Genomic DNA, 287,342 nt, shown 5'->3' with positions numbered 1-287,342 from the left:
CCTGTAAATATTCGTTTACAGATACGTTATCAAGCGATATCATTATGAAAAGAATAGATTCTTTTCATTAGTTAAGCAAAAAAGAAACTAGTATAGTAGACAATATAAAGTAAAGTATTTTTTCAACTTTTGATACGATATTTTTAACATTAAAATTGTGATTTTTAAAATTTTATATCAATTTATAAAAAAAAATGTTTTTGTTCATAATAAATTTTATTTCAAGAATTATTATTTATATTTTATATAATAACAGGTAATAATTATTTATATAATAATAGATAATAACAAATTATTAAATATTAAAAAAAATGTATTTTATATTTTTATTATTATTTAATCATTATTGTAATAAGGATTATACAATTGATAATTAAAAATTAAAATTTATTATTTAATATTAAAGAAATATTATTTTATTAAATTATTAATATTACAATAATTTATTTTAGATTTAAATATTATTATAATAATATTTATTTGTAACTTCTAAATTCGTCATGTATAACGTGATCAAATATTGATATATATTTTTTACATATTTTGTACATTATAATCATTGTTTTTTTAAATATGTTTCTTAACAAAAATGATAATTTGAGGCATTTAATGTAGAAGAGATTATTGTATAAAATTATAAGTTCTTATGACGCGTCATTAAAACTTTTAATATAATATTGTTTTAATATAATGCAATTTTTTATACTAATGTGATGACGAAAATATTACGAAAATATTTTTTAGATTTTATTTAATTAATTAATTAATATAAATTTATATTTATATAAAATAAAAAATTTGATTTATATACATTAATAATATAAGTTTTTTTAAATTAATACCATATATATATATTATTATATTATATTATTATATATATATATATATATTTTTTTTAAATCTTCTATTTGATAAAGCAAAAGGTACTGAAAATAAAAATTTATATCATTTCAAATATTTTATTATATTTTTTATTATTCGTGTTATAAAAAGAAAAGTCTCATTACAACAATTTTCTATAACACAAATTCATATATATTCATATAATATCTATTAATTGCATTATATGAAAATCTATTACATATATTTTTAATTCAAAGATTCAGTTTATAATATGATCGCAATGAAAACTTTGAATCGAAAAATTTTAAAATATTAGCAACAATAAATATTTTTGATTTTAAATTTTTTATTTATTTCTTATTCATTTAATTTCATACTTTATTTTATTTTAATAGCAAAAGATATCTTATAAATATTATAATTATTCTTTTTTCAATAAAAACAAGTTTTTTTTTTATAACTCTACTTAGATTCATAGACATAAGCTTTAACATAAATTCAGTAGAAGAGTTAATCTATTTATTCAAGAAAACGCAATTTATAACAAAATCTATTTATTATAACTCTAATCAGTTATCAAAATTTTCAAAACTTTTAATTCAAATTATATTATTTTTTGTCACATATATAGAATGTTAAATATTGATAGAATACTTTTGAAAAATAGACACTTAAATTTTAAAAGCTAAAACAAACACAAAAATTGTATAACAAGTTGATTAGTATAATATATAAAAATATAAATTGAAATTTATTTATTAAATTAAAAGCTAATTAATTTAAGTTTGCGTTAAATGGAACCGAAGAATGAAACAAAGACAAAGAGATGGTGATATGACTGAAATAATCTCATTCTGTAATCATTGCTTACATTAAAAATTAAAATTTATTTGGATTATCATATATTTTTTTATTATCTAATATAATAATTTAATTTATTATTATTTATTTTATTACTTGAAGTCGATTTAAAATTTAAATTATATTTTATATAATATTATTTCATTTATTTACTTATATTATAAAATAATTGTACAAAATTTATTTAAACAGATATAAAACAAATTTATAAAAATGAAAAATCAACATAAATAAAATACAAAATACATAATTACAAATAAAGTTTTTATTGAAATATATTTATTTAAGTAAATAAAGTAAAAATAAATAAATAAAAGAAGCTAAATCACAATTATTCGTATTTTTTATCTATTTATTTAGAGATATTAAATATGTTACGTATTATAAACCAAAAGTTTATTTCAAATGACCTTTAGAAAGTTCATTTCTATTATTTATATAGTTCATTTATTATATATATTCTATTATACATATAATTCATTTACTATTATTTACTATATATTACATAAAAGCATATCAAAAAATTATCTTTCATATTTATATTGCATTTATTGAAATAATTCGAAATAATCTTCGTAGAAAAATCTTTAATGAAAACAGTTTTGAAATCAAAATTAATTTAATAATTAGTTTTTTTTAATATTCTAATCAGTTCGTTTTTATATCATATATTTTTGTCAGAAATTTTGAATTTCAATTTTAATACATCTATCAAAAATCTATTATTGAATACATCTGATACTGAATATTTATCAATAGAGCTTATTAATTAGTCTTTTACTGATGTTATTGCGATAATTATTGCGTTAAAAATTCATTTAGTTTTCTATTTACCCCAGATCTATGTGTTACCATAGCCAACAAATGATACTTCATAACAGAAAGTAATTCATATATAACATATATTATATAACATAATATGTAGAAAAAAATATAAGACAAAATTACATATAAATATGATAGATATAAAGAAATGTTAAAAAAATTAAATATATCTGGTTTCGTCGCGGTGTTGACGTTAGTCGTATTTGGCCTACTCCACCGGACGATGGCTTTTTTGGAACTTATGTCCCAACTCAATTTGTCTGTGACCATGTCCGAAGATCGGAGTACGGTTTACAATATGTTACGACTGCCCGAAGACGTAATCGGTAGTATAAACTGCCCGAAGGCCTAATCGGTAGTGAGTGCTAGCCAGGAAGAAAGTCGCTCAGGTGGATTCTCTTCCTGGCTGATTGGGAGTGTCCCAATTATGAGTGGGGAAAATATCGGTGCCGCAATTGGGGCACCGATATCATCCGATGCGCGATGTAGGTCCAGGGCGGGCGGGCAGATGTTTGGATCCAGAACATTCGACAGTCGAGGCGAATGTTTTGGGTAACCCAAGCAAAAACCTCAGCTGTTTTTGCTCGGATTACCGACACTTCACCGCGCGGTCGTCGGGGAACCCGTGACCGAAACCTTCTGGACTGTTCTGTTTATAGGTACAATTCCGCCCGCCTTGAACCGCTCGCGTTCAATTCTTCGTGTGGTTGGTCTGGTTCGGTTGTTCATCGTGGCTGGGAGGCGCTGGATCATCCACAGGTAATAGGCAGACCTTGGCCACTGGTCTGGTGAGGGTGCCAGTGCTAGTACGCAGTCCCCCGTCTGATCCTGGATGCAACTGGACTATTCGGCCTAGCCTTCATCGTTGTGGCGGAAGTTTTCGTCCTTGAGCACGACCAGCCTGCCCACTCTGATGGTCTGAGGTCCTGGATCTCGCCATTTGGATCGTTGCTGGAGCTGGTGCAGGTAATCGCGTTCCCATCACCTCCAGAAGTGTTGGTGTATCGCCTGCAGCAGCTGAAATCTGGACAGGCGACTAACCTTGACGTCCGTGACGTCAGGATGGGTTATATCAGTAATAGGACCTCTCATGAGAAAGTGTCCTGGAGTCAGGGGATCGAGATCTCATGGATCCGATGACAGAGGATGCAGCGGTCTGGAGTTCATGCATGCCTCGACACGGGCCAGCACGGTGCTAAACTCCTCGTAAGTGAGGCGTGTTTCTCCAATTGCAGAAGGTGTCTCTTGGCAGATCTAACTGCAGTTTCCTACAGCCCCCCGAAGTGTGGTGCATGTGGGGGCATAAATCGCCATTCGACACCCTTCGCGATCGCATGGTGACCGATCGACTTCCCATTCCGGAAGGAAGGAATGGAAGAACTCGCGGTTCCGCCGTAGTTCATTATACGCCCACGAAATTGGTACCGTTGTCCGAGCAGATCTCTCGGTATCGACCCCGGCGCGAAAGGAACCTGCTCAGACAGTTCAGGAACGCTTCTGTCGTTAGTGCCGTAGTCGCCTCCAAGTGAACCGCCTTGGTGGCCAGGCACATGAAGACGCACAAATAGGCCTTAGATGCACTCTTATTTCGGGACCGTTCCTTAATGAGGAACGGTCCGGCGTAATCTATCTCCGTACTAAAAAAGGGTACTTATACTCGTACTCTTGCCGCTGATAATTGGCCCATTTGGTAGTCTTCGGTCCTGGGTTGCGCCCGACTACACCACATGCACCCTCGAATCACCTCTCGCAGCGTGCTTCTAGCTGAGAGAAGCCAATAACGCCGACGAATCGAGGACAAGACTGCCTCGCATCCGGCATGCAGCAGTCGCTCGTGCTCGCCGCGCAGAAGAAGCTTGGTGAGAAATTCACCTTTCGGCAGGATTACCGGATGCCGATGATCGTATGTTAATGCAGCCCGCTCCAACCGTCCCCACCTGAGGAGTCCCTTATCGTCGAGGAAGGGACTTAGACATCTCAGGGAACTGGATCGTGCCACCCGACTTCAAGTCCGCGATTTCCCTGGCAAAGGTGTGGGCCTGCAACCACCTCAAGATGGCTCCCTCCGCGAGGTCGATCTCTGTAGTGGTAAGAAGGGGAACCGAGTGGTCGTGTGACTCTGTAGAGGTTGTCGCGTCTCGCCCCAAAAGCCGCGCGCGGATCGCTCGGAAGATATCAAATTGTGGTTGTGCTGTTGTGGTCATGCAAACTAAAGCGCGCTCTTCGGGCTCGGTGCTGGGCGTGCACGAGGCCAGTCGTCCTGCCTCTGCCACAGCCAGGAGGAACCACCAAAGACATGAGTCTTGTAGGGTGGACGGTCTCACCCCCCGCGATAACAGGTCAGCAGAGTTGTCACCCGTGGGCATGCGATGCCATTCGCCTCGCGAATTCGCCTGAATCTGCGCAATTCAGTTCGCGACGAACGTCTTCCAGCGACTGGGATGATCCCCTATCCACGCAAGGGTGATGGTGGAGTCGGTCCAGTACGTCTCGCTCTTGGAACAGATGCGAGACGATCTTCGCACCAACTCTGACAGCAGCAAGGCTCCGCATAATTCAAGACGCGGCAAACTGATCGTTTTCAAGGGAGCGACGCGTGACTACGCACAAAGTAACCGAACCGTGGTTTCCGTGTCGTTGACGACGCGTAGGTAAACGCACGCACCATATGCCTTTTCGGACGCGTCGCAGAAGGCTTGTAGTTTCACGGCGGAGCCGTCACTGACAGCACACCGTGGAATGGCAACGCGTCTCAGGGATCTGAGGTCCCCCAAGTAGTCTTTAAATTGCGTATGAATGTCTTGGGGCACCGACTCGTCCCAAGACACCTTCCATAGCTCCTGAAGCAGCTTTGCGGGGAGCACTGCGGGATCCACCAGCCCGAGAAAGTCAAAGATTCTCGCGGCCTCTGACAGAATAGCTCGCTTGGTTACTCGGGTGGTGAGTGGGTCGGACAGCAGGATTCAACTCAACAAACAATTGGTCTGGCACCGGTTCCCACCGCAGACCGAGTGTACGAGGATCCTTCTCGGGATCCTTCTAGGGACCCACGACTATGGACTCACCCGTGGCACTCTTCACAACCGAGGACTCATTGGACGCCCATTTCCGTAAGTTGAATCCTGCTGTCCGTAAGAGAGTCTATAGATCTCTTTTGAGCACGATTGCCTCTTCCACGATGTCTGCGCCCGTCAGGAGGTCATCCACGTAAAAGTCACGGAGGATAGACGTGCTAGCCGCTGAATGACTCGCGGTGTTGTCCAACCCCACCTGCCGCAACACCCGTGTGGCCAAATACAGAGTTGAGGCCGTGCCGTAAGTGACCGTGTTCAATTCGTATGTCTCAATCGGATCTTGGGGGACTTCCTTCCATAATATGCGTTGCAGAGACCGCTGATAAGGAGCGACCAGGACCTGTCTGTACATTTTTTCGATATCTGCGCTCAGGACCACCCGATATATTCGAAATCGAATCAGGATCGACAAGAAGTCCTCCTGGATCCGACCTGCTGCAGATCGTTGAGGGAGACCCCCGTCGAGAATTTTGTCGAGCCATCGAATATCACCCGAAGTTTAGTGGTACTGCTTGTTTTGAGCACCAGGTGGTGCGGCAGGTAGAAGATAGGTCCGGTGGATGTCCGAATAGTTCCGTTGACCTTGGCCATATGACCCAAGTATGTATTCTCTCATAAATTGCACGTACCGGTCGCGCAACTCAGGCGAGTCTCCGCTCCAGTGCTCAAAATCTTTTTTCCGCCATCGCGCGCGACTCTCCCAATTCACGAACGGAATGGTAACTACGTATTGACCAGTCGGCTCCCTCCCCACCGTTTCCAGGAACCGGCTCTCGCAAGGGTGAGATGCCACCTCCTCAGTCGACACATCCTCCAACTCCCAGAATTGTGACAACTGACGACTCAGCTGTTCGTTTGTCACGACATTGCATACTGCAGATTCCGTGCGTGATACGTTGGACAAACGTCCGCCGAATACCCACCCTAGCTGCGTTTTTAAGAGGCTTGGAAGCTCCTTCCCCAGCCTGATCCGTCCCACGGACATGATATCGCACAACCGGCCATTGCCAATTATGAGATCCACCTCGCGTGGAACACCAAACTGGGGATCCACCAGAGGGATCTGCGACGAAACGTGAATCGCGGATTTTGGGATCCGGATGGCGGGTATGTCGCCGGTGGTTGCATCCATGATCAGGCACGACAAAGTGGTTTGGAACGCGCTGCACCTTGACGATATCTGTACCCGCACCGAACCGAATACCGGTCGACGACCCCCGATACTATGAAGAGTTGTCCGATACGCCTCGCAGGGCAGATTAAGACGTCGCAAGAACGACACCTTGATTATATCTACCTCTGAGCCTTGATCGAGTAGGACGCGACATTCATGTCTCTCATCGTCATTGTCTGTGACATAGACAATGGCGATGGATAACATGACTTGATAGGGCATGGGATCTCCACCAGATCGGGACACGCAGTAAGTTTGAGGAGTGGTAGTCACGGGAGTCTCCGCCACGGCATGATCGGTCGTTGGTGTCGTTGTGGGCTTCTTCCCCACATGGAGTAACGTGTGATGTTTCTCCTTGCACTGCTTGCAAGGGTCCCTGCTGCATTCCGTGGCTCCATGTCCCGGACGGAGGTAGTTGAAGCAAACCTTCAAATGCTTAGCCTGAGCGATGCGGGCGTCAATCGCGAGCGTTTTGAAGTGTTTGCACCCCGCAAGTAGGTGCCTCGAAGGGCAGTGCGGGCAAACCGGAGCCTCCGTGGTCACCAAAGCGACCGTTCTAGCACGCGATACCTCCGACGACGACGATTTTGGTTTTGGAATGCCCGAGCGAGTCTCCACGGCGGCCAAAGAAGCGCACTGTAGCTTGAGGAACGCCCGCATGTCCGAAAGCGTCGCCAGCCGGTCCAGACTGGCCGTGGCACCCAGCTCTCCGTTATTTGTGGGTGAAATCTAATCTCAAGTAGGTATAGGATCATGAGGTCCCAGGTTTTGACCGGCGCCCCCAGTGATTCCAATGCTTAAGTTGGGCAGTACATTCGTTGAAGAGCCGTTGCAGTTCCGCTGCCGACCGTGATCGCATCTCGGGAAGCTTGTGCAACCGTCGCAAATGGTGCTTTACAAGAATGTTAGTTTAATCGCAGTTGCTACGCACGAGTTCCCAGACTTCCCTATAATTGTCTTCCGACAACGGTACCGATTTGTGAACCCGCCGTGCTTCACCCTTCAGGGCTGTCTTGAGCTATTGGAACTTCTCCATGTTGGTGAGTGAATCATCGCGATTAACCATGGATTCAAAGCTATCGCGAAACTAGATCCACTCACCCAAGTCGCCGCTGAAGAATGGTATAGAAACCGGTGGTAACCGTTATGGCTTGTGGGACCGAGGCGATCGAGGGACCGGTGTGGATGTTCGCTCGAGATCGCTCGCGAGTATCGAAGACGGGTACTCGAATGCGACCGAGGTGTCTTGTGACCGCGCCCTTTAGTTCGAAATATTGCGTCTCGAATTCCTCGAAGAACGGCAGATGGGCTTCTTTGTCCGCGGTATTAGAAACGAGGGTTTGTATTCGGTCCTGTATAGGTTCAATTCTATCCATCAGCCCCGTGACCCGGTCTAGCCAGTACTGGAGAGCTTCAGCTTCCTCCAATTCACGGTGCCATAGAAATCCTTGAACCTCATCAGGGTCGCCTTTATCCGGCCGCGGTCCTCCACGAGCTTGGGAAGCTCCTCGGTAACAGGTGCCATGCCGACCCGAATAAAGGAATGAATAAACCTCAAACTCACCGGATCGATGGAGTCAAGATAGGTGTCGCTTGTTCAGTCCCCGCTGCTGAGGCTGAAGTCTGCTGTCCTTGATCGTGTCCAGTGAGAAGTCTTTCCGTTGCTGCTCCGCCAAAGATGCCGGAAGTCCGTTCTTGCTTGGAAATCCAGCTCGAAGGACCAATAGTTTCGTCGCGGTGTTGACGTTGGTCGTATTCGGCCTACTCCACCGGACGATGACTTTTTTGGAAATTGTGTCCCAACTCAATTTGTCTGTGACGATCGGAGTACGGTTTACAATGTGTTACGACCCGAAGACGTAATCGGTAGTGAGTACTAGCCAGGAAGAAAGTCGCTCAGGTGGATTCTCTTCCTGGCTGATTGGGAAGTCCCAATTATGAGTGGGGAAAATATCGGTGCCGCAATTGGGGCACCGATATCACCCGATGCACGATGTAGGTGCAGGGCGAGCGGGCAGGTGTTTGGATCCAGAACATTCGACGGTCGAAGCGAATATTTTGGGTAACCCGCAAAAACCTCAGCTGTTTTTGCTCGGATTACCGACACCTCACCACGCGATCGCCGGGGAACCCGTGACCGAAACCTTCTGGACTGTTTTGTTTATAGGTCACGACGATGCTCGCGACCAATATCATTTTTTACATTTAAACAATAAAATTAAGATAGAAATGAATGATATAAATAAGTATTTTTTTTTTCAAGTATTTTTGTATATGGACTAAGATAGAATATTTGTATAAAAGACAAAGTGAAACAAAATTTATATGCTCAAAATAGTTTATATACATGTATATATATCAACATATAGTTTTAATTTCTCAAATATAATTTTTTTATTTATTAAATTCATAACAGAAAAATAATAAATTATTTCAAATACTTTATTATTTTTATTTTATAAATTATAAATAATGATAAGTAACTTTATTTTGTATTTAATTCAAGTAAATTATTTTTTATTTCAAATACTTATCTTAAATAAAATAACAAATAATTTGACATTAATTAAACTAAATGTTTTATTAAACTAAAGATTTTAATTAATTAAGAAAATGAAAATATTTATAATTTTACCACATTTGTTCTTAAAAAAGATTCAGTTCATTCATTTTTGTATATTTATTCATTAATAATATGTATCTTCAATTTAATGTATGATTTCTATGGAAATCAATATTTCAAACATATTTAATTTGTTAATTCTAACATATTTAACTTGCAACATAAAGAATATAGAATATAGAATTAGAAAATATTTAAAATTTATTTGAAAAAGTTTTATTTGATCAAGTAAAAAATGAAATAAAAAATTATTTCAAACAAATTCCAACAAATAACGAAATAATCTAAGAAAAATTATTTGTATATTTAATTAACACATAATTATTTTATTACATAACATATAGCTAGATAATATGTTATTTTAATGATAATTAAATATTTTAGAAATTTTTCAGATAAGATATAAAATACTTCTTAAACTGTGAACATACAGAAAAGCAATAAATATATAATAATATTGTATTGGTTTTGGTGAATATAAGCTAATAATTGGATGCTTATCAAATGTTCTTCGATAGATTCGCAACTAATAGTATAACTTCTTAAAAATGAGTGGACTGTATAAGTGGTTATTCGAGCGGAGCGCGTATCTATTAAAGAGTAGAATCTCTCAATAAGATAATCAGCAACAGATAATCGTCCGATAATCAGAGCACGGTGTGTTTATGAACTATCTAATTGTCATATCCGGCGATCAAACTACGACGTGATCATTGTAAGTTCATTCTATTTGCAAGTGAAATTCGTGATCTCAGAAAAATCCCTTCTTGGTTCAATTGAGAGAGTTACACTTTCCGGTAGGGCACGGCAATAACCAATAATATCGTGGTGCCCGGTTCGCGATACCCATTAAATTCGAGAAAATTCCTTGCTTAGATGATGATCTATATACAAAGATCTCACGATAAACAGGAACAGATCAGCGCATCTCTCTTATAGATTTCTTAAATTAGAACAATGTTATTGTAACTGTTTTTGAATCAGCTGCATCTGGAATTTAGTCGCGTTGGCTAAATTCTCAAAGACAAAATCTTTTCAGATAACACCGTTCTTTGTTAGACTTAAGATTTAATAGACTTTTAGATTTAATAGATCGACCCGTGCGCGGTAAGAATAAAAAGAAATTTTTATATAAAAAATTTCTACAAATAAACTATTTATAAAGTATTTATATTTATGCCGCAAGCAATAAATGCTTGTGAACAAAATATAACAAATATTATTATTGATAAAAATATCGAATTAATTAAAATAATTTTTAAAATATCATAAATAATAAATAAATTATGATATTCAACTTTTTTCGACATGTTTTTCGACATGTTGTTTATATTCATCAATACATAATCAAGGTTATGGAGTATATAGTCGATTGGCCAGTTTTTTGTTAATAATTCGTTAATAAGATCATAACAAAAGTTTTTGCAAAAGAAAAATATTGTCTGAAATTGTCTCTATTATAGGATCTTTTCATATTTTTGGAATACTTTGTATATTAAAGATTATTAATTAATTACATATTTGTAGAAATGTTTTAAAAAATAATAAATTATGATTTATTAAAATATTAATATTATTTATAAAAAATTTAATCAAATTTATTAAAAATTATTATCAATTAAAATTTATTTTGGAATATCAAAAATTATTATTTTTTTGTACTTTCTAATATTTTTTGATGAATAGAATGTTAATATTAAAAAATATTAATTTTAACATTCAAAAATTATTCAAAAATTATTCATATGTAAATTTATATAAACTTAATTGAGAAGTTATTATATAAGAAAACTATTGGTTTGCATTTACAATTCATCCAATAAGCGGAGTCTGCAAAGGTTATATGTATAATAACAATTATTTAAATGGTAAGTCAAATTGAATTAAATGTTCATAGTATATATGTGCGTATATTTTTAAATATTTTATTATATCCTATTTAATTTTATTTTCCTTAATTTTTAATAATTAAATTTATTTTATATTATTTATATTACATTAATTTTATTTTTAAAAAATAATTAAATAATAGATATATTTAAATTATTAAAAAAAAATTAAAATACAAAAAATTCACCGCTCGATTGTAATATTTTTAAATAATTTTTCGCCTATATGAACCAATAAGATTATGAATACAATTAATATGGCTTCCATAACTTCATTTGTAGACCAATTAGATAATCCTAGTAATTTAGTAATTATATTTGTGATAATAATTTAAGAAGCATTTAAAATATTAATTAAAATAGCATTAACACTATCAAATCAACATTAAACTATACATTTATGATTTTAAATTAACATTTTTTTTTAAATTTTATTCATTAAAAACTATTAAAAGATATAAAAAAAATTCAACAATTTTTAATGTAAAACGATAATTTATATTTAAATTTTCAGTATCATAATTTTTATTAGAAGTAAAATATCATATTACACATGTGGTTACATAAGTTCTTTTTCACAAAAAAATTAATCTTTCTCAAATTCACTAACAGTCTGATTTTTAAAAATAAAGATCAAAAAACTTACAAAGTTCAATTATACAAATTTTATTTAGTGGAAATATAGTATGTGTTTTATATTTGAATTTCAAAAATAAAATATATTGTGATAAAAAATCAGAAAAAAAAATATAAAAGATTGGAAGAATGAAAAACCAAGTAAGCTATATTTGTGATAATATTATTAAGTTTATTAATTGCTTTGCATGAATTTGATTAACTAAGTAAAAAAAGTCTACAAGAAAGCAATTTATAATATTTTATATCTTCAAAATTGAGTTATCATTAATATAGAAGAAAATAACAGACAAACAAAAACAAGAAAAGAAAAAAGCAAATAGAATGATTACATATACATAAGTATGATATATCAACATTAAAATAAATAACACAAATGAAAAATATTTAGATAATTAATCAATATATATCTACAGACAACAATTATTCTTGGAAATAAATCACACAGTGATAATATACTAAAAATGATTAGTGATAAATTCATAATTAAATATATATTGATAAATATAATGAAAGTAGCTAATAATCAATTATTGAAACTAATATAAGCAGTATTACTATTCAAATATATAATAATACATAATTAACCAATATATAATACTATAAATATCAAAATTAAAAAGAAACTTTTCAATAGGATTGTAGATTATATGTGCAGAAAGTGGAAGTGGTCAGTTATGTGGAATTTTTTAAAATGTTTTTCAGAAATTATAATTTTATTCATTATAATATATTTTTAAAAAATTCATTATAACAGTGATATGATAAACTAGGTCATCTTAATGTTAATATCTTAATAATATCCAAAATAATATACAGAAAAATCTGGTATCAATGAATTAAAAATTAAAGAGAAGAATGAAAAATCTAAAAAGCTATAATGATAGTTATATTAAAATAATATTTAATAAAATTAATAAAATAAATATTATGTAATTAAGACTATAATTATTGCAATGTAAATTAAAAATTTATATGAAGATAAGATATCTGAAAAAATGTTTTATTTTTTATTTTCTATATACTTATAAATATAAATTACTAAAAATCTTTAAAAAGAAAAGAGCTTTACAAAAGCTATTTTTATTATAAAATATTTTATTTAGAACTAAATTTAAAAGATTCTATTAAATAATTATAATTAAATAATATTATAAATAGCTAATTGAAAGTGAATCAATTTGAATTGCTTTTGTATATATTCTACTTTATTATTATCTTTTCTAATTTGAACTTCATATAAATATATGCAAATGGAATAGATAATATTTATATTTTTCACTTTTGTTATTTTTTATGAAATTATAACAATTACAATTGTAATATAACAATTATAAAAATTCCATATAGTATAACTCACTCTTATATAGAAATTAAAATATATAAGAAAAACAATCATTCATATATAGATGAGAATTTTTTTATGTAATTATAAATCAAAGAATAACGAGGGAATAATAAAAGATAGGAGAATTAATACAAAATTTTTCAATATTTTGAGGCTTATTATTATATTCTACTGCATTCTAATTTTCTTGTGAAATGTGTACTATAGATATATAATTATTTAATCTCAATTATCAAAAAAAAAAAAATTATAAGAACTAATTCGTTTAAAAATGGATCAATCATCATTAAATTTCCAGATAAGTCAAAAACTTATTCTAAACTTTATCTTATCTTTATTTTGTCAAAGACTATTATAATGAATTCCATATATGTATTTATTAAGAAGCAAATTAGAAAGTATTTAAAAGTTTCATCAGTATGAAATATTAATTATAAGATAAACTAATAATGATATCAAATATATTTATGTATAGATAATCGATAAAAAGTATTTGTTAGATAAATTTCATGAATTTCTCAAAAAAAAAGAGAATTATTCATGATTTATTTATACTATATATATAAAATGTTTAAAAATTATTTTTTATGTTTTTGTAAGGTAATTATACACTTTCAGATTGGTAAAATTAAAAAAAATGAATTAATGAGAGAAGAAAAAAGATAAAACAAAAAGAAAAGAATGGAAGCAATTTCTTTATTTATATATATTTTATAAAATATATAAAAATTATTTGTTATATTTTTGGAAGGTGATTATACATTGACTTTGTTCATGTATAAGAAAAAAGAATAGTCAGAAAAGTCTTTAAATAAAACTAGCCTTATTAGTTAAAAACTATATACAAAAATCTTTAAAATTATTCAATCCATTGCTAATTTAATAAAAAAAGAGTCTATGATAGTGTCATATGGTCTATATTTTAATCTATTAATTGCTCATTGTATTATTATCAATGTTAATTGATAATATGTAAATTATCAAGAAAAAATTATGTTTTAACCTAAAAAATATGTTACTCGCATACAAATTAAAGATTAATTTATCATTTAAATTTTTGTTAAAAAATTACTGATATTAAAATTAATTTAATTAGATTAATATAATTATCTAAAAAAAAATCATATAACAGTTTAATTAAATTCATTTTTTAAAACGATAACCTTTTCATATACTTGAACTTAATTTTTTTCAATCTTCGTTAAATTTACGTTGATAAAGACGATGACAGACATAAAACTACTTTTTATCTCTTTTTATCTCTTTGTTATTTTCATTTTTGTATTTATTTTGGTGAATCAATCTTTCAAAGATGCCCCATGAATATATTATTAATATTTTGTATATATTTTATGTCTAAGATGCCTACTGCACTTTTTTAATTTTTAAATGAAATATTCGGAATAAGATGGATAGAAGATGCAGATTTTAGTTTTTTTTGGTTGTCAGATTTGATATTTCTAAATTTTTATTTCTTATTTCTTGAAAACAATAAAAAAATCATTCCTTCAATTTAGTTGCTGAAATCAGATTTGTTCTATAATGAAAAAATCGGAAAAATTTTCAAATAGATCGTCAAAAGTACAATAGAGAATATGTTAAAACAATAATACAGGTATGATTATAAATTAACAATAAAGCAACATAAATTAACTGATAAAAGATATCAATAATTATAAAATCTCAAATAAATTGTCTATATATGCATGTATAATGTTTTAGATTGATGGTAATAGAGCTTCAAAGAGATTTGAATACATGATTGTTTGTTTTTAAGAAATTAATTAAAACTATTAATTATTGGGAAATATAAACATAAATAGAATTTTAAAAAAGCGTAATTTATTTTTATAATTAATAACTAAATACTTGGATTCTTATTCCATTTACGCATCAATCGTAAATTAAATATAAATTTTTTTTTATATCTTATTTTATAAATTTTTTTATAATTATTAATTATTAATAATAATTATATATTTTTAATATTAAATTTATATAATTTATTTTGATATTTTGATATTTAATTATTTTTATTTATTATAGTACTTTTACTTATATATATATTATTTTTATTTATACACAATACACAATATACAGCAAATACGCTATTATTATTTTATGATTCTTCATATTCATTTTTTAAATTTTTATTTTTTCGAGCAATATATATATAGATAGTTTTAATTATCATTTGAAATCCATCATTTATTAATCTCTATGATATCATTTATATATCATATTTATATATTTATTATATATTTTCATTTTTAATATTCATCAAACTCTAAAATATATATTTTATATTATTTTTTTCAAAAAGATCCATAAATTACTTTAAAAAAAAAGGCATTATTATTGATACAATGGAAAGTATTTCAATTAAAATTCATACTGTCACTATTGATAAGTTATGTTTAATTTTGAGAATATTTCATGACCGAATATATTTATATTTAAGTAACTATAAATAAATTATAATAGATAGGTTTTTTTGATTTATACAAGAAGATGAATGTAAACATAAAAAAAATGTAAAAAAAAAGAAAAGAATGTAAATAATTATGTTTTTAACCTACCATTTGTTTTCCCTCATTTGTTTTCAAAGCTAAACTGATAATACTTTCTAACATAAATTTAATAAATTTTCATAGTTTAATAAAAATTAAAAAAAAAATATTAAAACAATATTTTGTCATTGAATTAATATTACAAAAAATCTCAGATATCTTTTATCAAGAAAAAAATAAATGATTACGTTCATATTATGAGATTCAAAAGATAAATTAGATCCGAAAGAGAAATAAATTGCCAGAAAACAGATTTTGATTTTGATTATATTAAATATATATCTTACCCGAAAAAATTTTTTCGTATAGAAGAATATTATCTTGTTAAATGCTGTAAATTTTTTAATAAGAAAATTTTATTATCTCTTCTCCAAAATTGTGTATAGAAATACATAAAAATAAATAAATATATAATAAAATATTGAATCAAAAAAATTATTTCCAATTATTTATGATATCAAGTCTTTCAAGTATTAATTATTCTAATAAATACATAGTATAGTATAATCGCTACAACTATAAGCGATAACCAAATATAAATAGAACCAAAACAGAACCAAAATAATTAATTCTGAAATCGATATTAACATCATTTCAATTTTTTATTTATATAACTGAACAAGTATGAACAATTCTTTTAGTACCGGAACAAATTGTTCAATTGCTTTTTAATTTTTAAAATTTAATATTTCTTTAATATATCATATAAGATATAATCAATTTAATTTATAACATCTTAATTTATTAATCCCAAAAATTAATAATTAATATTATCTCAATTTAATTTTGAATATATACAAATTATATTAGAAACTAATATCGTAATAATGTTTCACAAACATTTTTTCTTCGAATGATTAATTTTTATTTCAAATTTTTTTTCGAAATACAGAATATATTAAAAATCGTAGAGATTAAATTTTAAATCATTCTGCATATTTTGAAATATATATAATATCTTAAGTTATTTTATAATTTATAAAATTTTATATACAAAAAAATTAAAATTTTATAAATTTTATATAAAAAAATTAATTGCATAATTAAATTAACGGTTTGACTTTTATGTTAATTATTAATTATATATTTTAGCTTTAAGATTAAGATTAATAATATTGTTTTCTTAAAATTTTTTTCTTAATATTTTTTTAGTGTTTCAAGCATTTTGAAATTTCTTATACTATGAGAATGTCTTTTTCATAAAATATTAAAATGAAAACATTAATAATAAAGTTAAATAATTATTATGAAATTTTAATCAATCGGAAAGTAAGTTGATACAAAACAATTTTTATTTTATAGATAGAGATTTATAATTATTATTGCATTTTTATATCCTTTTAGTTTATACTGTTTTAATTTACAATATATAAACATTCATTTGTAATATTTATGTAGATTATTTACAGTATACTTATAATCAAAAATTGCATAAATCACATCAATTATAAGTATATGAAAAAAATAGAAGGGATAGAATTTGTGCATTTTTATAAATTATATTAGAATTTCTAATATAAGAAAGATGTGAGAATATGTACAAAAATCCAGAACAAATTCGAAAATATGAATGGGTTAAAAGAAAAACTTTGAATTATATTAAAAAGAAAAATTATAAAATCTAATTAAAAAAAATAAAAGTATAACTTTTGTTTATTTACTATATACACTAATATTTTGTTTATTTACTAATATACTAATATTTACAACAAATGAAATCTCAAATAAATAAAAATAATTTTTATAGGAGAAACCATGCATTTTAAAAATTAATGCTTAAAAACTTTAAAATTTCGAAAAAATTATTGTAATAAATCCATATTATTTTGAAAATCAATCATTTGGAATGATAATAATGATTTTTGAAAATTTGATCAAAGAAAAAAAAGAATAAAAAATATAAAAGAAAAAAATATGCGTGGAGAAAAAAAAAATTTAAATAAAAATGAATGATACTATCAAACACACTCCATTATGATATGAAATTATTTCAGAAATCTACATAAAAAAATTTAGTAATTATTGATGGAAAATTAATTGTAAAATTTAATTTGAAATAAAAATAAAAAGATAGAAATAAATAGATAATGATAAAATAATAGATAATAAAAATATGTATCGAAAAATGAATTAACATTATATTGTTATACACTTAAGTCTGTTTACTTATTATACTACATATTATTTATCCTTATATAGAATATTTAGTAAATTGAATGTCCACATTCTTATGAAAATAAATCACATTTAATAAAAATATCAGCTATAATAAAAAATATTGAATTAATCGTAGTTATACACGATAATCTCAAAAAATAAAAATAAAAGAAATTTAATTAAATGTTGAAAAAACAAGTCAAATTTATTACTTAATTTTTTCGGCCGTAATATTACTTTGTTTAAAAATTTCATTTCAAGAAGATTTTTTATCATCATCTCAACAACACTGGCGATTTGATCGATAAATGCAGTTTATAGTCTTATCTATAAACAAATTAAATTTTGCGAATTTAAATAGTTTATGAATGTCTCTAATGTCATATGCCCTTATTTCTTTCGGCCGTCACATTTTTTGGAAATTGTATTTTTAAAAAATAATTCATAAATGCAAAATTCCTTGTGCTTGAAAAAAACTCGAAAAAACAAGAAAAAAATATTGATATAGTAAAAAAATAGGATTTTATAAAATCATAAAATATGAAATGACGAGAATTCTGAACAATGTTTCACAAGAAGATTTTTAACATTGTTTTGAATAATGGAAATGCACTGAAGTAAGTATAAATGTTCGAAATTATTTTGAAGAAACTATACATATATCGATTCGAAAAAAAATTGAAATAACGAATTTTACTGATATAATTCTATTAATTTTTTGAACAATTTTTTGATAAATTGAATCATTATGTAATAATTTAAAAATGTATCTAAAATTATAGAAAAAATTTTTTAAGAAGTATTACATATTACTATGAAAAATTTAAGAAGTCATGAAAGCAAATGATGTACAACATTTGTATAACAAGATTATCAAGATTGATAAAAATTGTTCACAAATGTTGATAAGATCTATCAATTTCATCAAAGATTTAGAAAACTTTAAGAATGAACGTTTCAGCAAAAACAATAAGAAGAAAATTATATGAAGTTAAATCAATGTTCTACAAAATTAGATTAGATATCATTTATTTATAAAATTATTTATAAATAATTAAAATTAAAATTAATTATGAAGAAATTGGCTTTTATGAAAAATTTGGCTTTTATGAAAAAAATATATAAAAATACCACTATTTTGGAAAAATATAATATGGATTAATAAAAATAAATTTGAATTACAATTGAAAAAGCATGAAATTTGAAGAAGAAGAAAAAAAGAAATGAAGCATTTAAAAAAAAAATTTATTTTTAATGCTACAATTAAATTTGATGCCAAATTTTAATGATATAATACTTATAATTAATTATTATTATTAATTAATGATAAAATTTTTTTTGGGAACAGAATTGATGCTCTGATGTAAATTGATATTTATAAATACGAATAAATATATCGATATTATAAATAAAAATTTAAAAATAGTAATAGTAAAGATACGTCTTGTTAGATTTATATTATATTATATAACATAACTAAAACTAAAGTATCAGGAAATTAATTAATTAATATATTATATTAATATCTTACCGCATGATCCAGAGAATGTATTGGAATTGTTTCTTAATAATGATTTATTTGAATTATTTGTAATAGAAATTAATATATATTGTTTTCAGTTTTTTAAGTACAAACAATAGAAGTCAGTGAAACAAATTGATATGACTATAAAAGAAATGAAAATATTTCTGGATTTAATTATCCTAATAAATAAATATGATTATTGATCAACCTTTTCTTATATAGAAATTTCAATTTTTTCGAAAATAATGAGTAAGCGATTTATACAAATATAGCAAATGTAAAATGTTTTTGCAATAATGACTTAATGCACGATAATTTCTAATTCAAAATTAGAAATGTTTTAAATTATATACAAAACAAATTCCAAACTGTATATACGTCAAAACAAGAATTATCATAAAGATAATATAATGAATAAAGACAAGGTAGATTATTTTTTCGCACATATAATTCAGCAAAATTGGCAAAATATGAATGTTATACATACAACATTACATACAATTTTTATATATTCTTTGTCTTTTAAATAGTAATTAATTAATTTACTAACTAATTTAATAACTAACTATAGTAATTATAGTAACTAGTAATCTATTAACGGTGCATGTTTAATATATAATAAATATATTATATATTATATATATTATATATATTATATAATATATGTTTGTATGTTATAATATGTTTGTAATATATGTACATATACTACTGCAAAAATTGGTGAATCATTTTCAAATTTTGTTAACATAATCTTAAGATTTTCCTCTTACTATACGTCTCATTGTCTTAAACAAGTTCCATTAACATATATATTTCGTTCATCAAAGATTGTAAATATAAGCATTCGAATACTTTCGTTATCTACTATTACCATTCATGTTGTCCACTCATTAATCATGGATTATATTATACGATGCGAGACAAAGATTTTAAATGTATGTGATACTGAATTGAATCAATATAAAATGATTCAGACCAAAACAGAATTTTATCGAATGTCACGTTGCGTGCAAAGAATGAATATTTCGTCGACGTGATTAGATGTGTGACGATGTTCTTTATCAATTGATTGTTTCATCACAAAAAGCATGAAGTTGAATGAACACGAAATTTTGTTGAAAAATTGTTGAATGATTTTGAGATCATACAATAATCACAATTATCAATCCAGTTAATGTGTATATAAGTAGATATTGATTCATTTTAGCTGCAGTTTCCATATATTTGCATCAATAATTTTATATGAATGATGATCAGTCGGAGTATGTTAAGAAGATTAGATAGTGTTGCCATTTTAGAGAGAATATTACGACTTTATAATTTTGATTCATCGAAATGATTATCTAATGAAATATACTTGAATTGTCTAACATTTCAATATATATCAAGAATTTTTAATCGTTTATAATCACAAGTGCGTAATGATTATTTTATTGTGCAATAAAGTGATTAATGATTCAATTGTTTATCGTCCATCGTTGAAGTTGAAATTCTTCTCTTGATTTCGTCTATTAAGTATTTCATATGTGTTAGCTCCCGTTAATATATAGTGTAAATATTTTTGTACAATTTCTTAATCTTCCGGAGAAATTATTTGCTTTTTGTTAATTGATTATGCAAAAGTACATAATTGTAAAATGTTTCCAATGATTAATTAGGGTGTTCGCGCTATAGAATCTTTAATTAACTGAATTTTATAGATGAATATCTATAAAATAATAATATCTATATCTATAAAATTTAATATCTATATATATATCAATACATTTTTACAATTAGAAGCGAACCAAAAGTGAATAGAGTTCTTCTTACATGTTGAGGTCTATAAAGAGCATATCGTTTAGCAAAGTGTTGTTTAAGAACTGTGATCAAATTAGAATTTTACTATTGCATGAATTAGCCTTGATACCTTGATGTCTATTGAATGTTTCGTGTTTGTTCGTGTAGAATTTATTCATAAAATTGATATATTTTGTTTTTAATTGCAGATTTTTTCATTATGCGTGAGACTATAATTATTGCTTCGTAACAATTGCTTGAAATATAAAAATTCAAATTTTATTTTTCATCCAAAAATCGATATTTATCTTATATGTGAAAACAAATTGATAAAAATATTTTATCAGTTATATTATTAATTAACATTTATAAAAAAGAATAAAATTAAAACATCAGTTTAACAATATACGATTCTTATATGTGAACTGATTCTTTACATCTTAAATGTCGATAGATTTTTCTTAATGCAAAAATATTTATTTAAGATAAGGTAATTCAATCTTTATGCTTAGATTCTTTTTTTTTTCTTCAATCTTAGTTGGAACAAAAAAGTAATTTTCATCTGTATAATTTTAATTCCATTTGTCATATAATAGTAGTATTAAATTCAATCCACATTTATTTTCAATCAAGTTTAACAATGTCTTAATTATCTTAATTATCTAATAGATTAATTAATATTAATTTAACATTAATTCATCACAATATTTATTAATAAAAGCAATATACAATAATACACATAACAAAAAACTTATTAATTGAAAAAAAAGAAGGTGCGATTGTAGCATACAAAAAAGAAAATATTAATATGAGAGAAATTTCGATAGATAATTACCAAATTTTTTCTTTGCGAGATTTTCCATTATTCCATTATTCTTGTATTCTGATATTTTTCACAAACTAATCTGCAATTTTCTGTAATTAATAACTTTATTAATAAAATTTCGATAATTCCAATCAAATATTCTTTTACTTTGTTATATTTTTAAATAAACATATTGAAAAAAAAATTGAATTTAAGAATTTAAAAACTTCAAGGATTCCTTTTAAAACTTATTTTTTTTTGTAACAACAGTTAAATTCGATCCATGAATTGGCTTTTTTGGGACTTTTTATGCTTGTGATGATAAATATAATAGTGTACAATAAAAAAAAATTTGATTTTGAATTTTAATTTTCAATTTTCAGTACAGCTAGATATTTTAAATGTATAATTAGGTATATTATAATAAATTAATAAAATCATGTTTTTTTTTATATATAATAGAACATCAACACATTTTTACGACAATATAAAAAAAATTTTGAATTAATAAAAGATGAATCGATCGCAGAATTCAATAAAATACCCACATAGATCTCCAGATTTCTGTATCTGAAATCATTTAAAAAATTTAGTATGAGATGAAAATTAGCAAGATGAAAAATAGTAATCTTAAAAAATCTTAAATCTTACCGTTTGTCGAGGGCATTCCGATTATACATTATCGTGTTACCAGTAATTCAGTTTCAACTTAATAATGCTGAATCTCGTTGAGATGATTGTTGCTCGTTGATGAAAAATAAATGCCGTTGAAGTGAGTTTGCGGGTGATAATGTTCCTTGATTTTGCTTTCGCAGTGAATTTGTTTTTTTTTTTTTACTCGTTTCGTTCGCTTGTCTTGCTGATCCCTGATTAATGATTTTGATTTTTTGAAAAAACCAATCAAAAAATATAAATATATCAGGGATATATCTGTCCCTTCCACAATATCGAAGACTTCTAAAGGAAAAGATGTTATGCCTGGAACGAAACACAATCGAAATTATCTTAATTACTAAATATACAATTATATTTATTACAATTTTAGAAGTAGTGATTAATTCTAACCTTGTGCTTATGAAGCTATGATTGTTGTTCCATCGATAAGAGTATAATAATTTTTTAGAGATCGTTTGTATTCACTTCACGTTGTTTTCATCGCCACTATACGTCCGTCTGTTTCAAGGTATACTGCGACGATGCGTCAACGAGTCACTATATGGGTAACATATTGTTTTCTCACAACTGATTTCAATTGAGAACAATTTCGTTATCCTGAAATGCTATTTCTTACGGATGGTTAGTTCCTGGAGATACTCAGCGCGCCAACACTTCCAAAAATATTGTTTTAACTTTTATATGTGTTGCCATGATATTAATCGTCCATCCGAAATTTACAAGAAATTTAAATGATCTGGAATATTCGTTAAGGTCTCGCCTAATTAAGAATTGTGCAAGCTTTAATACGATTAGATCATTAAAATGTGAGGGAGAGAATGTGAATTGAAAATAACCTCAATTTATTTTCTAATAGTGAATAAACTTTTGAAGGATAACGCGAACGAAAAAGGCATCCGTAGTTAATGTCTTCGAATATGTATGGACTTCGATATGTACGGCTCAACAGATGAACATGGTTAAAAAACCTTTATCCTTTGTCGATTACTATGGACTTTTTCCTTTATGACCGCAAAAATCGACACTCGATTGTAAAAATGATTGGAAATGGATGACGCGATTTATGGGGAGATCGTTCATTCGATAATTAACGATGGTGAATTTGGCACAACGACACATAATTTATGTATTATCAATTTTTTATTGTGAATGATCCAAAAATAGCAACGTGGATTGTGCTTTATCTACATGAAGGTTTACAAACGAATTTGATCAGATGATGTGTTCTGTACAATAACATGGCGTGTCTCTTGTTATATGAAAACACAATAGATATTCTTTGCTATTTCTGTCTAGGGCAAGGAAAAAAAACTATGTGAGTTGTTACTTCGAATTCTCGTATTTCGTGATACATTTCTTGTTGAGCGACTTAAGAGCAAGTAAGTATAATTCGCTTCTCAACTTTGTGCAATTCAAGAGATGATTAAGAGTCTACAGGACTCAGTTCCTTCTTTAAGCTGTTTCGCACGAACTGAAGGATATATATTGTTAAAGCGCTTAAAGCAATGGAAGGAAGAGAATTTATCGAAAAAGTCGAGTATAATAGATCGCGTAGATAATGTATTGATGTATTGATCGCAATTCAGCTATCGATTGCAGCTGAAAAATCAGACATCATTTTTCCTGATATCGTCTAATCATCCCACACGATATCAAGTCGGCAGGATTATCGCTTGAATCGATGTGTCATTCATGTTGTCCGGTTACGGATTGTATGTCGGTCACGTGATGCGAAACAAACGTTTTGATCGAATTGAACCAGTATAATGTGAATTTTGTCTGTCCAAAAAAGAATTTTGTCGGATTTCACATTCAACGAATGTCTCGTTAACGAGATATATATAATTTGAAGAAGTAAATGCGTAGCAAATAATTCCAGCCACGGTAGCCTTATTGGTTTTAGCATAGCAACTCGCGATTTAGATGAGATTAAATGAGTGACAATATTACTTGTTGATTGACTATTCGCATGTAAACAAGCACTGTATATCCTTTCGCTCGCAAAATCCGTGAAATTAAATCGACATGCAATCTCGTTAAAAGATATATCGAATAATTTTGAATTCGAATAATAATTATAAGTCTCGCCAGTAGTCAATCCAATGAATGTCGGCAGATTCGTCTCAATCTATTTGTAGTTTCCACGTTTATATTAATAATTTAGTGTTGATAATAATTGGTTCGAGTATGCCAAGTAAGTCAAACAATGTTGCGATTTTGAAAAACATATTGTAAGTTGATTTGTGGAAATTGATTGTTTGATGGCATATGCGAAAGTTCTTTCTGGTATTCCAATATATACTTAATGTCTTAATTGTATTATCCAGTCGCATAGCATCCATTTACGATGTGTCATGTAACGATGAAATAAATAACTCATCATTTGTCATTCATTATCAAAGTTGAAATCCTCCCTTTCATAGACTCCCGATTTCGTTTAATGTCGGAGTTGCTTCGTATATATTCGTTTCGATTAACATGTCGTCGACATGAAATTTTGTGCTGCTCATGCAATGGTCTTTGCAACTCGCTAACTAGGAATGACATATATCATGGTATTCAACACGAATGTGTTATAACGATTGATCAGGATGCTTGTGTCAAAGGATCTTTTGATACATACGATCATGCTAATAAATCAGCATATTTTAGCGATGTTGAGAGTCAGAACATATATATGTATATGATTGCAAACCAATCAGAAAGGAGTAGAACTCTTTTTGTATGGTAGAACTTACTAGGAGCACGTCATTTAATAAAGTGTCGTTTGAGGATTTCGCGGATGCGTGAAAAATTGTCCGCAGCTCTTTGGTCTGCTTGTCTTTCTGTTAAGCTTGTTCTCTTCACTATTGCATGATACGAATTATTTAAAATTGGAGATTCTATATTGAATAGAAATCGAGTGTGATCACATGTGGTGTGTTTGCACAAATGGATGCTCGTTCTTGCGATAGAAATATTGATCTTAATAAGTACCCTTATGGATACTTCCAATCTTTTCGCGAAACGTTCTGTTATGAAATGCGATTGTGAGTCCGAAGTCCAAAGTTGGTAAATAGATATCCCTTGCTATCGTGGATTTGAATGATTGCGGTAGACAGGAATGTTTCCTCTTCACTGTTTAATGAGATATGTGTAACAACATATGGTTTTCTGTTACATCGTTTACAAGTTTCAGCAATGCAATCCTAGTGGTTATGTCGGAAACACTTCGCGCATTTTTTCAGAAGAAATCAATCGATTGCTGACAGTATTGCGTAAAGTGATAGTGAGACTTATTAACGGGGATCTTCTTTGCGGATTGGCATGATGATTCGGCTCGATGTTGTTTATTACTCCGGAGCAAAGAAAGGCATCTTCACTGAGGAATACCTTTCCACTCTTCCATTCCATTGCCTCTTTCCACAACATTAGTTCTTCGCAGAAGGAGGCCACTGCACTCCGTTTCTCCTTCTTCCTGTAGCATGACAGAAACAATGGCTAGGGGATTGATCGACAATCCTGGTCAGATTTGTAGTCGATGTAAATGTATAAATTTCCTGATATTTATAATGTTGTTAAAAGTCCCTACTGATTCGTTAGATTCGTTCTTTGCACTTTTTTGATCCTCGATGTCGATCCTGTATTTATTAACAGGTTAACGGCATGCATTTGAAGGAATTTAATTTTTCTTAGCCACTGAATTGTATTCATATTGCTGTTGCAATGCCATTGTTGTTCGATATCGATAAATGGATTATTGAGATTATGGAAATCCGGTTGAGATGATTGCACTTCGTTGATGAGAAATAAATGCCATCGAAGTGAATCTATTTGGTTCTGGTTAAATTGCTTTTGTAGTGGTTGAATTTGTTCTCCGCGTTGTTTGTTTCGTTGCTACATTTCTGATTGACGATCTTGGTTTTTTTGTAAAATCAATTAAGAGACACATTGGCAGTTATATTCATCCCTTTCACGCTTCTAAAAAGAATAAGAAATGGATTTAGAACTCGTATCACAATTAAAAGAATAATGGCAAATTGGCTCAAAATTAAATTTTAGAATGCCTGATTTATAACGCGTCTTTTGAATATAGAAAAGAAAAAAATCTTGAGATATCTGGTTTATTGTTAAAAATCTTTTAAAAATTTTCATTCAAAAATAATCTTATATACTCGTATTATAAATCAATTCTCTTGTATTTCGTTCATGAAGTTTCAAGATCGAATAACTTGTTATTGTTGTGATGCACATTGTTTTTTATCTATAATACAAATGCGATATTCATTAGATTAATGATTAATTTCTCATGTATTATATAAAATGGACCAAGTAACAAAAAAGTTATTATGTAATTAATATTTAAATTAGTTTAATTTTATTCACTTTGCATTTTCTCCTATTCGTATGTGAAATTTTTTTTCTATAAAAATTCTATAGATAAAATAATTTTACTTTTCATTAAAAAAAAAAAGAATGAAAAATCAATTCGAATATTATTTTTTAACATTTCATAATCTTATCTTATCTTTTAAATCTTATCTTTTTAAATCTTATCTTTTTAATCTTATATAAATATTTGAAATATTGAAATACCCTTCTTCTTCTATAAACAATAACATTCTTGTTATAAAATTCTTCTTATTTTTTTTATTAATCTTCCGTTTTAATATTTCAATTTTCATTTGGAGAAGTTTTTATTGATTTTTATCTTATATATCAAAATAATTTATAGATAGTTCTATATACAAAAATCTCCATATATAGATGTGATTTATCTCTAGAGATTTAGATAATATCATTCTCCGCGATCCATTTGTTATTAAATTTTTTATTCAAAATTTTTTTTTATGTTACTACAAAAATGAGCTAATACTCCGTTATGCATAAACCATAACTCTAACTTCTTTAAATTAAATTTAAATTAATTTCTATAAGAAAAGAAACTAATTCTTTTAAAGATGTTAAATAATAATTATTAATAATAATAATGCATATGTTTTTCAGATATACGGACAAGAAATGTAGTTCTATTAATTCATCATCAAATATATTCAGCCAATTTTATGTTCACTGAAAATTGTTTTTTAAAATTTCTTTCTAGTGTATAATATGAATTTTCATCTACCCATATATTATATCGTATCACATGAAATTGCTCTTTTTACTAATCAGAAGAAAAGCAATATATTTTCGAATTTTTATTTTTATTTTATTTAAAATATGAGTCATTGTTTTAATGATCTTTTTTGAGATTCCAACTAATATATTTCATTTTTATAAAAATTCATGATTTTAATGATTTTAATGTAAATTCTTCGAATGTTGCGATTACAATTTCTCGAGTATCAAATATTTTATTTTTTAAAAACAATTGTAAATAGTGAAACAAGTGATAATTGATGAAATTTCTGATGAGTATTATAGATGGGTTAAAATTTCATATTTCAATTCAGCTAATTTTTGTAGAATGGTTTGCGATGTGTATAGTTGCGACTAATGCGGCTTGTTTCATAATTTCTGATGCATAATATCAATTTTTTGGCAATAGGATGCTACTGTTATAATATTTCTTTTTTTTTTTTTTAATTTTAGATTTCCGATTAATTTTATGTCGTATCACTTTCTAAAAGTTATTAAAAGTAAGCGACATCGTAAAATAAATAGGAAATGATTATATTCGATTCGATTTATCAGTTTAATATCTTTAATAAAGTTAATTAAGTCTTGCATTTTCTTTGTCTTTTGTTGTTTTTGAATATAGTTTCTAGCTTTTACTTATACTATTACAGAAAAAATTATATTTGATATAATTAAATGTTTAATGGACATTATAGAATCACACTCCTCACATTGAGAAGCTGGCTTTTTTGTTAATCTATAGGAGTGTGTGACCCTGGAATGTCCAATTTTTATTCTGGAGATGGCCACTTGTTCTCTTTTTCTCAACACAAAGGTCATCTTCTGATCCTCGAAGAACTTGTCGGAAATATCTTTGATGTGGTTAGAAGCCTTTTTGTTTCCATTTATCTTCCCATTGGGAGTTTAGTTTGTTTTTTAGTTTCTTTATTAGATCATCCAAATGTAATTTGTATTCGTTTATTATGATGTAAGAATTAGCCATTTTCTTAGTTGCTTGATTTGCTTTATCATTGCCGATTGTATTATCTGTCCCAATGATTTTTTCGTAAATATCGTAAAGATTTGAATTATAATTTCATTATTTGAATCTGAATTTTTGATAATTGTTACATTTTTGGAATCAGTTTGAATATTATGGTTTTTTGATAATCTTTGTCCTGGAATTTTAAAAATAAATGGCAGTTTAACAATATAAACTGATGTATTGTCTAAAAATTTTGCTTTGATATAAAATTCTATGAAATAGACTACATACATAATTAACTTGTCTATTTTATTTTTGATCTATGTAGATCTGTGTTATTTTTGATCTATGTAGATTTGTTTGTATTCTTAATATTTATCAAGAATTTCCACTGTTACTGCTCGGAATCTCGCATGCTTTTTAGATAAGTCTGTTTCAATATGATGTAACTTCCAAGAAAGATTGTAATTCTTCTTGATATTTGTAGATTTTGTAATAAAAATTGTTCACGAGCGTTTATTACATTCACGTTATCGTGAAATGTAAACAGACACTTGTTCGGGAAAGTTCCCTGTCAAAATTCTTTCTAATAAATAATAAATCTAAACAAAGAGTGACTCTTTTGTTTCGTTTTCGTATTTTAATACGACCCTAAGTCGCGCCTGGCATCGATAACTTTGCGTACTAACATCGCTCTTTGTTTGGAGGACACTTTATTAGGAAGGACACTTGTTTGTACAGTGCAATGTTTGTATGTACAAATCACCGTCCATCGTCTTTGGACCATATTGCCCGCGATTAAATTATTGGTCATTGGCATGCTCCACTAAGAACTAGGATCATTCCAATTAGTTTTGTCTATAGCAGTAATGATCGTAAGGAATCAGCACAGACTCAAACACGAGTGCAGGACATTGGATTCGCTCTCAATCATATTTTGTAATTAATAATAGTAAAAAAATAATAGTAAAAAAACTTGATTTACTTTGCACCGATTACACACGTTATGAGAATTGAGAGTCGCGCATGCAGAGTAGAGATAGCGTCAAAATATAGTGGTTTTCGTCATACCATTTCGTATCTTATCTAAAATCATTGGAAATGAACCAAGAACGTCATTTCAATTAATGATTTAATGAAAAATTAATATCGTCTGGACTAAGATTGGCAAATAGATCCGCACTTCAATAAGTCCGAAATAGACATAATAATTGGCGCAAGATTATCTTTGGATCTTCGGTATATTGATAAGAAATATTCGTTCGATTCTAATAATCTTATAAAAAACCCAACTGTGTTTGTCACAGGCAAACTTATTCTATATTCTATCATAATACACAAACAGAAGTACATTCATATTGCAACATATTGATGACAAATGGATAACTTCACAAACAAACAAAAATAATTTTGGAATAGCAACTCAAATAATCAAAATTTTGAATTTAATGAACTGGATTTAATTAAGAAACATTTTATAAGATTCAGTATTTGTAACAAGGAAGAACGTTTTATCTAATAAAATTTTGCTTATAATAAATAATAAATAAATAACTCAAAGGACTTAGACAAAAGAATATTATCACCATGGAAAAGTAACATTAGACAGAATAGACAAAAACGAACAAAAAATAATAGGAGGAATCATACTTCTTCCAATCGAAATCTAAATGATATGATTCCTCGAAAATCTCGAAATTTATTAAAATTAGATCAATGGTGACATTGTGATGGAATGAATTAACACAGTTATTGTAGGACTCTATGCAATAGTTACAAACAAAAAAATTTTCTGCAAAAAGACAATATAATAACAGCTTTCAATTTTGATATAAGTGACTATTCTACGTGTATTAATTAACTTTAATCAATGTAGTTGTAAACTACTATTTAATTCTAAAATTATATGTTTATTGTATCAAGATGGCATGTTCAAATATTGAACAGATGATACAAAGTGATGCTGCGAAGATGATGCCGTTTTTAAGAGGACGTTTCGAATTGTATATTTGTTAGAAATAATTTGGCATAGTTCAAGTGTCAACATAATCTTGGAACTTGAGACGACATTTTCCAGCCATGCCAGTTTTAATGGCAATTATAATTTTTAAGAAGAATTATTGTAAACGTTCCTTCCAACACTAGTTTTTTAGGATTCTATGGATGGTATTCCTTTTCTAGGAATTTTTCTTAGATTTGGAGTGTCGTTCAATCAGAGGATTGATCTATTATCTCGAGTACTTCACCGACAACTCGCGATTTAGCGAGATGAGCATAAAGGCTTTAGAAAGTATGAGCGTTTTGGGAAAATTTTTTGAATCTCAGAACCTTCTCAACATCAGAACTTTTTCAACTTCAGAACTGTTTGAACTTCTCAAAATCAGAATTTTAAAAATTTTATTTATTTCAAAAATTTGGATTTAGTGATAACGTAAATTTTCATTGGCATATAAACTTTGCTTTTGATCGAATAGTATTTTGTTGACAGCAAACTTTGTAATAAATTAATTTTATTATTATATATCATAGCTCCAGGAACGGATTGGAACTAACAATAACAAACAATTGTTAAAAAATAAATAAATATAATTGTGAATAATTCATAAATATTGTAATTGTAAATAATTATTATGTAAATAATAAAATATGATCATTTTTTTACGAAAAGAAATGAATGTCTTCTTAGTATGTTTATTTAAAATATTATATTTAAATCATTAATAATAGAAAAATTGTGAATGACTTAGTACAAAAATACAGAATAAATGTGACGTTTAATATACATTACTGAACAAAACTAGTGACATAGTATGCAATTCCAATACAAATACTTATAATTATTAAAATAATAAATTTTTATCAATTTATTTTGTATATATAAAAATGTATGTAAAAGTCATTTTACGTCTAAACAAAAGTATTCATATATATTCGAAAATTTATGTTTTCAAGTACTTTATTGTAGAAATTGTATAGTTTTCCTCTTAAAAAAAATAAAGATCATTCTTACAATCATTATTTTCTATCAGTGTGAAAAATAGTTGAAGTGATCAATTTAAAAACGTTAAAAATGAAGAAAAATATTGGATATTCTGCTCGCAAAAAGTCTTATATCAGCAAAAAAAAAAATTCAAAAAGAATATACGATAAAATTTCGTGATAAAGGAAATGATTTTTGAGACAAAATTTTCAAATGAAAGTTATTTTAATATATTTAAGTTAAACAGTTAAATATTAATGTGACAAAAATATAATACAAAACTCGAGATAAAAAAATTTTTAAGTTATAAAACATAGCAAAAATTGATATTTCTTGGAATAATAAATGCTGATGTTTATTTTAGTAGATATTGTAAAAAATATTTATATATAGTAGTATATAATATAGTATATAGTAGTAGTAGTATAATATATATTGTAATAAATATTGTAAAAGATAACTTAAAAAAAAGTGTAGAAAAATTGAATATATCAGATTTTTTCAATAAATATTTTTACTTACGTAAATATAAATTCAGCAATGAATATATAAGACAGCACATATTTTAGACATATTTTTTTAAAGTTCTGATCTTAATTCAATAGAAAATTTATGGTAAGAATTAAAAAAAAATGTTAAAACATAATATTTCTAATAAATTATAATGATTGAAATAAGCAATGAGAAGAATGGAATAAAATTATTAATAAATTCATAAAATGACTTAATATCCAATAAATTATAAGAAGTAAAACGGAAAAGACATGTGACAACATATTAATTCAACATTTATTATATATGTGCGAATACTTTTGTTGTAAGATAATTATTACAGATATTTTTACATATTTCAAGCTCTATATTTTATCTATATATCTCTGTTTCAATTTAATTATAAATAAGTTTTGAAAATAAAGATACAAGCAAAATAAATTGATGTAATTATTTTAATATTTATAAATGTTTAATTTGCATACTGTGCCAATACTTTTGTTCAGCACTGTATTAATAAAATATATTTCATATTTGATATTTTTTAAATCCACAGAAATTCCAAATAATAAAATTTTACTTAATAATTCAAAAATTTTATTTTCTTCTGAAACTAATATTATTATAAAATATTTTAATATATTATATAAATATTAAATATATTATATAAATGGTAGTATTATATATTATATATTATATATATATATATATATATATATATATATATTATATATTATATATTATATATTATATATTTATATATTATATATTAAAATATTTTAATAGATATTATATAAATGATAGTTATTATAGGTATTATATATTATAACTTTAAACAGACATAATGTAACATTAATGATTCGATCTTCACTAGAAAATTGATCGATCTCTGATAATAATTCACACAATTTTCTACACAAAACTTTGTAGAAACTTACCATTGACATTGGCAGTGTATTTGATTATAATACACTGATCATAATATTAATAATTGTTCGTTGTTTAAAATTATAGTTAAAATTCAGACTATGATAGAAAATTTTCTTAAAGAATTATTAGATGAATCACGAAAAAAGAGAAAAAAAAATCATGAAACAAGAACAAAATATTCAACGCAAATAAAATCGCCAGATATACACGGAAATTTATAAACAAATTAACACATAATATATTCTTACAATACAAATTATATTACACTTATATATATACAACATGTATATAATATAATAATCAAGTTATGATATAATAACTTTTAGAACTTTTAGAATTTTAACATTTATAAATAAATAAACATTTTCAGCGAACTCGATATCGGTGAAATCGTGATGATGAAAACATTGATTAATTTAAAGTTATCTCTTATTTAAGATATTCACACGAAAAAAAATTGCAATTAATGCGAATATTTTATATCGCTTATAGATCAATCTATCAAAAAAATAGAATCAATCAATTGCGATTTTTTTCAATTTTTTTTAATTCAATTATTAAAATGATTTAAAAATGAGGAAAATTAAGATACAATAATAGTCAGCTGATTTAGTGATCAAAATTCATTGACCTATATTTATTAATTTGTATGTAAATGATTCAAATTACTTTGAAGGATTACTTTTTATCGACAAAATTTAATTCAAGATATAAAAAATTTATTTTTTTAATTTCAATATATATACATACAGTTTTTATGGATATTTATAAATATTTATGCGATGTGTATTTTTTTAATATGGAATTATTTGAATAACCAAATTATGTGAAAAAAAAAACATTCAATCTTTCTAATTTAAAATCTTATAGAGGTGAATTTTGATTTGCCCCTGTGAATTTTAAATTAAATGTAATACAACGATTTAATTATTGCTTTAAATCAAATATGTAAAATATGTCAAATACAATAGATTTTATAATTTGTTTCAAACTTTTTTAAAAACAAATTATATAGATTTCAATTTATATAATTAAAAATGATAAAATTCTTTAAGAATTTGTAAAAGACATACATATGTTAAATAATTACATTCTTATATTTTACATTGCATATTATGTATAAAATCAATCAAACTCGAAAATCTTTCGATCGATAAGACATTAACAAAATCATTTTTTATATTCTTTCTATTATATTGATTCAAAAAAAGAAATATTAGAATTATTCCTATAGAATTATGGATTCATTATAGCAACGAAAAGATGAAACTTTAAGTTTTAGATTAACATTTCTAGAAAAAAACAAATTTGTGTCAAAGATATCGGACTCCAATTTCAACACTAATAATTATTCTGTATAATTTATAAATGGAAATTCATATGGAAATAAAAAAAGAAATGCTAAAAATAACAAAATCCATTCAATAGCAAATAGAATTATTCCCAATTACGATTTCTTTTGGTGATTGAAAAATTATTAATCATTCATTATTAAAGATAATGATAAATTCAAAAATTTGTAATATTTTTATAGATAATATTTTTTCATAAAAATAGCAAATATGTGAAATATAATTTGTATAAATGAATGAAGAAATGTTAGGAAATATTATCCTTTTGTAATTAAATTATTTAATTTCACACTTTTTTTTATATGCATATGTTTTTTTTTTAAATATCTGTATATGTTTCATATTGATTAGAAATTAAGAAATGGAAATTATGGAAAAAAAGTAAGAAATAGAAATTCCAAATAAAAAAAAATTGGAAGTTATTTTAGAAATTTATAATCAAATAGAATTTCTTCAGATATTGTTAAACAGGAATTCAAAATCACAAATGATAGCAATACTACTAAATATTTTTTTGCATATCCATGGAATTTGCTGAAGTTATTGGTATAAGTATCTTAATAATTTAATAGCATAAATATCTCCTGTTTTATGATTATATTAAAAGCTATTTTGAAGAACTTTTCAACTTTCTGTAAATATATTTTTGACATCAAACTATTTTGGATTTATATCTATTATTACATGGATATTATTACATGTCGATTATTATGCACAATATACTCATATATAGTATCAACGTAATGAAAAACATCATAACCAAGAAATTTTTCAAGATACAGAAAATTTTTCAAGTTCAAAGACAATTATTATGGACATATTACACGATAAGCAATTAATTAAGATTTATTAAACAAACTTTTATTTTTTCCTTTTGTTTTTAATAAAAATTACTTTTAACTATTCAATTAATAATTTAATAAATACCTTAAAAATAATTTCTTTCTAACCTTTAAAATAAATGTAGTGATTATCATTAAAAATCATTACTTAAATCACAAGGTTATAAGAGATATTTTCATCTAAAAAATAAATAAAAAATTGTTTATACATTGTTGTAAATAAAAATAGAGTGAAAAGTATAAATATTATGATGTGCATATAATATAATAAATATTTTATTTGTATTATGTAAAATAAAATTTCATAAATTTAATACTTTTTTTATCAATTTGTTATTCACTATTTCATTCATATTTATATATTTTAATAATTAGAAGTCATTATCATCAACAAAGTAATAATTATAAATTATAAAAAAGTGAAATTATAATTTTATATTATAAAAGTGGAAAAAATTATTGAAAAATGTTTAACAGAAGTATAAATATTATATAATATATCATTAAAACATACAAAAAAATTATATATTATAAATTAAAAATAAAATTTAATAAAATATTAAATGAATAAGACGAATATTGGATTATTAAATTGAATTTTAAATTTAACAACAATAATTAAGAAAATATTAAAATCTATTGTTATATCCGAAATTAATGATATATCTGTAGATGCTGTAGGACAAAATGAATTTTTCTTACAGTATTTAATTGTTATCTATCCTTTATGTCAATTTAATATACTTTTTATATAATAATAATATATTATTATTCTATATATAATTTTTATATTAATAAAAAAATTGATCTGAATCTTTGTAATTTTTATTTTTTTAACATGAAATATACAAAGTGTTTCAATTAACTTGATCATCTGAAATACGTATTAAATTGTAAATTTTATAAAAATTGTAAGAATTAGAATTTATATGCAATTTAAACGATTTACATGAAGTCATATTTTTATGAATGAAGGCAAAAATTTCAAAATTTATTTTCATTTTTCTAATAAAATGACTTATTTTCGCAAATTAATAATGTATTAAATAAAAATATATTGATATATATATTTTAAGTTTAATAATTAAAATAAAGAGATATTAACAAAGTAATTTTTAATTCAAATTTATATAAAATTAAAGAAAATTAAATAAATGATATAATTATGATGATATGATTATAATGATATCTCTTAATTTCAATACAGAATTTTTATCTTATAATATATAAAAGAAGTAATTTTACTCCTCTTATGTTATAATATTACTCCTCTAGAAGGAAATAGAAATTATTACGATATTTAGTATTGTTGTATGAAAGCACTTGTTATATAAAATCTGTTATAAGAATATTATATGACAAATATTAATCAATCAATAAGCCTGAGATGATTCTAAATTAAACTACAAATATGAATAATATGAATCATGTAAGCTAATATGCTTTCATACATTGTTTTTTGCAAAAATTTGTAAAATGATGAAGTAAATTATTCTTCTAAAAAAGACTTAGAAATATGTATTATTAATTTATACACACTGTATCGAGCATCAAAAGAAAAAAAAAACAATGAAAAAGAATTTATTTAAAAATAATTAAATTCGATCAAGCTTCTGATCGATCATTTAAGAGGTGATTTTCATGCGTTTTTCCATGTCTATTTTGAACAGTTTGGACAGTAAATTATTAAATTATTAACATAAGAAGAAAAATTTGTTCTATTATTCTATTATTCATTTTTTTATGAAAATTGTTTAACGTAACGAAAACAAAATATATTAATTTATCAATACATTAACAAAAATTAATAAAAAAATTTACGAGGGGGCAAAAATTTCAAAAAGAATGAAAAAGCTTAGGAAGACTTATGAGAGATTATTAATTTTATATTGAATTTTATGCATAATCTTTAAATGAACGAATGAAAATTGTTACTTCCAAAAATTTATTTTAACAACGAAATGCTGTTATTAATATTTTAAGAAGGACTGTACAGCTTCGTTTAAATATAAGTGAACAGAATGAAATTGCTAGTTTAAAATTTTAAGAACTTTACTAAGTATGTCAATAGAATTATAGAATAATAATCAGTGAAGTTCTTTGATCTGATGAATGAAAATTTAATATATCAAACACGAATGAAATTCGATTTGTCATAGATTTAATAAAAAAAATTTGATTCTAAATATATTTATTAAGCATTAAAATGGAAATGTATATTACATGAAATTTTTTTTTTAATAATTCTTTATATAGAATTGAAAGTAAATTAAATTAAATTTAATGTCAATAAATTATGGAGAAAATATTATCTCATATATATCTCGTATATTGCCACCAAGATGGTTATTTATACAGGATAACAAACTTAAAAATAAAACAAAGAAAGTTATCGTTTGAAAATAGAATATTTAAATATGTGAAATCGAAATAAAATTAGAAGATAAAAAATTTTTTATCACTAATATTATTTCAAAATTTAATTAAATCTACTTCTTATATCTTACTATCTTATATGTCAAGCAATAATTGATGTTTGATTCTATGGGTTTAGCATAAAATATTAATTTTCTGTAGATATAATATTAATAATATAATATTAATAACTGTATATAACTATATTATTTATGTATAGAGTTTATTTACACAATATTGCATACAAAAATAAATAATAAACTTTACAAAATAAAAATTATTATAATAAGAATCTTACTTTTATTCTATTAAATTTCTTATTCTCAGTAGTATCCGAATTTGTATTATTTGTTTATAATGTTCGTATGAAAAAAAAGAAATAACATTAAAAAAAATTAAAAATTTAATATTGATGTTAAAAGATTGATATTAATATCAAAGAAATAATACAGTCAAATTGTTATACTTTTATTCAGTATTTTTAATATTTTTTTTATTTTTATATTTTTATTTCACATAAAAATTTCTTTTTTTAAGAAAAAGTTTATATAAAATAACAAAAAATAAAAAAAATTTTTTAAATTTAAAATAACAAAAATAAAAAAAATTAATTTACAGAATCAATTTCTAAATTCTAAATTGAACTATTGATTTTAAAAATATATTTTCTTATCTAACCATATAGTATCTCTAATAGTTTCTATTTTAGAGTTATATATTAATTGCAAATTATTTTCATATTTTTCTGCTTAAAACTATAATTGTGTTTCTGATTTATGAAAATTGTTAATATATCGATTGTATGTTGTCAATAACATTCTGATTTTGTTTTAGATTAATAACTCAGAATCTCATTGAGATATTTATTGTGACTTGCTAATGCGAAGATTGAACTGTTTACTTTGGATGTCGCTTCGATTTGATTTTTTCTCAGATTTCATTCATTTTATTTTGGTTCAAAGTGTCATTGATTGATGAAATTTCATTAATTGACATAACTAATTATTATACATATTAACTACTATTGTTATTCTTTCTATGTTGTTGAATATGTCTCTGATTAGTGAGATTGAAACTTGCAAAATCTCAGTTTTTTTCTAGCCAAAGGCTTCGATTGAAGAAATCACCACAAATTACTGTTTTTATATATATTAACCTTACAAGTTAGTTTATTATACATTGTATACTCTATTGTATACTGTTTACAATACATCTCTGATTATTGTATAGAAAAATAAATTTTAAAACATAAACATTCATTATTAAATTTTCGTATAAAATTATGAGAAACTCATGAATTTTTAAAATACCATGATGACCTATTGTGGCGCATATTTTCTTAATTAATATGTATATATATAAATTATTAATATAATTTTTCCTTAATTACAAACATTATTTATCTTGCAATCATTCCATTAATATACGTGTATATTTCTTAAATATTTTTAAAATGCTTATAAATTTTATAAATTTTTTCAATTTTATTTAAAAAAAAAATTAGTAGGAACAGATAATCGAAAAGAAATGTTTGAATCATCTTGCAAAACGCAAGAAGGATAAAATTAAAATAGGAAAAAAAACATATTTTAAATTTTTTATTTTAGGAACTCATTGAGAAATCAATATGTTTTGTTGATATAAATATCAACACAGAATTTTCTACTCACTTGTTTTAATATCTTTTTTTTAGATAAAATATGACTAATTTATAGTATAATCATCCGAATCAATTCATTATAGTTGAAACTGAAATGCAAAAACAAACATTAAAACAGAAAAAAATAGAAAAACATTCCACCGAACCAAATTGAAATTATTTAAAATTAAAATTCATTTCAATTATTTTTAAAAGCATGCTGAATTCATTGCTAAAAATAGTAAGCCATTAAATAATATATTAAATTCAAAAAAAAAAAATTAAATTAATATCTTCATATGATCATTCTCTCAGCGATAATATATCCAAAATGAAGAAATATTTATCCATACATCAGATGTAAGAGAAATGTTCGTATCATATAACATCAAAAAAAACTTTATTATTGATATACTAAATAAAATATGATATAGCCAATATAAACATAAACATAAAATAATAATATATATTATAATAATAACCATAGATAATAAAGTGAATATACTTAAAATGAATATGTTTCAAAAAAGAAGAACAAACTTCGATCAATATTATAAATAATGAAAATAATGACTTCGAATTTTTATACAATTATAGAAATTGTGAATTTTATTTAATAAATGAAAGCGTTTATGCAATATGAAAATAAGATTTTTTTAAATTTTATCTACAGATAACACCTTCTAATGCAATATTTTCAGTTACAGATAGCACAATTGTGTCAATTCATGCATAACATATTTTATCTGATAATGTAATTAATAGGTTAACAAAATGATAAAATAAATCTAAGATTATAAATAAAATATTTATGAATCTAAATTTTAATGTGGCTTCAAAAAACTCAACGGATATCGTACATGTTATCCCAGATTACTTGAGAATGATTGAGAAATAAAGATATCATTTTATCTTATTTACATTTTCAATTATTAATTTCTATATATATATATCTCTCAAATTGAATTTTAACTAATTTAATCTGCATATTATTCTTAGCAACATATTCATCTCCTAATCTGTGCAACTTTTTATAGAAACTTTTAAGAAAAAATCAATCGTCATTTGGCAATCGTCCAATATAAAATAAAATAAAATACATGTAGCTAATCTCCATACTCACTTGGCCAAATTTTGATATTTACATCTTAACTAAATCATAAATCAATGATAAAAAATGCAACTCACGATGTAGCAAAAAATTCGTGAAAACATTGTGAAAAAGTTCTCTTTTTTAATAATACTTTTATAAAAAATACAAAACTAAAAAAGGTCCATTTTAAATTGTCTAAAATGAATGATTCAATTTAACATTTAATATGTTACAAAGATTATTATTACAATTAAAAGTATAATAACTTGAATAATTTTTTAATCGAGATGAAGTTGAATAGATAAATATTGAAAATATATATAAAATATATTAGATAATTGAATCTGTAAAAACTACAATACCATGATTACAATAATGTACAAGAGTTATTTACTGGTGATTCTTTTGGTTTGGTTCTAATGCACGACGTAAATATTCGATGTGAAGTAAAAACAAACGTTCTTTCTATAACTTTAAATATTTCAAATAAAAAAATAAAGAGATGGTATTTTTGGCAAGTATTTATTATAGTATTTAATATAGAAACTGAAAATGTATAAATACATAGAAATAGGAATATTCTGAAAAGCAAATAATTGACATGCATCAGAATTTCATTAAAAAATGAACTTATGATTTTTAAATAAAAAAAATTAATGTTATAATAATAGAATTATATACTTACTATATTTATATTATTATGTATATTATACATTTGAAATTAAAAAATGTCATACATGTTCTATTGAAGATCATAATCTTATTTATTTTTTCTTCATATCTCTGAGTGGAATTCTATAATAGATAATATATATACTTCTAATATCAGTATTAAAAATTCTAAAAATAAAATAATTTTATATCATTATAAAATAAAAAATGAAAAATCATTTCATAGTTTATAATATTATTATTAATATCTTTTACTTACTTTTAAAATTTTTTAATGATTTCATTCAAAATATATCTTATCTTCGCTTATATAATGATATTCTTTCCACAAAATTTATTTTATATTGAAATTTTTTTGATTACATATTACATGATTATTTTCTTTTTTTCTCTTTATTTTCTACATTATTTTTCTTCATGTTTTTTTTTTATTATTATTTACAATCAATTAGAAACATCAATTTATTATTTGAGCATTACAAAAAAATTATTAAAAGAAGAAAGATACATTTTTAATTTGAAAACAAGAATACTCAAATATATCGTAAATTTGAGAATCATTCTAAGTTTTATTCTTCAAATAATAAATAATAAAAAAATAAATAAAAATTACGTAAAAAAGAGATGGTACAAAATAAGCATTGTAAATTTCTTGAAAATAGGAAATCTGCCTAGGATGATCATCTTTTTTATTTTTTAGCAACATTTGTGCATATTTTTATCCAGTTTTAAATTTTTGTTGTATCAAGTGTATAGTAATAATATGCGATTGAATTTTTTCAATATCAAAAATAAAATTTCTCATAGTTTATTTTGCATAGTATTTATCATAGTATATAACATAATAATAGTTATTAGTAACTAATTTCTTTCTTGTTATATCTAAAAAGATATTTATTCAAGAACAATAATATGAATTATTTTTCGTTTAATAGTAATTTCGTTTAATACTAATTATTGGTTAAGTTCTCCATTTATTTGCCAAATTTATTAAAAATTTATAACATTATATTCACATTTATTCTTTCCAAAATTATTCCAATTGTATTATATATATTATTGTATATTAAAAAACTTATAGATATATAAATTTTATACTTATTATATATTAAAAAACTTTTCTTTTGAATATTTTTTATTTTTTTCAATTTAAATATCATTACAAAATCATGTTAGTTAAAATACAAGAAGCAATATGAAACTATACAGAAAAAAAGAAATGAAATCAATTATAAATTCTTTTAACACATCTAAACTTGTTAATATTAACTTATAAATAAGCAAAGTAATTTAGATTTGTTTATTTATGAATTAAATATATTGATAATAGAAGAATAAAAATTCTTTATCATAGATGAAGAATTTTGTCTTTTAAATTATTTAAAAATTTTAGCAAAAATATGCTATGGATTAACCACTATCTAGGGACTGGCATATTAATATGCTATATATCTAAAAAAAAAAAAATGATAATAAAAAAATATTTAAAAAATCAATCTGGACTCGTTGAAAAAATTATTAAAAAATATTATGTTGATAATAACATAATATTTATTTTGACGATGAAATAAATCAATAATGTTATAATTTTGATATCTGAAAAAATAATAATTAATGAAATAATATTAATATTATTCTTTTTTATTACACTGTCGTTGTATTATTCAATACAATTAGTTTATGAACAAACAAGAAATAAAAAATATATTTCTTTAAAAAACAAAAAAATAAATATAAAAGAAAATTAATATTATATATATTATATAATATTATAAGTGTATATATATTATATACACTTATAGTTAAGATAGTTGAGATAGTTAATTTTTCAATGTTATCAATTAAAAATAGAATATTTTTTTTTATATCTTGTTTGAAATAAAAATATCTTTTTCGGTTCTATTAAAGAAAATTAATAAATTTATTTATAAAATAAAAGTAAAATATAAAATACATTGTTACATAAAAAATATTAAAAAAATCAATCAAAATCAAAAATTGTGTTTTTAACAATTTAAAATATATAAAATATATTATAGAATCAAAGAAATATCAAAACTAATATTTAATTTTTATAAAATATTTTAGTTATTTTACCATAAATTTTTTAATATTCTTGTGATCACAAAAATTACTTGTAATTTTTCTTTTATTATTTAAATAATTATATGTACGATAAGTATATATCTATAAATAAATAATTTTTATATTTTTTATTAATTAAAAGGTATATAACGTACATTTTTTTTATTTATATTTATTTATTTATATTTATATTATAGTTATATATATTTAGATGTGCAAATAAATTCTTTCCTCTTTTTTTTCCAAATTTAAGATTTTATTAGATAAATCAAGTACAAGATTATTCTCAAAGTGTTCATCCTCATTCTCTACAATCTTTTCCCATCTGGTAAATTATAAATTCCATCTCTGAAGAATGACGGTTGCTTGCTAGTTATGAAGTCATTAATACATTTTCGGATATCTTCTTCCGAATTAAATGCTTCCCCGACAATTGATGTTGCAGACTCCGAAAAAGATGATAATCTGACACAGCTAGATCTGGAGAGTATGCCCATATGGTAGGATTTCTCATCTCAATGTATAAATTGTATCTCGCGTTCCTTTTGCAACGTGTGGCCGAGTATTGTCGTGTTGCAAAATCACATGTCTTGTTTCTTGTTCAGTAAACGACCGTTTTTGCTCTAGCTGGTCATGTAAATTCATTAATTGATTTTAATAGCATTCCAAGTGGAAACAGTTCATGATAATGCCGAAATCTCACCACAAAACTTTTTTGCAATGCAAGTTCGGTTTTGTCATTGAAGTTCCTTGGGATTAACCTATTATTTCCATCGTTTGGGATTGTCATATAAGATTTTTCATCGCTAGTAACAATTTTGTATAGAAAACTCTTCCTTTTATGTCGTGAAAACAAGACAAATCTCGAGTCTCTTTTTTTATTCATTTTGCTTAATTCATGTAAGATCCATCACCTTAACTTCTGAATCTTATCCAATTGTTTCGGATAGATATTGCTTGTCTGGTGACACCTAATCTTTCTGCCAATTTTCTTTTTGCATTTGAGTCGGATTTTCGTTGTGCAATTCCTCACCGTCATCTTTCTCGATGCACTTGAACATATATCGTCATCTTCTAAATTAAAATTTCCAGCTTTAAATCTTTGGTACCATTTCTTGCATGTTCTGTAAGATACAGTATCACACAAATTTCAATAGCTGATTTCTTAAGCTAGAATACAAAAAGTAAGCAGTGACACAAATGATATTTTTCCCATATTGAAATTGTTGCATAGAACTGGAAATTCTAGCACTCATCACAACTCTTTTTAAAACTAATAGAACGCTCTTTCACACAAAGGGTAATTAGAAAGTAATTCGAATTCAGTCAGAAGTTATGATCGTAAAAAAAAGGAAACATTGAACTTATTTGAACACCTAATATATATAATAAATAATTTTTATGAGAAAAGACCAATTTCGCTTGTAAAAATATTACATAATTTTTTTCTTTCAAATACACCAGCAATAATTGCGATCACATTAATTATATTTTTTTAGTCTCTTATTCGCTCGAAAATATCTTAAAAACTTTCTTCTCATTATGCAATCTGCACTTTCTTCGTGTGAATATTAAATATTTCATTTTCGTGTAGATATAATTTCATCCATAAATAATATGTGCTTTGTGTTGAATTTTAATGATATTTACTTTGTAACTTTCTCTGAATAACTTTCTGTTAAAGTTAATTCTTGAACTTATTAGTAAGAAAATTCGTTTTCTTTTAATATTTGTTATGCAAAAGAATGTTCAATCTCTTGTCTTTTTTCTTTTTGTATTAGTATTTAAATTATTTTATACTTTCCGTATTGCTTTCTTGGTAATTTCGGATGTTTTCAATTTCTTATGATGATTTATATTAGTCATATGTATGTCAATTGTTCAATTAAACATTAAAATATTTTTTCATTGATATTTAATAAGATAGAAAATCTACATATAAATTCTTCTTACTTTATATCAGTTCGCTTTCCTATAAACTTAAACGAATATATTCCCATACGAATAAATAAATATTTTATAATAAAAAAAGACAAAATTAATAATAATATTAACATAATAAGAATAAGTAATAATTAATAACAATAGTTAAACGAATAACAATAACTAAGAAGTTAAAAAACATAAATAACAATAATAATAATTAAAAACAATAAACTATAATCTATCAATACCTTTTTTTTATTTTCATAATAATATTCTTTAGATTTTGTTTATAAAATTGATTTTTGATTTGAATTGTTATGAATTGGTTTTTGATTTTTTTGATTTTGTTTTTGTGATCAATATATGAAAATATTTTAAATTTTTATCAAAATTACTTCAGGATTAATTTGTTCTATTTTACTAATTTTATTTCTCAATATTTATTTTTCATATTCATTATATGAAGTAAAATTGTTAGCAAAAACGTGTGAGACATATTAGTGCATATGTATGCAAATCCAAAGATGTATTTATATATTCTTGTGTAAAAAGATAAAATAAAAACAAAAAAAAATCTACAAGAAATTTTAAAATAATACATTAGTTAAAAAAATATTTTTATAAAAATAATACGAAAATATGATAATCTAACAAATATTTCGAGAAATACAAAATAATTTAGGTAATAACATAAGAATTTTGTCATGTTTTTGCATGACAAATATGCATTGCACTATTTTGTGACGTACGGAAAAAAAATTAAATACATATATATAATTAAAAAGAATTTGAAATCTCTTGAAATTTTAAATAAAAATTAATATTGTAATAATATAATTATATATTTATATTTGAAATTAAAAAACTTCATACATATTTCATTTAAGAGCTATTTTACTTTTATTTAGTTTGTATTCCTTTCATATATTTTGCTATAAAAAATAAATGTGGAATTCCATTATAAAAAAAAAAATATTCTCAATTCTCATCAGCATATCAAACATTTCAAAAATATTCTGAAAATAATGTAAATAATAATATAATATATTCTAAAAATAAAAATAAAATAATTTTATATTACTATAAAACAAAAAAATGAAAAATCATTTTGTCTTAATATTTTTTTTTATCTCATATTTATTTTTTAAATTTTATAGTGAATGTTTAAAATATAACCTATCTTTATATATTCTTTTTTTTAAATTTTTTCTATTTTGACTAGATTGTTTAATTAAATTGTTCCTCTTCATAGCAACATATTTTTCGATTATTAAAATTCGATCAATTAAAATTTTTTTATAGTAAATAGTAAATATTAAGAAAAAAAATAAAAAGAAAAATTTTTAATTTAAACAAGAATACATCGCAAATTTGAGTATCATTTTAAAATAATGAGTTTTGTACAATTGTATTTTAACTAACGAATGAAAAAAAAAATACATTAAAGAAAAGTGATAAAACGTTCAAAATAGTTTTTATTTTTGCTAATTAGAAAGTGTAATATAATACACTTTTTTTTATTTTCTCAATATACAAAATATTTTCTCAATAAATATAATACAAAAAATTATATTATTTTTGTAATTAATTGTAATGAGTAATTGTATCAATTCTTCTTGTAAAAATATTACAGAATCATCTCTTTTTTATGTATCATCAAAAATTGTGATTCTATTATTGTATTACCATTTTTTACTCATCATTTTTATTCAAAAATATTTTTAAAAATTTCTTTTTATTATGCAGTATAGATTTTTTTATTATATGAATAATGTATTAAATATTCCACTTTCGCGTGAATATGGTTTCATCCATAAATAATATTAGTATTTTATATTAATATTTTATAAATAATATTAGTATTTTAAATAAATAATATTATTATTTTTATCTTAATCATATTTGTTTTATATTTCTCTCTGTGAATTTCTTAGAGCTAATTCTTGAACTCGATACCAACGAAAATAGTGAAATCTTTTCTCTTTTTTTTTTCTTTTCTTTAATACTTACTAGAATTTTGATAAATTATTTCTTTCGTAATAGTATTTGGATAATTTTTTATTTCCCAATGCTCTTTTTAGTTTTTTAATAATTATTAATAATTTTATTACTTTTTTTATTTGTCAAAATTGATAGTCTCAGTTTTCTTTTTTTTTCTTATATTAATCGTATGTTTGATAATGATATATCAATTGTTCAAGGGAATATTTTGTTCCATTGGAATATTTTTTCATTTGATATTTGATAAAATGGAAAATCTATGTATAAATTCTTCTTATTTCATTTATTTTTTCCCATAAACCATAAATAGATTATTTCCGCAGAAAATAAATAAATATTGTATGATGAAAAAAATTAAAAAACAAAACAATAACAATAAATAATAAATAATGATAACTAATAACAGTAATTTCCTAAACCAATAACAATAATTGACTAAAATATAATAATCAATAACTGATTGAATAATAACAATAAAGTAAAAAACCTTAAATAACATTAATTAAAAATAATAAATCATGTTCTCATCTGTTTTCTTTTTATTTTCATAATTCATATTATTTAGATTTTGTTTATAAAATTAATTATGATTATTGATTATGAATTAATTTTTTTTATTTTTTTTTATAAAATATATAATAAAATGTATAAAAATGTATAAAAAAAATTTGCTGACAAAATATTTTAGTAACGATGATATAAGTTTCGTGCATCCTGATATTTTTTTCATTTTAAATATTTATCAAATTTATTTCATTAATCCATTCTACGAACTTGATTCAATATCTGTTCATCACACAAAGTAAACAAAACTGAAATACGATTAAATGCATATGAGATGGTATGCGTATGTATAAGGGCGCGAAGCATGAGTGTATTTTTGCGAAAAGAGATAAACGAAAAACAATACGAAATAAGATAAAAAATTATTAAACAGCAAATTAATTAAAAAAATACATTTATAATGATAACATGAATCTTGAATTAATAATTTGAATGAATTGTTATATCTTTTAATTTTTATTTTATCCAAATCATTCGAACATTTCATATTATAACAGCTTATTCATTAATTTGTCTTTTGAAATAACATTGCTATTAAAAGTGATGTATATTTACATATATTTATAAACATAAAATAATGAGAAGTAAGATTATTTTAAAATTTTACAAAATTTGTTCGAAGGAATCAATATTATTGTGATTAACATTATACATTTTTCATTTCAATACATATTTTATTTATGACATGTGATAGTAAAATCAATGAAATTATTGATATAATTTGAATTCTAAGAATATCATTAAAATTATAGCACAATACGAATATATTGAAAAAGATTTTCTGTTTGCTATCATTTGATTCATATATGATTTTTATTAGATAAGAAAATTTGCAATACAAACATCATAGATATTTACGAGAAATATTACTCTTTAAATCTTCATATCAAGTAAATAGAAATAGTATATCAGATAACTAATTAACTAACTAATATTATGATCAAATCATTTTTCATGCACATCTGTATCACAATTTTTTGCATCAATAATAATATAAATTTGTTAATACATGTATTCAAAATTTTTATTTTGTTGGGTTTTTTTGAATTATACAAAAAAATTTTTTTTAAATTTTTAAGAAAACTAAAATAGCTAATTTGTATTCATTAAGTTATGGTAAAAGGAAAAAATTGCTAATGTTACTTATATTTTTTACTATAGAATCCTATAAGTGAATTTTCAATTTAACATTTTCTTATGTATTTTTATCTTGAGTTTAAAGTTTTTTTAAAGTCGTAATTTTTGCTCAATATTAAATAAATCTGACTCGTTTTCTTTTCAAAAACATTTTTGAATTATAAGGCAAATATAAAAATAAAGAAATAAAATATTTCTTCTCAAGAATGTAAAAAATTCAATTAAGTAACATTGAAAAATTTTATATGACTAAATTACAATATGTTTGAAAATTTAAGTTTACAATAATTTATATAATTTTCAAGTTATTTATTTTTTAATATAGCTAAAAATAATTTTTTTAAATTCTTCTTATATTCTAATTCTTATATTTAAAATTCAATAATTTAGTAAAAAAAATCGTATAGTAAGTTTTATTGTAAGGAATTAAAAGGAATTTCAACTTTCTAATCTATTCTTTAAGATGAACCAATTAAATTATTAATAGCGTAAAATAATAATTACTAATAATTATAAGAAAATCCTATAAAATTAATATTAAGCATAATATTAATGTTATTTAATACTAATACTGCACGATTATTTTGTCTCTCTAAAATGTTACCATTATATGAATTTTAAAATTGTTTTTATTATAGATTGTTAAATATTATATTTACATTTCATTTTTGTATATATTTAGTTTGTGTTTATATATAACACATGTGGTGTTTGCAAATGATAGTAAACAAAATATAAGTGACTTGACAAAACGAAAATTTAAGATTTTTTAACAATTTTTATAGTTCTATAGTCAGAAAACAAAGAATCAATTTATAAAAGAAATTACATCCAATCCATCAAAATAAGCAAATATAATTATCAATAATCGAAAAAATCATGATAGAAAAATTTAATCGAAATCATAATATTCAAGTTATTTGTAATAGTTTAACAATAAGAATTTTTTCAACAAAAGTATATCGCCATCAAATTAAAAATTTATAGATATAAAAAAAATTTCAAAAAATATAATTTTTTTGAATAAATGTCTGAACAAATCAAAATATAAAATTTAGCTAATTATTAATTTTCCGCAATATTAATAAAATTTTCAATTCAATATGTATTGAATATAATATTCTATATGCAGATTAAATATATTAAATATTGTCTATCTAGATATTATTAATATAATTATATATAACCGTCGTTGATAATCGATAAGTGACCGTAATAATGATATTGACTTCACTATTTACAAAATGTCCTATATATATAAAATTTCGATGACAAGTACTATAAACAAATAGAATTCTAAATATGTGTGTGTCTATATATGTGTATACGGAATGTAATATATACGTGAAATACTTTGGAAAACTAGATTTTAGACATGTTCTGAACAATGTGTTGGAATACCGTTCTTGAATTCCTTTTTTAACCATATTGGTAATGGAGATAACAAAAATAAAATCGGCTACACATATTCTGGTAAGTTTATCACTTACAAGTATATAGATATACGTAATAAAATCATATAATTATTTTGGTCTTTGTAGGTAATCGAAGCAAAATCAATATATCTGAATCAAAATATACAAACAAAAAATTTGTTTGTAAAATTAAAAAAAAATTAAAAAAAAAACATGCAAAAATAATTAAATATATGAAATTATGTTCTATGCTCATCAAGAACTTATAAAAATTTGCAAAATTGAACTTAAAGTTCAACGATTATAAAAATTAATCTTATAAGATTAATATTATAAAATAAGAAACAGTATAATGTATAAAATTGATAACCAAATTAAAAAAGTTTGAAATTTCTGTGAATGAAAATGTAATGTACCAACATACAATGTACAATATGTTACTCGAAACGAGTTAAAAAGGGAAAAAATCTGTCAAGACACCACTGCCCGGATTGCAATATAGAATTATATATTCAATATTTTAAAATTTATCATATGCGACGAAATTATTGAATAGAAATTTTGAATATTTACAAAACATATTTTTTGTTATATTTTTAACATATATAGATATATATAGATGTTTTAAACAATAAAAAAATTATAAATTTTTTTAAATTGGAAATCCAAATTTTAATCAATAATAGATAGATGGCCGAGAAATTTTTTGTATAAATTCGTTCGGACTGAGGATATTTCAATTAAAAACATTTGCATTCCTAGATTTTTATTTGTTATTTAAATTTTTATAAAAATATTAAATAAATATAATAAATTTAATAAAGAACTTTCAAAGATTCCAGTTTTATTTTATTAATTTTCCAATCAATATCCAAAACGAAATATTTCCCATGAATAAAAGTATAAAATCAATTTATTAAGATTTAATTGTATATATATTAAAATAATTATTTTATATTATTTTTACATTACTATCTTTTTTTAATTACATATATGTAGTTTAATTTTTTCTAAAATTTTATATAACAATAATAATGTTAAAAAAATAATATAATAATACAATAATGTTGAGAAAATCTTTTTCGAGAAAAAGTTTCGTTTCTTTTTCGTATTAAAGAATCTTATTTGAAAAAAATTAAATATTTTTATTTTTGTATACGAGTATTAATTTTTAAACACTTTTTAGAGATTTCTTTAACATATAATACAATGAAAGTAATCTAAAAAATAGAATAATTGTTGTTTTTACGTTGTATTTATTTATGCATTTATTTAATGCAATGAAAAAAACTAATGTATATTTTTATATTTATAAATATAATGAATATAAAATAAATATAATATAATTTTGTAAAAAATTTTGCTGTAATTTGAATAAAATAAATAAATACCTGATTAATGCAATAGTTTATAACAAGCATCATGATCATTGAAAAACATTGATATTTATTATTTGAAAATAGTAATATTATTCTTTAAGTTTCAAATGTTTGTATTCCTATTGGATATAAAAAAATCAATGATTAAAACAATCTATATAAAGACTTGATCTAAATAATGCACGCAACATTTATAATAGCACAAACAAGATTATAAAAATTTAGCTATTATTTTAAATAAAACAATAAAAAGTTTTGGAAAAGCGAAAATAAAGAAATTACTTTCTTCAAGTAAAAAAAAAATTTTTTTCTTTCTCTTATCGAAACTATTTTTGTATGACAGTAATTTAAGTAAAAGATAATATATAAATATTAGATTAATTGCAATAAATACCGATGGAGCTGCATGGTTATCAATCTGCCATATCGATCGATAAGCATTAGAATTATTGACGTAAGCAAGCGCTAATATCATGCGAGATCTTAGCTGCACACTTGGCAATACTAGTTTCCGCCTGAACATCAGTTTTATTTAAAACATGTGCAGCATGCTCGTATTATTAGTTCTTTATTTCGCACGTATAGTTCGTGCAATTTTCTATTTATCTTGCACAAAATGTAAATATATCAGTAAACCATACAATGTTTCTCTCTTGTGTTATTTTTCTTCATTTCTGTTCTGTTTTCGTAATAATTTTAGATGTGTAAGTAAGAGCAGTTTCATGCAATTTTCTATTTATCGATTTTGTACAAAATATAAATATATTAATAAACAGCTCATGGTGTTTCTCTTTTGTGCTATCTTTTCTTTTCTTTTTCTTCTTTATAATAATTTTGGATTATATGTAGATAACTGTTACGTGTAAGCATGTTATCATCAATTTTTCTCTTCTCTTAATTTAAACAATAGCAGACAACTAGGATAGATAGATAGATTGATCAAAAAGCTATATTGATTATAATATATTATACTTAAAATGTTATACTTAAAATATTTCAAATCCAACCTCAAGCTTGGGCACTTCATGAAATCCTTTCATCGAAATCAGTGAAGAACTTTTTAAATTATCGAAAATTTATGTTACGGATATTAGATACTTTTATTTTTTGAATACATTATTATATTTTATAGAAAAAAAATAGAAAAGAAAAGTGCTAAATTAAAATTAAAAAAAAAAAAAACAAAGAAAAATTTCTTTGCTAAAAAAATTAAAAAATAATTTAGCAATCACTTAAATACAAATATTCATCTCATGATTCTCGCTATTTTGATTTATGGAAAACAAATTCTTGAAAAATGTATTTTATTTCATGGTTATTTAGGGAAAATATAATTTTGCAGACATAGCAGTTGAGAAAAATAGCAGAGAAAATAATACAAAATGTATTATATAACAGATATAGTTTCATTAATTATTAGTATTGATAAATTGATAAATAATATTGATAAATTTAATTAATTAAATTAAGTTCTCTTTTTTTCTATATTTCTCTGATATATTTATATAAAACTTTTGATATATTTTTGATATAAAACTTTGATAAATATGAAAATTAAAAAACAAAAATATCATCTTAAAAAATTTGAGTTGTTTTCTAAAATATATATTATTTATTATTATATTTTCTATTTATACTAAAATTTACATCTAGCAGAATGGAAGAAATGCACAATAAAGAGAATTAATTTCATTTACACTTAGATAATTATTTAAACAATATTGAAATGAAACCAAACTAAATTTTACCAAATTTTAATATTTTTACGTTACTTATATATGTATATATATATATATATATATATATATATATATATATATATATATATATATGTATAAATAATCAAAATAAAATTGATATTATGAATTTTAATTAAAACTAATTCCATTTTAGACTATTCCAAAATATACGGATTAAATATTACTTAAAATTTTTAAGTTATATTATGCTATAATTAGAATATTAGAAATTAAAGATAACATATGTATATTATCATTTTGTTCTAAAGAAAAATTACATAGAATTATAATTTTTTTATATCTTTGTAACTGATGTATTTTTGTTATGGTATTTTTGTGTGCAGGAAAAACTCATGGCGAATATCTCTCGGAATAAACATTCATAGTACTTGTTGAATCCATTAAAGAATAAATTTGCTATATTTTTAAAAAACAATTTTTGAAAACAATTGTTTTAAGAGTATTGAGTAATATTATATAACTCGAATATGAATAGAAAATATATATACTTATTTTCCATTATTTCTTTATAAAATATAAGTTATAAGAATTACATTTTATAAAATAAAATAAAAATTACATTTGTTTATAAAATTACATTTTATATTATTAAAATAATTGAAACACTTTTATAAGTACACATATTATTATAAGTATTGCTTTATTTTTGATAATTTATATTTTATTTTTTTATATGCAGTTATTTCAATTATTGCAAAATAGCTATAATGACGTACAAAAATTTTCAATCAAATAGTTTTTTCATTTTTTCTTTCAAGAATAAAATGTAACGAAATTCTTATCAATATTCAATAAAAGACACATCGTATAATAATACAAAGATATATGAATGCTATTTAATGATATGTATTTCTTTGAAAAATTATTGAACTGACATGTATAAAATTTTCTGATCGATTCATTTTATAATAAAAGTAATATTAATTTCATTATAATGATTTTCATTTTACAATTTTTTAAATATTAATATTGTATTTAATATTGAATAATCTTTGCTATAATAATTGTAATACAATAATAAAACATAGATTTAATTAATTATGTGATCATGAGGAATTTTATATCATTTTTCTTTCAATATACTTGAAATAAAATTGTTGTATTTAAATTTATGCTTCCCAACTTATCATTATATCTCTCCAGAACTGCTAGTAGATTCAAATGATAAAAGACTATCAATAATTCTTATTTTGTTTCATAATATAAAAAAATTTTTACTTAGCTTTGATAATATATTCGAAGTTGTTGTTATAATAAAATATATCTTCATGATATATCATTAATTTTTTTAATAATTAATTGCTGGATTGTTTATCGAGTGATTCTTCCATTACTTCTATTTTATCTATTTTTTCATGTTTTTGCAACAAATTTGCGTATTATTCATTTTCTTAATAATTTTAAGTTGATCTTCAGATTCATCTACAAAATTTGTAGCATGTAAAAAGAAAATCTCAAATTATTCTTTATATGTAAATAAATTTTTAAAATGTCTTTGCGTAATAGTGTTTATTATTCTTTCAATTTTTTTATAAATAGATCATTTCAATTAGAGAAAAGTTCTCCAGACCATAATGTTGTTATTATCAACTGAACATTGAACATAATGTCTTAAATGTCCTAATGTCGTTTTAAAATTAATTTAGGATTAAAAAAATGTTTTCTAACTCCAGCAAACCAATGCAGTATTTTTTTTCTTAATGATTAAAAATTCTTTTATTTTTATTTAATTATCATACAGTATTATTATTAATATTAGCAATATTTTTTTGTAATTTATTGATAATATCCAAAGTTTTTTTCCTTGGATTTGTTATTAATGTATGCCTTATGATTTGATCAATCTGTTTTTTCTTTTAAATAATTCACTCCATAAGCTGTGATTTTGTAATATATCCTTACAATATATTTTCACATTATCTTCATTTTGCAGTAGAAATGGAATATATTTGTTTTGGATCTTATGTATTGCTATTGTGAATTTTTTAATTTGATAATTGTATCTCTTTTTGAATTTTTCTTTTAAGATATTTCATAAGTTATTAATTCTCTTCGACCGTAAATAAATCAGAGTATTGTAAATCAAGAATGAAGTAAATCTGTTATCTGTTATCTATATTACTTGTTAATAATTACATTTTGTTTTGTATACATCACATGATTTTTTAATAATTAATTGCTGGATTATTTATCGAGTGATTCTTCCATTACTTCTATTTCATCTATTTTTTCATGCTTTTGCAACAAATTTGCGTATTATTCATCTTCTTAATAATTTTAAGTTGATCTTCAGATTCTATCTACAAAATTTGTAGTATGTAAAAATCTCATTTTCGACAAAATGAAGATAAAAATCAAATATTGACTTGATGTACTTTATCCTTTATTTATTGCGGGATTAGCAACTGAGAAATATCATCATGTCGAGACATAGACGAGATTATCAATCATTTGCAATTTGAATGAAGAAGAAGAAGAAGAAGAAGAAGCCATATCATATCATATTGATCATTTACTCAAAGAAAATAATGATGCACAACATGCAGTAACATCGATGACATCTTGAAATAAATTTATCTTCTTAGAATCTTCTTGAATGCAAGCCTTATTGGAATTAAACATGAAAATGGTTTAAATCCTTAGATATTTTTAAACCAAAAGAAAATATTTTTTTCTATGTTATGAAGCATTAAGAATTACAACAGTCCAAAATTAGTGAGAATTTCACATCTAAATCTCGCATAGAGAGCTTATCTTCAAGATTTTGAAATTAGATTAAGTTTTCTGACACATTTAAAATATCTAATAAAATTAAATAATTAAATATTATTCTCTTTCCACTAGTGTATTTCAAATAAATATACTTATGTTTTCATTGTGTCTTCTATGAAATTTTTTAGAAATATTGTGCCGATTGAAACTTGATTTTATAATGATATCAATAGCTTTGAGTTTAATTAAAAACTTATAACATTTATAGATATGATATAATTTTGATATTCAATAATCTTCATTAGATGATTTGATTACTGAGATGTATGCATAACTTCATTTAATTATTTTCATCTTCGTTTTATGTAAAACATTTCATCATTTTTGCAGAAATCTACTGATAAAAAACCATTATCACCTAATTAATTATTTTTAATCAATGATTTTAGTTTACATATAAAACATTACGAATATGTTAAAAATTTATTATCATCTTTCGACATAAATATTAGATCTATGATTAAATCAAAAAACTTTTTTTCACCAGTTCCAATTCAGTAAAAATTCTTTAAATAAACATGGTAAATACATAGCATAAATTATTTTTTTTTCTACATTCATATTTCATATGATTTTGTATAAAATATTAAGAATTCGTTAAAATTTTATTTTTTGAAAAGAAAATGAAAACATCAATTGATTGCAAACTTCTGTATAAAATTCTATTTATTCCTAATATTATTTTTTAATATTATGATTAAACTAAAATTAATTATTCAATAACTTTTTTAAAATCATATATAACAATTTTTTAAAAAATTATCCAGAAAAATAATAGCTATATTTTCTATATTTCTTATATTTCTCTATTTCTTTTTTTAATATTTTAAATATTAGTAAGATCGAGAATTTATCTCCTCCTCCCTCCATTCTCGATAATTCTAAAATAAAATCAAAAAATTTTCTTCTTATTAATACTCGATTAGTAATCGATCATCAATTAGAATCATATTTCATCAAGTATAATAACATATCACATTAATCACTTGACAAAAAGAATTTTTAGTAAAAACAAAGTTTTTATATTTGGTCTGACAATTATTGCAAAAATACTGTAATAATAAAAATAATTATAAGAACAATAAAAACAATTAATTCATTATGAAATTTACATAACTATATTTTTTTTATATACGATGAATCAAATTTTGCTAATTTGCTCAAAAAACTAATTATTTTTTATGATAAGTTTTATAAAAATTTTTATATAACTATTAAATTGTAATTATATAATTGTTACAACTTTTTATCGGAATAAATTTAAAACACATTTAATGTCTCAAAATTAATTGTTCTCGCATTAAGTAATATTATTTTTAAAAGAAATATAATTAGCATTCTTACTATATCAAGAATATGTGAATCAATTCTTAGATGATATATTTTAGTCATTATTTATCAAATTAAACTGATCTATTTATTATTGATTTATTATTATTAATTTTTTGTTTTTTTTTATAGCTCAAAAATTAATCAGAATCTGAGAATTCTCTTACATCCGATCAAGTAAAGGTTTTTGCATCAAATTTACACGCTATAATTTTTTCCATAAGTTGTATAACAAGCATATCATCTACCTCTCTAATAGAAATATAATACAGTTCTCTTTCCAGAAAATAACACATTAATATATAGCGAAAAAATCATGAATTTATTTAAAACCGTTCAGATAATAAAGAAAAATCTCATTTCCTGGCAAATATCGTGTTTCATTTTGCATGAATCGCGACTGAATCGGTAAAATTGTCAACAAAATTATGACATCATATTAGATAGAAATATAGAAATATACAATATGTTTTGTAGATTAAATTAAAAAAGATTTTTATATACTAAAATAAAGATTTATATTAAAAAATAAAATTTTATTCTCTTCGATCAATCAGATGACTAAACATTTAACATTTCATAAACAATCATAAATAAATTGTGGCAATGTTTTATATATATATATATATATATGCATGCATATTATTCACGCGTATCAATGTTACCAACTCTTAATAAAGCTGAAAGGTTGGCAATCTAACGAGATCTGTTATTTGCAACTTAGCCTATTTCCGTCCTAGAGAATGTATTTATTTTCCGCATATATGTTTCGCGATTGAATCGGTAAAATCATTAATAAAATAATGATATCGATAGAAATATGCTTTGTAAAAAATTTCTTGCAATTATTTGTTAGTAATGATTTTTCATCGCATTTTAGAAATACATAGATTTATATGAAGCAATTTACATAAGATATAACTTTTCATGTCAAGCTTATGTCTATTTGAATGCAGATTCGGTGCAAAAAATAATTTTAGTTTGCATAAATAGGTGATAGTGACAACATCTACAATTCAAAAAAAAAATTATTCTTATTATAAAAAAGAAATTATTTATTTTTACAGAAATACAAGAGGACAATAAATCAATGAGAAATATTGATAAGATTAATTAGAATTTAACATACTATATTTTTTTTATTTTACTTTGATTATTATTTTTTTATTTTAGTTTATTTCATTTTATTTTTTATTTTAAAATAAAACTATATTAATATTTAAAGCTATAGAATAAACAATAAAAGAGAGAAAGAAACATTTATATGATTTTTTTTCATATTTAAAGAAAATTGCTTTTTTTTTTTGGTAAGCATAATTTTTATATATATAATAATTTGTTTTATAATTAATTTTTTTAAAGAAATAGTAATAAAAAAAAGAGAAAAGAAGAAAAAAGAAGAAAACATTATTGATTTTGCAATGTCACCAGTAACAAATGTAAAAATTTTATTATTATATTTTCTACATATTATCTTTGCTATTTCCACGCTCATTGAGAAACATTCGTTTCATTAATTATCTAATTTTTTAATTTTTTATTTCATTTAGTTATTATATTCATTAGGAATTTTGTTCTTTTCAGTCTTTTGTATTGAATTATTTCAGATTTGGACAATAATTTCCCCGAATTCTCCCGCTACCAATGTATTGATTTTCTTACTATAATTGATTTCATGTTCTTCTATTGTTTGCTTAATTGCGAATATATGTACAGTAATATAAACTCCTAATTCTCATTCTTTGAGAGTCAGAGCTCAGGAGTGGAAAGAGTTTCTCGCGAGCCTGATATATACAATATAGTATAAATTATGTATAGTATAGATTTTTACAGCTTCAACATTTTAAGAGTGTAATGAGGAAACTTAGAAGTAAAAAGAAGAATCCTATGCGGTTTAGATCTATTTTACTTTTTGAATGAGAATCTATTTTCTTTTTATATATCATGAAGAAGTATTTCCGTTTTGATTGATAGAACGTTGAAAACTTTTTGCATATCGTTGTTTCAAAGTATATTTTTTATTATCTTTAATATTTTTAATTGTGTGGTTTCTATTTTCTTTATGTATGTGATAGCTATTATTGTTTTACTATCTCAATTTAAATTTATGTTTATTGTACTGGATAAATAAGAATATACAATAAAACAGAATATTAAGTTATGATAAATTTTATTATTACAGAAATTGTTGAAAATATTTCGTTCTATGAAATAAACAATTATATTTTACAAACTAAATTTTTGTGAATGTTTTTTGCTGTTTTAAATTGTCATTCAAAAAGATTAGATTGATTATATTCTTAATTAATAGCTTGACTATTAAGTTCTTCTGATTTCACATTATTCATTTTTACTTACACATCAAATCAATTGTTTTTTTTTTTTCGAAGAAATTACAAGTTTTGATCAATTCAAAGAAAGAATCAGTTTTGCGTTCAATCAATTAAAACGGTAAAAAATGTTCAAAGAAATTTAATTCATAGAAACAATTGTGTATTCGATAGAACATGTAACATTTTTAACAATTTTTGTACAAAAATGATTTTTTTTAAAAAAACAAATGATAAATGGTATTGTAATAAAAAATCTCTCAATTTTAATATCAAATATATAATAAATAAGCAAAGAATATTTCAAAATTTAAATTTAAACCACATAATTCTTGCAACAAGTAAAATGATTAATAATGAAAATAAATGAATCTAGTAAATAATTAAATTATAAAGTTATAAAATTATAAAACAGTAGTAAAAAGTTTTTTAATGGCATACTGTTGAATGTTATGATGAATTCATAATGAATAATGAATATGCACTTTTTTCACTACTTCATTTTAAAAATCTATTTATTAGATCTATCAAATATCAAAATTAAAGAGGATACAGTTTTATGAAATTCTACAATAGTGTGAAAATTCAACGAAAAATTTGATTTTTTGACATTAAATTTTGAAGAATATTTAACGCAAGAAAGGAATAATTTGATAATCAAATCAAAAAATTTGAGACATTACTTTAAGAGCAGATGAAAGTTAATGATGAAACATTGTGATTTATTCCTAAAACAAAATCAAAGTTAATTTACAAGAGCTACAAATTTAGCAAAAGAATAATCGAAAAAAATTTTTTAATCCATTACATGAACGCGAAAAATGAAAAAGAAGAGAAAAAATGAAGAACATTGAAAAATTAAGATTTTGAAATCGGAATTATACGAATCAAACTGCTTCTAAATGGATGTATAAAATAGTAATAACTCCAACAAAAAAAAATTAAAAAATGCACATTAAGAAATGTATATAAAGAAAGTTTAAAAAGTAAAAGAGAAAAGCTATTATTATTGAAAACTCTAGCGATTTATGTAAATGTTGACTTGTCATAAATACAATGTGAAATAATTCAAAACAAGTAATAAAAAACATTTCCTTTATATAAAAATTCAAATAGCAAAAAGAAATTGTTCTTCAATTAAAGAAGTATTTAATATAATAATCTGACGAAGTGAAATTACAATATTTACTAAACCATACTATAAATTATTAACATGTTTATGGACAAAATAATCGAAAATTTTCATGAAAATCAGTATATTTCATTAAAATGAGTGAATACTAAAATGAGAAGTTTTTAAATCTCTATCTTTTTTACAATATATAATATATAAAATTTTGTAATTTATAAAAATGTTAAAAGAAAAGTTTGTAACTTTTAAATTATTAATATATATTGTAAATTATTAAAGGACAGAAGAAATCTGATAATGAAGAAATATAATAAATGCAAAAGTTTCTGCAACATAAATGCTATTACCAATATTATATTATATAAATATAACAATGAATATTATGTATTATATTATACAATAAAATTTAATCTATCTATTTTAAACACTAGAATAAAATTCTTTGAAAATTTATTATATTTAGCATAGAAATTGCTTCTTAAAAAATAGTAAGTAAAAATAGAAAAAGACAAAAATATAACAAATTCAAAGAAAAAAAAATCCAGAACATGTTTAAAAAAAATAGATTTAATAATTGATGTATCAAAGCAGAAATATGGTAATATTTCTTTATAATAATATTTCTTTTTAATAATATTTTTATCAGAAGTGCATTAAAAATAAAAGAAACTAAAATAATAAAAAGTTATTTAAAAAATATTATAGAAAAAAAATTGAAAAAAATTAAAAATGCAAAGTAATTTAGTATTTCTGAACATTAAAGAATTAAAAACTTTCAATTAATAAATATTTAAAAGCAATCAAATATAAATTGGTTTATTTTCACATCTTATTTCTACTCCGTCAGAATAAATTTTATCAAAAACAATGACCCAACTATCGTGATTTTTCCTTGTTAGATTTAAAAAATCAAATATTTATTAAAAAAAATTCTAGAATTAATAAAAGAAAAATAATTTTAAAAAATTAATATTAAATTTTTTTCACAAATATCTGTCAATATACGATACCAATAATTTTAATCCAACAATGAACAAGAAATCATGCAAAAGTTGAATTTTATTTCAAAATCAATAAGCTAAATAAATAAATAAAAAATAATTTTTATTTATTTAATTTTTATAGTCTCAGATGTCTAAGATACAAATTATTAATGGAATGTATAGAATAAATTTTTTTGAAAAAAAAAAGTTATTTTCGTCAGTAAAGAAGAAGTAAAAAATAGATTTTATTCACTTATAACATTACTTTGTTTAAAGAAGATAAAATTATAATAAAAAATATTATAAGTAAATTTTATATTGAAAACAAAATTATCTGATCTATCACCTGTAAAAAAAATTACTTTTCCGCGGAAATTGTATACATTTAATAAGTTAATTATAATATAGTATATAAATAAAAAAATGATTAACAATAAAAAATAAAAATTTAAAATATGGCCAGATAATATTCTGTTTTTTTCGAAATATTGGCAGAGAGGTAACATGTTTATATTAAAAAAATATAACTTTTTTCCATCCATAATAATTTCCTACACTCGTAATGAGAAGAATGGATTCGTAACAAATACTGCATTAATTTTTAAAACAAAAAGCATCAATGATGATTATCATTGGCAAATGAATATTTTCAATTTTGAAAAATAGATCGTAGAAAAATTACTCTCAAATTTATATCAATACTGTAATAATGAATAATATCTACTATATCATTCTCTATAAATAAATAAACTATCAAAAAAATGATAGAATAACTTATTCAATACGAATATCGTTTCAACATAATAAATAAAAGTGAAATAAAAATTTTTCAACTAATAAAATAAATCTATTGAAAAAAAATTTATGGAATAGACAAAATTATAAAATTGTATAAATATAAAAAAATTATATAATGTTATAAGATTACCTCCTTACATGTATAATTTAAATCTCATTGAGTTAGTATGAGCAAATGAAATATAAAATATAGATATAAAATAAAAAGAAAAATATAAGAAATAAAATAATTCTCCTTTTGTTTAATGAAATTTTATTCTTAAGAGAATTTTAAGAAGCAATAAAAAATAACAGCAAAATTTTTATAAACACGTAGAGAAAAATTATTGGGAAAAAAATAATAGAATTACCATAGATAATTTAGATCTCGAAATACACGATATTATTTTAGAATTAAGAATAATATATATTATTTATAAATTTAGAATGAACTTAAAAATAATCTATCAGAAGATTTTCAGAATAAAAATATAATATATTCTGCTAATAATTAAAATTCTGAATCTATATCTATGTCAATACATTCGAATTGCGCTTTCTATCGCGTCATTAATTTATAAATGATAGACTTAGACAATAATGAAAATACGAAATAATTATCTAGCTTGTCGGCAATTTACAATTTCCATATAATATATGAAAATGAATATAACAATCACTTATTTTCTCACAAATAATTATTCACTCATAAATAAGTCAAAAATTTTTATTGAAATTTCATAATAAATTTTAAATAAATTTAAAATTGCAAAGAATGAGCCATTTTTTAAAAACCATCTTTTTTTTTTAATTTTAATTTGATGCATTTATTTTTTTTTTTTTTTAATTGAATTCCTGTTCTAATCTAATTTTATTCTCAGGACTATAATATATATATGTCGAATACTATTTTCGAGGCTTGAGATATTTGAGAAATCTGATTGAGAAAACTAATTGATAAATGTTATAATAAGTTAGATAAAAATGCATTTTATTGCGATAAACAAATATTATTTTTTTATATTATTAAAATTCTATATTATTAAATCTATATTATTATATTATTAAAAATAATGTTGAATTTAGATATTTATATATATTTATGATAGAATTTTCAAAAATTTTTTAATTATAATATCTAACATATATGACAAGTTTTGTTATATATCTAACATATATAACAATATAACATATATGACATATATAACATATTATTTACAATTGCATAACGAATTTATATTGAATAGAATATTTGCAATTTTTTTATTATTTAATTGAAAAAAATATATAATATAGATGATTTGAATATGTTGCATAAATATATTGCTCATCATAAATTTTGTAGTTTTATGCACAAAAGATAAAAAGTAAGAGACAGTATGCTTAATAAAAAATGAAAAATTAGAACATCGAATCTTGTAAAACATTATCATGCAACATTTTTAAATAATTTATTCTAACTTCAAAATCGCTAAAATTAATACTCGACATAATAAACAAGAGATAGATAAAATTATTACAATCATTTAATGATGGCTTAAAAAGTAAAAGGATTTTACATCAACATCGATGAATCCTCATCTTAAAAAAAAATTAAATAATGCTAAAATTGCCAGATGAGTACGCTATCCTCTTTATCTCTAAAAATGATTCAATTCTCTTGCAGAGAATTTCCGCAGGAAGAGAATATATGATGTAATTATTCCCACTACCATTCCTAAACTAGACAAAAACATATCAAATTAGATTTCCGCCAAAGTCAAGCATCGCATTATAGAAAATTAAAAATTTTTTAGTAGATAGAATTAACTCACTTTGTATAGTTTTTATTATTTGAAGAAATAAATTTTTTTAAAGAACTTTTTACTTTTTATATACCATAATTATACTGAATTATAATATGTTTAAAAATAAACAATTATAATATTTAAATAGATCATTTTTCTAAATTTATAATTTCTAAGATAGCTTAAATAATAAAAATGTTTTCGAATCCCAAGTTCGAAAAATATTTTCATTTCGAATGAAAACGATTAAGAAGAAAAAAAGCAAATATTCAAATATTTTTTTTGAAAGTTTAAAAAAAAATTGTACTAGTTTAAAATACACTAATGGATAAAAGAAAGTTTAAAATTGATTTTCTATATATTAATTTTAATATTAAATTATTTTCTTAAAATTAATAATATTCGTTTATTTTTGAGTATTTCATTCTTCTAATATTTTATATTATTTTGTTTGTTTATTCATTTGTTTTCATGTAATAATCCATTTATATATTAGCACTCTATTTTCTGCAATATTAGCAGCGAATAAAAATAAATTAAATTTTTTATGTTATAACAATTTTGTAATAATAATAATAATTTTATAAATTACAAAAATATTCGTGGATTTTTTTTTATATACATTCTTATATATATTCTTATATATATTTATATACTTTATATATTTATTTTGTTGATGATTTTTGCAGATGAATAAAAATAATAGAAAATCTGTTGTTATTTTTTAGTTGTTAAAAATAGAAAAAATAAATTCATATTTAAAATAATTTCAGAACAATATGAAATTCCGATAATGGAATCCAAAAAAATTTATGATAAATAAATAAAAAAATGATAAAAATTTTAAGCAAATCTGATATATCCAGAAAAATATTCATAAAAGATGATAAAATGAAAATTTAGTAAATGAAAAAGATTTTTTTTTTTATCAACTTGAAATATGAAAAAAAATTTTAATTTTAATTTTAATTAACATGATTTTCAAAATCAGATAGATTAAAAAATTATATAATAAACAAGAAGCGTTCATTAATATAAAAAGTAAAAAAAAAGATACTTGTTATTTGCTAAATAGCATTTTATAATTTTGGGAAAGGATTGGATAATCCGATAAATTTGCAATAATAAATACGAAAAAATGAAAAAAAAATATAATATAAATCATTAAATTGTTTCAAGAAACAAACATACAAATTAACACCATTATAATTCAATGTTTTAAGATTGGTTTTTAAAACGATGCTATTTGAAAATTGGAAAAAATTAATAAAATAGTAATATGTATTAATTATAGTGATATGTATCAATTATCAATTATATTAATATTTTACATAATAATGTAGAAAGAAAGCAAATAACTTGAATATATTAAACTTATATATATATATATATATATATATATATATATATATATATATTAAGAACTTTAAACATATATATATAAAAAAATCGATAAATATTCTTGAATTCCTAAGTCCGTAAGAGACAAATGAATATGTATGCGTATTTGTCAATGATGTTTGTTTGCGAAGAAACAAGTTGTTAGCATCATAAGATATTATACGACCGTTAAATGACGATTGAAACAAACATTGGAAATTCAAAAAAAATCTAAAACGTTTGACCCAAAAGAAACATTATAGCGTCTGTAAAATGTTATGCGACCATTAGATGATAGTTAGAATGAACGTTGAAAAAAATCTAGAACTCAAATCAATGAAAGTAGATATTCAAGGAAGAGATATATGGAATATATACGACCATACAAATATAGATTATAATATGTATAAAAATCTGAAATTAAATTTTTATCCATTTAATTTCTTCAATTATTTTATTATTTTGAATAAACTATTAATTTTATTTTTATGTAATTTTCTTATTTAAAACTAAGATTTATTCATATTCACATATTCATAAAATAATCATTAATATTTTCAAATAAATTTTTGTTTTTTATAAATCATGATGTTTTATGTATATTTTATTTAAATTTTAAGTTTTCTTTTGTCTGTCATTGTATTTCCTTACAAAAAAGAATAATTGTTTAATTTAAAAACTTATACTAATTTTATATTAATGTAAAAATTTATATTAATTTATTAGACTAATGTCCTTAATTTTGATATATATATCTCAAGAATACGATTCTGAATAACTTTTTCTTATAATTCAATCGGTATTTAAACAGTTTTATAATTTTTGAAATAATTGCAAAAAATGATTGCTATTTTTACTTTGAATATTGCATATATATATATATATATATATTATATATATATATATATATATATGTATACATCATAATGTAATTGCTATTTATTTATAATTTTTACAAATATATTATAGCACCATTATTCAAAATATATAAGTGAACTGATTTTAAAAAATTATAAATAAATACTAAGTATAATAATATTAGCTCATTTATTATATTTTGATTACTGCTATCCTAAACAGTCGATAAATAGTGATTGTATGCTGATACTGCACATATTGTTACAAATTTATATGTATATATGAAATCTATATATTAATTTCACATATAATAGCACTTTTTATAAATATCTCAAAGATTGTAATCGATTAGAAAAAGTTACTCAAGATTTTTACAATACATATCAAGATCAAGATTATCAGCATGATATTTCTTAAAATAATTACTCAGAAATCGAATTCAATTATTTAATTTTATAATCTATATGGAAATAGTAGATAAATTTGTTATTTAATCATTTATTTAGTTTTATTATTAATCTGTATAGATTTGAACATTAATATATGTATAAAATTACGAAAAATAAATAATTTTTAATAATTTATGATATTATTGTAAAAAAATTATTTTTATTGAAGATTTAAAAAAGTTAGTTAACAAATATAATAAAAAAACACAATCAATTTTTATTAATTTTGAGAATATTTTAACTTATAAAAATATCAATAAATATTTTACAAAATTTATAAAATAAAAATTGTAATCATTATGTAATCATGTAGTTTCAAATATTACAAATAATTTTCCACTTTTTATCAGAAATATCAGATATATTTGATAGATATAAGAGACATTTATGTAATATTTTTAGTAATGTTTATTCTTCATTCTACAAAATAATATAAAAAATGTTAACATCAAAATATTATATTAGTTATTATGAAAGATTATTATATCCAGTAATAATTTATGATAAATATTCTAATATAATTTTCTTAATAAAATTTTCGTTTACTACTTTAATTTATTATAAAAAAAAAATAATAAGTCTCTTTGAAAGTTTCTTCTCTTCCATTGAAAGCTTTATTTGTAATTATTATAACAATATTATAATATATATTATAATAATGTAAATTTTTGAATAAAAAAATATACCTGATATCCTAAATCTCATGTTATTCAAAAATTTTCTATATTTAAAAGACTCTATAGAGAAATCTTAAATAATTACCATATTAAATTCAATTTAATAATTTCTTTAGAAAATTTGTGTGGAATTTTTAATTTATTAACTATAATAATTATAATTTACTTTGATATTATTTATATTTAAAGATATTTTTAATTAATATAAATGTATAATTAATATAATATATATATACATGTATAATTATATAATTAATATAATTATAAATATGTATGTAAAAAAAAAATTACATTATATTATAATAATATAAAATATTTAAATAATTTGCACAACAATTCATATAAAATAAATGTATTTCTTTAATCTATTTATATAATAATAGATAATAATGATACTAAATTAAGATATTAATAAAAAAATATCTAAGAATTATGAAATTATCTAAAAACACAAATGTATATTTACAACCAAAAAATTTAAATCTTATTGAAGTAAAATATATAAGATTTATCTTTTATATTTTAATATAAAACTTTTTCTTTCAAATTAATGAAAAAATATATATAAAAAAATATAAATACTAAAAAAAAATTATTACAACGAATAAGAATATTAAAGAATTGGAGAGATAAATAAAAATAAAAAAATCAAATTAGAATTAGAAGATATTTTATAAAATAATAATTATGATTAAAATAATAATAAGATTATTAATTTTTATGAAATATAATATTGATTTCGTGATTTGAATTCAATTAATTCAAAAAATATTAGAATTAATTGTATATTTATATAAATAATTTTATCATTTAATTTTGATTATTTTATCATTTAAGTTTCATTAATTCAAAATATATATCATTGTTTGTTTTTTAAAATAAATAATAAACAGATTTAAATATTTTTTTTTATCTTTTATATTAATTTTGTAACTATAAACAATAATTTTATAATATTATATATAAATAAATGTATAAATAACTGCTTTCATAACAATTATAAATATTTTATAAAATATTTGTTTCTTAAATTATTAATTTTTTATTATGTATTTTATTATGTATTATTATGTATTTTTTTATTATGTATTATGTATTTTATTTGATAAATGTAGTATAATATATTTATATTATATATTTCACTTTAGCATATTAATTGTAATTAATTAAAATTATTTAAACATAAAAATATTTTAATATTTATAAATGACAATTTTACAAATATTTGTCATTATTTTAATTACCATCAAATATATAAAAAAAATTAATAATTATATTTTTATAAAAATATTTTCATTATTTTTTGTGAAAATATTTTAATCAAATTATTAATTACTATTATATAATTATTATATTCTGAATATTGCTATTTATCTTTTATTATAAAACATTTAAATTATTAATATGAAAAATATAATATTCAAATAATTGATATTATAAAAAATAATTCATATTAATAATCTTTTTAAGTACCAAAATGATATTATTTATTAAAGATATAAAATTTTTTTTATATAATAATAAACTTATTATAAAAATAAATTAATATATTTTTGTAAATCTATGAAATTTTTCAAAATTTTAAGTTAATATTTTTTAAGTTATTTTAAATTATTTATTTTTTAATATTTACAAGTCATCAAAGAAATCACATAATCACTTAAAAGTTAATTAATTTCAATATTTAACCTTTATTAAAAGAAGTAATTTATATTTAAATATAAATATAATTAATAAAAATTAATAAAAATTTCATTAATAAAAATGAAATATTAAAAGTAACTAAAAGATAATAACTAAATTAGTTATAATTTCTATAATAAAGAGCTTATTCATGAAAAATTATAAAAAATTTTTGCTATTTTTGAAATATAAAATATAAAAATATAAGAAAAATTACTTTATGTGAAAAAATGGAATTCTTTATAAGTTTAACATTACACTAACAAAATATGGTACTAATTTTCTATTGAAATGTTTAAAAGAATATTGTTTAATAAATATTTAATTTAATAAATCTTTATTTTCTTCAATATATATGTATACACATACATATATATGTTTATTATATATGTAGATATTATATATATATATCTTTTAATAATATTCTACAATAATTCTACAATAAATTCTTTTATAATTCTTTAATATTTTTTTAATAATTTTTTTCTAATAATTTTTTTTTAATATTTCTTTCAATAATCGTTTAATAGTATAATGTTATATTAAAATAATATGATACAGAATTGTTTTACCTTATATCTTATGTAATTTATAATTGTATAATTTAATTGTATATCTTTATTAATTTCTTGTAAACACTCCGATATTTATATATGTATACGTTTATTGCAATTATATTAATTTAAATTTTTCTATCTTTTTTAACACAAAAATATTAGAATCTAATCACAACATTCAACTACAACGTACAAAGCTAATAATGGCACTCAGAAAAGCCACATGAGTTAAATACTTTCTTCTATTGTTTATTGACATGCGATAGTATAAAATTTTGTGTGAGATATGATATTTCCAAACAATGTGCATGTTTATTATTATGAATATATTAAATTTAAAATTATAAGCAAATTTATATTGTTTCAATCAAATATATCTTTTAAATTTTTTGAAATTATAAACTATAAGGTTTTCATAAAAAATTATAAAAATATATTAATACAAAAAATATCCTATATTTTTTACTTAGAAAAATATATCATTAATTACAATACACATATATATATATATATATATATATATATATATATATATATGTTATATATATATGTTATATATGTTATATATATATATATATATATATATATATATATTCATTTATGACAGTTTGTTATAAATACGTTATGTGAAAAGTACGATAATATATATACGATATACGGTATATATGATAATATATATGATAATCAATGTAAATTAATATAGTTTTTATGTATTTAAAAATATTTATATATTATTATATTTTATATATAGTATAATATTTAACATAAGTATCAGCATATTATAAAAATAATAATTAGCATATTATAAAATAATAATAATTAATAGAAAGAATAGAAATAAGAAATAAGATTTAATATATTTATATTAGTAATTTAAAATGACTTATTTTCAAATGACTTAACTTATTATCGTTAATGTAGCTAATCCAATGAATAACATATATATAATTAATCTTAATTAGAAATACTAAAAATTATCTCTTTTAAAGAGAACATATCCTTTTTTTGTTCCGATCTTTTTTTTTATACTCTTTTTTTATTTTTATTTTTCTTTTTATCTTTTCTTTATTCAACATTCTCTTTTATTAGTTAAAAATATTTATATTTTTATCAATTATTACTTGATTCAATTTTCAAAAAATTGATCTTTAAATTAAGCTCTGCTTTCAAAATGATAAATTTAAAATTTTAGACTTTTACTTACTTATATTAATAATATTACATACTTTTAATAGAAATCGACCTTTATAGATAAAAAAAATTTTGTACTTTTTATGCGGTTGCTAAGATTAACTTCTAACATGGTATTTACATTTTATTAATTCAGAAAATATGAGACTAAAGAATATAATTTTTATTATAATTTTTTTATATTTTTATATTTTTCATTATATAATTATTATTAATTTATACTATAAATTTAAAATTATAATTTTTATTTACATACGTTTTCTGATATTAGGTTATGTTATTATCATTTATAGTGAGGTTTTTTCATTATATTTATTTTTTTTATAAAAAAAATATAAAAAATTTAAGAATGTTTTTAAATCATATATATATGTAATTTTTACATTTATTTTAATTATTTCAATTAAAATAATTATTTAATTATTTCAATTTTGAAATCAGTAAATAAAAAAATAAATTTAAATTATCATTAGCTATAATATATATTTTTATATATTACAATTGTGTATTATATGTAAGTTAATGAAATTATTTACATTTTGAATATTTGTATTATGTTTTCTAGATATAATATATGTCATAAATTGATATTTCTTGGTTAAAGAGTTTTAGAAATTATATTTCTCAGACATCTCTCTATTAACATTATTAAACTTCTGTGAAATTGTACAATAAAATTTTTGTTACATTCTTAAATATTTATATATTTATATAAAGTTATAGATATACGTAATCTATATTGAACTCTTTATTGTATTTAATAGCTAATAAATTTATTAAGTTTAATAATAACTTGAATATTATTTATCTTTGTCAAATTAGAATTTTTTTATTTATATTGTAGGAAAGAATCTCTTTTTGTTGTTATAAAAGGTTAGAATATAATGTTTTGTATATAAATAATTAATATAAGATTTCAAATAAAAATTTCAAATAAATCCAATAATAATTTATATCATATAATAATAAGTAATAAAGACGTTTATTATTAAAAATTGAATAATTGCATTTAATATTACTTCTAATATTTTTCTTAATGATTATATCTAACATTAAAATTTAAGTTTAACAAAACACATTTGTTTTATTCCTAAAATATATTTTTAAATTTAAATAGATGAAATCATAGTTTTGATAATTTTGTTTAGTTTTAATAATTGTTTTCTAACTTTCTATAGACTTTTATTTATTTATAAATTATAGCTCTTTGCAGTTCTAAAAGAATTTTTGCAGTATATTAGATTTTTTTTTGAGAAAAATGTTATTAAAATTTAGAAATTTGTTATTTTATTATCTATAAATCTATAATTGCTTCATTTTTTGAACCAATTATAAAACATTTGATACATAGAAAAGAATATAATTTTACCAATAATTTTCAATTTCATATACATAATTTTTTATTAAAATCAAATTAAAATCAAGATATATATAACAGAAATATTGTATTATAATATATACTATTCTAAATAATTTTTTTAAAATTGTTAAACATTTTTTTTGTTTTTTTACAATAAGAATAATTTTATATAATATTTTTAGCAATAATAGATTTTATTTTCTTTGTGGTGTCCTTTTTTAAACTCTTGTTATCTAAACTCAATAAATAACATATTTTGGCTGATATTTTATATTTATTTTATGTTTTTTTGTTCTTATTAATTATTTCTTAAATTTCTTAAATTTTATTCCTGCTAATTTTCCTTTTTTTTCTTTCGTTTTTGATTTGATTTTTTTTAGTTTGATTTTAATCAAAACTTTTAATTTATTATTTAATATTAATTTATGATTTATTATTATAATTAAATATATTTATATTTTAATTAATAGATTAAAAATATTAATATATAGTTATAATATATCAAAATATCAAAATATATAAATTGTATATAAAATATTGTATATATCTGAAATATATTTAAAAAATAAATCAAACATAAACATAATATAAAATTTTATATTTGAAACCTGTCTCTTTTTCATTCTCATTTCATCTCTAAAAATTTTTTTATTATATATGTTGAAATATTTTTGGATATTTTTTTTTCATATTTGTAAATGACTTATATATTAAATTTTTTAAATAAATAAGAAAATATATTTTTTAAAATTTCTAATCTAATTTCCAATTAAAACAATATATATATTATATTATATTACATTATAACAGGTTTTATTAATAAAATGAATATTTATATTTTCTTCTTCTTTATTTTTACATATGAAATAGTTATATAAGTGACAAACGATAAAAAATAGTAAATACAATGATTTATAATTGATATAATAATGATATTCTTATTCTATGTTCTTATATATTCCTATAATTCCTAATTTTATTTCTTATAGAAGTGTTTGAAACAAAAGTACTCATCTATTATGCATATTACATAAAATTTAATGTTTTATTACTATAATCTAGTAAAAAAAATTATGTGATTTTTATGATAATTTATATGTATTAAAAGATATAAAAAACCGAATATCATATCATGTATATATAATTATTTTACGTAATAAATTTTTCATAAAATTTACATTAAAAAATTTTAATTTAAATTTATATTTAAATAAATTAACATTTTTTTATTTAAAAATAGATCAATGCATACTTATAGAAAATAGTATACTATATCGGTTGATATAATAAGAATTATATAATTTCAAAGAAAAAAAATTAAATCTCATATGAAAAAAAAATGTATCCCACAATTTAGAATATCGATTTAATATTTTATCTGAAACATATTTAATTAATATTAAAATTAAACAAGATTTAACGATGTAGATCAAAATGTTAAGTGATCTATGAATAATAACAGATTTTTATTAGCATAGTACATGTGATAGATGATAATTTGCATATAAACAGTACAGAATATATATATATATATATGCTATGTTTTAATATAAATATCTTTTAAGATTAAAGAAAAACTTACGAATCGTCAATTTTAACAATATTTGATCCAAACAGCAAAAAAGCAGATAACAGACCACCAATGTTGTAAAAATAGCGGTTTATTATCTATTATTTTAAAATCTACTTATAAAATTTAATGTTTAAAGCTGTAACTGATTATAATGCATTAAAGACTATGTTTACTAAAAAAGATTTATTGCTTTAAATTGGAAGATGTTTGAAAGAAACTTATCTGAAAATTACCTTTGAAATCAAACAGATTAAAATTAAAAATATAATGAAGACATATACATATTAAGTCTCTTGCGGGTAATATTAAAGCTCATATTGATATTACAGAAGTCAATTGAATCATTATTGCATTATTACGGCACTCATTATACGACATAACTGTAAAATGAACAATTATTAGAAATAAATTAGATAAAAGTTTATTTAACGTTTCATTATTAAAACATTGCCCGATATGATTTATTTGTTCAAAACTTGCCATGAGAATTATTAGCAATTGGGGAAATTAGAATTTTTGTCAAAAATATTCTACACATTTTGTATAACATAAAATAATGCGGTATATGTATGTGTGTATATATATATTAAGAGTTCATAGAATATGTAGCGGAAGTAACTATAATTTTCTTAAGTTGTAATAGTGACATAAATGGATGAGGTATCAGTTTACCTGAAATCATAACGATCGATTAAAAAGTGACCGTTTGAGATGTCAACTTGAGTATTTTATCCAAGACTAAGATATCTTGATTTAGCAAGCAGCTATCTCTTATCTCTTTTGAAGAAAAGAAGAGCCTCTGCAAACAATCTTGTCGGGTTGCCAGCTCACTCGAACGGAATTTTATTGATCCATTATCTAAAGAAATAAAAATACTTTTAAATCTAATAGATTTACTGATTCAAGCTTTATTGATTCAAAAAATAATCCTAAAATTTAATTAATTTAAAAAATCCTAAAAATCTTATAAAATGGATATAACAGTTGAAGCTATTCAGAATATATTTAAAGGATATACCAATCAAAATTTTCTCATCTCTAAAAATAAAAAGATAAAAAGATAAAAAGAGAGCAGGAATTACAAAAAACGATGATATACAGATTAATAATATTTTTAACAAGAAAGCATTATTGAAGAATATACAAAAATGTATAGTTGAATGATCAGTTTAGAAAGAATTGAAGAATTAAGAAAACATTCCTGTCTATGATAATTAATAGAAACCAAATCTCAGATGGAATCAGAAAAATCTATTATTAAAATATTGGTATAGGCAAAATATTGATCAATCTATCTATATATAAAATAGAGAATGAGACAATTCTGACAAATTCATATAATAATGACGATTGGATCCAGATCGAAATGGAAATAATAGATCTTCGATCAATTATCGAAAATCTATGGAAACCGATAGATATAGAAATTGATAAAATTTACCTGAAATTTATGTTTTGGCCAAATCCTGATGACATGAATACTATTAATTAAAAACAATCCCTGCACATTGCACATTCCAAGAATACTCAACTGTTTATGTAAGAAATTATATATCTTAAAAGCAAAAATAGTTGTAAAAAAGATGGAATAAAAAGAATTGAGGATTATAAACCAATAACAATAACGGTGAAGACTTTCCATAAAATATGTATAATTGGCTACATGCTTATTGAACATGATTTAGATAATATTTCTATCTAAAGATGAAAAGACAAGAAATATACTTAAATTAACAAATATAATATTTTAAATTTTTATATCCATGAAATATATAATTTATATTTAATATATATATATAATATATAATAATATTTAATATATATATTAAAGCATTAAAGCGTTTGATTCGAGCTTGCACAATATCAAAGAGACATTTAAAATCATAAAATTGCCCATACTAAGAATTGAATACAATAAATACGTACGAATGTGGTTTGATAATTCTATGTGGATCAAATACAATACAATTCAAATTGTGGAAAGTCTCAGGCAAGGAGATCAATTGTTATCCATAATTTTTAACATAATTTTCAATCTTAAGATTTTTGTCTTCTGATACTGGAATTAATAAATAACAAATTGTCAAATTTAAATTTGATTTATGAAAATATATTTAAATTAAAGTCATTTTCATGATTATCTGTTATATGTAAATATAGATGTGCACACAAAAAAATTATGAGTAGACAGAAAAAATTGGAGAAAATTTATTTGAAATTCGAAACAGCCATCATTGAGCAGAAAAAACGAATGTAAATATTTTAGTGTTCTATGTACACTAGAAGATCAAATAATGATTTATTTGAAAATCTAGAGATGGATAAACTTATGAAAGTATCATGAAGCTATAATAGTTTAGCTATAATATAATAATTCGCCTTGAAATTAATGATTTTATCGAGAATGCACTACGTAGAAAATATAATGTAATATAATAGAAAATATAATTAAGTAGACTGATAAAGATTAATAGATAGTGGAAAAATAGTTTAGTCTTTTATACGTATCTAATGCTTATTTCCATGTGAACTTTAATACTGGAGATCTTTAATATTCTTTATGAAATGTCCTCAAAGAATAGGTTTGAAAAATTTAAGAAAATTCAAAGATATTTACTTAAGATATTTACTTATCCGAATAAAATAATAATAAATTTTATTTAAATTTAAATTTGTAATTTATATATTAAACAATGAAATTAAAATTTTTTGAAATCATATTCTCATTGAATGCCTAATGAGTAACTGTTTTCTTTGACAAAATTTATGATAGCACATTATTCCATATGTTTTTGAAAATAAAGGAAATACCCGTAAAAAGCACATTCATTTGTTTCATATCATATCATTATTTCTTAATAGAAAAATATTTATTCTAAGCAACAGTTTCTTTCAAGTAATCATTCTGTATATTGTTAAAAATTTTATATCATATTATTAGCAATAAAGTTTGTTCCATTAGTTATAAATCAATAATATAAATTATATTATAAAATTAATTTTATTTTTTTTATTAGTATAATATTAGTTTTAATTTTATTGTTTATTATTATTATAGTATAGCTTGAAAATATAATAATTTTTTTATATTAAATTTTGTATATATATATAATGATATATAAAAAAAGAAAAACAGTCTATAATAAAACTATTATGATATGAAAAAATACAAACGCTGAAAAATGCAATGAAAAAGCATTGAAAGATTACTTCATCTATACAAATCAAATATATTGCTTCAACAAAAATAATTAGAATTATGAACGGAAAACAAACTTTGGAAAAGATATTCTCTCATCACCAGGAAAGAAATATAGAAAAAGATTTTTATTATTCAAATAAACGAAACATCAGTAAATATATCCGAGTATAATAAAGTCACATAAAGTCATATATAATAAAGTCAATTGTCGTATTGGAAGGTGGTTTCGAAGGATGGGCCTTCGCGGGATTGCATTGCAGCGCGTGGGGGTGAAGACCTTTGAGATCGCTTCCAGATGATTCATCACAAATGTGCAAATATGACTTGCAAAGTGGCCGTTGCTGAGGCATTTTGTTTAAATTAAAATCTGGAAAGCATTACGAAAACCATGCCTGCTCAGAAATTATTGTTATGATTATTGGCAGATATTCGAACTGTTAACAACAAAGGCCAGACCCAATCACTTCACAAGCCCAGGTCTTAACATGCCACACGCCTTGAAATCGCTAACAAGTTCAACACTATAATGCATACTAATAACGCTTTAACTCTGCTATGTTTAATGTCCTTATAATGCCAACTTACTATTTAGATGAGATGAAGTATCTTAATCCACTTCTCCTTGATTGCTTGGATCCGATGATGATCCACTGTCATCATGTATAGACAGGATGCAGCTTTGCCGTTTGTCGCTTGATAGTTTTTGCTGCTGGTAGTTTTTATAACCACGTGCGGGATACCGTCTGTTCCAAGGTGAAGCTGCATCATTTTACCCATGCGTCATTGTAGAAGTGGGAAGTTTTCTTTTTGTGTTATTACTAAGTCGTTTTCTTTTAGGGTGCCCATCGATTTGTGCCATTTATTTCTTTGCTGCAACTGTTGTAAATATTCTTTGCTCCAGCGCTGCCAAAAATGTTGGAACATTTACTGAATTAGTTGATATCGGTCGAGGCGGTTGATTTTGATCTCTCGCAAATTGTTATCGGTATCGCGATCAACGCGATCAGGAAATGACCTGATCAGTCAAAGAATTCAGGTCGTCTGGATCGGATGATAAAGAAGTGATAGGTCAGGAGTTTAAGCAAGACTCTATTTGTACTAGCAGAGTGTATAGCTTTTCGAATGTCATTTTCTATTCGACAATGATACGTCGCAGATGTTTGATGACTTTCTCATTCAATTTCACATTCTCCCATAACCCACCAAAATATGGCGCGTGCAGAGGATTCAGACGTCATTTTATATTATATCTTAATGTATCCGATACCTTTGTATTGTACTCTTTACTCTTCAAAAACACGTTTAATTCGTGACGCCCATTTCGTGCGCCTATAAAATTTGTTCCGTTATCTGAAAATTTCCTGTATAATCTAAAATAATATAGCTCTGCGAGCTATAAACCTATGCAAAGAATTTAAAAAGTCCTCAATGAAGAGATCCGTGACTAGCTCTAGATGTATAGCTTTCGTAACGAAGCATACGAAAATGCATAAATATGATTTTACTATAATCTTACTACAGATTCTCTTACGCAAATGGATTTGCGTAGTCAAAATCGCAGATAGAAAACGGCTTAGTCGGCGTTACTCGAGCCATAGGCAGCTGATCTATTACGCATTCTAAAGTTCTTTCCTTAAAACACTTTATGCATTTTTATATGATGTTTCTTATCGAGGATTTTTGCAGACTATAAGCCAATAATGTTCTCGCAATGACGCTATTGTTTGTTGACATCTCACATGTAACAATCTAATGTGCTCATTCCTTATTATAATTTCTATAAATGGGTGTTTAGGGGAAAGTACAGAATGTCTTTTCTGGAAGTGCACGGATGCATTTCGCAATCTATTATCCACTCTTATAATTCCATCTTCATCTAAAAATATACATAAAGAAAGCAATTTGCTGGATTTTGATAATGGCTTGTCTGTTTTTAGACACAATAACTTCGCTGAAAAGACTTTCTTCTGAGATGTTCTTTAGTATTTTATGTACTTATATCAATTCGGTAGTAGTTAAATTTCCAAGTTCTCTCATTTTCGAATATCTATTGTGCGTCTTTATTTGCAAATTTCTAATGAATTTTATGTAGTAAACCGTAGTTCGAAGCAGACATGTGTAATCAGAGTACCTCTGCAGTAAACTATTTTCGTGCCTACAGCCTCAAGGCAATTTTTACCACTCTTTCCTCTGATACATCGGTTATCGGTTTATTCGCTGAAACTGGCCACTCATTAGCATTTGCTACTAACCAAGGGTCCTGACTATCACAGGAGATTGTTTTGTAAGGATTTGGGACTCGCACCGCGGGATATAAAATTGGCCGGATTATTACGTGATATTACGTGACATAATATCCGATAATGCGCTTTATATTTCTAGCAACCTATTAGCTATAAATGTTTTCCATTTGCTAGATGAATCATTTATCCACGCGAGCACGATGGTAGAATCTGTCCAATAATATTCGCGAATAGTATCTAAAGTGAATGTAGCTTTAATTTTTGATATCAATTGTTAAATTAATTGAAAATAATAATGCACCAAAGTTCTAATCGCGAAAAAAAAAACTGATTTAAGAGGAGCATTCTGGATTTCGCGCAAAGTAACCGTGTCTCTCATTTACCTGCTCCTATCAGCGAGCGCAGGTAAACGCATGCTACATAAGCTTTTTCATCGAAGAAATCTGTACCTTCTATTCTGTGTCCTTTGCTAAAGCACGGTGTAATATTTTGAGGACCTCCAATTGCTCTAAATCCGATCGAAACAGCATCCAATCGGAGTAGATTTGTTGAAGAATTGATTCGTCCCAACCTAATTGGAGTTAGACATTGCATCAAAATCTTTGCCTGAGTAATTATGGGTTTTACTTATCCTAACGGATCGTAAATTTGCGCTATTTGGGATAATATCGTTCTTTTGGTCACTCACGAATGTGTGGCTAAGATGACAAAATCGAAGCGCATCATCGATAGTCGACTATAATAAATCCAGTGTCTTAGGATCCTTTTCGGCCACTATTTCTACCTGAGAAATAATGCTGTGAAAGTTAGCTATAACTGTTGGAAGCTTATTTTCGCAGAGGAAATTTCTGCTAAAATCTCCGAAATCTCTCATCGTCGAAGCTTTTAAATAGTGTCGGCTTCCGTTAGTAGATTATCGACATGGAAATCTTTTTATAATTTGGTTGCTCTTTGGAAAGAATTTAATGCATCGGATTTTTATCTCTCATAGTACTCGTGTAACTAAAAATGCAGACACGGTGCCATATGTAACTATATTTAATTCATACTGGCGCATTGTGGTTCGATCTCCACAAAATATATTGGAATTTGCGATTCTCGACTCTAACCAATATTTGACGACATTTTTTCTATATTTGCTGACATTGCATATTTATGTTGGCGAAATCGAAGTAAGATAGAGAATAAATCGTTCTGAACAATCGGTCCTATTTGAGTATCATTCAGCGATAAGTCCGACGAGGTTTTTACTGATCCATCGAACATGACACGAACCTTCGTGCTACTAATCTTGGAGATGACGTGATGGAGCAGGTAATGTGAAACCTTCTTCATTAAGGGACTGTTAATCGAGTCATGTGCCTTAATCTTTCATATTTTGTCCTGATATTGCTCTTACAATTTCGCTTGCCGGAATAATTTTCTCTCAAGTGAATATAGTCGTTTTTCTGCCTGTTTGCGCGACTCACCTAATTGAAATGTATTATTTCGAAATGATATACTAACTATATAACGTCTATCTGTTGTCCGTCTGTTACGTGTTTTCCGAAAAGTGAGTTTTACAATAATCCTTTTCTTGTATGGATATCTCCTCCATTTCCCAAAATTTGGCAAACTCTTTATCTAAATCATTGTTTCTAGTGACATCTGATGTGTTTCAGAATCTCGGTTATGCCACGTGAAAATACCGCTGAACACTCAATCGAGTTTAGTCTTTTGCCACAATATTCGAGGACTTGCCTGGTGTAATAATTATATAACCTATATATAACAATTCCCAGAATGTTCCTGCCCCGATAAGCATATTTATTTTTCTACACTCATTGAATTGAGGATCGGTTAATGATCAGCTAATATGATGGTATTTCTGAATTCCTTCGCTATTGAGAAATTTGCATCCATAGTAATTTTATCTATGGCAAAAGATGCTGGCGTTAAAATCATTATATCCGGAAGAGATATTAACTGTTTCTTTTGATATCGAATTAATTAAGCCTCCGATGCTCGAAATATTCAATATCATTTATATTATATAGCTTCTTAGATATCTCCTACGTAATAAAATTGCATTGAGAGCCTGAATCTAGTAGAATTGTGTTTTACCTCGACTGTCCTTTACGAAAACGACCGTTGTTGACAATACATATTTCTTGGATGAGGAATGGCTCGCAACATTTGTGACGCAAGATAAGATTAATGGAATATCATCTCTTGTTAAATTATTCTTTTGTGATTCAATCATTTTCCGTCGAAGAAGTTCTAAGTTTTTTTTATCTTAATATTGATTCGAAGTAATGCTTGCGTTCGCATATCTTACAAACCCATCGCGTACACATCTTCACGCGATGTCCAGATTGTAAATTATTGAAACAAATTCTCGCCTGGTGTATATTTTTTCGTTTATGCTCAACTCATTAAAGTTGCTAAACTCTTATTGTAATAAAAAGTGATTGTCCGGACAAGCTGGATACGCGGAAGAACCATTAATTACGTGCGCTGATTAGCGCATTGGAGGATTTGACGTTGCTGTTGATTAATCATTAGATGTTGATTATCCGCTAGAAAACTCTTTAAATATGTAGCTCGTGTTTCTAAGAATTGATAGAAATCTTTGAACGCAGGATTGCGCTCGTTTAAAGTTAAGGCTCGCTCTTGCTATTCGTCTAACATTATTGAATCTAATTTTCTCGTCAGAATTATTAAAATCATGGTATCCCATAAGAATACTTTATCCAATTTCTCCAGCACGCGAAGATGATTTTTTACATCATCAATGAACTCTTTTAGAGCAATAGAAAATCTATTTTTAATGGCTGGCAGGTAGAAGTGCATCCGCATAGTAAACTGAAAGGTTCACGATTTTCTTATATCGGTTTTGTAAATTCTTCCAAGCCACCCTGTAATTTGCTTGGGATATTGCTAAAGATTGGATTGTCCTTTAACGACCACGTCTGCAAATAATGGAATTTTTACAAGTCCGATAAAGATTCATTATTTTGAATTAATGACACAAATGTGTCTCTTAACTTATGCAATCCTTGGCAGATTCGTCAAAAATTGATAGATTTATTTGGGATAAAATTGCCTCAGATTGCTGCTGGGTACGGGAGAGCGGCGTGACTGATCCTAATGAAGAGACACTCTTTTCTGTTTTTTGCACGTGTGTCTTCTATAAAATCTTCTGTAGACATTATATTGAAATACTTGTTCTCAAATTCGACAAGATGAGCTGTGTGTGATGATTCTGACTCGGTTTCTTCAAAAATTTCTTTTATGCTTCTTTGAACATGTATGTACGTAAATATATACTTATTTGCAATTATTTAATAAAAAAAAAACAATTTTATGAAAAAGTTGCATATATATCATCAAATGTTACTAACAAATTCAAAAAAAGAAAATATGATAAATTACAGAAAACAATGTACGATAAATATAGTTTACATAAAAAAATATGAATTCGCAGAATTAATAGTTCAAAATAATTGACAAAAAATATATAATAAATCAATATAATAGATCAATTATTAAAATTTTATGGATATATTATATAAATATGAATATGTATATGAATTAAACTCTATTGAATTAATTGAAAGCATTAAAAAAAAATATGAAATAAAAAAAATATTGATATTAACATTGATTGAATAGCAATCCTTTATGCAAGAAATAACATAAAAAACATAGATAACATTCATATATTTTGAAAAAAAAAATTTTATTGAAATGTTTCATTATATGCTTTCATTATAATCATAAAACCTATTTAATGTTTAATTGTTTCGAAAAATTTTAAGGAAAAAAAAAAAATATTCAAGATATATATTTTAATACGAGAAAAGAAAAATTTTATAGTAAAAATATATTTTAAAAATAGTAGGAAAAAAAAGTAGAAAAACAAAATAATATATGTTACTGAATGTTACAATTATATTACAATCATATAAAAAAAAGGCAGATATGATAAAGTTTACAGAAAACAATGTTCCACGTCCGTGGAATATGAGAAGATATAATTACAGAACTAATAGCTCAAAATAAATTGATTGATAAATTAATTATTAAAAAATTATTATGAAAAAATTAATTATTAAAAAATTATTGAACAAATGGCACAGGATGATGCTGTAAGGACAACACCATTTTTGAGAGAAAAATTTGATAACCATTTGCTTTGATAATCATTTAGAAACAATTCGGCGTAGCTGGAGTGTCATTATGGTCCTGGGCTCTGAGACATTTCCAGCTATACTAGTCTCAATCAGCATTATCCTAAATAAAATAATTACTACAAATACATACGGAATAACTTCCTGGGAAAACAATGTGACACATTCCCTCTTAGATTTATTCTAAGGAATCTTTTTTGGATTGATATCAATCAAAGGAGGCCGGTTCGCAGCATTCTTGGAGATTTGTATATCCCACCGAAGATCCATAAGCTCACGAAATGAACATGGAAGAGGCTTTAGAGGGGATATCAGTCTTTGGGAGAATCTCTAAAAATCAGAATTATTAAAACAACGAGAATTACCAAAATAACAAGAACTACCAGAACTTTCAGAACTCTTCAAACTTAGAATCTTTTCTGAATTTTTAACTTCGAACTTTAATAATAGCGTGAGACTGTCATTGGCATATAGACTTTATCTTTGATTGTCTTGCTAATCGAACTTGTCAACAACAAACTTTGTAATAATTATTTTTATATACCATAACTCCAGGAAAGGGTTGGAGTTAACAATACAAATTATTTAGATATTATGAAGAAAGTGGACAAATTAATAGTAGAAGATAAAAATTAATTCGGCAAAAGAAAATACGAAAAAGATGAAATAATCGATTTGTGAATTTCAGAAATGATATAATTTATCAAATGAATTTTGCCTTATAAAATTGAGAAAATAACGAAAGAAATAAAGAAATATCTCTTAACAATATTAAAATGTACATTGCTCTAAGCATAATAAGATAATAACATAATAAGATTTTTAGAAAATAACATGGAAAAAAAGATTTTTATTTTATAGTAAATAGAAAATAATTGAAAATTATTCAGAATGCAATTACAATGTCATGGAATCCAAAAAGAAAAGCTAAATTCACGCATGTGAATATCCTTGAAGAGTAATAAAAAAAAAAAATAATAAATAAAGATTATTGCTTAAATAAAGATCATCGAGCTACAATTTCAAATTTAAATAAATTTATTAATTAAATTTTCAATCGAGATACTTTATTGTTTTTCAAAATTCATATAGGATAATTGTATTTGGTATTTAAAAATATTGATATTTCATAATTTTCAATATATTAAATTTCTGACATATTAAATATTTTTCTTAGAATTATAAAATATATCTTCACTGTTATTCTTTTAAATTCCAATATCAATATTTATAAATTTATAATTCATATCTACCAAAGCTAATAAAATAATAAAAAATGATTTCTTATAATTAATCAAACTGAATCAATTACAAGAAATTACAAAAATAAAAAATTTGATTTAAATAAATCAAACTTTTCGATAAAATATTAATAATCATATTTCTTCTCTGTGTCATTCCAAAGCATTTAAAAATTTTTAATTTTCCAAAATTCATCAACTATTGCAAACCATTTTTCTAATATGCACATATATAATTACATTGCAAATCTCAATAAATAGAAAAATAATGTGATTTAATTAGTAAGAACCATCAATTGCTAAGAGTCTAAAAAATAGCATACATATTAGTTAAATTAGTAAAGTATTTATAATAAAAATTAATGCCATTTAATCTTTTCAGTTAAAAATTGCAAGAAGCAATGTATCGTTTTATAAGATTCTTTTCACTAAAAAAAAAAGAGAAAACACGAGAAATGGTCAAGCAGCACATAAAATTAAGAAATGGAAATAAAATTTTTTATTTCGTTTTTCAAAAAAAGAAAAGACTATTTCTATGCAAAAAGAGAACTAATTCTATGTAATGAAGAATTTCAGTAATTAATAATTTAATTAATTGGATGTCAATATAGAAGACAGTGTGAATTAATAAGAATGCAAAAATCTATCCTAAAATGAATAACATTTTAGAAACATTCCAGAGAAAGATTAAAAAAAGAATAAAAAGTGTGTCAGTAATTGTCTTAAGAAAGAACAACAGGATGATGTAGAATTTTTTTTTGCAATATACATAATATGCTTTCTTCTCATTGTATAAGAAATTTTGATTAATCTCTAGAAAATATTTAAAAAAAAAATGTATAATAAATATACATAGAAAGATAAACATAGTAAACACTATTACTACAATGTTACTACAATAACTGTGCAGTAAATACATATATAATACCATCATAAAAAAATGTGTAAAGAAAAAAAAATAAAATGAAAACATTTGATACGAACATAGATTAGTAGATCAATTGACTAACAATTGATTTCCATGCTAATAACAATAATCTAACCTGAAAGATTTTCTATATTTTGAATACAGAAGAAAGACTCAAAATGATAAATTATATTTCATAAGAATGATGGAGAAAGATAGAAAGTTTGCGCATGTTCTAATCGAAAAGCGAAAAATAATAGACAAGAATTTGGATACTACTAGACTACGTGCACGCATAAATATAATCTTCACATTAGTTTCAAAAAATATCATATGAAATAAGATAAAATAATTTTTCTTTGAAGAATTAAATCATACTATTTTTGGTTCTTTATATATATAAATGAAGAAATGCTGCAAAAATAATCAAAATCATTGTAAAATATAAAATTATATTTTCAAAAATAAAAAAATATTATTGAATTACTTAGTAATGTCTTATTTAGATGATGATTTCTCTCATATAATTTAATTTGAATCTAAAAATAGAAATTATGATATTTATAATGTTAAAATATTATATGATGTAAAAAGTAATTTTATATATTTTGAATCGTTTGTATTAAATATTAAATTTAAATTTAAAATAAATATTAAATTTAAATTTTTCATTTGAAAATTATAGATAAATGAAAAAAAAAATGAAATTGTATTTTTATATTTTTATTTTTATTTCTTTCCATTAACTTATTTCTTTATGAAAGAAATGAAAAAGTTTTTTTTACATAAGAATTGTTACTTAATACCAATTTCTCAATTCAAAGTTATCTCAAGATATGTCAAATCATTGAATTTATCTTGAAATTGCTTACAAAGTTATATGATCAAAAATACATAATGTCATTTAAAGAAAACCGAAAATTTTTTATTGAAGTGAATTTTTTCGCATCAAATTCCTAATGATGCAATTTATAGATCATTGAAAACTGATTAATTTTTATACGAAACATTTTTTTGTCAGACTATTAAAAGTGTTTCAAAAATTGTAAGAATTAAATTTTAGACCTATCCTAAATATAATTTAATGTAAATGAATGCTAAAAATAGAAATTGTAATATTCATCTATTTTATAATTATTTTCTTGACAAAAAATTATTCATTAATTTTATAAAATTGACTGAAATTTCTGCAGATATTAATATTCAAATATTTATCGTATAATTTAACATTTATTTAATTATTTAATTAAAAATTCTATAATAAATGGCGAAATTTTATTTGTATTTCTAACTTTTATTTTTAAATGGCAATTTTGATTATTCACAATATAAGCAATATAGGCAAGCATTTATGAAAAATAATAATCATGATTCTTTCGCCCACCCTGAGAAATCCCTTTCATCGAGGAAGGGATTCAGACATCTCAGATTTTCGCTAGATCGCGCCAATCCCTTCCCTGAATTCAGGTCCACGATTTCTCTCGTGAACGTATGTGCTTGAAACGCTAGAATGGCGCTCTCCGCGATATCTCGGCTCTAGTGAGAGGGTGACTCGAGAAATTGCGCAATTTTCGCCCACGAAGTCGTGCACGAATTGCACGACAGAATCTCAAACAATAAACAATAATTCTTATCAAACGCGCGTAATTCGAATATCTGTGGAAAGCCTCGAATTCTAAGTTTCGTTTCGTTGTTACGGTTACACAAATTGAGACCCGTCCTTTGAGTAGTTCCTACTGGCTGTGTACGGAGAATTCACCATGATCTTATCACAGCCAATAGGAATCATCCCATCAAAGATGCGTATCTTGTAAAGTGGATGGCCGTATCCCTCGCGCAGGATTTTCTTCGGAGAGAACATGGCGCTAATTATCTCGAGAATTAGCCAGTATTTGCACCACGTGATTAGCGACGAACGTTTTTCAGCAGTTTGGATAACTTCTTATCCACGCGAGGATGATGGTGGAGTCAGTTCAGTATGTTTCATTCTCGAATCTAATGCGAGAGAATGTATGTACCTTCCACATCAATTCCGACAATAGTAAGGCTTCACACAACTCGAGGCAAGCTAATTCATTTTGAGGGGAACGACGCGTGACTTTGCACAAAGCAAACGAACCACGACTTCCGAAATGTCGACAACTCGTAGCTATACGCTATTGTCCAACTCGCACCGAGGAATATATTTCAGGGATTTGAGATCGACTAGATAATCCCTGAATTCAATGTAAATACTTTGGGGCACTGATTCGTCCCACCCTCAGTTGCCAGAGTGCTGGCATAGTTTCGCGAGGAGAACTATGAGATCCACCAACCCAAAAGGATCGAAATTCTCGCAGTTTCTGAAAGGATGGTTCATGGTTAATGGGTCATTTAACTCGATAATTAGGTGACCTGACGTTGATTCTCAGCATAGATCAAGTGTACGAGGATCCTTCTCGGGTTGGGGGCTCACGACTATGAACTCGCCTCTTGACAATTGAGGGTTCGTTGGCGAGGCCCATTTTCGTAAATTTAAACCCAACGATTGTAGGAGTGTATCTATCTCCCTCTTGATCACAATTGTCTCTTTCACGGTGTTTGCGCCCGTTAAGAGATCATCCACGTAAAAGTTGTGCAGTATCGCTTGACTGGCCAGGATAATTCGCGCTGTTATCCAATCTTATCTGCCGCAAAACGCGCGTGATTAATAAGAAGATAAGAAGCTAACGCGGTGCCATATATCACTGTGTTTTGTTCGTATGTTTCGATGGGTTCTGGAGATGTTTTCCTTCATAATATGTGTTGTAATGACTGTTGATGTTAAACGACTAATATTTGTCGAAACATTTTCTCAATATCCGCGCTTAAGACAATACAATACATGCGGATTAAAATAGATAAAAGATCTTCCTGAACTGTCGGCCCAATTTGCTGCATATCATTGAGAGAAACCCCTGTCGAGGATTTCGCAGAACCATCGAAGACTACTCGTATCTTGGTGATTGTACTAACGGTCTTGACGACAGTGTGATGCGGCAGATAGAAGTTGGAACTTTGAAATAATTAATTATCCGCATATACTTTGGTATATATGGTCATATGGCCCAAGACCAAATATTCCCTTATAAACTGTACATATGTGTAATACCGGCGAATTCGCAAGTTTTCGTTTCGCGGAGTTTTTCCGCCATCCCGCGCAAATCGCCCAGCTCGGACACGTCTTCGGTGAAAAGAATGTTGACAATGTAGCGCCCATTTGAATTCCGTCTCACCATTCTCAAGAACTGATTATCGCATGGATAAGGAACTACCTCTTTGTAAGATATACCCTCCAACTCCCAGAATTTGGATAACTGCTGATTCAACTGCTCGTTGGTAACTACGTTGCAGAGTTGCGATTCTGTGAGTTAACTCGTCTTTATTCGTCCACCGAATACCCATTCCAATTGCGATTTTATAAGGACGAGTAAACCCCTTCCCAATTTATGTTGCTCCATGATGGCCATTATCAATTATGAGATCTACATCGTGCGGAGCAAAATTGAGATCCGCTAAAATGATATGAGATGGAACGCGAATCGTGGAATCTGAGAGTTGGAAGTTGAGTATGCTAGAGGTAGTTCTATCCATTATTAGACATGTCAGAGAGGTACGGAACGCGCTGCATCTGGAAGTTAGTTCGATATGGACTATGCCGCGTATCAGGCCGCTCGTCAGTGACCCCAACACCCGAAATGACCGTTCGAAACGACAGATGGAAGATCGCAAGCGAAGTCTTGATGACGTTCACTTGTGAACCTTGATCCAATAGAGCTCGATATTCATGCTTTCTACCGCTATTGTTCAGAAGATGATCTGTTCAGTATCGTCGTTAGTAGGCGGAACAGGAAGTTTACGGAATCACACTCGCGGACTCAAGTTCTCTGCGTCTGATTGAGCTTCTTCGCCACATGAATTAGAGTGTGATGCTTCTCTTTATATTGTTTGCACAATCCGCTGCTGCGTATCCTGTACGGAGACAGCCTTTAATCTCTTGATCCGAGCAATGCTGCGGTCATTAATCGCGAAGGATTTAAATTGCTCGTATCGTGCGAGTCTGTGATTTAAAGAACATAACGGGTAAACCAAGTTTCCCGCAGTCACCAAGGCGATGGTTCTCGAACGTGATTCGGTGGTTTGCTGGACCTCGAAGCAGTCACGGCACCTGGAATCATTCTAACTAGGGATTTGCATCGTTACTCAATGAAACTCTGCAAATCTTTAAGAGTCTTCCAATGACCTAGTTCGGTCGCGTGCCATCCTCACTCTGCACACATCCGCGGATGCAATTTTATTTCCAATAGGTGAGTAAGTATTCCGTCTCAGCTTGACAGGTTCCCTCGACGATTTCAACGACCTGACATGGATTGAAGAAGTCGTCCACTAGCTATCGCAAGGCCGACGCTGAATCCGATGTCATCGAGGACAGTCCGGATATCCCTCCCATATGATGATCAATCTGTTCGTTTTTCCTCATAACGATCGCGTAATAGCCTCCATGCGATCGCGTAATTATCTTCCGACATCTCCAATGATGTTAGGACTCGAGATACCTCATCCTTCAGAGCGAATATGAGGTAGTGAAACTTCTCGATGTTAGAGAGAGAGTCATTGCAATTAACCATCGATTCAAAGCTATTGCGAAAGAAGACCCACTCACCCCGCTGAAACTAGGCAAGGAAATCGGAGGTAACCAATGGGAAACTGTTGTCTTGATTCGTTCCTGCAAGACCTCGATGAACAACACAGTTCGATTCAGCCATTCCTGGAGAGAGTCAGTCGACTGTCCATGCGCATCATAGAAGATTTTAAACCTTGTCAGGTTTGATTTGAGCCGACCGCGTTTCTCAATTAATCTGCGTAGCTCATCGTTTGTCTGTGCCATGTTTGACTCGAAATGAGATTTGATAAATTCTCGATCCACTAGACGTAGATAGGATTGAAGATAAGTATCGCTGCTCAATTTTTACTGCTGAAACCTGACTGTATACAGGAGTCCGACATCCGTGATCTCGAGTCTTCTCAGTTCATACTCGTTTCATACGTCATCATACTTCTCAGTTCGGAGATCCGGTTCAAAGAACCAAATGTTATTATTGTAGCCGGATTAATGTAGTCGCTGTGAGCCAATACGCGCTGGACTATGTCTTATTAGAGAACTCCTTATCAGTATTTCCCACATATGAATAAAATATCGTGTCTGACGATCGGAGCATGATTCCACACAATTTACTAACTGACTACGATTACTCTGTTCGAAAGTTTGTGCGGTAGTGGTTATTAGCCAGGAAAAAAGTGTCTCAAGTCGACTCTCTTCCTGGCTAATTAGAAGTATCCTAATTCTAAGTGGGGTATGTCGGTGATCAATAATATCATCGGCAGTGCCTGATTCGCAATATGGACCAAGATCGGGGAAATTCCACGTCCGGCAGATGTTTTGCATATAAGCCACGGATGATAACAAGCACGTCCTAATAAACCTAAACAAAGAGCTGATTCTGGCTCCGTTTTTCCATATGTTTTGAAATCAACAAGTCTAAGTCGATACATGATTTACCGTTATCCTTAACGACGAATACAATTCTTTGTTTAGGTCTATTAACGGCCCGCTATCGTAGGAACAGAAAAGATCTTGACAGAGACCTTCCCGAACAATTGTCTGTTTGCTATTCGCGAACACTAATATTTGAATTATTTTTACACATATATTGTTATCTTATTAACTAATACAAAAAAATTGCTTTATATGCTTGTATATCTTTTAATTATATTTTATTTATTTAATGAGTTATTTCTTGTAAAATAATTAAAATAATGTACAAAAATTTTCGATCAAATAATTTTTTTATTTCTTCTTCCAAAAACAAATTATAAAACATAAATATTTAATATTTAATAAAAGATATATTGTGTGAAATAATAGTGATATATGCTATTTATTGATACATATTTCTTTCAGGAATCACTGAAATGCAAAACTTTCTAACTGCTTCGTTTTATAATGAAAATAACATTAATAATTTAAAACAGTTTTTTAAATATTATAGTAATATAGCCATATTTTTCCAATGATAATTGCATAGCAAGATTTAATTAACATTATGTAACATAGCACAGAATTATATCATTCTTTTTTCAACATTTAAAATAATTTTATTTTATTTGAGTTCCTATGTTTTTCAATTTGATGTTGTATCTATCTAGAGATATTCAAGAAAAATTTTATAACTTTTTATTTCTAGATTTTTATTTTAACTATTAATTATTTTATTTTAAGATAACAATTCTTTCATGAGCTTTTATGCTTAAATATTCATTATGAAGTCATTATTATAATGAAATATATTCTTGTAGCATTGTTCTTTGTGCATATAATTTTCTAACTAATTTTTAATATATTCTTATGCATAACATATTTTATTATTCCTTTGGTTTTTTATAAATAGACTAACTTATTTAGCAAGAAAACTTGTTCATATATTGTCATCATCGCATTTTATATTGTATTTTTGTTATCAACTCGAATATAACATCTTTAGTCATTCTAATAGAGATTAATTTTGGATTCATGAAGAAAGACTATATTCAGTTCAATATTCGATATTGCTATTTTTCAATAAATTTTTTCAATGAACAATTAAGTTTCATTAATTTATTCTTATTAAATCTTGCGGATAAAATGTCTAGTATCATAGTATCATCTCCCTTTTTAGAATAATAATATTTACAATTCTCTTCTTTAATATTTAATAATATTTACAATAATAATAATAATATTTACAATTCTCTTCTAATTTAAAATGTTTAGAATAATAGTTAATTTATGCATTATAATTTGATCGATTTCTATCTTTTTTTAAAACTCCATAGTTAATTTTTTAACATCATGTCTTAGGTAGTATTTTCTCATTTTGTCATAGAATGACATGTTATTTTAATCTTTGTATGTGTTGCTATTAATTTAATGATTGCGTGTTACGTAAAAATAAAATAATCTTCTTCCAGATAAATTTTATAAATTATTAATTTTTTTCAACTCTGGAGAAAATAATTTACGAGATTGTAAATTAAGAAGCTAAACACATAATCTGTGTCATTTATGAAATTGCAATTCATTTTGAATGCATGTATCAATAGTCAATTATTGAAATATTCATAGAATTTAATTATCTATGTAATGATGAGCTTCTTAATAACTTTAAATTGATTAAGTTCTTAATAATTTTAGAAAATAATTGGAACACATTTGTTTGTGAAATTTGTAGTATAAATTTTAAATTATTGATAAAATAAAGATGAAAATAAAGTTTGATATAATTATATCAATAATAAAGTTCGTGATCTTCATTTATTAGATTGCAACTAAAGAATATATTATCAAGATAGATAATGAGAAGGATATAAGATCATATAATATCCTAATTTGCAATCTGAGTGAAGTTGAAGATCTTTTCTATGTATCATATTATTCAATCAAAAAAAATAGTACAGTAATATTGAAACAGATTTATCTTCTTATGTTATGAAACAAAAAGAATTGTAATGCAGTTAAAATCAACAAAGATCTTCTTGAAATCTTTTTATCTTCAAATTAAATAAATTAAGTTGTTTTTCATACAATCAAAGTCATATTTAATAAAATAAAATAAGAATTATAGTCTCTTTTCACTTTATAATGACTTTGAAGATAGAAAATTGAAATTTAAATTAAATATAGAATATCATTGCATTTTTCTATTTTTTAAAATTATTATGTTGATCAGAAATGATATTCATAACTCTGAGCTTTGTTACAAACTTATAAATATTTATAGAAATTTAGTATTTGATAATCTTCATTGATGATAATGATTTGATTATCGTATAAATCTTTACTTAATTAGTTTTTATCTTTCTTTTTTTCTCGTTGTAGACAGAATAAATTTCTATAAAAATGCACTGTTAAAATCATTATCATCAGATTTATATTTTATCATTGGCCAATGAATTTGATTCATTGAGAATATTATAGCTATATTAAAAAATTTATAATTTCTCTTTGATAGAAATATAAATATTATATTTTTATTATATACGTATACGAGATTTTATTATGTATATGCATATTAAACATAATATATTATTATATACAGGCTTTTTATTTAGGGTTTATATAGGGTTTTATAATTCTATAAGTGATAAATTTTTGCATATATACCATTTCGATAATAATTCTTCAAGTAAACATAAATCGTGTATAAACATAAAATACATGAATATTTATTTATTTATTTATTCTTCTTATTATTATTTTGCATTAATATAACTTTATGGAATATTTGCAATAATTCCTTGAGAATATTATAATAATAAATAAATAAACAATTTATAATTTTTTTTGCTTTAAAATAAGAAATAAAAACACTAATTGATCGAAAACTGTTACACAATTGTATTAATTTTTAATATTATTTTAATATCATTATTAAATAAAAATTAATTTTTAAATAGCAATTTTGAAATCATGTGTAACAATAAATAATTTTTTTTGAAAAAACAATATAAATTAACAAATAACAAAAATAACAATTATATTTTTTATATTTTCTTTTATTATAAAAATATAATTATTAAAAATGATTAATAATCATTATATTTTTTAAGTAATAAATTTAAACTTATTATATATTTAATTTTTTATTATTATTATTATTATTATAATTTTAAAATTTACAAAAATTTTCAATAATAAAATAATAAAATTCAATGATAAAAAATTTTCATGGTTATAATAATTTAATTAGTGCTTAAACATTAATTAATGATATATTTTAATTAACGATTATAGATATCGTTTACGATAAATTAAACGTTTGACTAAAAAAAAATTTACTAGTTGGAGTAAATTTTCACAATTATTCCAAATTTTATTTCAATACATTATGAAAATATTTTAGTAACAAAAAAATTATTAAGAACATTATTAATTCTTTGTTAGATAATCATAGTTTTGCATAGTAAGTCAAATTTTTACAAATACTCAGAAAACTAATTTTTTTATAATAAATTATTAAACATAAATATAAATGTTTTAATTTTACATTGAAAATGATTTAGAATATATAACCTAAATAATATAATTATATATATAACATAATTATTAACATAATAGTTAAAGCATATTTAATATGCCAAAATGAATTATTAATATCTTTGTATCAATATTATTTTTAACAAAAATATAATAATCCGGGAATCAGCGACAAATTTAAATTAGATATTTCGCCATACTTGATTTTTATTTAAATGGTAAATATGACATTATAATAAAGTCTCATCCTAAATGTAAGTTGCGGCACTACGACTGGGTTATATTATTACTAATTTAAATGATTAGAATATATAGCATAAAAAAAATTATTGCTTAATCTGAATATAATATAAGTAACAAACAATGACTCCAAATCATGTTCCTAATAGATTAATTAAAAATTCAAAAGTATTTATATTATAGTGGTTTATATTATAGTATCTTTCTTAAAGATAAGGAAATATAATGATTAATAATAAAAGATTGAAAGCATTGCTTTTCCAAAATAATTATCCAGTGAGATATATATATATATATATATATATATATATATATATATATATATACATATTATATACTATAATACAATTTTATATATAATATTATATTTTTCATTATTTAATTTAATTTAATTTAATTTTTTTTCATAATTTTATACAGTTTAATTTAACATCAATTTAGTACTAATTTGTTAATTTAAAATTATTAATTTTTAATTTATTAATTATTAAAAATTATTAATTATTAATTTAAAATTTTTTTTTATTTTAATATTTTTATATAGTTTAGTTTAATGTTAGTTTAATGCTTTGGTTATCATTTTAATTCATATAATTCATGTAATTCATTGTTGATATAATATTATTTTACTATTGAAATTGAATGTTTTTTTTAAAAATTAAATATATTAAATATAATACCATCTAACTATATATAAAAAAAAATATTAGCTGTCTCATAAGTTTCATTTACACATGCTAGAAATGATTTTAACTGGTTATTTTTATATAAACATGCAAGCTTATTTATGGCATCGATTTCAATCATCCTAGAGCTTTTTTAAAGTACATCGCGTTGGTGACTCTAGTTTCTTTTAAAACTTTTTTCTACACGATTCAATATGGATAGCCAAAGAAAGCATTTGTAGCATCTTATGCTTCATTACTTTAAAAAAGATAATAATACAAATGATACTACAGACGAGACTGTTTACGAGGATTGGTATTACGATCGTCCGCAATTATAATATAATTATAAATTACAATTATAAGAGATTTAGAGCTGAGAATTTTGAAAGATGAAGACGCAATGGCCGCCCGATAACGACGGATATGGACATTATCAAGGCCATGCTCGTTGAAAACCAGCGATATAGTGCGCAAGATAGTGAATGCCACTAACATTCCCAAAATAATGATAGGGGATATATAAGAAGACAGGATACATAATCACCTAATCAGGATGGGATATGTCAATCGATTTGAAGTTTGGGTTCCACAACTATTGATGGAATCGCGTTTCTATGTGCGATTTGCTTCTCCAGTGACATGAAAGAGATTCTTTCTTAAGAGGCTTGCCACTGACTTGGATTTTTGTATCAAAATGTGCATCGAAAATGCACTTGGTTTAAGAACAATAGATTTTCATCTGTTACGAAGCTTGGATTTCATCCGAAGGAAATATTTTTGTCCATTTGGTGGAATTAGAAAGATGTAGTCTACTATGAGCTCCTTCCTTAAGGAAGGAAACCATCAATTCTATCAAATATTGCAATCAATTCGATAAATTGATTTATATGGCGATAGCAGAAAAACGGCCACAATTGGCGAACCAGTGAGGCGTCGTTTTTTACCACGACAATACAAAATCATATATTGCATTGACTGTAAGAGAAAAACTGTTACAATTTGATTGAGACGTTTTACTATATCTTCCATACTTCCCAGATCTTGTTCTATTCGACTATTACTTGTCCCTATCCTTAAAAAAATTTTTTCTATGATAAACGGTTCCAATCCGTAAGTGAAATAAAAACGCACTTCGAGGAATATTTTGAAAAAGCCCGAACAATTTTGGAAAAAGGGAATAATAAAATAAAAACGCTTCCTGAGAGATGGAAGAAGAGCAGAACGATTCATGTGTAATGCAATAATCTTAAACAATCAATCTTAAACAATAAATATCATAAATTCATTTCGTATCAAAGAAAAAGAAATAAACTTATGGGACATGCTAATATAATGAAATACAGAATATGATGCAAGATCTTATTAAAAAATATTAAGGAAGATATTAATAATGGGAATTTTCTCCATTTATTTTTCATATCAAGCAAATGTCATATTGCTTTATATAAGCTATCTATTCGAAAATATATCTATTCATAAGTGAAATTCGAAGACAAGTTTTGAAACTTAAAAGAAAAAATATTTATTTAAAAAGTAATATAGAATGATTAAAAAGAAGTTACATTATTTTCAAAAGGAAAAAACAATAATAAGAAAAATTGTTCGTTTATTATATCAGAAAAAAAAGACCAGTTTTAGAAAAATTATTCTTTGTAATCTACGAAAAAATGGATTTTTCATAGCAAAAAAGATTTTATATTTTTTTAAAAAATATAAAGTTTATATAGAAAAAAAGTAAAAATACTAATTGAAAATATAATATTAATTGAAAATATTGTTATAAATTAAAAAAAAATATTTAAAAACAGTGGAATTATTATATATAAAAGAACAGATTAAAATATTATATACATCGACGAAACATGAATAAACAATGATCTACTTTAGCAAAGCAAAGACAATCCAGATATGCTACAAAATTTTGAATTCTTCTCATTCTTCAGTTAATTCATGTTTGTAAAAAGAATGAATTTGTCTAAGTGTTATTCTAATTCTTAAAACAGATAACACAAAAGATAATATTATATAATGAACTCCATGAATACCACAATGCAAGAAGTGGATGCAGAGAAATATTGCCATCTAATATTCTATCAAATTTTTTGCAAAAAAACCAGATTTATAAAAAAAAAAAAAAAAAAAAAAGAATTCACTACAAATTCTCATGCAAGTATTATAAAGTAAAAATTGTTAATTTTAAGATCGATTTACTTTCTCATCTTGTTTATTTATCAAATTTAACTCTCTCAGATTTTTATTTATTTCTAAAACATAAACAATTTTTTGATAGATGAATTTTTTCATAGAAGATTTTCATTAAATTTGCATTGATTGCAATAAACAATTATTTTAAAAAAAAACTTCAAGAAACAAATTTTATAAAATAAAATAAAAGCAAAACTTCTAGAACATTGAGGAATAAATTGAAATTGGATATAATGGAGATTATATCGAAAAATAAAAAAAAATTTTAACAAGAAAAATATTTTCATTTTTCGAACTTTTCAAATGATCCGATAATTTTAATATTAAATTAAATAATATTATAAACAATATGAAATTATTAAAAAAAAAGTTAAACAATATAATAATGAAACAATAAATATAATACTTCAAATATACTTCAAATATAATTAGAAATATGATATCAAAATGATGAAAAAAATTAAAAAACAACTCTTTTACTAATTGCAACAATTTATACTTCAAATTTCTATTTACACTGTATTAATTAGAACAGTCAAAAATATCTAAAAATAAAACTCTAATCTGAAAAAGTGACTAAAATCTAAAAAAAATAAGATTAATATTTTTATAATATTATATATATTATAAAATATATTTATAATACAATATTATATACAATAATTTCCAGACAAAAAAAACTGATCTTCGATTTTTATTAGAAAATTTAATTAATAATTAATTAAAGAAAATAAAATGATTATAAAAAATATTCTTTACGATTTTCCATTGCAAATCCATTTCAAAAAGTGTTGAAGAATCTGAGGTACAAATGGAAAAAAAGCAATAGTTTTAAGAAAGTTCTAGTTGGACGAAATATAATTTTTTACAGAGGAAAATATATAAGAACAATACACTATTACAGAATGCAAAACAAAAATACAATTATGTAAGGATAAGATATGGATTGATGAGACTCTTATAAATATTAAATATTAGAAAAATCAAGAGATATATTCAAAAAATATAAAAAAAAATATATTTTTTTAATTTAATTGCTTTATTATAATGCATGCAAATGAAAAAATTAAAAAGATTTATATATAGTTTTTAAATCAAGTTCAACAATAGAAGGTTATCAGATCAACTTTGAGAAATGAATTGTATATTACGTTTAATTCCATAATTATAATAGATAAGTTTATTATTTGATAATAAATCGCCTAATAAATATGCAAAGATTGATCAAATATTAATTAGAAAAAAATATTTTCTATATAAACTTTATAAGAAAAAATAAATTATATAAACTTATTACATTTGAAAAAGAATTACATTTGAAAAATATAAAAATCATATAATATAGATAATAAAATAGATAAAATAATAAAATTACAAAGCCGTATTGATGATTTTCGCCTTATATAAATTCAATCTAATTTGGAAATAAACCAAGAAAAAATTCATGAAATTAACATATCAACTTTAAATAGCTGAATTAGAAAAATTGACATATGATGCAATAGGATATTGAATCTAATTGGAAAAATTTAAAAAAATTGAAAATCAATATTAGAAAAAGGATGTTAGAAAAAATTATGAATTAATATTAAATATTTAGAATAATGATTCTAATTTCTAATAATAAGAATAACAATTAATACAATTTCCGATATTACATAAAATAACTAAAAAAAATTTTTATAAAAGTTAAGGTAAAAATATTTTTATAATATGTTTATTTCATTTTTATATTTTAAATTAGACATATTTTATTAAAAAAAATTTTCTCAAAAAAATTTGTTAATTAAATTTTGTTAATAAATAATATTTAATATTCAAATAGTTATGTCAAAAATTATTCATTCCATCTTACTGTGATTTAAATACGTTCTAAGTATTTTTTCTTCTCATTACATCGAATTAATAGATAATGTTTTTTTGTCAATAGATATGTGTGACAATAAATTAATTCAAACAATTTGCATTCCTTCTAAACTCAACATAATATATTCCACTTAATTTCAAGTTCATTTTTCCAATATTAAAAATGTTTCACTCTATTGGAAACAGAGTCTTATATGTTGATCAATGTGTTCTGTTGTACAAATAAATTTTTTTCGATTGTTCCTTTCATTTCAATTAATAATAATTAGACAAAATTCATCTTACTTTTCTAGAAAATAAAATGCTCACCATATGAAGTAGCATCTAGACAATAAAAATAATATTTCTCTATTTATGAAATAGTGTTTTTCCTCAAATATTTCATCTATAAAAACTAATACTTAATATATTAAACAATAAGTTTTAGTAGATTTAATGTAATAAATTATTATTTAAAATTAATATTAAATATTATTAAAATAATTTTGTATGAGAATTCTCCAGAAAGTAATGAAAATGAATTAAATATACTAGTAATAGATGAGAATGATCATTTAAGATCACTTAAGAAATTTCAGGTATAATCCTCTATACGAATTTATATAAATATTTGTTTTCAAATTTATAAATAATGTTGTACCATCAAATTCAATGTGAAATTCAACAAAATCATCAGAACATTTCCAGTTAAAAACAATTTATAAAGATATTATTATTTATGCAGTTCTGCCTACGTAGATTTTCAAAGAAAACCGTAACAATAACGAACAATATTTTAAATGCTCTTTTACATCAAAAAATGATAATAATATGAGCCCAATAGTAATAGTTATAATCGACAATAATTCAAATATGCCATAAGCATATTGTGAAAAAAGTAATGAGAATATGATTATCAAAGAAATACATAATAGCCATAGAGCGAGCCATGTAATCGAGATATATGAAAATTAAAGATTATTAACTAATAGAAAAAACTAAATTAATAAAAAAATAAAGACTGTAAAATCAGAAAATGTAACTTTTATTTATTTGTTAAAAAATAAAAATATAATAAAGAATATGGAAAGATATAGATAAAAAATTAGATATAGATATAAAAATAAGAATACAGTAAATTTATTTTTCTATATAAAAAAGCATTACAATTAAAAAAAGAAATGAATTTAAATTATAATTTTTGTGCTAGTAACAGTTGAGAAACTTTAATGGAATTCAAATGCTAAAAAATATTCAAAATAAAAAATTTCCAGTAGATTCCAGAAGTAGTTAAAAAACAAGATATAAATAAAAAAAATTATTCGCAAGATTTTATTTATAGTACAAGAGCAACAGTTGACAGATAAAAAAGAAAAATTTAGAATTTTCAGAGAATATTCTTGTAATAAGCTTGAGAATAAGCTTGTAATTCTTTTATACTATTCTTTAATTCCCTCTTTTATACTATTCTTTAATTCCCTGCAAAAAAGAACGAGCGTTCTTATCTTTCATATCTTTTAGGAAATTGTGATTCTATATCTCAGAATAATTGTGTAGAATATATATTTTCTTATATAAGTCCTTTATGTAGTAATGCATCCTCAAATTTAAGTTTATCTAGAGATTAGTTCTTAATCTCGTAAAACTATGTGCTTAAATCAATTGGAACCAAGCTTTTTTCGATATTTAGAAACACAATTGCAAAAAAATTGAAGATGATATATTTTTTATATGAAAATCTGAATCTAATAATGAAGATATTATTTTATAATCAAGTATTATATATATTATATATATTATGATAACGAAAATATGAAAATATGTTGTTCTTAAACATTATTATTACAAACATAATTCACGAAATAGTGAATTGTTAGAAAAAAATATAGTATTTTGGCCAGAAAATAGTTAGATAAAATATATGCTCTCATTTTGCTTTCTATCTCTATTATTATTATCATTATAGGATGGTGATAAAAAATGTCGATGGACATATCGAGACAAAGTGAAATAGAATGATTTCGCGTAGCCTCTCAAAGTATCAACTAAAAATTATAAAAAACTTATTTCTTTATTTTTATTCACTATCGCTGATTAAGTGAGATTCTTTGAATGAAAATATTAAACAGCATTTTTACATAAATCCTTTTTATAATTAATATCTTGAAATTTGTAATTAAAGAAATTAATTTTAATCTTATTTTAACATCTCAAAAACTATAGATGATCTTAAAAATGTTCTGAGTGCATTAACTCAAAAAATATATTTACATCATATTTTTTTTTTTCATATTAAACAATCGTATATAAAATTTTTTCATATTGTTATAAATAAGATATTCAAATAAATAAAATTATTAGATCACTCTATATAGTTTAATATTAGTATTATTATTAATATATTTAAAATTAGTTTAGTTTAATACTATCATAAATTTAATATTAGTTTAATGTTAATTTAATGTTATTTTAATATCAATCAATCATTAATATTGAAGTTTAATATTTTTTTTTAATTAAATATATTAAAAATAATATTGTGCAACGATAAAAAAGAATAAATAATATATAATTAAAGTACAAATATTAAAGCGAAAATATTGTATGAAATTTTAAAATTAAAAAATTTAAGGAAGCTAATAATAGGAATTTTCTTCATTCCCTATATCAAATAAATAATCATATTGTTGAATATAAGTAGTTTGTTTATTCGAACCATAAATAAAATTTGGAGAGGAAATTCAGAAGTTGGAAAAAAAAATTTAGCATAGAAAAATTCAAAATGATTAATACAATATATTATTATATAAATATTATTTAAAATATTATAATATTATATAATATTAATCAACCGCATCGCAATTTAATGTTTCCTTAAGGATTATGTATCAAAAGTAACAATAATAGTATCAAAACTCATATTATTCCTGATGATCATCTCTTTGAAATCATGTAGAATGTTTTGCAGAATATCTCTCTAAAAAAGTATAAAAAAATTGTAATAACATCAAATGACAATAAATTGTAAAATTGTTAGGAAATCTTTGAATTTTAATCTTTTTTTCAAAAATTTGATCAAATTATTAAATATGCATAAAAAGTCACTTTATTGTTTCATTTAATTCTATTTTTATTAATTCTATTATATATTTATTTTTTATTAATTCTAGAATATTCTTTCATGCTGTACTATTACATTTCAATACGTTAATTCGAGAATTTTAAAATTCTATACATGGTTTTCTATTCTATGAATAGAATTTATGATGAATCAATATTTATCATCACTACAAATTTAAATTCGTTAAATTTCTTTTTTTTTTTTTTTTTTAAGTATAAGCAACATGTTTATTTCAACAAATAAATAACTCACTAAAAATTAACTAAAAACAAACTAACAACAAACTAAAAATTCACGTAACTGAACTTATTGAAAATAATTTTGACTATTATAAAAATATATTATTTTTATATCATTGCTAATAGTTCTTTAGACAATATATAGTGGAACGAGTTCGCTAACAAGCAATAATCATTTTCATTAGAAAAAATAGACTTCTGTTGAATTTATCATCTAATATGAGTCCAAGTGAAGTTTTTTCGTTATTTTTGGATGAAAAAATGATAAGCCTTTTGATCAAAAACTAATAGATATGCAGAACAAAAATTGTTTTAACGTGGAAATCGATCACGCTCGACTGAAGAATAAATGGAAATCTATCATTTTCGAAGAAATTACAACATTTATCGCACTAATGATTTGGATGGGTCTAGTACAGACACCGCTCATCATGTTGGTCAACAAACCCTATTTACAATTTTTCCTTTCCGCGCAGCAGAATGTCTCGTAATCGATTTGAATTACTATTGTCAAATTTGTATTTTGCAAATAACGAAATCATAAAATAGAATAGTAGACTTGAAAGAGTTAGTACCACTCATATATATATTGACAGACAATTATCAAAAAGTCTTTTCACCAGGCCAAGATATTGTCGATGAAACAATTCCTTAAAGAGGACGACTAGTTTTTAGACAATACATACCAACTATATATAGCCAAAGACGTCTGCACTGAACTTGCAGATAAATTGCTAAATAAAGAATGTACTTTATTTGTGGACAATTTTTATACAAGCTACGAATTAGCATTCAAGTTTTTAAATGTTAAGACACATGTTGTTGTACGTTACAACAAAAAAATGATGTCAAATTTTGTTATGTATTACTCACTGAAAAGAGGTGAAATGATAATATAGAAAGATTTCAATGGTATTGTGATGCTAAAATAGAGAGATGTTGGCGATGCTGAAATATTATCAACGCATCAAAGCATTTGTCCAGTATAACTTCAAGCTAACTAATTCCACTCATTGCAGTCATCCTCAAAAAATGAAATCGTTGGCAGTAATCGCCAAAAATATAATAATGGAAAAACTAGCATAGAAGCGATCAGATCTCATCTTGACAACAATACGGAAAAGCATCAAAAGTGGTATCCAAAATCATTATGTCCAAATGTGTTTGGACTGTTTTAACAAATAGTACATTGTAATATAATGTAATATTTTATTATAAATATAAATTAATAAAAAATATAATATAATGTGAATATTCTTAATATTTTTATTTCATATATTTTAAAATAAAATTTCGCCATTTTACATTCTTTTACATAATTTTAAATTCTTGTTAGTATTATTATATTAGAATAAAACAGTCATTTGTAGTACTGTCTTCATGAAAGCAAGTTCACTATGTCTTGGAAAAAAAATCGTGTTTTTTGTGGTGTTTCATATTTTGTTTACATAAAAATATATCAGTATTATTAATTAAAATTATTATCATAATATAATTGAATTATTACATTGATTTATTCGTTTTATGTGCTAAATAATATAAAAATAAAGATGCTGCGAATCAAAAGAAAACAATCAGTCACCAATGAGTATGACGACAAATATATAATTGCCAGAATAAATTAAAAAGCCAAAATTAGCTATTGACAGAAAATCGCAGGAAAGCAAAAACGTTAGTATTAACATAGCATGATAAAAAAGTGATCACAATATTCAGTAGAAAACATACTTCTATTTCACAAATTCACACTTACGAGAAGAAGATTCAAGACTGAAAATGCTAGTGATAAAGAAATAAAGAAATTGACCATCATATTAGATTACAATAAGAATATGGGTGCAGTGGACGATAATTAATTTTCTTAAATTTAACAATTATTACTTGTTATCATAGCTAAAATCGTTTCTTTATTTTGTAATTATTACTTACTAAATCTGTTATTTAATTACTTACTTATTTTATTATTTTTTGTTATCAATCTTTATGGATTTGAAAATTATAATATATATTTTATGTTAAAATATGTATTTAATTTATGAAAAACTTTCATTTTTAATTGTCGATGATTTATATAAAAAACTTTAACATTTTATTAGAAAAATTAATAATTAATAAATAAAATAAAAAATTTTTACTATTATTGTATTCTGTCTTATAAAAATATATTTTATAAACTTTATTATTAAAATTATACTATTAAAATTTAAGAAAAAAATGAAAATAATAATTTTTAAATACTTACGTTATTTCAATGTTACAATGTTTAAATGTTACAAATATATTATAGAAAAAAATAAAAATAATATTCTAATGCACTTACTTTGTTATTCCAAATGTTACAAATAATGATTACCACTGTTTATCAGAAATAAGAAAGATTGCAAGAATCATATTCGCAAATATTTGTACTGATATTTCTTCATCCTATAAAAACAAATAATATAAAAAGTATCTTATAAACTCTCATTGTATACTTGTATGTTTATTAATTATTAATTATAATTATTACTTACATTTATTACTCACATATGTAATATATATAATCAATAACATATAATAATTGAATGAAAATCATTGACACAAAATATAAAAAATATTGTGATATAATACTTTAATTATTATTGTCTATGCTTTCAATTCAATATTTTTAAGCTATTATTTTTAAGCTGTAAATATAATAAGTCTTACAAAATTTATAGTTAACTATTTGTTAATTCACTATATTATTTTGATTGTCCGTTTTGTTTTTCCGTTTTTTAAACTTTATTTTTTACTTTACTCTTACAAATTTTTAATTTTTATATAGTATATCTCTGTAAGTTATATAAAAAGGAGACTCATGTAATTCCTTAAAAAAAAAAAAAAAAAAAATATAGACAAAAATATATTTATTACCAAAATAATAATATTATTTAACCAACTGCACACAAATATCTATTATTATCATTATATCTAAGCATTTACAAAATATTAGATTCAAGAAAAAATGTAATTAAAATGTTTTACTAAATATATTATTTTCTGTATTATACATCACATATAATAAATAGTATCTTTATAATTAAATTTAACATACGAGTGCAAATTTTCAAATTTTCAAAAATTAAAATTCGAATGAAAAAATTTTATATTTTTTATAAAAAATCATTTGATGCATATTTATACATAACTTTTGGAGACATTCTGTAGAATGTAAAATATACAAATATATATTCTATAATATATTATATATAATTTATTTATATTATTAAAATATATGTAATTAATAATAATAATAATTGTTTTTAATAATAAATTCGACAAATTTCTTTATAATAACATAAAAACAATTATTATACAATGCTATAATAATTATAAATTTATCTATATTTTTATAATTTTCATAATAAAGAAACAAAAAATTTTTTATAACAATTTTTCTTTGTTTTCTTAGATAACATTAATAATAATAATTATATTTATCAAACCTATTCAAATTCAGTTTTTTTTCATTGCTGATAATATATTTCCATATACTATTTTTTTATATTTTTATTATTTTATTTTCATATATTTTTCTATAAATTTAAATTTATATCAATATAACATTTTTGTACTTACATTTTTGACTATTTATTTCTAATAATTAAATTTTCCAAAGCTTGTATTGTAATTCACATTCTCCATCACATTAGACATTATATTTTGAATTTAATCAACAAATATTAAATATCAATTTGTTTTACTAATTTATAACGTTGAAGATGAATTGCAGAATGAAGATGATTTAGTAAAATAATTTTCCTATCAATGCAGCTCAATTCAACAAAAAAATAACTTTGAGCAGAGTTTAGAATTGATTTATTGTTGTAATCTGCACGAGGCTTGGTTTCAAAACACCATTGAAGTCTTAATGTGAGGTTAAACCGACATTTAAGTTTTATGTTTATTTTGATTAGATTCTATAAAAATATTTCATAAATAGAGTCACAAAAATTCTACATTAACATATGATTTAATTTAACAATATATCTTTATTAATTATAGAAAAAACAAACTTAAATTTGTTTTTTTCGATAGAATATTATATGTTATAAATATGACCAATTTATTTAACTAATTTGATTTAATAATAAAATAATATATAAAAAATAAAATAAAATGACAACTATTTTTCGTGTCAGAAAAATATTAAATTATATATGAGAATGTTCAATTACATAATATTTATTAATTTGATAATATTTAACTTGATAATTTAAATTTACAATGTGGCTGATTATAAATAAACATTTAATTAAACATTTTTTTAAAAAAATTTTTAATTAAAAAAAAAGTTTAAAAAAAATTAAAAAAAAGTAACTAAAAAGTTTTCTTTTGATTCTGTAATGCTCAAATAATAAATCAGATTTTTTATTTTTTAGGATTTAACATAAAATATTATGAAATTTACACATATAATTTCATAATAGAATATATAGATAACAAAAATAACAAAATTTGTTAACAATTATATGCTCAAAATGAAAAATCTGATAATTTACTGCTCGAGGATTATAAAATAAATTAAAATAAAATGTATTTTTAGTTTATATATTTTTAATTTAAACATACACATATTGCAAATTTAAATTAATGATTCTTATGCAGTTACATGAATATTCGCGTGAAAATAATTAAATCATTGAATAGATAAAAAACAAAACATATACTAAAAATGATAAATTCACTTAATATATATATATATATATATGTGGACATTCAAAGAATATATAGATTTAATCATATAATTAGTCTATAATCTCAATCTTAGTATATATCTCAAATCTTATATTATTCAAGAAATTGTTATATTTAAAAGAATATATAAATAAAGTATATATCATATATTATAGAATTTGTATTGTAAATGGAAGACTTTATAATTTTAAATTTATAACAAAAATCTTAAATAATAAATATATTTAATAACTTTTTTTATAAAATTTGTGAATTAGGCATTTATAAAAATGCCTAATTTTTAATAATCTAAATTTTTAATAATTTACTTTGACATTTAATTGATTTTAAAGAAAAAATCTTAAACTCATTATTTAATAATCTAGTTAAATTAATATGAAATAATTTATAATAAAACATAAAATTATTATTACAAGCAAAGTTTCATAAAAAATACAAAAAAATAAAAAAATAAAGAAACATTTTTTATATCATACATTATGTGAGTATTGAAATAATAAAATTATATAATGAAATAACAAAATTATGATTTATACAAAAATACAAATTTTTGGAACTAAATTAAGTTACTAAATTAGTAGTATAAAACTTAATAATTTTATTTTATATTATATGTAATACATAATTATTTATTTTAATTGTATATAATTATAATTTATGAAATATGATTTTTTTATTTTACATTCAAATTATTATTATATTGTTATAATATAATTTTATCATTATTACTTCATAATTCCATTATGTCAAAGTAGATATTACTCGTTTAGAATTTAGATTTCTTCTTTTTTTTTTAAATAAATAAATAAAGAGTAAAAAAGTAAATAAATAATAGAGATATTTACATAAACATCTTATTTTAATTTCATCTTCAACGCTTAAATCATGCTGATAATTTCATAATTCATTATAATAAAATAATTCACTATAAATAAATTAATAATTGCTTTAATAGAAATTATAAATATTTAAATTATTAATTTTTTACTATATATTATAATATTATAATATTATTATATTTTATTATGTATTCTGTTTGATAAATAAAAATATTTTCATTTTCCATTATCTCTATCAAAAGAGATATAATTATCATATTAATTATAATATTTAAATATGAAAATATTCTGATATCTATGAATGATTAAATTAAATAATTCATAAAATTCTCAAAATATAAAAATATCAAAAAAAAAAAAAAAATAATAATTTTCTAAAAAATATTTTAATCGTTCTACATTAGAATTACATTACATTATATTGAAAAATATTATTAAATTCTTATTATGTAATATTTTTCATTGATATAAAAATAATAGAAATTAATAAGTTTTCTGACAATTTTATTTCATGCTGCTTTATTTTATGTTGTAGAATGAATCACACCTGTAGTTTACTCATATCCATAAATCCACTCGTATCCATAAATCATCCAATTTAACTAATTTTATTTCTTATTACAATTTAAAAATTTGATTTACAAAAACGAAGTTTTAAATAAAAAAATTTTATTTTATATTTTTGACTTATTTTTGTATATAAATCCACAATTTATTCATATATATATATAATTGTAAATATGATAATTGTAAAATATTAAAATTGTGAAATTTAATTTATAATTTTTAATTTTTAATATTTAGAAATATGTATTATTAAATAAAATATATACATATATATGTATATACATATATAATTTATATATACATATATATATACATATATATATACATTATAATGTATATATATATTTAATTTTTATAACTTGTAAATACACTATAAAAAAATATATAAAAAAATTATATAGTAAATAAAAATATAATAATCAATATAATTTAATAAGATTACATAATTAACATAAATATTTTTATAAACATAAAAAATGAATAATATTTAACATTATATTAATATATTATAAAAATGGCAAAAATAATTTAAAAAAATAATTTAACATATAATATAATTTAATATTTAGACATTTAATTCAGTATTATCTTAAAATGATTTAATGCAATAATATCATAGACATATTTTTAACCAATCAATATATAATTTTAATTTAATATATTATATAATAAAACTTTTATCGGAAAATTCAACAATCTTATATTTTAAAATATTTATAAAAACATTTTGTATGTACCTTTCAGATATTTCCTGAGTTTTAAATAAATCGTTATTTATCATAGACAGGATTTGAACAGTTCGTCAATTGCATGCGACTTATCTCATTCTTTTTAGGTTTTCCTAACATTTCTACAGAAGAAAATAGAAGCTAAGAATATAGAATATAGAAGCATCTATATTCGCAGTCATAACAAGTAGCATATAGAATATGAATTTATAGTGGGGGAATTCGTAATAAGGATAGCAAAGCGACGATAAAATTATCTAGACCTGCCAAAAGCAATTGTGAAGTGTTCTTATAGGTTTATTTCATACTATTAATAATTTCATCGGTATTATTTTGTTCATGACAAGTAAATCAAAAATAAGTAATTAAAAATATTTTTTATCGTCTTTTATTTCATATTGAGAAGATTTGCATTAATACTGAAATCATTATAGTTTTTTTTCGATCGATTTATATCATTGATATTAGATTGTTATTATCATCTACAGTAAGTTTTTTTCATTTTATTTTATTATTTCTGTAAGGAATAATATTAAAATAAAAAATTTTTAAATCACGCATCATACGTAATTTTGTTTATTATAATTATGTTTATTATAATAATCAAATTATTTAATATTTTAAATAAAAAATATCTAAATTATATCATTAATTAATATGATATATTTTTGTATATTATAATTGTATATTGTACATTATAGTATTATAACTAATAAAATTATTTACATTTAGTTATTTATATTACTTTTTTAAATTATATATATATATATATATATATATATATATATATATAAATATATATATAAATTGATATTTCTTTGAAAGAAATAGAAGAATTTTAAAAATTGTACTTTTCAAATAATTCTCTTCATTAATTTTGTTTATTTTTATTAAATGAATCACTGTGAAATTATAATATTATATAATTATATAATATATAATATAATATGAAATTTTAATTTTTTAATCAAAGATATAATTATAATCTTAAACAAGATAAATAAATTGAATGTTTTAATTAATTATGTTTTATAAATTAATGTTTTAATTAGTTGAATTTAATTTAATTAATTTTTATAAACATGTAGTATTGATTATCTTTTTCAAAATAGAATTTTAAGTTTGTTTATAACATAGCAAAAAATTTCATGTTTTTTTTTGTTAGCAAAGAGAGAATTATAATTTTAAATAAATTTAATAGTAATCTATTTGTCATACAATAATAATGAAAAAATTTATGATTAATATTCTACATTGGTGATCATTACATCTGATAGTTTGTGTTTATTTAAAAATAAAACAGATATCTTTTTAAATTATATATGTGAAATCATGGCTTTAATATCTTTTTAATTGAAATATTAATTATTTTAATATACACTTTTATTTTTATATAAATATTATAAATATATAAATAATATTATATGTAAGTGTGTCATAATGTTTTAAAAAACATATTATCATAAATCAGAATTAATTAAATCATAAAAATTATTAAAATCAAATATCAATTTAAATCAAAATTATTAATATCAAAATTAAAATTAGATGAAATTTCAAAATCTTGATTATAACAATAGAATGAAATAATAGAAATAATAGAAATAATAGAATTCCAAAATCTAATAATAATATATTTCGTAATGATAATAAATGATAATATATATTAAAAATGAACATTTTTTTTATATGAAAAATTTTTTGTTTTAATAATGTGAATTTTTTATGTAAAATTTTGAATACAATTGAACGGATATTATTATTTATTGACACTTAAATAAAAAAGCAATTTAAAAATATTATTACATATTGAAAATATATGAATATATCTTTTTTTAAGAAAGTTATTCATTTTTAATATATAATTAAATATATTAATATATAATTTAAAATATAATTTTTTGTTAATAACATTAGTTTTATTTTATATCATTATATTTTTATTAATAGAAAATAATAGTACATATTTTACATTCTATTTTGAATATATATTTCTATATACAAATTTTTTGTATTTCGTGACAAATATTATTGGATTTATTTTTTTACAAAAACGATTTGGCCGAATTTTTAATTATTTGTTATCAGATATAAAAAATTTCAATTTTAATTTCAATAATTGAAATTTGAAATGGAAATCTTATCTCTACACTTCAATTTTTTAGTCAATTGAAAAATAAGATCTTTTTTCGATATATTTATATATTCTAACCTTATATTCTAACCAATATCTATATGTTGATAATTAATAACTAATATAGAAATTTAATGAATAATTTTTTAAGAGTATTATGAATATTATTCTATTCTCTTTAAAAAAAAACTATAACTCTTTAAAAAGAAAATATGTTAGAAAATTTTTTTATGAATAAATTTTAGATTAATAATTTAAGAAATTTTCATTAATATTTTTAAACTTCCGAAATGGAAATAGAAATTGAAGTAGAATTCTAATTATATGAAATGGAATTTTAATTGTATGAAATAATATACTATTTTTTTATGATAAAAAAAAATTTTTAAAGTATTACAAACTTTATTCATTAAATCACAATTTAAAAAAATAATGAGTCAAAATATGAAAACATAACTTTTATTCTTCTTTTTATTAATTAATGTTTTCTATTATTTTTTACTAAGTTTTACACAAATTGACAATACAGTTATTGTGTTTGGTATTCTTTTGTGTTGATCTTTTTTTGTAATGTTTTTTTTTTTAATGTAAATATGTATTAGGTTTCTCATGTATATATTGTAAATAACGAATTATGGCATAAGAAATGAAATATGGTATTTATTTTTATATTTTCATTTTTTTTTATCTTCTACAGTATGAGAGCATACTAGTGGTTTTACTTTATAATTTAATAAGACATTTTTAATTAACTCAAATAATTAACTAAAATTTATTAATTCATCAACTTATATAATATAATGTAAATATGTGAAAATAATATAATGAATAAATTGAGATATATAATGATATATAATGATATATAATGATACATTTATATTATCAATAAAATTTATTAATTCATTATATTAAAAAAATTTTATTAACTTTATTTTAAATATGGAATTTGAACTTTATCAAATTAATAGATAAATGTAGTATTGAAAAAACTTCTTATGAAAAGAGTTTTTAAATATCTATTGACATTTATTTAAATGTTTCAATTTTGTCTTTATTGTACAAAATGTATAATATCTTTAGTTTTTATTTTTCAAGTCCACAATTATTCGATGATTTAATCAGTTTAATATTTTAATTATAATACCAAAGATTTATGAAATTTATAATTTAAATATGTCAAAAAACTTATCTATATATATATATCTATATAATTTTTTAAGATCTAATTTTGTTTTTTCACAAATTAATTATTAAAATATTCTTTTTTTTCTTCATATATCGTGACCATTTAATTCATAAATTGTATTGCAATGAACAATATTATAATATTTTTTATTCTCTATTTTCTCCTTTATTGTTATTTTATATGTTTATACATGTTTTTACATTTTTTTTTTAATAAAGTGAAAGTCTGTATATAATGCAAACCTCTAAATATTTAATGCATTAATTAAGATTAGAAATACTAAAACTGCAAAATTATACTATTTTATGTAAGTTATAAGGATGATATTTTATAACACTCAGGTATTAAAATTTTGAATAAAATTTTAGATCTTTTTAAGTGAGATAGATCTCATTAAAATAATAATAATAACAACATTGCAAATAATAGTGAATAATAATAGAAAACTTTTTTAGAAAAGAAAAATTTTTTTTTTTGATTTTTCATAATATATCTTTTTAAGAATATTAAAAATGATTTATTAAAATATAATTTTTTTAATTTCTGATAATTAAGTTTTATTGTGGTAATTATTATTATTAAAGAAGACATTTATTATTAAAGAAAAATAAGGGCATAAAAATTATGAAGAGCTTATAAATTATTTGAAAACAGTTTCTCTAAGTATATATAAATAATATAAATATATATAAATATATATAATAGTATACAACAAAATAAAATGTAGCAAACTTGTCGTTCGAATTTTTAGCAAAAAAATTTTGCATAATAAAAATTATGCAATAGTTTTTTTTCTTTTTGCTTATCTTCATATAACATTTTGATATGTAACAATGCAATTATTTCTCTATGACATTGATAAATAATAGATACTACACCATAAATGAAAAAAATAAAAAAATAAAAAATGAAATACAATAATAATAGTAATTTTTCCTTAAAAAAAAATTTGAAATAGTTTTAATTAAAATTTAATTTTTTTTAATTCTAAAAAAAAAAATTTCGTATAAATTAATTAAATTTATTACAAATAATTATAACTTTTTAAAATCTATTTTGATATTGAAGTTTTTATGCATTTCATTTAAATTATATTATTATAACAATTATTAATATTTTACTTTAGATTATGAATTTAGATTATAATATATTTGTGTATATAGAGTATTTTACCTTTAAATGAAAGAAGAATATCTCATAATTTCATGATTGAAATTATAAAAAAAATTACCATTATTATTTCAAAGACATGAAAAATTTTGCACAACATGTTAGATCAAATATCTAGAACACTTTTTTGATAACTTTAATTTCTCGTGATTTAGTTAAACGAAACCTTGTATAATTAAATATATAGTGATCTGAGAACTTCTCTATATTAATTTTATATAAACAAAATTACAAAAGAACTTAATATTTTGGTTAGTTTTTTATAATTTCGATTATTATATTTCTCACTTGATTACCATTTTTTTAACGTAATTTGAAAATTACTTACAAATAGACTGCGGATATTTATACATTTATACAATTATAAAATTTGAATATACGAAAACATACAGAACATTCAAAAAATATAAAATATCTAATTATAATTTATTTTAATTATTATTGTTCAAATTATAATTATGTTTATTATTAAATATTAATTAAAGAATTTGTTTTATTTCTTAAATATTATAATTGGCTATTTTGTACTTTTTAGACATGTTTATAATAATTTGATTTTATATAAAAATCTATAGTTTATTTATAAGGTAATAAATAAGTTTTGACCTTAAAAGAGATATAAAAATATAAATGATTAGATTAAGAATTCAATTTATTAATGGACATTCATTAATTTATGATTTTAATAAATTGATTTTAAAAAATTAAATAAAAATTAAATATCAATTTGAAATTTTATATATAATATGTATACATTTATTATAATTTATTTTTAATAGTTTATAATATAATAATATTTATGTATAATAATAAGTTTTTTTTATTTTTTCTTTTAGTTAAAAATTATTATATAATAATGTATAATGTTAATAAATATCTTATAAAATCTATTACGAAAAAAATTAAACATTTATAATAATTAAATAATTAATATTTCTATTCGCTGTTATTGAACTTTATCATACTTTTATTCGTTTTTTCTTCAGGTAGTTTTTTTCTTCATTTTCAGAAATTATCACATAAATTTAATCTTTTCTTTCTAAAAAAAAAAAATGGTTTTCTTTCTAACAAAAAACAATTAGCGAATTTCTTTAATTAACAATTAATATTTCATATAGTTTCTTATATTTTTTACATTTCTTAAATAAATAAATATTATATTATAAATAATACATATTAAATCTTAAATAAATATATTATTTCATTATTCATTATATTTTATTTTTATTTTTTTTTTATTTTTTCTATCATTTTTGCATCCTTTATTTATTTATTTATATTTTCTGTTTTTCATATTTTCTTCACGAAAATATTTATGGATATTTTATCAGTGTGAGATTTCTTTTCCAATTTCTTAAATATTATAATTTAACCTTTCGTTACGGACGGCTATCGCTCTGCATAAAATGCCGCGAATCGTATGATATAACGAGCGATTGGAGTTATTGCATGTCAAGTATTTACTACTTTCTCTGGAAATGTAGCATCGATATTTTATTTCCATCATCAATTTTTTTTGTTCAATAAACACGATCAAAACAACTCGGGTTGCAATACGTACGAGACGTAAACGCGGCCGCTGTTTTTCAAGCACCGTACACATTTTTGGTGCAACCACTCATTCAGCGGGAGTCAACGGAGAAGTCGTCCGTAGCGAAAGGTTTAATATCAATAAAATTTTATAGTATAAAATATCAAGATCAATATTATTGATATTTGTGTTAGTCTAATTTCCACAATATTCTTTTTATTAGAAAAGGACTTTGAAGTTAATGTTTTCATACTTTTATAATGTCATTTTTTAAATCTTGTCTTTTTTTATTCTTTTGTAGCTCTTTCTATTTTTTTCTTGCATTCTTTTTTATCCACTTCTTGTAGTTTTTTCAATTCTTTTTTCAAAAATAATTTTGTTAATGTGATCTATTTTCAGTTTCCTTATATACAAAATATAATTTAATATTAAGGAAAGTATATTGTATAATATTATTGTATATTATTAAAATTATTATAAAATCCATATTACTTAATGTTTGTGTTAATCTCACAATATCAAAATGCATTTTCATTTTCAGGAATTTTATTTTTTGCCATTGCCATTTGCAATATTTCTTCAATATCACAAAACAAAATATTTTTGGTATATCTCTTATAATCAGATATAGTATGTATATATATATATATTCATATTATTATAAATTAATATAAATAAATATTATGTGATAGAAAAGCTTTTCAAAAGATTCAAAAGCTTCAATTCAGATATTCAATTCAAAAATTCAGATATTATAATTATCTTTAAATAAACTTTAAAAATCCTAGATAACGGAAATTTTTATTGATTAATATATTGAATTACGTAAATGACAAAAAATTCGGATTTAAACTCTACTGAAAATTTATTAAATTCTTTTATTTATTTTATTTAAGTGAAGAAATATTTATGAATTTTTTTTAGCAATTTAAAATGAACATCTAAAAATTTTGATAAAGATTAAATAAAAAACTTAATAAAAAGTAAAAATATATTATATATAGTATTGATAGTATTTACAACTAAATTAGTAATACTAATCATTAATTTTTAATTTTTTTGTAGTATTATTTTGTTCATCTATAATTAGTTAATTTTTTTTAGAAATATAATTTATTTTTATATTATATTATATTATATTATATTATTTTTACATTTAAATATTAAATTAAATATTAAATTTAATTCTTAACAAAATAATTTATATATTATAAAGATGTAAAAAATAAAACTTAAATATATAATAGTGATTTGACTTTGATTAAACTTTATCAATAATTATTTTCATTTTCTACTTGTCTACTTAGATTTATCTAAGTAGATTTATGTCTATTTGCATTCTATTTGTATGGATATTCTATTATAGGCAATAATATGACATAAATATATTGGATTACAAAGTGGAATAACAGAATTAAAATACAAATATTATATTTATTTATAAATATATTAAATATATATATATATATATTAATACTGCAGATTATTATTTACAAAATAAATTCATCATTCTTATTTCTAACAGAAAGTTAGATTTGTACAATGATTATTTTCATTTTCTATATTTATGACATGCAAAAATTATTTTTTTTTCTAACTAATATAATTATTATTATATATCTTATTAATACTAATTTACTTTGATTTTCTTTTTCAGATTAATGATTCATAAGTTTACATCAAGAGAGAGAATATCAAATAGAAAATTACTTGAATAAATATATGGAATTTCCCATGAACAATGGCTAAACAAAGGATGGCCAGAATGATTCAAAAGAAAATCTTCCAGATTAAGAATTGTAAAAAAAATTATTGCAATATAAATCTGAAGAATTAATTAGAAAATTAATTTGCGATAAAAGAGCTATATAAAGCTGAAGAATTAATAAGAAAATATTAAAATAAAACTATTTGTATAGAAAAAGTATAAAGTTGAAGAATTAATTAGAAAATTAAAATAGAACCATTTGCATTTGAATTAGAAATTGTAATTGTAATTATAACCTTAATTATAATAACTTATCATATAATAACTTATTATATATATATATTTTGATAAAAAAAATAAATAATTGTTTAAATAACATTTTACATATCCTATTTATATCCCAAAAATATTTTTGAATTAAATTATTTAAATGCTTAAAATAATTTATATAATTTTTAAAGCTGTTAAAAAATTTTTGCTATGGCATCCATTTACAAGATTTATTTTATATGTATTATATTCTATATGTACAATTTGGTGTTCATATTTGGTGTTATGATTACAAATTTTATTTTCGCACCAGAGATATTAAAGTTTGATCTATTTTTACAATCTGTATGATGTATTTTTACAATCAAAATATAAAATAAATAATTTAGTAATTGATAATTTATCAAGAATTAAGATTTTATGGAAATCAATTTTAACATCAAAACTTTACTCAATGAAATCAAGAAAACAACATTATAAATCAAAGAAATTTGTCAAAATTCAGTTAATGGATGACAATTACATAGGTAAAGATTTCATATAAAAACCCAAAATTATACATCTCCACAAACTAGAGTAAGATAATTTATATTTTTTAAATTATTATGATTTTCAGGCTACAAAATGTATTATAGGTGCAAATTTTTTTGGCAAATTATGAAAAAAGATATCCAGAAATAGTGTAAATCTTGTCTTAAGTTTCAAAAAAATAAGATAACGAAATACAATCTTTCAATAAAACAGTTCATGCGCCAAAGAAAAAATTCATATATATAAAGATCAAAATGATTTCGTTAAATGTCATTTCAACTATCATAGATTTTGATTTGCTAGATAATTCGAAGCCATTTCATTCAAAGACACATTCACAGAAATAATTGCAAACGCAATAATAAAATACAGGATTCAATGTTTTGATTGCCTAATATCCATCATCACTGAAGTTCAAATCAAAAAATTATTTAAACAATTATGTGAAATATTAAAAATAAAAAAATATAGAACAAATTAAAATTTTTAATATTCAAGAATCTAAATATGCATGTTTTCATAAAAGACATTAAATTTTCTTTATAAATCTTTCATAAAAAATCAATTTCATAAAAAGATCATAAAAAATCTAATAAAATATTTATTATTCAAGTTAAAAGAAACAAGGAAACGTTGATCAATAAATTGAATCACATCAACATAATATCACTATTAAACACAATACACAAGAAAATTACAAAAAAGATAATAAAATATCTTTTTTGTATTAAAAGAATTCCTATAATGACAATACAGAATCAAAAAAAGAAATAAATTCATCTAGATGATCATTTCAAGAGAACAGGTGGAAATTAACACATAAAAAAGACATTCCAAATAATTATTAAAATTGTTAAAATAATTGTATCTAATGGAGAGAATGTATTTTTAAAAATACTTTTGATTTATTTAAAAATTAAATATCTCTTCAATTAATATTCAATGTAACGAGTTATGCATGGAATTTTACTGATCTAATCTTGTGTGATCAGAATCTTTTTTTTTTGATTTTGCTACTATTTTGTAATATTTTGTTCCATTCTCTTTGATAACCAGCATCATGTCTGAAGTTACAATAAATTTAATAGCAAAGATATCAAAGGAGGTAATGCACTTTTTGTTTTATTTTCTATTCTGATCGATTTGTCAAATATTTTGAAAATCTTTCAAAAACTATTCACAATATAATTAAGATTAGCAATAATTTTTCATGAAGTCAATATGATTTCTTTCCAATATCAGCAATCATATTGAAGAAATATAATCTATGAAGATTATGAACGAACACTGCAAATATTCGTTTTGTTATATTGAAAAAACTCTCAACCAAATGTCAACTCTTATACAAACAAACGTATTCTTTTCTTCCTTTATAATGTTTATTTGATAAGCACTTATCAAATTTTTCATTTGTTGCTTACTATTTTATAATTAATAACACCTCGATGTATTCAAATATTTAAATTTTGTGTAAAATAATAATTGAACCGAGTCAAAAAATATTAATTTGAAAATCTTAAACGGCTCAAATATTCCAGCCCCCATAAAATTTAGAATTAATTGGAGATAAATTTTTAATTTGTATTTAGTTTTGAAAAATTTATAGAATTCGTAAGATTCAGGTTATGACATAATTACACTGAAATTTTTGACCATTTTTGAGCCGAGAATTTCTAGAATATGTAGTAAAAATTTATATTTTTAGAACTTTTAGTTTCTTCTGTGTTCAACAGGCAAATTTTTGTTATAAATTGGATTTTTCCGAAGGGTAATGAGAAAACAAATTTTTTTAATCTGGAAAAAGGCCTTGAATTTTTACAAGTCTCCAGATATTCTCATCAAAAATGTGCTGCATAAAAGAGGTATTAAAGCATCCAGTTGATTACTTTAAAAAATATTTTTAAAGTACATTATATTACATGACATTAAAAAATATTTTCGAATAAATATTAGAATTAAAGAAAAACACAATATAAAACAATTTAAAAATTTTTGAATTAACTATTATTTTTAAAGAAATCTGTAATTTTTGAACTAGTACAAGTTACATATTCGTTAATATTCAAATTAATTATTGTGTTTCGAATATTTATATTATTAAATATTAATCTATATAATAGTAATATATAAAAAAGTATATATAATATAATTTAATGTTTTTTTACATATTTAATTAATAAGTTTGGAAATAGTATTAAAAAATAATATTCATTTGGTATTTAAGTAACAAATATTTTTTTTATATTTATTAATAATGCTAGGAAACCTGAGATTTTTTTTATTAATCTTTAATTCATTAATTTTATAATGATTTAATTTTATTAATCTTTCTTTAATCTTATATCTATATTAATTAACACAGTTTTTTCATACATGCCTATATTCTTTTTCTTTTTCCATTTATTATTTAATAAAGAAAAATTTCAGTTAAATCTGTTCGATTGTGATTACGTCTTTAAATGCAAAAATTTATAATAAAGAAATAACTATCACAAAAATTAATTGTAGAAATAATATTAATTGAATTTTAAAATAGAGTTCGAAACTAACACAGAACAGTACAACACTGCTAATGACTGAAAAAGTAATATATTCAGATCTCTGTTGATTGAAAGTAAATAGGAAAAAAATTCTAGCTAAAAGCTATCAACTGATCTCTCTGGATGTGAATAAAGATGATGAATCTTCAATTACGAATATTTCTGATTTTAGAAAAAATTTCTGAAGAGAAATATATTAAAAAAAATGATTAAATATTCTATTCTTAAGAAAATATAACAAAAAATTGTATTGGAGATCTGCGAAGACTCTTTCCAACGTAAAGGATTCTCTGCGGAATGTAAGCAGAATTGGAAGAAAATACTTCTACTATGAAAAAGAAAATGATTTCATCATTGGTACAAAAATACCAAAGAAATTGCGATTGAATAATGAAAGGAAATCACAAAAAAAAATTTATTACTGTTAAGAAGCAAAAAAAGATCTCTATATATTTTGATAGAATCTTGGCAAAGATTAAAATCAAGCAAAAGAAAGTAGGATTAAAAAGATTCTATCAAGATTTATCAATAGCCCAAGATTTATCATATCTATTAAGCTTATTAGAAAATTTATATTGAAAAAACGTAACGTTCTGAAAAAGTAAAAGAATGTTAGGAAAACAAAATAGGAACATATCTTCATTGAGCCTACAAAAAATACAAAATCTCTTAAGATCACTGAAGATCTTCGAAATATATAATTGTACAGGTAAATAATATTGATTTATTAGTTCTACAAAAGATACAAAATTCCTTAAGATCGCCAAGAATCTGTGAAATACTTTCAAAAAAAAGATTATGATACCTGATAAGAATAACTGTATAGGTAAGTAAATAAATAATACTAATTTATTAATTTTTGTAGTTTAACATATGATATAATTTGATTTTCTTACAAAAGAATTATAAACATGGCTGCTATAATAAATGTCTGTTATAGTTAAAAAATAGTTTATTTCTAATAAATTTATTATATAAATAATATATAATTATTATTATTATATTATAAATAAATAAATTTAAATAAATGTAATCTAATCCAGAATGATATTCTAATTCAAACTTTTTCTGATGTTCATTGGATGTTCAACTCAGATGTTATTTCAAAACAATATAGGATCAAAAAATATCAAATCATATCAAAAAATTGAATAAGGATCTCCGAAGGATCATGGCAATTTTTATTATTAAAAATCGCTATGTACAAGAACATGGCATCCAAATTAAGAATCCTTGATAATGAAATGGATGATATATTAACGTTATTATACTCTTAACGCGAATAAATTTAAATATCTATTAAACTTGAAAAAATTTTGTTGTCAATTGTTCGTGTTTGGAATAAATATTATTGGGAAATTTTAATGAAAACTAAAAAAATAAGAATTAAATTTTATATGGGACAGAAATAAGTTCTGATTCAAAAAAATAATCAGGACTTTTTTAAAAATAAAAAATATTTATATAAATATTTTCAAACAGATAATCGATCTTAATTAATTAATTAATGTAATAATGAACTTAAATTAATTAAATATTCTTCAAATTCATTCTATCGATGAATTATTCTGAAGCTATTATATCATCTAAAATATAATAGGCATTGAAATGATTGACATGTAAATAACTAAAAGAATAAAAAGGTTGAAGATAGAGGCCTGGGGCCTTGATGCTCGGAGATTAAATAAAAAAAATAGATTAAAAATCTAACAAAATTTCGAAATTATTAGAGGCCTGGGGCCTTGATGCTCGGAGATTAAATAAAGAAAATAGATTAAAAATGTAACAGAATTTCAAAATTATTAGAGGCCTGGAGCCTTGATGCTCGGAGATTAAATAAAGAAAATAGATTAAAAATCTAACAGAATTTTAAAATTATTAGAGGCCCGGGGCCTTGATGCTCGGAGATTAAATAAAGAAAATAGATTAAAAATGTAACAGAATTTCAAAATTATTAGAGGCCTGGAGCCTTGATGCTCGGAGATTAAATAAAGAAAATAGATTAAAAATGTAACAGAATTTCAAAATTATTAGAGGCCTGGGGCCTTGATGCTCGGAGATTAAATAAAGAAAATAGATTAAAAATGTAACAGAATTTCAAAATTATTAGAGGCCTGGAGCCTTGATGCTCGGAGATTAAATAAATTAAATAGATTAAAAATTTAATAGAATTTCAAAATTATTAAAGGCCTGGGGCCTTGATGCTCGGAGATTAAATAAATGAAATAGACTAAAAATTTAAAAGAATTTCAAGATTATTAGAGGCCTGGGCCTTGATGCTCGGAGATTAAATAAATTAAATAGATTAAAAATTTAATAGAATTTCAAAATTATTAAAGGCCTGGGGCCTTGATGCTCGGAGATTAAATAAATGAAATAGACTAAAAATTTAAAAGAATTTCAAGATTATTAGAGGCCTGGGCCTTGATGCTCGGAGATTAAATAAATAAATTGATTAAAAATCCAAGAGAATTTCAAGATTATTAAAGGCCTGGACCTTGATGCTCGGAGATTAAACAAATCAAATAAATAAAAATTCAAGAGATTTTCAAGATCATTTTCCAGAATATTATAATCTTTAAATAGGTTTCAGCAGCGTGGAAAAATGCAAACATTATTCTAGTCTCAAAACTGAAAAAAATTTAAATGATCTTTCAGCATTCTATTCTATTAGTATACTGATAATCCTCAAAAAAATTGAAAGAAGTTTCATTGAAAAAGAAATTAGATATCGGTTCGTTAATATCAATTAATTTCAATTAATATAAATTAATTTTTTTTTAAGAGTCGAAGAATTATAATCAAAACCGCGATAAGAGTCACGAAATTTGTGCATAAATTAAACAAGAAAAGTCTGATTTGCATTCTATATTTCAAGAATATATTCTATTAGAATATCATCCTAAACAAATTGAAAAACAAAATATTAATATTTAGATTGTTTGTAATATTAGAAGTATTAGAAAATTATTTAAGAAATAAAAATATTACCATTTATTATCTTGATAAGATCTTTCAAACATAAATTTATGCGATTATTCCATTAGAGCATCATTAACCCATTTCTATGGAATCTCTTATCTGAAAAAATAATCAAATTCATTCATAATATTTCCATTTTATGGCAAAACAATGGATTACAATTAATATCGAAAATTCTTTTCTTTAAAAAAACAAAGAAAATATCAATGATCTAATTAAACTTGCCTTAAACCGTTCGAAATTGAAATTGATTACTTTGCAAAAACAGAAGCGACTTCTTGCTAAACAAATAATTCTAAAAAAAATTATTATTAACATAAGTAATTAAATTCGGCTTAGGCTTTCGGAGATTGAAATTGGCAAAACAAATGCGACTTCTTGTTAAAGAAATGATTCTAAAAAAAATTATTATTAACATAAGTAAGTAAATTTAATTTAGTTTTTGGAGATTGAAATTGGCAAAACAAAAGCGACTTCTTGCTAAAGAAATGATTCTAAAAAAAATTATTATTAACATAAGTAAGTAAATTTAATTTAGCTTTCAGAGATTGAAATTAAATACTAGCAAACAGAAGCGAATTCCTGTTAAAAAAAATGATTCTACAAAAAATTATTATTAATAAATTCATTTATTGAAAAGCCTATTAATTTTTGATTTTTAATAATATGATGCGGGATGCTCATCTGTAGAGAACAGTATTTGTGCATGCCATTTCATATACTGGCGTTATACACTTCCTGCTAAAGATTTTTTCAATGAAATCTAATTTAAATGAAATATATCTATTATATAAGTAAATATATTGAAAAAATATAATAAAGATTATTATAAGATTAAATAAATACAATAAAGATATTGAAAAAATTGGTATCAGAAAATATATTTAAATATTTTAAAATTATTGCAGAATCTAGATTGTTGTAATTAAAACGCTGCACGATTGGCATATTTCATTTCTAAATATTTTAAAACTTAGATATTTCGAGAAATATCTAAATATATAAGGTAAATAATTTTCTCTTTAACAATGATCGATCTTCATAAAGACCAAAAAATCTTTAATGTTTAAAGATTTTGTTTCGAACGAAGAACAAGTTATTTATTTAATTTATTTCGTAGTTAAAGTTTGAATTCTTTCTTAGCTCTCTATTTTTTTTTTCATGTCGATGCATCAAGAATCTGATCATAATATTATGCAATCATTGCTTCCGGTGATTACTTGGATTTGATGTCTCATGGATGAACTCATAGAAAGTAAACAAAACTCGTCAGAGGAGTAATTTATATTTTATAAAATCACTAAACTAAGATCATTTACAAAAATAACGAAATTATCCGATGCAACTTCAAATGTTTTCAACAAAGTCAACAACAGTACAAAGCTCATTTGATACGCATTGAAAAGAGATCTTTCTTTCTTGTTATGAATTGCTCTTTGTGCGCGTTTCAAAACTTTAAGACAAAATTATTATTTATTCTATAAAGACAAAAGAAATAAATAAAGATGAAAATATTTAATTGAGTTTAAATTAAATAATTACATAAATAAATTTATATTTATAATCTAATATCATAGAATCTAGAAAAGTAAATAAATATATAATTAAACATAATCTATAAATATTACTTATTACTTATAAGTTATATAACTATTATTATAATATATTATACATTATATACATACATATTATGTTTACAAAACAAAAATCTATGATATAAATGTAAATGGTATAGAAGCACTCTATGATTAAAAAATTAATTTTTCTACTTCAAATTTTTACAAGAAGAGAATGCATTTTCATTACGATTGATGGATTAGAGGAGACAATACGTAATGATGCAACACTTCGTTTTGGCGGAAGTTTAGATCTACTATTTTTATTAGAGTTTTTAAAATATGCAATTTAAATTTTGTAATTTTGTATTTCTTGTAATTAATGTAAATTCTTGTAATTAATTCTTTGTAATTAAATTCTTTTTAAATTTTTGTTGTTTTTAGTAATTTATAATTTTTAAAAAAATAAAGTAATATGAATTTATCAAAAGATAATATTTAATATTTTTATATTAATTTAATTTAAAAAATAATTTAAAATTTATAATAAATATATTATTATATATAATATATATAAATTGAGTTTTAAACTTATATATAAATGGAATACAACTAATATGATTAATTCGAAAGAAATTCAAAAAAAAGAAGATGAAATGCAATTTTCAACTTTTTATTAATGAAAAGCATAAAAGAGATAAAGATAAGAATTTGCCTAAAATTATTGAACGTAATAGAAGTTTTCATTTATTTTAATATGTAATTTCTTATTGAAATATGTAAAATAGCATGGTTTGATTCAAACATAATAAAAAATATTTTATTGAAAAAAATAAAAATAATAGGCATTATAAAAAATATTATCAATAAATCTATTATATTAAAAAAAATAAAAATAATATAAAACAAATTTTTTTCATTATTAATAGTATCAAATACTGATGTATTAGATATTAAAGTATTATGTATTTTGATATGACTATTGAGTTAATCAATTTATATGTATTTTTCGCAAAGTTTAAAAAGATGAAATATAAACATATTTATTTTATCTAATCTGATGAGGATTCAAAATGGCACTGTAGAAAATTTACAAAAGTGTATATAGCCTATATTATAATGCAAAATGCAATTTATTATTAAAATATGGATGGAAAAATATAAATGGAATATATATGAATAATGTATACATGATATTGGGAAGATAAAATTCATTGATTTCTCGTTTAGTGCAAGCTAATGAGAAAATTTCTATCTGCCCATGCATTTGTTCTTCATTATGTATTTACTTATCATGCAAGCAATAATTTGACATTGAATTATTATTGAGTTAGTCAATTTGTACATATTTTTTACAAAGTTCAAAAATAAGCAATTTTAGAAAATAATAAAAAAAGATGTTGTTTTATTTAAGAAATAAAATAAAATGTTTTGGCATATTCATGATACGATTGTTAGAATAGTCAGAATGTGTGAAAATTATAATAATGAATTGCAATATAATTTGTATAACAGATCTATATAAACATGATCTATATAAAATTGTGATGTTAATAATAAAAAAAAGAAAATTTATTTAGCTATACATTTATTTTAACTATAGAATTTATAATTATCAATATCGAAATTTTAAAAATAATAAAAAAAATTAAAAATTTTTATATTCATTATAGTTTTTAACAATAAAAGTTGCTTTAAAAACAATTAAATACATAAATATAATAGATTTAGTGAAATACTTTATTATTAAATAAATATAAAACAAAATTTCATAAATTTTTAGTATTTTTAAATGAATAATAGATATTGCCATTTTATTTTTTTGAAAATGAAAAACAAGAATTATTAGAATTAAATATAAAAAAATTTTTGTATGGAATTAGTACGTCTTAAAGAAAAATTGATTTTTAAAAATATTGTTAATCTAATAATTTTATATTTAACATTATTACATTTTAATACAAATACAGAAAGATATTTTTCAATTATAATGTGTTGTATAATTTTCAATTGTAATCAATTATAAATCAAAATAAAAACAAAACATAAAAATAGTTTAAAAACGAAAATGATAAATGCAATTAAAATTTTAAAACACAAATAAAAATTGTTATACATAAATAAAAATATATAATATAAAATAAAGAAAAATATGTTAAAATTATATAATTAATTCTAATATATTTTTAAATTTTTAAAATTTGCTATTCATTTAAGAGTAAAAATTTATGAAATAGACAAAAATATGTTAGAATTAAATAATCAATTCTAACATATTTTTGTTTATTTCTCCAATATGTATATCATGTATATATTTTTTAAATAAATATTTTTATATTATTCAAGTATTATTTAATTTCTTTATTATTATTTTTTTTAATATATTTGATAAATATTGCATATATTTTCATTTATTCATTTTTTATTATAATAAAAGATATATTTTTAAAATGTCTTTCAATAATTTAATTTCATATTAATCTATAATCTCAATGAAGTCTCATACAATCCCCAAATCATAAGATAATATTATCATTTATTACATTTTATTCATACATATAATGATATTTTTGCCTAATTTGTAATATTCAATACAAATGGCGATAATGTAACATTTTTTTCTTATTGAAATTCACTGCATTTAAAAATCACTTTTAAAATATATCACACATGTTCAACAATTATAATAAATACTGAGTATATAATAATATAATAATAAGTATATACTGAGTATATAATAATAATATTTAGTATAATAAATGCTGAGATTGCAAATGACGCTGAAAATATGAAAATCTGTATTTAAATTAAATAAAACAACATTTTATATAAAATATTTTATGAGTAATCTTGTGAAAACATTGTGGTAAAAAAACTTTATTTAAATTCAATATTATATTTTGTTTCATATTAGAATTTAATTATATTATTTTATATATATATATATATATATATATATATATATTTACATTATATAATACATGGAAAATTAATGGACTAATAAAAAAATTAACATAATTTTTATTACTAAAAATTTTGTTTCTTTTTCGGCCAATTTTATCAAAATTTAATTAAATATATATTTAATTATTAAATAATATATTTGAGTTCACGAAGATTCTTTTTTGTTCTTATCTTTTTAACTTTAATGTTTCAAATTTTTTGAAATTTTTTGATTTCGTTAATAAATATTTTGATATATTAATATCAATTTTTATTGATATTCATGTTCCAAACCAAAACATGAATTGCTCGATTAAAAACAATAACGAAAATGTTTCTGACTATCAAACATTTTGTTTGTGACGTAGCACTCACATGTATATCCATGTGGATGAATGAGCAGTTGCTAAAAATTGTGTCTCGTATAACGTGACATCGTAATTTTTTATCTTTCTATAGAAATTGCTTCATTTAAATCTATGTTACTCCATGTTACAATAGTGAATTATTACCGCAGAGATTTGTTATTGTTTGCGATTAAAAGTTTATCTCAAGAAATTACGACTCGTGTGAATTGCTTCATATAAATTTATATATTTCTAAACAGTGACATTATATTAGGCACAATTTCTTTTTATTGCGCTAATTGGAATTCTGTACAAAATCATAGAGGTTACAAGCGAATTAATTAGTAGTAAATTAGATTAGTAATTCAGAGATTTTGTTGATTGAAATATTTCTAAAATAAATTATATCACGACTTTTATTTCATTTTAATATGTGCATATTTTAGCTTGTCCAGATGTTTTGCAACTTTTTTGCTATTTCAAAATTAAAATCACATTATTTTCATCGATAATCTAGCAAATTTTCATATAATTCTTCGTCATAGACGGAGATTTCTTTAATTATAATTTCTTTAATAATGAAAATTATATTAAAATATAATTTTCAATTTTAATTTATCATTTTTCAAATTTTTTCATGTTAATTGTTGGATTTTATTCAAACATTTTTTTCAATTAAAATATTATTTATTATTTTATAAGATTGAGTATTTTAGGTTATGAATAAGATTCTATAAAAACTATTTTGCACTATTTTGCAATAATGACAAGATTTCATTTAGAACGAAATATACTAACAAATTCTGAAAAAGAAACCACGTTCTTTTTCAATTTCACATTATTATTTTATAATATTCCAGTATTTATAGTATTTATATAGCATTATATAGTATATATATAGTATTACAATTATAGAATAAATTATTACAGATTTGATATATATACATTACTATTTATAATAATATAAAATCATTTATTTTTATTGGTTTTTACTCTTTCCATGAATATAAAATATGTATAATTAGTTCGCGATTATATAAGACAATCGCAACATTAGTATTTTAAATATAGTAATTCTTATATCCGCTCAGCCGGTTTGCCAAAAAATACATTTTCAATAATAATAGAAGAACAATGCTTCGATTACAATTTTATTTATTTATTTAATTATATCAGTTTGTATAATTTATAATTTAATTTCTTTAAATATTTGGAAAATATTGGTGAATTATATAAAATAAATTTCTTTTTAATAATATTATATGTGTAATTATATAATATAATTATATAAATTTCGTGAAAATCATTTATTTTTTTAATTTTTACTTTTTCCATGAATATAAAGTATGTATAATTAGTTCGCGATTATATAAGACAATCGCAACATTAGTATTTTAAATATAGCAATTCTTATATCCGCTCAGCCGGTCTGCCAAAAAATACGTTTTCAATAATAATAGAAGAACAATGCTTCGATTACAATTTTATTTATTTATTTAATTATATCAGTTTGTATTATTTATAATTTAATTTCTTTAAATATGTGGAGAATATTGGTGAATTATATAAAATAAATTTCTTTTTAATAATATTAAATGTGTAATTATATAATATAATTATATAAATTTCGTGAAAATCATTTATTTTTATTGGTTTTTACTCTTTCTATGAATATAAAATATATATAATTAGTTCGCGATTATATAAGACAAATCGCAACATTAGTATTTTAAATATAGCAATTCTTATATCCGCTCAGCCGGTTTGCCAAAAAATACATTTTCAATAGTAATAGAAGAACAATGCTTCGATTACAATTTTATTTATTTATTTAATTATGTAAGTTTGTATTATTTATAATTTAATTTCTTTAAATATTTGGAGAATATTGGTGAATTATATAATATAAATTTCTTTTTAATAATATTAAATGTGTAATTATATAATATAATTATATAAATTTCGTGAAAATCATTTATTTTTATTGGTTTTTACTCTTTCTATGAATATAAAATATGTATAATTAGTTCGCGATTATATAAGACAATCGCAACATTAGTATTTTAAATATAGCAATTCTTATATCCGCTCAGCCGGTTTGCCAAAAAATACATTTTCAATAGTAATAGAAGAACAATGCTTCGATTACAATTTTATTTATTTATTTAATTATGTCAGTTTGTATTATTTATAATTTAATTTCTTTAAATATTTGGAGAATATTGGTGAATTATATAAAATAAATTTCTTTTTAATAATATTATATGTGTAATTATATAATATAATTATATAAATTTCGTGAAAATCATTTATTTTTTTAGTTTTTACTTTTTCCATGAATATAAAGTATGTATAATTAGTTCGCGATTATATAAGACAATCGCAACATTAGTATTTTAAATATAGTAATTCTTATATCCGCTCAGCCGGTCTGCCAAAAAATACGTTTTCAATAATAATAGAAGAAAAATGCTGCGATTACAATTTTATTTATTTATTTAATTATATCAGTTTGTATTATTTATAATTTAATTTCTTTAAATATTTGGAGAATATTGGTGAATTATATAAAATAAATTTCTTTTTAATAATATTAAATGTGTAATTATATAATATAATTATATAAATTTCGTGAAAATCATTTATTTTTATTGGTTTTTACTCTTTCTATGAATATAAAATATATATAATTAGTTCGCGATTATATAAGACAAATCGCAACATTAGTATTTTAAATATAGCAATTCTTATATCCGCTCAGCCGGTTTGCCAAAAAATACATTTTCAATAGTAATAGAAGAACAATGCTTCGATTACAATTTTATTTATTTATTTAATTATGTCAGTTTGTATTTTTATAATTTAATTTCTTTAAATATTTGGAGAATATTGGTGAATTATATAATATAAATTTCTTTTTAATAATATTATATGTGTAATTATATAATATAATTATATAAATTTCGTGAAAATCATTTATTTTTATTGGTTTTTACTCTTTCTATGAATATAAAATATATATAATTAGTTCGCGATTATATAAGACAAATCGCAACATTAGTATTTTAAATATAGCAATTCTTATATCCGCTCAGCCGGTTTGCCAAAAAATACATTTTCAATAGTAATAGAAGAACAATGCTTCGATTACAATTTTATTTATTTATTTAATTATGTCAGTTTGTATTATTTATAATTTAATTTCTTTAAATATTTGGAGAATATTGGTGAATTATATAAAATAAATTTCTTTTTAATAATATTATATGTGTAATTATATAATATAATTATAAAATATAAATTTCGTGACAATCATTTATTTTTATTGATTTTTACTCTTTCTATGAATATAAAATATAATTAGTTCGCGATTATATAAGACAAATCGCAACATTAGTATTTTAAATATAGCAATTCTTATATCCGCTCAGCCGGTTTGCCAAAAAATACATTTTCAATAATAATAGAAGAACAATGCTTCGACTACAATTTTATTTATTTATTTAATTATATCAGTTTGTATTATTTATAATTTAATTTCTTTAAATATTTGAGGAATATTGGTGAATTATATAAAATAAATTTCTTTTTAATAATATTATATGTGTAATTATATAATATAATTATATAAATTTCGTGAAAATCATTTATTTTTATTGGTTTTTACTCTTTCTATGAATATAAAATATATATAATTAGTTCGCGATTATATAAGACAAATCGCAACATTAGTATTTTAAATATAGCAATTCTTATATCCGCTCAGCCGGTTTGCCAAAAAATACATTTTCAATAGTAATAGAAGAACAATGCTTCGATTACAATTGTATTTATTTATTTAATTATGTCAGTTTGTATTATTTATAATTTAATTTCTTTAAATATTTGGAGAATATTGGTGAATTATATAAAATAAATTTCTTTTTAATAATATTATATGTGTAATTATATAATATAATTATATAAATTTCGTGAAAATCATTTATTTTTATTGGTTTTTACTCTTTCTATGAATATAAAATATATATAATTAGTTCGCGATTATATAAGACAAATCGCAACATTAGTATTTTAAATATAGCAATTCTTATATCCGCTCAGCCGGTTTGCAAAAAATACATTTTCAATAGTAATAGAAGAACAATGCTTCGATTACAATTTTATTTATTTATTTAATTATGTCAGTTTGTATTATTTATAATTTAATTTCTTTAAATATTTGGAGAATATTGGTGAATTATATAAAATAAATTTCTTTTTAATAATATTATATGTGTAATTATATAATATAATTATAAAATATAAATTTCGTGACAATCATTTATTTTTATTGATTTTTACTCTTTCTATGAATATAAAATATAATTAGTTCGCGATTATATAAGACAAATCGCAACATTAGTATTTTAAATATAGCAATTCTTATATCCGCTCAGCCGGTTTGCCAAAAAATACATTTTCAATAATAATAGAAGAACAATGCTTCGATTACAATTTTATTTATTTATTTAATTATATCAGTTTGTATTATTTATAATTTAATTTCTTTAAATATTTGGAGAATATTGGTGAATTATATAAAATAAATTTCTTTTTAATAATATTATATGTGTAATTATATAATATAATTATATAAATTTCGTGAAAATCATTTATTTTTATTGGTTTTTACTCTTTCTATGAATATAAAATATAATTAGTTCGCGATTATATAAGACAAATCGCAACATTAGTATTTTAAATATAGCAATTCTTATATCCGCTCAGCCGGTTTGCCAAAAAATACATTTTCAATAATAATAGAAGAACAATGCTTCGATTACAATTTTATTTATTTATTTAATTATATCAGTTTGTATTATTTATAATTTAATTTCTTTAAATATTTGGAGAATATTGGTGAATTATATAAAATAAATTTCTTTTTAATAATATTATATGTGTAACTATATAATATAATTATATAAATTTCGTGAAAAGCATTTATTTTTATTGGTTTTTACTTTTTCCATGAATATAAAATATGTATAATTAGTTCGCGATTATATAAGACAATCGCAACATTAGTATTTTAAATATAGTAATTCTTATATCCGCTCAGCCGGTCTGCCAAAAAATACGTTTTCAATAATAATAGAAGAACAATGCTGCGATTACAATTTTATTTATTTATTTAATTATATCAGTTTGTATTATTTATAATTTAATTTCTTTAAATATTTGGAGAATATTGGTGAATTATATAAAATAAATTTCTTTTTAATAATATTAAATGTGTAATTATATAATATAATTATATAAATTTCGTGAAAATCATTTATTTTTATTGGTTTTTACTCTTTCTATGAATATAAAATATATATAATTAGTTCGCGATTATATAAGACAAATCGCAACATTAGTATTTTAAATATAGCAATTCTTATATCCGCTCAGCCGGTTTGCCAAAAAATACATTTTCAATAGTAATAGAAGAACAATGCTTCGATTACAATTTTATTTATTTATTTAATTATGTCAGTTTGTATTATTTATAATTTAATTTCTTTAAATATTTGGAGAATATTGGTGAATTATATAAAATAAATTTCTTTTTAATAATATTATATGTGTAATTATATAATATAATTATATAAATTTCGTGACAATCATTTAATTTTATTGATTTTTACTCTTTCTATGAATATAAAATATAATTAGTTCGCGATTATATAAGACAAATCGCAACATTAGTATTTTAAATATAGCAATTCTTATATCCGCTCAGCCGGTTTGTCAAAAAATACATTTTCAATAATAATAGAAGAACAATGCTTCGATTACAATTTTATTTATTTATTTAATTATGTCAGTTTGTATTATTTATAATTTAATTTCTTTAAATATTTGGAGAATATTGGTGAATTATATAAAATAAATTTCTTTTTAATAATATTATATGTGTAATTATATAATATAATTATATAAATTTCATGAAAATCATTTATTTTTATTGGTTTTTACTTTTTCCATGAATATGTATAATTAGTTCGCGATTATATAAGACAATCGCAACATTAATATTTTAAATATAGCAATTCTTATATCCGCTCAGCCGGCCTGCCAAAAAATACGTTTTCAATAATAATAGAAGAACAATGCTGCGATTACAATTTTATTTATTTATTTAATTATATCAGTTTGTATTATTTATAATTTAATTTCTTTAAATATTTGGGGAATATTTGTGAATTATATAAAATAAATTTCTTTTTAATAATATTATATGTGTAATTATATAATATAATTATATAAATTTCGTGAAAATCATTTATTTTTATTGGTTTTTACTTTTTCTATGAATATGATAATTAGTTCGCGATTATATGCGAAAGACAATCGCAACATTAGTATTTTAAATATAGCAATTCTTATATCCGCTCAGCCGGTTTGCCAAAAAATACGTTTTCAATAATAATAGAAGAACAATGCTGCGATTACAATTTTATTTATTTATTTAATTATATCAGTTTGTATTATTTATAATTTAATTTCTTTAAATATTTGGGGAATATTTGTGAATTATATAAAATAAATTTCTTTTTAATAATATTATTTGTGTAATTATATAATATAATTATATAAATTTCATGAAAATCATTTATTTTTATTGGTTTTTACTTTTTCCATGAATATAAAATATGTATAATTAGTTCGCGATTATATAAGACAATCGCAACATTAGTATTTTAAATATAGCAATTTCTATATCCGCTCAGCCGGTCTGCCAAAAAATACATTTTTAATAATAATAGAAGAACAATAATAATGATATTTTTTTTTGTGACAAATGTAATCAATATTTTTCCATTTTTTCCAAAAGAAACTTTTTTTCTATTTGACCATTCATATCTATTATGCATTTCATATTGAATTAACAGCAAATTAATGGCATTTGATCAGTGATCTTTGTAATAATTTTAATATTTATATATATAAAATCAATATATAAATTAATGCTTCATAGCTTTAGTTACTATAAATATAGGTATATAATGTATTTGATAAAATTATATTCAAAAATACAATGCAATGAATTAAACATTGAATAAAACAGTTTTATTAAATTCATTCATATCGATTTAATTCATTGTCTTTAGGAATCAATAAAATGACTTATCGAAGCATAAGATACTCTGAGTCCAATGACGGACACAATATTCACACAAACAATTTCTCCATTTTGAATGAAATACCTAATATTGAAATATCATTTCACTCAAAAATAGAATTTCATGTGGTCAAAATCAACGATATATTTTATAGTACGATATAGATTATAGTTAATAGCATACTTGGATTATATCGTATATTCTTGTTAGAGAAAGACAAATTCATGAAAATATTAAAATAAAATCAATGTACAATAAAAACGTGTATAATAAACGCATTCGCAACGACCAAGATTACGATTTTTGTTTCAGAAAAAAATTGTATATACTGCAGCATCTGAGAAATTTATTTAACCGGCATAGAATTTAACGTTGTATTGCTATTTTTGTTCTTGAAACAACAATACATTAGAAACATTTTTTGTGATCGTTGATTCACAAAATGTTCAAATTGAAAAATAAATTCCTTCAACATTTCTTAATTAAATGCTAAAGCGTATCGATTGGCAATAAATTTATCAATATAGAATTATTTTTATATAATTAGTAATCATTAATATATTAAATAAAAAATTAATAATAAGACTCGTTAGAAGATAAAATAATCTCATAATAAAAACATTATTAAGTTGGATCAGAAAGAAGAATCAAAATGGTAATCTTGATCCTCATTAAAAATAAACTATTATCAAAATAATGCTCCGGATCAAGATAGAAGAAATCCATAATCCTTCTTATCATTATAAGTTTGAAGAAAAAATAAAATATTATAGATAAAATCTATCATTGATCAGTAACAGCCACCAATTATTAAGGAAATTAAAAATATATCTCCAAATAATATCTCGAAATAAGTCAATCGGCTAATTATCAAAGATACAAACATGTAATAATCTATCTAATAGAAATTGAAAACATCTCTGTTATCATTAAAAAGAAGATAAGAATTTAATAAAACGATTCGCTCTTACAAATTCCCTTACAGAATGTATAATGAAAACAACATGGCAATAAATCGATGTATATATATTATGACAATGTTGAACATGGAATTACAGCACTTTTTGATGTGAAAATTTACCATGGCAAAGATCCAATATACGATCATAGATAGATTTTTAAAAAATTACGATTTTTTGTAGATTTATGGAATAAATAACCGATTGACGTATAATAATATTAACATGACGAATAAATCGATGATAACTATAAACCATGAACTGCAATAATAAATACTAATAATTACTGAAAAAAATTTATAAAAATTACTCGAATGAATTTTGACTTAAGGAACAATAATTCTTAATAAGTTATAAATATAATATTTCGAGTTTAAATATTAATAATATTTTGATTGCCTTTGCCAATTAATTCCATTTCGAAAATGAGTATTAAAAGCACTCCAGTCAAATATTTGAGCGTTTCAAAAAGAACAAAAAATCTTTCTAGAGTAATTAATTGTCAAAAAACCTTACATTGGAAAAAATTAAATCGAAATAATTAAAGAATATGAAAAAACGAAAAAGTTTTAATAATAATACAAAAAATGATCTTTAATATAATCTATAATAAGTAGGTACATCTAAACATCAGAGACCAAGTTCGTCTGATCAGAGATAAATAAAGATATAGTGTAATGGAATCAGAATTCCCATTTAACTTTAATTCAGAATCATCAAATATAAAATTATCAAATCCAGTAAAATCATAGTTATTTTAGAAATCTATTTTAGATAGATTTTAACATATACATTTGAATTTGATAGATTTTCTTTCCAACAATAGAGATATTCTCTTTCAGATTTTCTTAATAGTCAGAGGCAGCTTTACTAAAAGATGCAATTTAGATTTTGGAATGTTCTAATGAACATTAGATAGCATAATTGAAAAAAATTCAGTTATTTGCAGCACTAATCAGAACAAGAATCTACTATACAATAAATTCTTAAAAATAGCAATAATGTATTAGACAAGATTATATTTTTACAATTAAATTATTTTAAATGTATATATATATATAATATTATTCTATTATATATAGTATTATTATATGTATATAATTAATATGAACACAGTATTATTTAATATTTTTACGAGTGATCACATTATTATAATTTATGATTAACAATTGTCTAACTTGTTTAAAACATAACTTATATATGTTAAAATATGTTAAGATATATTTAAGAGATATGTTATAATATTGGTATTATTCAGTACACTTTTAACTAATTAATATTTATAAAAAATATTATAAATATTTAGTAAATAAAATATTATCATCGAGTACTGATTGCACTTATGATTAATCCAAAAACGACAAAATTACCATTTAGATAACTATATTTGAATAATATAGAAAATTATTGTTAGAGAATGTGGCATTTAAATATAGTTAATAAGATTTTAAAATAAAAGAAAGAAATTGGATAAAAGTGTGTTATATTATAATATATATGTGTTAAATATTATATATTATATATATATATATATTTTTTTTATCAATAAAAAAATTATATCAAATTATGAACAATCATGAACAAAAAAATAAATAAATAAACATAATATTCAATTGTAAAGTAAAATCTTAAAGTCTTTTACACGTATATTCTATGTATATGTATATTTCTTTAATTCAAAAAATCAACATTAAGACCTATTTTGAGTGTGCAATTTCAGAATAGATATAACTCTTGGCTATATTTGAATGCTTTTGATTATATATATACATATAATATACATATAATATAATATAGGTTCAAAAATGATAAAATTTAACTGGTGATTCTTAAAGTGATTTCAAATAATTTTTTTTCCTTGTAAAAATTTTCATTTTAATTTTGTAATTTTATTAATATTGGTTAATTATAAAGCACACTGACTTATTGAGTTACAATATCATTGGATACGTAATATCAATTAGGCAAACAAATTTAAGTAACAAGTATTAAAGCAAACTATTGGACAAAATTATATCGAATTGTACTTATTCACAAACAATATATAATTAATTGTTATTCACGTACGACAAATAAATGGAATTTTTTATTCGATTTCAAAATGAATAATGCAAAATTGTGGTACAAAAAGATAAATATAAACTTTTTGAAATAGATTTTTGAATAGATTAAATTGACTTATTTATCTAAAAATTCAATTCGAGTTTTAAAATGTATCAATAGATTATGAATTAATTTATAATAAATTAATCTGATTAGAGATAATACATCACCAAACAACAATATCGAACTAATTATATTGTCCATTTTACTATACAATTATCTTTAATAATCGGTTAATGATTTATAATCAAATTAAGTAAGAAAATTGATCATTTGTAATTCAGGAACTATTATTAAATAAAATTTATGTTAAATAAAATCTAATAAGATTGTTTTCTATATATATGTTTCTACTAAAGAAACATCTTATCACTTCCTTCTATTTATGCGGTAATATTTATTATTGCATCATGAATTTTGATAATTTCCTTTACTAATGTCAATGGATATCTCTTATTCTGAAATAAAAAGAGGATTATTTCTAAAAATGAAAATAAAAAATATTCAAAATAAATAATGTGAAAAACAATATTAATAACAAAATTATCTTAAATGTCCGCGAGAGCATAAAATCATCGTGTTTTTTGTTATTCGAAACATTTAAATAAGTCTGGATTTAAAGTGATAGGAATTATAATATTATCATGCTCTTACGGATCTCCAATGGAATTTCTTTCAGGAGTTTCAGAAGAACATTTTCCAAAAATGCTTTATATGCGGCACTTTATAAAATAATAGGCAAGCATTGGGCATTAGAAATTATTGGCCCATAAAGTGATTGACCAGCGGATTTGAGCATAAAATCGAAATGCAAAAATATTTTTTGCTTCATAAATAATATTAAAGTTTTTTATATTTTTTATATTCTTCTCTTGTAAAGAGAGTTTCATCTGTTCACAATACGAGTTAGATTCCATTCCAATTTTTTTAACAACTACCTTGAATTGAATATTGCAAACAATTATACATACTTGTACGAGTACAATCTATCAGAATGCTTCATCAGAATGCAATGCAAGAGTAATCCAATTGACATTAAAGTGAAATGAAAATATCCAATATTAAAAAAATATTTCAATTATTAAGTAAATATTTTTCATTATTTATTTTTTCAATAATAATTAATCAATTATCTTATTCATATTCAATTTATCAAAACTCATCTTAGACAGCAATTTATGTTGATGTCGTCTTCTTGCATTGTTGACAATATATCGTCGACTATCATAACATACAAATGATCTATTTCCATATCTGTGAACATTAATCTATCATCTGGATTGTATCATATGCACAAATAACTAATGTCTAAAAGCCGACTTTAGTTATAAGAATGAAATTCGAATAACAATGAGCAATCTTATTAATACTCACAACTCATTATAACTCATGTTATAATAACTTGTCTATATTGTTCTTTGATCGCTAGCGACAAAAAATGTATTGTAATTGTAATGCTAATTATGCAGCAAATTTTAATGCAATAACATAATGCATCAGTAGACTTTTCATTCTTAAAAATATTAAAAATTAAAATCAAAGGAGACAAAAAAAAACATATTGAAGAAAAAACAGAAAGAGAAAATTGTAGTCAACAGAAGAAAATTATAAAAAGCGAAAGAAGTTATTTAGATTTGATTAATTCTTAATATCAATTTCAAGTGAAACATTGCAAACTATTAAAATAGAAATAGAAATAAAAAAAGAATAACAACATACACAGTTAATCATCAAATAATTAAAATAATATTATATTTATATTTTAAATAAAATAATATTTACTCTAATATCTATTGAACAAATTTTTTTTTACTACTTTTTTGTCGCAATTGTTATTTGTTGATAATCGATCATAATTAAATTACATTTGCATATGTGGTGGCAAAAAATTATTTTTGTAACATTCACAATAATAGTTAGTAACTAATTGTTTTTAGTAAATAAAAGATAAGATTTCACTTAAGACATGATCAAAACGAACAATACATTACATTCAATTGAAAAATTAAAATGAAAATTAATATTAATTTAGATATAATTCAAAAATATTAGAAATATAAAAACATAATTTTATTATTGATAATTTAATTTTAAAAAACAAAGAAATTATAAATGACGATTTTTATTTTGGAGAATGATGTGACCATTTTAAAATCATAGTCGTATTAAAAATATAAATTTTTTTATTAATTGATAAAATTTTTTATTATAAGAACTTTTAAAAAATGTCTATTTATGATTTGACGCGTTGTGTAATGGACAAAAGTGAATGATAAATTGCATTAGAATTTTTTATTTAATATAATTAATTCAAATTAAAAAACTTTTTATGTTTCAAAAAGATATTATACAATCTTTATAAAAATCTTTCTTCTTTAATTTCTTTAAGAACATTCATATCAGATTAATTCATAATTTATAATTCATTATGAAAATTCAAGTAATATTTTTCAAAACAAAAAGTTTTATATGTTCAAATATGTAACAAAAACATTCCTAATATCAGTTTACATTGGAAATAAATTTGATGAATTGATAACGAATTATTTTAAAGAAGTAATGAGATTATACATCATTGTTTATGTAATAAAAGACAATTTAGAATTAAAAAGCACAAAAACAATTCTAAATCCAATAAAATTATAATAAAATATAAAGTTTAATTATAAAAATAAAAAAATTAAGATATACATTATATCTATAATTATAAATTTTTTGATCTAAACACAAAATACGGATACCATATATAACATAACATAAAATCATTAGTTCACAATTTTGAAAAAGATGGAATTATCGTTCAAATATAGAATTAATTAATTTATTGACGTTCAAGATCGTACTTTTGAACACGTAATAAATAATATGTATAAGGAAACAAAATATAACTTCTAGATATTTAAGGAATATAAATTTTGAATAATAATAAATAAAATAATATTTTAAATAATTTTCAAATCATAATATAGATCAATGAATTCGTCTTAAAATAGATTACATGTCTATCTATAATAAAAATGTGTAATTTCATTTAGAATTAAAGTTAGAATGAAATCTTGATGATAACCTTATGGATAAGATTTGTGATTATTCATAATCATTCATATCATGATCATAAATTCACCCTCAAAATAATATTTCAAATATTTTTTACGATAACGAATATTTTAGGAGATAATTGAAAGATTCTATGCAAAGTGTTAATATATCTTTAATATTTTCTTTGGAGGATCAATTCTAGAAGGTATTGATATATAAAAATATCAATCTCTATCTTGTTTTATTTAACGCGAAATTCCGTATAATGTAATAAATATATCTTAATTGACATTTTTGTATATCAATTTATGTCTAAAATTAATATTATCTCTAAAATTCACTAATAGTATTTTATGAATATATTAATAGCCTATATATGAATTATAAATAAAGTAATAAAGTAATATATAAATAAAGTTCATATGAAAGTATACAAACACACATAGTTTATAAAAAGATAAATTTTTATCTTTGTTTTGATATTTAATATCGATTCTAAAAATATATTTTAATATATATATATATATATATATATATATATATATATATATGATATATACATATCATATATTTTTAATGATATTTATTTTTTTTTCTTTAAATAAGTTTATTATTATTAATACGAAAAATGAATTTTTAAATTTTTATTAAAAAAAATTATATTGTAAATTATATTTTATATTTTTTTTTTGCATTTGTTATGTTGTGATTTTTTTTTATAAAAAATTTAAAGGATACTAAATATAAATTACCAAGAAGATATTTATTTCGTTATGCATTCCTTATGGAACCTTTAACAATTTTTATATCATCCACGGGTCTGTCATTTTTATCAGTTTCCACCAATCCAATTCTTTTTACTATTGCCATACCAGAATGAACTCTACCTAGAGAAAAAAAAAAAATGCAAGTTTGTAAAAAAAATTTTTGATAAATTTATTTATTATTATTATCATTAAAAATTAGGCTTTAATTTATATCAGGGATCAAAAATAATGATTCTAAAAATTTATATAAAAAAAAAAGTTGTTTATTATTTAAATTGAAGATGATTTGAATAAGATATATTGTGTATTTTCAATTCATACTGTGAGATGTATATGTAAAATATATAATGTATCTCTGAACAGATAAAATTTAACTTACCAAAAATTGTATGTTTTCCATCAAGCCATTGTGTAGGTGCTAATGTAATGAAAAATTGTGATCCATTACTATTTGGTCCTGAATTGGCCATAGAAATAACACCAGCACCTAAATCCACATTTCTTTTAATAATTTATTAAATTTCACAATAAATCATATTTACATAAATTCAGAAACCTTATACTACAGCACATACATATACACATAAATTGTAATAATTATAACGATATTACTGTAAAGTAAAAAAATACTAATTGTAAAGATCTTCTATTTGTAAAAAGTATCCATTTTTTGTGCATTCACGTATCGTATCATATTATCAAAACCATTGCAAATAAAGTATTTGATCTTGACAATATCGAAATTCATGTTTTAGATTATCTACTGACTATACCTGTTATTGTATTAGATATAATTATATATTAATATTCAATTGTTAAATTTGCAGGATGGACATATCGGATATGCTACTTTCTTTACAATTAAAACTAGTAACCCTCAATTCTTCTTCAATGAATTTCCGCATGAAAAGAATCTTGATATTACATCCCTACTGCTAAATTAGAAGTACATCACATGACAGGAAACGACAGTTTTGGCCAGTCTGAAGCATCCATCATTTTGTTGAAATTTCTGTATAAAGTTTATAGTCTTATTATATCGAAATTTTTTTAATTTTATTATTTCTATGAATTTGCAATTTTAAAACGAAAAAATGGAGATTCAAATAAAACAAATTTATTTTTATTACATTTATTTTTGTATTAAAGAATTTAAAGAATTATTTAGAATATATATATATTATAATAATGGATATTTTATAAATAATAGTGAAAGCTACATGTTTTCTTCTTCTCTTCTAGAAAAAAGAAAGAACAATAATTTCACAATGCATAATTCGAGAATTTAAAAGCTTTGGCTTAAACAATGTAATAATGATTCGTAAATTTTGCAATGAAATTTTGCATTAAAAATGATAATAGGAAAAAATTTTAAAACATAAAAATACAATTATAATATAAATATAACAATAAATATGACAATAAGTATAACAGAAACTAAGAAAAATACAAAATAATCATCAATTTTTAGTAAAGAAAATTAATATTAATGGAAAGTATAAAAAAAAGAGAGTTAAAAATTTATCTGAATATTATTAAATATTATTGAAAAGCTTTCATTCATTTTAATTTTTTTGAAATGAAAAAAATAGTATATTCTGATTCAAATATAATTGACATATGTAATAATGCATATTATATAACATATATATAATAATATATATTGAAAAAACAGAATTATTTAATTCTAACATATACAAAAAAATATCAAGAAAATTCACCAGGATTTTATTTTCTGATGTATGACTTGGATATGTAATGTAACAATTTTTAAAATAAATTTCATCAATTTTTTGCAGAAAAGATCTATTCGGATAGAGATGGATATAATGTTTGTAAACATAAAATTTTTTGAATATCTCTTTCGCGTATCTTATAAATTAAAATTAAAAATTTAATGTTTGAAATAATCAATGTTTGAAACAAGAAAAAAACAGATGCAAAAAAAATTGATAAAAGATATAAATTAATTATTATTGATAACTTATAATATATCTGGTCGCGAGCATTGTCGCGATCTATAAACAGAACAGTCCTGAAGGTTTCGGTCACGGGTTCTTCCCCGGCGACCGCGCGGTGAGGCGTCGGTAATCCGAGCAAAAATAGCTGAGGTTTTTGCTTGGGTTACCCAAAACATTCGCCTCGACCGTCGAATGTTCTGGATCCAAACACCTGCCCGCCCGTCCTGGACCTACATTGCGTATCGGGTGATATCGGTGCCCCAATTGCGGCACCGATATTTTCCCCACTCATAATTGGGACACTCCCAATCAGCCAGGAAGAGAATCCATCTGAGCGACTTTCTTCCTGGCTAGCACTCACTACCGATTACGTCTTCGGGCAGTAACACATTGTAAACCGTACTCCGATCTTCGGATAAGGTCACAGACAAATTGAGTTGGGACACAAGTTCCAAAAAAGCCATCGTCCGATGGAGTAGGCCGAATACGACCAACGTCAACACCACGACAAAACCATTGGTTCTTCGAGCCGGATGCAACCACCGGCGACATACCCGCCATCGGATCCCAGAATTCGCGATTCACGTTCCGTCGCAGATTCCTCTGGCGGATCCCCAGTTTGGTGTTCCAGCGCGAGGTGGATCTCATAATTGGCAATGGCCGGTTGTGCGATATCATGTCCGTGGGACGGATCAGGCTGGGGAAGGGGCTTCCAAACCTCTTAAAAACGCAGCTAGGGTGGGTATTCGGCGGACGCTTGTCCAACGTATCACGCATGGAATTTGTAGTATGCAACGTCGTGACAAACGAACAGCTGAGTCGTCAGCTGTCACTGAGAGTTAGACGGTGTGTCGACTGAGGAGATGGCATCTCACCTTTGCGAGAGCCGGTTCCTGGAAATGGTGGGAAGGGAGCCGATTCGTCAATACGTGGTTACCATTCCGTTCGCGAGGGACGTGCGTGAATTGGGAGAGTTGCGCGCGATGGCGGAAAAAAGATTTCACGCACTGGAGCGGAGACTCACGAATGCGCCTGAGCTGCGCGACCGGTATGTGCAATTTATGAGAGAATACATAGCCTTGGGTCATATGGCCAAGGTCAAGAACTATTCGGGCATCCACCGGACCTACCTTCTACCTGCCGCACCACCCGGTGCTCAAAACAAGCAGTACCACCACTAAACTTCGGGTGGTATTCGATGGCTCGGCAAAATCCTCGACGGGGATCTCCCTCAACGACCTGCAGCAGGTCGGACCGCCAATCCAGGAGGACCTCTTGTCGATTCTGATTCGATTTTGAATGTATCGGGTGGTCCTGAGCGCAGATATCGAAAAAATGTACAGACAGGTCCTGGTCGCTCCTCATCAGCGGTTTCTGCAACGCATATTGTGGAGGGAGGCCCCCCAAGATCCGATTGAGACATACAAATTGAACACGGTCACTTACCTCAGCTCCGTATTTGGCTACCTTGGTGTTGCGGCAGGTGGGGTTGGACAACACCGCGAGCCATCCAGCGGCTAGCACGTCTATCCTCCGTGACTTTTACGTGGATGACCTCTTGGGCGCAGACACCGTGGAAGAGGCAATCGTGCTCAAAAGGGATCTACAGGCTTTCTTACGGACAGCAGGATTCAACTTACGGAAATGGGCGTCCAATGAGCCCTCGGTTGTGAAGAGTGCCACGGGTGAGTCCATAGTCATGGGCCCTCAACCCGAGAAGATCCTCGTACGCTCGGTCTGCGGTGGGAGCCGGTGCCAGACCAATTGTTTGTTGAGTTGAACGACCCACTCACCACCCGAGTAACCAAGCGAGCTATTCTGTCAGAGGCTGCGAGAATCTTTGATCCTCTCGGACTGGTGGGTCCCGCAGTGCTTGCCGCGAAGCTACCGAAGACTACCAAATGGGCCAATTACCAGCGGCAAGAGTACGGGTACAAGCACCCTTTTTTAGTACGGGGGTAGATTACGCTGGACCATTCCTCATCAAGGAACGGTCTCGAAGTAAGAGTATATCTAAGGTCTATTTGTGCGTCTTCGTGCCTGGCCACCAAGACGGTTCACTTGGAGGCGATTACGGCACTAACGACAGAAGCGTTCTTGAACTGTCTGAGCAGGTTCCTCTCGCGCCGGGGTCGATGCCGAGAGATCTGCTCGGACAACGATACTAATTTCGTGGGCGTATAATGAACTACGGCGGATCCGCGAGTTCCTTCACCGGAATGGGAAGTCGATCGGTCACCATGCGATCGCGAAGGGTGTCAAATGGCGATTTATGCCCCCACATGCACCACACTTCGGCGGGTTGTGGGAAACTACAGTTAGATCTGCCAAGAGACACCTTCTGCCGATAATTGCAGAAACACGTCTCACTTATGAGGAGTTCAGCACCGTGCTGGTCCATATCGAGGCATGCATGAACCCAAACCGCTGCATCCTCTATCGTCGGATCCACGAGACCTCGATCCCCTGACTCCAGGACACTTCCTCACGGGAGGTCCTATTATTATATAATCCATCCTGACGTCACCTAGCACTGGCACCCTCACCAGATCAGTGGCCAAGGTCTGTCTATTACCTATGGATGACCCAGCGCCTCCCAGCCACAATGAACAACCGAACCAGATCAACCACACGAAGAATTGAACGCGAGTGGTTCAAGGCGGGCGGAATGGTCGCGAGCATTGTCGCGACCTATAAACAGAACAGTCCAGAAGGTTTCGGTCACGGGTTCCCCGACGACCGCGCGGTGAGGTGTCGGTAATCCGAGCAAAAACAGCTGAGGTTTTTGCTTGGGTTACCCAAAACATTCGTCTCGACTGTCGAATGTTCTGGATCCAAACATCTGTCCGCCCACCCTGGACTTACATTGCGCATCGGGTGATATCGGTGCCCCAATTGCGGCACCGATATTTTCCCCACTCATAATTGGGACACTCCCAATCAGCCAGGAAGAGAATCCACCTGAGCGACTTTCTTCCTGGCTAGTACTCACTACTGATTACGTCTTCGGGCAGTAACACATTGTAAACCGTACTCCGATCTTCGGACACGGTCACAGACAAATTGAGTTGGGACACGAGTTCCAAAAAAGCCATCGTCCGATGAAATAGGTCGAATACGACCAACGTCAACACCGCGACGAAACCAATATCAAATCCATATAAATTATAAATATATCAAATCCATGATATGTCATTTACAATTAATGAAAATACCGCTAGAAAATTTTTTAATAATCCAGAATTATTAAAAATAATAAGTCAGATCTAAATATAATTATTTTTAATGAAAAATTTAATAAATCATTGAATGTATCAAATCTGTGATGTCATTTATAATTAATGATAATACTGCCAGGAAATTTTTTGATAATCCAAAATTATTAGAAATAATAGGATATGAGTATAATTAAAAGATTTGATTCTTAAAATATATAAATATTACGTAATAGTATTTATAAAATAAATACTTAATTATACTTATAAAATAAAGATCAAAGAATTTGAAGAATATTGTTTATTAATAACATGAAGATAGCTATAATTATATAATTAATATCATATGTCTATTTCATTCATAAATATTTTATAAAATATTTACATATAGAATAGATGTTATAAAGGCTAGATCGCTTCACAAGCTTTGTCCTTAACAAAAACTTAATCCAGATTTTGGATAATTGTATAGCTGAATATAGAACATTCGATATTAAGGTGAGCATGGAGTAAAGGAGATCTTGATATAGATTCTGTTTGAACTTATTTGAATCTATTCGAATCTTAAATTTGTTTGAATCTATTCAAAATTCTTCGAACTGCAACAAGATAACAAGGATTAAATCGATCCTTCGCTTATATTAATTAAAGAGATCATGATTGCTTTTGATTTTGTTTCCATTTTGAGATATCGCGACTATTGCATACGTAAATACAATGTAATTCTATAGATCATAGTTTATAGTTAGTAAGCATTGTATACAATGTTTGGCAACTAATACTGACGATATAAACTTTAAAAATTAATAATTCAATATTGACGAGTTTTTTGAAATAAATAAAATTATTATTAGATTATAATCGCGAATTAAAATTATAATTCCTGTTTTTGTTCCTATACCGAATTCTGCTAATCCAATCTCCAAACAAACAAATACAAATCTTGTATTGTATCATACATTATTATATTATATAAAATACAAAATAATAATTTAATAAAGAAATATGGAATAGATAAAGAATTTAATTTATTAATTAGACAAATTTTTAGTTTTTTATCTTTTATTTTGAAATTATAAATTTAACGATTAAAAATTAAAAAAAAATTGAGGCATTGGTCAATATTCTGAAAAATATTATATAAAAAGTATTTGGCATAAATATGTTTGTTGTCCGCATTTCGATAAAAATGTCCGTTGTAGCCACGAATATAAATCGAATTCATTAATATAAAGAATGAAAAAAACATCTATTATTTGTTAAAGCACATCAATATATAAATTAGTTTTAATTTTTTTCGAGAAAAGATTATATAATTCGATAATTAAAATAATGAATACAAGAAAACGAAAAAAAAAGTATAACATATATATATATTATGTCAGACATTGTAATAACAAATTTGTAACGGAAATTCAGAAAGATCAAGATACAATTAAAATGCAATGATGATATACAGATATGTATTCTTGGCTTCTTTGGTTTATTTATTTACTTATCTTAATCTTCTTATCTATCGGATTCGTTACATTATTTACAATCTATTGCATATTATTATTATTGATTTCATGGAATGGTTTTTTTTTATTAAAAAAAGAGGTATCATGTTAAATCATTATATGTAATAAGAACTATATATTAACTATATTATAACTTATTTATGAAGATTAAAAGGCATATTTAATTTTATTATTTACTAAAAAAATAAATTTTCAAATAATACTGAATTTTGATTCACTTTTTAGAATAATTGACCACTGTGCGATCACTCAACTACGAATTATTGTATATGAATTATATGTATATGAGTAACATAAGTTATATACAATTAATGAATTTATTACCGTTAATATGTTTATACAAGATATTCCCTATGGAGAATATAAGATCATTAAAGTTACATGTAAAGTTACTACATAGTGTCCAAAAAAAAAAAAAACGAGAAGCAATCTAATTAGAATAGTTCATAGAAAAATAATAACAATAAAAAAAAATTAAAAATGAAATTAAAGTTAAATTATACAATATAATAATGAAATTAATAATAAAATTGTAAATGAGAATAGTTATATAATATTTAATATATTTATGATAATTTTTATTAGAAATAAAATAAAAAAAGTGTTTAAATTAGTTTTAAATTTAATATTCTTGATCATATAATTGTCTTAAATTAATAATATAGATTTAGAGATTAGAATTTTATTATATTATTATGTTGTTTCAGCGAAATATTAATTAAAAAAAAAAGCAGAAATATATTGATAAAAACATTCCAGGCTTGGAAAAATCAAAATCAAAAAGTTAAATGATTTCTGTTATAATTTTTTGTTTCATTACAATGTTTCTTCTTTCATTTTTAAAACAATCCGATTAATTACGGATCAATGATTTTGAATTAGTGATTTTTCGTCTTTTGGAAAGAGAATATCTTCAAATTATTTAATAAATTATTTTTTATATTTTTCAGATGAAAAATTAAATCATTTTAAATAGATGTTTTTTTGTCATTTTTTCTCTCAAATTATTAGAAAAATTTCCATATTCTTGTAGACAGATGAAATGAATGATATACAGTTCCATCATATGAATCATTGATTGCACTCTTGGATTGAACAAATAATTAAATTTTTAAATTTCTTTCTATTATAATTTTGAATGCTTCAGTTGATCTTTTGATCAATGATTATTAGCTGTGAGTGAAATACTGGAAACTTTAAAGTTATCAGGTTTAAAAATTTCATTTTATAAATTCAATCATGTATAATTTGTAATTATTTTTAGCTTCTTAAAATTTATTCACAATGTAATTATGAATTATTTCATTATTTTCCAAATGAAATCTTCATGCATTTAAAACATCTATTTTTATCGAGTAGTCTTTGAAGATAATTCAAAATTTTAATTTAACAATTTTCCGAGTTTCGTTAATATCTTTACAATAGTCAATGATTATTTGTATTACTTTTAATGATATTTTTGATTTATATCTCGGAATATCTTTTTACTTGATATATATTCAGATTTTTGTTAAAAGAAATATAACTTTCATTATCAGATTTTATTAGATTATGAAATTCTTTTATAAAATAATAAATAATTTCATCTTCAATAAATCGAAGTCTTCTTCTGATTCTTCACTAATTGTGCAAGAATAATATTGTAAATAATTCCTTGAAATAATTGGAGAACTCTTGTTAAATATTATTCTTCTTTTTGTTCAATAACATTGTTATTTCGAAGATATCAAGAAGAATAATAATTTAAAACATTCTTGAAACTCATGATGAAATATTCAAAAGAAATAAAGAGCGATTAATAATTAACAACTAAAATTTCTTTTATAATCAAATCCATAATACATAATCGAGAGAATGGATTTCAAAATCAGTTTCTTACAAAATATCAATTATTTATAATATTCAAAATTCTGTTTTGATATGTTTGATCTGTGTTAATTATTCTTTACAATGATATTAGAGATCGCTATCATTTGTGTGTTATCTTTGTAACTTAAATATTTATCGTTTTTAAAAAGAATAAATAATAATCAGGTCCAGGCAATATGCTGAGATATCTTACTTGAATTGTACCAATTTTTATCTAGTGACCAAAGATATGATCTTGCATTATCTTAATGGAAGACAATGATCTGGTTAATTGATGATTAATCAATTCCAAATGTTTTTCTTTTAATTGCGAATAATTACATATTCAAATTTATTATTTGTTTCCTTAAAAGGAATTTATAATACAGGATTCCCTTGTAATCTTATTTTTTTTTATCTTATTACATTATGCACAACATATTTTTTGTTTGAAGATTCACTTTTGGAGATATTAATGACTCTTTAGCTTTATTTATTCCAGGATTATTTTTTTTCATGTTATATATATCGTTATATTAAAATATCCAATAATAATTCAATAATAATCTATTTAAAAAATAGATCATTTTTATTTTATTTAATCAAAGAATTACATATGGAAATTATATATATTCATTATATATTTTTTTTTCAATAGTATGTGATACGAGATACGTTGTATATCCAAACTAATATAAATGTTCTTTATGATATGATAAATCTTTGTGATATTGATTTACAATGTTTGCTCATATCATATAGCGTGTATTTTGTTTAATTAAAGCTTCAATATTGTAATTATTATTCTTGATCGTCTTGAATGTGAATCGTCGAAATGGAAATTTTCTATATGAAATCTGTTGTAAATCATTGTAGTTTTTATATTATATTTTCTCCTATATAGCAAAAATTTTTAGTATTTAGTATTTTTCAGTATTTTAGAGATTTGAATTTCAGTTCATTTCAATTCCATTTTTTAACAAAAAAACGGAATGAACAATATGAAATCTTCAACAATATGAAATTAAAAGAGATGATATTATTTTCGAAACAATCATATATTGCTTCAAAATACTATCAAATTATAATTATTTATTCGCTTGTAGAGTCACTGAAAAAATTATTATTTTAATCACTTTTTTATATCTTCTAATCATCAAAATTATTTAGTTTGTTTATGATTGTAATAATTAACTATTCTCATTTACAATTTCATTATTATCATATAATCATTTAATTTTTTTTTTTTTAATACTAATTTTTTTTTTTAATACTAATTTTTTTATTTTAAAATTGAGATTTTTTAAATTATATTTTTAATTATATTAAAATTATATTTTTGTAATTTTTGTATATAATTTAAATAAAAAAACAGATTTAAAAAGAAGAATAAAAGAAAGATCAAATTGAAATTTATTGTAATCTTATAAGGTTGAAGTGTATAATTTTAAATTTATATTAGGATGAAAAATCATTCAGAATACTATTCAATCGATGTCAATAAAACAAAAAAGATACATAAATCTTCATTATCAATCAAACTTACACAGCAGTCAATTTTTTCAAATTTTGAAGCATTTTTTGATTTATAAGAAATCAAAATATTATATTATATATATCAAAATATTAAAGCATCTTTTGATTTATATGAAAATTCTTATCCAGGATTTTTCATTTGATTTAAATCGATTTATTTCATTAGATCGTATTCTTTTAATTATCTATAGTTCATTCTCTATAGATATTAAATTTTTAATTATTATATTATATCTTAAATAATCTTAAGGTAATTATGATAAAATAATAAAATCATTAAAGTGCTGAGAAATATAAATATGTATCATAACAATTATATGAATTTCGAAATGTATAAAATAGTTATCATAATTTTTAATCAAAAAAGTAATACACGCTATTACGATAAATTACGTAAACTATAATAAATCAATAATCTATACTAACTTATTAATTTTTTTCTTTTTTTGTTTAGATTAGACTATATAAGAATATAATCAATAAATCATATAATCATATAATCAATAAAATATAACTTAAACATAATCTAATTTGATCTAATCAATTTTTTTTTAAATTATATATATAATTATATATAGAAATATAATAGTCATGATTAGATTAAATTTGGATTATCAAATGAATTCATATCATAATAAATATTATAAAGTAAATTTAATAAAAATTTTTATTATATCTTGAAAATTAAAATCGAACAGTATATATAAAAAAAGGAAAAGTTGTTTAGAATAATTTGACAACATATTTCAAGAACCCTTTGTAAATAATTACCAATTTTTTTATAGTTTTATTTTTCAGTTCTTCCAATTCTTGTAAGAAAAAGCAGATTTATTTTATTTTTTCTTTTTTTCTTTAATTTCCTGTAAATTTTTTTTAAAGAATTTATTTGCTTAATTAAAAATTATTCATTTAGGATTTATTTCTAATTCGAATTAAAAATCAAATTACAATTACAATTACAATAATAATCTGATGACTTTTCAAAATATATTTTTAAAAAATAAAGCGTTAAATAAAACAGTGTTAAATAAAATCATTTCAATACATAAATAAAGATAAAGAAACTTGTCGAAAAAAATATAAAAAAAGGAAGTTTTATTTTAATTTTAAGTTATTTTTATTTTAATTTATAAAATATATACATATAGAGATAAGAATAGCCAGTTTTACAGATGACAAAAATCGCATTATATCAAATCACCATAATTAGAATTATAATAGAAATATAATTAGAATTAGAATTAATTAGAAATGTTAAACAAAATCTTATTATATATTTTTATTATATATTCGTTGATTTTTTTATATATTCAAAATGAATACGTATGAAATTTTACTGCAAAAATAATTCATAGTCTATTATGTTTTTTATTGAAATTAAAGGACAATCATATATATTTTTCTTATTTTAGTAAGAAACCAAGTAGCATGTATTTTTATCGCTTCATATTTTTTGTTTTTTGTCTTTTTCTAGTATTCTATAATTTTTTTCATTCTATAATTTTTTTCATTCTATAATTTTATAATTTTTTTTTTAAATTTCTAATTCGTTCGAAGTCCATTTCTATTTCTCAATTATAGTTACGCTTTTTTCATTTTATTTTCTTTTTTTTGGGGCTGTTTTTTCTTTATATTTTACTTAAAATTTATTTGAAATAATAGAATCTTGAAGTAGAATTTGTGCAATTTACCCATTCAAAAAAAGCGATAATTATTAAAATACGAAAACAAATTTTTACGTACAAGTCAAATCTAATCTATTTATATTTATTAGCCGTTAAAATTACATGAAAGGACAGAATATTAGTTGATTTTGATATTGATCATGTTCATCTAAATAGTATTACTAGTATTATTAAACTAGATTTATGACGCTGTTTTTAAGAAAACACATTTTTTAAAGTTTTTACTCATTTAAATTACGGTTGCCAATGATGATTAATTTTAATTAGCTGATCGAACATTTTAATTTTTACAAATAACGAAAACCATGTCATAAACTTTATCTCTGCCAAAAATGTTCTGATGATTAGATTGGATTTGATAATGGATTCTCAAAAAACTTTCATTCTCTAGAAAATAGATAAAGTCAACACTCCTGTATATTAGATTTCTATTCTTTTTATTCTATTTTTTTTAAATATAGCATGCAAAAGTTGATAAACTGAATGAAACTAGAATATTATTAACATTAATATTTTATTTTTTGAAAGATTTTTTAATGTGACAATCGCAAAATACAATCTGGTATTCGTATCATATACATATCAATTGTTTAAAAGAAATAAATAATTACCAGAAAATACTAATACAAATCATTATAATTAGTCATTAGTTATATAACACAACTTCAATGCATAAGAATATCAATCGACTGATTTGAAATGATCGTCGTCCTGTAGTAATTGCCCATACCACAGTAAATATAAGCAAAAATATAAACATTCGGTATAGATTCATTTTTTGAAGAAGTATATTTTCCTAAAGCAAGTAAATTCTAAAGTAATTTGCATAATTTCGTTAACATGTACTTTAAATTATTCAAAAAATTATTCAATTTAAAATTGATTTATGATCCTTCATTTTCATGAGAATAGCTCATAATTGTACAATTTCACATTGGCGATTCTACGATAAATCGTTCTTCACAATTACGGAAGAATTTTATTATTGTCGGGAGTAGATCTTTTTCAAACTAACAAATCAAAAATATATAGAATTTCAAAAAAAAATTCAGTTTGTTAAAGTTCTCCGTTCTTCCAATATCTTAGCAATTACCTTAACAATTTAATATTTTTGTATTCTTGTATTATTTTTTATTTTTTTTCTCAATTTAATTATTTCAATTATTTCAATACTATTCCAATTATTTCAATTATTTTTTGTTTATCATTTCAATATTATTTAAGATTGATATAATTTAGAAAATTAATCGCAACAAAATAATTAAATAATATTGAATCCTAGATATTCGATAAAATAATGATTTAATAGAGCATCGTGAAATTATAATATGAAAAAAAATTGGCAAAGTAATATGCAGTTGAAAGATATTATTCTACATATATTCGATATCAAAAATCAATGCTAGGCATAATGGTACAGAATCATAACATAATTTTCCTATATTTTTATATTTTATATAAATGTTACTGTTAATATATATGCCAATAATTTTAGAAGGTTTGTCATAGAACAGTATATCCAGAATTGTAATTTCAAGATATGAATCTGAATTAAATCTAGATAAATAAGTTTAAGTTTCATTTGAATTAGATTTGTATTTTTGTTGAATTTGAGTTGAGTTTAACATAGATTAGTTTTGTGATAAGGGAAAACTCATGCATTTATTTTTCAATTTTATGAATAATTCAATTATAGATAAGATTCATATTCAAAAAATAGAATTCAATTAACAAAAAATTGAATGAGAGAAAGAGATTTCATCATAATAAATTTACCTATATGAATTTTTATAACGTCAATTTTAACTTTTTAACATTTGTATTTTTGGATTCATATATTAAAAAATATTAAATAGAAAAAAAAATCAATAATTCTGTATATAAATTTAAAAAATGTATATAATATGTATAATGTGAACGAAAGTAAATTTATTTAGAAATGCCGGCCAGCAGAAACATTAATGGAAGAAAAAGAAAAAAATATATTTGAATACAAAGTCTGCAAAAATAGGATCATTGTTAAATTTTATGCCAACGTAATAGGAACAAATAATATAAAGCTTTTAATTAGGATTATAATATAGGATAATAAAAATAAAAGAAGTGCGATACTTATATTAAAGTTAATGTATTATAAATTAAGAACTTATAATACTTATCGAGAAAAATAAAAAAATTTAATACCTAAATATAATAGCAATCCTAATCTTATAAAATCAACTTTTGTTCCACATAATTGATTTCAGTAATGTTTCATATTATAATCGATTTTCTTCGTAACATATTGAATTGAATTTATATAATATTTATTTATCATTTTCACAATAGAATAATGAAAATTCTATTATTAAAAATTTTTATTATATTTGCGATGAAATAATTTTTATAGATATTAATACACAATAATCTTGTATTTATCAACTAATATTTTTCTGTATAATAAAAAATATATAATTATGACTAGATGAACTAAATAATGGAGATTGATTTTATAAGGAAAGAATTATTTTTGAGATTAATGTTTAACGATAAAACATTTTTTATTCTTCTTTATGAATATTTAAATAATCAATTTTTTTTCATTATTTCGTAGATATAAAAATCCAAAAGTTTTAAAGCATTGTAAAGAAAATTTTTGAAATTATTAAAATTATAATATTATAAAGGAATGTCTGAATAATTAAGAAAATGTCCGAATATTATAAACGTTTTTTTTTAAAAATCAATACAAAACTTTAAAAATTCGTAATGATTCATAAAATATTTTTAGGTTTACATTGATTCTTTTTAACAATTTTTTTCAATAAATGATTCTTTTTAACAATTAATAGAACATGTAATTAATAGAACAAAATTAATATTATAATTTTTATTAATATGGATGTATATTATAACTCTTTATTATAAAATTTGAAATTCATATGCAACATAAGTTCAATATTTTTTATTATATAAATAATTTAAATTTATAATATTAAATTATATTATAAAATTTATACAATTATAATTTAAAATTAAAAATATATCGTAAGAATAAAATGAAGAAAATTCAATATTTAATCAGTCTTTTTTTTTTTAATTATCTCAAATTAATTATCTCTTTTATCTAGCATTAAATCTATTAATTATATAATAATTTATATAATAATTGTAACAATTTGATTCGAGATTATGTCTTTCTGATGTCAATTGATTAACATATATATTTTTGATATACTCGTACTGTATGTTTTTTATATGATTAAGATTAAAATGATCAAGATTTTTAATAGAATTTTTTATAAACAAAATTTCAACATTTACTGGTTGAAATCATGTCTTAATTGCTTTTGATATTATTATGCAGAAAGATCAAATATGATTCATTAATTCTGCTATCATATTCAAACAATTTTTGAATAATGAATTATATTTTTAAGTACTACATTAACTAATTGTAAAAAATAACAATATGTAAAATGTGATCTTAGGGAAAAGATTGTAAAATGATTTAATTATAACAAAGAATACGCAATAAGAAAGAATATATTTAATAAAAAGAAAAATAATATATATATATGGATAATGTCCATATTTATATTGTACTATCTTAAGCTTGCTATGGCAATTTAAAAAGTAAAAATAATAAAATGAAAACAAAACAGTGATCGTGTTCAATGACACTTAATCACGAAAAATAAGTAACATATATATAAATTCAAAATCCATAAATTTTTCCTATAATTTTTCTGTTTAAAATATATTTTTGAAAATAATGGTTAATTTCTTTTCGTGATTATTTAATGATTTTTCACATCTCATTATACTTTAAAAGCATTAAATAAATATAATAAATATAATTTATTTTAAAATATTTAAATTTTAAAAGAAATTATAAAGTATTTATTTTATAAAGTTTCTTCTATGAATTTAAAATTATTTCGCTTTCAATAGTTTTCAATAAATTTTTTAATAAACTATATTTGATTATTAATGCTATTAAGTAACTGCTGATATTTATATCTTTATTCAAAATAATAATAAATACTATAAAATACTTTAAACAATGCATAAATCACGAAAAACAGATAAGATAAGTAAGGATTCGATAAGTATCATTATTTCGGCCATGTAAATTTTAGATTAAATGATTTGTAAATAATTGCAACATTTTAAAATAGGAAAAGAATGGCATTAATAAAAATTATCTCCTATATATTTGATGACCTCGAATAATAAACACAATATAATAAACACTTGTATGAATAAATTAAAAATAAATTAAATAATTATTGTTCTGTTCATCTATTTCATATTTTTGTTATAACTTTTTATATAATAAAACTTGAATACTATATTTATAAAACATTTTTTTCTTATTTATATCTATAGAATTAACATTTGGCTATAGAATCTTGTATAATATAACATGTTTCTTGTATAGTAAAAAATCCAAGAAAAGTTTCAGATCAACGATTAAACTAATGTTTTACACGTAGCGTATTGATACTAAATTTTATTAAATATTATTAGCATATCAACTTCATAAATGTGTATTGATATACATATGTAAGAATTTATTGTCTTTATACGTTTCAATTCTATAATAGATACATACAATTGTATCATATTATAAACATATTATGTGCAATGTTGACTTTATAAAGAAAGTCTTCAATTCTATCGAATCTACGTAATCATTCTGAAATAATGTGTTAGTTTTTCTAACTTTGAAATTGATATTGATATTGATACAAACTTGATTATTATCAGCATTCATCAGCGTTTTCTATATTAGAATAAGATCTTTTAACGTTAAAAAAACAACATTAAATGATTGTTTTATTTTTATATTATGTTTTACTAACATCTGATTGATCACTTGCTATTAATAAATAATAAAATAATAACTACTAACTTTAACTCGAAATATAAATATTTAAAAAATGAATTTAAACAATAATAGAATTTTTTTGTAATATTTTAAGAAATAGATATAGAAAAAAATATATTAATAAAAGTCTATATAAAATAGATTAGAGCCAGTTAAATATAAAAATCATAAAACCAACAGCGCTCTATCGTGTTATTATCGCATTATATATAAATCAACGCTGTTAAATCAATTATAATTTATGAATTTAAAAACAAAAGAACACTTTATCACAAGAAAGCATAATTTTTTGTTTTTTTTCCAAGATCTTACATACAGGAATATTCTTACTTTCAATTTGTTATATGACTGACTTGTATATCAATTTTATATTCTATTATATTATATAATGTTTATAAGGATTTTAAATTTTACAAACGTATTTTACTTTGAAAAAGCATTCTAGAATTCTAAAAAAATATTTCATTTGTTTATGCAAAAGAAAAATCGTCTTAAATTCATCAATCTTTCGCGTTTAAATTTTAGATTTGTAAGTGGTGAATTGCAATCTTATTTTGTTGCAATATTGGCGTCCAACTAATAATAATTGAACAGAACATAAATTTAAAATGGCAAATAAAGAAATTCACTCATAATTTCCAATAATAATTTAGGTAATAGATAATGAACTAAACAATTCTTAATTTGAAATAAATATAAAAATGCTGTTATAAAAGTATATAATTTATTTATAATTATTTATTTAAATTCAACATAAACTATTATTATTAATTTTGATATATGTTAGCAATTTATACATAATATTTATTGCATATAATTCACAATATATTTTCTTTTTATTATATTTATAAGTTCGATTGCATTTATAATATGTTTATAAATAATTATTTCTTGATTTTCGAATATCACATTTATATAAAATTCTCAAAGGATTTTTGATCAATCGTGAAACGAATACATTATATATTGCAATACTAATAAAATCCATAAATAGTGACAATGACCAATATCTTGTACATTTTCAACATGAATATTTATGAATTGTTTTGTCTAATATATTTATAGTATTTTTTATTACATTTATTTCATTATATAAAATGAAATAATTTCTGATTCAATAATTTTTTTTAAATATAATAACTTTCAAAAATATTGTGATTATTATACAATTTGGAAAGAAAAAGACATATTCTATCTAGATTTAGCAATATATAATACAAATATGATTTTGTATAAATAGAAATTTAAAATATTTCTGCATTGAATATGTGCAAGTAATTTTGAAAAATTGTCATATTGTATCAATAAGATAAATTTTTTTTCATAATAATTCTTCTGCTAAGATAATTTTTATAAAGAGATTGTCATTTATAATTGATCGTTCCAATTGTTTCCAGAAATCAGATAACTATCTGATAAATTATTCTTGATTCTTTTCTACAAAGTATCCAATTTTTTTTAAATTCACATTCAAATTACACAAATAAACAAATAAAATATTTTCGTATTATACAATATGATATTATTAATTTTATGCTATATTTTCCAGATTTATTAATACAATTATTATTAATAAGCATCTTTAATAAAAGTTTATTAATTGTGTATCCATATTTGTTGTGTCATTATCACAAAAATATCTGTTATGATTGCAAATGGTTTTTTTCTCTTTTCAAATATTTATATTATATTCATATCATTAAAATTTATATCACATAAAGCATAAAATTTCTCTGAACTTAACTTGCAATCGTGTAAATATAAATGAAAATATCATATCTTTTCTTTTTAAATAATATATATTTTCTCGAGATTCCATGAATCTGTTATAGTCAATAAAAGCCTAAAAATAAATTAATTTTGATTTATAAATTTCTATTTCTTATTTGATTCGTACTAATAACTTATAAATTTTTATTTTTTAATTTATATTGTTATTTGATAAAAAAATGAAAATTGTATCAAAATAATATTTTTGATAATTAAATTATCATTATATTGTAATTTGATTTGGAATAATATATATTGATATGCGTTCATCGATACATCGATTTGATTTTTTTCATGAATTTTCATTTCGTTCATTTGATTTTTATAATAGACAGAAAATATATTGTTCCGTAATTTAGCCTCAACATTTTTATAACATAATGCAATATTTCCATTTGATAAAAACTGAATATCAAAATGATCATTTATTAAGATTATCAAAAATTTTGATTTCATTGGCTATTCTTTTTCTTAATAATCTTAACATCAAAAATGCTTCTTTCCGTATTAAAATATTTTTTCTATCATTAATTCAATAAATATAATACTAAAGGATGTACACAGAATTTTTTTTTCTCCTCATGAGAAGATAAAATATTCTTATTATAAAAAATAATAGAATAAGAACGAGCATGTTTTCCAGATTGCAAATTTGATTTTTTATTCTAAGGAATAAAGGAATAGGGTGTAATTCAAAATTAATGTGACTTCGATGATCAATTATTAACAAAAGTTAATACAATTGGGTTATATTACTTTAAAATAGATTCCAACAATTAATATTATTGAATATATTTACATCTCATAAATATTTCATTGGAATTTATCTCAACGTTCAACTTTATTGAGTATATTTATATATTATTTCATATTTTTTAAATTTTCAATTTTATCAAATTTCATAAAATGTAAATATTTCTATTATTTATGATCTTTATAAGATTATATATGGTATCAATAAAGTGAACTAATAAATATATTATTTATCCTATTGATATTACTTCTAGATAGCAAGATATTATTAAAGGTATGCAAGTTATATTAGGTTAATACTGTTATTGAACAATACTATATCTGTGATATTACTAGATATTGCTAGATCTATAATGTTGTAAAATGTGTTTCAGGCTAAGTATAATACTATTTATAAATGAAATTATATACAATATTTTTTGTATTGATTTTTTTGTTGAATATAAATGTATTTTCTTCTTTGATTCATAAAATAAAAACAAATTATCAACATCTTATTAAAAATGAATAAATATAAATTATTACAAAATAAATTATTTTAATTAAAAATAAATTATTTAGTTAAAAATTTATATAATATCTTTTAATTCCATATTACATTATAATAATTATCAAAAAGTAAAAATTAGTCACTTGTATAAGAAATACACCAGTTAGAGAATTAGTTCATCTATTTAATATTAGATTCCAACAATAAAGGAATATTTTTTAATATTTTATGATATATTACATATATTTGGATATGAAGAGATGTTTTTAAAATTATTTTGTTTTATAAATAATGTTAATTCATTTAATTTACCAAAAAATGATATCACATTTCCTCAGCAATCTTGTATAATCATGCACTAATATATTAAGCATTAAATAATCATATATCATATTTTTATAAATTAATCTAAGCTTTTTTTTCCTTTATTTTCTTCAATATTTATATTTTTAAATTTTTTGCAAATACATTATTATATTACAAATTAATTATAAATAAGCATAATAATTAAAATAATTAATAAGCAAATTAATTATAAGTAGCTGAATAATCCATGAACCATTGATACCAATGAAAATAGATATAAAAGATCTTTATAGAAATAATATAATATAATATATGCAAATAGTATGAAAAAATAAGAATTAATTAATTAAGCAACATAATAAAGCAATATAAGCCAAATAAAAAAAAAGTATCATATATCAATAATCAAAGTATCATATATATCATATAAATCAAATTTTGAAATCACGTGAATTTTATTAAGATTCTTATATATGTGCAATCTAATGGAATTTTTTTAGATCGAAATAAAAAAATAATATGTCTATTTTATGTCTATCATTTTATGTTATATATCACTTCATGAATTAAAGAAGCGATTAATCTCACAATCCATTTAAGAAAAATTTAAAAAAAAATGAGAAAACTATTATAAACATATTGAAAATATTAAAATGATAAAAAAAATTTTATATTTTATTTTATATTATTAGTATAATATAAAATATAAAATATTCTTTTTTTAATAATAATAGAAGATCAATATACAAGCAATATATTTTTATTTATAAAAATTTCTAAATTTCTAAATTCAGTTTATGTGTAATAGAATGGTAGCACATATATAAAAAGATTTTTTTTCATTTGAGAATGCAATGATTTCTGTATTTTCGTGATATTTTTATGAATCTAAATCTAGCCGCAAAAATTGCTTATTATATTAAGTTTAGAAGATAAAAAAATAAATATAAAAATTTAGGGCAAAAAATATCGATTTCTATTATATTTACATATTTACAAGAATATTCCAAAAAAATAATTTTTTTTCAATATTTTTGCTAACTACATTATATAACTATCTTTCTAAAATAGAATTTGATAGCATTTTTCATAGCATTCTTTTTTACTGAGATTTAAAATTTATTTAAATTTTGAAATTTAAAATTATTCTATTTTTAACTCATTGATGATAAAAGAAAAAATTTTTCAAAAATTTAAATTTATTTTTTTCAAGTAAAAAAATTAATAAAATGAAAAGATATAGTTTTTCGAAAATCAAGGCAAAATTTTTAATAGAATTTTATTCATAGAAGAATCAGTTTGTAATGTATTCTCATAATTGTATTTTAATCTTTAAATAACATAATCAGATAAATATTATTATTTTACTTAAATATCAACATATTTTATTCTAACATCTTGATTTTTCATAAAAAAAACTTAATAAATATCTATTGATTTTTTTGCAAAATTCATTTAAAATTTATAATATATATTTTATATAAATATACAAATCTAATCATGAAATTTATGTACTTGGAAAATCGTTAGCGCCTGCTTCTTGTATTATTATATTATTATATTATATATTATCTTAATATGATAATATAATTTTAATTATTTCATTAATATGAATTTGCAAATCATTTTTCTCAAAATTCACAATTATTGTCAAAAATTATCAAAAATTAAATCAAAAAATTAATTTTTTGAAAAATTAAAATTTTTCAAAATATTTTGTGTTACTATATTAATAGTTATTCGATTACTCTTGGCAAAATGATTCTGTGAACTTTTTCAAATAAAATGATACAAAAAGTTATTAAGTTATAAATATATATGTTTAAATAATGATTAAAATAAACAGAATATTTATTTTTGTTGATATCTTTTAATTTATATAAAATATTAAAGATCTAAGAAAAAATCTAATCACATATAATAGAGCAGATCTTTTTAATAAAGCTATAAAATTATTTTTAGTTTTAATTTAGATAATTTGTTAAAATACACTGTGATACTCAATGATAATGGATTCGTCATCTTGGATTCGCAATGTAAAGAACAATTGAATAATTATTATTTTAAAAGTATAAAACACTTGTTGCTAAAAGCTGAAAAATTGCATGATTATGATTACGAATTATGGATTATTCATGATTTACGATTTGAAATTACGAATAGAAGATTTATAAAAATCGCGAGCTGTATTGTTGATCGCGTTATTCTTATTCGGAGAATTCTATTTCTATTGCATATATGTATATGTGAATTTTCTAGAGAATTTTTAATCTAAAACAATGAAATAGATTCTTAATTTCAATTTTTTCTTTTTGTTTTGTAAAATATAACTTTATAATATATGAAATAAAACTATAAAACTTTCAAATTTTATATAATGTATGTATATTTTAAATTCTTATATATATTTGCCTATTATAAAAAATATTTTTAGGAGAAATTATATTCATAAAAAATAAAAAATGTTAAAATTTTGAGGATATATTTCATCCTTTTAGAGAGGATGAAATATATTTTTTTCTCAAAAAAATAAATTATTACACATACGTATAATCTATATACGTATACGTAATACGTATATATAATCTATTTTATAGATAAATTTTTATTAAGATTAAGACTTTCGATATATTTTTCTATAAAATTTTTGAATACTTTTATGAGCTATTATGTGTTTAAACATTATATGTATTAAATTATATGTTAGTATAATATAATCAGATAATTTATAATTAAACATTACCAGTATGTTTTAAGTCATCATGAATTTCATCATCAAAACATTCTCCATAAATAGATACACCACCTTTTCCAGTTCCAGTAGGATCACCACCTAAAATAAAGTAAATAAATATATTTAAATTAAAAAAAATATATTAAATTAAATATATTTTAAATTTTTAATTTTTACACTGTAATAAGAGATATAATAAAAGATTATTTATTATTACATTATATTGTATATATACAATATATTTAGATTATATTAAAATACGTTGTTATTATGTTTCATATTTAGTTTTTATATTTTATTAGTCATATCAATGGTGTAAAATACTTCATACTATATGTATATATACATGATTTGATTTATAGACATGAATTTACGACTGATACGATATAAATAATGAATATATATAAAAACAAAACTATGCTATCTTTACAATTATATCAGAGAAAATGTGTTTATATAGTAAAAAGTCATATTTCTTTCAAATTTTCTAATATTATAATAAAAAAGATCAGACCTGAAGATCAATTTTTAATTTTTAATTTTTAATAAATTATATGTTCAATTATCTGATTAGAGATAATTAAAAATGATCTAGTAACAATTAATTTAATTATAATTTTAATGTTTTTCTAACATCTTCCATATTAACCTCAAAATTATGATTAATTGTAATAAATTAAAAAAAATATTATTAATAATTTATTTTAGTGATAATAAAATAATACAATGTCAAAATCGTATTGATAAAATATTAATTATCTAATTTTTATAAATTTTAATTATCTAATTTTAATAATAAATTAAAGATTTTTTAACTAATTAAACATAACTTATAATATAACTAATAAGTTAGAATATAAAAATTTTTTGCTGACAATAAACAATAATTTATAGAAGTAATAAAAACTTAAAATAATAAAAATAATATAAAATAATTAATATAATAAAATAATAAACGTATGTATAAATATATAATATATAATATATAAAATGATAATAAAATAATTAAATATAAAATTTCAATTATAAGAAAACATACCATCGAATGTTAACCAACTTCAAATACTCACTTTGATTTGAATATCTTTTTTAAATTATTAATAAAAAAAATATTATTACAATTTAATAAACAAATTTTAAAATATTCAACACTTACACAAAGCATGCAAAATATAAAAATTTTAAATTCCAAAAAAAAAAATATTTACTTAAATAATAAATTTTTCAATAAAAGTTAATAATTCACCAATAATGTAAAATCATAGCAAAAATAAATAAATGACATAATAAAAGTCAATTTTTTCTACTATATATGTTTCTGCAATATAATACAGATACGTAAAATATTATTAATAATTTTAATTTATTCTTATAAGTTTTTTATCTTCGCTATTTTATATTTTTAAGATTAAAATGATTTAAGAAAAATGATACCTTGTATCATAAAATCTCGAATAACTCTATGAAACTTCGTTCCATTGTAATATCCACGTCGTGTAAGTTCAGCAAAATTTCTACATGTAATTGGCACATGCTTCCAGTAGAGTTCAATTACTATTTCACCCATGCTGTAATAATAATAGAGAAATATATTAATATAAAAAAATTAATAAGAAAATAGGAAACTGTTATAGTAATTGAATTTGTAATAAATGATTATAATATGACAATATGAATTATAATTTTAAGTAAAAAATTTAATACTTTTTTGACAAGTTATATAAATCATTTTATATCATGAAAAATATACAAATAATATAATCAAATTTTATTAGAATCAATGATGTGCTAATAATATTAGTTCATGCAATAAATTATAGATATGATGAGTATATATATATATTTACTCAAAAATGACTGATTCATATATATATAAAATATATATAAATATGTAAAAAAAAAAGGAAATGTTCAAAAATTATCTTACTTCGTATATCTTATGTATTTTAACGCAAAATTTTGTGAAAATATTCATAATAGGTTTTATTATATTATTTTATTATGTTATTATAATATTATTTTATTATATTATTTTAATGAATAAATTTTTTAAAGAATTTTTTAAATAATTGATTTCTAGTTAAAAACAAACAATTTTTATACCTAAATTATTTTTAAATTAAACCAGAAGTTTTAAAAATATTCTATAAGTACAATTATTTATATTGAATATTTGAATGTTATTAAAATTTTAAACAATTCTTAATAATTGTAAAAATTATATAATTTTAAAAAATATATAAAACTTAATTCAAGTAATAACAAATTAATACAAAAAAGATATCAAAATTATGCATATAAAATCTAAAAAAATTTAAATCTAAAGAAAATTGGATGAATTTATAACAATTGTAAAACATTAACTGTGAAGATGAGTTCGAAGGGATACAAAAGTATTTAATTGTGCGTATTATTATTTATTATTTTTGTAAACTATTTTACATCAATATTTATTTTTTCCCTTTTAATAATATCTTTAATATTCTAAAATATAAACTAATTTTTGTATAAAATTTATAGAAAATTTTACGTTAAATTTGATATTATTAATATTTTATTATTTATTTTATTATAATTATTTATATTTATTTAGTTATTTAATTTATTTCAAAGAATAAATAATAAAATTAATAGAATTAATATATATTATTATACAATTTTTCGATTAAATATATTATATACTGTTATATATGTTATAAAACAAAAAATTTATTTTTTGTCAAAATATTAAAATCTTTCCATCAAAATTTGGAAAAAATTTTTTAAATTTTCTTTTCTATTTAAAAAAACTAAATTGTCCAAAGATATATGAATTTAATTCAATGATAAGACAAAGATTTGAATACATTAAATGTACTCAATTAAATCTTATAGACTTTTTAAAACATTTTTTTCTTCATAAAGTCTATTTTCTGAAATATTCGCTGTCTATCTTAAAGTCTATAAATTTGATATATATATTTATTGAAAATTGCATTTATAAATGTTATTTTAAAATATTATTTTATTATAAATTATTTCCATATATTATATGTTGAATTTTCTTTATATTAAAGTATGTTCATCAAAATTAAAAATATTATATTTATTTTTATTAAAGAATATTAAATTCTTAAAATGTATTACTTTTAAATGTTTTTTGAAAAATTTAATCTATTTCACCTTAATCTTATTAGTGTATAATTTCTTTATTATAAGTTTATCGTAACAATTTTCGCTAGAATTCGAAAATTTTAGATTTTTTCCAAATGTATTTATGTTTACATGTTTTATAGTTATCAAATTATTTATATTTTTTTATATTGAATCGTTAACTTACTCTTACCAAATCAATAATTTTTTTGTAAAATTTTTCTTCTTGATTAAATTCTACTATCAATCCCATTTCCAACTTTTGTACTTCTGATTTGTTGATATTATACACTTTAATAATTGCGCACAATGATAACTTGAAATTCACTGAACAACGTCCTACCATCAACTAAGTTTGTTAATCATAATATTTGCTAAAGAAACTTATTAACTAAGTATAAACATCATTCACCTCTAAGTGTTCGAATACTTTTGAAATCCAACGCATACAGTTACAATAATATTTGGATACTATGCTTATTTTTAAAAATCCATATCTTAATTATAGAAAAAATAAAGTTAATTATTTTGTTGTGGATTATTTATTGTAGTTTACTTACATAAACAATTTATTTAATTTAAATTTTTAACTTGATACAATTAAATATTAAAAACTAAATCACAACTATTTTATATCAAAATATTCCATATCTTAACAATTTAACACAATTTAAAAATTTGTAGTAAAATAATAAAATACGATTGAAATAGCGATTTTTTATAAATATTAAGTTAAGTTGATATTTTTTAATTCTATGATTTAAAACATAAAAGTATTATATTATTATCTTAAATAAAATAAATATATAAAGTATATTATTATTATTTTAAAACATACATCATTAATAAAAAATAATTTATGATATTTTAAACTTTAACTGCTCCAAATTTATTATAAAAAATGACAAAACTAACTCTTAATTTTTATAAAAAAATTGCTTCTTACTATAAATTTTTTAAGTATTGGAATATTTTTGAGATAAATATTATTGAGATAAAAATATTATTGAAATAAAAATAATTGTGATTTCATTTAATTTTTAATACCTTTTTTTATATGAATTTAATTAAATAAATTGCATAAATATAAAGTATAATTTTATCAAAATTTCTATATAGTATATTTCTATATTTTATATTCTATTAAAATAGTTTGAATTCATTTTTTCTATAATTAATAAAGATATAGATCATTAAATATTAATGTCCGATTATTTATGTCAGTAATATTCAGTGTATTCTTCATATTCAGCAAATATTTTACAATTTCTTAGAAATATTCAAATTTCATATATAATAGCTCATGAATAAATTTTGAATTTTTATGCAAAACTATATTTTAATATATTATTATTATTTTACATATTACGCATATTTTGTTTATCTCAATCCAAAAGTATATGGACATATATGTATATTTAAATATTAAAATATAATACATTAAAATATTTACAAATATTGCTAGCTATAATAAAGAGATTAGAAAATAATGGTTTGTTTTAACAGATTTTATTTAAATATTCATACATTAATATCCATAATTATATTATTTACTTACCATTTAGTTACTTATCGAAAATATATCTGATAGTTATAATGAATAAATTCCAAAAAGAAATATACTTTTAAAAACTAATTCAAATATATCTGAACTATATAAAATTTCAAATATAATAATCTAAATAAATATAACAATACTAAGTTATATAATATATCACAAAAATATGCAAATATACATTACACCTCAACTAATAAATTGAAACATTTAAGTTTCACAAATATTGAAGAAATTATTTATAATTAATTAAAATTTATTAATTATAATTAATTATAATTTATTGTAATATGTATAAATTATTTTAATATTAATTATATTAAAATTAAAATTATGAAAATTCATGATAAATAAATTATTAATTGAAATAAAATTATAAATATCTATAAATATATATATCATATCGATAAATATCTATATCAATTTAAGTCATATATAATATATCTATATTGAATTATTTATCCATGATTTTTGATGGATAAATGTATTTTTTCTACATAAACTTCATATACTGTTTGTATATTTTATTATTATTAATAATGTTCTTTATGACAAACATTCGAATATTTTTGTGAGCCAGTATCATTTTGAAATAATCAAATACTACTGTTTTTGAAAGAATTAATTTAAAAAAATTTTTCAATTTTAAAAGTATTAATCTTGGAGCAAACTAATTTTGTAAATTCTTCCAAATAAAATGATATAAGCAGTTCTTTATAATCAAAGTTAAAAATAAAAATAGACACCTAAAATATATTCTCTTTTATTGATTTTCAATTTAATTAATCAATATTTTAAAGATTTTAAAAACTAATCTAAGAAAAAATTTAACCATATCATGTGATAGAACAAAAGTTTTTACTAAAAAAAAAAAAGAAAGTTACAAAATCATTTTTATTTTCAATATAGAAGAAAAATAGTTTATTAAAACATGCATAATAACAATTGCCTTGCCTATCTTAGCATATTGAAATCATAATTTTGTATCAAAAGAAATTGAATAATTATTATTATAAAAGTAAAATTTGCATTTTTTTTTTAATTGGATTTTTTTTCAAATTCGTATTCAGCTATTCATGTTAAAATGATAAGTTAGAATTTAAAATGATTATAAAAGAAAATTAAAATTTATTAAATTCCGATATATACGTAAATAGTAAATACTTTTATATATATAATATAATAGTAAATATTTGCTACTTAATTATTTATTTATTTCCATTAATTATTACGGATTTAAAAATTATAATACATATTTAATATCAAAATAAATCATTTATAAAAAACATCATCTATTTTTAATTATTAGTCATAACTTATAAAAAAATTTAACATTTTGACATTTTAACAAAAATTTAGAAGCAAAAAATTTTAACATTAAAAGTTTACAAATATTAGATACCTGAAAAGTTCTTGCTAATGTTTCTTTAATTCTTTATTTGAAAAATGGCAAACTTTTCTAAACATCTAATATAAAAATTGATTTTACCAACATTTCAAATATTCTATTTTATAAATAATAATAATATTTTGTAAAAATTATAAAAATTAATAAGATAAAAATAACAATTATATACTTACGTCGTTTCAAATGCTACAAATGGCGGTTGCCAATGTTTATCAGGAATACCAGATATATTTGTAAGAGCCATGTTTATATAATGTTTTTAATGACGTTTATTCCACCTATAAAGATAAATGACATGAAAAATACTTGTAGATTATTTTCTAAGTGCTTATAGAAATAATTTAATTATATAATATAATATAATATAATATATATTTAATTATAATAATAATTTCATACAAATCTTCAATTGAAAATATAAAAAATAAATGATTAAATAATAAAATGATAAAATTTGATAAAATGATAGCATTGCTATTTTTTTATGCTTTTTATTTTCAATATCCTATGAAATTCTATTAAACTATACTATATTAAATCATAAAATTTACATTCGATTATTTTTTAATTTATTTTATATATATTTGATTAAATCTTATTTTTAGAATTATTAAAATTTTCATTACACAACATTTTTACAACTCATTTCTGGATATTTTCTTTTTCTTTCGTTTCCTCCAAATGTTTGATATTACTTTATATAAAATTATACAAAATTTTCCATATTCATATTATAAATAAATCATATTATAATAAATACTTAATAATTAGTATATTATTAAATCCGAATACGCATTTATTATAAATATTTTAAACCATGCAATTTCTGTAAAAAGTACAAGGTATATCAATTTTTTATATTTTGAGAATAGCTAAATAAAAATATATTTAGATAATGTATTGAAAATCATTTCGATATAAATAATATAATATAAAAGTAAAAAATATAGTTAAAATATTTAAAATTGAATTTTGCAAAATTTTCAAAAAATCTAAAAAAATCTAAAAAACATTATGATCTATTCTTTTTGAAACATATTTCGTTTGAAACATATTTTTTATCTTTCGTATTTTTTAAGAAAAAGTATTTAATGTTGATTAATTTTCTTAATTAATTCAATATAATAAATATATTTTTGCTTTTTTGGATATTTTTAAAAATTTTTTTTCTCTTTTATTTGATTATAAAATATATAATATAAAAACAAAATAGAGATATATAATTTAATATAAAATATATAAATATAAAATATAATTTTATTATAAATAAATTTTCAATGAATAATGTCATCGACGATTTAATTAAGCGATGATGATTATTACAAAGAATATAATTCTGTTAATAACTAATAGACAGCATTGTAATATCTATATAGTGTTTTCAATGTGTTATATTAAAAGTTTTTCATTAATTCATTTTGGAAATCAATAAATTTCTCAAATTAAAATTTTATATTTCGTATATTATAAAATATATTATAATTTAATTTAATATTATATATAATTTAATTTAATTTTATATTATATTTTATATTCCTTTCCCCTCTTCCCTTTCCATCATGTTGATTCATAATCAACAATAATCAATGTCATATAAAACTTTATCCATATCTTTGAACATAAAATTTTAAACTTAATGTTAAATAATTTATACAATTTATCATAAAATTATTGCTACAAATAAAAATTTAAAAAAAAATTAAAAAAAAAAGTAATGAAATAATACGTATTTCTTATTGTAAATATATAAATACATAATACATTATATAAATATATACTTATTAAAAAATATATATATATATAATATACATATATATATTATTATTATATATTGAATTTGTTATATATATGTATATTCAAAGAAATATATAGTTTATGCTTTGAAATAAAAAATTTATACGATAAAACAATAAAATTATAATTTATAATTATTATAAATAAAAGATAACAAAATTTTTTCATTTAATTTTTTATTAATTTAGATCACAAATTGTAAAATATATATATTTTTTCATTTAATTTTTTATTAATTTAGATCACAAATTGCAAATATATAACAAATTTTATGACAAATATATGTAATTCTGATTTTCTTATGTTTTTATCTTATTTTACAAATTCAATATAATATATTGTACAGTTCATATTATACAATTAAATATTTATAATTGATAATTAGTTAAAATGATAGTAAAAAGAAAGATAAGATATATAATTTAGAAGATATATAATTCGTCTAAAAAGCAAGGCAGTATTTAAATACATTATAATTACAGTTTATATATATCTCCTTCAATTTTACTTTAGACTATGCTTCATAAAAAGATTTTAACATAAATTTCTCTTATCACATATCAAATTTGTATTAAATTCGCATTATTTCGATTTAAAATCTACAAAGCTTAAAATGCATAAAAAAAAAATCAATATAGTTAATAACTGAAGAAGTTATCAACTATAAACACTATCTTGTTTTCTTTTCGCGAACAAATTACTGGAAATAATGGATATAAGAAATGTAAATATTTTTCACTCAAAACAGAGCATCATCTCAAAATACAAAGAAACTAAAAATATTATATACAATATTATATACAATTATTCATAAAAATATTTGGACATTTAACATATACTTAATTTTAACGACTTATATTTTTGTTAATTATAAAAGAAATGAATTCAAACTTGTTTTGATAGAATATTTATTGTATTTTACAAATAATTAAATTACAAATATTATAATAACTTATTTAACTAAATTGATATAATAAATAATATTATATAATATATAATATTATAAAATAAAATCATATTATAATTATTTTTTATCATAAAAATATTCGAACGAATATTTAAAAATTTATAATAAAATAAATAAAATAATAGCTTTTTATAAAAATTGAATATTAATTTTGATATTTTTTTGATTTTTAAGTACATTTTGATTCTCATATATATATAAGATATAATATAAAAAGATATAAAAATTTTTTTATTAATAATATATTCTATAAAATATTTTATATTCTATAAATTTTTTTATTAATATATATTCTATTAAATATATATTCTAAAGATAATAATTAATGTAATTAATATTCTTATATTTTAAGTTATTATAAAAGAGAAAAAAAAATATCAAAATTAATATTTAATTTTTTTTTTTAAATTTCTATTTTTATTTTATTATAAATTTTTACAATTCGAATATAACACATAAAATAATTGTAATATTAATTTTTAATATCATTTTATTATATTAATAAATTTTATAAAATATTCATAAAGTACAAATATAAAATACAAACAATAAATATCTATCGAAAGAAATAAGAATGAATTTTTTGAAATTTTTCTATAATTAATAAAGATAGATTGTTGAAGTTAAGCATTATTAGTTTCCAAATATTTTTATAACTATATAAGAATTACACAATGATATAAAATATTATTAAAAAATATAAAAACAAAATACAAAATAAAATCAATAATAGATTTTAAGTACAAGAGAAATGGTATATATATATATATATATTTGGATGTAAAATAAGAAAATTACATTCTATTTTTAAAGCTATAAATAAAATAAAATATTTAACTATTATACAATAATAAAATATTTAAATAAAAATATTAAAATAGTAATATTTTTAATATTTTTTATTTATACAAAAAATAATAATTCAAAGCATTAATATGCGATTGTCTATAGATTATAAATACACATTTTCAATTTCAAATCTCATTAAATGAAAAAACTACAATATTACAAATTTCTTAATTTCAATATAAAAAATTTTTTTTTTTCATACATTGATAAAAAAATATATTTGAAAGAATATTAAAAAAAAATTACAAAGAATAACAAATTTGATATAAAAAAGATTTTCGTTCCAATTCATATATATTATATGTTACATATAAAAGAATATTTATTTCTATGAAATTTTTATGGGAATTAAATATCATTAATAAGAACTTTTTTAAAAAGTTTTAAAAAGTTTTTTAAAAAGTTCTTATTAGAATATATTTATATTTCAGAATTTGTATAATAATAGTTTCATGGAAATAAGTTATTTTAATACATTTATTACAGAAGATTTTATAAAATAAATATAACTACCAAATTATTTAGATATTTTTAGTTTTATTTAACAATATAATATTATATTATTGTTTTACAAAAATATGACAAATATTATTTAATATTGATATTTAAGATATCTTTAATAAAAAAAATTTTATTTTTATATTTTATAAATTTTATTCAAATTAAAATTTTTTTCAATAATTTTTTTTTATTTATTTTCATATAAAACATTATATAAGAACATAATATAAGAACTTTTTTAAAAAACAAAATAACCATATTCTATGGTCTATGTAAAATAGAATCTATAAAGAAGTTTTATGTATCGAACCATAGAAAAATGAAATAGAATTAAAAAATAATTTATGAAATATTAATTACACTAAAATTATTAAATTTTACAAAATATACTACTAATTTAGAGATTTAAATTAAAATAATTGTTCTTATTTTTATAAATCATAATTTTATCTTTTATTTCATTATTTAGATAATATATATAATAATAATAATTGTTTTAATAAGAATTATAATTATAAGAATATCTTATAAAATATTTATTTTTTAAATTATTAAAAATTTTTATGATTATCCTCTAAATTGCTTATTTTTAATTTTTTTTAAATTTAAATGTTAATTTATAATTAATGATATAAAAATTTTATATAAAATTCCTTTTTATCAATAAAAGTTTAAGAAATATATTTATAAAATGAATTTGTTATAAAACTAATTCAAATTATTTATTTCTATAAATTATAAAATTATAAACAAGTAAAAAACTTTTCAAAACGCAAAAGTTATCAAGGAAATTCGAATGAAACATTGATTAATGAATTTGAATGAAATTAATTTAATTAATTTTTAAAAGTATCTGATCTATATTTAAATTATAATTATATTTAAATTATAAATTAAAATTAAATTATTAACACTTATGTTTCATATTTGTATAATAATTTGTGTAATAAAAAAATTCATATATAAAAAATTTTTATATATTTTATATATACAAATAATTTTTATATATTATTTTCAAATATTTATATATATTTCTTAATATTTTTATATTATTTCTTAATCAAAAGAATTTATTTTAAAGAAATAATTCATTCATTATTCAGTCATTATATTATAAAATTATTTATTGTAAATATATAACATCATACTGGAAAAGTAATATTAATATTTTATTAAAATGTTAAAAAAAAACATTAAATTAAATTCAATAAATCATTGAACTATTTATTCTATTATATTCTCAATAATTTTTTTTGTTTCCTTGCAACATTATAATACAATTAGAATTATTTGATTTACCTTGTTATAATTAATTCAATTATATTTTTTTTATATTTTAATATCTTATAATGCCTTCTTGATTTAATTTTAATGTCTATTATTTATAAAAAATTAAATTAGATGAAAATATCAAAACCTAACCTCACATGCACATGTAACTTTTATCACATGTATAAATATAAGAGCACCTTGGTACAAGGATAAGAGGAATATTTAGTATTCTCCTTTATACTTACCGATACAGTGTTATTATTTGGAAATGTAACTTTTAACCAATATGTAAGCCTATTTTTATAAATGTATTGAATCTGTTAAAATCAACCAATCACAATTCAAACTCAAATCTGAATTCCTTATGAACGCCAATGTATCTGCTCTACAAAACATGTAATTTATTAATCATTATTTTTCATATAAATATTTTAAAATTCGAAATATTCTTCTTATAAATAAATACATTACTTAAGATTACCAATAATAATTTCATTTATGCTATTTAATTAACGATTTATATTTATTGATTCGATGAAATATCGTTGATGATATTTTTCATTGATTTTTATTTAATATTAATATTAATATTAATAAGTGAGATTTGTGTTTTCGACACATTGAAATTATGGAGAATATTTTTCATCTTGTCCACACTTGTCTTATTGATATCAGGTTATGTATATTATCATTTATGGTAAGTTTTTCTCGTTAAATCTATTTGTTTCTTTTTGTAAAAAATAACGGAGAAAATATTATAAAAATGTTATAAAATCATATATTTTTTACAATTATTCTAGTATTATATCTTAATGATTAAATTATTTTATCTTTTAAATTAATAAATAAAAAAAATTATTTTATTAACTAATAATACAATTTTATATATTGTTATAATTAAATTGAAATTATTTATTTCTATTTAATTCTATTTCTGTAATATTTATTTATGATTTTTAGTTAATATTATATATATATATATAAAAATTAATATTTTTTTGGGAAGATAGAAGAATTTTGAAAGTCATATTAAATGCGTAATTTTGTTTATTTTTATTTATTCAATTATTATATAACTGTATAATATTTTTTTGATTTTGGAATGTAGAGATATATTTTTAAATATCTCTATGTGTATAGTTCTCATATTTGTAATAAAAGTTGAATGTTTCTATAATGAATTTGATAGATTTGAATGTTTTTTGATTTAATAGGTTTGATTGTTTTTTCTTATCAAACTAAACTAAAAATTTTACTAACATTGAAGAGAATATTCATTTATAAATATTATAATATATATTTTTTTGTTAGAAAAGATTAGAACTATATTATTTTTTGCTAATTAATTTCAAATAATTTTAATAATAATGTATGATATCTATCATACAATAAGATAATAAAAGAGTTTATAATTAAAGTTCTATTATATTATATTATTATATATTTATTATAATTCTATATTGGATAATTACATTCACATTTGGAATTGATTTTTATATCTTTTCTATATATATAATTATTGTATTTAGTATAATTTGATTTTATTTTGAAATTAATTTATCTATCTTTTTTTCTTTATCTAACTCAAATTTGTGTAATTATGGTTTCGATTTAAATATTTTCCTAATAATTAGAATATTTCTTGTTTTTATTAAACTTTCATTCATAAACTTTTATTTATTGTATTTTGATTCTTGTAGTTCTCTCGATTTTAAAAAAATTATATTTAAGTTATATCAAATCTTTTTTACAAAAATATTGAGAACTAGAAATTCCATTTTCAAATATCTGATGTTTTATTTTCTATAATTTTATAATTATTAAAGTTACATAAAATTAGAAAGCAAATATTTGATAAATTTATCATAAATAAATCATTTTTTATTAACATTAAAGTATACAAAAAATAAATATAATAAAAATATTTTGCATATACTTTAAATAATTTTCTTAAAGTTATAATAAGAAAAAATTTAAAAAAATATATAATATAGTTTTGATAATCTTTAACAGAATTTACTTTATAGGTGTTGTGATACAAATTTACAATTAAATAAAATTTTTTTTTCATTTTTTATTTTTCTTTTAATCTTAAACTTATTGTTAGTTAAACTTATTGTAGTAGATTATTGGTTTTTTTTTAATCAGTTTGTATTATTATTATTTTTATTTTTCTTCTATTATTTCTATCATTTTCTATTATTCATTTTTTTTTTTGTTTTAATTTAATCAATTATTTTTGATTATATTTATATTGTAATTGTTTTACTTCATATATTATGTATTGTAAATTATTATATATATATATATATATATATATATATATATATATATATATATATATATATTTATCTATTTGGAAAGAAAATATAAAATATTTTCTTTTCTAAATCTTATCATTTTAATATTGTTTTGTTCTTAAGCACTTAAAGTATAAAGACTGAATATTAGAACTTTCTTTGTTCACTATCTCATTCGTTTAATATTAATAATTTTTAATATCAAGCAATTATATAATAGTGATCTGTAAAAATAATCAAATTTATTTGTATATTATTCGTTAGAAAAATAATAATTTTTAAATTTTCTGAATTCATACAATTTAATTCTAATGTTATTTTTTTAAAATAAAAAATGGAAAATATATCAAATTTTAATAAAATCAAATAAATAATAATGAAAATATATTATTATTATAAGCGATCAGTATTTGATGTTTACAATTATTTTTGATTGTATGTAAAATAGTGTGTTATGTGAAAAATCACTTATCGGTTCTTATTAGATCACTTAATGATAAAAATATTCTGATTAAAACAAATAATAAATCTAATTTTTAGAGACAATTCGATAAGTCGTGTTTTATATTAGATGAACTATTTACATAATTATTTTTATTTTTTTCTTATTTTTTAAAACGCAGTGAAATATTTAATATAAAAATTGTTTGCTTTAATGAAAACTATTATATTAAATAGAAAATATATTTTCTTAAATGCACATATTCATAAATTTTGAAATTACTTTAATTTTTTTAAATGGAACTATGTGTATTTAAATGTATTATATACTATATATTGAATCTATTAATCGATTTATTTCTATAAGAAAATAATTTAATTTATTTATGTTAAAAAGCCATTGGTTTAGCAGATTATTTCAATTTAATTTTTGCAATTGCATTATTAAAATTTGGAAGATGATAATATGATTCAGTTTACAGTTCGTTCAATGAATTGAGTCACCAGCTATAAACAAAATAGTTATGTATTAATATATATAAGAAAGATAATTATTATCTGACATTAATTAGAGATTCATAAAACATCATCATTATTTTGCTTGCTTCTTATTTTCTTGTTTTATTTATTTATACATAAAATTATTATATGTATATAATTAAGTAGAATAACATTCTAGAATAACAGATTAAAAACATATATATTCTTTATTTACCGAATAAATGCCATCACATTTATTATTATTTAATTCATGTGTCATGTGTAATATATATATTATTAAATATAAGTATATATTTATTTCAGCTGATAATTTTGGGATTCTTGAAAAATTTTTAATTAATGTTATCCTAAAACATTATATTATAAGTTATATTTTGTAAAATTATTTTTATGAAAATGTATATTTATTTTAATAGTAACAAATAATAGTAACAATAATGTTTTTGAAATATTATTTTATATATCTTGTTTTGATATATCGACTATTAAATTCATTTGTTTTTTAAATTTTTCATCTATCTCTTTTTTTTAAACTTATTTTATTTTTATTTTTAGTTTTCATTTATTTAAAGGTAAATTGTATATCAAATATAATAAACTTTATATATATGTATATAATATACCAAATATAAAAATTGTATTTTAACATATAAAATATAAAATCGATAAGTCCAATTTTATTGTATTAAGATCAATTTCTTTTTTTTTTTTTGACAAATTGTTAAAATTTATAAAAACACTTTCACTTCATTTAATAAATTTAAATTTTGTATAATCAATAAATAAACTTCGATCAATATTTTTGAATACCAACTTTTTTTTCGAGATCTGGAGTTGATTCCCTAAAAATATCGCAAATATAGTATATAGCATAAAAAAATTAATTAATAAATAAATAAACTTCAATCAGTATTTTTGAATATCAACTTTTTATTTCGAGATCTGGAGTTGATTCCCTAAAAATGTCACAGTGTAATATATAGCATAAAAATTAAAACATAAAAAATATAGCATTAATTAAAACATAAAAAAAATTAATATAATTTGGAAAATATTGATGATACTTAATTAAATAAATAAAAATGAATAAATGTGGTAATAAACAATAATTATAATATTTATAAAAGTAAAAAATAAACATCAATTATATTGTTCAACAAATTTTTTCGATTTTATAAATATAGATATTTTTTAGAGATTTTAATGAATACGAATCTTCAACTTTTTTTTAGATTTTTAAAGAAATTAATTTTAAAAAATATTGGAAATTTTCAATTATGGAATTGTTTTGTATTTTGTTTTTGTAGTAATAATTATTTAGTTATATGGAATGATTTTCTGAATCCGAATAAAATTTTGTAAGTAGATATTAAATTATAAATATTTAAATATGTTTAAATACTGATCAAAATTAAATCAAATATATATTTATACCAAAAATATATCTATTTTTACTGATATTTTTCAATTTATATGAAATATTAGAGAAAAATTAAAAAAAAATTTACTTATTATTATGTAATAGAACAGATCTTTTATTTATTTCCTTATGTATATTCATTGATACTCTTCACATTTCGAATTAATGAGAAAATAATTTATCTTATTCTATTAAAAATAAATTAATTATTAATGAAATAAATAAGGTACAATTATCTTTGTAGAAATTTTTGACACAATTAAAAACGGTATTCTTTTTAAAGATATTTATAGTATTATAATATTTGTTTCCGTTTTTAATTATTAACAATAATCTGTTAGCAACGCAACACTTTTTTTCTAATAGTTTTTAATCATAATGTCTTGATGAAATTATTTATCATTGTTGAATTACTTATCATTGTTTTCATCTCTAAAATTTTCAGAAAAAAGTTCAGATATGAGCGTAAAAAATGTATTTTAACATTATGACATTACATTCCCTTTTTTGCAAACTTAGTAAGAGTAATTTAAATATAATTCTGACGATTTATATGATCTAATAAATATTTCAAATATGTTTTTAAGTATTTTCCATATTTTTTATAGATAATTTTTTTTTATCAAATTCTTTATCTTGCATTATTATGTGAATTTATTTTTATAAAGTTTTATAAAAATATTCCTTTTTTGTCTCTAATGAAATAGATATCTCAGATTTTAAATTTAAATATTTGAATATTCGATATTTTTATCCATACTCATAAAAAAATTTTTTATAATTTGATAAATTTTTCCAATTTAATTTAATTAATATGGAATAACGATAAATATTTTTGACAACTAAATTAATATTAAATTTAGTAAAATAAAAGTTTTTTGTGCTGATCTTTTTTTTTGATATTACAAATAATCGAACTACTTCGTATAAAAGGCAACAATATTTTGTGTATTTGCTTTGAAGATCTAATATGCCTATAACTTTTAAATCTCTACATATATGCCAATTCTACTTTTTACAATTAATTTTATATAAAATTAATATAAGATATTTTTATAAAATTATTTTAAAAATATTATATATTTTTTAAATCTCTTACTATATATAATTGGTATTCAATAATATAAATTTCCAATGTAAAAATACTGTTCTTAAATTTTTGAAGAATCTATGAACAATCTTTATTCTTTAAGCTGATGCTCATAACTTGACAAATAGAATTTTAATATACTATAATAATATACTATATTTTTATATATAAATATGATGAATTGTATAAAATAATTAAAAATAACAATTGGATTTTAATATTTATATTTATTCTTGGAATTAATTATATTATTAGTTATATTGTAATTACAGAATTTTAACTTTCTTTGTGCGTCGATCATATTTTGTGCCAGATATTGGACCGATCAATAATTTTAATCATGAAATCGTAAATAAATGGATATAAAACGTAGTGATACATTTATTGGGATGTGGATACTAAGATTTAACTATCCATTTTTATTTATTTTATTAATCTTTTCAATATTTTTCATATATTTTTCAAAAGTGAAAAATAATTGTTTTTGATGTGAGATTCCATTGTTGCAATTTGGACAAAAGTTTAGACATCAGTTCTGTTTTATTTATTTATTTTATTTTTTAATTTAAAATCATTTAAATTCATTTAATTAATCAAAATAAATAGCCATCGAAAATTTTTATTCAGTTTCATCGGACATGTTTTTTTTTAGAATTTGAAGATATAACAAATACAACTTCTGAAAGTATTAAAGATGATTTATCTATTATCTTTAATTTTTCTTAATTTTATTTACACATTGATTTTATAATCAATGAGAGATAAAATTATTTCTATATTTTTGGTAATGCATCTATGTAAAATAATAATCCATAATTTGTTGATTTCCATAGTGAGATAAATCATTAATCATTAGATCATACACATGAAATTGCCGTTTTTGTTATTCGAAAGAAAAGTAATATATTTTCGAAACTATAATCTTTATTTAATCAAAATATGAATCATTGGCTTTAATCTTTTAATAATCTTTTCCTGACGAGATTTTAATTGATATATTCCATTTTTATAAAATTTCATGCTTTTAATATAAAGAAATTCTTCGAATGTTGTGATTATAACTTTTCGGGTATCGAGTATTTTATTTTTTAAAAATAACAATGTAAATGGTGAAACAAGTGATAATCAATTGGTGAATATGGTGAATGGATTTCAAGATTTTATATTTTAATTCAGCTAATTTATAGAATGATTTATAATGTATGCGGTCGACTGTTGTTATACAAAGGAATAGATCCATGTTTATTAAGTAATGTAAGTTGTTTTTTAATCAATTTCTGATGCATATTAATCAATTTCTTAACAGGTGAATGCTATTGTTATGATATATGTCCTTGTTTCAGAAAAGAATATGAATTATTAATATAATGAATTATAATGAATAATAATGAATTATTCTTTACAAATCATTATATAGTTATAACTTTTATCATATATCATAACATAGTGATGGTTTCGATATTTGTTTAGGATTTCCATCAACATCCAACCATTGTTCAGATCATGTAAGATTATCGAATCCATTTCTCACAGATTATAATTCTATTATAAAATAAAATGGATTTCTATGGTTTCGAGTTTTATGTGATAAGCACACTTCCAAACATCATAATTTTTGATTCTCTATCAGTTGATGCAGTATCTATTTTTCCAATTTTTTTTGTTCATTCTGCAAAACTGTCATTGGGAGATACGTCTAACTTTGTGAATGTTTGTTTGTAGATTAGCTTCTACTTTGGCTTTCAATTTATTTTTATTTATGAATTTTTGGTCTACTTCAGAGTTCATTTTCAAGATTCTCATTTCCAGATTTGAATTTTTAAAATCATCATCGCCGATCTCCTTATTAATTTTCTCTTAGAATTCTCTTAGAATTTTCTCCAAAAGCTAACCTAATATTTCGATATGCTTCAGCTCTACTGAGGATCAGCTTAAATTCATACAAAATAATATTCTGAATTCATTCGATAATACTATATTATTCACTTTTTAAAAAATAATTGAATTGATCCAAAAAAAATTTATTACACAAAGAAAATATAAAAGGACAATGTCAAATAATACTATATTATTCACTTTTTAAAAAATAATTGAATTGATACAAAAAAAAATTTATTACACAAAGAAAATATAAAAGGAAAATGTCAAAATATGCTAAACAAAATATAGGTTAAATAGAGTTTAACCTATTAGTTAATAGAGTAACAAGTTACAATTGATTGTTATTTATTCTAAAATTAGTAATTTCATGTAATACAATCTAATATATCGAAGAAGTCTTTTTTTTCTTCAGAATTTGAATTTTTTTTAAATTGATTTTTTTAAAAATCATCCAAATTATCTGTATTTGTTCTGTATTTATTTTCTAGTTTAATACAGATTCGTATTCAATTCATTAAAATTTAAGAAATATTTATTAAAAATCGCTCGCATTGAAACGTTATTAACAATAATTAAAAAATTTAATAATAAACCATTATAAAAAATAATTAATAGACATAATAATTAAATTAATTAATTAATTCTAATTAAATTAAAATTGTAAATATAGGTAAAGTGAATAAATTTTAATATAATATTTCATTTTATTTATTAATTTTTATTAATTTATAAATATATCATTAATTTAAAAAATTTTTTTCTATTTTTTCTTCTTCTTTTATGTTTCTCTACATATTTAAGAAGTCTAAACTTATATCCTTGTTATATTGAATTCTTTTTATATTAATTAGTTAATCTTATATTACTTAGTAAATTTTTTTTTATATTATATTTATTCAATTCTTCTAATTAATTTTTTATTATATCTATTTTGGTCTTGTTATATCTTTTCATTTTTTTTGTCGAACTGATTAAGTTTTCTTTTCGATTTAAAAATGTTTCAAAAAGATCAAATTTCTAAATTATCTTACTACATTAAATATATCATTATAAGGTATAATATCATAAAATATATTAAAAAATTAATTAATTATATTGAATATATTAAACAATTGATTTATTTATTTTTATTGCTAATAATCTTTTTTTTGTTTGTTTGATTATTATTAATAATCTAATATTTTTAAATTAATATTTTTTAATTAATGTTTTCATAATACGTAATATTACTACTTTAAGTTTTATTTTTAATTATTTTCTAGAATATACTTATTTTCTAGAATATACTATACTAATTTCAACATAATATGTGTTCTAAAAATTCTTTATCATTAATAATTATTACATCCATTCCAAAAATTTACTATAAAATATTCGAAATATTTATTATATTCGATATAATGAATTATTCAATAATATTGATATACACAAAAAATAATGATTTTATTGAGTATGATTTACTTGAATCGTTCAAGCTATTATTTGAAACTAAATAAATATTCAAGTATGTTGTCAATATACTATTTTCTTAATGAAACTATATTCCATGATAAATCTAATTCATAGATCCATATTTTTTAATATTTCAATAATTTTTTTAATTTTTTAATACTTGTTGAAAGCTAATATGTTACCTATTCATATTTACCAATATACAATGAATGATAAAATTATTATGAACACTTCGAAATTGAACTTATTATTATACTTATTATACTTATTAACTTTATTTGAAGTTTAATATGATAGAATTTGAGATAGAATGAAGTTTATGAACAATGATTCTCATATTAATATTTAATATTTTATATTTAGTATAATTGTATTTATATAGAATAGCAAAAATATATGATATATATATTTTCTTCTTAACAAATAATAGCAAATTTTATTTATTTATGCGAATCAAGTTTCAGTTTGAATGATCTGTCTTGTAAAAGTATATATTAAATTATATGTTAATTACTAAAATATTTCTTTTAAATTTCAGTATTTAGTCATTTAGATGGCGTTTATTTCTATGATACATTCGTCTAAAATATTTTCAAAGAGTTTCAATGCAATAAATGAGTAAACAATAAATAAACGATTATATCATATGCCAATATCAAAACCTCATTGTTTAAAATGATGAATTGAAATAATTGAAGCAATTGAAATATCTTTTGAATTATGAATAATTCTTGAAAAAATGAACTAAAAAACCAACGAAAAAGGCAACTTTATTAAATGAAAAGAGAAATCGACATACGTAAACATATTAATAAACTTGTCATCGCAATCAATAGATTAAAAGTAATATAAAAATAAATTATGATTTATTAATAATTTTAATTTTTCTTTATCATTTTTTTGCAAATTATGATAATTTTCAATATATTATTGAATCGCACAATGATTTATTATTATTATTATTATTATTTATTATTATCAGAATCATATTAAAAAAGTTAAGAAAAGCGAAAAAAAAGAAAAATAAAATTTCATTTTTAACATTATATTAATTGATGTTTCAACGATGAAGTTTGAACACAAAAAAAAGAAAATGGTTTATCACAATACAGCATCATAATTCGATTGATAATTAATTAAATAGTAACGAAAGATCGATCAGATACCAATGTTATTCGATACTATACACAGCCAAAATAAGGCCTCAGAAGATTGATTACGGTAATGACAACAGAAATGTATTTAATTAATAAAAAGAATAATTGGAATATTATAAACTGCTCGACAATACAATTAGAGGGATTAGAATAATTAATAATTAATTGAAATTATTAATTTCATCCTGAAAAATAAACATATAAAATAAATATATAACAAATAAATAATTTGTACAGAAATATACTAAAATTGTTTTTCATAACAATATAAAATCGATTTTTAACAGATTTTTGCTCTTTTAGCATACATAAATTATGATCGGTTATTGACAATTCAACTAAAAATGAAATTCTATTAACTTATCATTATAGATATCATTATAAATATGATACATTGGAAAAATTAATTTACTTGAAAATATTTCAGTGGCTAAATTTTGATAATATATCAAGTAAATTTTATGATAATATATCAAGTAAAATTAATACATAAAATAAAATTGATTCAACGAGTTTTACAAGTTTTTGGAATAATTTCGCATTGATCCTTAAATCGGACAAAAAAAATATTTATTGTTATTTATTCAATGAAATTTTAATTACATCGTGTAACGAAGAAGAAAGTATAAAATTAAAAAATTATTTTTAAATCAAGAATATGAAGTTCTGTTTGGAAATTAAATTTCAATAAGAACAAGGACGAAATATATATTCATCAAAGGATTTAATCCTGTCCATCCTGAAACCAGCATCAACAATAAAAATGTTCAATAATTTTATCTAATAAATTGAGATATAATAAGACATAGTAAGATATGGCACTGCATAGAATAGATAAAGGTTACAAATAAAAATTGTAGTCGCTTATCATTGAGATAATTAATAATCTTATATTTAGCTACTACTACTGATATTGGATATATATAGTGAATAATAATTAATATAATTTTTAACAAATTATAATGAATAAAAACTGGGAATATTCCGATATTTAAAAATTTATTCCGATATTAAAAATTAGGATGCCGGATTCTGAATCATTAAATCCAGATAATTTTAGTAAATATATATATTTTTATTTACAAAAGAAACAATGGATTTCCAAAAAACAATACATGGTTATATTATTATCAAAAGAAATGGAATATATGACATTAACAGAGGCATCTAAAAAAGTGATCTATTTGAAAAACTTTATGAAGAAATTTAAATGTTTCAAATTTGGATTATTTTTTTTTCATTGATAACATTGGTATTATCAGAATTTATTGAGAATTCTATGTTCTATAAAAAAAGATATTGATGCTCATCATTATTTTGATAAATTAAAAAAAAAAATAGAAAATATAAAAAATATTAAAATTAAAAAATAAGTAAAAAATATTAAATATATTTCAATAAAATTTTTTTTTAGTCAACATTTTAATTAAATCATTAAAAATCTTTGAATGGGTTAAATATAAATGTAATAAGAAAATAAGAATAATCGAAGATATGGATAGAAAAAGAAAGCGGTACATATGTTTTTCCTTAACAAAAGCAATTTAATAACAATTGTTTTTATTTATTTATTGTGAATTGACTTCAATTAATCATTTCATAAATAGATATATATATATATATATATATATATATATATATATATATATATATATATATATATTTATTTATTTATTTATTCCAAATTATATGTTAATTTAAATACTTGAATTTAAAAGAGATATTTTATTAAAATTTTATTAAAATAATTATTTTATTATGATTATGATCATATATCGTAACAATCTATTGAGTTAAGAATTATTTTAAGAATTATTATTTACATGATAGATAATGATTTAAATTGAAAATTAATAAAGAAAGTAAGAAATTAATAAATATAAAATAGAATCTATTTTACATTTTTATATTTATTATATTTTAATCAGGATATTAAAAATTCAATTATACAATTAATATTTAAAATTTAATCTTAAAAAAATTATTATTTTCTTAATCATCTTTTTATATTTATTATATTACAACGATTTATTTTAAATTTTAAAATATTAATTTTTTCCATAATTTTGGATAAATTTGTTATTGTACGATAGGATCAAATATTTATAAATGTTTATAAATTATATACATTTTATAATCGTTTTAATATATTATTAAAAATATAAAAATACGTTTTATAATAAAGAAATTATTATTTAAAATATACATATTTTGAATTCCATTTTTAATTAAATTTCAAATAAATCACAATTTCAAATGATTTCATAATGATTTGATCATTCTATATGCTTTTCTTTTCCTATATTTTTAAATAACAGTTAAAAAATTTTTTTACAATCCACTTTCAATCAATACTAGGTTTTTTATTAAATTTCTTTTAATATTGGTGAATTTTATTTAGAACTCATATTGTTTATGGAGGCTGTAAATGATCATGATTTTGATTATAAAAAATTTATTTTTTGTCAAATGATCATTAATAATTTTGAATAGATATTATAACAAAATTTTTTTTTATTTCGAATGTCCGGAAATAATTGTAATTCATTGACATCACTATTCGAAATCTTTTTTTCCTTATTTTATATATTGTCATTGCAATGATTTAAATTGGAAATAATTGGAATTTTTTGGTAAGAATGAAAAAAATCTATTTTTTTTAATACGATATATTGAAATAATAAGAAATCATTTGAAACGATTTATTATGTGCTGAAGTATCTCATATTGTACAATACATAAAATCAATTCTTTTTAATGCTATCATGATGTTCGATATAAGCAATTATAGATTGAAAATTCGATTGAGATACATAGAAATTAAAGAGCATTATAGCATAATTTTACATATTTGGATGAAAATTTGTAAATAAATGTTTGTCCAAAAATAATTTTAATTTTGAAGTCATCTTTTTTTTTTATTGCATCGTATTGTATTCATCACAAGAATAAAAAATTTCAAAGAAATCATTCTCTTGGAAATATATTAAAAATATTAAACTTCGATTAACTTTCAATTATATCAAATATAATTTTATATTATGTAATAATATGTAATTTTATAATATATAATAATTTTTTATAATAATATTTTTTTCAATTTTTTATTAATTATAATATAATATAATATCATAATATTATATTAAATTTAATAATATAATAAAATAATTTTATCCAATAATTTTATATTGACCTAATATATCTAATATACCATGATCTTGAAAGTTGTCAAATGAGTTTTATTTTAAAAAATAAAATTAAAATAGAAAAAGAATAGAAGAAATAATTTCACATTATTTTAATAAATATTTATAAAATGCTATATTAAGATATATTTGCACATAATATGTGCAACGATTCAATGGCCATCATCCATTTTTAATTATAATATATAATTGTAATATATTCCGTAAAATGCATTCATGATGCAATGTTTTTTCCGTTGTTCTTTTTCTTTGTGTTTATTCTTTCTTATCATTATTCAAGCATTAAATAATAATAAATTTCATTATATAGTTGATTTTCATCAGTTGATTTCAAAATTCTCTACAAGTAATCTATTAGTGATAAAGATGAAAAAATTAAAAATAATGCATATAATATATCATAATCTATTCATGTTGAAAAATATATTATTTAAGATAAAAGATTTTTTTTTACATTATATTATTTTTGACATTATACATATTGAGCCATATTGCCATTACGCTGATATCATATTGGTATTTATTAATAATTAAGATATCCAATTTTGTAATTTTTTAATAAGGAATTTTTTTATAATTTTCACTATTTATTGTGAATTTTCTTAATAAATATAGATTAATTTTGTCTTTCAACATACTAACAGATTTTAATATTATAGTTTTGAGCTAGAGAGAATTCTATTGCATGTTATATCTGATTGTAACACGTGACATATGATTAATAAATTAGCAAAAATTAATGAAATCCATTCACAAAAATGAATTCGGTTTTGAAAATCATGAATATAAAATTGTTGGTAAAGAAACATGATATGGATAAATTTTTTGTTTTTTATTATCTGTGTGATTTATTTCGATACATTTTTCAATTTGATTTAATTTCTGAATATTTTTTTGTATATTTTATATAACTCTATTTCTAATACAATAATCTCTAATTTTTCATGTTATATATCTATCATTATACTTTTTTTTTATGAGATTAATACTATTTATTTATTTATAACATAATGATTAAATATTATTCTTAATATAAAAATGTAATTAAATATATTATTTAATTGTTCAATTATTGTACAAACATATCTTGACATAGCCAAGTTTTTAAACGCCTATTAGTATTAAAATAACATGATATTATTTCTCTTTTATTATTTTATATTCTTCAAAATGAAATTCATTCACTTTCAAGATTATTATCATTATTATCATTATCTATCTTAATATTAGCTGAATTTGGTATTATAAAAAATGAATAATTTACAAAAAAAAAAAAAAGAAATATGATGATCTGGGAAGAATAAAATGATTTTTAAAATATTTTTTGTCATCATCAAATGTACGTCTCGAAATTATTTAAATTCTATACAAAATTTTTTTTCGTATTTCATATATTTCATTTGGAATTATAAATTTTAAATTAATTTAAATTAAAATTAAAATTTAATAATTTATAAGAATTCAAAACATCTTTATCTTAATACTTATATTTTTAAATGTATTTATATATTTAAATTTTACATATTTGTTTAAAATAAGTTTGATAAAAAAGTAAACAAAATCAAATAAAATAAAATATACTGTTCTTTTAACAAGTTATTTGAGATTTGATAAGTGAAAATGTTTGTTATTATTTCGATAAATATTTGTTTATTTTGTTTCTAACTGCAAAATCATCTTCGATCTTTGAAAACAAACTTTTAATTTTTGAGTTGCTAGAATTAGAATCGTATTTTATGCTATTTGATAGTGTGGAAATTTCATTTTAAAATCTCTATGGAATAAGACCATGAGTTTGAACTTTATATTCTAATGTGTGTACATATCTAACATTTACAGATATTTAAAATAGTTCATCCGAATAATTTGTTTATTTTTAATAATAAAAAAAAAAATTCTCAAATTAGTTTCTAGAAGTAAATAATCTGAGTTCACTAATTTTTTTATAGAAAAAAGTAAAAAATATAAAGATCAATTATTTATTTTTCTAAATAAAATGATATAATTTTTCATTTACACTCTGATTAAACGATTCAAGGCGAATACATTAATTGTTACATTAATTAATATAATAAAAATCGTTCAACTGCAATAAAAAATATTTAATATTATTTGAAGTTATTCTGAGTATTATTTATAATATAATAATGTAAATAAATATTTATGTACTCATTGTTACCACAAGTATTTAACCGATAACCTAAAATGTTGCGATAATGTTGTATAATAAATTTTATTTTTGAAACTATTTGAATTTATCACAGAGCAAGATCTTTTTATAAGTTTTTGCATATTATCTTTGATTGTTCATATTCTCTTTCATATACTTGTTCCTTTAATTTTATATAAATAAAAATCTAGAGAAATCTATATCAAGTCTAGAAAATGTGTCAATTAATTAATATTTTTGATCAAACAAGTGATTTTCAAATTTCTTGTTCAGAAGTTGCTATCTAAATCTCTATGCCATCGAACTAGAATAAGTTGCCTCTTTGAATGTGGTGATATTGTTTAAGACAGTAATTTTTTCTTTAAGTCAATAATAGGTTACATCTGTCACTTTTATTTTATTTTATGTTCATTGTGTATTTCATTTGATGATAATAGATTTCTCAATTGTTCTCTGGTACTTTCATTATTTTATATTACATTATTGTTATTGATAATAGCTTTCCTGCTTTTTTTTTCTATCAATTTTTCTTTCGACAGATTCTTTTGTATTTTTTTAATTTTTCATTTAATTGATGAATTTGCCTTTCAACGAAGTTAGCTTGAAATCATTATTCGCTCTGATTTCAAAATTTTCTCGAAGAAATTCCCAAAGAGCTTGTCTTCAAATTGTTAATTTTTGTTAATTGTTAAATTATAATCTGTCAAATCACTCATATTTGATTATTTCAAATAAAAACGTGATTCGTGAATTTATATATGTATCGAACATCGACGTCATCTCTATTATTTAAATAGAGAGGTTGCAAGCGATAATTGTTCCTTTCTTCTATATATTAATATCTTATATATATGTTTTGTGTACACGGGACGATTCTGCGTATCTCGGCATGATTTAGTATTGATGATGGAAATTTCCACGCTTCATCACGAAATTTCCAATCAAATCCAAAAAAATTGTGTGGCAGTCGCGGCGTCTGAAATTATAAAATTTTTATTGCTATTCCAACAGAAAAGACTATGCGGTTTCTTAATTGTCGTATATAAGTCTTTTGCGTAATGGATTTATGGAGTTGGGATGTCATTTAAAGATTCGTTTGAATTCGCTTTATAGTAATATTACTTACTTAAAATATATATATATGGATTTAATCAAAAATTGAATGTAGAATAACTGATAATACAATAGCGTTATTGATTATGCATGAATGCATAGGATATTCTATAAGCTATAATTTCAAAGGATATTTTCTATCTGCAATATGATCGTTTTGTTTTAAATTGCGTTATATTTTAAAGTTAATCTGTCAATTAGCTCTTTCATTGAATAAGTATACATTGAAATATGTTGTGCTACATACTACACGATAACAAATTTTATGGCTGTCCAAAAATTTTTTAATAATATTATTAATAATATTGTACTTTCGCTTTGTATTAACCTGCTAGAGGTAATATATTAGTTAGGAATATTAGAAGAATTTTGATTTATATTTGATATTCGATTTGAAATAATATAAAATAAAATATACTAAAATAAATAAAATGCGATTCGAATGAAAACGTTTTATTTTTAATATTCCTTTTTTTTCTTTGCATTGAAAAAAAATTGCATTTTAAAATATCAATATAATTTATGCGATTTATTATTCCATCCATAAATTGTAATTTTTCAATACTAGCGATGCTCATATAGTTCCAAACTTTATTATGGAACTTTCATTAAGTTTTCATTCAGACTGCAGATTTTTTGGTTTCAGTTCTTCATTTTTTTTTCTCTCCTCTAAATAATGCATATCCATCAAATGTAAAATATTAAATTTATTCTCATTCATGAAGATCATCTTATTCCAATATTAATATTATTTACTAATTGCAGTTTTTTTTTTTATTTAATTCACTTACAAGATTGAGCCACTTGATAATGATATTCTTCATTTCGGATAAAACTAATGAATTGATAAATATATCAATATTTAAATTATTTAACTAGTGTTTCATTGCACTTATTTTTACATTTTGTTTTGTAGACATCTACTTGATTATTTTGCATTCTTTTTTATAATCCATATCTATGTATATCTATATCTCAATTATATTTTATATAATAAATTTGTTTACAATCTATGAAATTTCTGCTAAATTTTCACACTGATTGTAAATGTAAATTAATAATAATTTTTTTATTACATTTATATCTTTCTGCTTATTTTTGTTCCATTTTTTAAAAATAATATCGAATATGAGAATTTTTCCTTGATGCCAAGTGGCATCACAAGGATTTCCAACAGCATTTTTCTACAATCTATCCAAATGAGCATGTAATAGAATGAATTTCCATATCGATTTCGATATCTTCGCGATCGCAAAATCAAAAATTGTAATTTTTCTCAAAGAATTCGTAATAGATTCTAGTCAATTCATTCTGAATATCCATGAAATTTGTTTCATCGATTAGATTTCCTTACTCATAAATCGTTCAAAAAGAATTTTGTTGTGAGATTTGCTTTTATAGCTAAATATACACATACAACTAAATCTTTGTCATCACATTACTATACGATCGCTCTTTAATGAAGAATGATTCAGCATAATCCATGCCTGAATTAAAACAGGATGTCTCTATAAGCAACTGATTCATTAATTAGATCATATTCTTGGATTCTATTTAGTGGCATATGTTTCATATAATGCTTTTAGCAATCATAAAGGATAGATTATAATATCGTTTCATAACTTGCTGTTCATGTCGTTCACGCGACACAGAATAAACTTTTTCTTTAAAAGAATAAGATATATACTGTTTGTACGGCATATTTGCTCGACTGAACCTATCCATTCTATCCATTCAGAGGTTTAGACACTATTGCATGCTTAACTATAATATTAATCGATAATTTCTCTTTCCGCAAATGTATAAAACTATAATCATTATAAGATAGCGTTTTTCATGATCGAATACACTGAGAATGTGAAGTCTCTTTGTCTGAATGAATCAATTGTAAAAATTTGTGAATTTTGTTAAGTGCGAACTGATCGATAAAAGCGATTATTGATATTAATCATGTATAATTCAAATGTTTATTGAAAGCTACGAATTCTTCTTTTATCATCATATTAATCATAACTCGTTTCTTGGATAGTCTAAAAGGTAGACTACAAGATAGAACCAATAATAGATCATTTATTGTAGCAATCAATACATTCTTGTTAACCAATTCTGCTATCGTCTTGAAGAGAACGATTTGCAATTTATCAGATAATAAGCGGACTGTTATAATCGTCTTTTTAAATCATTAAAAACATCGCAAAATTTATGCAAATTTCATTATATTTTCGCTATTCACTGAATGTGTTGCATAGGCTTCAAAATTCAATTGATATTTCTTAAATTCATTGTAGATATTTTGAATTACAGATTCATTCTAGAAAATTCCAAAGAATTGCTAAAGAATTTAAATTCGTGCGGACAACAACGGATTGGAACATTTATTTCGCGTGTTTGATACTCACTTTCATAATTTTAAATTGAACGATCTATTTTCTCTCTAATTATAATAACTTATGCGATATCTGTATCTGTTAATAAATCGTCGACATAAAAGTAATATTGATTAACTCGTGATCAGATGCAATCATTTATTATCTATTGTAAATCTGATGTAATACGCTTGACTAAAAAGAGAATCATATGATGTATCTATCAACTGTACGTAATTATATTTAGTTCATATATCGTATGTTCTTGTAGGTTTTCTCTTCACAGAATGCGTTGGAGAAGTTGCCGATACAGATATACAATTCAAAATTGGATGAACTATCGGCCCGACATGTTATATGTTTGTTGTTTGGTGGTGTTCGTTAGCTTAATGTGATAAAAATTGATAAAAATTGGGTTTCTCTTATCAAACTCTCATACGAAGAGTTGTATTCTTGCCTAATACAGGCAATTTAGAAAATTTTGTTTCAGACAAAATTAATTTTCATCCAGGCACAGATCATCATGGGTGCCATCTATAAAAGAAAGAAAGAAATAGCGATTATTTGGATTCTCCTTGACTATTTGTGAGATAATTTTCACATGGATGACTATTTTATCTAAGAGTGACACGTTTTCTAGTTCCCAGAACTGCATCATTTGAATGATTGAGTTGCAAATTCAAATCAGCTTTCATCTGTCCTATCTAAGTTAAAGAAAAGAGATAGATTTCTCCTCAACTTCTGTTATTCCATGATATCCCAAAGATGATTATTAATTATCAAATTACAAGGAATTGTGGATTCGTTATATAATATAATATGAAGAGAAATGTTTGTAATATTTTAAAGGCATTAATAGACGAAAGAGTTCTACAAAAATTCTACACCGAGAGTGCAAATTAATATAGATTTTATCTTTTATAGGATCACTAATCTCAGCAATATTTGAGATCTCTGCTTGATAAGGAAAGGATTAATTTCTTCGCAAAAAAGATTTTTATAATATTTATCTGAGAATCTTGAGCATCTAACAATGCTCTGTATTCATGTTTGCTCATGTTGTAGATAATATACACGATAACTATCGAAAATACGCAGTTCTCAATGCATAATATAATAGAAGAATTCAGATAAATTTCTTTTTCACAATTTTCTCAGTTGTATGAACAAATCTTTGTAATATGTAATCTAAAATTGTAGTATGTGGTATTTAATGTACATTGAAAACATAAATCCATATCTTAATTTCAATTGAAAAACAATTAAAATAAATTTTTAACTTTTTTACGCGAGTTATTTTATTATTGTCGACTGCGTGAATCTTAAATTTCTTGCATTGTAACAATAGTTCATTCAACATAGTTCAAGGAATACGATGGATATGTTGATTTTTTAACCGTATCAGTGCAGCAGCTCGTGATCATTTTTTGAATATGTAATTTCATTATCATTATAATGGGCGATTTTAGATAAGAAAGTTATTTAAAAATCTGAAGATCGCTCAAGATTTTTCTGCGTCTTTTCCATATCTCGGTTGTTCGCGCGTTTTTTGTTTTCAAGAATGTCAAAAAAATGTCAAAAAAATATTTTACTGACATTTCTGTAACTTCAAGGACCAGATCTTGTTATCTATCAATTGCTGCAACTCATTTATCAAATTTAACAATATAGTCTATGATTACTCGAATAATATAATATCCATGATGATCAATGAATTAATGTCCTCATGTAATAACTTCTATGCAATAAAATAATTGACATTGGATAGCAACTTTAAGGCAATTTTTCTCTTCAGTGCAAATTTCAGGTAATGGAATCTCTGTCAATAGCTATCCTCTTAGAAACTTCTGCACTTGTTTCAAATCTCATCAAATATTCAATTAATGATTGCAATAGAATTAATAGATGAAAGATAAATGTATATACGAATAATGATCCTTAGATTCAGTTGTTTGCAAAAGATAGTATAACAATGAATAAATATAACAATTTGCGTTATGCTTAACTTGGATTTCTTCACAATAAATCATAGTAAATCATGTCAGAATACGATCAGTATTTATAAAGAAATTATTTATTATATCTGATTAAAAACATTTTGTTTATTATGAAGTGTTAATTGTATCTAATTTTTTCCTATTTTTTAACAGGATTCGTGAAAAAATTTTTTCCATAATTTCCATAATTTTTTCCATAATCCAGGAAAATCACAAGTTCGAGAAAAATTTCTTAAATTGTATAGCACAAAAGTATTGTGAATACTTATATTCAGGAATTGATCGATGTGTATCATAAATTTTTCCTATGTTAATCATCGTTGAAGTTATCATGACTGAAGTATATCCTCGAGATCACATTGCATTCCAATAGATTGAAGTATTTTAAATTATATATAATTTAATTATATATATATTTTAATTTTTTAAAATATACAAATTCAAATATCATCTAAATATTTTTCTTAAAAATAACATTGCCTCAAGCAATATTATTCTACATCTTTTATTTAATATGGCGTTAGCATCTGAAAAAATAATAGAAAAAAATGTTTATACGAGGAAATTTTTCTTGAATTAAACAGATTTAATAAATCTCATGAACATAAAAAATTATTTTGGAAATTGAATTTTCGATCTATAGTTCTAAAAATTGTTTTATTCAACATGGCTTATGTATTATATGAATTTTGAATAGTTATATTGTTAAGAACATTGACAGCCATAATATAGAAAATCATAATAGCACAGGAAAATGACAAGATCGATTCTCATTGATATCGGTTAAACGGAAATCGTTTTTTGGATATATCCATTTCTCCTTGAATAATGATTATTTCACTTTATAAATAAAATATTAAAATGGAAATAATTATAAATAAATAAAATATTGAAGTAAATAATTATAAACAAATAAATCAAATAAAGTATCGAATGTCTATTGTATGTCTATTGTATATCACTAATATCAGAAATAGGATTCCGGAGGATTTTTTTTCTAGAAATAGAAAAGGATCATGAGCTTTTTCGGAAGTTTTCCATTATTCAGTTTCCGGAATAATGTCAATTCTGGAATCATTGCAGAAAAAAGAAGCAGCAACGTATTCTACAAAATAACGTTATTATGAAAAAACTGAAATCCAAAGTCGAATATTGATTAGAATTAATCAAATTCTCGTAAAACAACTTCAAAATTTAATAATTCATTATTTTCAATTAATAGTAAGCTTAGAATTATAGAATAGGTGATTCTCTTTGTAATAGTGTAAAAAATACGTAATATGTATTAAATATTTATATAAATAGTAAAATTTCGGCTGAATTCAAGCACTCTCTAATATTAACTATAACATATCATTCTATGTTTTAAACTTTTTTCTTGGAAAAAATTACAACAATTTGAGATAATTGTACAAATGTTCGGAATGAATGACTAAGAATATAGTTTTGATTTTATTAGAAAAATGAACATGAAGACGGTAATACAAATTTGACTTCTCTTTCCATTAATCAAATTATTCAAAATTGATTTCAGCTGTAGATTTTCGTTTCAATGTGAAAAATCTTTTAAATTTAAATTATGTTTTGTTCTAAAATTATAATGGAGAGGAGAATCAATCTCAGCATTGATCATTGACACGAATGAATTCTTTAGTGGACAAGTGGCATAAGTTCAGAATTATGAAAAATGAAGTTTTTACAAAAATAGTAAGTACTACTAAAATATTTGTTTTACTTGTACTTTATTTTGTGTTAATAAAAAAATAAGAATCAATTTTACATCATAAATGAAGTGATTAAAAATATTTTGAATAATAGCATAAGTCCAATTTCTTGGATTTACTTCATTATTCCATGAAATATATGAATATATGAAATGGACTCACTCTACTATTATATTCAATTAAAGAAAATAAAAAAGAAATTAAATTAAAGGAAATAAAAGGTATATGTATATGCGATATTGTTTCATATTCAATAAAATCGATGAGGATCATTCATTTATTTCTTTTTTTACATTAACTTCTAGAACTGTTTAGTATCTTATTAGCTTTCGTATCAATAATATTTATATTACATCTACTCGAAATGAATAATATTAATGCAAATCCTACAAAAAGTCAAAAAAAAAAAAATAAGAAATAGTGATTGGATTAATGTTGCAAAATGACTTCGTAATTCGAGTACAGAATACGTAAATCGAAACAATAATATAGTTCCTGCAAAAGAGTTTGAAAACAAAGATATGAATGCCAGAAAAAATGTATAGACAAAATTGATGAAGAAACACGAAAGAATTACTTCTATAATTTTTGGAAAATAGGATTCTTTGAAGCATAAAATACATATTTTTATGGATATATAAAAAGTAGCTATAAAGACAACCACAAGATGAAAGTAGAAAAGTAACAGTAATATATATTGTTTATCCAATATTGATGACTCTATTATTTTTGTATGTAAGAAGTATTTATTGCAAATTTTTCAGTGATGCATGAACAGAAAAAATATGCAAAAGGTAAATCTGCTGGAAATGATAATAGAGTTATGCACCAAATCCACGTAAACTCAGCGAAGATACTATTAAAAATGTTTATCGTATTCATCGTATCAAATTTCGTATTCAAAGCTTTCCTGTTAATATATCTTACGCGAATTACATAATCCAAATATGAGTAAATGAAAATCTCAATATTTGGAAAATGTATATTTTTTATAAAGAAAAATGATTTGAATCAAACATTACTATCAATAAAAGAGCATATGCATCGTCATATATTTAATACACGTTTTAATTTTCATTTTAAAATACCACAGAAAGATACATGCAAGAGATGTGATGAATATAAAATTAAATTAAATGTAATGATCAAGAAAATATTAAAAAAACTTGAAGATAAACATGAGTTATTTAGGAAAAATAGAATTCTATAAAAGAGGATATAGAAATTGCAAAGTGTTCAAATAATATTTATACATATAGTATCGATTTACAGAAAGTATTACCATTTCCAATATTAACAATTTCTGATGCGTATTATAAGAGAAATATGTATTGTTATAATATCGATATTCACGATTTACGTGAAAACAAAGGATACTTTTATGTTTGAAATATTAGCATTCAGAGGATCGCATCATGTTTAGTTAAACATATTAAATCTGTTGCTGGTAATAAAGATAAGATAATTATTTATAGTGACTCTTGTACTGTAATCGTAATATAAAAATAGCTTTGTTAAAATTAATGTAAAATCTTATTACTAATTATAGTGAAGGTTATAACAGAAATTTTTAATATCAGAACATTCTTAATATCAGAACATTTTTTACCAAATGATTCAAATTTTGGATGTGTTAAATTTGCAGCATATATCTATTTATATCCATGAAGATTGTATCGCTGTATGAAAATTGTTCGATATTCTAACAAGTTTGTGGTTTATGAAACGAATTTTTTTTAACTAAACAATTAATAACAAAACGTAAGAAAAGTACATTACTACAAACTGTAAATTGGCTCACCATTCAGTGGTTACATTATGAACGTAAAAAACAGTTTGATATTTTTTATAAAATTAAGATTTGTGGATGTTGAATTTGAAATATTACATATTCAGCGTGCTTGGTGTGGCAAGCCATTGGAGTTGAAAAATATAGTGCAGGAAAATTTATATCCATCTGTGCATTCCGTTTCTGCGGTCAATCAGAAAGACATGTTAGATTTGTTGAAATTTATCCCTCTAATTCATCATGCATTTTTTCAAGCATTAAAGACCAGTATAAATGAAGAAACTGGTGAAGAATCCAGCAACAAATTTTCTTTAATACATAGTATACAGCAAACTTGTAGTGCAAAATAACATTTGTGTAACTTATAATTAATTTAATAACTTATAATTATATTAATAACCATAAGGCATAAGTCATTTTTTCATAAAAAAATGGTATCACAATTCAGTGAATGTTACTATTGAAAATGTTACTATTGAATTTGTTTACTATTGAAAAAAATATGGATTTTATTTTAAGTTACAATGATATAATTATTATTCTTTATCTGATTACAATAAAGTTATATTGTGTATTTAATTTTTTATGCGATATTATATGGAAGTTCAATTTCTACAATATTAAGAAAAGGGACTTAATTCATTTGTTAACTAAGGGGTTCAAATGGTTTTTGCTGATTGTTCCTAAAAATAATCGGCTCAAATTAATTTTTTAATTTATTATAGTGTTAGCTAATGATGAAATTAAGAAACCTCAATAGAGTCTCTGTTTTTAAAGACTCCCATCACTAGAGATGAGAACTTGTCGAGACTGTCTCAAGATTTTGAAAATAATAAACGGATATAAAAATACAAATCAATTTTTATTTCGGTAATATAAAAAAAAAAAAACTAAAGAAAAAAATAACAAATATTTGTGAGAACAAAGTCATTTTCAAAAGGATACCATAAAAAGAAGAAGAAGAAAAACAAGAAGTACTCCCATCATGTTAAAAATGAGTTCATCTTTGAATTTATTGATCATCGAGATAATAGAAAACTTAAATTATGAATACAGATCCAGCTTTAAATCTTTTGAAAACAGATCATGTTTCTAAGATAAATTTCATCGACATAGTTTTTTGTTAAATATAAGAAAGTTCAAGAATGAAGAATATTTTTTGCTGAATGAAAATTGTTTTTTAAATATTAATTTCCTTGAGAAACAAATATCGATTAGATTTTTCATCTGGAAAAATCAGAAATTATTTTCAAAAAAAAAAAAAAGAAGAAAAAAGAATCGAAGAAAAGATAAAAATAAAAGAAAAATTCCTGAATATTTAAAAAAAGCACTGTGCACAAAAAGTATGATAGAATGGCAGAAAGTTAAATTTTGAAAAATTATTTATTGAGTTACGAAATTTTCGCAAAAGAAAAGTTGGGAAATGCAATATCGTTCAATATAAAATTAAAACTGAAGAACACTGATTTATTAACACGTTCGTCGCCCAACGTGATTTCGATGAGTTCCTCACGGAGCCCAAATGTTGCTGGTTCGGAAAGCCAGACCAGAGCGGCACAGTACTTGTAAAGCAGTCAGGTCTGGCCTTTATTTTCAACAATTCGGATACCTCTATTAGCCTAACAGTAATTTATGAGCGGGCATGGTTTTCTTAATGCTTTCCAGGTTTTTAATTTAACAGATACCAGGCAATGGCCACTTTACAAGTCACACTTGTATGCTATGTAATGGACCATCGTGAAAGCGCCGCGACAGTTTTTAATCGTGAAGGAAATGATGAAAAAAAAATTAATAGAAAAGTCGAATAGTTCTCCGAATAGTTTGAACTTGTTAAAAAGAAAGACAGTTATCGGTTAAACCAAATTATTACTTTTATTTATTCGAGAATAGAAGATATTTTTAACATCTTATCTAATTCTTTCTGACTTCTTACTATTGATTTCCAAAGTAGCAGATTTGAATGGACGAAAAAGATTAAAAAAAATTGTTTTTGTGTGAGAATTGGATTACAGCATTTTAGAATAATGTATTAAAATGATGTTCAAATTCTATAATGTTATATTTAAATGTTTAATGGATATCACATTGGTAAATCTCATTTGGAAAATCTACTTGCTACTTAAACAATAATCTTTGAAAAAATATTTGAAAAAAAAAAAATTTAAAGAAAATATTTTTTGCATCAAATAAATTTATTTATGAGTTTGAAGAAATGTATTTTCTTTGCAAAAAAAAATAAGATACTTGTCGCAACGAAAGAAGAGATTTCAAAATTAAAAATATTTAGAAATATTATTCTAAAAAATATTCATCGATTTAAAAATTTCTTAAAACTTTGTACTTATAACAAAAAGTTTGTCAAGAATTTTTAATTTGTTTACAAAATATTTGCATTGCTTAATTGAAAATAAAATGCAATATAGTTGAATCAATAAATGTCAAAAGACATTCCAAGATATAAAATTGACGCTATCTTCCGTTTTAGCGTGTTTTTTAGAAGATGGTAAATTTATCATAAATACAGATACGTCAAGTTTTGGAATTGAAGCAAGAAGAGCGAGAAAACTTATTTTTTGAAAACATTGAAAAAAATTAATTACTATATAATTAAAAAATTACTAACAATGAATTCGAATGGCGAATAACAATGGCGAAACATTTTCAACGTTATCTTTACAGATAGAAATTTTTGTTGAACATGGACTACGTAGCTTTATTAATGGTTGATGTTCAAAAATATGAATAACTAATCCGATGGATAAAGCCTCTATAATAATATGACTGAAATTTAACATCATAAAGGAGAAGCACTTATATAATCAATGTTTTGTCAATAATTGCATCGAAATAAATTCCAAGAATTGTATATGGCAAGAAGAAAAAGATAGATATAAGAAGAAAGAAAATAAATATTTTCTCTATATTGCGAATGATTTATGAAGTTTTAAAATTTAAACAATTAGAAAATAGCCTAGTTGAAAGAAATCGAATTTATATTTAACAAGAAAAAAGAAAACAAAAAACCAATCTGATAAGACGCTTATTTTATTAATTTTTAACTTATTAAATGTGAAATATTGAAAAATATTGAAATGTGTGAGATTTCCTGAAATTAAAATAAAAGGATTATTATTTCGAAAATGAGAATTGAAAAATTATAAAATGCTGATACTACTGGTGGTATCTTGGAAAAAAATGAAATTTAAAAAGATACCCGTTCATTATTTATCAATTGAATTTTAGAGTAAACAAAATATTATTGAATCATATACATTAGCAATTTTATTGGGTCCCTTATTGACAAAATATAGAAGATTGATGTTGATGTCGTAATATTTGTTGAACAGAGAAAAAAGCAAAAACTCTAAAAATTTATAATTTTGAAGTTTTAAAAGCATTCGATATACATTAGTACTCGATGTATTCGTCCATTTTTGAAATCGAAAATCAATGATCATCTATTTTGCAAAATAACTTAAAATAAAATCTAGTCAAACTACAATCCCCAAACTTCTTTCTGAATACATTAAACTGTTATAGAATGTTTCTGAAATTCATTGCTATCAAAGACAAAATTTCGAATCAAAAATTTTTTAAGAATTCTGACTTGAAGGACCAATATTCGCGAATAGAACGCGAATGAAAAATGACTTGTGTATGTGACTTAATTGAATGTTTGTATAAGATAATGTATTTTTTTAATGAATAGATTTTTTTAAACAATTTACTTGTCTTTACTTGAATCTTTTATAATAAATAGATGATTCGATCATCAGAATACAGCCAGTATTTATTAACAAAATTTGAAAATATTTTTTTTGTGAAACACTTTTTAAAATTATGGAAATTATGATGATAATGTTTTGAAGATAACAGATCTAATAATTATTATAAAACAAACATCTATAAAAAAGTAAAAAAGTACAAATTTATACAAAGGTTTATCCTAATATAAACGATATAAAGGCCAAAATAGAAATAACTTGTATTAGCTTCTATTTTAAGAATTAGTGAATTAAATTTAATCATTAAATAAATATAAATACTTCAGCTTTTATCTTTCATATTCATGAAAAACATCCAAAATGAAAAAAATGTAAATTCGTTTTTATTATTGAAATATATTTGAGTGAAACTTTTTAATAGTTTAATAATTTTTTTAATAGTCATGCGTACATTTTCATTTAATGTAATTCATGTTTTTGAAATATATATAAGCCTCAATTTAATCTATTAAATTATTTATATTGTCTTTAGATTCTTGAATGAATTCTCATGAAATTGCTTTTTGTTGAAGATTAGTTAAATTATTAAATTATTAATTAAATTAGTTAAATAGTTTTTTTAAAAATTTTTTAAAAATTGAATAACGACTTAATGTAATTAATTTTTCTATAAATGGATTTTCTATAACTTTTCTGTACAAATCATGTTAAAGTCATTGATTTTTTTTTAATGGAATTATATAATTTTTAATATAGTGATTGATGCACTTCTTTATTTTCTACTAAAAAAATATTAAGCTATTTATACAAAAAAAATTAATTTGGCAATTAATTTAGAAGATATATTAATTTTCTAAAATTTGATGTATAAAAAATAAAGAAATATATGAAAGATTTTATATATTTCTATAATAAGTTATACTCTGAATTTCAAAATGAGCTTTTCATTTAATAAAAAATGAAATATGTTCCTTATGCATAAAGAATTTATATTATATTAATATTATAAAATTCATTTTTTATTTTTTTAACATATAAAAATGATTTAACTGGACAAAGAAATGCCAATCTACTGATTGATTGATTATAATATATTGATAATAAATTCAATATATTTAAAAAAATTAACATCTATTGACTGAAAATTTCAGATTTACTTTTAAATCACATAACATTATAACAATTCGTATTAGAAGAAAATAATTCTGTATCATTCCATTAGACAATATGTTTATACAACATTCTTTGTATTGTATATTTTATTTTTAAAAAATGTATATTTGTAAAAATTAGATATTAAATCTAGAGATTTTTATGAGAAAAAAATGCTATTTCCTCTTACCCAACAATGAAAAAATATTTTTTAACGATCATTGTGGAGTATATATCATTTATAATATCATTTCAAATCACATTCATACTTTTTTTGCAGTTCATCGATCAGAAAATTATTATAGTATTAGAGATTAAGAATTACCTATAAATTAATAAAATAATAATTAAGAATGTGAAACTTATATTTAGGAATAAATTAATGTATTGAAAAATTTTTGAGTACATAATAAAGATAAACTTTAAACGATAAATAGTAATAAATGATTTTGTACTTTCTCGAAAGATTGAAGTAAGATTATATATATATATATACGAAGTCAATGAATTCGTATCAGAATAAACACTAGTTTACAGCTAAATATATCAAATCTAGTAAAATATAAGAAAAGAAAAATTATTTTAAAATCTGTTTTGAAAACCATCCATTTAGAAAATATTTGTAAATATAATATGTTCTCAAAAAAGTAAATCTTATTTGAAACATTTTTTGAAACGAATTATATTTTGGAAAATAATTACATGCAAAAAACTTCAAATCGAACACTGAACAAATCAAATTAACAAAATAATTATTATTGATATAAATATATATGTATGTACATATATCATATGAAATTTGTAACGTGAATTGTTATGCAGCACTCATTGCATCTGTGAATTTTAGCCGAAAATAAGAAGTTTTGATTAAGATTAAAATTTTATCAATCTTATATATTTTATAATATATACCATTAATATATACAATTCTTACAACTTTAAATTATTATCTATAAAATTATAATTATTATGAGTATGTAGTAAGACTTTATTGTCTTACAGTCGTTGATATATTTAGTGTTTGAAGATGAAATTTATGATTACTATCCAATCATCTCGACAATTTTAGAAAGTTAGATTTATATTCATATAATTTTATTCAATATTTTGATGTGAAAAAGATCGAATCTGAATGGTGAGATTACGACGAAGTTGAATACTATGATGCACGGTAATTAATCGTTGCAGTTTAATAATTGCAATTGTATGAACAACTACTAGTAAAAATCGCTTGGCGTTCAGAATCAACTAATTGCGGCATCACTATTCAGCTCGTCTATGTATCGTAACAATCATGATTGCGGCGATAACGAATATTATAATTGGCAGATGATTTATCAAAGATACATTAATAAAATGTATTGTTATTATGTCCAAAGGCTTAATAGAACTTTTAATAGAATAAAAATATTTGTTAGATAGAATGATAGTAATACGAGAAAAGATTAATATTTCAGATTGATAGTTGAGAGCGAATTTTGATATAGTTAAATAATAAAAAATGCATAGAAAAGAGAGATTAAGAAAAAAGAATTAGAATGCATTTTGGAATAGCATTAATGGAGTGCGCGAGAAAAAGTTTTATAAGAAAATAATATAGAATATTTAGAACAAAGTATTGGAAAAAATTATTAAAATTATTATTATTATTTTATTGATTTATTTTTATTACATTTTATATATATTATTATTTTTATTAATTTATTGATTTTAGGAATTATAATAAATTATATTCTTTTTTCTTGATCTTTAAGTGAAAATAAATTGAAAATAATATCTTTAATAAGAAAAGATTTTATATAGAAATCATTTTTGAATTCCAAAATCGAAATTCAATTTTTCGTTATATATTAAATATAATATGTATTAAATATAATTATATAAGATTTGCGTAATGTTATAGAATGAATTTAAAAAAAAAATTTCAATGTGATAGAGAAAAATGAAATTTTCAGAGAAATTTATGGTTAACAAATACGGATAGCTTGATTTGGCACTGAAAACTCACAAAGTTTTTAAAATATGAATAAACAATCTTGAACATTAATGAGGCTTCGATTGATCGCATGTTGGTTATGCAAGTTTGTTTAAAGAAAATAGCGAAGAAATTTATTGGAGCTAAACTATTTAAGGATGTACTCAAAATAATGAATTTATAGAACATAAGCTCATCCTATTATTTATCCTAACAACAATTTTAAAAAATGTTTTCTGTATTCCAAGAAACTATTTCAATTTTTAGAAACATTTCGTTCTGAAAAATTCATTGCGATTCATTATCGAATTGTCTTTGAACGAACGAATTGTCTTGAATTGAACGAATGAATAAATAAAAAAATTATTATAAGTAATTTTAGGAATAATATTCTTGAAGTGATTAAATGAAACAATGACAGAGACAAAAATTATATGTATGCTATACAATTTTATGATTACGATTATCAAATTAATAGATAGAAGAAAAAAAGAAGTATTTACTTAATAATTACTTATAAATTTTTTCCATCAAGGATAATCTAATGAGTGAAGAAAAGTATATTAAATTTAAATTTTTAGAAAAAAGAAAATTAGAAACAATTTTCTCTAATTATTTCAAAGTTGAAAGTCATATGAAAGAGCTAACACAATTTTTTTAAAGAAAATATAGTAAGTAGAATCAAAAGATATTGTATTTTTTGAAGAAGTCGTGTAATATTTTCCTGGATATCAGGAAGAGGACAGATATTAAAAGGCTTTGAAAATTTTTTTGAAACAACAAAATGGAAAAAAACAAAAGAATTTCAATATCTTCATTATTCCGCAGAAATTGTTTATGCAGCTTCTATAAAACTTGGAGAAAAAGGCCAGAAAGCTACTATAAAATTATTAATAAAACACACATATTCGCTAATTACATCTTCCACGATTTTAAAATATGATAAATTTGAAATTGTACAATCACAAATGTCATCAGAAGAAGCATTATCTTTAATAATAACTTTGGATTTATCGAGAGAAACATATAATAATTTGCGTTCGTCAACTAAAATGCATAAACATCAATTGTACCCATTATATTATAAAATATTAATAAAACGAAACTTTATCGAAGAAGAAATTTTTATAAATGAACAAAAATGTGAAGTAACTTTATAAAATTGTTTATTAAATAAAAAATAATAGAAATAATTGACATTTTTGTAAGATGATTTAATTTTATTTTGTAAGTGGGATTTCGACGGAAATTCTAGTTTTACAAATTATAAACAAAAATTAGAAACAAATGAATTTAATGATAATGGAAATCTTTTTATTATTTATATTGTGTTCTATTTCGATTGATATGTAAAAACACTAATTCCATTTTATGAAAAAATTTTATTTGTTCTATATGTTTTTGGAGATCTATTTAGATGCAGTAAATGAAAGAAATAAATGAATTATCCAGAGAAAAAGAATTATATATGACTAAACAAATTCAAAATTTACAGTTATATTTTGTAAAAATAAAAAAAATAAACTTTATTTTAATTAGAAAATAAATAGATAAATATATATAATTTTTAAATGCATCCATATTTGTAAAACTAAATTTTTGAAATGAATTTAATTGGATTTGTACAAAAAAACCTATTCAAATATAAATTCAATCAATTATCAATTATATGCATATATTCGTTTTTTCAAATGTTTATTCCACATTTTGACTAGAGTCAACAAGAAAAAAAATTTATATTATTTTATAAAATAAGAGGTCAATTTTTGAAAAAAAAAAGAAGATAAAAAACAAGATTTCAACAAAATAGGAATTATTATTATAATCGATATTTCAAAGCAAAGATATGAAACAACAAATTATGGAAATACTGCCAGAAAAATTTTATAATATAAATTAATTTCGAGAGATATAACTATAAAAAAATTTAATGTTATTGTATGAATAACATAAAAGAATTTAAAAATTATTGCTTATTAACTGCAGAAAAATACCACAATTATAGAAATTGTACTATATAATATTATGATTTATTTCTATATACAAAATATTTATTCATGGAATAAATATCATTCAAGATAATATTTAGTAAATAAATAGTAACATAGGAAACATTACACACGAAAAATATTATGACAAATAAAGAGCAACAAATTAATTTTAAGTTCAAATCCATATTTAAATTCTTTTTCACAATAAAAAACCAAAAAAATATATATATAAGATGAAGATATATTAAATTTGATATTTTTATCGGCAAACGAATAAATCAAAAAATGAAACAAATTTTAATATTGAAGAATTTGAGATATAATATAATGCTATATAAAATATAATATAATGATATAATTTAATAATCATTTATTATTATTAATTTAAATATATTATAATAAATGATTTACATTGATAATTTTTTAAAATCTTAATTTTAACGAATAATATACTAATATATTATTATTATTATTATTATTATTATTATTATTATTATTATTATTATTATTATTATTATTACTATTACTATTACTATTACTATTACTATTACTATTACTATTACTATTACTATTACTATTACTATTACTATTACTATTACTATTACTATTACTATTACTATATTACTATTACTATTACTATTATTATTACTATATTACTATTATTATTACTATTACTATTACTATTACTATTATTATTATTATAATATATTTACAAGAATCATATTTTAAATCAAAAATCTTTCAAGAACTAATAAGATTGCTTGGAGTCAAGAAATAGGGAATAATCCTGCTAATCCTCCAAAATTAATAAAACAAGATATCTAATATTTAATAATATTTATTGCAGAAAATCATGATTAAAATGAATGGATTTCATTATTTTTTGACATGCCATAGCATGAATCAACACAATTATCACCAGCGATGATTTTGCGTGAACAAAATCTGCGTTTACTCACAATAGAAAAGATTTTTTTTTATTAAACAAAAGGATAGCATAAAATATACTGAAAAAATAAATAAGAAAAAGATTAGAGATTCTTTATTAAAATAAAAAAAAGATTGAAAATTTTCTCAGAAAAATGAAACATGCTATGATAACCGTATGAATTATGAATTTCTTAATGAATTTCCAAAAGAGAAAATATGATTTGAAAGTATCATATCAATTACATAAAATAAAAAAAAAAGTCCGAAATTACAATCATAATGAAAAAGATCATGCACAATTATACTAAATTAAAGATATAATTTATCGAATACGATATTCACTAAAATAAAAATAAAAAGACAAAATATAAAATTGTATACGTAAACCGATTGGCGAAATATGAAGGCGATGAATAAAAATACTAATTAAAAAAAAATATAGTATTCTAATTCTCGTTTAAAAAAAGAAGGTTTTCTCAGATCAGAATGTAAATTAAAAGTTCTTAATTTTTGGCAATGGCTTATTTTCCATTTTAGAGGAAATGATTTCGATAAGGAAGTCAAGAATGGATTCTTTTGCGGGAATGCCCTCTCGGATCTAGATCCAAAAAATTGTAACAAGATTTCATAACATGTGGAGATTTAACAACGATTTAAAATGATAGATGAAGAGCTATATTGAAACTTGGTTCATTTTAAGAGAAGTGATGATATTCATCTGATATAACAGGAATCCTTTTGATAGAAAATACACTTTAGAGAGAGGATTTAATTGTAAAAGTTTGAAATCTATCCGAGAAAATATCAAGAAAGAAGAATGTAACTCAGAAATAAACAGCGAAAATTCAAATTTATTGAATTTGGGAAAGAATATAATATTTGGATATCTTGCTCATGGCATGATTTTTTTCTGGAACATATATACGAATGTCGAAGTATTAGTTATCTAAAAAAAAGCCACTCAAATATATAATAAACTTTTTCAGATACAAGTTAGAGTTGATACAAGACAAATAAATCGAAGCCATTATATTATTTGAAATTGAAGTGAATGCTCAACTGTTGAAAAATATTCATCTTTTTCCAAAAAAAAAAAAAATAATGTTAGACTCATGATCATACTCATAATCATAGTGAACCATGAATGGAAAGTGATAAGAAAGTTGTCAACGATACCAAAAATATCGATTTAATACAATTATTTTCTGGAATATGAAGTAAAATGCAGTTGTTCCCTATATAAAAATTATATTGCCATGTAAAATATTGAAATGTAATAATAGAACATAAACTAATAGAGAGTAAGTTTTTAGACTTTCCTAACATATAAAAAAATCATAATTTCTTGATTACTTTTTTATACTTAAAATCTTTATGATTACATTGTTATTATAAAGATTTATATATATCTATATTTATAATAGCAAACTTTACTTAAAATAAATATTAAAAGATTGTTAAGAATTATAATATTAATTATTTAAAATTAAATATATTACTATATTTTATATTTTATATTATATTATGAAAAAAATAATTTTATTTTCCATCCTAGAATCTGATCTTTGATAACTATTTTTATAAGAAATCAATTTATAATTATTTTTAATTAAAATTTATAAATATAATTAATTATAATTATAATCAATTAAATAATTACAATTATAGAAATAAGTATGATAATTTTAATTTATTAATTAATATTTGAAAGACATATTTTATAATTATAATTAATTACTTAAAAATTATAATTATTTTCATCGTTCAAAATGGAGAAATATATTAGAATACTATAATTAAACGTTCATTATTTACATACAAGTTAAATTATTATTATATAATTATATATAATATATCTACATTATTTATAGTGGAACTCTTGAATTTAATATTGTTTCTGATTACAATCTAAGTTATTGTTATTTATTTATTTAATTATACTAAAACCATTGAATATTTTTTTTAATTTAAGTCAAGATTTCAGTATATGATGATATCTTGACAGTGAGTTAAGTATTATATTTTGTTTTCTTTTTTAGCGGTTCTATAATTCCATAATGTAATTCTTGATTTTGATTTTTACTTATTTTATTTTTATCTTAATCTTGTATTATTTTATTTGAGCGAGTTAATTTTTAATATAAAATTATTATAATTTGAAATATATTTACTAGTATAATTTTTATGCATACTTATTAGACTATTTTGTATTTTAGGGGAGTTTTGCTTAATTTCTTTTAATATTTTTTGATTCTTTGAAATTAATAGCATGTTTATTTTTAAAATTTTGCTTTTGCATCATTTTGATTATTCCATTTATTTATGCTAAAAATTGGTCTTTATTGATTTCCTATCTATTTCAGTAAAATTATTTTTATTTGTTTATTTTGAATTCTTTACATTTTTGTTTAATTTTCTGATTTTGACTACAGATTGTTACAGATTTATTCATTGTATTTTCTATGTTGTAATTTATTTGAAATCTTTTGAAAATTTTTTTTCGTACAATATCTTTTTATTTCAGGTATTCGTTTTGAAATAATAAATAAAAGCATTTCTTTGATCTCTGATTTTCTGATTTGATAATATCCTTTTTTATAGAATCAATTCTTTCAAAATTGTTTTGAGTTTAATTATTTTTTTAGCTATGAACAAGGTTTGTCTATCTTGATCTTTGTTTTTTTCTTTTTTTTCAATTATGATATAAGCAAGAGGTATTTATTCAGATAAGTGTAAATATTGTAAAGGGAAATTTTGTTATCATTTATTCGTATCCAAGCTTATCAAATCATTGCTTTTTTTCCTTTTAGATCGCTTTCAAATTCAAATGTTTTTGTTTTGTAGGTTTTCTGTTAGAATTTATTATTATGGAATTTATGGTTAGTACAATTCATGACATTTAATTAATCAATTTTCAACTTATCTACTAAAAAATTTAATAAAAAGAAATTGTTATTATACTTATTATACAAATTTTATTATATTACATTATACTTCTACATTACATTAAATCATTATATTTTATTTATAATAAAAATAAAATAGCTTTTTTAATTCTATTTTAATATTATTTTTTTATTTTTTATTATTCCTTACTTATTTCCGAATCTTTCGTTAATAATATTAATCTAAAATAATTTGCATTTTTATGAAAGATAGTAATGTTTTTATTTTCATTCAATCATTATATTTGAAATGATTAAAATTATTAGGTCATAATCTATATATACATAAAAAATAATGTATACATAGATACAATAGACTGTCGAATTTCAAACATAATCTATTCTAAAAAATGACTTAATTATCAAATTATTTCAATTTTAAATTATCTTCTTTGAAATACTGTAAAGTAAATAAATTTATTCCAAATATATAAAATTTATATAATATAAAACATTTTATTACATTTTCTATTTTAAAAAATATATTAGTAAATAATGATAAAAGAAGTTCAAAAATATTTTTATTTACAATAGACAAAATTTACAATACAAAATAGACAAATATTTTATAATAATCAATTAATTAATAATTTCTATTTATAATAATTAATGAATTGTGATTCATTAACATTATTTATTAACATCATCATCATTGGAATTTTGTTTTAAGAGATATTTATTTAATATTAAGATAATTATATAGAAAAGAGTACTCTTCACCGATTTCAATAAGTTTGAAATATATTTATTATTTTGAATAAATTTTTCTTATATATTATATAAGAATATATAATAAATATATATTATCTTATATATCTTAGTTCTTTTAATTTCAGAAATATTCACAAAAACATTTCTGATATTATTTTTTGCTATTTTGAAAATTGTTTTGAAATATTAATTTAATTGTTATTAAATTGATTAAACTGCATAATACTTATTTGCACATCCTTAATATTTTTATCAAAAATATTTTCAAATGATATCGATCTTTGTTCAATTTTATTTTTTAGATTTTATGGCTTAAATTTTAATAAAATTTTTTTTTATATGACGCTTTGTTTTCGTAGATCATGTTTGAAAATTTTTTAAATATAAGTGAAATTAACTAATTTCTGATTCGATACGAATAAATTATTAATAAATGATTATTTTACATATGAAAATAAGCAAAAAATGTAAAATAAAATTTTATTATTTATGTCATTTATGTTTTTTAAGAAAATCAGAAATTTAATATATAATTAAGGAGTCATATAATTGATATATAATTAAAATTCAATTTCCTTGAAAATTAATTTTTAAATGAAAAATGTATTTTTTTGATTATTTTCATATTTAGAATAACTTTCTATCAACAGATCATTTATATCCTATAAAAAATCAGTTAATTTCATTTGTATTTGAAAAATTTTTGAACTTGATTTACTCGAAAACAAAGTCTTCCATGTAATTTCATTATTCTTTATTTTCATTTTATTTAAATATAAAAAATGTAAGCAAAAATCTAAAATTTTTTCTTATTTCAGTTGTATTTAAATTTTGAATCTTTGTATAATCTTTGTAGAATCAATAATATAATCAAATTATTTGAAATGCAAAAGTTTATGTCTTTAAAAAAAAAATGAATTTTGTCAGTTAATAATACATAAAAATACAAATACATTAAAATATATTAAAATATATATATATATATAATTTTTATTTATGTTATCTATGTTATGTTAAAATAAACAAAAATAATTTAAACATATAATTTTTTTTCTTCTCTTCGTTTTATTATTTAATTCTTGAATGAAATAATTTTTTACATTATTTTTTATTTGAAAAGTTTTATTATATTTTAAATATTTTCTAATTCTATTATTTGTTTGTATAAAGAAATTTTATTTGTTGTGTAATTATTAACATAAGTAATATGAATGTTTTTCTAATAAATTGTTTGAAATAATAATAATAATTTTGAAAATGTATTTACATTATAAAAATTTTTGGATTCGAACTTAAATTTATGTTATTTTGGATAAAATTTAATTCAAATAAAATATTATTTTCGTATATTATATATTTATATTTATATTGTTTTTCACAAAATAAAATTATTTTTCTTATGTTATTTATAAAATAATAAATTATTTGAAATAATTATTTTAAATTATTTATTCATAATGTTATTTTATTTTAAATGTTATAAAATATATTTAATACTAACAATAATTGTGTATAATTTTTTTAGAAAAAATAAAAAAATTTATAATAATATGTAAATTAATACTAATAATACTAATAATAATAATATGAACTGTAATATGTAAATAATACTAATAATGTGTAACAATAAAATGCAAATTAAATAACGAAAATATTGAAGATATGAATAAATAGAAAAATTATTATTATAAAAATGTTGGGTAAGATAAAAATTCCACCAGAGGTGGAAAATTTTAATATTGATTATGACTTATGACCTTCATTCATTGTTTGTTAAGCTTAATGAATTCATTAAAATTTAGTTTGTCACTCTACTTTCAATAGTATAGTTCATAATTTCATGTTATTATTACAGTCTTTGAGTTCTTATTGAATATATTGTCAGTTATCTTTTTATTGCAATTATTCTTTAATATTTTTTTAAATATATCTATTAAATTTATATTATATTGTGAAATGTTATACAACGGGTATGTAATTTCATTATATGGAATATTGTATATAACGAAATATATAATAAAAATATATATTATATATTTAGAATATTATATGTTTTCATATTTAATAACTAATGTTCATACATTTCTATGATTATTGAATTAATGAAGAGATTAAAATTGTTCTTACGTGTTCTATATATTAGATATTAAAATTTGATATATCTTTACATTAAATCATCTATAAATCAAGATTAATTAAAAGTAATTTAAATATTTATTACATTTTCAAAATGTAAAAAATTAACACTACGATTTATTTCAATCATTTTAATAATTATTTAATAGATTATATAGCAATAATTATTTATTATTATTAATTATTATTATTATTTATTATTATTTATTATATAGCATATTGATTCGCAACAGTAATGAATTTTACAAGACCATTTAATTGATTATGAAATATAACAAATTTTTCAGAAATATTTTATATAAATATTGATAATAACTATTCAAAAAATATATAACTAATATTATATACATATACGTATATATATTTTATATATATAGAAAAATATATAATTATATATATATATGTTAATTATTATATTATAATAATTATATATATTAACATATATGTATTATAATATTATAATACATATATATATAGTTTTCGAAGATATAAATTAACTTCTATATCTAATTAAATATATCAAAATATTGTTTAAGAAATATTTTATTTTAATTAAAGTAATTTGATTTAGAATCTACGATTTTTACGAAAATTATATAATGTTAAAAAATATAAAATTATTTTGTCATTTTATCATAAAAATTTATGTAAATTTGTTGAAATTTATTAAAAATTTTAATAATTATTTCTAAATATTTGTAATAATATTTCAATGAATATTAGGAATATTAGATTCTCCTGTAACAAGAAATTGTAACTTACTAATTGTAACTAATTTTTAATTTGTAATTTATTTTATTTCAAAGAATTAAAATATTATTTATTATTTAAATGTATTATTTGAATGTGGAATATATCCATGATTCTAGAAAAAGAAAAGTAAAATGATATATCATAATGAAAATCAAATATTTAAAAAAGTTGAAAAATCAGTATTAGTTTTATTATGAAAGTTTTGTTATGAATTTATTTTTTTATAAAAAATTAATAACAAAAATTTTTAATTTTAACAATTTTCAAAACAATTATATGTATCATAATATTTCTATATAAGAATATTTTTAACATGAGAAAAAATATACTTAAGTATAATTTTAACTGTACAATTTTACAGAATTCATTTTAATTGAATTCTCCAATTAAATCACCATTTATTCAGATTATTTTAATATTTTATTATAATATATTTAAGTAATAACTTTTAAAATAGAGTTATATGTATAGTAATAAATATGTATAATAATAAAAATATTTTAAGGAACTTATTAATAAAAAAGATTAGCTGCAATTCAATGTTTTAAACAATATTTTTTTCTAATGATTTAGTAATTTTTAATATTTATTAGTAGACATTTATTAATAATTAATATTTTGATAATTGAATAATCATCTATATTTCAGATCATAAATATAAATAATAATGATTTTATATATTATATTTTATTATATATTATTATTTATAATAATTAAAAAAATTTATCACGATTTTGTTATAATAACATGATATAATTGATATTATTTGTTGTAATAATTAAATGATTGATATTTATAATAAAAAATATCAATCATTTAGAAATTTTAATCGTAAATCAAAATCATACACAACAAATAATTTAAGAAGAAAAAGCTTAATATAATATTTTTAATTTTATTTATTTAAATAATATGTATAATAATAAATATAAAAATATATCTATTAATATATATTTCTATATTTCTATTTTAGGAAAAGTCTACGAATATTAGACAAGCATGATGTTTCTGGATTTAGCAACACTTCTATTTTCCATAGCATGCAACAATTTATTCAAACAGTACACGAAATGGAAGATACAATTTTAATTCCCAGGCGGCTTCTAGATTTAACTGTAAACGATTTACAAGATACAATTTATTTGGAAGATAAATATAATTCTATCGTTAAAGCAATTTGGCCTAATACAGATTTGTATCATCTTTATAATATTATTAATCAAATGAAAGTCGAAATGTTATGGTCACATGATCACATGAATAATTGTCATGAATCAGAAAAAGATTCCGCTTTAATACAAAGATTTAAACATATTAAAAATTTAAGTAACACATCAATGTATAGTATAAAAAATACTGGTACTTCCTCTAATTCAGAATCAGATGTAATCATTAAAAATTATTCTGAAATGTTAAATGAAGATAGTGCTAATACTATTATACCATCTATTAAAAAACATTTACATGGATTACATTTTAATATTCAGAAAATGACATTAGCTGCTGAATATTTAATATTAACATATCAAAGAATAATCGATCATCAAACATAATTTTTTAAATAATTAGAAATATAGTAACATACTATAAATTAAAAAGTCATATTATATTACATCATTATAAAATTGAAATATTACATCATTATAAAATTAAACAAATTAATACAAATAAAGATATCACATTATCACTTATAGATATGCTATATTTACATTATTTTGACGGTACTTTCTAATTTATATTATATGACATATTATATAATTATATTATATAATTATATATTATATATAGGAATTATATATAATATATGATATATTAAAAAAAACTGTATAATATGACATAATTAAAATTATAACATTAAATTATTATAATAAAATTATAATAAAATTAAAACATAAAAAAATTAAAGAAAAATTAACAAAATGATATTTTTTTATAATTTTTAATTTCTTTTTGAAATTATATTATTCTCTTTTTGGAATCATATTAAATATTTATTTCTTAAAATTTATAAATATTATAAAAATTTATTTAAAAAAATATATAATATATTAGAGAACAATAATAATTTTTAAATAGATAGGATATATTTATTGTAATATTAAAAATACGACTAAAGCATATAAAAAACTATAAATTTTTATATAAGAAACTCTGTTTTTGGCATTAATATAATAATTATTAAAGATTTAGACATATAATATATTTACAAAATTGAATTTCTTTACGAATTTTTTTTTTTTTTATATTATAAATTAAAAATTGAAATTATCGAAAAATTTTCAAGATTGTTCTTCACATTGATAATCATATAATTATCATAAAATATTGAATTTTGTCAATAAAGATGTTTAAAATTAATTGTTTCCTATTTATATATCGAAAATAAAGTTGTTATTAATTCTTAAAATTATTATTGCATATAAAATATCAAATTTCAAAAATATATAAAATTATTCAAAATTTTGACTTAATGTTGACTTAAATTATATTTATATATGTCAATTTAAAGTTTGAAATTTCCTGAATATTTATAGAATTAGAATTATTTAATATTTAAGAATAAGAATTATAAAAATAATTATAGAATTATGTTTAATAATTATAAATGTTTTTATAAATTATAATTTTTTATAAATTAAATGTTATAATGTTTTTTAATAAATTCATCAACACTTGTGTATTCATATCACATATAAATTTCTTATGTTACTATTTTAAACACAATAAAATATTTGTTAAATTATGCTATTTAAGATATTTATTTCATGCTAATGAAATAATCTATACTATTTTATATTCATTTGCAATTACAATCAATAAAAAACGCAAAATAATATAATAAATAATATATTTAAAAAAGTTATCTAATTCGAAAATTCTGATTTTAATGAAAATTTGTATATATAAACTTAATTAGTTATGGAATAATTTTTTTGATGGAAAATTTTTTTGACCGGCAAATGAAATCAACCAGAAATGTTTCAATATTTTAAATATCATTTTGCTTAAAATTTTTTTTACAATAGAATGATAGAACATTTAATAGTATTATGAAATTTTTACAATTAAAATTTTTAAATTTTATTTTATTTCGTATTATTAATATATTTAAAAATATATTAAAAATGCATATGAAATTTTGAGCATTAATTTCACTTTAATCAAATCAGTATACTTTACATATTTATAAATTTTAAAAAATAAAAAAATTAATTTTTAAATTTTTTTTATAATTTATTTTTTATAAATATATATATATAATAACATATATAAATAATTTGTTTTTTATAATTGAACTCATAGAAAATATATGAAGATTAAGTATATATTTTTTTTAATAGAATCCATAAAAATATAAGTCTATTCATATAAAAAACTTAGTTTACAAGATATCTTAATTTTAATTTTTTTAAATTTATCATATGAAAAACAAGAAGAATATGAACAGAAAAGTATTTTGTATATTTTTTTGTTTTTCTTGTGATAAGATAAATAAAATTTAAATTAAAATTGATTTTATTAAATTGAAATTTAAAAAAAAATTTTTTTCTATTAGTTATTAGAATAAAACTTCTTAAAAAAATTCTGAAAACAAATAAAAGCATTTAATTTAATTATATCAATGTGTTGGTGAAATGATAAAATTGATTATATGATTTATTCAAAATATAAAAATTATTAATAAGTAATTGACTTAAATAAATATTTTTTTTTTATTATTTATGATGAAAATTAATATCGATTAAATTGCAATAAATAACAAGTTTGGTTTGAAGGATAAGTAGAATATAATGGGATTAAAAAAAAACTTGATTTTAAATTTCGATATCAAGATCAATTTTCAGCAAGTTTTTTTTAACAAATTTTCAACTTTGAAAATATGATTTGAAAATATTTATCTACAGATAAAATATTTTTTATTCTCTGTATTTCTAAATCAAATCCAATACAAAAGATTTGTGAGATGTTATTATGCATAAAATAATAAAATAATAAATAATAAAAAATAATGTTACATATATAAAATATTAGAATTATGGTATTTATAATATAATATACAAAGTTTCGAACCTAAAGCATATATATATATCTGATCAAAAAATTAAGATCATTCAGAATTTTCAACATTTTTCATAAAATTTAAAAATTTGAATAAAAATTTTTAAATTACAAATTTTATTAATTGTTAATATATTTCACATATATTAATATATTTTATGACATATAATATTATTTTTTATTATCCTATTATATGATCAAATAATTCTCTTGTGAATCTAATTGAAAATATTGAAATTCACACTTACATACAAATATTGTATACAAATCATCCGTTAAGAATAAAACCAGAATTAATTTGTGAAGCAACCAGATAGCGACCTTGAATTTCATTATCGATATTTCCAATATTTTCAATTTAGGTTTTAATAATAATTTACAAACAGGTACAGTTTTTTTATAAGATTTTACAAGTTTTCAAGATCTTCAATAGTAGTCGAAATTAAGATATAATAGCGATGGTCACTTTATAAATCACACTTGCGCGCCAAATATCTTGCAATAAAAATATAGAAATACTATAGAAGCGCAAGGATCTTGACCTCCATATGCTGCGATGTGACTTCGCGAGGATTCATTCTTGGAATCATTTTTTTCAAGTTCTATTTTCACAGAAAATATTGGAAAAAATGATATGATTAGACAAAAAACTAAAATCCAGAATCAGATAGAATTCGGTATAGATACAGTTCAAATCAGAGTTAGAAATAGATAGAATTTAGTTAGTTGTCAATCATCGGCTAACTCTAAATAGTTAGAATCAATTACTATTAGTTCACTCAAAGCTCACAATACAAACAATTGTACAGTCTTACAATCATAGGTGTAGAATGCAATTTAGACACTTTTTTGAGTAATATTTAAAATTTTATTGGGCTTTAATATTATCCAAAAATAAAAGATATAATATAGTTCTTAGAATCTCATACAAATTAGAAAGAATATGTAAATAATTATAAAAATATTTAATAGTAATAAATATTATTATTAAATGCTGTATTAAAAACATGAAAAAAATTGAAAATTGTAAATAGTCTTAATTTTTTAAGTAGAGATTGTAAAACTCGAATATATATTTATTTGTAAATAATTTAACATTTAAAAGAATCGAATTTGATGAATTTAAATTTGAAAAATCACAATGAAATTTGAAAGATTGTGATTTTATTTAAAATTTAATCAGGTTATTTCTTAAATTATAAATGTAAAAAATTATTATAAATATAAATTAAAAATATTTGTAAAATAATTGTCAAAAATAATATAATTAGAGATAATTAATTAAAGATAATAATATAGACTAGAGATAGTTATAGAGATTATGTAATATTTTAAGTGATTATTAATTTTTCGAATTAAATAAAGTTTTACTTTTATAAAATATTGAATAGAAATATTAGGCATTTTCATGCGACGGTAGCGTTGGGTACCGGTAATTTGAAAACAGTAACATGAATCAAACCTGGTAACTCGCCAATACCATATCTATATCTAATATTATATTTAAAATTGCAACACAACAAATTTACGTATTTAATGATTAGTCAATATTTTTTATTCATAATTCCAAAAAACGAAACAAGGCAAAAAATTTTTTAAAAATTTTAGAGTCTTATCAATTGGTTTCTAGTTTTTTATATTAATTCTTTTGACAATTTATGAAATTCGAAAATCTAAAAAATATATTTCATTTTCAAAAATTTAGTATATTTGTTTTTCAATAATTTAATAATTTAATTATTCGTGTTGATTGGTTTATAATGAGTATCATTTTTTGATTATATATTATAATTTTATAAATTCTAAGTAATAGGTATAATAAGTAAATGTTAAGTAATATGATAAAATCTTTAAAAAAATTTTTTTAGAAAATTTTAAATTAAAAATTTATTCATAATTTTAAATAATAAAAAATTCTTATATTTAAAAAATAATTATATATTTAAAAAATATATTATTTAGAAAAGTTAATAATATGAATAAGATAAAATTTTTATTTTATGATATTTATGATATTTTACATTTTACATTCTAATGTAATTAATGTTTTAATTAATCAACTTTCTTTTATGTTATATATATTGTATTGTATATTATAAATATTGATCTTTCGCAATAGTATATGATTTGATTTTTTATATTTATTTCGAAATCATGAACATTTGAAATAAATGATTTCCTATTTTTTATAGTCTGTATCTTCCTTTATAACGTTTACATTATTATAAATAATTATGGTTATAATTATAAAATACTGTGACATAATTTATTTTTTTTATTATATTTTATTATATTTTACATATTTGTATTTTTTCTTATATTTTTTTATATATGAAGCAATTAAGAAAAAAATATTATGATGATGATTTGGCGTATTATTTATGTATACATTAAGTGTAAATATAACTTTTATTAAATAAATGATTTTATGTTATAATATTAATTGTATGATTTGGAATTCTTTGAGTGAAAGATAATTTAAAATTATGCGTTGGTATTTTTATTCTCTAAATAGATTGAATAAAAATTCAATATAAAAATTCCTAAGAATACAGAACTTTGCATATAAATAATTTTTAAATCACTGAATTTTTAAAATTAAAATAACCATTTTAATTTTATCAAAATCTGTTAAAAACATATATAAAAAAAGTTAAACAATTATAATATTCTTTTTTAAATTTCAGCTGTTTACTTTAAATATAATATTTTTTATATTTTAATTTTTCTTTATTATATCAATCACACTTAACAATGAAGAAATTTAATGTACAAATGATTTCTTATTTCGTTCCCAATTTATTTATTAATATTACTAAACCTAAATATTAAAGCCAAGTTCACGTGATAACATACCAAGCATACATACTATATTTTTGTACATACAATATATATGGATAGATGCATCATATGAATGGAATAAAACGATAGTAGTGACATCTGTAGATATTTCTTTTTTTAATATGAAAATAAAATACCGCCAATTCAATGTTGATCGCATGTATGTTAAATTTTTCATTGATGTTTTAGAATTAGAAGTTTTTATTTTATTATAGATAAACATATATAAAAGAAAATTTTGAAAAAGTGTCGAATTGATTTTAGTTCTTCAATGTTTTGACCTGCATGACAATGGCGGATTTTATGTTTATCACATATTTTATATTATCGTTGACACTAAAATTATGTCCAGGTGTGCAATATATTTTTCAATTAAATAAATATTTTATTTGGATAATAATATAACAATTTAAAAATGAAATTTTAATTTTATCTCTATTTAACATTTTATAATAATATCTAACATATTTATTGTTATTCTTTAAATTGAATTTTTCTAATTTTTTTTTATTAATTTGATATTTAATATATTTTATATCTAAATAATATAAATACACATTTGCTTCATAAAAAACAATGCTTCATAATATCTTGAAATATATTTCAATGGTTAACAGGAATCGTTTTTAGGAGAAGAAGAAAAGTTTACTTTATTAGAACATGATTTTTCTATTGAAAGTGAAGAACCACAAACATCTATAGATATTATGGCTTTTAATAGCAGTTCAATGGGACAACAACGTTTTAAATGTCATACTTGCGAGGGGCCAGATTGTTTACACTCTGATATCTGTTATAATGCAGTTACTGTAATGTTTCTTATATTATTGTAGATAAAATGATTGAATTAAAAAATATTAGAGAAAATAATATATTTTTTAACATCTAATAGTGCTGGAAGTCTAGAGTAAGACAATCAAATGGTATAGAAAGTGTAAGTAGAGGATGTACATCATCAATAGATCAAATGTTATTGATATGTAATAAACAATTACCACCACGTATGATTCAAAATGATAATAAAAAAAGACATGTTATTAGATCTTTAAAAGGTGTACAATATTATGTTGAATGTTGTCAAACAGATTTCTGCAATGGTGGGCCATTTCCAATATTACATGATTTTAATGGAGGTAAATATATATATAATATTGCATCATATTCAGATTTTATTTATATATTTATTTCTTGTAATTTATTTTCTAATATTATAATATTTTTTTTTAGATATTGTTGAAGAAAATTATGCAGTTAAATTAACATTGGCAATTTTGGGTCCTATGGTTGGATTCTGTATTATTGCTGGAATAATATTGTTTTATTTATTGGTATGTAGGACTCGTAAAAAAAGCACTTTGACTGCAAGGCGTAATAAACTTGTTATAGATTCTGAAATGGAGTCATCTATCCTACATTTTTCATTTTCTTCTCCAACATCCACTAATATGTATCATTCTCATGAATTAAAAGCAACTGCAGCTGGTGATAGCACATTAAAGGTATGTCATATGATATTTGCAATAATTATTTGAGCTTAAAAATAAATTAATAAAAAAGATATCTCAAAATAAATTATATATAAAAACTAATTTTATGTATAAAAATAATTGAAAAAAAAGACTAAAATTCTTAAATAAAATCATTTTTTATTATTTGTATTTGATATCTTGAGATAATGTATAATTTTATCATGGATAATGAAAATGTTACAATATGTAGAAACTAAATATATGTATATAATAAGTAATCATATATAAAAAAGTAAATTAGTAAAAAATATTAAAAAGTTAATATATTTATTAATTTTTGATTCTAAAAATAAAAAAAAAATATATTAATATATAAAAATATCAAATGATTCTATCGTTTACTTTCCATTTCGTAAAAACTTCTAATATCTATAATAATGATTAAAACTTCAATTGTTTTTAATTTAATAAATAACTTTTAAGTAATATTTTTATATCTGTTTTAATTTCTAGAATTAATTCTATAAAAGTGTCACAAATATATTAATAGTATATTTCTAATAATATAAATAAATTGTTTTTATTGAAAAAAAAATTATGGAGTTAAGTTAATGGAATATAGGATGATATAATATCTTACAATTTATTTTTTGTTAATAAAAAATAGATCAATTATATAAATATTAAATATTTTAATGAATTACATTTATTAAAAGATTTATTAAAAGATTTAGAAAATATACATTTATTTAAATATTCATTTAATATATTTTTGTTAATATTTTTCATTGATCTATTTGTTTAGATTTTAAATTATTTTTAAATTAATAAAAAATAAATTATAAATTGCTTTTATATTTTATGAAAGATATAATAGTATTATTTCTTTTATTTAAATTTCCTTTGTATGAATATTTAGATATCAAGAAATTATCTTTAATATTCAAATATCATGTATATGAAATACTAAATAATATATATATCAATTTAAATTTAATAGTTTATATAATATACTAAATATTGTAATCAAAATGAAACATATTAATAATAAAGCATCTAAATATAAAATAAAAAACTATTAGAAATAAGAAATTAATAAAAATGTGACATTTATAAAAAAATATTTTAAAAATAACATCAATTAGAAATATTAAGTTTAAATTTTTCATTAAAAAATTTTTCATTCTATTAGCTGAAACTGACAAAATGTTATATGTATTACATATATGTAAATGTCTTGAAGCATTTCAAACTTTCAAAAAAAGATAATATTGGATATGAAAAAATATAATATAAATAATCTAAGTAATAAAAATATTATGTAATTTAGATGTTTTAAAGATTTGAGATCCAAAAACTTTAATACTATAAAATTTATTTTTTTATTAGTATTATTAAATCATATTTAATTCTATTATTATTTAATTTTATTATTAATGTTATGTTTATTCTTTAAATTATAATTTAAGCATATCCCAAACTATGAATATATTTTATGAACAAAAATAAAAAAAAAATATTATGTAAATTTTTGAAATATTCTATTTAAAAATAAAAACATAACGTTAGCAAAATATGAATAATTTATTCTTTGTTCGATATAGCATAAAAATAAAATTTTAAAATTTTTTCCTAGAAATAAATAATTAAAGTAAAAATAAATTGATAAATATATTGATTTTCTTTTTTTATTTTACATTATTTTTTTTATTTTATTTGTTTAAAAATTTTCTATGAAATTTAAATATTATATAAATTTATATCATGAAATATATAGGAATATTTGGATGGAAGAAGTTTAACCAGTGGATCAGGATCTGGATTACCATTATTAGTACAACGAACATTAGCTAAACAAGTAGCATTAGTAGAATGTCTTGGTAGTGGTGGTAATGGTGGATTTGGTGGAGAAGTTTGGAGAGGAATATGGCATGGTGAAAATGTTGCTGTAAAAATATATTTTTCACGTGACGAAGCAGCTTGGGCTCGTGAAACAGAAGTTTATTCTCAATTATTACCATCAAGACATGATAATATTCTTGGATATGTTGGAAGTGATATGACAAGTAGAGCAAGTTGTACTCAACTTTGGCTAGTAACACATTATCATCCAATAGGCTCACTTTTTGATTATTTAAATCGAACACCTCATTCTTTAACACACCATCAAACACTCAATATCTGCTTGAGTATTGTGAATGGATTACTTTATTTACATACAGAAATTCATGGAACAAGAGGAAAACCTGCTATGGCACATCGTAATTTGAAATCTAAAAATATTCTCGTTAAAACTAATGGTAGTTGTGTAATTGCTGATTTTGCATTAGCAGTAACACAAGACCGATTAGCTACAGATAGAATTGATTTAAAGCAAGGTACAAAACGATATATGAGTCCAGAAATTCTTGAACAAACGTATGTAATATTTTTTATTATATTATATTTTTCTCACTTACTTTATATCAGTAGAAAAAATAAGCAATTTTTTTGAATGGAATTATATAATTTTTAAATTATAAAATTAATAAATAAATTGTTTCCTATAAAAAAAATATTAATGTATTTTTAACAAAATTATTTGTTTTAAAAAATATTTATAGAGATATTTTAATTTGAATTTTTAAGAAACATATATTAAAAACAAGAAATTCAATTAAATTTAATTTCAAATTAAAATGTTTTTTAAACTAATCATGTTTGTTAAAAATTAAATTAATATTTCAATACATATTTCTTTTTTATATATATCATAATAATATTAATTAATATCAAATATTCCATTTAAAAAAAATGAAAAAAAATTTAATTGACTTTCATAAATCATTTATAGATATGATATTTATAAAAAAAGAAATAACTTTAATGTTTATATTTATTATATATTAACTATTTAAAATAACTTTTATATAAAATATTTGTTTTATACAACAAGTTATTATGAATTATTTAAAATTTTTACATTAAGAGATTTACTTTTTATAATATTTCATTATTAGTTATAGTTAATCCTATCTAATAGTTTTTTTTTTTTTTTTTTTAGTATACAAACATAAATTTGTCTATTTTTTAATGATATAAGAGAAAACATATTTAGCATATATAAATAACATATATAAATAAAATTAAAGACACAAAAACAATTTTTTACATTTTTTTAAAATAGAATGACAGAAATAATTTTATATTATATAGTTTTAAAATATTTCTTTTCAGTTTTTAGTGTTATTAAACTTAATAATATTTATTTGAAACATTTTTTTTTATTCTATGTAATTAAAGCATTTTGTAACAATTTTTTTTATGAATTTTTCTTATCAAAAATAATAAAATGAACATCAGTCTGAATTAAAAATTACATTAAAATATTCGCTGTATAACTTATGCAAAATTATGCAAAATAAAGAAAAATGTTTTAAATAAATATTAGTAGATTTAATAATACCTAAAAATAAAAATTTAATCAAGTGACAAAGAATAAAAAATTAATATAATATACAATTTAATTTTATTTATATATTGAAAAAATTAGAAAATATATTTTCATTCTTAAAATATGCATTTTTCAAATTTTTTTATAATTCAAATTACTATAAATCAGTTAATTTTAATCATTAATTTAAAAAATGTAATTTAAAAAATTAATTTTTTTTTAATTCTTAATGAAATTTTTTAGTATATAAAATATAATTGATTATATATTTTTTAGTGGAATATTACTTTAAGAAAGTAAAATCAGTGCTCAAAGTTTTAATATTTTTTATTTTTTTAAATATAATTTTAGTAGTACAAAATTTTAAATTATGAAATATTTCGTTTTTAATATTTTATTACTTTTATAAAAAATATCTCTATATAAAATTACATTCAAAATTGAAAAAAATGTTGAAACATTCAGGAAATTTTTATTTCTTCAAATTTTTTATTGATAAAAGAAAATTGTTCCATGTAAAAAAATAATTATGTTATATATACTTATATAAACTTATAATAAAATCAAAAATTTTATTTAAAATGAATTATTTAATATAATAAACAGAATGAATATTTTTATAATTGATTGTAATCCAGTTTGTTTAACATTATTTAAAATATTTATGCAAGATATTTTCTAAATTTATTTGAGTCTATTAAAAATGTAAATAAAATTAAATAATTTCAAATTACTTAAATATCATTAATAATTATAAAACTATGAAACTATATATTTACTTATTAATATAATTTGTTGTTTATGCATAATAATAATAATCAAAAAAAATTTTTATTTGATATAAAAGAAAAAAATGAGAAATATAGATGTCAATATATTTAATACAATTAATAATTTTAATTTATATTTAAAATTTAAATAATAAATATTTAAGTTGAAAAATAATATTTTATTTTAAATATTTTTAGGATAAATATTGAGTGCCTGGAGAATTTTCGACGTGCAGATATATATAGTTTAGGACTGATATTGTGGGAGGTTTGTAGAAGGTGTATAAGCAATGGTGTTGCATTAGAATATGTAGCACCTTATTCTGAATGGCTTTCTAATAGCCAAGAACCATCTATTGAAGAAATGAAAAAATTAGTATGTTTGGATCAACATAGACCACCACTTCCTAATAGATGGCATTCTGATCCAGTAAATATCTACTTTATTAATTATTTAAATTTCAAGGAAAAATTTTATTTATATTTTTATATTTTTAAGTGTTTATAGTTTATAATGAAAATTTTTATAAAGTGCTTATTATTTTTTCTAATATTGCTATTTTTATTAATTTGTATACAGAATATTTGAAGGAAATAGATAGAAAATTAAAAATTAAAAAAGTGAAATTAAAATAAATATAAAAGTTAATATGTAAAAATATCTATTGAAGTTTATTTTTCAAGTCATAAGTAATTTAAATTTGCATTAGCGAGATAAAGATAGAGAATATGACAGATCGTTTTATCTAATGCAAATTTAATTGTTTATAATTTGAAAATAAGTTTTAAAGGAATTTTTTAGAATTACTCTTTAAATTTTTTATCAAAATCTTTCTATCAAAACTTATTTTATTTTCATCAAAATATATTGTATTTTAATATATAATTTATTTTTGTATTTTAGTATTATCTTCTGTTTTAACATCTTCTAATAGAGATTATATATAATAAAAAATTATATGAAATAAATATTGTTTATATGAAAATACGTTAAATAATAATGTATATTTTACAGACACTGGCTGGTTTGGGAAAACTAATGAAAGAATGTTGGCATGGGAAACCTGCAGCACGTCTACCTGTTCTTAGAGTAAAAAAAACACTTGTTAAATTAGCAGCTAATGACACACGTGTTCATTTATCTCTTGATTAAGTAGCATGTTTGAATACGTATTATTTTATGCAGATATTTATTAATATGAGTACAATAAGCTGTGTGGCTTCTGTAAATTTATTTCTTTTTTGCAAAATATGAAAGACAATTATATAACATTTGTCCTATCATTTATTTTATTATTCATATATTTATAATCATCTTGAACAAAAAACTTCAGACAAGAAATTAATTCTGGTTTAATATAATTTTAAGATCATAAGTTACAATTTTTATAGATTAATATTTGTGTATTATATTTTATAGTAGTTTTTGTAGTATATTTAGTAATTAAATTTGTGAAAATATTATTTTTTTTTTTTATTAAATAAGTAAAATCATATTATCTTAGATAGTTTAATTATACTAAATAAAATTGTTTATTTCTTGAAATTAATTAACATAATTGATTATATATTTACATATTTGATATTTTAATTAGATGAATGATGTAACTTTGTTAAAATAAAATTTTTAATCTTTCAATGCAATCTAATATTGCATGTAATTAAAATAAAGTTAAGAACTATTGATTATTCACATGATCAATATGTTTTTTTTAACTTAATTATTATAACAATTCATAATTGAAAAATTCAAAAATACATTTTTATTAGAAAAATTTTATATCATTAATTGTTGATATTGGAATAATCTTATAATTATTCATGTGTGTATATATATATATGTAAACAATTGATGACAATTGATAAAAATTTTATCAAAATAAATATAAGATTCTTACATCATATAAATATCAATTATTAAGAAATATTTTGCAGATAAAACAATCGTATTCAAAACATTAATAAATTGATAATTACTATTAGTATATTTCTTCGGCATACTATTATTTTTGTACATGTATAAACGTTAACAAAATGTATAATAAAATTTATAATTAGTACCGTTATTTATTCTTAAAATTTATTAGTATTTTGATTATATTCATATTTAGCATTCTATTTTTTATAAAATACTATCTATTTTTAAAATTATTTTTTATTAAATAAATTAAAGAATTTTTCATATTTTTACATGAAATTTTTGATATTCAAAAAAAAGATTCAAACTTCATTTAAGTGTAAATATAATATTTAAAAAATTAATGTTGTTATTTTTATTGTCAATAATATAAGAATTTTGAAATAAAAAATATAAAAAATATAAAATATCTATATTAAACAAATTAAAAATAAACTTTTTCGATGGTAAAATTTTTTGAAAGATTTCTTCATCTCTTTTTTACGAATGCATTTTTGATTTGATTTTTATTTTTCGATTTCTTAATTAATTCTTATTGAATTTATTAGTAATCTTAGAAACGCATTTTCCTTTTTTTTTTTATTATTATAGGACTACAATTATGATTTTAATCGAATTTATTAATTATGTAATAATACAGGGAAAAAATAATCAATTAAAACAACATCAAAATATCATAGACAGCATAATTTGCTAGATGAAGCTTTTTAACATGAATGATTATTAAGATAGATGTGAAAAAAATTTTCGTATTAAAATATTTTATCCGAAAAAATTTTTTTACATTTTCAAATTAAATTTTATTATTAATACTTTTTAATTTGAAGATCTAATAAGCAAAAATATTTGTTATTAAAATTCTACAATATATATGTTAAAAAAATGAGTATTTTAAAAAATATATTCATAATGTTATAAAATAATAATTTTATATTATATATAGAATATTAAATATATATTATAAAAAATTATTATTATATTAAATAAATATATTAATATATAAATATATAAATATACATTAAATAATATAACAAAAAGAAATGTTCAATTAACATAGATTTTAATCAATTCTAATCAATTCTTTTAATCTAAAATCGAGTTTTGTTATTTATAAATATTTAATAATTGAGTTTTTTATTATATATTTTTTATAATTTTTCTTTTTTTGAGTTATATTTAAATATAAACAAAAAGATTGATTCAAAAACACAGATATTAACTCAAAATTATTAATATAAGATTATTATTAATAGAGATTACTTAAACAAAATACAAATTTTTAGTATTTATTTATTTATTGAATGTGAAAAATGTTATTGGATCATTAACAATGTTTATTTATTATTCGAACATGAAATAGTAAATATACAATTTTATGAGTGGCTTTACCAGTAGTTTTTTTCTTCTTTTAGATTTATGAAATAATCTCTGTGATGTTAATAATAATTTTAATAATTTCTGATTAATATCTTTTTGTTTACTTTTTCGTTTAACAAAGAAACTCAGATTTTCGTAAATAATAAAAGTCAATTTTATATTAAAAGGATTGAAGAAATTCGATATTGAATATTCATAAATTATAAAAATTGATTTTATATTGGAAAGATTGATATAAAACTAATTGATTAGACATTTTTTACTTCTCTTAGTATTTTAGTATTACAAAATCTTAAAATGTTAGAATCTTTTTTTAATGTATTTCAAGTCTTATTTCAGAATATTCATTCAAAATTTAAAATTTTTTATATTAACTTTTACTAAACCTTTTTTTTTATTTTTTCTTTTTTTTTTCATAGAAAAATTTAGTAAAAGTAAAAAAATAAAGTTTTTTTTAATGTTTTCTTATCATTGATAATCACATGATAAATATAGTTATCTATATTGATATACATTACATATCATATTTACATAATATAATTGTCATGGATTTTGCTTAATTTGGCTTATATTGAAGGAGGGTATTTTAATAAAATGAATTATCTTGTGATATTTCAAAGATATGATTTTTCAATTTTGGATATATAAAAATCAATAATTATTTGAAATATATTTAAATAATTTATTTAAATACTAATAAATATATTTTTTTCATAGATTATTTTTTAATATAATTAATTCCTAATATATCTAATATACAGATTATCAGTTTTAACATATTCTGAATAAAATATTTTTAGTTAAGAAATAAGTTATATATATTAATATATTATTACATATATATATTTTTTTTTATCAGTGAAAAGTTTTTAAAGCAGTTTTAAATTTTAAAAGTTTGTCAATTCATTCATAGATTATAATTAATAAAATATAACATAAAACAATAGAGACTCCCAATTTTTTTTAAAAGGGACACAAAAATAGCAGATAGGAATTTTCGGATAATAGAACAATTACTTTCTTTTGCATTAAACTTTATTTATTCAAATAGAAATGAATAAAATTGGCAGTTTCTTTCAACATTTGAAGATCCTATATCTTTTTAGTCACATAAATTTTTTATTGTAAGCAGCTGCATAGAATTATATTCCCTCAAACTATCGAATCTATATTCTGAATATAATTTTCAATATTGCGTTTCTATTTTCAGTATGCGTTTTTTAATATCTATGATTGTAGATTTTCCAACATCATATATTCTTGTTAATTTTGTTGCACTTTCACTACTCTGAAGATCTTAATTATTTTGTATTTTTCTTCAATAGTTAAAACTACACTTTCATTTATTTGCCATTGTGATACTGTTCTTTGCTTCAAATTGAATTGATATGATTGCATTTAATCGATCAAATATAGGAAAATATTTATTACATCTAAATATATTGTATTTACATTGTAATTTAAGTATGTTGTATATAAACATCGCTATGAAACGTTGTGTTGATGATGTGATAATAGAACATACGGATAATAGAACATCCATATATTTTATATATATATATCTTTTCAATTACAATAATAGATCAATAATTATTCAAAATATAAATTATAACTTAATATATACAGTTTTTATATTATTTTCTTTTGCAAAAAAAATTAATTTTATTTTGATAGTAATATATAATATATAATTACTAATTAGATTAATTTTTCGGTAGTTAATTTTGAGATATATATAATATCTTATTAACGAAAATATTCAGATTAATTTTGAGATACATCATTGACGAAAATAATCAATTCAATTTTGATGTGCCATAGGTTGCAAATAGAAAACATAAATCAAGTTATGCAATACACAGTAGAGAAAGAAATAGTTATAAATATGATAACATATCATAATGCATATAACATTACATTCTATATATATATATATATACACAAGTTAATATATTTATAAATCATTTTCAAATATATATAATATTATATATATATGTTAATATTTTGCAATTAAATGTATTACATAATAATAATATTATACTGGTTGGAAGCTAATAGTGTTTATAGAATATTCTTTGATAGATATCATAATAAGTATATTTCTTAAAAATGAGTGAATTATATAAACGGTTATGCATATCTATAAGAAAGTTAGATCTTTCACGATGTTATCAGGTAATCATATTTGATAGTCAGAGCACGATATCGTATTACAACAAAACTATATTTATCGTATCCGGCAATCAGAGTATGACCTATTCATAATGAGACTTTTTTTATAAGTGAAGATTGTACTCTCACTATTTAAATTTTTTTCTAATTCAATTGGAAGTTTCTCTGTGGGCCACGCTAATAATCGCTAATATCGCGATTAGTGCCTGGTTCACAATATTTCCAAGTTAAAAGAAAATTCGAATTGGGCTGGCAATCTAAATACAAAGTTATCAAAATAAACAGGAATAGATCAGTGTATCTCTCTTATAGATTTCCTCGGATTAGAATATTAGAATATTAGAATGATGTTAATTGCCGTTGAATCAACTGTTTCTGGAATATGTCATTAGAATCGATCTAGTTAGATTGAAGTATATCAAAAATATACAATTATAAGTGTCGACTAAATTCTAAAAATGACAGTTTTCTCAGATAACATCATTCTTTATTTAAGCTTAAGAGAAGTCTACAAACGATAATAACAAAAAAAGTTTTTTATGCGAAGAATTTTCTTCTCATAAATAAGCTCTTCATAAATCTTACAAACAATAAGTGTTTACGAAAATGAGAAAGTGAGATTTTGTCTTCATTATCACTATCATCATATAATGATGATATATTAAATATAAAATAATTTCAAAAATTAATAATAATATAATTGAAACTGAAATGATTTATAATTATGACATTGATGAAAATAGTGATTATTCAGTATACAAATAGATCATATATTCAATTAAATTCTACAAGCTTTTAAGATTATTAAATTAAAATACAAAACAAATTCTTAAAGAAAAAGAAAAAATAAATAATGAAATTAATAATTTATGAGAATTCAATGTATAGAGAAAAAAATTTTTGAAAATCAAATTCAAATTAATTATGTATAGTTAATTGATGACAAAATTTAAATACTGCAATAAAAATTATGTAATGTTCTATTTGTAACATAATTTCTCAAATAATATTAAAAATAATAAAATTTATTTAATTAATATATTTATAAAATAAAATTAATGATTATAAATATATTGTATAAAATAAGAATAATTTAAAAATATTATTTTATAAATTTTTTTTAATTAATTTTGACAAATATTATTTTTTTTAATTATTTTTGCTATATTTTTAATCAAAAAATCTAAGTTTTAATCTTTTGATATAATATAATTTTTTATTTATTTGTTACAACTCATTATAATAATAATTATTATTTTATATGTAGCATTAAAATATAAATCTATCAATTAAAAGAATAATTTTTTCAAAATTGAATCAAATTATTTTAAATTTTTTTGAGAAGTTAGTATAAATTAATTTACTATATGATGTATAAAAAAATTTTTGAAAAAATTGCAATTTATCATTTACTATTTTCGAAGAAAATAGTAAAAACGTTTCTTCTTAAAAATCTTTTTATCTAAACTTCTAGTGAAAATTTGAAATATATACTGTAGATTTGTCTGTTATATATACATAGAACAAACATTTTATTATACATTTTTTTTTTAATTTCATCAAAATTGATATAGAAACGAGTGATAGATATCGAATAATGTAAAAATTTTTAAATGAAAGTTTTGAAAAACTACGATTTTCATAATTTTTAATTGTTTTTAGTTCATAGTACCGTAACTGATTTCGATTTTTTAATATATATAATTGATATAAATTTATAAAATTATAAATTTTTTTTAATTTTCATTATTAAATTTAGATTAAAATCATTAAAAAAGTTGTAAAATCTTTTTTATTTTTTTCATAATTCTGATTAATTGCAATTTTTAAAAAAAAATTTTATAAATTATATGCTTTTTAAAAAAAATTAAGTCATTTATTTTAATTTTAAAAACATTATTCTCTTTTAATTGGTATACTTTTATCCATTATTCTATATTAATTTTTATACTTCTTTGTTGAAAATATTTTTATTTATTACTTTTTCTTTTTGTTTGCACTGCAGATTCTAAAAAACATTAAATTAATTTTATCTATAGCATCTTATAGTATTTTAAATTAAATTCTCAGAATGATTAAACACGAATTGCAGCACGTCTATTTATTATATTTTACATATTTTATAAAACTGATATAAAATTAAAACTATTTCGTGATATCCAAAGTCCAAAGTAATGTCCAAAGTGACTTAGAGAGCAATAAAAAAGAATTTTTAAAGTTTATTATTTAAAAAACTTATTAAAATTTATTATAATATTAATACTATAAAAATTCTGATTAATAATTTTGAGTTTGATATATCATTCATATCAATAATAATAAAAATTATTATAGCTAATAGTAGTTAATAGCAGCTAATTTGTTTTTATTTTAAAACTAAAGCTTTGATCTTTATAACGATATCAGAAAGAATATTAAACTCTATTAAACAATTTTTTAAAATTAAGATTGAAAATAAAAAAATATTAAATAATGTATAAATAATATATAAATTCCAAAAATATCAATAATATCAAAATGAAATTCGGTACAGAACAAATATATATTTAGTACATTTAATCCAATCAAAAATTAATGAAATTAAAAAAATAACAAAATTGTAATAATAATTATATTTTTTAATAATATGGAGATTGATTTCTTTAAAACCATTTAATGTTAACAATTAAAAAATTTAAAAAAAAATCATATTATATTATGGAAATATATTCAATTAATGTCCAATTAATCTGTATAAAAATTTTTTCATTTTGAAACTATTTATGAAAAGGGACTTTTTTCTGCTTTTGAGAGGCAAATATCTTATTGTGTGGTTTTGTAACCATGGATATAAATCTTTTAGACCATGGATATGAATCTAAGAACTGAATATGAATCTTTTAGATTTTTTCCAAAAATAGAGTAGGAGATATTATACAAAGATATTGCACGTATAAATATTAGGAAGAAATGATCATAAAATGTATACTGTATCCAATATCGATATTGGAATGGAACATATTCAAAAGATTGTACGAAGATATTGTATTTTTATAGCAGAGAGTTATATTGAATTTTTTATTATAAAAAAATCGACTCTTTTTAGACCACCAATTTTTATATAAAAATAATTCAAGAACTTCTTTTGAATTATAATGATTAATTGATCAATGTTGGTACAACGAACAATAGATAATATAATATGTGTGAAAATATTTTACAATGATATTTTATTTATGATTTCTATCAAGAAATTATCTGTCAATATTAAGAAAAGTTATTAAAAAAAAAAGTGACACATCTCAAAACTCGAGTTAAATTTTCAATAAGAATATTAAAGTCCAATTAAATATTATTTTGAATATTATATAAAAAAATATCTGAATTGAAAATTATCGTTTAAAGGACTACCTATGATTATAGGATTATACAATTATTTGTATTATAAGCTTTGAGTGAACTATAATGGTAATTTGTGATTGACTGAATTTTATCTGATTTTAACTCTGTTTTCTGATTTGCACTAAATTCTAATTACAGATTTGATCAGAAATCTATTTTGACTAAATTCTTACTGTTGATATGATCTGATGCTATATCTACATAAGCTGAATTGTAATTGTAATTTTAGAAAATTATCGCAAATTCTTCCTCTAATCATTATCTCCTGCGAAAATGCAAACTAGAAAAGAGGAGGTTTAAAAAACCAATAGTCTTTAGCTTTAAAGGACAGTTTCTAAGAATAAATCTTCGAGATGTTTCTATCGCAGCTGTGGGGATCAGAAGCTTTGCGATCATTTCTATAGTGATCACAAGACATTTGGTACAATTGTGATTTGTGAAGTGGCCATTATTGTTATATTTTAATCTCAATTCCTATTAAAAATTTGGAAAATGTAAAATAATTATATCGATTTGTAAATTACAACTAAAATCTAAACTGAAAATGCTGAAAACTATTGAAAATGAAATTCAAACTTTTGACTACTTCATAAGTCAACAAATTAGATTTATTTTATATAAATAACAATTAATTAGTTTATTCATTGTTCATGATGTAATTTAACATAATTTTTTATTGATAAAAAATTGTTATATTTGTTATATTTCAGTTGATGGCAATATTACAATATTTTTTATGGCAAAATGTAATCCATTAACAAAGTCAAATAATACTAATATAAAAATATTAAATATTTATTATATATAGTTTTATCTGATAAATTGTTATTACTCATTTTAAAATTGCAAATTATTAGAAACTGCAAAATTAAAAAATTAAACATACAATATAGATTATAAACTACACATTTCAATAAAAAAAGATTCAACAAAAATGATATAGCAATAACATGATTATAATAAAATTAAGTGCATTGAGTTACCAGATGAACATAGTTATTCCTTCTATCACTAAAATTAGCTTAATTCCCTTGTGGCGATTTCCACAAGCAACATTACATTATTGCTGTTAAATTAAAGATTTCAAATTAAAGATCAAATTTTTGTCAAAGTCAAGCATTGTATTGTTCCATTGTATTGTCTTTTCATTTTATCTAATAATAATAATGGGGATAATATGACATCATATGTTTTCTCTTTGTGAAGAAATTTGGCGTAGGAGAATAAAATCATTTTTGTAGCATACCATAGCCGTTTGAACATAATTGTTCAATATAGTGTCCTTATTTATTAGATTTGATAGATTTTTTCTTTTGTAAATAGTTAAAGATAATATAAAGAAATTAAAAATCTTAAAGATATAATGTTGAGGTCGCAACAATCGTTGGTGTTACGACTTTCGTATATTGCACAAATGGGGTGCCTTACTTATATTGCTGCTCGAAGGACTACCTACCACTGTAGGAACTTTACTTGTTTATCTTATGAGCTCTAAGTGGCGATAGCTGAACTCTTGAGCTCTGTGATTCTAATTGTGCTTCGAAATGTGGATCATCGCCGAGATCTATCTGTCTATCTTCTATGATGACTCTCGACTCCACAGTGTCTTCTCTAAGGCTCTAACTCAACTACTCTTGTTCGATTACTTAAATCTTCCCATGACTTAAGTTCGACTACTTTCTTCTGAAGACTCTATAATTCGACTACTCTTGTTCTAAGACGGCTTAAGTTCGACTACTTAACTCGATTCCTATCTTCTTCGACGAACTAAACGTAAATTCGACTATGCCTATCGCCAGTCTTGGTTCTCCTTTTATCCTTGCATTTCGTGCAAATGCACATAAAGAAGGACTAGAGGAACCAATCATCGCGTCGAAGGGCGGTTTCAAGGGATGAGCCTTCGCGGGGTCGCGTCGTAGTGCATGCTGGACTTTTATTTTCACCTTTATGGTGGTCCATCATATGGCGCGCAAATGCGGCTCGTAAAATGGTCGTTGCTATGGTTTCTGTTCAAATTAAAATCTGAAAATCATTACGAAATCCATATCTGCTCATAAATTACTGTAAAACTATTTGGCAGGGATTCGAACTGTTGATGACAAAACAGGACCCGAACATTTCACGAGCTCGGGCCTTAACATATAATATTAATCCTAAAAAATTTATTAGTTTTGAAATAAAAAAAAAAATTCAACTCTCATAAAAATTTTATATAAATTATTGCATTAATAAATACAATATTAGCCAGCTTATATTTATAAAATTCAAAATACTTATGTTTTCATAGATTTTTTTTATGTCATGGATTATTATAATATATTATAAAATATTTTTTAGAAAAAATTCTTGTTATACATTTGAATAAAAAAAAGTTTTTGAAAATAAAAATTTTAATTTAGTAGAATTTATAAAAATTATAAGAACTGATATTTTGTTTAAAATTTTGTATTAAAAGTTTTGCAAAAAAGTATACTTATAATAAATACTGAATACAATTCAATGAATAATATTATAATAATATTAAATAATATCTATCTCATTTTCTATTCCTTATAAACATATTAATATGAGATATTGTTAAATAAAATCAATACTTAGTTTGATAGTTTTATGATTTGATTATTTTATGGAATTTTTTCTAATAAATATTTTAAAATAATTAATTTTCATGAAATAGTTATTATATAAATTATTATATAATTATTATATAAATTTTAAGATATTTATTCCTCAAGAACAACTTTTAAAAAAATTTCTAATAATAATATTGCTTTTTATAAAAATTCCATAAGATTAAATATTTTAAATATTTTGTTTGAAATGTACATGTTAATAATATTAATGAATATATTAATTCGCAGAATATTTTTAGAGACCAATTGATTCTAGAAATAAAAACAAACATAAAAATTGATAAAATAAAAAAATATATCAGTTAAGGTTATTTATTAAATTATAAAAAATTATAAATAATATTAATTTATAATAAAATTATAAATTATAAAAATAAATTTATATTAAATAAAAGAAACGAAATAGGATAGCGGTGGATATAATGATGCAATAGAGACAAAGTTTTGCTCTATTTTCGTTTTTATCTAATACAAACTTCAATTGTTTATAACTTATTAAGTTTAGCAAAGAATTGTATTTTATAACAGACTGATTACTTCATAACGTAGACAAATTATTTAAAATTCTATTCTAAATTCTATAAACATTTATTATTATATTTATTATTATATTTATTAAATATTGTAAATAATAATATTGTAATAAAATTATTCAAATGTAATTAATACTGCTTATATAAAGAAAATTCAAATAGAATTCTTTTTTAAAAATGAAAGAAAATTATTTATTTGATATTTATCTGATTAAAAAGTTCTTAAGAATTTTTGCAACTTTATTTTGTTTACTCAAAAAAATAGCTATATGATTTGACATTTAAATTTAATTTTCATTTTTTAATAAGTAAAATACGAAAAAAACATAATATATATATTATATATCTGCAAAAATCTGAAAATGTTGAGAACCTAATATATAGAATTTGATATTGATTTGATATTGATATATGTATGTATATTTATATATATATATATACATTGATACATAGAATTACTTATCTTTTATATTTTTTTCAATTTTATTTACAATAATATTTTATTCAATAAATTTATAAAATTAAAAATTTATCAAATATATTTTATTTTAATTATTATATATTTATTTTATTTAATTATTATTTATTTTGATAAAAATTTTCATTTTTTCTTATTATTTATTAATTTTATTTTTATATTTTTTTTTAAATTAAAAATAAATTTTAAATTAAATTAAAATTATCATAATATTTTATTTTATTATTTATTAAAAATTATAAAACGAGTATATATATATATATATATATATATATATATATATTATGTTATTGTAGATACTCATTCTTTTATAATATGTAGTTTACAATACGTAGTTATGGATTGATTTCGTTTTATTAAATTGTATTTTATTATTGCTCATTTTAATTCAATTTCTTATTGTATTAATTACATTTTTCTTTTACGTATTTCTTTTTTGCATCTTGTATATTATATTATTTATTAATAGTATATGTTAAAATCGAAAGCATAAACAACTTTGGATATCGCACAAATGTGGTGCCTAAACTAATGTTACTGCTCGAAGGATCACCTATTACTGTAGGAACTACATATATAATCGTTTATATTATGAACTCTCAGTAAACGAATGGTAATACTTTAACTACTAAGTGTAATGATTCTAATTGTGTTTTGATGTACACTGTATCATCATTGAAATCTCTCTGTTTTCTATATCTAATCTAACTCAATTGCATTAATTGATCACGAGCCTTAGTTTTTCCTCCAATCCTTGCCTTTTCATGAAAATGCACACAGAAAGAAATTGAAGACACCAATTCGCGTTGAAAAGCGATTTCGAAGGATGGTCCCTCGGAGTCGCATCGTAGCACGTGGGGATCAAGACCTTTATGCTCGTTTACATCATGATCTATTGCATAGTATGCAAGTGTGATTTGTAAAGTGGCTCTTGCTATGACATCTTTGCTTAAATCAAAGATCTGGAAAGCGTTACAAAAATCACTCCCGCTTATAAATTACTGTTAGGCTATTAGAGATACTCTAGAGGAATTGTTGAAAATAAAGATCAGACTGCTTCACAAGCTTTGTCCTTATTTTATTTAAGTATACTTATTGCTATTAGTGAATTGTTTGATTCGTAAAATATAGTATATAGAAGATGTAGCATTAAGTTTAATTGTTATGTTTAATTATGAAACAATATCTTATTATTATAATGTTCAAAGATTATGTGCAGAAAAATATATTTCTTTTTTATTTAATATTTTTCAATATTTGAATATTATTAAATAGTTAAATATTTTTCAATAATCATATTTTGTTATTTTAGGCATTTAATAATAATTACATATTTAATTCGAAATTAAAGTTATAATTAAGATAGAAATTTTTTCTTGAATAATCAATTTAAATTTTTTGAAAATTAATTTTTTTTAAAAGTTTTAATATTACTTGTTGGAATAACATTGAACTATATGAAGTGAATTAATTTTCTAAATTTGAGATCATAATTATTTTTGCTATTTTTTATGACAATGGATAATATTTCTTATTACATTTGAAAATTGTTTTCCTCATTTGTTATATTTGAATTCATTTTTAACTTTAATAGATTTGTTTCTTGCTAAATAATGGAATTGGAAAATATTTTCAAGAAGCAAAACCTTCGGATTTTTGTTTGTTATTCTAAAATTAATTCTTTTTTCTTATTAAAGATTGTAAAAACACTTATTGAGATTATAAAAAACCATTTAATCAGAACTATTATCTTGAATTATATCATAATAACATATTGATTTGCATTAAACAGCAAAAGAAAACATGAGATTATTATAACACATTTATAACACGATCATAAAATATTAATTGATAAGATATTTTTTATATTTATTATATATATATATATTTATATATATTTATTAAATATATTTTTTCAACAGAAATATTAATATATTTATAATATATTAATAAATGCAATAATTTATCAATATACAATTAAAAGTTAAAGATCAATATAATTAAGTTTTCTTCTTAATATCTTTTCTTTTTAATAACATATTATAAATTTAATATTTCTAATAGGTTATTTAAAAATCACATAACTACTAATATTAGTATATAATACTAATATTATATATTCATAACCTGAAGAAATTCTGTTTTCCTTTTTAAAATTTATTAATAATTATAATAATTTATTTTTATCCTTTCAGGTATTGTTCCATCTTTATGAAAATATATGTATATCATACAGAAAAATTTTTGTGCTGTATAATACTCTTTGTACTACTAAATTAAATACTTTTTTTTCACTTTTTTTGAATATTTACAAAAAATATTGTACAATTACATTTCAAACACTTTTTTATGTCTTTTTTTATCACTTTGCATTACATCATTTAGTCATTTGTTAATTTTAAGAATAAATATATAAATAAATAATTTAAGAAACTTGACATTTTTTTTCCAATTTTTTAAAGAATACACTACTTTTTAAATATAAGAAAGAAATCTTACGAAAAGAAAGAAGTTTAATTGATGTGAATGCAATAATTAAAGTAAATTTAAATAAATATATTTATTTAAGCAATTTAAATAAAATTAATTAAGTATAATCTTTTATTTTATTTGGGCAACATGAAAAAGGAATTAGTAGTTTTTATTTTATATTATTTTTTTATTATTCTTTCTTTCATAAATTACAATAATGTATTATAATAAATAGTCAGAAACCATAATTCTGATAGTATTAATACATATAATAATAAACATCATTAATCATTTGAAGTATGGAACAAGAATTTCATCATACCTGGTGACCAAGTTAATTGTACTAATATAGGTAAATATGTTGCTATAATACTAAAAAACTAAAATGTAAATTAAATTTTTAATTGTTTTTAAATTGTTATACTTATTTAACTTACCAATGTTGACAATCTATTGTTAAGAATAGAAGCTCCAACAGTAAAATGTAAAGGATGAAGAAAGAGTTGTAATAAGAATTGCTGTATCTGAAATCATTATTATTATAGCATATATATACATATATTATAGATACATATATATATATATATATATATATATATATATATATATATATATATATATACATATACTAATTAAAATTATTCTTTTATATTTTGACATTGTATATCGATATTGTAAATTATAAAAGAAAAAATTATTTAATATTTATATAATTTATATAGATTTATAATTGTTTGGTTGAAAATTATGTAATAATTTTAGATAATAAAAATAAAATAAACTTTCATAACGAATAGAATGTAGATGATGAAAAATGTTTATATACATATAAATATATTTAATTATTTAATTCCTTTTTTACTTAATGATTGTACCTTATATTAATTGTTATATAATATTAATATTTGTAAAATTTCTATATATACTAATATATACTTGAATAAATAATACATTCTATTTCTTTCATTAAGTATCTTGTAATGACAAAGGAAAAGATTTATTTTTAACAATTTTTGGAAATTAAAAAAGATTATACAATAATTTTATTTTAATATTAAAAAAAAATATTAAATGAAAAAAAATATATATATTGACATAATAATAACTTATAACTTATTAAAAATATAAAAATATAAAAAAAGATTATACAATAATTTTATTTCAATATTAAAAAAAAATATTAAATGAAAAAAAATATATATATTGACATATATAACTTATAATAAAACTTATTTTAAAATTAACTTATTTAAAATTTTTAATAATAAAAATTATTGTAAAAATATAAAAATAAAAAAATAAATAATAAAATATAAAAATGATCATTTTTTTTACCAATAAAGAATAAAATACATAATTTATTAATTTATTTTTATTTAGTTAATCAAAATGTTATTTTCTGTTACATGCGAAAAAGGAATAAATCTATAGTGAATCATTTATTTTTTTTGATATCTATATATAACTTACATAAAACCATATATAAAACCATATATTTCTTTTAATATATATAATTTTTTAATGTATAATTTATATTAATAATTTTCTTTTACATATATTAAATATAATAAAAATTGTTAAAAGTGGTTTTATCTTTTTTTTCGAAAATAATTAAAAATTTATTATATTATTCTCAATTATTTTATAATAATCAAATTACAATTAAAAAGCAATTCAAATGATTTTAATTGAACATTACTAAAGTATAGTTTTATCATTTGAGTATATCAAAATTTAATATAATTAATAATTATTTAATATTTTCTGTAATTTTGTATTATGTTCCTTCGAAATGTCTAAATACAATTTATTTCAATTCAACAATTTCTTAATTTTATGTTAAATTATCAATATCAATCATTTCTTGCGATTTTTTAATCACATATTATGCACGTATGATTTTATTTTTGAAGAATTTTTATCCATGAAATCTATTTTTTTATTTGATATTAACATATATAAAAAATTATAAATATTTATCTCATTCAATAAATCATGCAATAATTTAAAAATCATTGCTAAATCTAATAATCATAATAGTATTGAAGTGATAATTATTTAAAATTTCAATTTTATCACCAATTTTTAATAATTTTGTAACATGTCAATAATAATATTTTAAATTCTTTTCTATGAAAAGTACTAGTAATAGTAATAGTATAATAGTACTATTGTTCATTTCTGAAGTGTAATGAATTTTAAAAGAATATATTTAATATGCATCTTAATAATCTAAATAATTACTTAAAAGAATTTTAGCTTATTAATTCTAACTTTAATATTAATTTATTAATTAGTTAGTTCTTTAATTTAAAGAATTCAGTTCCAATAATCTTGATCTTAACTTTGATAAGATTTTAATCATATTATAAAAATCATCTTATTAACTAATCTTCAGAAGATTTTAATTATTATTTCATTAGAAATTTATTTATTTATTATATATATATAGATTTTCAATACTTTATAGATTAGAATAAATGGTCCTCCAAATGTCATATTATTTGTATACATTACTTATAATTAGTTTATATTCATATTCATACAATTAATTCATGGAAACATTTTAATGAATTATTTTATTTTAATGAATTTTTTATTAGTTGAATTAATTGTGATTAAATCTAAATTAGATTATTTTAGATTAGTTTATTTATATATTATTATTTATTATTTGATCTAATATAAACACATTATAATTACATTAAATTTAATCAAAATTTAATCAAAATTTATTCCAAATTTTAGAAGTACTGCGAATATTAATTTTTTTAATTAATTTAATTTCAATCAAAATCAATTTTTCTTTATTATTGAATTATATAAAATATTTTAACTAATCTGACCATATCGAATAACTACTAAACAATATATTTTATAAAAATTGGATATAGAATTTAAATGACTGAGAAACACATTTTATGCTTTTTTATGGAGATTTCAAGATCATGATTTTTTTTTAACAGAATGATCTATTTTTTTTTGTATTAATTATATTAATTCTATATTTTTTTTATATAAATTGATAGATTGATATCAAATTTTGAGATACAAATTTAAAATATATTGTCATATATGTTCTAATTTAATAATTAATGAAGTATAACTTAATAGTTAACGAAATAATATACATTTATTATCTGAAAATTAAAGTAAATAATCGAATGATATTCTTCAAATTCAATATAATTTAATACAATGTAATCTATTTTTTAATGAAAGAATAGCATAATTATTTATATAAATATACTATATACTTTTTGAATTCTTTGTTTGATAGTTTTGTGTCATTAATTGGTTAAAATATACATTATCTGAAAAGAGTAAGATTTGATGAACGTAATAATCATAAAGATTATCCATAGTTGTTTTGCGACAAATAATGCATGTTTTAAATTAATGTGTTTGTAATTAATTAATAAAAAACATTTTTTAGAAAAAAATTATTTCTATCAATTTGTTGCAAAATTATGATAATTTGACAAATTAAATAAAAAATTTGACAAAACAATAAATGCAATTTATATTAAGTACATATGAAAAATCATTTCATTAATTATTAAAATATTTCGTTAAAATATTAAATTTAGAATATATGAAGTCAATTTTTAATTTTCTTTTGATAATAAATAATAAATTATTGAAAACATCATATTATATCATTGAATAATACTTAACAATGGTATGATATAAGGATATGTAATAAACGTAGGTCTACTTTTATAGACAATTGGAGCTTGTTTAAAAATACATTTGCTTAAACAACAGACATTTTTGTGCTGTCTGGAATATAATTTATAATAGTATAAAATAATAAATAATATGTGATGAGTAAATAATTTAGCAACTAAAGTAAGTCTTAAATATTTTTGATCAAAAGTAAATCATAATAGATTTAAATTTTTTAAATTTAAATACTATATATAAAATTTAAATTTTACCTCGTCTCTAATGGAATTATCCATATAGCAATTTTCTAATTCTCGAAGCAATTGTGTCATTATTTTTATCTATAAAATAATAATATTATGTGTAGATTAATATACATATATATTTAATTCTTTCTTAAAATATAAAAAAATATAATCTTACTTCATGATAAAAGTTATTACAATGATTATTTACGAAAATAATTCTTGCAGAATGTATAAAAATCCACAAAAATGATAATATAATTTTTTTATTTATCAATCCTTTTGTCATGCTTGATATTATTTCATAATATAAAGTATAAAATGCACCCATTAAAAATGTAAATTGCGCTATTAAATCTAAGAAAATTTGATAAGTATATGATCTATTAAGTTCACATGTAAGTTTAAAAATCTCAAAATGAATATGCCTTTAATAAAAGAAAAAAAAATTAGTTAATAATATTAAATTAATAGTTAATTGCTATGAAATTATTAAATATACCTTATAATTTGAAGAAAATGCTGAATAAAATGTTTTGTGTTATAATAATCTAGTACAATTATAAACTCACGTACAATATGTGATTGCATTTTATATTTTGTATTAATATTTGTATTAACATCATTTGTATTTGACAATTGACATATTTCTTTTATAACATCATTTATTTTATGCAATTTGTCCTGTAAAATACTTAACAAAAATTCAATAACATACAAATTTAAAAATATAATTAAAATAAGTAGATATATGAACGAATTATGAATGTAAAAATTCTTATAAAGTTAATTTTTTATGAGAAGATATTTATGAAATTTTTATAAGATTATCAACAGATATTATTTTATTAGATCTTTAATTATAAAAAATATTTATAAAATAAATATAAAAAAATAACATCTATATTCTTGTTAATTTATTTAATTTAATTCACAAGCATTTTTTTTTTTTTGTTTAATTTACCTTACAAATATGATGAAAGTAAAAATTCCCAAACAAGTAATTATGATCGGTAAATATATTAAAACACTTAAATTAAATGCTTGTACATTATCAAATTTCTTTTGGTATGTGAACCAAAACCAATTTAATCCGAAAGTACTTAACATTAATATGCTCCATATAATTAAATATTGTATGACAAAATGAAAAGTTTTTTTATAATTTTTTTTAATGCCAAATGATTTTAAAGTATTATCTATTTCTTCACATCTTGTAATAAACTTCTTCAAACGCTACAATGAAAAAAATAAATTAAATTAATTAAAATTTTTATTAAATTATAATTTTCAAAAGAATTTTTGAAGTGATATTACACTTCAAAATATATGATAGTAAGGAAAATACATTGTTAATATATTTTTAAAAAATTAAATCTCAGTGATTTTCTTAATAATAGATTGAATATAAAAAATTCTTTCTATTGAACGATATTTATGTGTTAAAACAATTAGATTTGAAATGACATTTTCTAATTCTGAAGAATTTTTCATAATTATTTCCAAAAAGACATATTATACTTTTAATGATTTTAAAATATGTTGTCAAAAACAATATTGTGAATATCTTTTTCATATAATCATTTCTCAATTTTAGTTTTCAAAATGTCAATATTTCTAATAATGTGTAGCATTTATATATTTTTAGAAAACTCAGCTGATTTTGATTTTGTTGTAGGTTCATTCTTTTAATTAAAAGATTTAATCATTGTTCATTATTTAGTTCCAATACAAAAGCAATTTTTTATTGTATATCTGTCAATTAGAAAAATAAAAAAAAATATACAAAATACAATGACATTATGCCACTTATATAAATTGAATTGTATTTCTTTCTAATTAATTCAGAAAAAGATAAAATAATATTTTCTTCTTAAATCTTTTATTGAATTAGTATAAATTTACTAATTAATTGGATTAAAATCTGTATTGAATTTGAACATTAGAAATTTAATGACATTACATCATTTATTATTCTAATCAATAATAGCATATTTTAATAGTTCTATGTTATTAAAATATGCTATTATTAATTAGAATGCTATTATTATTACATAAGTATTAGCAACTTTGATAAATAATAATATTTAGTATATTATAATATTAATAATCGCTATCATCGTAAGATTATAATATAAGATTATATCGTAAAATTATAAGTATTCGGAAATTTAGTAGATATATATATAGTTATTCATAATTTATAATCAGTACTAACATATTAAGTTTAAACTTATATCAAATCTTCGAAATACAACATTAAAAATATTTTTACGAATATCTTAAAAATTAAGATTGAAAAATAGTTATATATATATATATTAGCAAAATTATACAATTGATCTAATATATTTAACATTGATAACGTATGTTTATATATTTTTATCTAATAATATTGATATCTTAAATTTATTTTTATTCATATCAAAATATATTATTCAATTAAAAATTAAATAGCCTCGATGGCATATTAGTATTATAAGTTTTTTTTATAAATGGATATGTAAAGATTATAAGAAAATCAATTTTGTTTTTTCAAATCGCATGTTTTATTATAGTTGTATTAATGTTTACAACATGAATAGATATAATAATTGCTATTTTTAAGAAATATCATTTTTCATTATTTGGCTACCAACACTCAGATAATAATTCACAAATATAATTTATAAAATGAAAATTTCAAATTTTTTTTAACTTTTATCATTTTCATCCCTCAACAATATAAATATTATATTATAAACTTTACAGTTTCAAATGATATATTATCCTAATATTATATTTAATTTGTTGTAATTACATAGAATATAGATAAAATTATAGAAAAATTATATTCTCTCCGATTTTGATGATTTTTAAGTATATTTAAATATGTTTTTAAGTATTATTATAAATAATATCTAAACAATTTTTTCCTACATATAATCAGAAACCTTAGCTTTTAAGATATTTGTAAAAAAAATTGCTATTATTAAATAATATTTATTTATATTTATTACATAGAAATATTTATACATATATAATCAAAATTGCTGATAAACAAATGTCATGCAAACAATCATCGAAATTAGAAAGTTTTGTTTGCAATTTTGTCAAGTATGTTTCCTAACATTAATAAAAGATTTAAAAAAAAATATTCAAAGCATTAAAAACAATTATAAACGTAAATAAAAAATTGGATTTTTGAAAATAAGAGAAAGAAAAAAAAATATTTTTTTCTGTGAAACTTTATTTCAATTTAAAAATTTATTTTGTTAAATAGTCGTTTATAATTATTAAGAAGCATTTAGTAAAAGATTTATTATTATGATTTTACATGTTTTGTAAAATTATAAATATAAAAATATATAAAATTATAAATGTCAATGTTTTCCATAATTGAAATTATATTTTAATAAAAAATAACATTTATAATTTACTTCGTAATGCATAATTAATATAGACTCGCTTTAAATAGTGAAACTGAAATTTTTTATGTTTATTAGTAATATTTAATTTATTGAAATATAAATTAGTTTTAATTTAGTGTGAAATTAATACGTATTTTTTTGTTTTTTTTTTAAATAAAAATAATTATTAATCATTACATATTTATTTCTGTTTTGTTTTTCTTTTTTAATTTACAAGAAGAAAATTTGATTTAAAATATAGTACTATTTCATAGTACTATACATTGTATTCTGTGAATACAATAATTCTTTATTATAATAATTGATCATATTATATATAACCATTCTTTTTTGTTGCTAAATCAAAGCATATTATTTAAAATAAATTATAAAATCAAAATTATAATTAATTGCGAAATTATAATATATTTTATTATTGATTTATTATTGATAATATTATATTTTTTATTTAATTATTGAATTTGGTAGATGTCTTAGCATAATACAATTCAGAATTAAAAATTAGCTATATAATTAAAAATAAATATATTTTCCTATCATTTTTATTTTGTTTAACTTATATTTTTTAATTGTGCATACTATATCATTAATTATATATTATAATTTTTTTATTATATTATTATAATTATAATATTATAATTATATTAGAAATACTTACTTCTGTATTTATGATACCAAAGATTATAAAAGATATAATGACTACAATTTTAACATATGAAATAAGTGTGATACCAATCTTTCGAAATATAAGCATATTTTTATGATTTTTTTTCATTATTATTTTGAAATATGTAATATATAAAATAAGGCATATACTAATATATACTATACTCCAACTATATCGTAAACGTCCTTTTAATTCAAATACACGTAAACCAAATATTTCATTAATGATAATGACAGGTATTAACGAAGCATGTTGAGTTTTTGGTATCCACGCTATGCTTTTTATTTTAATTGTTTTCATTATTTTATCTAAAAATATAGTTTATTATTATATATATTAAAATTGCAATAAATAAAATTATGATAAATATGGTAATTCCGAGAGAGATATAATAAAATTTTAAAAACATCTTATATAAATATAATTTTTAAATATATTCAATATTATTTTTTTTAATATTACTTTTTTTCAACAATAAAATTTTTTCCTTAATTATGAGTTATGAAATATTATTTTTCCTAATTTGCTAATAAAGTTCTTTCTCAAATTATAAATGATTCTTTCCTAAATTATGGCATAATATCTTTATAAATAACTATAGAAAAAAATATAATTTTAGATAAAATAGATCAATATCTGTAACTATCGATAACATGTAATTATCGATAAGATTTCAATAAAAATCATAATTCTCTGCCATTATCAAAAAATTATTTTATTACATGAGAAGCTATTTTACATATACATATTATATATATTAATAAATGTAATTCTTACCTTTCATATTCTTTTTAATTTCGTTTATGTAAAAAATTTTATTTAATACATTTATTTTAATAAAATTTTCATTTTTCTTTTATTTCACATGTATCAATCTTTTATATATATATATATATCTTTTATATATATATATATATATAATATTTTTTCTAACTTGACATATATTTATATTACAATACCATTGCAAATTATAAAATGACTAGATGATTACTTGTACTATTTGTACTATTATACACCATTATAATCTATTTCGCATTTCATTAAAATGATTAATATGTTTTAAGATAATCATTATATTATTCAGAATGACAATATTTATAATTATATATTATACGATAATTTTTTAAAACTGATAAAAGATCTCACATGTCATTTCGCTTATTCATTTCTTAATTAGTAAGTTAAAGTGTTACGTGCGAATTTTTTTTCCATTCTTGCATCTTGTTTTTGTAAAGTAGGAGGAGAGATCTAAAAATTTATATTATTATATATATACATTTGCAGTAACTTCAGGTAATAGGAGAAATATGAAAATGATGTATAAATAATAGAATAATGGGACTGAAAATTAATAGCAAGGAAAAAATTTTCTTAATTAATAAAAACATTTAAAAATAAGATAAAGAATATAATTTTGTTTTTTTTTTTAAAGAAAATATTAATTACAATGTAATCTTTTTGATTTGCTATTAATTCATTCATTGTATATGTAATTATATTATTCCGTTGAAAGTTTCTCGTTAGAAATATCATATATCATTTATGATAACATCGTTTTCATTTTGTTTCCTATTTTTCAATATATGAAATTTCATGTTTTATATAAATTTCAATACTTCAATATTTGATTTTTTACGCGTAAATTATTGATTTGATTTTTTTTATTTATATTAATTATATCTTTAATTTTCTTTAATTTTAAAACTTGAATATTTAGCATGTTAATATATGTAAATATATAAATATTTGGATTTTAGAAATCAAGATAAGTATAAAAATTGATATATAAAAATATTAGTTGAGAATTATTTATTAAGTTATAAGTAAAATTTTATTAAGTTTTATGTATTTTAATATTATTATTTGTTTTGCATTTGTTTTGCATATTTTAATTAAAAAATACATACATTCATTTATTTCATTGTGCATTAGAGTTGGGATTATAGATAACTATGATATATTATGAATATAATATATATTTTTAATATATATTATTCGATAGAATAAATCATTATAATACAATATAAGATATAATTTTAATAACGATTTTTAATGTCGGAATTCATTTATTTAAAAATTATATAATGAAAGACATATAAGCGCAATTTGATTCTGACTTTACTAAATATATTTAAATTATTTCATTATTTCTTATATATAGGCTATCTATAGATTATAGAATTATGAATGAATTGCTGATACTTTTGTATATTATATCATAATAAAAAAATTCATAGGATCAAAACAAAGTTTCAAATAGCGCACAAAAATGTCGGTTAAGATTTATTTAATGTAATAAAAGCAATTTAAATTTTTATTATATATATATATATATATATATATATATTTATATTATATATATAAAGTAAAATAATACAATGAATAAAGACGAAAAATGAAATTTAACGGAAATTTAAATTGCTCATAATTTAATAAATAAGAATATTTCAATAAACATTTAATTAACATTTTTATATATCAACTTTTATTTGTTTTGTAGAATTTTAGAGATTTTTTTTAAGAGAATTATATGAAAATAAAAAATGTATGATAAATATTAAATCGATTTTTTCTCTAACAATCTCTTTAAAATTATTTTCTTATTTATAAATTAATATTATAATGTTATGATGTGAAATGTAATATATATTCACAAACCATAATTTTAACAATAATAAACCGTTAATCTTCAAAGATTTCGTTTAAAGGATTTTATTTAAGGCTTCATCTCAAACTTAGCTATGAACTTAATTGTACCAATACAACCAAATAAGTAATTATACTACCAAAAAACTGAAACAGAGATTAAATTTTTAAATGAATTACTCAAATTGTATTTATCAATATTCAATAGTTAAATTTTAACTTACTATTGTTGATAACTTGTTGTTAAGAATATAACCGCCAGCAGTAAATTTTAAAGGATGAAGATGAAGTTGTAATAAAAATTGTTGTATCTGGAATTATTGTTATTATTAATTTTTATTTTCTAAACAGTATTACAATAATTTCAAATTATCACAATAAATAAAGATCATTTGTATTCAATATAATTTTCATGAAAAAGTCTCTAAAGAAATATAAACAAATTTATATAGCATTTTTTAATATTATAAACAAAAGAAAAAAAAACATTCAAATAAAATCATGGAAAATATGGATATACAAAGATGGTTATAAAAATATGGGATATCTTTGATTAATGTAATTTTACATATATCAAAACAAAAAAAATGTTCATAAGACTTATAACGATTTATAAGCGTTTTAACTTTACGTTTCATAAATATGAAACGATAGTAAAGTGAAAACAAAACATTGAGTTGAATGTCATGAATACCACAGTCGTACATCGCATTACATCGTTGTTTGTATAACAAAAACTTTTAATGAAAATACAATGAATTCATATTTCTTTAGATTAGATATTAATTTAATAATATAACAAACAATGTATTTATTATATATAAGTTATAACAAATTTTAAAATTTTCGGCATTTTACATTTTATTTACATTTACATAAATTTTAAATCTAGAAATGGATTATTATAGAATACTTAAATTCATAAGTGAATCGTTTTATTATAAATATATTACATTCAACCTATTTGATGAAATCCAAAATATATTTTTTCGAATTAAAAAAGTTGAAAATATTTTTTTACAAACTTCTTTTAATTATTTTCATATATGTAAGAAAATCACTAATAATCACTTGAATCAACTTGAATTCTAGATCATTAAATGTATCATTGAATCAACTTATAAATCTTTATTTCTATTTAATAGTATATCTATGTTATTATAATTATTTTATATTTATATAGAATATATTACATAAGAATTTGACATAATTTTTTTGTAATTTTTTTTAATATATTGATACAGTTTCAACTCAGTATAATTTCTCTTCGATTTCAATGATTTTTTTATGTTACAGAAAATGAAATTCTAAATCATTTTTTTTCTCGCGATTGGAATTAATTTTTGAGATATTTTATTAATATAAATATATAACAGATATACATATGTACATACATATGTAAATAAACCGATCAAAAATCTATTTTCTCATGAATTGTGATAGACTGGAAATATTTAAATTTCAATTCATATCAATTCTTGAGTGATTAAGATTACAATGATAACTAATATCATTTTTTTTTTGCAAATCGTTCATTGCAATTTCGATCATCCAAACAATATTCTATATTTATTTTCCAAAAGATTTATGAAATATTTAGATTTTTTATGAATAAATAAGAATAATGATAATAATTTATTCATTATACATTTTGTATATTAAATGCTTTATATAATGTTGTATATTAAATATTTTTTATATAAACGTTGAAAAATATTCAAATGCATATCTTGTCATGTAGATAATATATGCATAAATAAAATTTTATCTATAATAAAATAGAAGCAATCATTTTTTGTAAGCATTTTGAAAATTAAAACCGATCACCGATTGTAGAAAAATGTTAAGAATCTCATTATAATATATTAAAAATATTTATAATATATTTAAAAATCATGGAAATCGGAAAGAAATTAGAAGAAAATAGCTTTTCTATAATTTCATCTATTTTCAATAATGTTTTCCATAATATAAATATTTATTTTTTGAAGTATTTATAAAAAATCTTTAATATTACATAATTAAATTTTTCTTCTCTATATGTCCGTAGGTGTCAATATAAATTTGATAAACTGTCTTTTAATATACATATATGCATACAAATTCTTTTTACAATATTTATCTAGACTAAAATATTGACAATAATATAATATGTTGACATTTTTAATTTTGCGACATAGGTATATTTTGATTTAACTAAAACTAAAACTAAATTTTTTTTAATTAAAACTAATTCAATGTAATCAAAATGATGAAATAAATGTTTCCGTTTCAGTTTTTCGATTTTTCTTAGATTGAATTTGCATTGGATTATATTATATTAAAATATATATATTAAAATGTCAAGATAAAAATTTTATTTACTTAATTGTGTAGAGATTGAGGATCTTATTTTTTAATTATAATTTATATAATTTATATAAATAATAGAATACCAATATAGGAAGTATTTAAGATAAGGATTAATTTATTGCATGTATAATATAAAAAAAGTCTCTCTTAAAAAGTCTCAAAAGAACTATAAGTTTCAAATCCAATCTCTTAGAAGAAAATGTTAATATTTTATATTTATTTATTTACAGAATGTTATTTATAATGCATTTTTAAACTTTTATTTACAAAATTGTTTTTTTACAAGTTGCATATTTATAAAAATATTATTTTGTTAAATGTTTACTATAAAGTTTTTATTTTAAAGTTTTTTTTTTAAATTAAAATTTATTTCAAGTGTTGCTTGATATTGATACAGATGAAAACTTTCTGAGCATGTAAAATATATTGCAATATATTAAATGATTGCTATATGCAAGATTGATTTAATCGATTTTCAATGATTAAACAAACAGTTTCGAGATTATATTATATCAATCTCATAATTAAGGCATATGGAAAAATAAAATATTGTTTGTGACCTTGTTTATTCCTTAAAAAATTTAAATAATATTATTTTATTGAATTTATTGAATTGAAATCCACGAGGAAGATCTATAATTATATAAAATTCAATATGTTAAAGCATTTCGATCAAATATTTATCGAAAATTTTGTCATTAAATGTTAAACAAATTGCAAAGAAATTGACAATTTCACAATTCAAAATATTTCAAATGTATAATATTATCTCGATTATTATATTCATAATCAATTATATTGATTTGATATTAATGTATATAACATGTAGCAGTATTTAATATATTGCGATATATTTCATGAGCTTAGAAAGTTTTTTCCTATCAATAGCATTTTTAAAATAAAAAAATTTTATAAAAAAGTCACTGTAAGTAAAATTCTATAAAAAAAATGATTCTGTAAAAATATATAATTTATAAAAAAAGAAACATTTTGTGATGAAATAATTATTTTATAAAAAAAACATTTTATAAACAAAGATTCTGTATATATATATATATATATATACTTTTCCTTAATATATTGATTTTTCTATTCTATTATAAATTTAAATGAACATAAAAATTTAACATCTTTTTCCAAGAAAACAATACATTTCATAGTTCTTTTATGATTATTTTTATTATTTTTATTTTTCGCAATAATATTATTCGATGTAATAAAAAAGAAATTGATTTAAAAAACATGTTTGAAGTTAACTTTACAATTAAGTTTTTTAAAAAATTTCGATTCGAATATAATCCGGAAGTTATGACACTAGTTTTTCAATACTTGAATAAGTAAAATTCAATAATATATAGTATCAATAAATATTTTGCAAATAACTCAAAAATGATTATATGACGAATAAATGAATAAATAAAGATTTTTGATATATATTATGCTATTGATTTTCAATAGCATCATAAAAATTAATAAGAAGAGTGTAGAAAAGATTGGGGAGGATTAATACATTTTTGAAAAAAAAGATATATGAAAAAAACTATATAAATAATATTTTAATGTTTTTTTTGCATATTTGCATTCAACATTCTATTCTTTAACAAAAACGAATATAAATTTTTTAAATTCAAATAAAAAATATATTTAAAAAATATTTTTTCATAAATAATATAAAATGTCTCAAATTTTCTTTTTTACTTATAATTATAAAAGAGAAGATGTAAAAACGAAATAATTTATTTTGTACAAATTACACAAAAAAATATTTTTGTTCGAATGATTAAATCAACATGTATGGCATTATTTAGAATACATTTGATAGTAAATTCAATATTCATTTGATTTCAAATGCGAATATAAAGAATTACAATTACATGCAAACTGCATTTTTATTTTCATCTATATTTCCAATATCTATATCATTCTTAAAATCCATATATTAATATAACATAACAAATACTATAATTAGTTAATGAATATCCTGCAAATAATTTTTTTTTTCGTGTAAATATTTGTGATATTATAAAATTTAAATAAAAAATTGAATTTTTGTTATTTTTACATTTAATTATATATTTAAATGTAAATTATTATATATTTATATGTTATTTTATTAATTTTGTACTTTTCAGCCATTATTCTTATTGGTTTATTTTCATTAATAACTTCTAGTACAACATTTTTAATATATCATCAGATGAATTTATTTAAGACTTCTATTTAAACGACATCTATTAAAATATACAAATTTTTATCATAATTTAATAATTTTTTTTTTTGGAGAATATCTAGATTACATAAGATTAAATTATGCACAATATATAATACACGTCAAACTTTCCTTAACTATATGTCTTTCCAAACTATTATAAGATTTTAAAATAATAATTCTAACAACATTTAATCTTAAACTAAGAGCAATAAAAATTGGCATATATGTGTAACATTGAATGTATTTTCACGTAATATTAATGATATCTTATAAAAATTAAAATACAATAATAAAAACTTTATATAAATGAAGTAAAAATTTACATTTTTCAGCATAAAAATGTACTTTTTTTAAAAAATAATATATTTAAATAATTTAAGTTTTAATAAATTTGCTTAAAACAATCATAATTAAATACTCTATACTAAAATATATTAAAATATATACTAAAATATATACTTTATTTTTAACGTGATAAATATAAAAATGTACCAAATTTCTCTGTATTAATCCTTCCTACTCTTCTCTACATAGAAAGATAATATTTTGCAAAAATAAATCATAATAAATATAAATTTAACTATTACATAAATATTAATAATCTCACCTCGTTTCTAATGGAGTTATCCAAGAAGCAAATATCTAATTCTCGAAGCAAATATGCTACTATTTCAACCTAATAAAATTTTAGTATTATATGCATATCTTAATATTTCTTCTTTTATGATGTAAAAAAATATTAAATTATTATTAAATCAATTATAAATATTAATATATAAAATAATCTTACCTCGCAATAGAAGTTAGTACAGTGATTATTTATAAAAATAATTTTTATAGAATATACAAGAATCCATATTATATATGTTATTATTTCTTTATTTGATATTTCTAACAAGTTTATTATTATATTAAAATATATATTATAAAGTGTATGCAATATTAATGAAAATTGCACTATTAAATCTAATAAAATTTGATAAGTATATGCTTGATTAAGTTTACGTGAAAGTTTAAAGATCTCAAAATGAATATACCTTCAAAGATAAAAAAGAAAAAAAATAGAATAACATATATATAAAATATATAGAATATAAATATAGAATAGAATATAACAGAATAAATAATGTTATCATTTTTACCAATTAGAAATATATTGATTTTAATAGGAAAAAGAGAAATAGTCTCAGATTTAAATAAAACATATCCACAAAAAAAAGTAAACAATCTATAAATATTCTATAAAATTTCTTTTTCAAAAAATAAATATAAGAACTGATTCATCATAAACAAGAAATACATTTTTTTAATAATTTTAGAAAAAAAAATTAATTTAAAATTGTAAAAATGTATTTATATATTTATATATTTATATATGTATACATATATACATATATATATTTATATGTATATTGAATTTTTAATAATAAAATTAATAAACAATATTTATTTAAATTTAATTTTATTTAAAAAATAAACGTTCATGAAATTTAATATTGGATAAATTAAGATTAATATCTTTTAGAAGAAAATTTACTATTAACTTGCAGTTATTTATAGGCACAGATAACAGAAAATATTAAAAATATCCATCTATCTATTGTCTGAGATTATCTATCTTTTTTCTATATCAAATAATATTACAAAATTAATTATAAAATTTTATATGAAATTAAAATTTTCACAAAAATAAAATAATATAAAATATATTATGAAATTATCAAATACACCTTGTAACTTGAAGAAAATATTGAATAAAACGATCTCTGTCATAACAGTCCATTACAATTATAAATTTATATGCAATATGCGATCGCATTTTGTAATCTATATTCATATTATTTGTATTTAATAGATAATGTATTTCTTTCATAATCTTATTCATTTTATGCAACTTATCCTGTAAAACACTAAAAATTCAAATTCAAAAAAAACATTATCTTGAAAGAAATATTGTGAATAATTATAAATTCATTCAATTTTTTAATTTTTTACAATTTTCACAAAAATGAAATAAAAATTAAAAGTATCATGTTTAATATTTTCATAATATCACAAGAAAAATGAAGAAAAAAAATGGAGGAATAAAAATTTATTTTTCATAAATTTGAAAAAAAATTTCTAAAAAAAATTATTTAGAATTACATTTTACATTATAAAAAAATATAATTTTAATATTCTTATGTAATATCTATTCAATTTTCTTTTAAATTTGGTTAGTGATTTTATATCGTAATACAATGATCTTTAATTATTTATGTAATTATTGATCACACTAATAATTAACTAATTTGGATCAAATCGGATCTCAGATCGATTAAATATTATTCCATATGTATAATTTATACTAAAGATATATCTAATTTTTCAATATATAATCAATGGCGAATCGTGTCATAAATCTTGGACTTGCCAAAATGTAAGTATCTTGCTAACAATCTATTAAGCTGAGTCTAACGATTCGCTAAAAACTTTTTTTTCATGAAAAAGTTTAGAATTAATTATATTGAACTTGTCTTCCCTTGATATAGCATGCAAAGAAATACAAGGAATGGAATTCAACATTTTTAAAGCGCCAGTACATTCCTTTTTTAGCAGATTCAAGATTTAAGATATCAGATTCAAATTTCAGTTTCATTTGTAGTTATGATTGTAAGAAATATAATATATTTGCAAAATAAATACATGAGATACAAACATAATTACAAATATAATTCATATTATATCAATTTTTGAAAAAAAAAAGCACAAAAAACACAATGTAATTGTATTACCTCAAACTATCACAAGAATATTATAATTTAAATAATCACTATTAATAATATTGAGCTTGCTTCAATAAAATATTATTTTCAAAATATTATTATTTGGATTTAACTGAGACTAAAAAATTTTATTTACAAAGTTTCGTCTATTATTTCTATTCAAGAATGCTACAATTTTTTTAATTTTATGTTATATATATATATATATATATATATATTATACAATATAATTTCTAGTTTATTTTCTATAAATTTTTTTGCAAGGATAAACATATTATTTGTTGATGAGATCAAAATTTAATTTAATCCAGAAATAGATTCCAAAACTTTTTAAATCATTTTTTGTTATAGGGTCATATTTAATCGAATACTATTCTGTTAAAATATCTTTTCATTTCTTTTATCAATGTTATTAATTACAGTAAATAGCTCTACAATAATTATTATGATGATTCAATGTGAAATATGAATTTTATGAGAAAATAGATATTTTAGAAAATTTTAATATCAGACATTTTTATTAAAATTAATATTACAAAAATATGATATCGAAATTAAAAGTCTACAGAAAAATATTGAAAAATGAAGTATGAGAAAATATTTTTTGATCAATAATGAGAAAAAATTTAATTGAATAAACTTAATGGTAATTATTATAAACATGATGTATGAAAATAAATATTATAATAATTTCTATTAATTTTTTTTTTCAGATACTGATACAGAATCTATTTTCTTATAAGACTGAAGTCATATTTCAAATTAAATCAATTCAAATATAAAAATAATTTATAACGATAGAAGATTATTTTTTTACGAAATAATGTTTCAATGCAACATTTTTAAGAATTTTTTTAAAGAATTTTAAACTAATTCATTATTAAATATCTAGCACTAAATCTTAATCTCGATAGTATTTAAAAATGTTGTAGCAAGAAAATTTATGATCAAGGGAAATTAATTATATTGCAGAAATTAAAAAAATATAATTTACTTGAACAGAGACAATAGAAGAAATTCTAAATAACTTAATTATTGATATTTATAGTTGTTTGATTAAATAATTAAAAATAAAAGAAAATTGTATATAAATGTAAAGATAAAATGTATATAAATCTCTTTAAATTTATGAAAATTTTTTGAGATTTTTATTCTTTTTTCCCCTTTTTTTTTTATCTTTCTTATACATTATATATTGAAAATACATAAGAATTTTTGTTTCAATCTTAGAAATTGTAAAAATATATGAATTTATAATTATTCATATTATATAAGAAAATTTGTAAAAAAGAAATATTATAAATACTATAAATATATAAATGCAATAATTATAAAAATCAAATACTTTCTAAATTTATAAATTATATATTCTAGTATTAATTAAATATTATGAATTATTAATAGTATTATAAATTATGAGAAATTCAAAAATATATAGTTTAAAAAAATTAAACTTTAAATTCAAAAATATAATATTTATCTTTCTATTCAATGGATTTTATATTTATGATTATTTTTCTTATAATTTACCTTATAAATATGCTGAAAGTAAAAGTTCCAAAATACATAGTTGTTATTGGAATATATATAAAAATAACAGAAACAAGTTCTCGTTCAATTATATCAATATACCAATAAAAATTTAATGATATAATGCTTATCATTATTGTGCTTAACACAATTAATTTTTGTGCAATTTGGAGAAATATTTTTCGATAATTTTTCTCAATTCCAAATAATTCTAAAATATTGTCTATTTGTTCACATCTTGCAATAATTTTCCTCGAACACTATAATAGAAAAAGAAGAAAAATATAAGAAATATAAAAATCTAAAGAAATTTGTAATATAAAATGTTAATATATTCGTAAATCACTTTCTGATTTTACAAGTCAAAACAAAAATTAAAAATATTCATTGAGGCTTATTCATTATGTAATAAGCAATTTATATTGAAGAATTTTTAATTTTTTTTCAATTAAACAAAAGAATTATTAGTTAGATGAAGTGAAATGGAGAAAGAATGAGATTAATGTATAGCCGAAACAAAATGATCTTACTTTACTGTGTCTTGTTCGCAGTAAAATATATAATTTTATGATAAATTATTGATAAATTTTGATAAATTGATAAATATTGATAAATTATTAGTTAATTTATTATAAATATATATTATATATTTTAATAAATATTTATATATAATATATCATAAATATAAATTGTTACAAGTTAATAAACATTAATTTAATTTAGTAATTTATTAATTTATTAATTTAATAAGCTTTATCCGAAATTCTTGTACCAATTTTTGTATTTATTTTAGTTTTTGGAACTGAACTTTTAAAGATGATTCATGAATTTACTAATTTTATATATAAAAGAAAAATTTTCAAACATCGTTTATTTATTTATTTATTTTATATTTTATATAGTAATATTGTATATATAGTATGATATTCTTAAAAATATATATATATAGTATATAATAGTATATATATAAATATATAGTATGATATTCTTAAAAAAATAATATTAAGTAGATTAAAATTTTTTTTATCTATATTTGTTATGTTTTTTTTTTTATTTGCATCAAGGAGAACAAAATTTCAAGAAAAGTTTCAGATGAAATCTAAATATTTTATTGTATGCAAATAAATTTATGCATTTGCTATTAATTTAAATTTTGAATGTGAGCCGTGTTCAGGAGGCATTGTATATCATTTTACGAATATTATAATTTACCAAGCTACTTATTATTAGCTTTTATTATTAGCTTTTTTAATTAGCAGTTAATGACGAATTGATATTAACGTATTTTGATTATATAGGTATTTTTATAAATTTATTAAATAATGATAATTTATTAATAATATTTAAATATTATATTACTAATATTATTATTAATATTATTATTAATGTTATTAATATTATTAATATCGAGCATTTATCATTAAAAATCAATTTTTAATTAATAGTCTTAGTATAAAATATATGAATATAATAATATCAGCAGGTTATTTCATTATATTTAAATATGTAGAACAAAATTAATTAATATTTTCTTACATTATTTCATTCAACAATATATGAGATGATACTTTTATTAAAGTATCTTACGAGAATTGAATTAAATAATAATAATTTTTTGAGCAAAATGTATTAAACTGCGTGATTTTAAAAAGTAATGTCTAACAATCATCCTATATCTTTCATTTTATTTGAATGATTGCTCGATAATGAGAAAAATAGGAGAAGTTTTCGTATAGAAAAAATTTTTTCGTGATTACTGTGAATAATTTTTTTCCTATATTTTTTCACGTCATTCATAATGATTTTTAGACTCGATTATTCAAAAATGGAGTGCTATTATTTATATATAATTATATTATATTATCTTATGTCCTATATTATAATTATAAAATTTGTGGATTTGAATGTTTATCATTAATACAACTTGTAAATTTGTTAATTAAACTACTTTGGAAATTTTTCCTTTTTAAAATTATATTTTAAAAAGAAATATCTTTAAATGTTTTTTGTTTGAAAAATTCAAATATTGGCTATTCGAGGATTCAAACATTAATCTCATTAAATAATTATAAGGAAAACATAATACTTAGTATTTATCATTGTAATTTCGATTGTCCAAAATTTTATTTTTCGTGGATTCGAAAATATTGAATTTAAAACATTTTAAGTTTATCATAATTCATGTTACATACATATGTTACAGCGCATTTTATAAGTTTATAAGTTTTCATGAAATATAATTTATTCGATAATATGTTTAATAATATAACAAGTATTAATTATAAAATATATATTTAAACTATATTTAAATTAAAAATTATAGTAATCAAATCACTAATAAATGAGATAATGTTATATATTTGATCCAGATATGATAAACGATTAAAATTAACAATAATATTTATTATAACATTTTCAGTTCAAATTGAATATCTGGATATTCATTACTACATGTGAGTTTTTTAAATTCAATTTAAATGAAAGAGAGAAGTTATGAGTTGAAAAAAGATTAGCGTCAAATTTACTTTAACAGTTTACCTTATTCGATATTCGATTGAAGCTTATTTTGAAATTTTATTTCCAAAAATTAGTAAAAATAGCAAAGAAAATTAAAAAAATCCGAATAAGAGAAGGGAAGACTATTCTATGTAAAAGCATGTTTTCTTCTAGTATTTATAATTTGTTTGTTCTTTATAATTGTTACTATGTATTATTATAGAAATACTTACTTCTGTATTCAGGATTCCAAGAATTATAAAAATCATGACGCACATAATGTTAATAAATATACATACTTTATAGCTGATCTCTTGGTATGTAATCCAACTTTTGTAATGTGAATTTATTATTACATTCAATAATATAATATATAAAATCAAGCATATGCTAACGTATATTATACTCCAGCCATATCGTAATTGTCTTTTTGATTCAAATACACGTAGACCAAATATCTCATTAATAATAATGATATGTAGTAACGAATCATATTGTCCTTTTGGTGTCCATGCTAAGATTTTTGTTTTAAATGATTCAATTAATGCGTCTGGAAACACAATATGTATTAGAATTATAATTATCAAATCTATGACAAATAATAATTTTCAAAGATTTTTATAAAATTATATAATTATATTATATATTATATTATATTATATAATATAATATTAATTGTACATCATATTGTATAATTATATATGTAAAATTATATTTTTATAAAAATTATATATAATAAATTATAAATAATTTTATATAAATTTTATAATTTATAATTTTATAATTTAATAATAAAATTTAATAATTTTATAATTTAATTATACAAAATTTAGTCAGATTTTTATAAACATACATTTCATGTAAATACAATTTTAAAAATATTTAATATTATGTTTTCTAATTCGTATAGTGAAATTTTTCTCTAAATTGTGTAAATAATAATATAATATTTTCATAAATCATTACAGAAACAAGAAAATAAATTTTGTTTAAAATTAATCAATTTGAAATTATTTGAAATTTATGAAATGAATCTTTTCAACGAAATTAAGTTTTTTTCTATTATTGAAAAAAAAAATTATATGAAAAAGAATTTGATATGCATATATTCATATTCTTACCTTTCATATTCTTTTAGTTCTGTTCATGTAAGTTATATTTGTTTAATGTAATTTTTACTTTTTAATTAATTATTTCTTTTTTTTTGCGTTTCTTCTAAATTGCCATATATGATTGCAAATTATAAAATGAATAGATGTATCTACTTGTATATCATCATAACCTTCTTCATATCTCATTTGCGATTAATGATACTGTTTTATTAGAATTATAATTGTAATTATATATTTTCAACATAATTCTCCTTTAATTTTCTATTTTAAGGTTGTATATTTTACTTATTTATTAAATTGTGTCATTTTACTTATTTATTAAAATACAAATTAAAATGAATAATACAATTTTTTTTTTAAAGAAAATGTTAACTTCAATCTAATTTTCTTTCAAGATTAATCAGCAGTTATATACATTCTGTATTGCTCTATTAGCGATTAATGAGAGTAAAAGGACTTTTTACTGGAAGTACTCACTTTTTACTGAAAATTCGTTATTAGAAATGCTATAAGTTGTGATAAGATCTTTTCAGTCCATAAAAATTTATATTTTCTATGCATTTTTATATTTCAATGTTTAAAGAATATTTAAAAAAAGATATTAAAAAAATATTTTAAAGATATATAAAAACATATTTTAAAAAATATTTTAAAAAAGATATTTTAGACATAAATTGTGATTTATAGTATATAGTAGAGTTAGTATATTTACAGACTTCGTTTCTAATAAAAATTCTTTTATTCCATTTTCTTCTATATAGTTATTTTTCTTATATGTGAAACATTGACAATTATTCATAGTGATTTATTTTAATACTATAAGTATTATAAATTTCATTTATAACTTTTAATAGCTTTCTTTTGATAAATATTTTTGTTGTTTTTTTTTATAAGTTTTTTTTCGTAAAAACTTTATCTAAGAATTTCATTTTATAAAGAAAATTTTAATTATTGATAAAATATATTTTTTTTATATTTTGCATCTAATTCATGTTTCTTCATATATATATGTGATTGATAGCTTTTTTTTTATTTATATGTTCTGGTTGTTATGTATGAAATATATTTATCTATATAGTTATATTTTTTATTAAATCCAATTATTTACGTAGTTTGTTGATTTCGCGTTGAAATTTATATCTTGCAATTTAGAAGTTTTTTTGCGTTATCGATTATATATGATATGATTGGATTCGTTTTCGCAGTATCATTGTTTATTAGATTATTCATGAGACATTTGTTTTGATTTCATAAATATTGTTGATTTATTTTTTTTCCATTTTCAATATAAAACTATAAATTATGAATTATGAATATTATATAAGTAACATGAAATTATATTTTGAAACTATATATCATGATCAACTATAATGTTTAAAGTTTTTAGCTTTTTCTTTTAATAATTTTAATAATAATTTTCATGAGACGTTTAATAATTTGAGTTTCAATACATATAAGTGATTTAGGTTATGCAATTTCTGTTTTGTTTTTTTTTTTTTGAAAATTCATCTATTTCTTTTAGAATATACTCAAAATTTTTTCGACAAGTATATTGTTTAAATATTTTTCTTGATTTGCAATTGATTAGTAATAGAATGATAAATATGTAATTTTTTAAAAGTTCGCGATTTCAAATTTGTCATAACTTTTGAATTATTATTCATACATTGTATGTTTGTTTGGGAAGTTAAATTTGCCAAACAGTATGTACTAAAGGTACTCAGGTGTAATAAACATATGTTATATATATACAATATAAAGATAGCTAATTATTTAGACTTTAGATTAATTATCTAGATAATATTTTCTAATCTAGATAATTTTTTATTTCGCAGGGAAAATAGAATCGATTTTTTTAAATTTCAAAAATTTAAAAATTAAAAATTTAAAATTCAAAAATTCAAAAATAATTAGCATTCCTGAAAAAATGTTTCATCATGAGAGAAATTAAAAAAAATCCTATATGAAGGATATTAAAAGTTAGTTACCAGATTCAGAGTTATGTTATATGTATTGATATCTCAAATAAAAACTATTATGATTAAATAATCAAAAAAAAAATCACATAATAAACGTATATCAAAGACAAAAAAGAATAATAGAACTATAACAAAGAAGAAAATTTAAAAGAAGAAAAATTAATAGTAAATTTATTAATATAATTATAATTGAATATTATTATAATTAGTAAAAATTTACTGTGCTTAATTTATCGTAACAATAATGAATAAATATTTATGTAATATTAAAAATAATTTAATTTAATATATATTATAAATATAGCAAATTGAAAAGAAATTTAAATTCTAGTAAGATAACACCACAAGCATAAACAAAATGTAAATTATAAAAATATTTTCTGTTGAATTATGTATAAGTTTTATAGTTTTCTTTGCAATTTTAAAAATTGAATTAAAAATCTGCAAACTTGATCTAGAAATTATAAAATACTAAAGATAAATTAAAAAACCAATTGGTAAAAAAAATAGCAAAAATTTACTATTAATTATTTATGGAAAATAATTCATAATATGTTAAAACATTATATAAAGCACGATAATATGATATAGATAGATTAAATTACAAATTATCTCTTATCTATAATAATCTATTATAGATAATTAATTATTAATTTATTGATTAAATTTTGATCAATTTGTAACTATATGTTTGATAACAATTTGAAAAAATTATTCATTTTTTTTAAATATTTTGTTATATTTTTATATGAAAGAAAATAATATTTATACTTTCTACTACTTTTCTTGATAATATTACAAGAAAATGGATATTCGAATTGATATCCTGTTGCAAAAAAATAAATTTCATTATTTCGTAATCATTTTTGTAATTGATTTTATTATATTGAAACAAAATATTTATAAATTCTTTATCTGCGCTTTAATAAATTGTAAATTGCATAGATAATAAGCAATTCTCTAATTTCAAACGGTTTTCATATTAATTAGAAAATATAAATTTTTTTTAAATTATTAATTAATATTATTATATATTATTATTATAAATTATTTTTACAAATTTTTGATATTATGGAATATTATAATATAATTTTTTTAAAAACATACATATAAATGTAGAATGGTACAAAGATGAAATAAAAAATTAAAAATAAACTTTTAAAGATATAATAAAATATGATTGAAAATATTTGTCAACATACTTTGCACACGAAAATAACATATATATATTTATAATTCAACATGAAGAATGAATTTCAAGTATATGTATGAATATCTTATTAAGAAATGATAAAAATGATTTTGAAAAATAAAAAAAAATTATATTTTACTTTTTTTTAACAAAAAATTGTCAAGAAAAAAGAGAAATTTGATGTATGTCAATTTACTTTTTATAGCGACCTAACAAATTCTCATTGATTCATATAGAAATGAAAGAAATATCCTCATATAAAAAAATATTATTCTACATTTTTGAATTATATTATTATATAAATTTTTTTTTTTTTTTTTGATTTCTTAAATCATATTGTATACAAAATCAGCTATTAATTCATTTCTATAAGTATATCCTTATAATCGTTTAATAACAGTAAAAAAATTGCAGTTACAATGAATATATTTCTAATTAATATCTTGAATTCATTAGAGCAATAAAATAATATTTAATAAATAGATTTATAATATAGATTTATAATATAATAGATTTTTACATGTTTTATGGATTTTGTGGATATTTAAATATTTCGAGTTTATTAATTAAAATGTTATTTGTTAAAAAACGTTATTTAAAATGTTATTTGTTAAAAAACGTATTCATAATTAAAAAACATTAATTTGTTAAAAAAACATATTAATGAACTAAAAAAATTTCGATCATTTATAATCTTCAACTTTTTTTATTAAAATTTTTAATAAAATTTAATATTAATTAAATTAAATAGTATAGTAAGATAAATAATTAATATTTTGCATATAAAAAATATAAATAAAATTAGATTAAAACTTAATACCTTTAAAATAATTAATTTTATTCTGAATATTTATAATAACATTAATATTATAATATTTATAATAACCATCATTACGTTCTAAATTCATTTCTTTGCTCATTTTTTGTTTAGCTTCATTGTAATTTTCAATTGTTTAATATTCATTTAAAAAATTACTAGTAATTGTCTTCTTCAATTTTAAAGAATCATTTTAATTTTTAAAAAAAGAAGAAAAAACAGTTAAAGTACAAATTAATTTCAAGAATGTGAAAGTAGAAACTTCACTCTTTAAAGTGAGCTCAGAACTTTTCTATGATTTTTTTTAAATTATAATATTAAAATTAATATATATTAACTATTATATTTTATTATATTTTAACTATTATAACAGTTTAAATATCAACAATTTTTGTCAAAAATTTAGCGTTCCTTTAATCTTATATACTAAGGTAAGAAAAATAAATATAAAATAAAAGTGTTTTGTATTACCAACTAAGTTATGACATTACTATTTATACTTTTTTATGAAATTATATAATAAATCATATTCAATCATACTATATTTAATAATAATAGTAATATATATACTAATAATATATACTAATAATATACTAATAACCAATAATAAAACATATATTTTTGAAAATTTTTCATTGGTAACATTAATAAATTATACTTTTAAAATTGATTTGAAAATTATTTTAAAAATCCAGATGAATTATCGTGATAATCTAATTGTAATAGCATCTATAAATTAAAACAAATATTTAGATGTTTATTTTAAGGTGATTTTGATAAATGAAAATAGAGAAATCTATATAAATCAGATAAAGAATCATTTATAAATTTAGTTTAGTAGTTTATCTTTTTTTTTGACATTTGGTGTTGTATAAGTTTGTTTTGAAATTTTTTTAAGAATTAATAAGAATATATAATAATAAAAATATATAAAATAATAAACATTAAAATTGACATTAAAGGAGACACTATTCCATATAAAAAGAAATGCTTTCTTCTAATATTTTAAATTTGTTTAATTTTTTATAATTATTTTATTGCATATTATTATAATTTTAAAAATACTCATTTCTCTATTCAAAATTCTAAGATTTATAATACATATAATGTTATATATGAAACTATTTTATAATTGATCTCTTGATATCAATTTTTGTGATTTATTTTTATTATTCAGAAATAATATAATAGCATATAAAATGAAGCATATACCAATGTATATTATACTTCAGCATATCGTAATTGTTCTTTTAATTCAAATGCATATAGACTAAATATCTTATTAATAATAGTAATATATATTAACGAAATTATTAGATTTTTGGTATCTATGTTAAGATTTTTGTTTTAAATCTCAATTGTTTCTAAATGACAATACATATTAGAATTCTAATAAAAAAATCTACAATAAATAATTATTTTAAAAAATTTTTATAAAATTATATAATTATTTATATAATCATAAATTTATGAAAATAATTATATGATATATAAATTTATATAAATTTTATATTATATAAATTTCTTGGAACAGATATTTCAAACATAAAAACAATTTTAAAAATTCAATTTTATATTTTTAAATTTGTATAATGAAAATTTTTTCTAAATTATATAAATTATAACACAGTATTTCTATAAATTAACATGAAAATAGAAATTAAATTTTATGTAAAATAGTTCAGTATTTGTGAGACTTTTTCAACAAAAATAACATGTATTTTTTTTATCATTATTATTGAAAAAAAAAGTTTGATTTTCGCGATAATATTGTTAGATTCATGTATACGTGTGTTGAATGCTTCTTCGAGTGAAATGCATATTGTCGAATGTTTTTTCGACTGAAGTACATATTAGTATATGTATGTATAGAAGCTAGTTTCTAACTAATGATGTATATTCTTGACGATAAGTAAATTATAAATGTGATATGTGTGTTTATATGAGAATTGGGAGATCTCTCACAATATCATAATATATGATCGTGTTATGATCGAAGTATGAGATGTTCACAATAAAATATTAATTAAACTCTCCTTATTTCTTACTAAAGCCCTTCTTAGAAAAGATTCTTAGAAATCTTTTTCAAATTTAATTGAGAGGATCATAGTGGACCATGATATCGGCGTTTAATATATGATACTTTCAAGTTAGAGGAAAATTGCTTGAACCAAGTTGGAAATCAGCGATGCATAAAAATGATAATAATCAGAGATTCATCAACGTATATTTACTATAGATTTCCTTAAACTAAGATGATGTTAGTTGCCATTAAGTCAATCATGTCTGAAATATGTCACTTTGAAATTGTTGCGTTCTAGTCAGAATGTATAGAATGAAATATAATTGTGAAATACAAAAGTGTTGATTATTTCTTCTCAAAAACGCCAATATTCTCATTACATAACATTATCTTTTATTTAGACTTAATAAACAGATTGATGACCGATACTAATGAAAAAAAGGTTTACGTGCGAAAAATTTCTCTGAATAAACTGGCCATAAATAAATGTTCGTGAATAAATTTATTAAATAAAAAACAATTTTACATATACATACATATATATATTTAATATAATTTTTTTAAAAATTAATAAAAGATTATTTTGCATATTTTATTTATTTATTATTTATTTTATTTGCATTATTTTACTTATTTATTGATAAAGATATAAATTAAAATATAGAATGTAATTTTTTAGGAATAAATTAATCTAATTGAAATAGAAAATAGAAATAGAAATAGAAATAGAAAACTGAATAATTATTTTAAATTTCTAAAATTGTTACAAATTGTACAAATGTTTAAATAATGAAAATCTCGAGATAAATGATAATTAACTTCGTTGATCCAGAGATTTAAGGTCATATGTAGAGCACACAGAAAAAAAATATAGATTCAATGTATTCTATGATATAAAAGTTGAATTCAACGCTATGCTTAGTTACTTAGCGGAATTTTTATTTTGTTGTAAATATGATAATTACTTATTAGTATTTTTTAATATAATGGAAGAAATATTAAAATTAGTATAAGAAAGATTCGAATGGGAAAATATATGATAAATTTTAATATTATAATAATATATAATATATATATAATATATAATATATAATAATATATTATATTTATATTTTTACTATTATCGTTTATTAAAAAGATTTATTTATATATTTACTAAATTATTTAATTAATTAAGAATATTATTTAATTATTTAGGATATTAAGTTTAAAATATGGATTGATTTTATATATTTTATATAGATAATCTAATATAAATACTTAAACCTAATTAAGTTTTATCTATCTTAAATAATAACATAATATTCTAAATATTAATATTTTTGCTCATAAAGTCAAGTGACAAGATAACATTTGTTGATAAAATAGGAATCCTGAAATATATTATAACATAATTATAACATATTTCAAAAATATCAAAATCATCACACATTAAGATGATATGTTCTTTTTTCTATATAATTACTATAAAAATTTCTCTTCGAAAATTTGAGAACATTTAGAATCTTTATTTCAATTAATTTGATGATCTCGAATAATTATTAATAATAATTATATAATTATAAACAAGTATAAGTATAAACTATATATTATTAAAGTACTTTCTAAAAAATTGTAAGACATGAAATTTAAATGCCTTTAAAAAGTATATTTTAAATAAATTTTTTTGTGAGTGAAAACATATCAAAGATTTTAGGATTACTTTTTTAAAATGGAATGATCTACTTTTTGTTTCATAAGTAGGTAGAATATTAAATATATAAATAAATAAAATTTTAAATATATAAAGTATATGATCTTTTTATGTTCTAAACTTAACAATTTATGAAACAATTTTTAATATATATTAAAAGCTGACATACAGTAACAAAAGTATTTGAACGTTTACATTTACAATTTTTGATGAACGAAATATATGTTAATGGAATTTGTTTAAGACAATGAAAGGTGTATAGTAAGAGGAAAATCTCAAGATTATGTTAGCAAAATTTGAAAATGATTCACCAATTTGTGTAGTAGATATAACACATTTATTATAAACATGCACCGTTAGTTACAAAAGTATTCGAACGCTGATACGTTCTTGATAGTTTTTAAGCACTTTAGCCAGAAATATAAACACAGATACTAAGTGAGAGCATTTTCACGTTCAATTGATGTTAAGTTATCGTTTCATTAATAGTAAAATAAAAATCTGCGGTAAAATATTCAAAATGAATATGAAAGAATCTGAAACAGAAAAGTTTGAATGAGAAATTATCTTTCAGTTGCATAAGGATGAAAAATCATAATGAGATAGCAAAAACCGTAAACAGAAATAAATATACATTACATCATAAAGAAATCAAAAAATGAAGGAAGAATTATAATATAAAGCTCATTCAGATCGACCAAGAAAACTAACTGAAAGTGAAGAAAAAATTATTATCCGTGAAAGAAAAAGAAATTCTATTATATCTGCACCTTTTCAAATATGATATTAGAAATGTTTGACAAAAATGTTCATCCTCAATTATGTTGACGAGTCTTATGAAATAATAATTTTTATAGTAAAGTACCAAGAAGAAAGCCATAGATTAATAAGCAAAATCAAAAGGAGAGACTTTTTGATTTTTGCAAAAATATTTGTAATAAAAAATAATACTTTTTGAGAAAAAATGATACTTTCTGATGAATCTAAGTTTAATATTTTTAACTTGATGTTGTATGCAGAAAATTTTGTATGGAGAAAACCAAATACAGAATTGGATATCAAAAATGTATGCCAACAACAATAAACAATAAAACAATAAAACATAGTGGTTCAATGTGGGGCTATATGGCAATTAATGGTACAGGAAATTTAGTATTTATTAATGGAATATTCGATAAATAGAAATATCTAAATATTTTAATGAACAATCCCAAAGATAGTGCCGAAAAATTGGGATTGTTAGAAGACTTTTACTTTCAACAGGATAACGATCTTAAACATACAGTGCAAATCCTGAAATAAGCCAATAATTAAATAAATTTCAAATATTTTCAAAGCAGATACTTAATAAAGAAAAAATTATAGAAATATTACAGAAGTATTACAATTCTTTTTTCAATTCATGCATTTCAAAATCAAAAATCTGCAGAAAACTTGATCATAGAAAACAACATATTAATAAAAAAATGAATTAAAAAATATTTCTTATAATATTTCCTATAATTAAAATTTATTTCTTATATGATTCACCATTATTCATATTTTCATATTTTCGATGATTAGTACAAATATACAAATTATTTATTGAAAAAAGAATAGGAAAAAATTAATAATAATTATTTAGAGTAAATAATTCGTTACGAATATAAATAATTCATGAAGAACATATTATATTAATCTCAAAATAGATATCATTTTATTATATTTCCATTTTGTTTCATCTAATAAAAATTAATTGTTTAGATTTTAATGAATGATTTTGTATTGAGTCATATTGAAAACATATAATACAAGATAAATCACTATAAGAAATAAAGTTTTAAATATAACACGGATTTAATATGAAAATATAAGATAAATTCTTATATCTGCAATTGTTTATAATAATTATATTATGAAGATTTTTGATATACATTCTATTAATTTATTAATTAAATTTTTTTTATATCCATTGTCTTAATAATATCAAAATAATTATTTTTGATTTATTTTTCAATGTTTTCTTATATATTTTTTATCTAAATGAAAAAAAATAAAATTTGTATTTGTGCTAGTTATAAATTAATATTATTTTTCGATTTTTTAAAATTTCTCAATAATTTTCATGTAATTTAGAATCAATATTCTGTTGCAAAATAAATAAATCTCGTATATTCATTTTTTAAATTGATTCTATTATATTATAAGTAAAATACTCACAAATTTTCTTTCTGTCAATATGTTTTCAATAAATTGTAAATTACATACACAAATTATAACACACAACAAATATTATGATATATATAATATCAAACCTCTTTTGTATTAAACAAAAAAGAAAATTTTTTTCCCATTTTCTTAATTCTAAAAAAATTGTTTTGATTAAAAAAAAATACGTATTAATTTTAGTTTCTTTTCAAATTTGTTGTTTTGTAGATATTTTTTTTTATTAGAAATCAATTAATCATTAAACACTAGAGTTTATACTCATATAAATACATTTATTTTCATTTTATCAGTAATATTTTAAGATTTATAAAGAAAAGAAGAAAAGATATATTTAGAGGACAATTTATAATTTTTATTCGATTTGTATGTAACAAATTATATTTTTTTAATTATATTGCGCAGTAAAACCAATGTCGCAATTCAAGATTTAAAATATAACATAATATTTTTAAATGTGTTTCTTTTTCTGCATGTATCATATAATCTCATTTATAAAAATTTTTGATATTTAAAACTGCTTTTCAAAAATATACATATAAATGCATTATATGGAATGGTATAAAGAGTGTAATAAAATAAAAAAAATATGATTTTAAAAAATAATATTTAATAACATAATAATAGAATCTAATAGAGAATATTTGTTAATTTATTTCCCACATAAAAGTAAATAAATTTTTATTAGATTCTTTTTTATAAATGTTTTAATTTTTATATTAAGAACGAACTTTAACTATATGTACGCTTATCATATTAAGAAATAATAATCAAAATAAATGAAAATCTTTCGAAAAATGAAGTCATTACAGTTAAATTAGAATATTTAAAATTTTAAAGAATTATAAATGGTTAAATTAAGATAAAATAGAAAATGTAATACAAGATAGATTTTAATAACATAAGATAGATAAAATAATTACAATATTTATAATTATGTAAGAAATGTTTTTTTTACGATTTTACTTCGAATTCAATTTTTTTCAAATTTTTCAAGTTCTGACAAAGAAAAAATGATAAGAATAAAAATCATGTTATTATATGGTTACTTTAAATGTAACTATTCTCATATATATCGTTTTTATTTGAAATTTCGTTTGTTTTTTGATTATTTGTCAAAATATCTATAAGCCGCGTTAATATAGTTCCTGTGGACTGTATACCAGCTACCGCTGGACGCTGAATTATTGGAGAGTAGTGTCTCCCACGAAATGTATAAGGTATCGTGTCCGACAGTCGGAGCACGATTCTATTCAATTCATTCGTTGACTATGATTTGAACTGTTCGAAGGTTTATTCTGTAGCGTCAATTAGCCAAGAAACTGTCTTAACTTGACTCTCTTCCTAGCTAATTGAGAGTGTTCTAATTCCGAGTGGGATATGCCAATGACCAATAACATCGCGGACAGTGCCTGATTCGCAGTAATCCAAGAATTGAGAAAACAATGCCTGATCAATGGTTTGTACACAAAACATCGCACGGTTACAGACATGTGCCTTTCCTAATAGACCTAAACAATGAATGGTGTTCGCACGCAAAGTCAACAGTGTGACTCGTGAATCGACTCAGATTGTGCCGTATCAAAACACACAGAAAAACGGAGGAAAGGATTAGCTTTTTGTTTAGGTCTATTAATGGCCCGCTGGCCGTGGGAACGGAAAGTACCTTGACAGAGAACTTTCCCGAAAAATTGTTTGTTTATAGTTCGCGAGCTATAAACGCTCGAGAACAATATTATTCAATATTTGTCAAAATGATATTACATTTCAATATAATTATTGTTTCAAATTAATAAATGAAGTAAGAAGATTATTACTCTGGAAAAGGAAGATTAAAACTAATAAGCTATATTCAAGCAAAAAGATATATATAAATAATACTATAATAATATAAATAATACTATAAATAAATACTACGATGAATCACAATAAAGTGAAATAAATCAAATTGCTCGAAAATAATGAATGTTTAATATTTATTTTGTTACATATTTAAGTAATCACTTAAAGTGAAACAAATCAAATTGCTCGAAAATAATGAATGTTTAATATTTATTTTGTTACATATTTAAGTAATCACTTAATATAATACGTAAAAATTCAGAATCTTGTTTATATATAATACTGTTTCTATAAATGAGAGATCATATAGTGTTTATATTATTTATATTACGACAATTTCATTTACAATATCATTTTGTAATTTATACATATATTTGCGATTATAAAATTGTATAGTATGTAATAGTGCGTATATTTTTGAGAATATGATCCTTAATTTTTATCGTTAGTAACTCCGGAAATGAGATTTTTTTCTACTATTTCTTAATTCGTATTTCTGTAGACCATGAATTGTAGAATCATAAATTTGATTATTAATATTTTGCATAAGATAAGAAAACCCTTAATAATTATTCTTCGATTCTAAAGCAATTTTAAAATGTACAAAAATGTTAATTGAAAGTTATCTTTTGTATTTGAAGCGAATTATATTTTCGTTAAATAAAACAAGCTAAAGACAATGTCAATTGGTGATGTAAATAAAGATGAAGATAGATATTTAAGAGAAATTTAAATGACATATAATTACATAAATAAGTCTGAATAAAAATAAATTCTATAATTTTAAAGATCTTTGAAAAAATCGCATAAAAATAAATATATGTAAAAAAGTGAATATCAAATCGCTTTTTTTTCAACAATCTTCTTATTATTTTCTTGTTTACAAATTATCATAAAATGCTATGATATAAAATAGAAATACGAATCATGATTTTAGCAGTAATAAAACATCAATTTTCAGAAATTTAACTTAAAGGCTTTATCATATTTGATGGACTTATTTGTACTAATATAATTAAATAAGTTATTAAATTACCAAAAAACTGAAAAAGAAATTGTAATTAAATTTTTAATTGAATAATTAATTTAGTTATATATAACTTACCATTGTTGATAATTTATTATTAAGAATAAAATAATCACCAGCAGTAAATTTTAAAGGATGAAGAAGGAGTTGTAATGAAAATTGTTGTATCTGAAATTTTTGCTTATTAACTCTTATTTCTTGATATATTAAAATATTAATTATTCTCTATAATTAATAATATATAGCAATCATTTTTTGCAAGTATTTTAAAAACTAAGGATTTATATGTATGAAGAAGAAATGTTTTTTTAATCTCGTTCTCTATTAATTTATTAAAAAATAATCAAAATCGGAAAAAACATAGTTTTTTTATGATTTTTTTATCTATTTTGAGTAATTTATTTCTTAACACAATTGAGAGTAAGTTTCATTCCTCGAATTATTCTAAAAAATCTTCGATATTAAAAAATTTTATCCATAAGCATCTCCAATAGCATATATCAGTATATAACAGTTTTTAAAAAAACAACAGAATTGATCTTAAGTATAATCTTCAAATATTTTTGTTGTATAATATTTTAAAAATAAAAATCTCAAAGCAACGATGAATCGCAAGTATATCATTCTGTTGGAAAAAGAAATTAAATTTTTATGCTCTAAACCTAAACTATTCTCTAAACTAAAAATCCATTTTATTTATAAAATGCTTGTTTAGAATATTTTTTTTTACACAATTTTATTTTACAAGTTACATTTTTATTTGTTAAAATAAATTTAAAAAATCAAATGTTTATTTATATAAATATTTTTTTTTTACAGAATATTAAAGTCTGCATATTTATTTTTTAAAAAAGTTTAAGCATTATTACTTATTGGAAATTGAAATCTGCGAGGAAAATTCAACATATTCAAGCACTTGAATCAGGTGATTATTTTGTTTTTAGATTGCAAAGAAATTCACAATTCCAGAATTTATATTTCAGATGTATAATATTATCTGGAAATTGTTTGTCCTAAAAATCATATTAATTTGGTACTAATCTTGTACGCAATAATTTTTCAATATATTGCGATATATTTCATAAGTTTAAAAAGTTTTTTTCTATCAATAATATACAATATTTAATGCAGACTTCAAAATAAAAAAATTTCAATCAAAAATAAAAAAGTTCATAATTAAGCATTTTATGTATAAAGTGATAAATAAATTTAAATGAGCATAAAAATTTAACATCTTTTTTGAAGAGAATAATACATTTGCAATCAATGTTTCTTTTATGAAACTTTATTTTACACTTTGATAAGTATATCATGCAATAAAAAAATAATTTACTTTTAAAAATCGAAATCAATTTTATAATTATATTTTTAACGGATTTCCACCGATACTAAGATATAAAATAATATCTCTTTGTTAAATAAATTTTCAACATTTTCTATAAGAATTCAATGATATAGTTATTTTGCGGATAATTTAAAAGTCAAAAATCATCATTGATTATTAATATAAAGAAAACATTCAAAATAATGATTTTTATAATATATTTCAAGATTATGAAAATCAGAGAAACATAAGAAAACATAAAGAAATCTTTGGAGAAAATAAATTTTTGTTATAATAAATTTTAAATATTAAATAAATATGAACATTACCTCGTCTCTAATAGAATTATCCAAATAGCGAAATTGTAATTTTCGAAGCAAATGTGCTGTTACTTCAACCTATAAAATTTTAATATTATATGCATATCCATTTGATAAGTCTTCTTTTTTTGATAAAATATATAATTTCACCTCACGATAGAAATTAGTACAATGATTATTCACAAGAATAATTCTTGTAGAATGTATGAAAACCCATATGAAAAATGCTATAAATCTTTTATCTAATATTTTTGACAGACTTGTTGATATTAAATAAAAATACATGTTATAAAATGTATTCAATATTAATGAAAATTGCATTATTAAATCTAATAAAATTTGGTAAGTATATGCTTGGTTAAGTTCATGTGAAAGTTTAAAAATCTCAAAATGAATATGCCTATAATAGAAAAAGAAAAGAAATAGATTAATAGGAAATTAATATTATCATTTATATAATTTATTAGTAAAATTTAGTCTAATCTATTAATAGAGGAAAAAGAGATAGCTTCAGATATTTGAAATACATAAATAATAAATAATCTATAAATTTTAAGAGACAACGAAATTCAAAGAGTGATATCATCCATATCATGGCTGACTCAACAGCAACTAATATCTCATATTTAAGAAAATTTATAATAAACATATGCTCATCAATTCATCGTATCTTTGTATTTATTAACCTAGCTTGAAAAATTTTCCTCTATTTTATATTAGGAGACTTTTTAAGTCAGGAGGCTGATCACAATTTTATTGCCTATTATGGTCTATTGGAAAATCATAATCCTAATTAAACTGGAAGAGATTTTTTTTAGTACATGAATCGATAAAAAATAAGAGAAGAGAAATCTAATTAACATTTCGTTATGAACATGTACTTTGATCGAACTTAGATATGATTACTTAGATATGACTAATAAATAATTTTTTCTGTAATGCATTATGTTGTTGTCAAAACCATATCACTATATTGTAATATAGTTTACTTATTGTTAAGAAAATATATCATATGTTACAAACATTCACTTTTTAATACACATCTATCAAGCTTCCATCTGCTAACATAATAAATGCGAATAAATGATAACAATTGTTCAAGACTGTTAAAAGGTTTAAAGGAGATTATATGAAATTATATGAAATTATTGTATAAAAAAGTAATTGAAAGATTTCATTTTTTGAATTGTTATTTAATTTAATACGATAAGTAAAAAATCGATATCATTAAATAAATCATGATTCAAAATACAAATACTGATGTATCAAAATCGGATGATTTATACTATTTCAAATCTAAATTTCTAAATCTCAAGATATTTAATTTTAAATTTTTTGATATTTGAAACTTTTAATAACTAAATGTATTTAATTGATTTCATCAAATATTTTTACTATTAATTTGTATGAAATTAAATATGAAAAAAATTTAATTAAATTTTTGAATTTTAAAATATATTGAATTGCTATACCTAAAATCAATAATAATAATGTCACTTTCAGAAAGAAAAAAATTGATAATATTATTTAATTCGCTTGACATTATATATTAATTAAGTAATTTTAAACACAGATAATCAAAATATTAAGAATATCTGAAGTTATTTAGCATCTGAGGCTATTCGTCTTCTCCCTATACTAAATAACATTACAAAATTATAATATAATAATATAAAATATAAGTTGCATTATTATAAAATTATCGAAACCTAAAATACCTACCTTGTAACTTGAAGAAGATGTCGAACAAAATGTTCTCTGCTATAATAATCTATTAAAATTTTAAATTTACGTGCAATATGTGATTGCATTTTATATTTTATATTAATATCATTTGTATTTGACAGTTGATACATTTCTTTTATCAATTTATTCATGTTAAATAATTTCTCCTGTAAAATACTTCACAAAAATTCAAATAACATGATTTTTAAAGAAATATAATATTAATAATTATAAAATTATTTATAATTTTCATAAGAATGAAAGAAAAACTGAAAGTATCTTATATATTTTATTATTATATTTTTATAATATAATATGCAAGAAAAATGAGAAAAAAAAATGAACAAAAATTTTTTTCTTCTTAATCTGAAAAAAAAATGTTTTTTTAAAATTGCATTTTACAGCATGGAAAAATATAAATTCCATATACAATTTTAATATGATTATATCTACTTAATTTTTCTTTATTTTTGATTACTGACTTCTAATTATTGATAATAAACGAACTAGTAATTAACTAATTATTAATTAAATAATTTGGGCTTGATCTAAATTATAAATTCATTTTCAAATCCGGATCGATTAAATATTTCTTAGATTCATATTATAATTCTGTGTATACTATCAATTTCTTCTCGACTCTTCACTTTCAATTCAATCATATCATCGAGTATGCATATTTGAGATCGATCACAGTTTTAAGTAAATTTTTTTCTTAAGAAATGTGACAAAAATCTTTAAAAATTATTTTAATCAGCAATTCTGTATTATAACAATATTAAATAATAACATTTAATGCAATACAATTTTATTATGGTTACTATTTTGAAAATGTTTCTATTTATTTATTTAATTTATAATAAATAAAATAAAATGTAATAATTAAATAATTTCCGATATTTTTTTTTATAATTTCTATCACTATATCGTGAATGTAAATTATATAAGCAATTGTTGACTTTTACTAATTAATAGAATTTCATCTATAAATTAAAAAATTCATCATTTAATTTTATCTATTTGTTATAAGTTTTGTCTATATCTATATGCATCGATGAAAAATTAAAAAAAAAAAAAATTATTTATGTATCTTAATATAATAAGTATATTAAGAAAACAACAATTTTTCAATTATTGTTTCATTCTTGTAAGAATTTTAATATATAGATATATTTATAATTCATAGTAGTAATGCATAAGCAAGTTTGGAAAAAAGAAATATTAATAAAGTTAAAGTTATTATGAAAATCAATTTTTTTTAAATTTATTAATTTTATAATTCGGCATTAATTGTTAATAATATTATTATAAATTATGAAAAATTTAAAAATATATCATTATATATATTTAAAGAAATATGATCTTAAATTCAGAAATATATCCATTTCTTTATTTAATCAATTTTAAGTTCATCAATATTTCTTTTTTTTGTATAATTTACCTTATAAATATCACAAAAGTAAAAATTCCCAAACACATAATTACTACTGGTATATATATAAAAATATTTAAATCTAATTTTCTTTTTTTGATATTAACATACCAATAGATATTTAACAAGATAATAATTATTGTTATTATTATGAATATAATTAATTTTTGTGCAATTTGGGAGAAAGTTTTTCTATAATTTTTCTCAATTCCAAATGATTCTAAACTATTATCTATTTGTTCACATCTTGCAATAATTTTCTTCGAACACTATAAACATATATATATAAAATATATATATATAATATTATAAAATATGAAAATATTAAAAAATAAAAAAATATATATATTTGCATATAAAGAGTTAATATATTCGTGTCATTTTATAAATTGTTTGAAAAATATCAGAATATCTATTAATTGAAGATTGTTGAAATTGAAATAATTTCAATAATATTTTTCATTATAAAAACTTAATGAGATTCGTTAACGAAATATTAATAAAAACTGATCATACAATCTAATCATGTAACCTGATCGAGCTGTGACAATAATATTATGTACAGCCGGGACAACCGAATATGAACAAATTTAAGCAACATATGTCAAAGAGAATATATTGAATATTATAATTTATTCAGTGTTCATGATATCATTCAATTATATTATATATTCATCAATATTATATCAATAATAC

At 21.1% G+C, this 287,342-nt stretch overlaps 6 protein-coding genes and 4 long non-coding RNA genes across 24 annotated transcripts in view; 3 read left to right on the top strand and 7 right to left on the bottom strand.

Moving 5' to 3' along the window:
- Positions 1–6,102: 6,102 nt before the first annotated feature.
- On the bottom strand, positions 6,103–7,437 carry LOC147656527 (uncharacterized). The gene has a single exon (XM_086914540.1). It carries the CDS (start codon positions 7,435–7,437, stop codon positions 6,103–6,105), a length of 1,335 nt encoding a protein of 444 aa, XP_086770666.1.
- A 15,015-nt stretch (positions 7,438–22,452) lies between these two features.
- LOC116415233 (uncharacterized) lies at positions 22,453–23,520 on the bottom strand. The gene is made up of 3 exons (XR_004225815.2): positions 23,175–23,520; positions 22,761–23,087; positions 22,453–22,679 (listed from the first exon to the last, which is right to left on the bottom strand). It is a non-coding gene; the product is annotated as an uncharacterized LOC116415233 (long non-coding RNA).
- A 51,037-nt stretch (positions 23,521–74,557) lies between these two features.
- On the bottom strand, positions 74,558–80,529 carry LOC147656526 (uncharacterized). 3 transcript variants are annotated; one of them, XR_015294257.1, is made up of 6 exons: positions 80,284–80,529; positions 78,177–78,494; positions 76,316–76,448; positions 75,831–75,944; positions 75,062–75,247; positions 74,558–74,769 (listed from the first exon to the last, which is right to left on the bottom strand). It is a non-coding gene; the product is annotated as an uncharacterized LOC147656526 (long non-coding RNA). The 3 variants fall into 3 exon arrangements; XR_015294258.1 differs by lacking the exons at positions 75,831–75,944; positions 76,316–76,448; XR_015294259.1 differs by lacking the exons at positions 74,558–74,769; positions 75,062–75,247; positions 75,831–75,944; positions 76,316–76,448 and adding an exon at positions 77,702–77,958.
- Positions 80,530–102,979: 22,450 nt separating this feature from the next.
- LOC147656525 (uncharacterized) lies at positions 102,980–106,411 on the bottom strand. The gene is made up of 3 exons (XR_015294260.1): positions 106,077–106,411; positions 105,884–105,987; positions 102,980–103,180 (listed from the first exon to the last, which is right to left on the bottom strand). It is a non-coding gene; the product is annotated as an uncharacterized LOC147656525 (long non-coding RNA).
- Positions 106,412–124,456: 18,045 nt separating this feature from the next.
- Cypl (peptidyl-prolyl cis-trans isomerase-like 1 Cypl) lies at positions 124,457–177,882 on the bottom strand. Of its 8 annotated transcripts, none has more exons than XM_086914611.1 (7): positions 177,748–177,882; positions 172,293–172,397; positions 167,459–167,592; positions 166,034–166,123; positions 143,713–143,820; positions 143,319–143,453; positions 124,457–124,567 (listed from the first exon to the last, which is right to left on the bottom strand). In XM_086914611.1, the coding sequence occupies exons 2-6, from the start codon at positions 172,361–172,363 to the stop codon at positions 143,338–143,340; spliced, it is 519 nt and encodes a 172-aa protein (XP_086770737.1). In that variant the 5' UTR covers positions 172,364–172,397; positions 177,748–177,882; the 3' UTR covers positions 124,457–124,567; positions 143,319–143,337. The 8 variants fall into 8 exon arrangements, with proteins under 8 accessions (XP_086770737.1, XP_086770739.1, XP_086770736.1 ...); XM_086914613.1 differs by lacking the exon at positions 177,748–177,882 and adding an exon at positions 177,530–177,726; XM_086914610.1 differs by lacking the exon at positions 124,457–124,567 and adding an exon at positions 139,292–139,985.
- LOC105736802 (uncharacterized) lies at positions 177,766–220,120 on the top strand. Of its 3 annotated transcripts, none has more exons than XM_086914607.1 (2): positions 177,766–177,898; positions 219,401–220,120. In XM_086914607.1, exons 1-2 carry the CDS (start codon positions 177,867–177,869, stop codon positions 219,978–219,980), a joined length of 612 nt encoding a protein of 203 aa, XP_086770733.1. In that variant the 5' UTR covers positions 177,766–177,866; the 3' UTR covers positions 219,981–220,120. The 3 variants fall into 3 exon arrangements, with proteins under 3 accessions (XP_086770733.1, XP_086770734.1, XP_012348609.2); XM_086914608.1 differs by lacking the exon at positions 177,766–177,898 and adding an exon at positions 211,800–213,183; XM_012493155.3 differs by lacking the exon at positions 177,766–177,898 and adding an exon at positions 217,336–217,508.
- On the top strand, positions 178,106–233,065 carry sax (type I BMP receptor saxophone). 4 transcript variants are annotated; one of them, XM_012493169.3, is made up of 8 exons: positions 225,406–225,487; positions 225,592–225,679; positions 225,958–226,136; positions 226,220–226,460; positions 226,555–226,826; positions 228,574–229,214; positions 231,198–231,429; positions 232,015–233,065. In XM_012493169.3, exons 2-8 carry the CDS (start codon positions 225,613–225,615, stop codon positions 232,150–232,152), a joined length of 1,770 nt encoding a protein of 589 aa, XP_012348623.2. In that variant the 5' UTR covers positions 225,406–225,487; positions 225,592–225,612; the 3' UTR covers positions 232,153–233,065. The 4 variants fall into 4 exon arrangements, with proteins under 4 accessions (XP_086770729.1, XP_012348623.2, XP_086770732.1 ...); XM_086914606.1 differs by having other exon boundaries at positions 225,416–225,487; positions 225,945–226,136; XM_086914604.1 differs by having other exon boundaries at positions 225,425–225,487; positions 225,575–225,679.
- On the top strand, positions 197,090–197,884 carry LOC147656524 (uncharacterized). Its single transcript, XR_015294261.1, has 2 exons — positions 197,090–197,430; positions 197,524–197,884. It is a non-coding gene; the product is annotated as an uncharacterized LOC147656524 (long non-coding RNA).
- Positions 233,066–246,247: 13,182 nt separating the features above from the next.
- On the bottom strand, positions 246,248–269,083 carry LOC147656523 (uncharacterized). Its single transcript, XM_086914539.1, has 8 exons — positions 269,077–269,083; positions 268,189–268,505; positions 250,842–251,113; positions 250,380–250,571; positions 250,056–250,305; positions 249,905–249,973; positions 246,401–246,487; positions 246,248–246,343 (listed from the first exon to the last, which is right to left on the bottom strand). Exons 1-8 carry the CDS (start codon positions 269,081–269,083, stop codon positions 246,248–246,250), a joined length of 1,290 nt encoding a protein of 429 aa, XP_086770665.1.
- Positions 269,084–281,783: 12,700 nt separating this feature from the next.
- Positions 281,784–287,342, bottom strand: part of LOC105736794 (putative gustatory receptor 28b) — a 7,777-nt gene continuing 2,218 nt past the window's right edge. Inside the window, exons 2-5 of the mRNA XM_031919715.1 lie at positions 283,640–283,873; positions 283,499–283,567; positions 281,924–282,013; positions 281,784–281,861 (exon numbers count right to left, since the gene is read on the bottom strand). Of these exons, the coding sequence (XP_031775575.1) occupies positions 281,784–281,861; positions 281,924–282,013; positions 283,499–283,567; positions 283,640–283,873 (471 nt within the window). The remainder of the gene's footprint in view (positions 281,862–281,923; positions 282,014–283,498; positions 283,568–283,639; positions 283,874–287,342) is intronic.

Source organism: Apis florea, unplaced genomic scaffold, assembly GCF_048593485.1.
Source record: "Apis florea isolate Af1SG1 unplaced genomic scaffold, ASM4859348v1 contig_3696_pilon, whole genome shotgun sequence".
Classification (NCBI taxonomy): domain Eukaryota; kingdom Metazoa; phylum Arthropoda; class Insecta; order Hymenoptera; family Apidae; genus Apis; species Apis florea.
The sequence above is the reverse complement of the archived record's forward strand: the minus strand, read 5'-3'. Positions and strand labels throughout refer to the sequence as shown.

Coding starts and splice junctions, on each gene's coding strand:
- LOC147656527 (XM_086914540.1), bottom strand. CDS start 7,437: ATGCGGGCGTTCCTCAAGCTACAGTGCGCTTCTTTGGCCGCCGTGGAG.
- Cypl (XM_086914611.1), bottom strand. CDS start 172,363: ATGGCTCTTACAAATATATCTGGTATTCCTGATAAACATTGGCAACCG. Junction 166,124..167,458: donor TCGAGATTTTATGATACAAG/GTATCATTTTTC, acceptor ACTTTATTTTAG/GTGGTGATCCTACTGGAACT. Junction 143,454..143,712: donor TGGAAAACATACAATTTTTG/GTAAGTTAAATT, acceptor TTTTTTCTCTAG/GTAGAGTTCATTCTGGTATG.
- LOC105736802 (XM_086914607.1), top strand. CDS start 177,867: ATGAACGCCAATGTATCTGCTCTACAAAACAT. Junction 177,899..219,400: donor GTATCTGCTCTACAAAACAT/GTAATTTATTAA, acceptor TTTCTATTTTAG/GAAAAGTCTACGAATATTAG.
- sax (XM_086914603.1), top strand. CDS start 178,131: ATGGAGAATATTTTTCATCTTGTCCACACTTGTCTTATTGATATCAGG. Junction 226,461..226,554: donor ATTACATGATTTTAATGGAG/GTAAATATATAT, acceptor ATTTTTTTTTAG/ATATTGTTGAAGAAAATTAT. Junction 231,430..232,014: donor ATAGATGGCATTCTGATCCA/GTAAATATCTAC, acceptor TATATTTTACAG/ACACTGGCTGGTTTGGGAAA.
- LOC147656523 (XM_086914539.1), bottom strand. Junction 250,306..250,379: donor CATTTTCTTCAAATTATAAG/GTATATTTAATA, acceptor CTTTTATTAAAG/GCATATTCATTTTGAGATTT. Junction 249,974..250,055: donor GTAATAACTTTTATCATGAA/GTAAGATTATAT, acceptor ATTATTTTATAG/ATAAAAATAATGACACAATT.